This window comes from Lemur catta, chromosome 1 (genome assembly GCF_020740605.2).
Source record: "Lemur catta isolate mLemCat1 chromosome 1, mLemCat1.pri, whole genome shotgun sequence".
Lineage (NCBI taxonomy): Eukaryota > Metazoa > Chordata > Mammalia > Primates > Lemuridae > Lemur > Lemur catta.
This window is the reverse complement of record NC_059128.1, coordinates 202,682,285-202,970,642: the sequence shown is the minus strand read 5'-3', so window position 1 is coordinate 202,970,642 and position 288,358 is coordinate 202,682,285. Positions and strand designations below refer to the sequence as shown.

Genomic DNA, 288,358 nt, shown 5'->3' with positions numbered 1-288,358 from the left:
TAAAACCTTACTTAATAAATAAAATGGAATATGATGAATTTGGTAAGATTGTTATGTACTGAGCACACTGGGAGCACAGAGGTGGAAGCAATTTATTCTGACTAGAAGAGGGGAAGATTACATCCGAACTGCCTTGGGGAATAAATAGGAATTTTGCGGACAACAAGAGAAAGAATGGCATTTCAGAGAGAGGGAAGATCATGTGCACATTGTCTAAGTCAGTGTTTCTCAAAATGTGATTTTTTGGGCCACCTCTGTCAGAATCAACTGATATGCCTCTAAATATAGATTCTTTGCCCTACCCTAGATCTACTGAATTATAATCTCTCTGAATAAAACCCATCATTTGCTTTTTAAACATGTTTCTCAGTTTGATAAAGGTTATAAATTGCTGATCCAAGGATGAAGTGATATGAGTCATTTGGGGAGTGAAGAGTGGGTTAGCAGAACTCAAGGTGTGAATGAGACTGAATGACAGACTGAGAGGAGGGAGAAAGGCACTTCTGTTCATCGATGGTGGTGCTGCTTATTTGCAGTGTAGCAAGAGTTGTAAGAGATAAAGCTAGAAGAGTCATTGGTGCCAAATCATGAAAGGACTTGAATAACTCTGCTTTGTTCCTCAGACAATGGGGAGCCATTGAAGTTTGGTAAGCAGGTGAGTGAAGTGTATAAAATATCACACATGTGAAAACCCAAGAAGTTTCTGAAGTTCTCACCATACCTTTTAAACAGTATATATTTCATGCACAGGTATTGAATCGATTGCTTTCTTCTCCTACAAATATGCAAGTTTTTAGAAAGCATTTTAAAGACAGTCCAAATTCAATGTCTTAACATTTGTCAGTTGTGATTTTGACGTTACCAATAAACACATTACAGATCCTCTTTGCAATGTGTATTTTATGATTGCATTTTTGAGTACTTACAGGACATCCTGAATATGTATGAGTTGTATTAATTTGAAAATCTGATGAGATAATTTTCAATTGCTTGGGCCATCAGGTAGAGATAGTGGAGCAAATTGCCCTGTAAGTCAGTCCAGGGATGTGCCTGGCATCGCAATGTGGCTCTGTGACCACTCTGCTCTTTGTTGTGTGGGGGGAGTATGTGATACACTGGTAGTCTCAAATTTGGGGACTTTCATCTGGTTGTAGCTTTGAGGGTGAGAGGATATAATCCTTGAAATATTCTACAAACTTCATCTTCCTCTACAAACTTTGTGGCATCTCCTTCTTGAAGGTCACTGAAACTGTGACCTAATGGCCCCCTCGTTGTATGAATGTCTGGAGTCTTTACCACACACTCCTGCCCCTGCCTTATGTTCCTTTCTGGGGATGACCCTTACCTTTGGCAGAGGTGGCCTGTTTCTCACTTCAAATCTGATCTGCCAAGGAGAGATCCTGCCTTGGGGGCGGAGAGAGGGGCAGAGGAGAACAGTAGTTCAGTAGCCTGAATACCAGGGTGTCCGTCCATGATCCAGTGCAATTAGGCTAGATCTGCATCTATCCACATCTCAGTTTTATGAGGCTTAATCTCTGCATCATCCAAAGAGTGACAGCAACTCTGTAGAACTATTAAGTCTGCGCTGGGGGCTGAGAAAGCAACATAGGACCCTTTAAGCCCATCTTGAAGGTTTAGCTCAAGAAGTGGACATCTTCAGAATATGCCTTGGGCATTTTTTTTTTTTTAAGATTTAAAAAAAAAATTTCATTCTCTGCCCCTGTGAGTGTCCATTCATTTTTAGGCAGCACAGCCAATAGTTCAGTTCTTAGATTTTTTCTTTGACAATCTAGCTACATATGTATGTTGTCCTGGTCACACAATGCCTGTTTACCAATGTAAAGTGGGTACTTTTGTGGGCTGGAAGCATCACAAGTTTCTGTGCACACATTAGAGAAACCATTGCCCTCTAATGAGGGTTGGCTCCAGTAGACACATAGAGTGTGCATATCCTGTAAACACACACCAAAGAAAAGCTGAAGGAGGCTGCCAAGCACCTGCTGGGAGGCAGGGGGTTAAAAACATTTGCCCGGATAATTGAGCTGTGACTGTAATTGCAAACATTTGGTTCCTTGTTATGGTCCTTAATGTGGCCATGAGAAGGGCAGGCCAACCAGCAGGGCTCTGTGAGGATTTGAAAGTGGGGCTCTAAGCATGGCCCAAAAGCACTCTGTCAGATTACTGTCAGGGAAAAACAGACTTAGTTTACAATGCCTGGAATGCAAATATGCCAACTTAAAAGCAAAATGTTAGGCATTTGGGATACGTAAATCTATAATGGTACAGCTCAAACCTTTCAAGAAGTTTCCTTCCATTTGCAAAATCATCTATGTTGAGAGTGGCTATCTATAATTTAAACCTCCAAAATGCTTAAATGTGTACAACAAAAAATAAACAAATAAGAAAATAGATGTTAGGATAGTTTATTCTTTTATATGTATATAAAATAAATCTGTGGTTTGCTCTAATGCACTGGATATTTTCTTCTTTCCATCTTGAGAAGACATACCTAACCAATTGTCTTTCTTGGCACCAGGGACCTTTGTGTGGAGTAGCAGATTTTGCCATCACCCTCATGGCTGTTGCTGATGACACACAGGCTTGTCAAGGGGGCATCATGCTGGGTAACCTTCAGGGATATGGAATTGAAGTAAGAAGGAGGCTGGAGTAGGGAGGTCATGTTGAGGGCAGGTACATTCTCAGGGGTGTTCTTAGTTGAATTTCTGTGGACAAAATGCACTCTGTATGTGAAAACACATGTGATAGGCGTTTGCCTCAAATGAAAGCAGTGGGATAGTGGGGAATGCCACAAAAGCACTTTATACCTGAACTGGCAAGGAGCTGAGGAGCTCCTGCCCCCTGGAGCCTGTGCAGGCTTGGGTGATGGTCATTTCAGAAGTGGCTGATGGTGTCCAGATAGTGCTTCTATGAATATTTGGAATTTTTTGTGACCCTTGATATCTTTGCAGCGTTCTGGAAGGAGTATGGAAGTGGGAGAGCTCCAGTAATTACTGGAATCACCAAATTTCCTCTCAACTTTGCAGGTTGGAGATTAGAGATTACATGTGATTTAGGAACCCGAAGAAATTGAACATATATTACATCCAGATTTGTGAAATTCATATGCACTACAAATATATACAGCACTAGGCAATTTACTTAGAATATTCACATGTTTAATAATCATAACAATGCCTCACAAACAGCCAGGAGGGTAGACACTATCCTCCTTTTAGGTTGAGCAAAGAGAAACTCAGAGAAATCAAGTGACTTTTCTAGGATCATACAGGAAGTGCAAACCAATGTCTGGGATTCAGAAAGTCTGACTCTAAATTTAGGTTTTATCCACCAAATGGGGTTGAAAATGAAAATAAAATACAATGCTTTTAAATGCGGGGAGGAAATAATTTTAGTGTTGGTATTACGGTGCTCTATCAGAGCTTAACCATATGTAGTCATCACCCTTAAGGGGGCATTTCATAAGGTCTAAAAAGGATAGTTGAGAATCCAAGGCCAAAAATCTGGTGAGAAATAAAACCAGTGCTGGAACCAAAACATCTTTCCTCCTAATTCAAGATCCTCCCCAAGTCACCTGAAGTCTCCTACCATTGATAAGGTAGCACAAGACACACCTTAAAATCAAGTGTGTTATTTAGCAATATCAGCACTAATAACAAACAAAAATACTGCCAGGTGGGTCTGTGAGGAAGCTTTTCTCTTCAGTAAGCAGAAAACTTTTACACAAAGATATTTTATTATAGAGGCCTATAATTATTTATAAATGAGACAGCTACATAGCTACTTGCTTTGCTAATAGTGACTGTGACATTAAGATAGCCTGAAGAGGAAGTGTGGCCTCTTTAGCTTGGCAGTCTAAACTGGCCAATTCTTGATTTAATTTACTTACATTAAAATATAATATTGATTTGTGCTCTATTTGAATGCATGTCACATTGACGCACTTCATAGAAATGAGGACTAAACTAGGAAAGAAAATATCTGGGATAAAATCCTGGTTGTGTCAATTACTCCTCTGTGACTTTGGGCAAGTTGTTTACCATTTCTGGGGCCTCCCTCATTGTCTTACAAATGGGGATGATGCCACATCTTTCCTGGCACCTTATGAGGTCATCTTAAAGAGCATATACTACATGGTATATTATAATGCATAGGAAAAGACTGTATGAAGTCTAGTTCCAATAGGTAATTATTCAGAAATTGCACGGTATTATTTGTGAGGCTGAATGGAAAATAAGCTCGGTCAGCAAGGACCTCCTACTACTGAGCTCCCCTTCCATGTTCAAGGGTCTGTTCTAAGATGCTTTATATATATTGCATATAATTCTTACAACAGCCTTATAAAGTAGATGTTCTTATTTCAATTTTACAGATGTAGAATTTGAAGATCAAGTTACGTAACTGGCCACAAAGCTACCTGGTAAGAAAAAGAGTTCATATTTGAATCCAAGTTACTTTGACCCCTACATCTGTGTGCTTGAGCAATCCACTGTCCTCCTTTCAGAATTTAGGGGTCCCCTTTGCCATTGGTAGGCCTGTTGTGTTAGTTCTTCACAGGAACGGCAGTGCATAAGCAAATGGCTGACATGATGGCCCAGCCGGGTCCATGCTCTGCCAATGCTGGAAATGCAGATAACACGCATGTTTTCCGATTGTTTTATCACAGAGGCATTGTGATAAAAGCTTCCTTTTTATAGTTCCTGTGAAATAAATCGAAGTGCAGTGTTTACAAAGACACTCCACTTGATCAGTCTGCTGCTGGAGCCTTTGAGTGCTCCGGCCCTGCAGACGGCACTTATTTTAATGGCCTGAAGGAAAGAACCTTTTAAGAAGATCAAATGAGACACCTGAAAAGAAATCTGGCTTCTTAGTCCCATGGGTATGAAAAGAAGCTTTTATGTTTTGATTTAAAATTTGAGAATTGTTTGCCTTTTCAGGCTCCAGGGAGAAGGGGTAGATTTATACTGGAGTCTTGCCTGGAGGTAAAACTACATACCGCTGAGTTAACTTACTTCATTATGAAGAGTGGGGCCGCCTGGTGGTGTGAAAATTGGCAAGACTTGGGTTCCTATCCTGACTATGCTACTCACCAGCTGTGTGACTGTGGAAAAGTGAACTAACCTTTCTGAACCTATTTTTCTCATCTATAAAATAGAGATTACAATGTCTTTCTAAAAGGGTATATTACGAATTTAAAAAGAAAATAAACTCGTTGGTTTATCAATTGATTTATAGCAGGCTGCAAATTCCCTTAGTCCTGTGAACAGAAGACCATAGTTTTAATTCCATGTATTGGTGTGTGACCTTGGGAAAGTCACCTCTTTTCTTAGGGTTCTTTGTTTCTTTTCTTTTTCTTTTTTTAAGAAATCCCTTTCTGACCAGTCTTTGTTTCTTAACTGGAAAAGATGAAGAATTTGGATGAGAATTTCTCTGAAGTTCTTTCAGCTCAAACATTCTATGTGCCTATAACTGATTACTTTTAGCCTGGTAACCACAAGAATTTTGGTGGTTACTACTTGAGATACTTTGAAGGAAACACTTTTCAATGGCTCTGACAATGGTATATTGAGAAATAACAATCCTTTGCAGATAAAGCAAGAAAAGGACACCTTCAATCTATTATCCGGATATTTTAGATAAGGTTGCATATGGTCGTGAACTTGCTTGACAACATGTGTTTATCTCCCCACCAGACTGTGCAACTTGAGGGCAGATATCTGTGTCTCATTCATCTTCATGACACACAATAGTAGAATTTTTTAACATTCAGCGGTTACTCAATATGTATTAACTGATTGATTTTTGCGATTTTTAAACATGTATATTTATTAGTGCTACAGGCTTACTTGGACTAATAAAGAAGAAACAGGTTTTGACATTTCCCTAAATGTTTATACTTCTATTAACTCTAAGGTCCAAGTTTTGGACTGACTAATCATTACAATGAGTTAGTAACAATGAGTGGTCCACATAGAACACACAATCTCTTCATTTGGAATTTATCATCCAGGGCCAATCCGAATTTATACCTTGGTAAGGAAGACTTAGGTATCGTGCATATATGACTACCTTCCCTTCCACTTATCCTCTTTCTCCTGGCGACAAATCCCTCAATAGCTTCCTCTTTACAACTGTGTCAAATCTAAACATCACCTGGCTTTTCCAGCTCTGTATTTTGTTTCAAACCAGCCTCAATCTTTATTGCAAAGGGCCCTTTCCAACACACTACATTGTAGCTACAGTAGGAAAACACTGGAAAAGACTTGAGAATTATTTGATTGTTTTGAGGTTATGATTCTTTTGATTGAGGATAACCTGAAATTCTAAGGAGAGTTGGAGAAATCTTAAGCATGCAATGTCTTTTTATTTTTGAGAAAAGAGTAGCATTCAGGAAGCTTCTATTGAGCCATGAGAGACAACAGTTAGAGTGATAAAGGTTTAGTATTTCATTGAAATGGGCTCTGGTTATCTCTGAAATCCCCAAACTGAGCACAGATGTGGTATTTTAAATCCATACAGACCTTGTCATTACAAAGGATGATAAAGCACTTGACAGAGTCTTTGTGGTCACCATGCTACAGAGTATCCAATGGGGAGATGAAAGACTTGCATGGACCATTAGCACTTGAGAGACTGAACAAATGTGTAGAGAAGAAAAATGTTGACTAGTGACACTAAGAGGAACTCTACTTTTCTCTAAAGGAAACCAAGAGATCTTAGATCAAAGAGTAGACTAGATTTTGATGTTAAATGATTCCTGTTTTCATTCATTGAACAATTTTTTTGAGCATCCACTATGTGTCTGACACCATTTTAGCACCATAGGGAACATTAAGATGGATAAGACAGAGTATCTACTTCTGCAGCACGAAGAACAAAAAATAGTGCCTTTTTATTCTCTTTTTATATTTGGAACCAATTGAAACTAAGACACAAATCATCTTGCAATCAAAGCAGTAGCTTTGTTATTGATAAAGCTGATGGGAGGACATGGACAAATGGACTTGCTAATAATACCCCTTCTAGGTCTAGACCTTTGGACAGCCCACTCTAAGGAGAGTTTGGGTTGGCAGAGCAGGCACACTTAGAAATATTGTTGGCCAACCAGTCTTGCCTTTTGAGCCCAAACTAATAACTTTTATAATTGATTAGCTCTACCTCATCAGATTCGTATCACCTACTAATTAGGTAGCTTATTGCCGCTTTCATTGGGAAAAATGAGTAAGAATCAGTAATCAGTGAGACACAGACAGAGTCTTACATCGGTGGAAGTACTCTCATGGAATTTTGAGGTTAAGGAATAGAAATCTACACCTAATATTATCCAGATTTTTTTCTCTTAACACATGAGTTTAATCCATAAGTTTATGCTAAAATGACAGTACCTTTTTCCCTCTCAGCAGAAGAAATCATCAGTATAATAGGGAAGCCCTGCTTTAGCCTTTGTGATGTCACTGCCCCAATAATAACCAGTATTTCATTTAGGGTATCTTCCTAGGACCGTTGCTGAGTTTAATTTTGGTCCTTAGATGGCCTTTGAAAAGGGTTGAAATGGGACCTTAAGCTAAATCTATTTCCTATATTATATCCCTTCCTAAATTCATTCTATCACATTGTTCAACATCAGAGATTGTAAAATAAACCTAAATAACAAAAGTTAACATCGTGGAGATGTTCTCAATTTGGATATAACCCCATTCTCACTACTAAGGTCCTCAAGAAAAATAAAAGTAAAATAATCAAATTTCCTTGTCCTTTAATAAAGTTCAAATTCACTGAAGTCCAAAAACCTGCTTAAGGATGTCAGCAAGTAAGATTTGAAAGTTTTAAAATTTTATATGGGAAGAGATGACTTTTAGACTTGCACTTGCTTGTTGAGATATCTTTGTATACCCCCACTTAATCTCCATGATGTGATCAATCTGTGATTTTTTTTTCCATGACTGGAGTGGAAGTCAATCTAGCTAACATTTATTGAGTACTATGAGCACTATGAGTAATACAAAGATTACTGAATATGTAGCCACTTTTCCTAAGAGAAAAGTCACGTCCTCCCTTTGTTCTTTCCTTCCTGTCTTCCTTTGTTGAAAGTGATTTTCTCAGGTAGTGTATTTTAATTTCTTGCTTTTTGTTTTTATGTATCTGTTGTAGGTTTTTTTTTTAAATTTGAGATTACTAGGAGGCCTGAAAAAAACATTTATAACTAATTATTTTAAACATATGACAACTCTGCTTACAAACAGACTAACAAGAAAATCAGCACAGAGAAATCTAAGAGAAATTCCACACTTTAAGTTCATCTCTTCCTGCTTGTTACCTTTTTGTTGTTTCCATCTATATTTTTTTATATAATATCTATCTCTCATAAAGTTGTTATAGTTATTTTTGATAGCTTTGTCTTTTGGTCTTCCTACTCAGATTTTAAGTGGTTTATACGCCACAATTACAGCAATAGAGCATTCTGTATTTGTGTCCTTACCATCCCAGTGAGTTGTATACTTTCAGAAGATTTCTTATTGTTCATTAACGTGCTTTTCTTTCAGATTGAAGAACTCCTTTTAGTATTTCTTATAGGACAGGTCTGGTGTTGGTGAAATCCCTCAGCTTTTATTTGTCTGGGAAAGTCTTTATTTCTCCTTCATGTTTGGAGGATATTTTTTCAGGGTTTAATATTCTAGGGTTAAGGTTTATTTCATTCAGCACTTTGAATATGTTGTGCCACTCTCTCCTGGCCTGTAAGATTTCCACTGAGAAGTCTGCTGCCAGATGTATTGGAGCTCCTTTATATATTATCATTTTTTTCTTTTTTTTCTTTCTCTTAGGACCTTTTCTTCAGCCGTGACCTTTGGGAGCTTGATTATTAAATGCCTTGAGGTAGTCTTTTCTTGGGTTAAATCTGCTTGGTGTTCTATGACCATCTTATACCTGAATATTAATATTTTTCTCTAGGTTTGTAAAAGTCTCTGTTATTATTTCTTTGATTAAACTTTCTGCCCCAATCTCTCTCTCTATCTAAACTTTAAAGCCAATAACTCTTAGATTTTCCCTTTTGAATTTTTCTAGTTCCTGTAGGTGTGCTTCATTCTTTTTTATTCTTTTTTTATTCTTTTCTGACTGTGTATTTTCAAATAGCCTGTCTTCAAATTCACTAATTCTTTCTTCTCCTTTGTGAATTCTGCTGTCGAGAGCTCCTGATGCATTTTCCAGTTTGCCAATTGCATTTTTAGCTCCAGAATTTCTGCTTTTTTAAATTATTTCAATCTCTTTGTTAAAGAGGACAGCTATTTTGAATTCTTCGTCTGAAAGGTCACCTATCTTCATCACTCTGGGATTGGTCACTGGTACCTTATTTAGTTCATTTTGTAAGGTCATGTTTGCCTGGATGTTCTTGATGCTTGTGGATTTTTGTTGATCTCTGAGCATTGAAGAGTTATGTATTTATTTTAATCTTCGCAGTCTAGGCTTGTTTGAACCTGTCCTTCTTGAGAAGGCTTTCCAGATATTCAAAGAAAATTGAGTGTTGTAATCTTAGTCTCTGTCACTGCAGCTGTATCTGCACTGGTGCCGCAAGCCCAGTAATGCTGTGACTATTTCAGATTCCTGGTGGTACCACCTTGGTGGACTTGGGTAAGATATAGGAGCATTCCCTGGATTACCAGGCAAAGTCTCTCACTTTCCCATCACTCTCTGTGCTGGGCTGCTGGGGTTAGGAGAGGAGAGACAGGGGCATTTCCTCATGGCCACCAGCACCAGGTCACACCTGAAGCCAGCCCAGTCTCACCTAAAGCCAGTGGTGACTGTTGCCTGGATACCTCCGATGTCTATTCAAAGCCCAAGGGCTCTTTAGGGAGCAGGTGGTGAATCCTGTCAGGGTCCTTGCCTTCAGGGCAGCATGTTTCCTTCTGGCCCAAGCTAGGCCCAGAAATACTATCCGGGAACTATGGCCTGGACTCATAGACTTCAGGAGTCTCTTTGGTACTTTATTATACTGTGGCTGACTTGCAAAACAAAGTCCTCTGAACTCTTCCCTTTCCTTTCCCCAAGCAGAGAAAGATCCTCCTTTGCTGCACTGCCTGGAGCTGGGGGAGGGGTGACAAAGACACTGGCTTGGCCAGTGCCACTAGTATCTCACTGGGTAATGTGCACTCCAAGTCTGTTGACTCCAAGCCTGCACAGACACAGGAATTGCCCAAGGACTGTAGCCTTTGTGGGCTGACTGTCTTACAAATTTTATCCAGGCCCCAGGCTACTTTTTGTCAGCTAGTGGTGGGGCTAAGGGGGACTTGGGCTTTGGGTGGAGGATTTCCCTTTGGCCGGGCTGATCTAAATGCTTCCTCCATGAGCACTGGGCACAATTCTGCCCTGTGCTGTTCTCTTGTGTGCCAGGGTGGACCTAGGTTCCAGTGCAAAGTCCTATAATTACTTCATTCTCCCTCCCCCCTGGGGCACACAGCTTCTCTCTCTAGTGGGTGTGCTGGTGCAGAACTACTGGGGGAGGGGGCAGGGGTGGCATAGGCAATGCAAGATTGTCTTTTATGCCCTCTACAGTGCATCTTTCCTTGATATAATGTTAAAACCAGGTAGTATGATCACTAACCTGATTTTTGTTCATTCTGAAAATGCTTTCTTGCTCAGATAGTTGTGGAATTTGGTGTTCATGCACAGGGACAATCGCTGGAGGTTTCTATTTGGCCATCTTGCTATATCCTCTCATTCTCAAGTGGTTTAATGTTTGTCTGCTGGTCTTCAAGTGATGAGGTTGTTCAAATTGCTGAAAGTTGGGCTTTAGAGATAATTTATCAGTATTTGATAGAAGCTAAAACATAAATAGGTGTTAATTGAAAAGTTGAGAGGGCACTATGGGTAGGAGTCAGTTTTGAAGAACAGGTGAAGACAGTAAACCAGGAGTTTGTAATTCCTCATAATGTGGGGCTGGCCCTGGGTCACAGCCTTTCTTGAGCACTCATATCCTGCACTCAAATGATATGTCCATTCTGAACATGCTATCAAAGCATAGATATTACAGTTTGGGGGACATATCAGGAAAGATTCATCTCTTATGGCAAATTTCTTCCCATTTCCATTTAGAAAACACTGAATAAATATTATAAAATTAAAACACTTCTGGAGTCTTTTGGAGGTAGGGAAAAGAAAAGCCATTTTTGATAAGATGTTAAGAAATATGAATTAGGAAATTTGCTTAAAAATAGTTTGTTACCTTCAAAATGCTGTCATCCTGGCTTGAAATGTTCTAATCTGACAAGCATGAACTTTTCACTATAGTTATTATTTTAAATGTTAATAGGAAGGGGAAGCACTGGTCTACTTAGGTCTTTGTAAATGATTACTTACTGTCCAGTAGTGAGTACATCATAGTGTTGGTTGGCATTTTTGTTTGTCTTTTTCTTACTCCAAGGTCATTTTATGGTGGGACTGTGCTCTATACCTTGACCCATTTGTTAGACCCATAAGTGAATTCTGTGATTCTTATGGAAAAGCTAAGTTTATTTCAAAGTTTTTGTGGAAGACATCAAAAATTGTCATCACCTATTGTGCTCAGAGCCAGTTAAAACTGTTGATTTTATGTCTTAATCTAGTACAAAAGCAGTCTTCTGGGGAGAAACTTGGTATCATGAAAGGAGCATGGATATTAGGTTAAGACAGATCTGTGTTCCATTCTTTGCTCTTTCATTTCCTAATGATGCAATCTTGGCTGCTTACATAGCCTAGCTGAGCCTCGGTTTACTTATTGTGAAATTGGATTAATATAAATATTGTGGATTAGCACAAGCGAGGTATATGTAGCAGGCATTTAAAACACATTAGATGGAGTTCTTCCCTTATTCCCTACTTCTTTTGCTTTTCTCACATTTAGCTCATATAAACTAATGCAAACCAAATAAACCATCACTGGTTATGAATGAAGGAATGAAAGCCCAGAGCCCAGAATTAGTACTGATCTGGCGGCACAACTCTGCACTGAGCTGAACCATCTACATCCCATAATCACAGTTGTAGGCTTTGACTACTAAAGTCTAGGATTGGATTAAAGTCAGTTGGTGAGGATGAAAGCCAGAGCTACTAACTCATTAACAGTCTCCGCAGTCAAGCCCTCCACATCACTATTTTTGCCCCTTTAGGCTCAGGAAGTTAATGACTGTAAAAAAAAAAAAAGAGTTTTGGAGTGCTTGATGATTATAACTGAGCTGGATATATAATCTGTTCCACTTTTGACCCCATGAAACTATAAAGTGCAGAAATATAACAAAGTGATTTTAACCCAAATCCCTCAGAGAAATTTGCTAACATGTACACATGCACACACACACACAGGCACTCTCTCTCTCTCTTTTTAGTTATTTACATTTGGAAAAGCCATTCTAAATTCAATCCCAGATAAGTACTTTTAAATGTAAACTGTATTACCCATTCCATTTTTGCTGAGCATGGAGCTCCAGAGAAAGCATTCAGGGATATGGTAAAATCTGTGTGATTTGAAGGAGAAAATATGGTCGTAGTGAAGGATATGGGGAAAAAATCCTCACAAATGGAGGAGAAATGGATTCTTTTCCTTTAAAATTTTGTAGCATGAGATGCAGGTCTGTTTTTTAGCCATTGCAGATCACAAGACTAAAAGATATGTGGGACGCTTTACTTCTTCCTCTTCCCGTCACTCCCCACCAAAGTGTTGGCCTGGAGTCTGGGAGCCATTTCTGTGTTGACCCTCACCACCTGCTCTCCAGCCAGTAGCCTGATCGTCTTGCTCTCTCCTCTGATTATGGAGTGCCATCAGGCCTGAGAGAGGGGCTGTGATAGCAGGTCCTGAATGAAGACAGCAAAAGTCTGTTTGTAGAGAATTACTGGTTGTATTTCATCATTTAAATTGCAAGAAAACCAATAAGAGGTCGGGAAAGAGCATTCAAAGACAAAGGTGGGACTTACTATGAAGGTGTGATTCTTTTCTACAGTGGCCTCATAATGTCAAGGTGAATGAACTTTTAACTCCAGTATAAACTGACTCTTCCAGCAGAAATTCTCCTGGTACAAAGCAAGAGAGTCTCAGGGAAGGGATTTAGGACAGAAGAAGAAGTCCTCATCTGCCATTTTTTCTCTCTGTTTTTATAGTTATGTCACATGAACTTTAATGGGGCCAAATGTCACCAAGCTTTAGAATTGAAGAAGAAATTTTAAGGAGAAAGATTATAGATTCAATTCAGAAAGATATTCTGGATAGTCAGTTTAATCTTTTTTCTTTTTATTAAGGCTGACTTTAAAAATAGGAGCTTTTTACATTTTGTGGTACGTGACATAACCTAAGGAAAAAAAAACTTAGAAAATCCTGTGATAAAATTTTAAAGTGAAGTGTTTTGAGAGGTAAAAAGAATATGATGTGAGAAATCTTTTGACAGAAAGATGACAAGCAGGTAGACAGAAAAGACTTATGCATGCTAGTTGAAGAAAAAAACTACCAAAAAACCCCAGATATATCATATAACAATGGCCTGGGATGAGTAATTTTATTTCTTGGGTAAAAACTGTTTAATGATTTCAACATTTATCCATTAATTTTTTTTTGTTTGAAGTATAATTCAAAACTCTATATCAATCTCCTGAAGGTTAAGGCAAGTATTTATTTTAAGATGAAAGAGGATTATAGATTTTCAACCACACAAGTCATAATATAGAAGAGATGTACAGCCAGAGACTTTCTGGGGAAATGTTTTTGTGCTGACTCCTCTTGGTGAAGGCTTGTAGTGATAACTAACCTCTATTCCTACTAAGGAAGGAAAGTATTTCAGAGCAAATGTAAAAAAATTTCTTTCCCAGGTAAAAGCAACTAGTTCTGTAATTTAATTCTATTCTAAGCCAATGTCTGGAATTTCACGGAGAAGGTGAAAAAAATCTTTATGGTGTTCAGTAAATTAGTTTTAAAATTTGCCTGTGGGGGGATGAAAGGCACATTCCCCTGAGGGAAGCTTTAGATTACTTTTCTTACTGCCTGACTTGGGTGAGTCTGTGACAATAGAGAATGGTGTGCAGAGGAGAAGATGGTTTCAACTGTTCATTGTCAAGTCTAGTATGATGTCAGGATGGCATATTTAAAAAAATTCTCCACAAAGGAAGTATGTATTCAGCAGTCCTGATATTTTCATCAAATTATATTATTCTAAATTTTAAGTACCTTGTTTTGCAAAAATATCTAGCTTTGTTTCATAATCTCAGGCGATGTGCAAACTCAATGGCTATTCAAAAGTTATGAATAGAGTCAGGGATTAAAACTCAGAAATCCTGGTCTTCCATTCTACACTGGACCATAATACTTCTCTCTGATTGTAAGATTAAGGTCTGCATACAGGCAAAGGAGTTTATATTTCAAATATGTTCAGGGGTCTCAGAGTCTTGCAGGCTGATTAAATACCTGGTTTATTATGCAGTAATAGTTTAGTGTCTTGTGAGCTATAAATTACTCTAAAACAATGCAAAACTGAATGGCACCAGGTTCTTCTCAGAAAAATTATTATTTATACCATTTAATAGACACATCATAACCACTTAATGCTTACTTACCAACTACTGAGCAATCTAAGAGGCACAATTTCTTTACATGATCTAGAAGTGAGAAAATATAAACTAAAAGAAATTTTTAGGAATTTTCAAAGTCATGCAGTAGAGTCAGAATTGAATCCAGGTCTATATTTTTTTCAAAACCTTATGATGTTTCACTATATCATATTACTCACCAAACTGAGAGGGAGAATATCACTTAAGTTCAGCTATTTCAAAACCCCCACAAACAATAGCAACTTAAAGTTTATTTCTCTTTCTTGTGGGTCAGATTGAAATGTTAGGATCTGTATGTATGGCAGCTCCATGGTATTGGGGATTCAGGCTCTTTCTGTCTTGTTGCTCTGCCGTCACTAGGGTATGTTGTCTTCGTCCATATGGTTCAAGAGGACTCATCCCCAGGTCTGCCTTCCAGCCTGTGGAAAGCAGGCAAGGAAATGCAGGAAGGGAGGGCATACTGCTTCTTTATATGGGACAATCACTTTTACTCATATGCCTTTGGCTTGAACTTACCCATATGGTCATGCCTAGTTGTAAAGGAAGATGGGAAATCAGGTTTTTATTTTGAATAGCCACAAGACTAGATAAAACTAGGAGGTTCTATTATTATGGAAAAGGTAAAGCACAGTTATTGGAAGTAAATTAGGGACTGTCACAGGTACTTTTCATGTGATGGAGTCTACCTGCCTTATTTTAGAAAGGATTCTAAGTCCCAGAGAGATGATGTCAATTAAATGAGGTTACACACAATTTGGTGGCATAGTCAGTTCTATAAAACAGGTCTCCTGACCTCTAGACATCTACTTTATCTACCATATCACATTGGCTGTATAACTTTACTGCTGCTGGTGAAAAAAAAATACTGAATAAATTGGACAGGTGTCCCTGCATTATGTTCATTAACACACAAAACATTCCCAGTGAATCCGAAGTATGTTTTGTGCTCTTCTTCTGAGTTAATTTCAAAAATACATAAATATCTGCATATATTTGTACTTCTTAGAATGATAATTTTTTTGAAAATAGATTTCTAAAAACATTTCTCTATAGCTGTGGAAATGTAGTATGGGGGACTTTAGTGCAATTTTATAATGGACAGAGAGAGAGAGACTAAGTTCTGTAATTTATTACATTGTACATTTCATTTGGATTGCCTGACCGATCATTGGAATTTAATTTTAATTAAAAAATATGGTGCATGATAGCCTAATAATCTATAGCCTCACACTGTCAAGCAATTTTTGGAAAGCAATAGAAAATTGAAATCATTCTTGGGTAATGAAAATGTTTATGTTCTCAGCCCACAAGCCAATTCACAATTTACTTCTGATTCTTGAAAGTCCCATGCCGTGTGAGCACACTGATGAAGAAAAAAAATTGGATTAATTGTGACATATCATCAACTTAGTGCAAAGCTGCCCTCCAAAAGGAGTGACTGAATAGACAATAATTGTGCAGGCATAGTAAGCAAAAACCAAAACTACAGCAGGACAGAGGACTAACTGTTCCAACTACTATTATCAGCTCTCCACTATCACGTGCTTTCATTGTTTGGTCTTGCCTAGATGTCTTGCATAAATGTTCACCAATACCAGTGACAATCGTTTCTAGGGATACATTGCTTTATGCTTTATGAAGTGCTTTCCTATATGAGATGTAATTTCATCTGAAAAACAATCCAGTGAGATAGGAGGGAGGAGCAATAATTTCTATCTATGCAGATAAGGAAATCAGTCATAAGACAAGTTATTTTGAGATACGTTGATCATATTAAAAGTAGCAAAAGGAAGAGTCATGTTTGACTATAAGTTTAATGTTTGCCTTTTGGGGAAAGGGTGTTTTGCATATACAAATGTGTCTTCCTAAGACAGAATGGTGATATAGCACCTCTTGTATTATCCTGGATAGAGTTGGAACCCATTCTACTAAGTGAAGTATCCCAAGAATGGAAAAACAAGCACCACACGTACTCACCATCAAATTGGTATTAACTGATTAACACTCAAGTGCATATACAGTAATAACATTCATTGGGTGTCGGGCAGATCGGAGGGGGGAGGAGGGGATGGGTATATACACACCTAATGGGTGCAGTGGTCACCATTTCGGGGATGGACACGCTTGAAGCTCTGACTCAGGTGAGGCAAGGGCTATATATGTAACCTAAACATTTGTACCACTGTAATATGCTGAAATAAAAAAAAAATTTAAAAAAAGATAGAAGGGCAAGTAGCAAAGTTGGAGTCATCCCACGATTATGTCTATAGAGACTGGAAACAATATCCAGCCTAGTAGCTGAATGCTTTACATAGCTAGACTTTTGGTTCTCTCTGTGAGGTCCATTTTTTTTAAATATGGGAATTTTTTTAGAGTTTTAATTCTTGGAGGCCAGAGCATCCAGGCTGGTTTACTTTTTGCTCGGTCTTTCTGTCAGCATCTCTTACGATGCCCATAGCCCCTGCTGGGTTTTGTTGTGGTACCTTGTTTCTGCATTCATCATCACTCCATTTTCTTCTTGGCTTAAGAATCCTGCTTTTTCATCTTGTCTCCTCTTAGAAAACATCACCATGATCAGGTAATATAGAAGTAGCTATAGATACAGACAGATATAGACATAGACACAGACATAGACATTCATAGCTGGGTACTTTGTTGACTATCCCTTTTCACTGGAAGGCCATAGGGTGGCTGGTCATGCAGTCAATGCAAGATTTACCCCTTGCTATATGGCAAAGAAAAGGAAATTTGTTCTTTTCTATTGAGTCCAATTGTTTTGGCCTCTCAAGAAGTCAAACCTTCCCAGATCCATGGAACTAACCAAATTCTATTTCAAACATTCTGAGGATTAGTTTGCTAATACTTTGGCTTCTCAGTGACTGGTACTGACACTAACTTCTGTCTCCAATGTTTTTTGAAGTTAAAGACTTACATGAGCTTTGGCTTTGCTTTGGATCTTTTTGGTCTTCTTTGGCATGATATCTCAAGATTCTCTAAGGTTAATTTGAAACCAGACTAAAATGCTCAAGAAGTAAGAACTATTTAATTTTTGGTTGTACCCTTGGACAAAATTACTAGCCTTCCATGCTTTCTGTCCACATTTTTCTCCATGCTCACATCTTTTCAAACAAGGATTAGAGGAGAAAAACAATTTTTTCATCTCTGTAGGCCAATAACTTCTATGGTACGGAATATAATAGGTCTTACTCTAGTTGTAGGGTTGTCGGTTGGCTGGAATTAAGTCTTCAGAAAGGGTTCTTAATCTCTTCAAACTCAAAGGATCTAATTCCCTGGTCATCTCCCTGTTTCCCTAGTCAAGGTGACTGGTGCCCTGAAACTACCCATAGATTTGCCACTGACTTCATTCATCCACCTTTGAGATAACAATCTGTCTTCTGTTCTCTGCTTGAAGATCTGCTCTTGAATGATAGATAAGGAGGCTTCATAGGCAACAGCTGAGTTTTGGAATGGGCACTTCTGCTAAGACTTTCACAATGGAAATTTCAAAGATCATTGTATATACAAAGAAGAAAGATCTCAGGGTAGCTGGAAACTTTTGCTGTCTCCTTTAAAACTACCCCATAAATAAGGTTGTCCATAGACTCAAGTAATAGCTTGAGAGTAATTCTAGAGTTAAATTGTTCATTTTTTGTACATCTAAGTAATTATATTTGGATATTTTTAAACATTTATTTTTTTCTGAAGTTCAATTTGTTGACTTTATTTTGAACTTGCCAGAGAAAAGGGTAACTCTTACTTCATTAAATGTAATTTGCTGTTAATTTGTGAAATGAGAGGAAGATTATGATCGGCAGTCTCTTACTTTATAGTTGGCTATTTTAAGAGTTTTTTCTATATTGTGAGTAAAAAGATTTTTAGAAATTTAAAAAGATAAAAGCTAAAATTTCATCACCAAAGATGAAGTAAAAAGTATGACCTGTGCAGTAACGTACATTAAAGGTTACGTATAGTGGGCTTTTCCTTAAAAATAAAAACAAAAACAAAATATCAGCAAGAATTTTTATGTGATGTTATTAAAACAGGAGCAACCCTGAAATAACTTATGCTGTCTCCATATTGCACCATAAAATCATAAATATAGGGCTTTGTAATAAAAGGCGATATAATTCTACCTTTTATTGTTTTAGTAAATTTATGGGTAGAGAGTGGAAAATCTCATAGAATGATTGCACATCACTTTAAATTTAGTTTAATGATTTCTTTCTTTTATTCCTCAGGAGCTATCCTATCTGATCAGCTAGTCTATTACACATTTCTCCAGATACTTTACTAAGTGCGATCTAACAGTAGTGAACTATTTACTTCTAATGATTTTAATTAAGCTTGAGAAAAAGCCAAGACTGAGAATCAGGAAATTTGCCTTTAAATCTCATTTTGGGGAAATCACTTAATTTATCTCAACTTTTGTTTCCTCATCTATGAAATATGGGCTTGCATATAAATGTCATAAGCCAAATTCTTTTCCTCAAAGTATGGATGGGGAAAACAGCATTGGAGATGTGGCGCATGTCTTACCACCTGCACTCAAAAGAAAGATATAGAATGACTTTGTGTACAAGAGAAACCTCAGCTTTAAGGCCCTAGAACAATAGTTCTGAAAATTTAATGTGCCAAAGAATCTATTACCCGGGAACCTTATTAAAAATTTTGTACTCCTGGGACCCAGGGATTTTGATTCATGAAGTCTGGTGAGAGGTTTAGTAATCTGTGTATTCAGCAGGTGCCCAGATGGGTCTGATACAGATGATCCCGGGACCGCCCTTTAGGAACCGCTGCCTTAAAGGCTATGTGGCTATGGGTGGTATAGGAAAAGCATTCACAAGCTACCAGTTGATAAGAGCTGATGTTTTCCCACAAGTTTACTGAAGCTCATCAGATTTTACGATTAGTTAACTGGTTGGATTTCTGATAGATGTGCTTTGGAAAAAGGTTAGCTCTAGGCAGAGGGTACAGCCTGAAGGGCTATGTTGCATCATCTAGTTTGGGTTAAGAATGAGTGTTCTGGTGATTCCTTTTAGGAGAAGCCTGGCTCTGTCACTCCTTAGTATGCGATGTGAGGCAAGCTATCTTCCTTTGGAAGCCTCTGTTTCTTCTCTCTACAATGGGGGTCATAGAATACATTTTTTCATAGTTTCATCACAATGAATACGTCTGATAATGCATGCAAAACGGTTAGCAGAGTGCCTGGAATGTAGCAATGCTGAATCAGTGTTAGGATTGTTGAAAGCAACAGGTGAGACACATTAGACCTAGCCGTCAAGTTTTTGCCCTTAAATTTTTCATTTATTCTTCAAGCATGTATTAACTATTTGTTTGCCATGAACAAAGCACTGTGATGTGGGGGGTGGGTTGGGTTATGTGAAAAGAGGAGGTGAATATGAAGGTGAATAAGGTTTTCTTTGACCTCAAAGGAAGGTGATAGCTGTGGTAGGCAGACATCAACTGAGATAAGGGCATGAGAGGGAGAGGGAATTTGGCATGGCTTAATTCCAGAAGTGTCTATTCTTAATTACAACTAAGGCTAATGAGTCCTCTCAAGTAAGAAAATACTTTTGTCCAGGGTTTTAAGGATGGGGTGCTGGGGAGCTTTTAGTAGTTCACCTATAAATTTCCAACTTGTAATATATATCACAGTCTGTTATGATTTTCCATGTCAAGTGGTTGGATAACCTACAGAATATTTTTAAAATAAAATAAAATTGAGAAATGAGTCTTCTATTTTTATTTACTTACGAATTGTTAACCAAAATTTTGAATAATCTGTGAGAATAAAAAAGCAAAACAAATTCTTAACAAAAGGAGGTAGTATCGTATGTAGGGAAAAAGGATTTCTTTGAATTTGGCGAGGATTTCTTTTTTTTTTTTTTCTTTTTTCCTCCTTACTCAGGTCTCACTGACAGGTCTTCCTAATGAGAGAACACTTCTTTTGGCAGACTGCTCGACACCTTTGCAAAACATACAGGAATCACTATCTGGGTTACAGACACAGACTCTATAGATAATTTTTCCTGAAAGAAATAATCTCTCCATGTCTTTCAGAACTCACTGATGCTGAGAGGGGAAAACATTAAAATAAGGTTAATTAGATCTGGATTTTATGATGCCTGCAAAAATCTGCAACCCAGAGATAAAGAATCCACATTTTTTTTGAAAACACGCAGCCCTGTCTGAAGAGTAGACACAATTAGTTCAGTTAAAAACAGGGGTCCTCAGAGAGAAAAAAGGGAAATCAGAACCATCACTATTTCCTGACTGTCTGCAGCTACTGCCTGCTTCATTAGCAATGGGCAACGTAGTACTTCTAATTAAGAAGTCATTTAAAATAATTTGCAAAGAACAGGGACATGTCAAGTGTGGAAAGTTCCTCATAGAGGAGCACTTCAGGCTAATGATGATGAGACTGACAGCAGTTGGGGACCTCGGAATCTTACTCTGGCAGCTTGAAAGAGCACCTAATTAGCACCTGTGCTTCTATTAAAAATAAAATAAAGGATCTAATGTATGGTCCTGGGCCAGGTAATTTTCAGTGGCAAAAAGCCTTCATGTGCTCCAGGAATCCTGCTATGCTAAATAAACTAATCAATAACAAGGGTAAATTCTATTAACAGACAAGTGAATATCTCAACTGAAATTGCAAAGATAAATGGCCCAGAAAGCAAAGGAAGCTGCCAGATTCCAATATGGTTATTTAACGTTTTAAACCAGCAGTAGGCATTCTCTAAGACCACTTTGGATTTCTCTATTTTGGCTTGTTAAAGAATTTACACTGGTACATATAATGTACTGTCTTTCATAGATTAAAAAGAGGTGACAGTGGCCTATCTTTCAGTGTAGTCTCATTGACAGGACTTATGAGTCAGACGGCCTTCTATTCAAATTTTTAATTTGCCATTCACTAAATCAACGATACTGACTCTTCTTTAAACCTTTCTCAGCCTCAGCTTCCTCATTTGTATGATGGAAATATTAGTGCTTATTTCACAGAGCTCTTGTGAGGATTGGTTTTGATACATGGTAGGTACCAAAAAATGGTATCCATTACTATTCATGTTTTCCAACACTGGTGATCCCTTCACTCAAAAATACTTTTGAGTGCTTATCATATTCTAGGCCTTGTGTAGGTTCTGGGAGGCTTTGTCATAAATATCTGTGGTATGCTACTGGATTCCCTAGGTGATAATCAATGAACACACGTGTAAATGAAATAGCTCTGTTAATTTTTAATATTTAGTCTAGGAAGATACTATTTATGAAACCAGTAGAATTGGTGACATTTTTCAAAATGTGGTCAATACTAACATGTTGGATTATCCCAAATGACCCTTGAAAGGGTAGAAAATGTAATAACTTTCTTTCTCAATGAATAAACATTGATTGACATTGAGGACATTCACCTGAATGTGCTGTGATAGAATCCATGGAGTTCTCCAAGATGAATTTTCAAATTGAGTTAGTCATGTCCCCCTCATTGGAATAATATAGTCTTCTACTTGCTATTTTCTGCAAAAGGTTTATTTGGGTTTCTATAGTTTGTATTATTTACTTACAATGCAGACTCAAAGCCCATACCATCAGTGAACTTATTATGGGTAGGACCTCTATTTTGATTTTCATCTTAGTGGAAGGACTTGGGAAGCAAGATGGCCATAGACTAAATACAAGCATGAGGACTTTTAATGACTTTTGACTCATTATAACTTTTGCTGATTTTCCTGCCAATTAGAAGATTCAGTTATAGCCTGCTTTAATCTCCTCATTGATCACTGGAAAATGAGTGTCTTGTACCTGGTAGGGTTTGTGTTACCTGTGTTTTGATCCTATATAGATAAGACACAGCAGTGGCTTTCAAACTAGGGGGCTTAAGTTAGAAACAGATTTCTGAGCCCAATCTCCATAGTTTCTGATTCACTGTGTCTGGGGTGGGGCCCAGGAATATGCATTTGAGCATGTTTCCTGGCAATGCTGATGCTGGTTTGGAGACCACAGTGTGAGAGCCGCTGGATAAGAGTAAGCCAGTCTAATTTTCGTCAGATACTGCAATTACACTAGTACTAGCCAGTATTAGTATAATGCTTGACAGCAAAATGCTTTCCATACAGTTTCATTTTTTCCTCCCAGTAACTGTGGGAGGTAGGCATTGTTAAATCTGATTTATATATATGAGGACTGTATTGTGACTGTTTCTGGTTTTTCTCTCCTAATAGGCTATGAGTCCTTTGAGGCCAGAATCCATATCATGTTCAGTTTTGTATCCTCAACACATAACAGGGTGTCTGGCAATAAATGTTTGTAGAATGAATAGAAGGATTTGTTTGAAGTTATGATGGAGCCCAGTTTTGAACCTGGACTCCTTAAATCTTATTCTAGTGCTTTTGCTACTCTTGGGTATATGAATAAAAAAAAAATTTGCTCTCATACTTGGGAAAAGGCAGAAGTAGTTTTTCTATTTTATCTTAAAATACTTGGTTTAAAATCTAGCTACCCAAAGTGATTAAAATTTGTTTTAACTACACAGTTAACCACTGAAATACAACACATCAGTCACATCTTCTACATCTATTCTTTTCTCTTTCATCATCACTGCTTTACCAAACCCGGGCAGTTCTAACTTTGTATGGTTGTTCAAGACAGTAAAAATGATTGTTGTAAAAAGATCTTAATCAATGGGGACAGTTACACAACTTTAATTTTTTTTAAATTTTTAATTATTATGGGCATATAATAGTTGTATATCTTTATAGGGTACATGTGATTTTTTGATACAGGCATATAATGTAAATCAAATCAAGGTAATTGGGGTATCCATCACTTCAGACATTTATAATTTCTTTGTGTTAGAAACATCCTAATTCCACTCTGTTAGCTATTTTAAAATATACCATAACTTGTTGATTATAGTCACTTTGTTGCGCTATCAAATATTGTTCATTCTATCTAACTAACTATATTTTTGCTCTATCCCCACTTTATCCTCCCTCCCCCATCTGCTACCCTTCCCAGCTTCTGGTAACCTTCATTCTACTTTCTGTCTCCATGAAATCTATTGTTTTTAATACTTAGCTCCCATGTATTAGTGAGAAGGTGTGAGATTTGTCTTTCTGTGAAATTTTTGGATTTTTTTGGTCTAAATATTGGAGACTATCTTATTGTTGTTTGTAAATGCATATGGAAATAAAAAAAATAAGGCCAATATTCATTTAGAACATTAGAAGCATTAAGAACTAAAGTGTTTTATTTCTTTGTAAATAACTTAGCAAGCATCGTTTGAACAGTGCTTGCCTTCTGCTGACCATATAACTTATGATGTAAAGTTAGCACCTTTTCTATGCCTTGGAAAATTGTCATACTCCTTTCTAAGTTTGGATGAGCTTCCAACATTTTATCCTTTGCACTTTCAATGCTGTAAAATCTCTCTTATAGTTCTTTTAATATGAAGTTTTTGCTGGCATCACTTCCTCTGGGCCATTTTATTCTTTTCATCTCAACTGCTTACCTCATTTATGTTGATGAATTTGCCCTCACTATGTCTCTCCAGCTGTGTTAGAGTCTCTTGAATGGTGGCATGTCAACATCCCCATGGTCAGCTATTTCTTCTGTTTCTTGAATCTGGGTGTGAATTTCACAGTAGCATCTTATCTGAGCTACAGCCTCACCAGAGAGCTCAACATTAATCAATTCATGCTGACTTCTGAAACAATGAAGGCAGACTTTACTGGCAGTAAAATGTCCTGTCCTGCTTCAGTCTCCTTGTAATTATGGTTTTCTTTCATGCGACAACTAACTTCATTGCTTTGGCCTGAATGTTAGCCAAAATGTTTGGGCTTTGTTTTTGATTGTAAAATAGAAGTAAATGCTCCATTTCAGCCATAAGTGACTTTCTATTCTTTATGTAATTTAAATTAAAAAATGTTGAAGGGACTTGTCTTTGTTTTTATATTTATTGGACCTTTTCAATATGGGTCATACTGTACCTTTGTAGGCCTAGGTCTCATTCTATCTTCACCAGCATTTTCAAATCTTCTAATCACATTTATTCTTCTTCTAGTTTCTTTGCTGCACTTTAATCTTTGTCAGTCAATTCTTTCTTTTGATTATTTCTTTTGTATAAAATGTTCTGTGGGTTTATCACTTGTAGACTAGGAGGAAACACGACTGCACACTTTCCTGTCTGTGTGTGAACTGAATAACAGACGGGGCTTGACTAATAACTGACAGACGGTGAAAGAAGTGATGTCAGTCATTCATCATGATGTGCATTGGTTTTTGTATAGTGATTTGTGGACTGAAGAGTTAGCAGTGACGTTTATATTTTATGTAATTATTGCACTCACAGGTATACATGTTCAAAATTTGAACTGTGTTATTGGGTGATTAGTGTTATTTAACTAAACCATGGTGAATAACTTTCCTGCATATTAGAAATGTGCAATATGAGGATTACTGATGACTAGAAAAAGTTCATTTTCATGTCAGGATGAAACATATTTGCATAAGTTCAAAGCCATCTGCTGTCAAAATAGTGTGCAGGAATATCTTCTAAGTTGTTTAAAGAAATAACTTTCTTTTGCCGCTAGATGGACTGATTAAGAAAACCAGAGATACCTATTCCAATATGATTATAAATATAAATATACATAGAAAGAGATATCATAAACTGTTTTTAAAAATTCAGTGCAACTTGAGTCAACTTGTAGAGATAAAAGCTCAAAAGTTAGATGAAATATACAAGGGCTATGTTAAGAGTTGATTATTTAGGTTTTATTCTAATCTAACCTTCTTCCTATATGATGTTTCTTCTTCCTGAGTATTTCAGTAGTGAAATATGAAGGGCAAAGTGCTCAGCCAGCCCAGGTAAGCTAGGATTTCTAATGGAGGGGAAACTTGGACTGGTCTAAGAGATCATTTGCCTAAGTTCCTGATTTTTCCCTTTTTTCTATGCAAGGATTTTCCTCACTGTTGTAATGGAACAACTGGAGAGGTTTTTAGGTATTTATTTGTTCATTCATTGCCTAGAACAGTGCTTGGTACATAATTGGTACTTGATAAACACATATTTTATTGAACCCTTACTGGGCTCTGGGAATGCAAAGATAATACAGACACCGTCCTTGTGGGCACAGAATAGGGCTGCCTATACCATGACCTTAGGCTGAATCCCTGATATTGTACAATGGCAATATTAGTGGAGTTTCTAATTTATCTACTGCCTACAAAGTACCAAACCTCTATTAGACCTTTGCCAGCATTATTGCTGTAATCATCTGAAGCCAGGATTGAAGATGGAGGTTCCTCTTTCACATCGCTGGCTGCTGGATAGGGACCTATGTTCCTCTCCAACAGGCCTTTTCATGGAGCTCCGTGTGTGTCTTTACAATATGATAGCTGGCTACCCCCAGGGAAATTGATCCAGGAAGTCATGACAGGAGCTACAATGCTCATTGTGCCCAGCCTTGAAAGTCACACAGTATTCTATTGATCATACAGGGCTAGCGTGATTCCATGGGGGAGGGTGCTTCACAAGGGTATGAATACCAAGAGGTATTTATATCTATGAGATATAAATTATTATCATCACATTTGACTTTATGCACTTAACCATTAAGCTAGTGAGTGAATTATACTATTTTTTTTTTTTTTTTAAAGACAGGGTCTCACAATGTTGCCTAGGCTGGTCTTGAACTCCTAGCCTCAAGAAATCCTCCTGCCTTGGTCTCCCAGAGTGCTGAGATTACAGGTATAAGCGACCACACCTGGCCATGAATTCTACTTTAATATTGGCTATCATTATTGGATGTTGCCTCCATCTGTGCTAGGTGTTTATGAAGCCTTATTCTATTTCACTGGTTTATTTGTTATCTCTATAGCAGCAGTACCACATTGTTTTTATTACTATAGCCTTATAATGAGTTTTCATATCTGAAATAATCCCTCCATTTCATTCTTATTCTTTATGAGATTCATAACTATTCTTGGATCATTATACTTCTCTATACATTTTAGAACAGTCTATAATATTTCATGAAGAACACTGTTGGCATTTTGACAGGAACTGTGCTGAATCTATAGAGCAATTTGGGAAAATCTGATATCTTTAAAAACTGATATCGGATTCTTAGATATGGTCTATATGTCGATTGACCTGTCCTATATTTTCACAGTTCTTTCTCACAGTTCTTTAACTTCTTTTGTTGGTCACCTAGGATAGTGCTTGGCTGGATAAGCTTTCTTTTGTGGCAGTCATTCAATCTTGGAAGAAATTTTTTGCCATTTTGGTTCCTTTCTTGTCCCAGTTTCCCAACTTGGAAAGCAGTGTTGCCCTGTTTGTATTTTGGCACACAGCAGCTAGTAGTTCTTGGAAAATTCCTGTCATTCTTGCCTTTCTGTTTGTTACAGTCCTTTATAGTTTCAAAACACCCTGAGATAACTACAACTTTATTGTATATACCAGCCTCAAAACCCCTTCTCACTTCTCTAGATTATTGGCGGTTTTAAATATGCTGTGTCAGGTCCACCTAGAGGAGGGGTTAGGCACAGAGTATAGCAGAGAAGAGAAGGGTGTATTGACAAGGGTTGGACATGTGGGTGACAAGGTAGCAAAAACTGTTTGAGTGACAGGCTCTAAGCCAGTGACTGCTCCCAGGAAGGTTCAATAGGGAGCACAGCCTGAGTGTCTTTTATCTTTGGGGCTCACACTTACGATACTTCCCTTTTCTCATCTTACATCTCTTCAGTCTCTTAGGGTGCCTGGTATCCCATGGAGGAACAAGACTTAATGACCACATACCTGTTTTGCAATATGAAAGCACATTTCTATTGGTTTCACTTTATGTGAATGACACAATATTGTTTCTTAATCTGTTAACTAAATGTTGTGATCAGTGAAATTTCTTATTTATTATAAGATCTAATAAATAAGAAACCTAGCTTTTGAGGAGGAGGGTAAATCCTTAAGGTTATATTAATGCTGTGGGCTCTTAAGTATCATATAGATATCTATAGGAGGTTATTTAATTAATGGAAAACTGAAAGAAGCTATTTATATCCAAGAAAAGCTTTCTGAACCCTTAAATCTATCTCATTATTTATCACGTACAGGAAGTCTCTGATGAAAGGGAGCTATGCACACGTAAGGCTAGGGTATTTTAATCCTAATTTTGCTAGGGCTCTAATATTAACAAGGGTGTTAAAATACATGTTGATAATAAAATCCAAATAACCTAGAAAAGTCTTATGGAGCTCAGCAGCACAGTCATTGTGGGCAAATTTCCTTGTGAAACTTTAATGCTGAAACTGGGAAAGGCCCTGAGTGCAGTGCTGACTGAAGTGGAAAATTCTCATGGTGTGAAGTGTACCCATTGCTATTCAATATTTACTGCCATAACAGAAGCACTATGAAACAAATATTCCCTTGTATGTGTTAAGCCTCATTTGGAGCAAACTCTTCTTCAAATACTCCATTTGTGATCAAATTTATAGGTAGAAATCCAGCAATTCTCCAGAAGGGCAAATTGGGTGTTTACTTAGGAGTATCTGCTGAGTTTCAGTAGTGTTTCAAGAGCAATTCTGCTTACTTCTTCAGTTCCCTTCCCCCTTTTTAGTTTATATCCTTAGGTGAAACTCCATAAGACAGAAAATGTGGAATAAAGAAACGATTCCCAATTTAATGCTTCTGGTTAGATAATTGGCATCAAAAGAAACTGAAACTTTAACGTAGCTTTTTAAGCATAGTTTTCATATATTTGTGTGATTGAGAGCAGAGCTGAAGTTCATTCAATGCAAATTTTACCTTTCCCTCGTTTCCTTTTTGGAAGACAGTCCAAGAATAGAATGTCTGTTGGGGATTATGTTAAGTTTTAAATTTTTTACTTAAAATCTTTCCCTTGCTTGGATGTAGAGATTTTTCTTCTGAAAGGTTCTAATGAGAGGAGTTAGGTGTTCGGTGCTTCAGTAAGTATGCCCCCTAGATGTAATGCAGACTGAAATGGGGCTTAGCCTTGTCTACTGGTGCACGCACAGGTACCAGGGACCACACTTAGAAACAAAGCACTCATCACTTTAAGTTGAGTGCCATTGTGGGACATTAAGTTCTGGGATGTGGTTAGCTTGTTTCACTTGGGAAGCTCATCCTTATTGCTTCCCTTATCTCTGTTAGGTCAGAGATTCCATGATTCATAGCTAGGATATATTTCATGTACCACAGTCATGTGATTTCTTCCCTGCCTTCCTTACTTACAAAAGGAGCAGAAAGAAAGACAGGAAAAGAAACCTGAAGGCAAAAGGGCCAAGTGCATGATAGACACACTGGCAGAGGCTGATTTTGGGGGCAGTGAAAGATCCAATGATGCTGGACAAGCCAGCTAAGGCTAGGGCTCACTGGCCTCATATACAGATTTGGGGTTGTAAATTAAGGCCCTTTCTATTCTAAAACTACATGATATCTTAAATCCTCTAGGCTTCTCTCAAATATCCTCTTACAGCTGAGCTCAGGTGTAGTCTGTGGACCAGCAGAACAGACATCGCCCTGGAGTTTGTCGGAAATGTAGAATTTCAGGCCCCCTCCTATACAGACAGAATCAGAATCTACATTTTAACAAGTTCCTCAGGTAGTTCATGTGCCTGTTGCATTTTAAGAAGCTACTCTATGAAAAGTCAGTGATTTAGACTGTGTTTTTGTAATAGATTAAAAACAAACACCAACCAATCAATCAATCAAACAAAAGATCTCTCTTAGAGATTCACCTATCCTGAGATCTTTTACAGTAGTATCTTTGGACTGTTGGAATGTTTGTTCCCCAAGCATCCAGAGGCCATATAGAAAGGCTGCTAAATTTAACATCTGTCTACCGTCTTGGTGACTGTGTGCAAAAACTGGTCTCTTGTTGCTTTGTTCATTTGTCCTTCTCAGAGCACCACCAAGTATACAGTGCCAGGCTCATGTTAATCATGTCTTCCCTTTATGGCACATGACATTTATGAAGCATTTTTATACCTTTTGTTTTTCACAGTAGCCCAGAGCAGGCGTCAGAGCAGGCATCAGGGCAGGTGCCCTTTCCCCAACATGAAGAGTGAGGTCTCCGAGGCTCAGAGAAACTGCATAATTGACTGGCATCCCATGGTCTCTGCCTCCAAGTCCAAGTCGTCCAAGTCCTCCTCCCTCCTCAAGGCTGCCTCGCCTTTTACAGAAAGCATACAATTTACATTAGGAACCGTTTTCCTTTCAGAAGCTTTCTCACGAGATAGGCAGCATTTGTGCCTATAGGACTGAGACACAAAGAATACAAAGACCAATATTATTAATAGAACACAGGGCTCCTGGAAATCGCTGGCACTGGGGTTGCTCTGCCTGGTCACTATTATATTTATCTCTAATATGCGCCCAGGGATGGCATCATCTCAGCACAGTGAGATTACTAGCTGTGCTCCTCAGAAACTCTCCACCCGGCTCCACTAAACCACTACACCTGACAGCATCTGGGCTTGCGGTGAGGAAGCTGCTGGCTTTCCCCCCTCAGTCTGCTTTTCTTTTATCACCTTTCATTTTATGATATACGATTCCTTCCCACATATGGTTCTTTCCCAAGTCCACATATTTTACTTGTTTTAAGAGGCTAAAATCAATATTTTGCTACCAACTTGTCAGGCTGTGAACACATTTTTATTTCCAAATCTTCCTTTCATATAGAATTCTATATGGGAGTTTAAATTTTTTTTTTTTTGCACCAAGAGGAGGAGCATGCAGAGCCATTTCCCAATCCTACGTACACAGGACTGTAGCTGAGATTCCATTCTGCTCTTTAGAACTGCATTGCAGTGTTTGCTGGGCAGAACAGCTGGAAATTGGTCAATTAGAGTGTCTTGTTGGCAAGATGTTGAAATGTGAATCATTAGCTGGTTTGCTGATCTTTTGACCGGCACCCCCTCTAAAAGCTGATTGGAAGGCTATTTTTGGTCTGCTTTGCCTTCATTTAGGCATATATATTTTATGCTTCCTAAATTTTGATAATTTGTCATGTCCAGCTAATGAATGAATCTGTCAACGTGTTGGAGCAGAGTTGAAGTGGGAAGGTTATATCAAGTTTTTGTGGCTATAAAAATCAACAGGAAGATTCCCTTTGAGTCAGTAGGAGAGCCCATGGCTGCTGTCAAGAGCCTTCCTAAGGGAAAACTCATGAAACTCCTGCCACATATCAGGGAGGACTATTGCAGTTAGAACCCCTGAATGATCTTGAGACCTTGATTTTGTGAGGAGATATTTTCTGTGACCCACAGGGTGCTCCCCTGAATGGAAAATAGATCCTCTATGGCAAATCAGTCTTATTTTCCCTCAAGACAGTCAAGGGCAAAGGCAGGCAAATTCTGTTGTTGCTCTCCTTGTATGCATGGGTTTGAGTTTTAGCAATTTGTGAGCAACATAGCATATCTACCTGACTCCAAGAGATAAACACCGTGCTGTATACACAGTGGGCATTCTGGAAATGTTGCCTTACTAATGAGGTAGTTTGTTTCTGGGGCCAAGTTTGGAGAGAAGTTTTGTTAGCAGGGGGCATGCCATCTAAAAATTATTGCAGATGTTAGTAAAAATTCCAGAAAGCTAGGGGGCTTTGGGACATCATCTGAAACAGTGAGTGTAGAACAGTTTTCTTTAGAGAATCCATAGATGAACTTGTTTTAAATAGGTGCTGGCAAGATGTTGATAGAGGATGAACCAGTAAAACAGTGAGGCCTTATTGTATTTTCTCTAAGGCCAAGAATCAGTATGTTGAGTGAGATGAGGAAACATTTGTTGTTCTTAAGCAGTATTTTCTTGCAAAATTTCTTACTTCCCCCCGCTGGCCTCTAGATATAATCTAGGAGACTATAGGTATGTTGGAGTTGGTATTAACATTCTTGCAATTCAGCTAAAATTCAAACTCCATAATGTGGTCCATGCTTTGTACAACGTGCTCTAGTAATATTCTGCCCACTCACTTACTCATTTACTCCTTTCTATACTGACCTTCTTTCAACTTAAACAGTCTCAGAGCCTTTGAACTTGGACAAAAGTAGTTTCAGGACGAGTATCATATCCAAGTGTACCACCTCCTCATACATCCATTCCTTTTCTGTCCACACTGTGGCAGAGAAATCACCTTTCAAACATAAATTTCATTATTTGATTATGTGTTTCCCAGTGGTCTTAGGGTAAAGAACAAAATTCTTGGTCCTACAGGGCCTCCTGCAGGGTCTGGTCTCTGCCATCTCTCTGCTCTCTGTTCTAATGTTCTTCCCCTTGCTCTCTCTGCTCTGTTTTTGCCAGCCTTCTCAGAACACTTACACCATCCTCTCTCCCACACAAAGAACTTTTGCTGGGGGGGTGGGGGGAGTCTTCTCCTGGCACATTCTTCCCACTTTCCCTCCAGAACTCAGCTCAATGGCCACTTTCTCAGGTAACCTACCCTGACATTTTCCCCTAAAACATTTTCTCTTTATTCTATTTCATTTTTCTTTATTCCCTAAATACTCCTCATCACGACAATCACCCTGGTTGTATTTTGATATTGGTTTAATATAGCAAAATTATTTGGTTGATAAGTGATTCTCCTAATAGTTTATAAGCTCCATGAGGGCAGGGATCATACATGTTTTTGTTTACTGTGATATACCTAGTCTAGCATATGGCTCCGGACACACAAGACACTCGATACAGATGTGTTGGATGAAGGAAGCAAATGCCTACTATGTGTCAGGCCCTATATGCTGCTAAGGAAACCTGAACAAGACACAGATGAACAAGCAGATTGTACCTGCTCCCATGAGCTCACAATCTAAGAGAAAGGCTGTAAAAGCACGCGTTGTTCTGGTTGAACACGCTGATTGCTGTGACCAAGGTGTAAATCAGGTGCTACAGGAGCTCTAAGGAGGCCTATCTCAGGTGCACTGATGGTCAAGGAGAAGGTGCTTGAAATAAGTTATGAAGGACAAAGAGGATTTAGTGAGGAAAAGGTCTGGGAAGAGGAGCGGTAGGGGTGGGTGAGGGGCACCCCTCATAGAAGAAGCAACACAAGGAACCTGTGCAAATCAGGTCCCAGGTAGGGGATGACATGTCCATTTCATATTGTTTAAGGTAAAATGGAAAATAATTCTTAAAATAAAAAAGCCTTAATCTGAATCTTTGATCCAGTATTGATCTATTAAATAATTCTTGAGGAGAATTCAGTATCTTTCCAGGAAAACCAGGGTTTTTAGGACCAAAAATTCTGGGGAGAGCTTGAACTTCAATTCAGCTGACTCTTGGGTGTTAGAAGAGGGTTGTCTATATGTATTTCTTCTGTTTAGTTGAAGTTCCATTTTTTTAAAAAAATACACATTGATAGCCAAGTAAACATATCTGTATCATTCTCATAATTAATTCCCCTCAATCTTACAAATAATTGCAAGTAATTGGAAAATGAATCAACATCTATCCATTAAGTTCCATCTGGATATACCACGTCAAAGCGGGACCTACTATCCTATCTCTAGTCTTTAACTCCCAGGTCCTGACCTTAGCTTTGACCTCATACATAATTTCAAATAAACTACAGCTTTTCCTGTATTGGTGTTAAAGATTCAGAGAACTTGATTCCTTCATCTGTGTATTCTGTGCATTGGTTAAAAGCACAGACTCTGAAGCCAGAATTTCAAGGTTCAAAGCCTGGCTTCACTACTTATGAGCAGGGAAGGCAAATTACTTAAACTCTCTGTGCCTCAGTTTGCATTATCTTTAAAGTTGGGAGCAATAATATTACCACATAAGGTAGTTATGAGGATTAAATATGTTAGCATATATAAAGCTCTTAAAACAAACAATGCACCATACTTTATTTGCAAATATTTAAGTAAGCAAAACCTTTTGTCAAATTTTAAAAGCAGTAGATTTCCCCACAATCACAAATTAGAGGCAAGAATAAGTGTCACTTAGGTTTGTAATATTTGAGTAGATTTTAGGTCAGGTAGTCCTCTAAAAGAAGTTATCAACAAAGCTCACAAGATTGAATTCAGGCATTTTAGGGTTAGAAGAGGTAGTGTGGGGGTGGGAATTGAGTTGGGGCTGAGAAAGTAGCAACCCTTCTTGGGAAAGGCATAAGAGGAGTGGAGATCCATGAGTTAGTCTCATATGTGGGTTGGTCAAAATTGCAGGGCTCCAAGTTGTGCACTGCCTGTATTTGCATCAGCCTAACACATGGACACTGTGCACAATAGTGTGCCAAGCACTGCTGGAGATGCTAGATGATTAGGGGCTGGTGCCCCACCTCACAGCTCATAATTTGGTGGTGTTGTGATAGAGGGGGCAACTTAACACTTCCATAAGTAGCCAAGCTAAACCACATGCATTATGTTAAGTGCTAAACTATAGTTAAAAACGATATTCTGGGGAGATTAATTCCAAGTAGCAGAATATGAGAAAACTCTTTGAAAAGATAGCACTTGAATTGAGAAGGAAGGATAAGATTGCAGTAGGTCCTATTGTGACAGGATGATATTATAGGCCGTATAAACAGCTGAGACAAAAGCCTGGTGGCAGGGAGATGAACAAATTCAGGGTAAATCAGAAAACTGGACTGTAGGACGAATGAAGTTATAATCATTTGTATATGAGACAAGCCTGCAATCTTTGCTTATGTTTATTCATTCCTGGCATAGGAGTACAAATCTAACTTGCATAATGAAATCTTGACTCATATCTCCTTCTCCTTATCAACCACCCCATTCTGTTTGTCCTTTCTCTCTCCTCAAGTTTATGCTTTCCTGACATAAAGACTGATTATAATTCTCTGCTAATAGTAGACAACTGGGAACTGACAAGGAGGGACTAAAAGATTGTGTCATCAAAAGCAATAAAAAGATGCATTTGAATGGATATCTAGCTCAGAATTCCCAAAGTGTGCTCTTCTGCAAATATAAAATAATGTGTGGCTCCTCTAACGTGCTGGGTGATGTCCATTATCCTATCCATCATCTTTTATCACTTAGGTTAACTCCATGGCTAACTACTATTTTAAATCCATCTTTCTTTGCTAGAACCATTTTCTCTTTAACTGGGACAAAAGAATCTAAGCTTATAGCTTCCCACGAACAGCATGAAAACCTTTTAAATTACACAGCATTGATGGATTTTCACCCCTTCCTCTAAATACAATACATATGCTATCCCTGGGGTTCACTTAATGCTTTCTTACTGATGATAAAACTGCTGCTTGGCACCGATGAGGGCCAAACACATTGCATCAGTGCTCACTCTTGTTCAGATCGCAGTCTAACTAGTGAAGCCGAAATGGAAAGTTTAAGCCCCCGATCCTTGCAGCACACAGCATATTAAATGTTGCGCTTGCTAACGTTTCTCCTCTTGAATGTGAAATGCATTTGCTACTGCCTCCAGATCCCAGTGTCCTAAGTGGTCGGGTGATTCTGAATTGTGTACCACGGACAAGCTGCAGAGGGTTCAGGGGAGAGGCTTTGAAAGGAAAAAATGATGTGAATGCTGAAATGTTCCACCTCTGGGAGAGTCCTTAACAAGAAAGCCTGCTTGCTTTTGGCTAGAATGAAGTTACTGTTCTTCCACTTGCCCCTTTCTGAAAATAATCCTAGCAGCTAGACTGCAGTTCTTGTGCTGGTTGTATATAAAACTTTATGTTTGAGAAATTTGACGAGAAATGTTTTTAAATGAACATGAAGGACCTTACATTGGATTTCCGAGAGCCAAGATAACAAAACAAAACAGACCGAAGAAAATAATGTATTCTTTGTCACAGACTATTATGTGTACCTGGCTTGACCATTTCCAATAGCATTTTCACATCCAATAAATAGTATAGCGGTTTATAATTTGGAAAATGCTTCCACACACTCTATCTTGTTTGAGCCTTGCAAACATGTCATGGAGAGAGGCTAAGGAAAGATATTATCTTCATAGGACTGGTGGGGAAACTGAGGCACAAAAATGTGAATGGTCTGAGGTTACATGGCTAGTAAGAGTATACTGGACCTAAGACTTAGTCTTTCTGATTTAAGCTAAATATCCATTTGTCACATTGCTTCCTAGTTGAAACACTACTATCTCATAGGATCTTGGTGGGGAGAAGTCACCTTTTCCAAAGTCTTCTGAGGAAACTTCCCTGCCCTCGGTAAGCTCCATGACAGGCTCCTACAGCACTCATTATGTGAACCACCAAATTTGACAAGTATTGTGAATTCTCTTATTTCCTGTTTTTTAAATAATTTTCTGTGTTGACTTATCAGAGTACAAACACCTCAAAAGCATGAATGACATTCTTGGACACATAGGAACCATTTGGTGGGAACTTATTGACTTACATGTTTTTGTTATTATAGTGAAAAATGTGTACAAGTGCACAAGGAGTACAACTTTACATTGAATAAAGTAATATATCAAAATGATTTGTACATTTTTTCCCTGTCACTTTGATTCTCTTAACTATCATCAACATGACTGAATACATAATGCTTTCTTGGCATGTCCAAATAAAAAAAATAACATTTGGACAGTGGCCCATGATCTTTTTTGAGCTTTGAATATTTCTGAAAATATGATGAAATCTGTATATTTGCCTACAAATTCAGGATGGGGGCAGAAATAGATCCATAAAAGTCCAATCTTGGGTCATAATTAGGGACTCCTACATTAGAAAAAAGTGCTTTGTTGTCTGGTGGTAACCACTTTCATATATAACCCAACTGCAACAAAAGAAAGGAAAAACCTTCCCTGACATTCCCGGTAGAGTTCAGTCAGATGGATGTTCCCCTACCTCTACTTTCCTTCTTGTAAGCTCCTCAGTAGCCCTGCTATTGATAAGGAGAGATGATAGCATTCACCTAAAATTTCTTCATCTGACGGTCATTCATTGGGAAGCTACCATACACCAGACACTGTGCTGGGTACAATGGAGATACAAATCTCTGGGAGGTGTGATCTGTCTTCAAGGAGTTTTGGAGTCTAGAATGGACATAAACAAGTCTATGAATTCTGTTTAGGGGAGTAGGGTAAGAGTTTGGAGACTAGGTAATGTTTGAGTTAAGCAGTGAAAATCAGTGACTGGTCTCCAGGTGCATAAGAGAAGAACATATGACATTCCAGCAAAGTGCTCAATAGGTCTTGCACAGGTTCAATGACACTACAGAACACATTCCACTCAGGGCACAGTGACTGGTTCAGTGTGCTCCTGGAGTAGAACAATGGGCAAGGACGTCATTTGGCAGAAAATGAGTCAGGGCTCAGATTGTAAGTGGTCTTTGAGACACGATAAAATGTATGCTCTTTATTCTACCATTGTAAATACCCAAATGGGGAAGCTAAAACCTGTTTGGAGATCCTTTGTATCATGGCAGGGTTAGAGTGCTGCCACTTGCTACCAACAGCTTCGTCAAAGGAATTATTGGCTCTTGCTGTAACCTGGATGCTAGAAATACAGCCACCTTAACAAAAAGACTTCCCCATCTTTTGCTAGATGTATGAACTTTAAAAGCTCTTCAGTGCAGTAAGAACATTTCCTTAAGAGTCTGAGGATGTTAACACAGCTGTTTATAAATATTGTCAAGCCACAGGTAGCAGGGAGCAGCCACAGAGTGATTTATCTGGCTGCCTGAGCATTTTGAAAAAAATGTTGGTGACATGGTAGATCGACACTCCTGCTGATATTTTAAGTAGCAGCCAGAATCTGTTTCCAGCTGAATGGGCATATAGTCTTTGTCTCTGATTACTTATGCATCATATAGCTCTGTGCTGAATCCTTGCCATTTGCCTGTTTAATTCAGTGGATGTAGTAGAACTGTACTCTTTCCATTCGTTTTTTTTTTTTTCCCTACATCTTTGTTGGCAGGTCCATAAGGCCAATACCTGCATCAGACTCTCGTGGGTAAGTGGGTCACAATTCATTGGAATCATCCTTGTCGTTGCTTCTCTCTGTAACCAACTCTGGTATCAAGTTGCTACATGTTTTTAGACTGAGTTTCTTTCCCTCACTATTTAGCTGCCTTAAGATTCAAGGGATGCAAGTTAACAATTGTGTCCTCTTAGCATTGAAGATGCATAGTTATTAAGTTGGTTTACCATAGCTTCCTGGAGATTGTGTAAAAAATGTCCTGCAGAAGTCAAGTCTCTTAGTTCTTCGGGCACTCTGTGGATGTCTTCTCTCCACTAGCTGGCACTGGAGTAAGTAGAGGTCTTTTGGGTGAGGAAAAAGATGAAATAAAATCAATGGCCTGAGAAAGTTTGAGAGTGAACCCCTTAAAACTGTCTCAGTGAAGAACCTTAGAATCCTTTGTGTGGCAGAACCTGAGCTAAGGGGTTGTGGCGGAAAGGCTGATCTAGATTGTGTTTGGGGTGAGTCCATGCAGCCAAGGTGTCAGAGAAGGCAGTAGCAGTGGACATAATCCAGACCAAAATGCCACTGTGATGCCTGTGCTATTCAAATTAGCTCTATGGTTAGTCTACAGGTACCAGGACTTGCTTCAGCTTTCTGGGTGCAGTATTAGGAGGTATTTTGTCCTTAGTATCCATTCTTGATTCATTTGTCAGGCTTCATCTGTAGGATCACATGACTGGGTGAAACCTCAAAACTATTATCTATTCCATTTTTTTCTCATCTTTTTTGGGCTATCTCTAAGCTATATGAAACAGTGGGATGCTATTCTCATCTATAACTGAGCAGAAAAGGGTCTATTTTGCCAACCCTCACTAGTATCTCCCAAGCCTAGGAAATATATGTTTACCTAGGTAGTCTGCAATCTCCACTGTCTCCACTTGAAATCCCCTCCCTTCATATCTTTTTAAAGTTCTCCAAAGCCTAATCACATCCAATTTTCCTCTCAAATCTTCTTTTTATTTATTTGGGTATGTTTTTTAAAATTTAACATTTACTAATTCTTTATTATATGCTTTGCATTGTAGTAAATAGTTTAACATGCATGATCTCTTTTGTTGTCTCAATAGTAGGTGCTATTATTTTTTAATATTTTTAGTATGACGATATGGAAGCTTAAGGAGGTTAAATAACTTGTTTAAGGTTACATAGCCAATAATTGGTAGAGCCTAGATTTAAGTTCAGAGCTGTCTTATTCCAGACCCCAAAATCCAGTCCCTGTGCTGTATTACCTTTGGCCATGTGATTATTCACCAAGTATCATTCACAATTTTTGCTAACATTTTGCAGGTCTTTGGAGTATTTTTTTTCAAGAAGCCATGAGTTATGGCTTATTTGTGGGTCATGACCAGCATTTTTTTAAATGAAATGTACTAGAATAGTGTATTATAAAGTAGAAAACACCACAATGCATTTATGTAGTAATAGTAGATATATTTTTGTGAAAATTTTGATATTGGTGTATATGTGTGTATTGAGTTGCCATGCAAAATGTATTTATTACTGTGAGTTATGACAAATTTAAAGAACAATGCTATGCATGATATAAGAGCAGCATTTATAGCAACTTTCTTGCTGTCAAGATACTTAATCTCAGTGGGAATGGAAACATATATATATATATATATATATATATACATATTAATTAATGCTTACAAAACACAGCAGTAGATTATTCAAAGCCAAATATGCATATGTAGATAATAATAAAATTATAATCATCTTCTAGAATTCACCATCCACTTTGATTATTATTTCTAAAAATATGTGTGACATTCTGAACATTTTGATGACAAGGACATGTCTTGTTGTTTGGAATCCTCATTGCCTTGAGCAGAAGGTGCTTCATGAGTGCTTGCTGAATGAATGAAAGGAGGAGTGAGGACAACTAGCCTTCTATGTAAAGAAACATTATTCTAAAATAGCACATCTTGAGTTTGGTGAAACTTATAACCAGCTTTCTCATTTTATGCCTGTTTATTCCTTTTAAAAATGAATCACTTTCTGCTATATGTGAAAACACCTGAATAAGCCACAGAAATCTCCTGAGGAAGCGTGTATGATGGGATTGTCACGGTGGCTCTTTGTCTATCTTGACTCAGCGTGAGGCCCCTTTGATCAGCCTTTCCAGGGATGTGATAGGAAATTTATTTATAAATGAATCGGGGCAAGTTTACCTAGAAGGAAATATGCTAGACATATCCTTTGGTATCTTAGTACTTAACCTTACAGCTCTGTGTCGGCCAAGTCACTGGTATTAAATTAAAAGCAGAGCTAATGCTTTGTGAGTCAAGGCCTTTTAAAAAATTCCTATGTTTTCTTTTTAAAAGAGTTATATAAAAGTGTGTATGTAAAGCTCTTATTATCTTCCCAGAAACTGTCTTATACAGTTTTTGACTTAATATTCATTATTTAAACTTGTGTCAAATTTACCTAAGGGTATATAAACAATGCATTTACCTAAAGGTATATAAACAACACATTCAAACTTTAGGTTTTCAGGGGCCAAGGGGATGCCTTTTAAAAACTAGTGTAAAAACAAGCAAGAAAAAGAAATGAGGTATAAGGAGTCATAATGTCTGGAAATACTGAGACATAGCACTTAGAAATTTCATTTGAGATGCTTTAGTTTATTTCTTGCTACCTAAAAATGATCTTGATTGATTTTTTTCCAAGTTAAACATAGTCTCTGAACAAATATCTCTTGGTTGCCTGATCTACATCGAACACTGAGCTGGGTACTGATGGGACGATGGCGGTGACACAGACTCGCCCTCGCGGTGATGGAGAGGAAGCAGACGGGCGGAGGGCGCTTTGGTGCAGAGGCGTTTGTGTTCCAACAGGGGTGTTGGGAAATGTCACGCGTGCACATGGGAGCATCCCTCAGATTGGGGGTGCTGGGGAGGTCGGATTTACATTGAGAGCTGAAGAATGAGCAGGAGAGTTTGCTGGGACAAGAGAAAGGCAACCAAGGTGCAAGAAAGACACACAGAGAGAGGACATGTTGCTTTCTGGGAATTTCTGGGTAGTTCCGTATGGTCGGAACTCAACAATGTGAGGTGAGAACGTGGAAGGATGCGGCTGGGAGAGAAGAGTAGGGATAAAGGGTCTTCTAAACCACATTCTGGAGTTTGCACTAAATCCCAAGGGCAATGGGGAAGCTTTGGAGGGTTTTTATTGGAGGAGATGACAGGTAACTCAGTGGAAAGTAACGGTGCCTGGCGGCAGCGGCAAACCACCTTTCCCCTTCTACTCTGGGAAGAGGACAGAGACGCAGAGCGTTTTCCCGAACATCCTCCTCAGCTGCATTCTCACCCTGGGCTGAGGGGAGGGATCTGGACGTCGTGCAGGCTGGACTTGCAGACTCTGATGCCCCAGGCAGAGCGACAACAATCACAACGCCACCTCAAACGAGATCTCTCAGCATTGTACAAAACTCTCCGGGTCCCTAGAGAACATCATTTTTTCACTCTGATAGAAGTTGAGAAGGGGCAGTGTGCAAGAACATTGACAGCCCTGAATGACAGAACGGGGAGTAGTAGGCACATTGGCCTCTACTTAAAAATGGGTGCTGTGATTGACAAATACTTTCAGTGAAGGTGGAATAAAAAGAAATAAGCTTATTTGGCAAGATCTCTCTTTGTTCTACACTCCTGCCTGGTGTTTCTACTTATTTCTGCCTGCAGATTCTGTATTAGTCAACTTAGACATATGCCCCAATGAGAAACATAAAATCAGATGCTGGTACAAACTTTCTCAACTGATGAATCCTTAGTGCTGCTGCCTATTTGCTTTATTCTGCCTCATCTGCTCCTCTGGATTGCTTGGCTCTTAATTATTCTCATAGGCCTTTGCATTCCTGCTTTTGTCCATCATTCTTTAAGAGTTTTAGGACCTTTCAAAAAATTATTTTCATGTGTATCTTAAGGGAGCCTAAAAATCAATAGAAGCCAACATCCTCTCTTGGTAATAAAATGCTCTTTTCCTTCTATTTTTCTGCACATATTTCTGTGAATCTTCTTGAAGTATCAGGCACAGATAGACCACAATGTGTATGTAGGTCAATGGATGTAACTCAAACGACAAAACCAAGAAACAGCTCTCAACACTTGTTAAGGAAAAAATGCAGCAATACTTTATCACTCTGTGGAACAGAGGTCCAGGTTCATCGCTGTGGCAGATAACCATCACATACATACAGATTTGATATCTTAATTAAAAAAAATAAAAGCAAAACCAAATTTATGTTAACTGATTAAATTACTAAAAATTTCTGGGTTTGTCTAACCAGCCACTTGCCATGTCTCCTACTACTTCTGTTTGTCCAAATATCAGCTGTCCACTTTCTTTTGACCTTTTGATTTGTGCAAGCTAGATTCTCTCCATAGAAGATTCTGTGATCACCAGATTCTGGTTCTCGCCTTAAATCTGGCTTGTGCTTGGACTTACTTTATGTTCTTCACCTTTAACCTTTCCCAGATCTTCATTATCTGGCTCCAAGTACTCTGCCAAAAATTTTTACAAGTACCTGTGGTTCTGGCGTTAATGTAGCAGCTGAGTCTTACCAAGGTCCTGAATAGGAATTTGCCAGGTTCTCTCTGACATGCTATTAATGCTTTTTCTGCTCCACTCCCACATACTCATATGGCTAACTCCTTCCCATCATTCAGGGCTCATCTCCTAAATACCATCTCCTATGACCACCCTACTTAGTATTTCTGCCCCAAGCCCCCATTGCCTAGTTAGGGGAAGGCTAAACTGCCACAGTGTTGATGTAATTAACCCAGGTTATGAGAACATCCTACTCAATGAGGTCATTCATGGATCCAGGATCCTCCCATCTTGTTGCTCTGTCATACCCTAGAGTACTGTCATCATCTGAATAATTAACTCTGGATTGTCACTACATACAGTTTCTAGTCAATGGGAATGGGAAAGGGAGCATAGATGAGGCATGCTCCATATATTAAAGCACAGAAACAAAAGTGGCACATATCATTTCCTTCCCTGTTTTATTGGCAAGGAAACAGTTACATGGCCACATTTGCTGCATAGAGTCTGGGAAATGCAATTAGCTGAGCGGCCATGTGCCCAATACAGCATACATCTAGGAGGGGAAGATGGATTCCTTTGGACAACTGGCAGTCCACACATTAGTTGACACAGTCACTCTATCACGTGGCCCTGTTTTATTTTCTCCACAGCATTCATCATTATCACAAATAATTCTTTATCAATGAGATAATTGATTTATTTTACTTGTTTACTAAATTTCTCATTAGAATGCAAGATCTACAACAGCAGAACCATGTTCTCTTTTGTTTACCTCTGCATGTTTGGTGCACAGAACAGTGCTTGGCATGTAGAAGGTATTCACAAGGGTTTGAGGTCCCTGAGACTGAGTGAGCCATTGCTGAAGCAGAAAGCTGCAAGATTCTCATAAATGCTGTCTTCTCTTTTATACCTACTTACACATCTGGGTATCCAGGTGTCCAAACTTGAGACTGTATACTGGAGCTGCACTTAATTAAGTTCTTGCCCTCTTAGAGATGACAGACCCCCATCCTGAATTGGGTATATTCAGTCACTGACTCCTTTACCAAACTTCCAGTGTTAGACAAATTCCGTCTATCTGGTATGCCTAAATCAGGGGAGTGACCAAACGTATTGCAGAATACTGATGTCATGTATTTGAAGGATAGAGGGAAGATTTCAATTTCAACCATGATTCATTCTGCTTTCTGGGGACATTCACCTTTTTTAGCAATCAGTCCATGCTGCTCCTGTTTGAGGTCTGCCTGAAATGTACAAATCCTGAAGGAATGAAAGCCATTTTCTAAGGTAGGAAGGAAAGTTCTTGTCAAATACTCTCCACTAGTAGCTCCTCTTGTCTTCCTTACTCCTATCTCTTTAGCCTTATTATGACCCAGCCTAGACCAGCAATTCTAGATCCTTGCCTTTAACTGATCTTCATGCTGATATCCTAGCTTATGTCAATTTCATCTGGTCTTAACTCTTCATCTCATGTCCATTCTCTGCTGATATTATGATCCTGATGTCTGCCAAAAGAAGATTAATCTAAACTATAAACTCCGAGTGAGTAGGGACAAGGTCTATTTTATCCATTACTGTATACCATTATCTAGCAGTACTTGCCACATAGCGGGAAGCAAAAAGGTAAACAAACAACAACAAGGAAATGATATGCATGATACTTTGAGAAAAGTGCAATGAAAGAAATACTAAAATGTTGTGATGAAATACATAGGGTACTCAGAGAAGATTTTGTCTGAAGAAGTAATGTTTAAGTGAAGATACAGAGAGCCTGGAGAAGAATAGAATCTAAGGTGGTGTTGGGGCTCAGAACATGATACCCCAAATGTGGTGCTTTGGCATGCTGAGTACCTTGAACTGAAGATTAGAAGGGCCTCAGAAGCAAGTAGTTCTCTCTGACCTTCTTTTTTCTGCTTCCCCCACTTCCCCCCAAAGCAGGTCATAAGAACGAGAATGCCTGTTCCCATAAAACACAGAAATGTCACTCTCTGACCTTCTCCCTTTTCCCCTGAAGACTCCCATGTGACAGGTGTCCTGCCCTATACTCAGGGGAAGGGATGCTACATAGAGAGGCCCAGAAGAATCCGAACAAAGAGGCCTTGTTGAATTCCCCCCTCAAGTCTATTACCACGAGCTCATACCATTTTTGCCTAACCACATTTCTATACAGCTGTCCGTTCTTCAGTGAGCTTAGGCATAAAAATACACAGTTGAGTCTTTGACTTTTCATTTCTGAAGGCTCCCCTGTCATGTAAAAGTTTGATGAAATAAATTTGTTACACTTTTCTCTTGTTAATCTGTCTTTTGTTATAGGGCTATCAACTGTGGACCTTGAAATTGGTGCGGAAACGTATTACACCTTTTCACCCCTATACTGTCCCACGCTGTGGTATAGTGTAGTAAAGTACAGACTTGGAAGCATCAGTTTGGGTTTAAAACCTGGTTCTATTAATTATGATCTACATTAGTCTGCTAGGGGTGCTATAATAAGATATTATAGACTGCGTGGCTTTAACAATAGACATTTATTCCTTATGTTAATAGTTCTGGAGGTTGGGAATTTCAAGATCAAGGTGCTGGCCAATTTGGCTCCTGGTGAGGAATCTCCTCCTGGCTTACAGATGGCTGCCTTCTTCCTGTGTCCTCACATGGAAGAGAGAGAGAGATCTCTCTCTCTTCCTCTTTGTATGAAGCTATGAATACCATCATGTAACCCTAATTACCCCCTGTGATGGTTAATTGTGTGTGTCAACTTGACTGGGCTATGAAATGCTTCGATATCTGGTAAACCTTATTTCTGGTTGTGTCTATGAGGATATTTTGGGAAGTGATTAGCATTTGAGTTGGTGGCCTGGATAAAACAGATTCCCCCCTTCCCCACGTGTGGTTGCATAGAACAAAAAGGCAGAGGAAGGTTGGATTCACTCTCCTCTGTCTAACAATTTGTGCTGGGACGTTGACCTCCTGCCCTCAGCACGCCTCGTTCTCAGGCCTTCGATTTGGACTAATCTGTACCATCAACCCTTCAGCTCTTAGATCTTTGAACTACACCACCAGCCTCTCCTGGTAAGGTTGAAGAGAAGCTTGAGATGAAGTGGAAGAGGCTGGACTAAGTTCGACCTTGAGGGTCCAGGACAGAAAGAAACAAGGGTTTTGTTCTAAATACAGTGGAAAGCCATTTTATTTGAAACAGAGGATCCAAAGACTTGATTTTTTTTTTTAATTAACTCAGAGATTCTTTGGAGAATGTAAAGGAGAAGGAAAGGGAGTACAGATACCAACTAAGAGGCTATTGGTCTAGTCTAGGCAAGGACAATTATGTTGCTGAAACAGAGTAGTGATGACAATCTGGAGAAATTTATAGTCTTGAACTATATTTTGGAGGTGAAATTGATAGAATTTATTCATGGATTGGATGGAGGAAGAGGGATGATACCCAGATTTCTGACTTAAGCACTTCACTGTAAAAAAGTGTCAAATACTTAGTTGAAGACCATTGGGAGATAAACAGATTTGCTGGGAAATGGGGTGGAAATCACGACTTCAGTTTGAAACCTGTCAAAATTGAGATGCATGTGAGATATCTAGATGGAATGTCAAATTGTTAATTTGGCTATATTATCTAGACTGGAGTTGGTAGGTGAGATCTAAGCCAGAGATAAGTTGGGAGAATTAACTATATTTGGATGGCACTTAAAGTTAAAGAATGAATGAGGAGGCCGGGCGCGGTGGCTCACGCCTGTAATCCTAGCTCTGGGAGGCCGAGGCGTGTGGATCGCTCGAGGTCAGGAGTTCGAGACCAGCCTGAGCAAGAGTGAGACCCCGTCTCTACTAAAAATAGAAAGAAATTATCTGGCCAACTAAAAATATATATACAAAAAAAATTAGCCGGGCATGGTGGCTCATGCCTGTAGTCCCAGCTACTCGGGAGGCTGAGGCAGTAGGATCGCTTAAGCCCAGGAGTTTGAGGTTGCTGTGAGCTAGGCTGATGCCACGGCACTCACTCTAGCCCGGGTAACAAAGTGAGACTCTGTCTCAAAAAAAAAAAAAAAAAAAAGAATGAATGAGGTCATCTAGAAAGGGTATGACAGAAAAATGTTGATTCAGTGGGGGCAGGGAAGGGAGTTGAAACTCTTAAAGATAGACTTTTAAAACATTTTTTTTCAATTTTTTTTCTTTTTTTTATTATCAAAATTTTTAAACATACATAAGCTTGAGCAAGTTTACATGGTACAATGAACAGCCATATAGCCACCAATTGGATTCAACAATTTTTAACATTTTGCCATATTTTGTTTTTCTATCTACCTATCTCTGTATCTACATTTATAGGTATGTCTGTGTACACATATTTCTCCAATTTCAAAGTAGGTTGCAGACATTATGAATCTTTACCCCTAAATACTTTGCAGGGATCTCCTAAGACTAAAAACATTATTCTACATAACCACAGTGTCATTACCATATCTAAGAAAATTGACAATAATCCACTAACATAATACCTAGTTTGTACTCAAATTTACTCAGTGTTCAAAATCTTTTATACATTTTAAGATTGCCAGCATTGAAAGGCCAGGTAGACAAGCAGGAGCTATGAATGGGGCTGGAGAAGTAAGGGTCTGGATAGAGGGAGAGGCAGGAAGGTCTGGTATTAGGGAAGCCAAAAGAGAAGTGATTTCAAGGATGCTTAATCTGTAAACACTAACGACCTCTGCAGTTAGTTCTGTCTTAGAAAATTTGAGTCTAGAGCTATTTGAAAGAGGTTGAGCAAAGTGACTTACTGATATCACTTCAGACTAATAATTTATGATGAAATAGATATACTCATATACCAACCGATCTGGTAAAGAGTCAAATGTGAGAGGAGCTAAAATTTAAGGTCATTTATCGAAGGGCTGTAAATTGACCTTTGCCTCCTGGCTTGCACTTTGTCATTCCATTGGGTAGGCACATACTGCTTTCCTTCTGGCAACTGAGCCAACTGCAGAGATTATTCTCCTCTTTAAATGTTTCACTCCCTGCATGTTCCATTACACATGCTATTAATTTAATGTTATTTATAATCTCAGTTCTTTACTCCTCTCACCAATTAGAATGATCATATAATTTACCACTCAAACTGGGAAACTTTTTAAAGTTAAAAAAAAAAAACTAGAAATATAAACCTAACTGTTCCAGGCAAATTGGTTCAGTGGTCACTCAATATATGGGTGAATTGCCTCCTCCCTTTCTTTTGTCCTCCTCTCTCACCCCCTCCTTTATGACTGAAGCCTTTTAAAATATAAAGAATGAAAACACCCAGGCACCCTTCGTGAAAAAGCAACCTCCCCATAGTGTTTTCAAGAGGTCTTAGAATAAGATGTACGTTACCTCAATGTTTCAAAATTTTAAGCACTTTTAAGTGATTTCTTGCCATACTTTACTTCTAATATTTCTGATTCCTAAGGTTTTCCTCCCTCATAAATTTCCATTTATTGCATCATTTATGGAATGTCTTGATAATTATTTTACTCTTAGTAACCTGCAAGGTTCTCTACTAAGTCTTTGAAAATATGAAAATTAACATATATTTTAAATAACTGTTGTCCCATTTCACGTAACTAATGGATTATATTCTTACAGTAAAGAGTCTATATCCTTGTAGTAAAAAAATGAAGCACAGTTGTCAAACATATTTGAAAAAACCTTGCACCTTATAAGATATCAATAAATATTTGTTGAATAAACAAATAAATGAATGAGCCAAATTATAGTGTTTTAGTTTGTTCCTAAGTTGGTAGAATAATAAGCTCTCAACTCTCCCCTATTCTTGTAAGAGAAGTATCAAAAGTAAAAGTTGAACCCAGAAGAGATTTATTCTTTCCTACATACTTTCTTCCATGATTGCTCTTTTAATTTTAATAAAAGTAAGTATATGGTAGGTGTGTACTAGGAATGTCAAAACAGTGGATTTATAGGTTTCCCTTAAACTGGGATTACAAATGGATAATACTCTTACAATCTGTTTTTGAACATGATTTTGGTATAAGACTTGGATTTTTTTATTGTTAGTAATGGGTCTTTTAAACTTATTTGTTGAAAAGTAATTTTGAAGGACTTAGCTTTGGAAGTTGTCTTATCAGTACTCAGCATCCATTCCCATTATATTCTGTTTTCTTTCCTGTATTGCAGGGATTAGTAAGTGAAATGTTACCTATCCCAGGCTACCTTGCTGTCAGGGCTCCAGATATGATTTGGAGCCTAGGAATAAAATGTATTCACATGTAATTTAGAAGTCAGAAGGGAGGCAGAGGCCATCTTCTTGCTGCTGGGGTGGCCTACAGCAAGTCAGATGGATGTGTCTACTGTAGTTAAACTCTATGCTCCAGTGGGCAGTTACCAGTTTCATAGACTTATAAATAGCAACGGATTTATAAGCAGCAGCAGTTTTCTCCTCCTGGGTTTCTGGTCAGGTTGGTGTGACTTCGGAGGTAGTGGTCCAGTGGTGTGCCCTTCTCACAATTTTGTAGACACCTGAGTCCCATACTATGTCCACTAAGAGACCTGGAGAGGTTTTGGTTTCCTAAACTGAATCTTGAATGATACTGCTTTATAGTATTAAGTTTTTGTAAATAACAAGATTTACTAAGGCAGTTCTCTATTTGAGCATTTAAGTTGGTTATAAGGATTATACATTTTTAGTTTAAAATTTATAAACTGTACTGTGAGGACCATTTCTCGTTGCTAAATATTTTAGTTCATAATAGGAATTTTATATTTGGCCCTTTAAGATACATTTCTGGGTAAAAGAGTATGTAGAATTTAAGATAATATATTTATATAGGCATGCTTCAGAGATATTGTGGGTTTGGTTCCAGACCACTACAATAAAGCAAATATCACAATAAAGTGAGTCACATAAATTTTTTTGTTTCCCGGTGCATATAAAAGTTATGTTTACACTATACTGTAATCTATTAAGTGTGAAATAGCATTATTTCTAAAAATATATATATACCTTAATTGAAAAATATTTTATTGCTAAAAAATGCTACAGAGCATTAGAGCCTCCAGTGAGTCATAATCTTTTCGCTAGTGTAGAGTCTTGCCTCAATACTGATGGATGCTGATTCATCAGGGTGGTGGTTCCTGAAGATTGAGGTGGCTGTGGTAATTTCTTAAAATATGGAAATTAAGTTTGATGCATCAATTGACTCTTCATTTCAGGAAAGATTTCTTTGTAGCATGCAATGCTGTTTGATAGCATTTTATCCACAGTAGAACTTTCAAAATTGGAGTCACTTGTCTCAAACCCTGTCCCTGCTTTCTCAGCTAAGTTTATGGAATATTCTAAATCCTCTGCTGTCATTTCAACAATGTTCACATCTTCCCCAGGAGTAGATGCCATCTCAAGAAACCACTTTTTTGCTCAGCCATAAGAAGTAACTCCTCATCCGTCCAAATTTGATCATGAGATTACAGCAATTCAGTCACATTTTCAAGCTCTACTTCAAATTCTAGTTCTCTTGCTATTTCCACCACATCTTCAGTTACTTCCTCCACTGAAGTCTTGAACCCCTCAAAGTCATCTATGAGGGTTGGAATCAACTTCTTATAAACACCTGTTAATGTTGATATTTTGACCTCCTCTCATGAAGCATGAATATTCTTACTGGCATCTAGAATCATGGATCCTTTCCAGAAGGTTTTAAATTCAATTTGTGTTACCTAGATCCATCAGAGGAATCATAGAATGGCAGCTATAGCCTTACAAAATGTATTTCTTAAATAGTGAGACTTGAAAGTTGACATTACTCCCTGATCCTCAGGCTGCAGAATGGATGTTGTATTAGCAAGCGTTAATATTGTACTCTCCATCAGAGCTCTTGGGTAACTAGGTGTATTGTCAATGAGCAATAATATTTTGAAAAAAATCTTTTTTTCTGAGCAGTAGTTCTCAGCAGTGGACTTGAAATATTCAGTAAACCATGTTGTAAACAGATAAGCTGTCACCCAGGCTTCTTGTTCTTACATTTACAGAAGACAGGCAGCGTAGATTTAGCATAATTCTTAAGGGTCTTAGGATTTTCAGAATGGTAAATGAGTATTGGCTTCAATTTAAAGTCACCAGCTGCATTAGCCACTAACAAGCGAGCCAGGCTGTCCTGTGAAGTTTTAAAGCCAGGCATTAATTTCATGTCTTTAGTTATGAAAGTCTTAGATGGTATCTTCTTCCAGTAGAAGGCTGTTTCATTTACATTGAAAGTCTTGTTTCGTGTAGTCACCTTCATCAATGATTTTAGCTACATCTTCTGGATAACTTGCTGCAGCTTCTACATCAGCACTTTAGTGTTATAGAGATGGCTTCTTTCCTTAAACCTCATGGACAAACCTCTGTTAGCTTCCGACTTTTCTTCTGCAGCTTCCTCTCCTCTCTCAGCCTTCACAGAGTTGAAGACAGTTAGAGTTTTGCTCTGAGTTAGGCGTTGGCTTAAGGGAATGTTGTGTCTGGTTTGATCGTCTGTCCAAACCACTAAAACTTTCTCCATGTCAGCAATAAGGCTGTTTCGCTTTCTTGTCATTTGTGTGTTTGCTGGAGTAGTACTTTCAGTTTCCTTCAAGAACTTTTCTTTTGCATTCACAACTTGACTAACTGGTACAAGAGACCTAGGTTTTGGCTTGTCTCTGCTTTTGACATGCCTTCCTCACTAAGCATAATCATTTCTAGAATGTGATTTAAAGTTAGAAATATGCCACTCTTCCTTTCCCTTGAACATTTACAGGCCTTTATACGGTTATTAATAGGCCTGATTTCAATTTTGTTGTGTCGCAGGAAATACAGAGGCCCGAGGAGAGGGAGAGAGGTGAGGGGGTAGATGGTTGGATAAGCAGTTGGAACATACACAGCATTTATTGGTTAAGTTAGCCATCTTACATGGATGTGGTTTATGGTGCTCGAAAACAATTATAACAGTAACACCAAGGATCATTGATCACAGATTACCCTAACAGATATAATAATAACAAAAAAGTTTGCAATATTGTGAGAATTACCAAAATGTGACTCAGAGACATGAAGTGAGCATATGCTGTTGGAAAAAATGATGCCAACAGACTTGCTAGACACAGGGTTGCCACAAACCTTCAGTTTGTAGAAAATGTTGTTAATAATATCTGTAAAGCAGAATAAAGTAAAGCACAATAAAACAAGTTATGCCTGTGTGTGTGTATGTTTCTAATTTCCTAAATTACTCTCTAGGAGGATCATAGAAATGAGTAGTTGCAGCAACTTCATAAGAGAGTTGAGGTAATTTTACTTTAATGAAAGAGAAGAGTAAGGGAGATATGTGAGGACCAAAAGGAAGTGGGAGCTAACTGGCATTCTGCTTAGGGCCAGTTAAAACCTTTAGCATCCTTAGGCATTGAAAATAGGATGCTTGTGCTCTCTCTCTTGCTCTCTGTCTCTATATATGTGTATACATATAAAATATATATATATATATATATGATGACAGATTGATGCATAAATATCTCCAAAATTTTTTGTCTTTGTCCTTCCATGTTAACTATTTTGATGTTTTCAAAAATGTATCAACTATCAAATTCTTAACCTTTCTTTCTTTTAGGCTTATGCTTTGCTGGTGCCCTGAGCAGGTGCATCACATTGAGAGAATCCTCAATGCCTTGATAAAGGGTCTAAAACAACTTGTGTAACTTGTATGAGGGAAGAATAATGTGTTAAAGAGAAATTCTTACCAGGTTCACATTTTGCCTATGTCTAGCCTCAGCCAACTGGGAGTTAGCAAATTAGGAGAGGAGTCCTTCTGAGACATCACTAATCAGCTCTATCCAATCTCTGCTTACATTGGTTGCTTTTGGAGTACTCTTACTGTCCCCTCCCTGTTAGTCAATTGTATACATCACTTGCTGACTGGTGCTTTAGTGAGTTCTTGATCTCTCTTGACAGGCTCTGACAAAGTTCACCCCCAATCACTTAGCAATGTGCTGATATCGCTCTCTCCAAACAGGTTTATTGAATAAAGGAAGAAGTGGATAAACATACCACCTCACCATCCTGAAGTTCCTCCTCCCTCACCACAAGTGCTCAGGGGTTAAGTAAGATGAAGATTAAGAACTGCCCATTAGGCCAAGTGCAGTGGCTCACGCCTGTAATCCTAGCACTCCGGGAGGCCGAGGCGGGAGGATCGCTTGAGCTCAGGAGTTCGAGACCAGCCTGAACAAGAGCAAGACCCCGTCTCTACTACAAATAGAAATATTAGACAGGCATTGTACCATGTGTTTGTAGTCCCAGCTACTTGGGAGACTGAGGTAGAAGGATTGCTTGAGCCTGGGAGTTTGAGGTTTTTGAGGTTGCTGTGAGCTAGGCTGATGCCAAAGCACTCTACTCAGGGCAACAAATTGAGATTCTATCTCAAAAAAAAAAAAAGAACTACCCATTGAATTTGGCAATGTTGGGGTCATTGAGGACCTTGAGGAACGCAGTTTCCATGAAGGGGATGCCTTCTGCGTATTGCTAGCAATGGATGACACAATATAAATTGCTTTTCAGTGGAAGTAATCATTTTGCTTCAGCCAAAGATTGACCCCTATGTCATATAATTGCCTTTGGATCAAAGCTACTCATTTAGTCCATATAAACAGTTTGTTCCTTGTTTGGTGACTGCATTTTTGCTGGGCTACAAATAAAATGAGTTAGTCTGTATGGTTAGAATGTTTTGTCTTTAATTTTTTGATTCAAACTTGGTGCATGTACACAGAGGATATGCTGGATATATGATGAAAAGCGGTAAGGAAACATTGGAAATGAAACCCCAAGACTGAGTTTTTTCAAACTTTTCTTGTTTTAATGAGACTTTTTCTTTGGCACCAAAGCACCATTTCTTCATAGAATACTTTCTAGTTAGCACTGTGGTAACAAAGTAAACTTGATTTTATACACTTTCACATAATTGAGAAGGCTTTAATTTACATTATTTCCATTCTTTACTGTGGGAGTTGTTATTTAAAAAAATTGCAAGATGGTAGGGTCATACCACTGCCATCACGTCCCTCACTTACTCTCCAGGCGAGCCACAATTAAGGAATTAGAGTGAGCTAATTATACATCCTAATATTAAATATCTCCAGGATAGGAGATTAGAAATGTACTAGGAAATTGTAATAGCTTTTATCCTGAAACATTCAAGCTTTTTCTAATAAATATTGTAATTCCAATTTCAACTGAACTGAGGTCACACTGAGCAGTCAAAAATAGCTTCTTAATACCATTTGTATATTCTATATTTTTTCCTGGCTCATATTTTAGTCTGTGTGTCAAAATGGAGAAAATGAGTTATGTTGTCTCTCCCTTCCTCTCTCTCACTTTTGCTAAAATAAGACAGCCTGACAATGAGCTAAGCTATTCAAGGTCAGCACGTAACTGTGCCTCTATTTCTTCATTTGCAAAACAGACTAAGAGTCTCTCCTTTGTCATGTCATCTGAGTGTAGGAAGTCTGATTAGATTATTCGATTCATTAAGTAACCTCAGATGTCAGTTGCTTTTAGTACAAGAAAGACTATTTGCTCTACTTGTCTTTGAAATCTATAAAAAAAAGACTCTTTGTTGTTATTTGCTATTGGAACTCTATAAGAAAGTTTAGGTAACACATTTAGCTAATATTAAGAGAATTTGGTATTAGGTATAACCAAATAAAAACCTAAACACCTCATTCTGATAATAGCTTTTGTTCCAGCTTCTTAGCACGTATCATGGGATAGCCTTTGAGTAAACCCTTAATGCAGTCTCCAAAGACAAAGAAGCTGTGGCACCAGGCAGTCGACTTAACGCATTCTTGTTTTTTCTTTGGTTAGCTGTGAGATTATGAGATAATTTGTAAAATACAGTGCCTGGCAGGATAATCAAATAGCCTGGCAGGATAATCAAATAGGACTGATTTTGGACACATATATTTTCAACCTCAGTGATTTCTAGTTTTGATTGCAAACAAATCTTTAAAGGAGTGGTGGAATTTTTTCATTTCATGTCCTGTAGATGGCAATATTGCACTTGAAAAATAAACAGATACATGTTAAAGAGAGTCCAGGCTTCCCAGATGCTACATTGCTTAATAACGAACCAGTAAACGAGAACTTTAGTGCCAATTCAAGGTATACCATTTGGAAAATATATTTCAGATGGAGAGTACGTATGGAACAGATAAATATCTATAAGTGTCAGCATTTACATTTAAAATTGTGCATGATTTTAGAGAATTTTTTTTAATTGTGTTTTTCCTTTTAAGTAGTCTCATTTTTCTTTTATTAATGCTTTACTTCAGGTCTTGGAGTTATTTTCATATTACTGAAAAATGAAGAAGAATTATGATTCTTTTTTTACTTATGTCATTCCTACAGATTTTTTTTTACTTATGTCATTCCGTGAACTACCATAGAACCAGAAAGACAAAGAGCCCAGGAATAAACCACTGTGGCCTTCTCCATGTTGTCACGTAGTCCAAGAGCATTTTTGCTTTCTCTGGGCCTGAGCCCTGAGGTTAGTCAGGCATTGATGTAGGAGGAGAGTGCTTCCTCAAGCAACTCATTTTGCTATTCTCAATCAGTGGATGCAATTTCAAAAGCAGCCAAGAGAGAACCAGCTGAGAAAGTTTTAATTAAAATATAAACCCTCAATAAGGCTGATATGCTAAATCACTTGTTTCTAAATTGAGATGAAAAATTCAAATGTATGTAAAGGCATACTACAAACTTCCAGCAGGAAAATGTAAGCTGGAAAGAATATGAGCTTTAGAAATCTAATATTTTGTCATTTGGACTTAAAGATGGCTCTATTTTCCAGGACCAGAGACTGAAGGCACATGAAGAAATAGAATTATGATCTTATTCTGGTCCATTTTCCTCTTTCACCATGGCATGATTGCTATCGCTCAGAATCAAATTTCTTGGCAGATTTAATCCAGACAAAGAAGTAATTATGCTCTTTGGTAAGAGTGGGAGATTCGGAACAATAATGACCTGGGAATGTGAAACGAATTTTAAAATGTGCTTTTAAAATTTTGGTATAGTACCGTATTGCATGAGAATGATCCTATTTAGGATTAGAATATATCCTAGCCTTGTTTTTTTCCCTAAAACATGCCTTTAGCTTCTGAATATTAGCTTCAGCTGTTAGAAACTCCTAGTTATATTCCATTTTATTATGTATTTAGGCTCTGGCTTTCCTTCTTTTATACGTTCGTTGATAGCATGAGAGGAGGAGTTGTTCGGAATACAGGCATTGAGCTTGGACAGCCTTGAGGTGATATTTGGCTGTGTCCACCTCAGCCGGGTGACTTGGTAAAAGTTACTTAATTGCTATTACTTAATTGCTATGAACATCAGTTTTGATCTATAAAATGGTAAAAATAATGGTACCCATCTTTTGGGTACTTTGGCTCCTGAGAAGTATTCAGTAAATGTTGGCTTTTATAATTTTTTCGCTGATAAATGGGCTTTTCCTCCCATCACTTTTCTCATTTTGGGATAAGAAAAATGACATAGTAACTGTTCAATAAATATTTGTTGAAATGAATATTTGAAAGAGTGAATTAATTAATTATTGAAGAAAGTTTTTTTCAGTGACATCAATATCAGAAAATTTTCTTCAACTTCTCTCTCTAGGATCAAGTACAAGACAAAGAGTAACCATGTCTCAAAAGTTTGTGATTAAATCATGCAAAAGAGAAGAAGCAAAGCAAAAGAAAGCATATTTAAAAATTTATTATAGCATGTCAAGTAGGATACTACTTTTTCCTATTGAAGAGAATTTCTGGTGAAGTTCATACTGGACTCTGAACTCTTCAATTTATGAATGGTAACCCATTCTGGACTCTGAACTCTTCAATTTATGAATGGTAACCCATTATAAATTTTGCATCGTGATCAGGAAAATAAGTGAGACCTCAAGGTTAGTCTCAAAAGAAAAGTTAATAATTTGTTTGTTTTTTATTGTAAATATGTATATGTTTTCATGTTAAAGCAAAGAGACTACTGGGGTTCTGTTTTATATAGTAAGTTCATAGAGCTTTACCAAACACTAAGAAACAAAGTATCGTACAGTTGAATGTTTGAGTCTAATAAGATTTCAGATGATGCAAGGCTTTTAAATTAGGTATTTTTTTTTACTATGAAATGAATGCTTCAGCTAATGATCACAAATAAATCTGATATTTGTGGCCCAGCTAAAAAGTCTGTGATTAAAAATTGGATTTCAGATATAAACTCTTCTTTTCCTAGGTTCAATGTATTTTGTGAAACAGTCTTCTAATAAAGAATAATTAATTTGGATGACTCACTTTTAAAACAAAAACAAAAGCCAGGCCTTTCAACTTTTGAAATAAAGCACTATCTCATGTACACGCTTGATAAATAGAATGTATTAATTTCTACCAATAAAGAGAATTGAGTGTCTCTAACATGGAGAGAATACCTAGCAGATATCTGGTATTGTGTTAAATAACTTACATGGTTGATCTTTCCATAGGTACCTAACCCAGTAACTTAAATGCTATTATTATTATCATCACCAACCTTATTTTAAAGAGGCATAGGCTGCTGGAGAAATTAAATAACTAGTCTACTGTTTCCAGCCAGGAAGTGGTATGCTTAGGCCTTGAACCCAGGCTGTCTGGCCATAGGCATAATCCAGGGACTGGACTCTAAACACTGGACAATCTTATCTTTCTAGTAAATACCTTTCTGTGGAACTTTTATCAAAACTCTAGCTGGGAGAGGCTTTTCAACAAGAGTAATATAAGTCTATGTTTCTTAGTCTGGAGTATGTTTATCATATCTCTGGTTCTATATTTCTTAATCCAGGACATATTCTATTTCTCTAGATGTTTCCTTATAATATAGGATAAACATGGCATGCCTCCTGAATTACCCATTTACTTTAATATTGTGGGGTAAAACATTATTTCTATTGCATGCTTGTGGCATGAAATTATTTCCAGTGGAAATAATTACAAAACACTAGAAATTTAAAAAGTTCTCATCTTATCCTTTATTTTAATATAAGCTTGAAGACTTAAATGTTATGTAGCTTGGCTATATCTCTCTGGTTTGCTTTAGAATTTTTATTCATGAGTTCTTTAAATATTGCATCATCAGCTTTCATAGATGGTCTGATATAATAGGAAACTTTTCTGTTGCATTAAAAAATTGCTGTTGAGGTCTTCATTCATTATTTTGTTCAAAACCCTTGTAAAAAAAATCCTCATGACAAATTTTTCCAAGAGCTCAGTACTCTCCCAATGAATTAATGGTCTACTTGGTGATGAGAGATACGTAATTCATTGTATTGTCCTTTGACCTAGATTGCTAGGAACTTAGAGATAAGGTTTGAAATCACTTGTTATATTTTTCCACAGTCAAGACTTTATATAATTTTTCTTTTTAGTTCCCCTGCTATAGTTCTTTTGAAATCTTTTATCATGAGTTAATAGTTTCAGGTTTTTTTTCGTGTGCTTTTATTCCAAAACACCCCAAATCCTTTGTAAAAATTAAAAGGGTACAAAGGGGTGAGCACGAATACATATAAAAAGAAATATTGTAAGGTGTACATTTATTTTTCTAGTTCATGTAAGAATGGTTTTCTTCAATGGAATACAATTTCAATGTATACTTGATAATTTTTTTGTTATTTTTCACTTTTGATGCATTGATGCTGTGGTTGTGAAATGACCTTCCACAAACCAATTTTAAAATGAAAATAAACCTTTTTTTAGGGTCTATTAAAATTTTGATTGATGTGGTTTGTTTACAACATAGGTAACACTAAATGTTGGACAGGATAAGCATTAAGTAAGCATTTTAATACTAAAAAAATATTCAAAAATCATGATGACAGGAAGGAGGATTGAGTATTTTGTATTCTGTATTGATTGTGAAGACTGTGTCTCATGCTATTAAATGTTCTGTCTCCTGAGAAGAAAACTCAAGGGGGTAACCTACCTTTCTTTTCTTTATTAAAATTTGTATTTTCCCTCCCAAGTTATAGAAAATGTGATTTTCTTACTTTATTACACAGAATTTTTTTCCATAACTATGTGTGAGATAAGGGACAATTCTTTACATCCTAACTCCTCATGATTCCGTTATAATTTTTCATTGATTAATTTATATGTATATTTATTTAATTTATAATTAAATCCTACTGATTTTCCAAAACTTTCAAAGAAAGTGATTTCTTACCTGTTGCTCAACTTGTGTAAGTGTACATTGTTAAGGAAGAAGTTATAAATATGCACAGTAAGATAATTCCAAAATGTGCAACAGAAACCAAGTCTGAAAGTATTATGACATTGGAGGATGTTTGAAATAAGTTGGCATTTATCTGTGTCATCAATGCTTCATGAAACTCTGACTCATTTCATTAGCAGAAATATCTACCCAGAAAGTCAATAAAGAGTGCTGAGAGCATTTGTGAAATGCCATTGACTTTTGCAATTGCAAGAAATCCATCTCCCTAAACATGAATTGTGCTATGTCTGTGTGTCTTCCAATAAACATCTCCCCATCAAATAATTTCAATGTCAGTAAATAGAATGAAACACAAAAATCCCTTGTGTGTCTATTCTTCCTTTCAGAATAAAAACTCTGCCTTTGCTACATCTATAGGAAAGTTAATATACATGGAAAAATTCAATACACCTCTTTTGGCTAGAACTGTAGCTTTAGTTTACATTTTGGAAACTATTGCAAAGGTAATTTGCCATTTTTTAAAAAAGCCACATTATATTAATAATTGCAGGAACACATGTGAATGAAGTAATTTTTTAAATCAAATTCTTGTGCTTTTATGGAATGCCTATTTTGTCTTTAATGACTTGGAACCATTTTCCTCTTCCTGGAGAGGTCATTATGCTTTTGTTAGATTGTGATTTTCCCCCTCAGTTGTCTCTTCCTCTCCTAAGTGCCAGAAATGTCTTGAAAAGAGAAAACAGAGCACATTAATGCCATTTTCTCAGAATATATTGTCTAGAATGTCTTTGTCATATGGGTTTTTATTATCTTTACTTAGGACAATATTCTTTTATATTTATTATGTATTTATTTCTTTCCGTATGTTTGGAAATTGTTTTTTTTTTTTTTTTTAATGGAGAGAGGATGTGAAGTTACAGAAAAAAGTATTCAGTCTAGTCTCCTATTACCTCAAAGTGTAGAAGCAGGACAGATGGATGAAAGATTCAGGGAATCATTGGTTCACTGTAAGAAATGAATTTGGACTTGACTGTCTTGGCATTTCCAGCCCCTGGGAGAATGTAGTAAAGAGAGTTCATGTATCAAGTTGATGGTATTGAACATTCTACTCCCATGTCCGGAAGACCCTCTCACAAATTTGTGTTAGAGCTAATTCATATTTTTCCTTTACAAATCAGCTTGAATTTTATCCCCAATGTGAAGTGTTCTTGGAATGACTCCTGTCCCACCCATAGCAGTATCTCTGGCTCCAATAGTACTATGTGTATGTCTATCACAACGTGTGTGACTCTCCACTGTTACTGTTATTGTTGATCATAACTGCCACTAGTATTAAGTGGCTTACGAGTAGGGACCATAACTTATTTGATTATGTATCTCTCGCATCCAGCATAATTCCTGGTAATATCAAAGTTAAATGAATGAATTAATGAATGAAAATTTTTGAACTCTTTCAAATATGTGATTTGGAAAGACATTTGAAGGAAATCTGTTTGTAGTGTTCTAGTTTCTTTGATTTAATTTTTATACTTTCTACGAACACATGCAAAATATAATGGTTGAACATATGATGGTTACATGGTTGAACATGTGTGTACGGTTGCTCTAAAAGGCATCATTAATTTGATAATTCCTTATGAATTGTGAATGCATTTTTAGGATAACAGGAAAGCTACTTTGCAAGTTTGTTATTGTTATTGTTGAAAAGTCATTGAATGCCAATTTCTACTTCCATTTCATTTCTTATGATGTGAAATATTTCTGTGGCAGTAATATTTATTTATTTCACTTCATTATTTCTAATGAGGTTTTAGATAAGAGCATAATAACTTATCAAGCTAAAATGAAAAAGACAGAAAATGCCAAGTGTTGTTGAGGATGCGAAACAACTGAGATGCTCATGTACTGTTAGGAGTGTAAATTACTATAAAATATTTTGGAAACCTGTTTATCAGTATATCTAAAGCTGAATATATGCATGCCATCTGACGCAGCAAAGCCACTCTTAGGTATATGTCATATACAATTGAATATATTCATCAAAATATGTACACAAGAATGTTTGTCACAACCTATTTGTGATTGCTCCAGATTGGAAATAAACCAAACATTCTCAATAGCAGAATGGCTGATTCTTGTATGTAAGTACAGTGAAATGCCTACATAGCAATTAAAATGAATGAAATTCAGCTATATGCCACAACATGGATGAATCTCACACACACAGTAATAATAATGTTGAATGAAAAATCCAGACCTGAAAGAGTACACATTGTGTGATTCCATTTACATAAATTTCAAATATGGACAAAACTAAGCTATGGTGTTAGAAGTCAGGGGAATGGTTACCCTTGGGGGTGTGGGGAGATTAATGATAGGAAGAGGGGCATGAGAGGGGCTTTTAGAGGGCTGCCAGCATTCCATTTCTCAATCTGAGTGGTGGCTATGCAGGTGTATTCAATTTGTGGAAAGGTTTCCAATTATAGAACTGCAAGCTGTGCACTTTTCCGTGGGCTTATTATACCTCATTAAAAACTTAAAAATGAAATGAAGTTAGAATAAAAATTAAAAATCATAATTTAACAACCAGTAGACATCTCAGATAGATTTTTTTTTTCTGTCTTGAATGAAAATTCTAGAATTCTACCATTCCTTCATTAAATGTGTAGAATTTGGCTATATTAATACAGAGAAGGTTTCCTAACCTTTAGGCTTTTGGTACTGCCATCGTGTTGACTGACAAATATGAATACAAAAAACCCCTTGGAGAGTAGTGATAAAGTTTTCTTTCTCCCTCAAAAAATATTAAATAAAAAAGAGGTGGACATGTATTTTATTGCACTGTCAAATGATTTCTGATTTCTTTGACATACCATCTCTTCAGAAAGCCTGTTAACAAAATGGCTCAAATAGTGATGGTGCTTTCACAAGAAAAACCATTGAGCATTGTATACATTATGAGTTGGTTTGTATTTTTTTGGATGTACATGTTATTTACAGTGTTTTCTTTTTTAAAAATAAAGAATTGTTCCTAGCTAAATAGAGCAAATATGTGTTATCCCCCCCAACACACAAGAAAACAAAGTTGTAAGCCACTAACTACCTGTAGAGAAATTTATGACATGTGTACTTACTAGTTATCAAAAAAGGTAATAAATCTGTTACTGTCTTTTTTGTCAGAGTCCAAGTGAAAAGAGCTTGCATTAGCCTATTTGGCAGGCAGATGTGAAATGAGGTGGAAAACTACTAAAACAACTAGAAGCAATCTAGAATACAAAGTTTTGACACAAAGTTCAATGGCTTCTAACTCTGTGAAGGTTTGAACAGCAACTTCTGAAAAGAAAACAAACAAACAAAAAGAAGCCAGGGAAAATTATGAAGGTAGTAATGTGAAAACCATGATACAATCTTTGTAATTTAGGTTGGCCTTTGAGATGTGCCATATTCTATAGTTTAATTTTGAAAGGTCATTCAAGCAGAGTTAATTGCCTCTGTTAAATTGGATAGTCAACAAGGTTTGTTCAAACATTTGGTGCACTTTGGGCTTCAGCATTAAGACAAAGAATTTAGTTCTTCTTAGAGCTGATCTGATAGACAAGAGCCATAAATGTTTGCAAGCATTACATAAATCACACCAGACAGAATAAAAATTTAATAATATAACCAGATAAATATTGTCAAAGGATGTGTATTAGAAATATGTAGCTTTATATAATAGTAAAAGAAAGAGAAACAAAAACTCCAATTATGAATTCAGACTACTACACCAAATATTATGTTAGGTAAACATAGTAGTATGATAGTATTTCTGGAAAAAAATTCTCTCTTATAGTTAAATTGTTGGAATTATTATGTTCCAGGACCCTTGACTGGGTCCTGTCATTGGTCGGTAATGCAGCAATTTTTACATTTGCTTCTATTAGGGGCAATTAGGATGCCTGATGCATATTAAATATGTGTGCCTGTATGCACAGAAATCCTGAGTGATAGCAAAATGGGAATTTCCAAAATTAGTTTCTACACAAATGTGGGCTGAATGGAGCTCATTTCCTACGACCTGTGAGAATGAAGATTTGGTGTAATGTAAAAGTGAAATTCATGTTTTAGTGTATGGTTTCATCCTCTTTACTAACAAATTTTTACTGTAGGCACTAACAAGTGACAGATGTGGTCGACTCATCTTTTTCTTCTTTTGACTCTCTAATGAGCAATTAAATAGCCTGAAGCAGAACAATCAAAAGGTCTGGAAAACCCACACACTAGGTAATCGGTTTTTGAAAAATTGAGAGTTAATGGTACTTAGCTCTATCGTTAAGTCAAGAATTCCCCAAGCGTCTTTCTCAGAATGGCTCTGAAAAAAAAGTACAACCAATAACGGTATAATCTCAGTGGTGGTATCATCAGCCAGGTCCACAATTTGCCAACATTCTTTCAAATACTTTTTCAAATGAAGGTGTGAAGAAGGCATGCAGTCATATGCATTGTGCTGTTTGAGAGGACCCTTTGAAATTCTGATATTCCAAGCTAGCTTTCCTTCTCAGTCTAAGGTCTACAACTGTTAATGGGTTCTTTCTTTGGGTGGTAATCCTCTTTAGAGTTTTCTTCCTTGCTTTCTCCCTCCTTTCTTTCCTTCTTTCCATTTTTCCTTTATTTTCTCACTTCCTCTATACACATCCATTGAGCGCTTACTGTGTGTCATGCACTGTGCTGGGGTGTGGAAATAGGAAGATAAATGAAAACACATTTTTATTTGACTACTGAGTACTATCTTCAAAGACAGTCAAAAATATATATATAGTTGCAAAGCAGTATGGCTAATTCAGAGACAGAGAGATGCCTTGGGTAATTGAGAAGCATGTAGGAAGGACAGGTTAGCAATAGGGCTAGAGAGTCATTCCAGACAAAGAAGATAGCAAGAGCAAGAGCAGATAGATGCCTTAGAAATAGCAGTGTTTATGAGGGAAATAACAGACAGTCCAATGCTTCTGTAGTGCAAAGTGCAAAGCAAGAGTGTGGGGAAAGATGAGGTGGGAAAGTGAGATAAGAGCCTTATATTAAATAACTCATGCTAATGAAATAAGGATTTTTCTTATAGATTTCGGAAACTCACTGAAGGTTTAAAGCAGGGTAGGAATGTGATCACCTTTGCATTTCTGAGTAGCACCCTGGCACTATTGTGAAGATCAAAACCAACACAAGAATGGAAGCTAGATTGTGGTTAAGAAGTTGATGCACTAATACAGATTCTGACATACTCTGACACAGGGCAATGGTAGTTGGGATAAAGGATTTGTGATGGTTTCAATGCATTTTTACTAGGTCAAATCAAAGATATTTAGGGCTAGAGGAGGGCAGTATAAAGATAATATGAGTTGAGGTGTGCACATGCTGAGTTCAAGTCACATTTAGGAAAAATCAGGGGAATAGTCTAGCAGAATAGTTGTTTACTGAGCCTATACTTCACGGGAGATATATGTGCAGAAAATATACATTTGGGAATAGGAAACTATGTTAGTGGGTGAAATTTCCCAGGGGCTGGAGAGATTGTGGTGATTGGAGATAGAGTTTATCAATCCCAATACCAATATTTAAAAGGTAGACAGAGGAAGAGTTACACAAAGGAAACAGAGGGTAGGCACAAAAGAGTCAGAAAAAGGACATTTAGGCACTAGTTTCTTTTTAAAAATCAAAGACTTGGGCATCAAGGGAATGGGGAGTTTCAAAGATAGTTCTTAGTGCAATCAAGTACTTCAGAAAGTCCTATTAATTATTTTTCAAAGCATATTTGGTCAGAACCAAGGATTCTGAGCAAGTTGTCTTCTGCTCAGTCACAACAACCTCAAAAAATTCAGGAGGAGTAAGTACAGAAAACAAGGCCAGACCATACCACACCCAAACAATGTATTTTATTTCCAGGTAGAGTATTGGACTCAAACTGCAATGTGGGACTGAAATTTAGGTGTATTTATCCACATTTAGAAGGGCCTTAAAGGACTCTTTTACTTAGAATAGGCAGGATTTTTTTTTTTTGTCTTTGAGGCTCACACCCAATCTCATTGTTCTGTGCTTTACTCAGATGATGAAGAAACCGTGCATCCAAAGAAAATCAGACTGAGTAAAGGAGGAAAAATTTTGAGTTCTTCCTAAGATCTAGGACTTCCTAAGGCTCACTCCAAGTCATCTGGATGAAAGCACTTTATAAGATGGAGGCAATTACAAATAATCTTAAATTTTTTGAATGAAAGAGAGAATTCAAATTAAATCTAATGTCTGAGGAGAAGAGACCAGAATCCACCATGACTTATCATGACACAAACTCTGTGGTCCAAACAACTGCCCTAGACCTAGACACACTGATCCAGAAGTATCTTCTAGAAATTGATGTCTTTCCAATATTCCAGTAAGAAAATCTGTGAAATGCATTCATTGAAATTTATAATTAGAAAGACATTGATGTTTTTAGGGACAGCATCTTTTATATAGTAGAGGTGGTAGACGCCAGATTGCAATATTTGAGAAGTAGATGAAAGTTGAGAAAGTAAAGACAGTGTTGGTCACATTTTTAAGAAGTTTGGACAAGAAATGGAGGAAAGAAATTCAATGAGAGATCAATTAGAAACAAAGGTGAAGGGAATTTTTTAAATTGTACCTTAGAAAGGGAGAGAATTTGATTGTGCTATAAATTGAGGAGATGGAACCAGTATGAACGGAGAGACGGAAGTTTTAGAAAGATTAATGACTTATAAAAAAAGGTCTTAAAGGAGGTAGTAGTAGATGGGATTAAGGATACAGAGGCCATTTAAATTTAAGGGCTTAAAAATAAATAAATTTAAGGGCTTGTCCATTAATATTCTGGTTTTCCCCTATTTTCTGGAAAACCAGTAGAATACACTTCTCCATCATTTTGATGGTAGGCCATTGGCTCTAGCTAACAAAATGTGAGTGGAAGTGATACGTATCACTACCAGTGTATGATTTGTCATATTCTCAACCAACAGCCAGGATGCCTCATGATGGTTCAGTTGATGGAGTCATGGTTAGTTTGAGTTACTGAGCAAGAATGGTGTGAAGCAAAGCCCAACTCTGATTTACTAAGGTCTACAAAATGAATATAATGTCTGAGAAAATGAGGAAGGCTCCACCATGATTTGTCATGTTGTCAATGCCCTTGCCCTTGCCCGTCATTACATTTTTAAGAAGTCTGGAAAATAAATAGAGGAAAAAGATGGAATGACAAATGGATTGTGAGTAGAGGTGAACAGCAGCATTGTTTGTCATATAACATGAGCAAGAGACAAACTTTTGTTGTTTTAGGCTTCTAAAATTATAACGTTGTTTATTTACTACTGCATAATCCAACCTATCTTGACTGACACATTAGGTAGAATAAATCATTCATGCTAAAGTGTTATTGACTTATCAGATCTTTCTTCACATCAAGGCTGGCAGTAATTGCAGCTCTAAGACATACACATAAAAATGAAAACATTTTGATTCCAAAGTACATTTGAGTTGATGTGCAATGAAAGTATGTATGTGTATGTACATTTTAAAAAATTTTACAGAGTAATAGCTTTCTATACACATATTTCACTTAATGTTATATCTTCAAAACAATTACATATTATTGTATAGAAATCTAGCAGTATGGGTTTAACTTATTCAAACAGCTTTATATTAATGGACCTTGATGATGATTCCAATCGTTGCCATTATGAATAATAATGTAATTAATATCCTTTTACATGATTTTTTTGGTATATACACATGAATACATCATTTAGATGTTATTTTAGGTAGAATTTTTTTTCTTTTTATTTCAGTATATTACAGGGTACAAATGTTTAGGTTACATATATTGCCTCTGCCCCACCCAAATCAGAGCTTCAAGCATGTCCATCCCCCAGATGGTGAGCACTGTATCCATTAGGTGTGAATATACCCATCCCCTCTTCCCCCCTCCCACCTGCCCAACACTTGATAAATATTATTACTATATGTACACATAAGTGTTGATCAGTTAATACCAATTTGATGGTGAGTACATGTGGTGCTTGTTTTTCCATTTTTATGATACTTCACTTAGTAGAATGGGCTCTAGCTCTATTTAGGATAATACAAGAGGTGCTAGATCGCCATTGTTTTTTGTGGCTTGGTAGTACTCCATATAACTGGAGTTTGTCTAATGTTTTTCTAACAGTTAGACTTGGGTAATATGCTTTTGTGAGGTAGCTACAGATATAAAGAGCCATTCTCATCATATCACATCAAAATGACTTATACTATTGAAGCTAACCTTGATCCCCTGGCTTGTGACAATGTCTGTTAGGTATCTGTTCTGTAAATTTACAATCAGCCCTCTGTATCCATGGGTTCCATGTTCACGGATTAAACCAGTAAGGGATTCAAAACAATCACCCTCAGCAACAATAAAAATAACAATACAACAGTAAAAAAATATTACAAATAAAAAACAAAAATTATAACAAATATTTACATAGCAATTACATTGTATTAGGTATTATAAGTAATCTAGAGATGATTTAAAGTGTATGAGAGAATATGTGTAGGTTATATGTAAATACTATGCCACTGTATGTAAAGGACTTGGGCATCCTTGGATTTTGGTATCCACAGGGTCCTGGAGCCAATTTCCTATGGATACCAAAGATGCTTCTTTGTCCTCCATTTTCATATTGTACTCTTTGGGAGAAAGTCACCATTTGCAACCCACACTCAAGAGATAGGGAATTATGTTCAAGCTTCTTGAGAGTAGAGTATAGATTATTTGGAATTCCTCTGCACAGATTTTTAGTTCTTATTGTTTATTATTCAAATCATTGAGTTACATCAGTATAAACTCATGAATATTACTTCGTACTTTGTGTTATAGTTCAATAGTAATTTATTTGCTTTATTGCTCAAATTATTCCAGCTTTGGACATTGGGAGCTTTTTTAATTGATTCTTTTATCCCTTTGACATAATTCCATCATTGTCTTTTTTATTTCTTTGTTTGCTTGAGCACTATTAAATGCTCAAGGCTCATCCTTGTGTATATTTTGCCCCTGTTCTAGAATCAACCATTTTTCTAAAAAGCCCTGGTTCCTTTTATTGAAGAATGGTATTAGAAACCAAGATTTGGGTACTATCTCTGCTTCTGCTACTGGGGTCTCATTGCTTCTAGGCTTTCTACAGAGCAAGGAGACCTATGCATGTATACTAATGCCTATATATCTATAAATATTTCCATATGTAACTATCTTTAAGCTAAACATTGGCTCACACCAATGTATCCAACTCCAACTCATTAGCATGTGGTGTCTTTACCTTGTTTATCTTTAACCTCCCAGTCCATTATCTACTTAGCTCCCACCATCCATCATCCATTTATGTAACTGCTCAGTTCCAGTATAAGTGTATTGTGATTTCAGCACTGTTAACTTGGAACTCTGTAGGAATCAACTTTATCAACTAGAGCACAGTGCTAACTATAGTTCCTTTTGCCTTTATTTATCCAGTGCTCACTTAGGTCAGCACTTTATTCCACCATCCCTTTCAGTGAGGTTGATTTCATCCTGTGATTCTCAACCCCTTAAGTGAGTTTTAAAAATTTTTCATACATTAAAGTCTGCTCCTTCTGTGGTAAAGTTCTCTGGGTTTTGACAAATGCTTAATGTCTTATATTCACTATTGTTGTATCAAACAGAATAGTTTCACCATTCTAAAAAATATCTCATGCTTCACCTATTCAATCCTTCTTCCCACTGAATCCCTAGAAAACAGTGATCCATTTATTGTCTCCATAGTTTTTTTTTTCCCAGAATGTTGTAAAATTAGAGTAATACATTATATAGCTTTTTAATACTAACATCTTTTACTTAGCAATATGTACTTAAGATTCACTCATGTCTTTATGTCAATTAATGGTTTATTTCTTTTTATTACTGAATAATATTCCATTTTATGGATGTACTACAGTTTAGCCACTCACCTATTAAAGATCATCTTGATTGCTTCCACTTTTGGTGATTATGAATAAAGTTGCTATAATCATGCACACGCAGGTTTTTGTGTGAACATAAGATTTCAAATCAGTTGGGTAAATGCTGAGGAGTGCAGTTGCTGGATCATATGGTAAGGCTATATTTAGTGTTGTAACAAATTACCAAATGGTCACCCAAAGCAGCTGCACTATTTTTCGTTCTGAATAGCAATGATTGAGAGTTCTTATTGCTCTGCATCCTCACCAGCAATTGGTATTGTCGGTTGTTCAGATTTTAGTTATTCTAATAGATGTATAGTGGTATCTTATTTTTGTTTTAATTTACAATTCACTAATGATAAATTATATTTTCTTATTCTTATTTGCTATCTATACATGTCTTCCTTGGTGAGGTTTTTAATGCCTATTTCTTAATTGAGTTGTTACTTTTCTTATTGTTGAAAGTTCTTTGTATATTTTGAATACAAGTCCTATATCAAATATAAGTTCTGCAAATAATTTCTTCAAGTCAGTGGCTTCTTTTTTCATTCTCTTGAATATCATAGAGGAGTTTTAAAGTTTAATAAAGAACAACTTACCAATTTTTCCTTTCATGGATCATGCTAATTGCATTGCATTTAAAATTTTATCACCAAATCCAAGGTCATGTAGATATTTCTGCTATGTTTTCTTTAAGTAACTTTAAAGCTTTGAATTATACATTCAGGTCTAGGATCCATTTTGAGTTAATTTTTGTGAAAGGTGTAAGTCTGCGTCTGGATTCATTTTCTGGCATGTAAATGTTCAGTTGTTCCAGCACTACTTTTTAAAAAATGATTATCCTTTCTTCACTGAATTGTCTTTGCTCTGTTGTTAAAAATCAGTTGATTATATTTGTGTAGGTCTATTTCTGTACTCTCTCTTCTTTTTCTAGCTTTTTAAAGTAGAATCTTAGGTTAGTAGTTTTAGATCTTTAATCTTTTATAATATGTACTTTTAATGCTGTAAGTTTTCTTCTAAGCATTGCTTTTGCTTAATCCCTCAAGGTTTGATAAGTTATATTTTCATTTTCTTTTCATTAAAATATTGCTTAATTTATCTTGACCCAAGTGTTATTTAAAAGTGTGTTGTCTAATTTTCAAATATTTGATGATTTTCCAGATACCTTTCTTTCTGCTATTGATTTCTAGTTTTAATCTCATTGTGATCTGAGTAGCTACTTTGTGTGATTTTTATACTTTTAAATTTAGTAAAACATGTTTTATGGCCCAGAATGTGGTCTATCTTGTTGAATATTCTGTGTGAGACCAAGAAGAATGTTTATTCTGCTGTTATTACATGGGGTATTCCAACAATAGACTCATATTGCTATTCAGGTCAACTATATCCTTACTGATTTACTACCTGCTTGCTCTATCAATTATTGAAAGACAAGTGTTAAAGTCTAAAACTATAATAGTGGGTTTGTCTATTATACCTTGAAGTTCTATCAGTTTTTGCCTCACGTATTTTGATACTCTATTGTTAGATACTACATCCACATTTAGAGCTTTGCATCTTCTTGGAGAATCTACTCCTTTATCATTAAGTCACTGCCCTTTTTGTCCATAGCAATTTTTCCTATTCTCAAGTCTGCATTGTCTCAAATAAGAAGAATTAACACATATTTTCATGTTACATTTATAATTTTTGCTGATAAATTACAATATTACTTATGATCAATACTTTGAAAATGTCCTAGTTAGTAGACTCACTACTTGATCTTATTATTTAATGCCTTAGTGAAGAAGCACATCTATAACTATATGGCAAATCTATTCTAAATTTTTTTTACTAACTATATTCTGGTATAATTTTTTTCTTTTTAATTCTATGTATTTTTATTTTATAATACAAAAATTATTATGAGGAAGTGTAATAGGCAGAATAATGGCCCCCAAAGATGTCCTCACCCTAATTCCAGGTACTTGTGAATTTGTTAAAAGGGACTTTGCAGATATGATTAAGGTTAAGGACCTTGAGATGTGTAGATTATCCTAGATTATCCAGGTGGTCCCAATCTAATCACACAAGGCCTTAAAGGTGGAAGAGAAAGGCAGAAGATTGAGTCAAAGAGCTGTGACATGAGAAGAACTGAGCCTATTTTTGTTGACATTAAGGATGGAGGAAGGTGAACATGAGCCAAAGACTGTGGGGGGAAAGACCCTCAGCTACAGACAGCACAAAAATGGGGACCTCGGTCTACAACTGCAAGGAATAGAAATCTGCCAACAATGCAAATGAATAGGAAACAGATTATGTCCTAGAACCTTCATAAATGAATACAGCCTGCCTACATTTTGATTTTAGTCTTGTGAGACCTGTACTAGATTTATGACCTACAGAACTTCAATAATACATTGTTTTAAGCCACTAAGTTTGTTATAATGGTTACAGCAGTAATAGGACAATAGACAAAGCAGCAATACACAAAGCAATACACATAGCAGCAATACACAAAGGATTCCCATAGTCTATTGAAATACCAGCGTCCATGACACAAAAAAGGGCTAAAAACTCTGCTGTAGTTCTTTATATCATAGTCCCAATATGTTTTGAAAGGTAAAAATCATGGAATAATTGATGACCATGAAGACACCCCAAATTTTGGCACTGAAAATGATGATTTCATCTGTTAATTAAGGCATAAAACAGTTATATTAATCTTCTCTCTTATTTCTTCCAATTTGGTTCCTGAATCTTCTAATTCCACGTCCATGGCTGAGTATGACAACTCAATTTTCCCCCCAGATATTATGCTGTGTACATGAACTCAGGCACCTAACTCAAAAACAGCTTTTAAGGGATTGATTGCCATGAGCAATCAATATAAACTTACGTCATTGAAGAATGCATAAGGGTGGGAAGATTTTGCCAGCAAAATTTGATGAGGAAAATGATATATTAAAAATACAAAGGAGATCACTTTTTGGCCTTTTGGTTAAGATCAAGCATGAAAATACAGAAGAGTAAGGGCTTGTTCTGAGTATGCTTCTCAGGTTGGAATAAATTATATTCTGTTATAATCTCAGTATCCCTTGGTAAGAGCAGCTCTGAAGATGTACGCTGGTGCTAAAGTAGCATCACCGTGTATTCTTTATGAGAATGTATTTTTAAAGTAATAATCAGAGGACCATGAAACTTTTTAAACACTCATTAGAATTAGAGTGGTATAAATCTAAATTATAATACTATTGGAATATTGCAATATTCCTACCAGATAATAGAAAGTCCACAGGCAATTACATAAAGTGAAAATTCTTGAAAAACAGACTCTTGATTTTTTCTTGGAATACACTTCCTAATTACTTTCACTTTAGCATCTTTTTTTTGCATAGTTTGCCAAAATTTGCTATCTTTTATACACAGCTCTGTGGTCCCAGGATTATTCAACCTAGCGCCTAAAATAAAACAATATTGTCTTTTTAAGCATTTGCTCCTAGAACTGGCCAAGTTTAGATGAGAAAAGCTGGCACACTATTAAAATGACAGCTTGTCATCTTTCAGTCAATCCTTATCTGAAGTTAAAATCCCACTCATTCTACCTGATCCAGGTAAAAACCTACTTCCTTAAGGTACTTTACTGCTTCAGGCATCTGTGGTTTGCTTCTTTCTCTGACGATCCCTAAAGGTTTGGCATCCGTAAACATCAATTTAAGTTTCCAGCATTCAACCATTCAACACTGAGTATCTGCTGTGTGCCAGCCATGGTGCTAAGCTCTGCAAATACAATGGCGCATGGAACTCTGAACACGTGCTCAGCCTAATAGGGAACTGTATGTGAACACAGGTAGTTATAGTACATTCTGATGAGCATTGTAAAGAACTTGGAAGACTCTACCATGCACTGAAATTACATAATTATGGAGATGTCCTCTCTTTAGCTGTTATTTAAGCCCCTGGAGTGCTTTGTGCTTTGTCTCCCAATATTTACCACACTGATCTGTACATAACGCTTGTTCCTAATTAAGTCTTCTTGATAAAATATGGTTACTCTTCTGTGTTCTTTGATTCTTCCTCATTCTTCCAGCTCCTTACTGTGCACAGTGAGAAAGAATTTCTTCTTAGTCAGCTCATTACTATTATTTTGAGTTCACAGAGGGCAGTGGTTAAAAGCATAGGCTCAGGATTTGGATGATCTGCATTTGAATTTCGATGAAGCCACTGGATAGACTTTTAACACTAGGCAAGTTATGTAAACTTGCAATGTCTAAATTTCCTCATTTGAAGAATGAGGATCACCCACCCCATAGCATTCTTGTTAGGATGAAACAAGATAATGTGTGTAAAGTGCCTGGCATATAATATACATTTCATAAATAGTGGCATTATTACTTGAAAACAGAACAGAGGCTAGTAATTTCTTCAGTTCATAATTTAGGGCCAAATAGAAATGCTATTAATAGGTCAGGAGAAGTGATGCATGCCTGTAGTTGCAGCTACTCTGGGTGGTTAAGGCAGGAGGATTGCTTGAGCCCAGGTGTTTGAGGCTGCAGTGAGCAATAATGATGCCACTGCACTCTAGCCTGGGCAACACAGTGAGGCCCTGTCTCAAAAAAGAAATGTTGTTAATAATAGAGTAATTGTTTTTATTTTTTATTGCACATGAATACCAGGGGACCTCTGTAGCATAGAGTGAGTAGTACCTTAACAAGGAACAAAATGGAATGTACAGATGAATCTCAGATCATCAAAACCTGGGAGAGTAGAGACAGTGTCTGAGTTGCAAGGGAGTCTGGCCCCTGCTCATACCAGAATCCCTGGGCTTTGACTTTTTAAGAGAGCAGATGACAGATAATACCACCTGAAAAGATAAGTAGCAGATCTAAGTGGTAGAATTGAGACTTAAAATTATGGCTTCCTGACTTTAAAGCCTGCATTGTTTTCTTCTATAAATAAACTGTGTTCCCAATGGGACAGGGATCCAATGAGTACACAGGAACTGGACTTGTATAAGAGATGCTGTGGTCAAGTGGTCTTAGCATTAATTGGGAATACAGGGGATGTGAACATGGGAGTGTGGGGTGTTATCTGTTGTCTAGGGCAATAATGATGGAGAACAGGGATTATATTTCTTAGTGTTACTGCCATATGCTTGGAGACAGCCTAAGCACTGTTGGTATGAAGTAGTCTGTAAGATGATTGGCTGTTGGTGAAACCATAATCAATATTTGCCTTTAAATTATTCTGTGCTGATATTCCATATTTACTCTGCAAGAGTATCATATAGATTTGCTTTTTCCTCTCAATGTTGTGGCACCACATTGCTTTAAATTCAAATATGTCATCAGTGTTTTAAAATAGCATATCATTTAGTATTCATATTAATAAAATCCTGATGTTGTTAAGGATCACACACAAGGGTGTCAAGATAAAACATAATTCTGCACAGTGAACTTTCTACAATGATCTGGGCCAATAGGTTTTCACCACTGGCAGGACTTCGTTAGAACAGTCTCACCTTCGCGCATTCTCAGAGCCTGGACCCCGAGGGCTGCAGTGGAGCCAGGCTCCTGCATGGCCTGAATTCACGGAAGAAGCCAGACAGCCAGGGTTCTAAGCAGAATAAAAACTGAGTGAGGTGGTCAAAGAAACTAGATAAGGGATATATTGTTCTATAGTTAAAGATGTGGTGGGGTTTTATTTTAACCACTTTAAACCCTTGGAAGGATTTGGAAAATGAGTTGAATGCTGGTTTGTTATTTTGCCCTCATGGATTTTTGTACATCTTTGTAACAAGCACAATGACTTTAGGAATCCTTTCTTTAGTGATGTTTACTTATTTTCTATTTCGGAAACATTCTAAGTCTCACAGTGGTACTTGTGGCTCCCCATCACATCTTCCCTCCATTTATCCCCCCACATCTATTCCAATCTACAACGAAAGAAAAGAAAAAGAAACTACCGGCACCTGAAGCTTTGTCAAGACTCTGGCACAATTCAGCGTCTGCAAATGTTACAGGAGGTGTGCAGAGAGATGCAAAAGGGCATTTGCTACATCAGGAGAGCACTCTTCAACCAAGGCTCTCATTTCCTGCTCTCTGTTGTGTAGTTGCCTTGGGAATAATTATGTGTAAGCACTGTTTGGATCGTATGGTGACCTGGCCAGGGAAGGAAGATTCTGGGAATAAACAGCAGCTAAGTAGCACAAGAGCCTTCTGTCTGCTTAAATAATGCTCTGTAAATGTCTGCAGGTAGTCTGTCTAAACCCTGGGATTATTTTCCTAAGGGCTGCTAACCATCTCTCTATACCACCAAATTGTGGAGGAGAAACCTTTAGGTTATTTTTAAAAAACCTGTTCCACTCTCCTCCCCACTCACCACCACAGTTTTTCACGATTATCCCTGGCTCTTTTAACATTTGTATGTGATTACTTTTATTTCATTATTTACTAGCCTTAAATGAATCTACACTTTAAAAAATATTTTTATATACATTATATAAAATGTGTATAAATATGTTGTTTCATAAATATTTTGTTTTTCAACATGAATGACGATAGATACATTGTTCTTGCAACATACTAAACCCGAATCTCAATTTCTTATTTCCTGATTGAAATCTCTCCTTAAGTAAAAACAAGAAAAGAGAGAAAACATTTTTACATTGTTTTTCCAGGTGCTCCCAGGTTGATCTCGTACAGTAGGAAAGTGCAGGTGTCACATATATTTGCCCAAACTAAAAAAATGTGTTACACATTCTTGTTTTGAGTGAAAATACAGAATTACTATCTCTAAATTTTAGGAAGCAAAGACTGGAGTAACATATTTCATTTGCTGATAGAAAATCTCCATAATCCCATAATTTTTGGAACCTGATGGCCAGATTTCAGTGGAGTATGGACGGAACTCTGCCTTCCCTTCCCATGGTCCTTGAATCTCTGCTCTCTTTCTAGGCTTTGGAGAATTGTGGAGTTGTTGTCCTTCTACGTCTCTTCTCAGTTCTCTGAAATTCTTTTTTTTTTTTTTAATTCAGGATAGTATGGAGGTACAAACATTTTGGTTACATGAAATGCGTTTGCCTCACCCAAGCCAGGGCTACAAACATGTCCTTCCCCCATACAGTGTGGCCTGTTTCCATTAGCTGTGGGTTGACCCCCCCATCCCCTCCACTCTCCAACCCCCATCTCCCCACCTGAGTGGCACCCAGTGAGTATTTACTACCATGTGAGCACCTTAGTGGTGATTAATTAGTACCAATGCGATTGCGAGTACATGAGGTGCATGTTTTTCCATCCTTGTGATACCTCACTCCAAAGGATGGGCTCAATCTCTATCCAGTATAATATAAGAGGTGCTAGATCACCATTGATTTTTGTAGTTGAGTAGTATTCCATGGTAAACATATGCCACATTTTATTATATGGCTTGTCTACCTCTGTTCACTTCTTAAAATTTTTTTATTGTTTGTGGGGTACAAGTACAGATTTGTTACATGATGCACAGTGGGGAAGTCTGGGCCTTTTATGTAACCCACACCCCTCTCCCACTCTTCCATCCTCCTGCCCTTTCAAGTCTCCAATATCTGTTATTTCACAGTCTGTGTCCATGTGGACTCATTATTTAGCTCTCACTTATAAGTGAGAACATGTAGTGTTTGACTATCTGTTTCTGAGTTATTTCACTTAAGATAATGGTCTCTAGTTCAATCCATGTTGCTGCAAAAGATAGATATCATTCTTTTTTATGGCTAAATAGTATTCCATGTTATATACTATATTTTCTTTATCCAATCATCAATTGATAGACATATAAATTTGTTCTGTATCTTTGCTATTGTGAAGAATGTTGTGATAAACATGTGAGTGCAGTTATCGTTTTTATATAATGATTTCTTTTTCTTTGGTTAGATATCTAGCAGTGGAATTACTGGATCAAATGGTAGTTCTATTTTTTGTTCTTTGAGGATTCTCCAGACTGTTTTCCATAGAGATTGTACTAATTTACATTCTCACCATCAGTATGTAAGCAGTCCCTTTTCTCTGCATGCTCACCAACATCTATTATTTTTTCAACTTTTTAATAATGGCCATTCTAACTGGATTAAGATGGTATCATATTGTGGTTTTAATTTGTATTTCTCTGATGATTAGTGATGTTGAGCATTTTTTCATACATTTGTTGTTCATTTGTATGTTGTCTTCTTTTGCAAATATCTGTTCATGTCCTTTGCCTACTTTTTAATGGAGATGTTTTCTTCTTGATGAGTTGTTTGAGCTCCTTGTAGATTCTGGATATTAGTCCTTTGTCAGATGCATAGTTTGCAAATATTTTCTCCCATTCTGTAGGTGGTCTACTTACACTGTTGATTATTATTATTATTATTTTGCTGTGTAGAAGCTTTTTAGTTTAACTAAGTCCCATTTGTTTATTTTTGTTTTTGTTGCATTTACTCTTGGGCTCCTAGTCATAAATTATTTGCTTAGGACAATGTCTAGAAGAGTTTTTCCTAAGTTTTCTTCTTGAATTTTTATGGTTTCAGGTTTTACACTTAAGTTTTTAATCCATCTTGAAGTAGCTTTGCTACATAATGAGAGATAGGGGCCCATGTTTCATTCTTCTGCATATGGCTATCCAATATTTCCAGCACCATTTGTTGAATAGTGTGGTTTCTCCCAGTGTATGCTTTGGTCTGCTTTGTTGAAGATTGGTTGATTGTAGGTATATGGCTTCATTTCTGGGTTCACTTTTTATTTTATGTTTTCTTCAGTGCTCACTTTCATGTGTTTTCCTCTCCAATATGCTATCAATTTTGAATGTAACCATTTTTATGGCTTCAGAGCTCAGTTTTATGTCTTCTGTCCTGACATCCCTCATGAGCTCCAGATCTACATTTTCATATACCTGATGGAATTTCCACCTTAGACTCTGCCCATCTGACACTGAGCTCACATCTTCCTCACTATATCCTTTGACACATTTGTACAAAGTTGTTTGTACTCAGACTCCTGAGGACTTTACTAAGCTTTCTATTATTTATCCTGACTATGCTGGATTTAAAAAATGATTTAAATGATAAGAAAAATATTTTAATTTGTCTTCCTGGGTGTGTTTGCATTCAAGGGTTTCTTTTGTTTATTCAAAATCCAGTGTCTAAAACTTTTTAATTGCCTTGAAGTTTTATGGAAAACTACAAAGTACTTCAAAATATGCACTTTCTAAATATCTCAAACCTTGGAAGTTATTTAGCAAAATTATTCATTACACAGAGAATTAGATGGAGAAAGAAGTGAACCAGATTTCTAGGCCCTTTGTGAGGCTTTGCTTCTACTAAATATAATGAGAAAAGCGTGGTTGTTAATAATCACATATTCCACATCTCTCTAGGTATGTTCATCTCAATTTCTCCATTTATAACATTTCAAGTCTTTAGACCTACAATAGTAGCATCTTCTGGGAATTAATATGCTTTATATTTGTAAAAATCCATTTCTAAAAGTCTGATATTTTTATCTAACTTGAGTATATTGATTGCATCCGGGGCCTTGAGCATGTGTCTTTGGGCCTTGTTACGCGTGTTGTTTCCTCTGTAGAGTCACTGTCTCAGACCTGTCACATGGCCAGTCTCAAATCATTAGCCAAGTCCAATTTTTGCAATAACCAATCCATGAATGATGACACGATAATGGGAATTTAGTAGCAACATAAATTATTTTAGGTTTAGCAAATCACATGTTATGAGCATATTAAAAATGCTGTTTCACTTTTAGAATGATTTTATTATATGATGAAAAAAGAACTGAAGAGAATGTGGTGCTGTAACTTCTAAAAGTAAGGAAAGTACACTTGGATGTGGGCATAACTTTTGTTGATGTGAAATTCCTGTCAGTAAACTAATAAAATTTGATTCATTTCTCTAGATGAACATCTCTAAATAGATCTGTACGATAAGTACCTACTGGCTTATATGCCTGTAGTTCCTCATAGTTATTTGAAATGAGACTGTGGTGATGGTTTGAGGCTAATATAATTATTTTTTCCACCACAGGCAAAACATAATTCCTCTAGGACTTCTGAAATGCCCATTCATACTCCTTTCAGGAAGGTAAAATGATTGCTTTATCAAATCCGTGCCCGTAGGAAATGCATTTCTATTTGATCTAATGAGATCAAATAACACTTTCTATGGATCAACTTGTCTCAGTCTTCACTTCTCTTAAGAGAAAGGAATTATAAAGACCACAGTGGGGATTTCTCACTTGGTTTGCACACTACTGGTAAAGGATAAATGTTAAAAGAGGCTATAATCATGACTCTTACATTACGCAAATATAAAATAAATACATGTCAAATTTTTATTTTACCCACTAATTAGTGAAGGAACTGGCAAAGTTGTTAAAATTGGTTGGTACAAAAGAGAATCTAAACAGCCAGCTAATATATAAGCTCCTCAGAAAGACTGATTTAAATTTGCTTACTAGATGCAAAACTGGCTTCTTCAACAGTGGGAGAAAGAAGTCAATCAAACATCCACAGGACAGAATTAATTTGAATGTCTCTAATCAAGAATTATCATTTGTATCACTATAAGTTTTCTGCAGGTAAATGTCTATCTGTACAGAATTATAAAATAGCTAAAGACAATGAAAAGCATGAGCTCCATAGAATTAGATAACATAGGGTATGTATTAACTGGGTATGTAACATGGCATTGTTTTCTATCGATGATACCCTGTAATCTTTTGGTCTATTTAATTGGGTTTCACAGGTTTTCCCAGCATAGTGCCTTCTTCTTTTGTCTTTAATTCTTTTAATGTGTTTGCAGGAGGTAATATCCTATTTATATTTCAGAATGATTTTTATTACCTCTGCTTAAGCCCATTGTTCCCTTTTCTCCAAGTTCAGCTTAGGCAACTCAGTCATAAATGTGTCCTGGAGAAGAACATATCCCTGAATTGAAAAATACTCCTGAAGAACATCTGAAAATCATCACATTTGGCTTATCTGGTGAAGCAGTTGTCAGAACAGAGTAAGACTGGAATGGGAGGAGGGGAGTGTTAGATATTTTTAAACGTATTTCAAGAAAAAATAATTTTGGGCCTTTTTACTTAGTATATTTATTTGCTATGTATTTTAGAGTAATTAATACAATTATGACAAACTATAGCAGAAGGTGTTTCAATTATATATTGTAAAACATTAGCAAAAATTGAAGGTCATATGGTCCAAACTTCTAAATAGTTCTATTATTATTTCACTAATGAATTAATTCATTTATTCCCTAGATCAGAAACTCTGTAAAGGCAAGAACTTCATGTATTTTGTTTTCTATAGTCTCCCCAAAGCCTTGAACAGTGTCTGAGATATAGTATATGTGTGGTATACATTTATCCAATGAAATTTTAAGAATAATTTTTTAACCACGTATACTTTGTGTGACATTATTCTAGGTACTGAGGATTAAAAATAAATATATGCTATATTATGATGCATATTTTAGAAAAGTTCAATCCAATCTTTTTCCCAAAGAAATTTGTCCTCGATGAGAGAAATTTAGGCAATATTGCAGACTGACAGAAGAATAGTTTGGATGTTCCCCAAATCATACCAAATAGGCAAATCTCACTTTTGAATATACGGTTAATATCACCTCTGGTAAGTTCTCCCCAAGCCATGTTCTTGGTGTCACCAAGATAGAGATATTGGAGGTTGTTGAGACATAGACAGTTGACTTCAATAACTACAGTTTCTCAGGGTCACCCAGCAACCATTTACCATGTTTCTGAGTCTGATGGTAGGATCTTTCTCTCTTAAGAAAAATAATTGACACCACTAATTAGTGTGTGCAGGAATCTAGGCTAAAGTACTCTGAAATTGATATCTCATTTAATCCTTATAATTATGTGATGGAGGTGATGAGAAGTTAAGTATTATGATTCAAATAATACAGCTAGTGGGTGGCAGACTTAGGACAGGATTTGAGGTCTGCCTGAATTCAAAGGCCATACCCTTTGAACTGTGTAGCCTCAATATCTAGAACTAATGTGATCAGAGTACAGCTGAGTCTATGTTGAGTGTCTGAGGGTCTATGGATCTATGTGGGTATGTATGGGAGGAGCAGGATGAGTTTTTTCTGTATTCATGACACAATCAAGATAAAATGCACATTATCCATTTTTGCTCCATTTTAGACTTCTCATCACTTAGGCTTCTGTGCAATGAAAAATTGTGTAGTGACTGACAATTGTATCAATACTTCTATTAGCTGCCACATGCAATTTTAAGGTTCAGAACATGACCGAATTGTGTTTTGTAGAATTATTATCCTCCATTGGTGGAGCATATGCTGCTATAGAGGGACTGAGGAGTTTCTGAAATGTGTCTGGACTCCAGAGAGGTCTGTCTTCCACACAGTGGCATTTTTGTCCTTCCCCCACCCTCAGCCTGAAGAGTTCTGAAATAGGTGCTGTCTGCTCGTAAGTCATCTTTCAAACCTTTGTATTTGCAGGGCAGCTTGGCATTTTTCTTCTCCTCATCTTTCAACATTTTGAATACCCTTAACATTTGATTTTTTTCTCAGAATTTTTTCCTCCTGAAATGTCTACATTTCTACTTTCTTTAGTATTGCTTTCAATTTTGAACTCAGTGTGCTCTTCTAAAATCATTTCCCTCCTTCTAATTAACCTGACTCCATTACACACATTCCCTATTCTTAGCTTCATTGTATCATCTACATAAATTACTAAAGTTATTTCAGCTTTATCTCAGAGCTCCTTTAACACCTACTCTTCAAAGTTCTTGGTTTCTTGCCATTATCCATGATTAGTCTCACATTTCTCTCTTTTTTTAAAATAATGACCTAGCAAGAAAATAATTTTTTTAATGTTACTTTTACTTAATTTAATTCTTTTCCACCAAGGGACCAATATGCTTAGATCACAGTGCCACTCCAAATTCTTTTGATTGTCTCTCTCTAATATCCCACTAATGTGAACAGAAAGTTAAAAAAAACTGAAGGTGTAGGAAACTAGAATAAATGATATAAAGATTTATATATTTATTTAATTTTTAAAAACAAACCTTGCTCAGTTGTGTTGGTCTAAGTTCTAACAGGAACTTTTGGGGTAAAAAGTAACTACATAGCATATTATAGCATAATAACTTTTTTAAGAGTTAATTTTTAATTTTTATTTGATTTGTGTTTATTCCATTTTATGCATGTTATTTTTGTTTTCAACTTCTTATTGTGGAAAATTTCACACTGGTATAGTATTAACTCCCACATAGCTATCACTTGGTTTCAACTATTTTAACTCTCACGAACAATTTTGTTCTATCTACACTTATACCTTCTTCCTCCTCCCTCCTGGCGTGTTTGGAAACAAATTGCAGATATCATATCATTTTATATAAATATTTCAGTATGTGTCTCTAAAGGAAAATACTCCTTTGGGAAAAAATGTAGTATCATGACTGCAACTAAGCATTTTCTTAAAGATCAGCAAGTAATAGCCAATGTTCCAATTTCTTTGATTGCCTCACTTCTTTTACAGTTTGTTTGCTTCAATCAATATGAGATTTATAAATATGATTGGTTGCTATATTTTGTGTCTTTTTAATATGTAGTTTCTCCTTCAACCCTTTATTTCTACCAATTTATTTGTTGAAGAAACCTAATAATTTGTCTTATAATGTTTCTAACAGTCTGGATTGTGTTGATTGCATTCTTGTGGTGTGTTTAATATATTTCTTTGGCATTCATAAGTTCTCTAAATTGGTAATTTGATCTACAGACTTGAGCAGAGTCAGGTTTGATTTTTTGGGAAGAATACTTCATAGGCAGTGTTGTGTACTTCCATTAGGAAGTAACCCAATGCTTTGTTGTCTCTCTTTTTGTAATGTTAGTGACCATTGGTTGTAGCATCCTAGATCCACAAGGAAACCAAATGAAGATGATTTAGTAAATGGCTAAGGCAATAAATATGTTCAAATCTGTACTCATCTCCTGTCTTGCTTGATATAAACATAAAAACTAAAATTATGCAAAGGTGATAAATTTTACCTCCTCCAAATAAAAATCATTTTATTTAACCAAGTTTCCAAGAACCCAGATAATTTGAGATTGCTGTATTGTCCAATGAGATGCTGGTGTTTGCAGTTATTGGTTGAGGGTATGTATACATACTTTAGAGATTTGACGAGCAAGCTGACTCATCAAATCTTTAATTTTCTAGATAAAATTACAGAACATAGCTAGATGTTTCAGTTTTTTTTTTTTGTGTGTGTGTGTGTGTGGGAGAGGAGTAATCTGGATACAAGCACAATAAGCTGTTATTAATAACAATGCTTCCCACTGGTGAGAGAGGGCGGGGGAGATAGGGAAATTTGTAATTTCATTTTGTGCCATTGTCTACTGTTTGAATTTTCTCTATAATTATCATGATCTAGATCATGCTCATTTCTATTTTATTTTTTATATATGTAGCTATATAACTAAAAATTTAGTAAAAGCTAAAATGAATGAATAAACAAATTAAATTACATTAAAAAGCTATTCAAGACACCTGCCTGGACGGAGACATTTCCCATTCTCAATAGTAGGTTTGCTACATAGGCACCTACCTGGTGGGAGAAGAGAACAAAAGTAGGACATAGCACTTATGTTTATCAGCACACTTATTTCACATTTACCAGGCATTGGGTGATAAAGAGAAAAGATCAAATTTCATTTATTCCCACAGGGCTTTCATCAACACTACAGAGTAGGAGAAGGGATATGGCCAGACTTCCTCTCATACCCCCAAGCATACCCGCTACGGCTGGCTCTCAAAGCCCTGAGACCTCAACTGGCTTCCTGGAAGCCTCTGAAACAGCCTTGTGCTCTAACCTACCTGGAAGATGACCTGCTCCGGGATGCTTGTCTCCCATCGCAGGTCTCCCCTGCACTGCTCTCTTGGCTTCCAGCTGTCTCCAGACTCCCTGGAACTTCTGAACATTGCTTTTTACCTCTTGCCTTAATGAAACCAATTCCCCCAGTGACAAGGCTCTCCCTTTGGGCCTCCTCAAAGGAGAGGCTGATTTTACTTCTCTGAGCAAATTCTACTTTAGAAGACTGTGGATCCTTTGAATTCTGTGAACTTACAGGTAATTTTTTTTTCTTCTCCCTTGGAAAAAAGATAAATTTATACTGGCTCTGTTAACTATTATTTTTTAATAAGCTACACTAATATTTGTGTGGGCCTTTCCCTGAAAGATAAATTTTACATTATTGCAAAGAATGGAATATATGTTTTTAAAATTTTTGTAATAATTGCCTGGCCCCAAATTGTTTTGGCTGGCTGTTTAATGTGGGGCCTGACCAGTGAGCTCACTTTAGATGAAGTAGGGAGTTAGGACACTCATTGTACACCAGAGGTTATGTCCTGGGAGAGGGAAAGGGCTGGGACAGCTCTTAAGGCTGGTGGGACCCATCCTCAGTGTACACTCCACAGGGTGTTGGCAAGGGGAAAGGTCCGTATCTGCTCAGACAGCTGGAAAAAAAAAGAGAAAAAAATCTAATACACAGAGTGCTAAAATCAATGTGACCAATGTGAGAATATAAAAAAAGATTCATCTCTTATGAATGTATTTAGCTTCAAATAACAGAAAATCCACCTAAAAGTCTTACCTGAGTAGGCATTTATTCTTCTCATAAAATAAAACATCCGGGGATGGGATTTTTGTGGTATCAGTTCAGTTATTCAAATTATCATCAGAGACTAGTATGCATTCTCCTTTTCTATCCTGCTCTCTTACTGTGATAATCCCCTTTTTTATGCTTGCTGCCTCTTTATCCACAAGATGTGCCAGGTATCATGTCCATCTTCATGGAAGAAAAAGGAAGAACATATAATTATATGCAGCACCTCCCTCCAGGAAAGCACAAAAATCACCAACTTTTGATTTATGCCTCATTTGCCTAAGCTGCATTTTGTGGGCACTCTCAAATGTAAGAGAAGTTGGGAGACCAGGGGGCAGTCATGTGGTCATTGTCCTGGGATTAGACACATGGCCCCATGAAACAGGATTCTGTTAGCAAGGGTCAAGCCATGGGTGGAGGTGGTGGATGGAACAGAGGTAGGCAACCATGAAGGACAGCAGAATCACTCTATCTGACTGATTCCTAGGCCTCTTGGAAGCCAGAACGTCTACCCTCACTGCTTGTTTATAAAGATCCTAAATTAAGCTCAGACTAGTGTATGGAGTCACCACTGATTTTCACATGTGCCTAAAATTATTTGATAATGAAGATTTGGAGATATGTGGAAAGCAAATTCTAGATTCAAATAAACTCTTCCTGTGTTGAGTTGGGAGGCTCATTTCTTGGGTACTACAGAGAAAGTTGATGTGATGTGTTAGAGGGAACGTATTTATTTCTGGTTTTGGCACTGCCCGACTCAAATGCCTCTCTCTTGTCATGGGAGTATGGTGGGAAAAGTAACTCACTTATATGTTATCAATTGTAACTATAAACCTTGTTTTAATATATGTGAGTTAGTTTTTCTGTTTTTATCTGTGATTTTGAAACAGATAAAACATAAAAGAAGCTAATTTATTAATAGTTAAAAATTGTATTTATAGAGATCAAGGGTAAAAATGGTTGTGTGAAAAGACAACTGCTAAACATAATTTAAAGTACCTAATTGATTACATGGAGCACCTAGGTTTAAACATAAAATCATCTTTTAAAGATTCAAATTGTAAGATGAAAGTGTGCCAGTCCAGGAAAAGAGGAGGAAGCTTGTTTGGAATATGAGAAGTTATGATCTTTATCATTTCCAAGATGAAGTTCCACTCAGTCGACTAAAATATCCGACTAGGCATCCAATTCTCTGTATCAGAATATTTTTAAAGAAAACTACCAAGACCAGGGGAAATGTCTTTTTATTTGCCAGGATGTAATTAATGAATTAGATATTTTAGAAAGCAGTGAGACAAACATTCAGAGCTCTAAGAGATAGAAATCAGTTAAAAGAGAGATTTGTTTTCCATCTAGATCCTTCTGTAAGTTTGGAGCTAATATGATACATTTTTTCAAAATCTAGTGATTTTGAAATCACTGAGACTATCCAATCATGACTATTCTTATTTGGGGTATTGAGATGTGTGGGAGTTTTCTATGAAATTGTTCAAGTAGTAGGCATACATATATTTTTCTGATATAAAAATGATATAACAATTTAGAACATTATATAAGTTCATTTTTATCCTTTGTACTGAGTTGAATAAATTATGTCTTGGGATAGAACAGGGCCTTGTGTAGTCCCGCCTGTCAGAAACACTTTTTCAAGGCCAACTGAGTGTTTCTAGGCTGGGAGGCAGATATGCTAATCTCTGCTGCACATTGCTGTGCACTCCTTTACGCTGTCACCCGAGTGAAAAGCTCCTGCCCTGCGAGGCTCATGCCTCTGGCCATACTCTGTGTTCTTGCATCGTAGTCATCCGTGAACACCCAGAGGCCATTCATTAAAGTCTTAAGCACTAGACTCACAGTTGTCATGTCCATGCCTGTTCTGTCATCATCCTGGCCCCAACTCACTGGCCATTCAGTCCTAGAATGTCAGTGACTTTGACCTCTGCCTCATTCCATCAGTGTTCAGTCCACATGTACTTTGCAACTCATTTGGACTTTTGGGGCTCCTCTCCGTCTAGAATCCTCTAGAATTCCTGGCATCTGTGGCATCTCCTGCTTTTCTCCCTGTCCTCTGGATGGTTCTTCTTAGTATCTTTTTAAAGCTCCTAATTCTGTATACTTCCCTTGAGTATTATTCCTCAGGCTTCCTTCTATGTGCCTTCCTTAGGCCACTCATCCCTCACGTGGCTCAATGAGCATCTGTGTACTGTTAAAAACAGAATCTACAGCTCCTATTCAGAACCCATCCTTGAACTCTAGGTCCTATAAAATGTCATACTGGGTCTCTCCATTCGGAAGTCCCGCAGAAATCTCAAACCCGCCATTTTCCTTCTGTGCTCATTGCCGTGTACACCGCCACCCCCCACCGCCCACACACTGCCCTGGGGGAATTAGTTTTCCTCCTGTTTTTCCTGTCTCAGTGTTGGCATCTGGCTGCTCCAGCCTGGATATTATCTTTTACTTTTTCCTTTCTTCCTCATTTCCTCTAGATAAAATCAACCCAGTCCTATCAATTCTCCCTTCTAAATATCTTTACAACTTCTCTCAAATGTGCTTATCTTTTTTCTGTCCCTTTTGCTAGTACCCATGTATGTATAGGTGACTACTATTTTAAAACAAGACTACTGCAATAGGTCTTGTTGCCTCCAGCCTCCCTTTCTTTACTTTAACAGGAATTATAATATCATTACTTCCTTTTGACATTGTCCCATTTTTTCTTACCCTAAATTCCCAATTCATTTACAACATCCTTTGTGACCTGGCCCTTGCCTACTGGCCTCACTTCCTGCCATTCCTTTCCTTGGCAACCCCCAAGCCCCAGCCTGTGTTATTCTCTCTACTTGGAAAATCTTTCCATTATTGTCTCTTCCATTCAGCTTCCCCTTGTGCCTTCAAGTGGTTGATTTCTACTTACCTTTCACTTATTTTTTACACATCATTTCCTCTAGGCAACATCTCTTGACCACTCCCTGTCCCCATTCTGGGTCCCCTACCTCTCATGCACTCCCCTGGTTGTGGCACTTATTGTTCTGTAACTGTTCATTTGTATTTTATCCCCATCACATTGTAAGTTCAAGTCTGTTTTTTTTTTTCTTTTTTACCTTATTCATCATTGCTTTTTTTCTGCACAGAAAAGTGATTGGAATATAGTAGGGCACTCAATAAAAAAGAAAAGTGAGCAAATTAATAAGCAGCATTTCTGGGGATTGAATAGCTCAGGGCTGGAGTCAAGTAAGTATGTGTTGGAATTCTTCTTCACTCTTGCTAGCACTGTGATATTTGATATATGACATCATTTCCTCTTGCCATGCACCACCCCCACGGAATGACGATGTTGATGGGGAAGGTAGAGCGTGAACAAATAAAATATTTAAAAATAAATAAATAAAAACAATGACAACATGTTGGGAAAGTGCTGTGAGGAAAATGGGATGGAGTGCACCACGTGGGGCAAGGGTAGTCAGTGAAGGGCTCTGGGAGCAGGTGGTGTTTCAGCCGGGATATGGCAGAGGAGAAGGAGCCAGCCATGTGAAGAGCTGGACTCCCGGAGGAAGGCACAGCAACTGAGAGCTCCTCAGAACTTTGTGATTACCTTCCTTCATCTGTAAATTAGTACAGTAATAGTATTATGCCATGAAATATGAAATGTCCAATTTCAAATAAAAAATGTAGTTTATTATATCTCAAACAAGAAGTAGTACAATTAATCAAAGCATGAGCCTAAACTATCAACACAGCTTTGCCTTCTTAATGACAGCTTGCTTATGCCAGCAGCAAAGAACCTGGAGACAGAGTGATGATGAAATCATGAAAGGCGTTTTCCACAGCTTGATGAGAACTGAATATTTTTCCTTGCAAGATGTGGTCCAAAGCCTGAAGAAGTGCTAGTCAGTTGGTGTGAGGTCTGGTGAATGTGGTGGATGACAGAGTTTCCAAGTTCAGTCTCTGTAGTTTGAGCAGTGTTGTTTGTGAGACATGTGGTTGAGCGTTGTCTTGCAAGAGGATTGGCCTGTCTCTATTGACCAATCTCTGCTGCTTAATTGCAAGCATCCTCATCATTTTATCCAATTGGTTGCAGTAGACATCTGCTGGGATTGACCAGGTTTTATGAAGCTATAGTGGATAATACCAGCCCTGGACCACCAAACAGACACTATTAGCTTTCTTTGATGAATGTTCAGTTTTGGACTATGTTTCAGCACTTCATCTTTATCAAACCATTGTGCTGAATGCTTGTGATTGTCCAAAAGAATCCATTTTTCACTGCACATATATGGTGTGTATACATGGTTTGCCTTTATGTCATGACAACAAAGAAAGGCAGGCTTCAAGACAGCTTCTCTTCTTATTCTCATTTAATTCATGCAAAACCCATTTATCCAGCTTCTTTACCTTGCTGATTTATTTTAAATTGTCCAATGTTGTTGGAATAGTGACGTCAAACCTTGCTGTTAATTCATGAATAGGTTCAAATGGATTTGCTTCCATTGCAGCTTTTAGCTCATCATGATCCACCTTGGTCTCAGGTCACCCGTGTAGCTCATATTCAGGATTAAAATCACCAAAATGAAACTTCTCAAATCACTGACATACTGTGCATTCATTAGCCACATCCTTCCCAGACACTTCTTTGATATTTTGATCTGTCTGCACTGCAGTGATTCCACAACAGAACTCATGTTTGAAAATAACACAAATTTTGACTCATCCGTGGTTTCACAAAAATTGCTCTAAAAATTTTTTTGAAAGATAATCACAAGCCAAACAGTGCTCTTGAAAGCATGAGGATGTACCTTCACAATAAAAATAAAGCAAGACGTGTCAAAGTGAAATGTCAGAGAAATCAACTGTCAATAGTACTTAAGGAAATTGGACAATTTCATACTTAATAACCTAAACTACTGTGTAGAATGGCTTTAAAGTTTGAATCAGGTCAACTATGTAAGGCATCTATCCCACTGTCTGATCCATAATAAGCACTAAGTGAATATCAGTTGGTAATATTATTAATAACAAAGTAGATCAGGTTGTCCTTTTCTAAAGGGGGTGTTTAGTTGTGGGTATTTTACTTTATATGCAGACCCAATTTTGCTTTACTTATACCCTGAACAAATTATTATTGAACACCTACTATGCTGTATGCTGGCTGTTGTGGAAGGTTAAGGAAATACCTAGTAGTTAAGTTCTCCCTTTCATAGCCTACAATTCACTTCTGTTATTTATTACTAATTTCTAGAAGCTACCTTTCAAAACACACACACACACACACACACACACACACACACACACACACACATTTGTTCTTATATTTCCTCTTTGGCTGCTTGAAAATTCAGTATACATGCCTTTCTTGGGTGATGACCTTATAAATCATTTGAATCACAGTTGGTATTTCTGAACATTTGAAATGCTCACGGCAAGGAAGCCTTCACATTTCTGAAAGAAAGGCTGTCACAAATACTGAACTTTATTGAAAAAGGAGCCAGATGCTAATGGAAAATATAAATGTTATCCAAGAAAAGTTTTGTATTTGTATAGTAGGACTATTTTTTTGTACCTAATAGCTACATGTGGCTACATTTCTTTTCTTCATGTGGGTGTTCACTTCCAAAAAAATATTGACTGAAATGTTAGAAATGCAAAATTAATTAACACCTTGTATAGCTTATTTGACTCCTGCAGATTCAGTAATGGCTTTATTTGTATATAACTGTGTCTGTTACTTATTTTTGACAAGTTTGGACAAAATATCTGCTCTGCACAATTTTTGGATTTCTGATGATGCTGAGAATAACTGCAAGGACAAGAGGTAATGAAAGGAGAATGAAAGACTAAAATGTTATTGTGAGGGATTGTGCTTTTATTTGTAATGATTATGTGTCAATCTTGAGGTTTTTTTATTAAAAATGAAAAAATATTTTAAGGCTAATGGCTTCTTTTATGAAAACGAAGTAAATAACATTTTAATTATAATTTTTAAAGCATAAAAATTCCACCTTTAAAGATGTTTGTGTAATATGATTGCCAAAGACAATGTCCTTCAATAATGAAAGACTGATCTAAATATGACGTCTGGAAAAAGGGCCATAAAAGCTTACCTTCACTCTCTTATCTATTATTCATTTTTCTTTTGTTTTCATATTGCTTATTTCTTTCTCTTTAAACAAAACAGTGCCTAAACTATCCCAAATACTAGGGATCTTTTTCTTTAAGTGTAAGTTTTGCCTGATAAAACACTTGTTTGTTATGTGTGTAAAATAAGAGAACATTTTTAGTATGCAGTTATAGGGTAGATTGGAAAAGATTTAATCAAGTTTATAGTTTGGAGACTTATATTAAGATTTAGTTCTCTGATATGAGAATGACCTCTTTTAATGTGTGCATGTATATATGTGTGCATAAATATAAATGTGTTTATATTTTTATGCATAAATATAAATGTATTTATTAATGTGAGTCTGTGTGTGCAGTTAAGCCTTGAGAAGATTTCTTGATTATTTTTGGGATTTCTAACTTATTTTTTACATAATATTTCCATTGGATATCCAAAGTAATAGGTTGCAAATATTTGGGGAAAAGTTGGTTCATGAAATATCAGAACTTAATGTTGTAAAATTTGAGGTGAATTACTGTTGGTAATTACACTTTGGAAATATAATGTGCTGGTAAATCTGTTGTTAGTTACTAAGAGTATAATTAGAACATAGGGGAACAATTAGCATTTGTGTATTAATTCAATATTTATTGAGTACCTATCAAGTAGCAAGTACTGTGCTAAGTTCCAGAGCAGCAAACCGTAGCTGCTCTGGTCTTTAGCTGTCTGTTGGGTCTCCATTCCCCCTCTTTCTCTTGGTATCAGCACACTCTCTCCTTGCTTTTGGTCCTGGGAGGATAATGATAATGATGCCAATGTTCCATGAACCCATGGTGATAGGCATTTGACTTAGGCTGAGTTAGTCATAGCACCTGATATAGTGATAAATTCATAGATGAGCCTATGATTACATAGGAGTTTTAATTTGTGGATGTTTGGGAAGGTAGATTAGCTTTCCTTTGGCATTACTAATCTGAGCTCATGTCATCCAGGATGTATCAGTTAGTGAACCAGTAGTTTCCCATTTTAGCTAAATTAGAATTTGATATCTATATCTTGCAGCTAAAAGTATTGATTAACAAAATTGTAGGTACAGAGATGTACAAAATAAGGTTCTGGCCCTTACGTAATCCTGTCTGATTAGACAGACTTATAAAGCAATAGTTCCAATGTAATATGAAAAGTGTTATTTGTGGTGTATATACAGTAAAATGGGACCAAAGAGGAGAAATAAATTTGGCTTAATTGTGCTGGTGGAGGCTTCAGAGAGTGCTATTAGAGCTGGGTGTTGAATTATGTGAGGGTAGTCACCAAGGCAAGATGAAAGAGGAGAAACTAGTAAGACCAAAGCAATAGCATGTCAAAGCATAGATATCAGGAAATACATCATGTGTTTAGGAATTGTGAGAAGTTCTTTATCTCTGCTGTTGCATAAACTGTGTAGAGAAGTGGATGGTAGATAAGGGAGTGGTGGGTTGACTGGGTTTTGGTATAATTTGAAAGATACATACCTGTGGAAAAATCAGCCCACTCCTAAACATAACAATGATACCAAGGGAATTTTAAAAATCCTGATGTAAAAAGGATTTTTTAGAAAAACTTAACATGTGGGTGTTAAAAACCTTCTGCCACTTCCCTGTCTTCCTTCTATATATATATACCAGGCAGACTACCAGACCTTTCATATGCTGGCTTGAGTAATGGGTGAAGCAGGAAACTAGTAAAGACAAAAAGGACAAACTATAAATAATGGAGAGTTAATAGGGGGTGCAAAGACTACTTTGGGAAAAGTGAAAGAATGGAAAGAAAAACAATGGAATGAAAAGAGCCAGTAAAGCCTGTGTTTTAAGAGTTTTTGAGGATTTCAAACACATGAGCCTAAAATCTAGAGACCAAACACTGTAGGTAACTGTGATATTGTGTGAGATAATGGAAAAAAGGGTGAGAGACTGTATTAAAAACCATTGCTGTGTGTTTTGAATGTAATTTTCCTTGGCTGCTTTTTCCAGAGATATTAATAAATGTTTATTCAATGATTTTCTTTCATGGTTATTGCATATAAGTTTCTTTTGAATGGGACACCTGATAAAGCTGCTCAATTTTTATCAGCTTATATACAAATAAAGAACTTCTCCATGAATCTTCAGTTTAGAAAATGTTAAGTGCACATTTTGAATCTTTAGTGAGGATAATATATAGAAGGGTATGATGGTTAATTTTGTATGTCAATTTGGCTAGGCTACAGTACTCAGAGATTTGTTCAAATACCAGGATAGATGTTGCTGTGGAGGTGCTTTTTAAATGATATTAACATTTAAATCAGTAGACTTAATCAGCAATTACCCTCAATAGCATGAGTGAGCTAATAAATTAAAGATTTAAGAAAAAAACAAACACTGAAATCTTGTTTTCAGAGGAAGAGGAAATGTAGACTTTAGGCAGCCTACTGACTTGAGCTATCTAGAATATCAACTCTTCACTGAGTCTTTAGCCTGTCAACCCAATCTGCAGATTTCAGATGTAACCAGTCCCCATAATTATGTGAACCAATTCCTTAAAATAAACCTCTCTCTTTCATAGACACATGCACATACACGTGTACACACATATACAACATCCTGCTGTTTCTGATTTTCTGGAGAAACCTAATACAAAGTGCTACCATCTGAAATGAACAAATTAAATCTATTCAAGCTTATTTAGCAGCATGTAATGCCTCAAGAATAGAAAGGATTGAGAGAAGTGTCCAGGATTCAAGTGGTTGACAAGCCACATACTATGGCTATACCACTTTTACTAGGCTCCCAAATACGTATATGCATAGAAGGCAAAGTCAAGCAAATCTCATTGATGATAGCAATTGTGAAGACTTAGTAGCTCTGTGTAGAAGATTGGTGAATTGGAAGGATAAGATCATGTATAAACAACGATTATATAATATCTTATTCTTTTATCCTAAGGCCTACCAAAGTGTTCCCTACTTACACGTTTTCCCCAAATCCTATACCAGGTTGACTTTCTCCAAAGTCATCTTGATTACTCTGATAGTAAGAGAAAACGTTACGGTAAAAATTCCATGGACAATCTCTTCAAGGGAACGTGGGAATATTTCTTCCCTAGGTCCTAAGTACTGGTCTAAGCATCTTCCAAGGATGGAGTCTCTTCTGAGCATAAAGTAGACCCAGGCCCATGAAAACAAATTTGGGAAGAGAGAATTATGATAAAGTGGGTCCAAAATAAAGATAAATCCCAGGGAAACAAGCTACTTGAGGTAAAATGATTTAAATTTCTTTTCTTTTAACAAGAAAAGTTTAAATCCTTTCCATCAGCAGTTTGGTTAAAATTTCATTGTTTTTAATCTTGATTAGTATTAATATTTCTCTCAGGTCCAGAGTTTATTTGTAGGGACAGGAGGGTAAGAGAAGAAAGTAGTTTTGTGTTTCTTTCAAAATTCAAGGTAAATTTTAGATACCTGGAAGATGAAACATATGTCATTTGTCTTCCTAAAAATATATTATTCTGTAATATTCTTAAAGTTTCTTTTAATCTATGGGGTTTCTTGCATTACCTTTTACTATAATTCCCTTAACAACTCTGGCAATATAGAATGGGCCAGAAAGAATATCATTAGCTTAGTTGCAGGAAGAAGTATTGAGTATACTTCCTGAAATCACAGAGGAGCTTAACATTTTTTTAGACTGTGTCTCAGTTCTGGAAAACTCAAATCAATAAGCTAACATCAAATGTTTTGAGATATTTTTGAGGCAAACCCAAAAGGCTATCTAAAGACATTTGAAACACAAATATAAAACAATGTGCAAACTCTATGTAATTTGTGGCCAGCCAAGCTCCATCTAGTATTAAACAAGGAGTAGAAACAGATAGGAAAATAAAGCTAGTGTTCCAGAAGTTTGCATTGTTCATCCTTATTTCTTCCACTGTACATAGTATAATCTACCCATAGCAGACAACCAGATATTTTTGGAATTAAATTTTTAAATAAAATGGTTCATAATTTCAAGGTAATGCTGGTAGTTTTTATACTGATAAGGAAAACTATCTTCTGAATAAGGACTCTGTAAACACTCATAATTTTACAGTGTGCTTTTTAATGAAATAAAAGAACTTCTTCTACACTCTTTAATGATATAAGCAATCAATGCATATTTGCTGTGTCCCCTTAACATGCACTTTAGTAGCATCCACTCTATGCCCAGATGGGAATGAGTGGCTTTATTTAGTAAAGTTCCTGAAGCAATGCTAACCCTTCATGACCTCTTTGAGAGAGAGAAACAGCAACTCTCCCTGGTATCATTATTAGGGAAGAATACTGGTGAACCAATGTAACAGACTTTCTTTTCAAAGAAAAACTAGACTCATAATTAGAAAAGTGTTTTGGGTGTTGCTGACCCTACAAAAGATTAAAATTAAAGGCTAAAGTAGAAATGACTCAAGTCAGATAATACTTTAAAACATTTTGTTCTTCGCTTTTGAAATCAATGTTCTCACAGATATGCTATAAAAGCCATAAAATAATTATGTGACATATGATAATATGTATCATTTAAATATATGATATAATCAAAGTAGATATAATAGCTGCATACCTTTTGAGCATAGGCTATGTGCAGGAAAAGGTATTAGGCTCTTTAAATATGTCATCTTATTTATTGCCCTGACCTATTAGATAAAGTAAATTTTATTAATCACATTTTAAAAAGGAGGAAGTGAGGCATAGTGAAATTAAGTAGCTTGCCTAGAGCAACAGAGCTAGTAAGTTTCTAGGGCTGGAAATTTGAACCAGATCTGTGATTCCAAAGACTGTGCTCTTTATTCAGTCGCTGTCTTTCATTGGCACCATCTGTGATGGCATACGAAATAAATACTTAATAAATAAATAAACAAAACAAAAACCATATATGCAAAACAATGAACACATTTTTGTTTATGAAGTAAAAAGAATGAGAATACATTTTTTTAAAAAAGAAGTTTATTGGATATGCCAGTATATAAAAAACAGAAAATGCAAACTACGTTATCCTAAGATTTTGACTTTGGGTACATTGCTTGTGACCTTTATTCCACATGCCTACGTAAAACAAAAGAAAGATCAACAAACCTTACTTTTAGAAATCTGAAAACAATGGATATTAGTACTAAGATGATAAATGTAACTCTTCCATTTTTATTTGACTTTATTTTTTCTGAACTAAAGAAGAAGTGTTTTCTAGAAATATAAGAATCTGCTTTTATTAATTCAGACTTGCCTTCTGAGTGGGATCAGACACTGTATGCTGCTACTGTATTTGAAATTCATGCTGGAATTCACTTCAGGCTAAGGTCTGTTATGTAGCTGGAACTATATACGTTGGGCATGCTATATGACAACACTGAAGATGAGTATTATATATAGACTTCCTTCCATCTGGATATATTTTAAATTCCACAGCAAATAGAAACATTGCCAAGACAGGAAGGATACTGATGAATAAAACATTTCAGGCTTGCAGAGGTTACAATTCTTTTATTCATTCATTCTAATGCGCACATTCATTTAACAAATATTTATTCAGCATCTACTAGACAACCAGGCACGGTCATGGGCACTAAGGATACACTAATGAACAAAACAGACTAAAATTCCTACCTTGTGAAACATATCTTCTGCTAATAAGGTATATCTTCAACATGCCAAACTCCTATTTAATGTAACTCTAGATCAGGGGTCCACAAAATTTTTCTGTAAAGCACTGGATAATAAGTATTTCAGCCTTTTGAGCTATACAGTTTCTGTCACAACAACTTGAATCTACCATTGTAATGCAAAAGCAGCCATAGGCAATATATAACCGAATATGGCTATATTCCAGTAAAATTTTATTTACAAAAACAGCCAGTGGACCTAGACTACACATGGTCTAGTCTAGGCCTCTGGCTTCATAACTTGGGAAGAGCAAACACAAAAAGCTGTAGGGCTTAATCCAGTAAATTTCATTTTGCAGATAAACGAGGTCCTGGGAGGTTGAGTGATTAGGTCAAGGTAACAAAGTAAACTAATAACAGAATCAGGACTAGAACCTATAGCTCTTGGCCCCTAACATAGTTTCTTTCTACTTTACTATATTTCTTTGTTTGTCTCTCCTGTACTATGTTCAAAAGCACATTTTTCTTTGGTTTTTTGGGGTCCAGATACTACTAGTTTTAAAAACTCACTCATGCACTACCACCTCTATCACCACCACCTTACCAGGGTCACCATCACCACTACCAGCATCACTGTCATCACAACCACCACCATTACCAACATGACCCATGTTATTATCACCATCACCACTGCTATCACTTTCAACACCATCACTTTCAGCACCATCACCACCACCAATATCACACACAAGAAACAACCAAAGACCACCATGGACACACTCACAGTCACAAAGTTGGCTTTATTTAGCTTGGTGCAGCAGGGTCTGAGAATGCATTCAAGTGTAACTGTGAAAGCCTCAGTAAGGGAGGGGCTGTTGGGAGGAGCAGAAACTCATTCTGGGTCAGATACTATCAAGAAACAGGGACAGCTTGATGATTAGATTTCTTTGTTTTATTTAATAGGTGAGAGGATTATAGCAGGGCTAGAGTTGCATTGGTAAAGAACTAGCAATTACCCAGATTAGCCACAAGAGGGGCAAACTAGTCATTTTTGTGGTTGTGTCACTATCTTGTTTCAAGCATCTGTTTTTTACTTTCTTATTTGCATTTTCTTATGTCAATAGCATTACTACTGGTCCACTGTTAAAAAACTATAAAATTCAGATAGGAAAAAGAAGAAAATTAAAATCCATCCATATATAGATAACCATATTAACAAGTTAGAGTCACCACTTTTTTGTATATAAATGCATATATGCGCACTTGAATAAAAATGAGGTTACACTATACATTCCAATTTGAACTAAATTTTTCGCTTAATATATAACGGACAAGTTTCCATAAAAATAGCATAATTTTAATGAACTCAAAAATATTTCACTATGTGATTTTGCCATAATTTCTTTAAAAAATTACTTATTATTGTATATTTAGAAGATGGTTTCCAGCTTTGTGCTATTATTAAAAACACATGGAAATTTTTGTGTAACTCTTAAATACTTCTCTTGGTATTAATTCTAAGAAATGAGAATATTAGACTGAAGCATATATGCATTTTTAAGGCCTTAAAAAATCTTGGTAAATTACCATCAGAAAATTTGTATAAAGTTTTACTCATACATTCAGTATATGAATATTTTCCCATCCCTCAAGAATAAAATATTCATTTTATTTAAAATAGCATAACGTTCTAAAAGCCTAATTTTGTTTTTAAAGTGAAATATTAAAATAAAATAAAAGAACCCAAGTGGAAGTCAAAGAGGCAATGGGATATTGCTGTGGATTCCACCTTTTTTTTCTTAAAAAAAAAAAGAATTTATTCACATTTCCCATTAGTCCAGTAAACTTTTATTATCTACTATGGGCCAGTCACTGTGCTAGGTTCTGAATATACAAAGATGAACAATCTGTGATTTTCCATAAAGCAATATCTTTACTTGCACAGTCTAGGTATATAGCCATTAACCACTTTTATAGAAAAAGGTGAGAAGAAATGTAAATCTTGTTAGATGAGGTTTTATGGGAGGAAAATTCTATTTATATTGTGGCACCAATAACAATCAATCCATTACACATAATTTATCATCATCTTGGCTGTGTCACACAAGAATTAACATTTTCTCCAAATTTTTGAGTTCTATATTTTAGATAAGTTAATACAACTTTTGTCTGATCCATTCCTACCCAAAAGTGTTTACTGGACTCCGAAGAAAATATTAGTAATCACTTTAAAATACATCATTCTCTCATAGGCAAATTCTGAACTAATTATTCTAGACAAAAAAAAATGTTGTTGGATATAAATCCCACACCTTGCTTTACTGTTCAGTTAGGGGCATCTGTTAAGTTGTTACCAACAGACATAGCAACATAAGTATTAATACATGAGGTTGCAGTGGCTATCTTGAAAACAAAACTTGATGTTATAAAACAAAATTAAAATTGGGGTTGTTAATTGCAAAGCAAGATAATTTTTTAAATTTCACAATGTTAAGGGGCTACAAATGCTTTTGATATATGGCTTGAGTCAGGGCTTTAAATATTTTTTCTTGGGGCGAGGGGATGCGTGTATACCTACATGATGAGTGCGATGTGCACTGTCTGGGGAGTGGACATGCTTGAAGCTCAGACTCGGGGGGTGGGGGGGCATGGGCAATATATATAACCTGAACTTTTGTACCCTCATAATAAGCTGAAATAAAAAAAAATTTATTCTCTGCTGCACTCTCTGAGATTAGGGAGTGGCTTCATTATTAATCAGATTCTTCCTTCCTACTAACCCTGGATAAGCTTGGGTAACACGCACTGTCTTAAAATTCAATCAAATGTGTATACTTTTAATTTCCCCCTAATATCTTTTTTTTCCAATTCAGTGCATGTCAATAAACACTGTTAGACTTTTATACTAACAGCTGTAGCTATTTTTTAAGTTAAAGTAATCTCATAAAAGTTTATACTTTAAAAAGATAATTTCATTTGACATTTATCCATGTTCAGAAATGAAATATATCTGTTAATATCACACCTAGATTGTTTTCTCAATACTTTCTTTTGCTTTCTGAATTGTAGTTGATTTCTTTCATATGAAACTTAAGCTATAATGATCTGTTTTTAAAACAAATCATGATCATGATTGTAATTTGTATTCTTTACAAATAATTTAATTTTTAAAGTAGCCTTGAATCATTCTACAAAAATTTGGATTAAAAAATATAATATGCACTCAGTATATGAAATATTATTCCTTTGAGATACTTTCATTGTATCCATATTATTCTAAAGTGATTTTATGTATTATATATTCATCAATTATAATAAAGATGAATTTTAGTATGTCCAGAAAATCATAATCATATATAACATACATAAATCTTAGTCTTCTTTCCCATTATTATGATTTTTAAATTGCTACTTTATAACTTAAAGTGACAACCAAAATTATCATTGGTATCCTGAATTTTAAATATGCTAATAAATTAATTGAGTCGGCTTTGTTGCTTTTATGTAACTTTCCAAGTTTGGTTTGTACAAAGTGATACAAGTTCAAAGATCTTGATGTGAATCATTACTGAGGCAATTATAAATGGCATTAATTGTTTAATTTTGGTATTTATATTTTGTAAATGAAGTTAATCTGAAGTAACTTGCATAGTTTTTCTTTTATTCATTTTGCCTTAACAATGCACATTGAATAACTATTTTGCATAAGACACTGTGTGAGGGAATGGCCTGTGCTTCCCATACTTTCATAAAATGTTCACCTTTTTGGCAAACTCTGTCTTTCTCCACACACACACACACACACACACACACACACACACGTGTGCTTTCTTTCTCTCTCACACACACTTACACACAGAGTTTATTCTGCAAAAGTAAAATTATGTAACCACTTTTTAAAGTTTTTCTTTATTTTTAAATTTATTTAACTTACGGTAAATGTTTTTGAGGGGTGTATAATGGCATATGTTTTACTAATACATAGAGTCCTGTGTCCATCACCACAATCAAAATACTAAAGAGTTTCATCACCAAAAAATAATTCCATCATGCTGCCTCTTTATAATTAGCCCTTCTTCCGCTCCAGTCCCTGGCAATCATTGATCTGTTTTCTGCCTGACAATTCTTGCCTTTTCCAAAATGCCACATAAATGAAATCATACAGCATATAGTCTTTGAATCAGGATTCTTTCACTTAGCATAATGCATTTGAGAATCATTCATGTTGTTGCACATATCACTTCCTTTTTCTTATTGAGCAATATTGCATTGAATGTACGTCTTGTCTCACTAACTGAAAGACGTTTTGTTTGTTTCCAGTGTTTTAGCAGTTATGAATAAAGCACTTAAAACATTGCTTATAGCTGTTTTTGTAAAGGTAAGTTTTTATTTCTCTTGTGTAAATATCAAGAGTGGGATTGCTGGGTCATATGGTAAGTGTATGTTTAACTTTATAAGAAACAGCCAAACTGTTTTCCAAAGTGGCTGTACCATTTTGGCTTCTCAATAGCAATGTATGAGAGTTCCAGTTGCTCTGCATCCTTGCCAGATTTAATATTATTTGTTCTATTGATTTTAGCTATTTAAATAGATGTGTGTTGTATCTCATTGTGGTTTCAATTTTTTCATTGTCCCAAAGACTAATAATATGGAGCTTATATTCCATTTGTATGTCTTCTTTGGTGAAGCATCTATTAAAGTATTTTGCCCATTTTAAAAATTAAGTGATTTTTTTTAATGTTGAATTTTGAGAGTTTTTTATTTTTACCACATGTTCTGGATAAAAGTCCTTTGTTAGATATGTGATTTGCAAATAAATTCTTCTAATATAGCTTGTCTTTTTATTCTCTTAACAGTATATTTTATTTTACGGCTCATGTTTTTGGTATCATATCTAGAAACTCTTTGCCTAACACAAGGTCTTAAAATTTTTCTCCTATGTAATTGTAAATGTTTTTAGGATGACTTGGTATTTAAGTCATCCTAAACAGAACTTACTGATTCTGTTAGGTCTCTGGACACTGAACCTAATATCTGGGTTTCTATCCTGATTCTCAGATTGCTGTAAGTGAAAGTGCTTTGTAAATTCTAGAGTGCTGTAGACTTTTTTCCTGTGTTTCCTTATGTGTAAAATATGTAAGCAGAAACTTCTATACAAGTATATGAGGATCACAACCTGTGCTTCATTCCTTGAGTTCCTTGTACCTCTGCTCTTTCTGGCATGGTAGAATAAAGCATGGTGTTTAAGAGTTCTGGATCTGAGTAAGTCTGCCTTTGGATAAATCTGTCTCTGGCACTCACTAGCTGGGAGAATTTGGGAAGACTATGTAATTCAAGCACCAATTTCCTTTGTGAAGTACAAGACCTAACACTCCACAGTCTTTTAGCAAAACTCTGTTGGTGGTGGTAGTGGGTAAGAGTTGCCATTTTTATTGAAACACTGACTTGCTCCTTCCATTTTCTTTCAGTTACTAAAATCATACCAAGTTTTAAGAGCTGGGAGGCTTTCCTTATGGCCAGTCTTGCCTGCTGTTGACCAGTATTCCAGCTACCCACCCTATGGCAGAGCACCTTCTACCTGCAGGGACTTCACCTCACCGGTTATTAATAGTTCTCTGATGACAATCATCACCAGTTGTGCCACAAGACACCTGATTCCCCAGACACTACATTCCACCTGCCCTATCCCTCCCTCTCCACCACCTGCTCTTCCTACATGTTCCCTCTACGTTAGTTCTAATGCCTAATACCCAGGTCCCAGCTCCTCTTGAGGTTGCCTAAACTTTATACTCCAGCTCCAAAACTCTCTCCAGTAAATCTGTTTTGGCTCTCTTCAAAGCTTTCCAAAATTTTTTTCAACTCGTTTTTAAGTTCTTAATTAAAAAACAAAGAAAACTTGTATCATAAATTCATCATTGGTTTCTATTTGCATGGAATATGAAATCTCTCACTTAAGCCTAAGAAGTTCATAACAGACTAGATATATAATCTTCAGCCCCTCTTGATTTAAATGGTGCTATGAGGAAATTTAGGTTGTTTAACATAGGGTACTTTCACCTTCCACTTTCAGTGAAATGGACTGGGGAAATTATGGGATGGCAATTATGTGAATAGAATGGGGATTGAAACGTTTCATGATCCAGAATTATGAGTGTGTGAAGCTCGACTATTTTAGCTATAAAACCAACTGCTGAACTGTAGAGAGGTCTATTGTTTCAGGTCACATAAGATTTCTTTTGTGTAAGGTCTTTTATTTGTTTGGGAGTTGGAGACACAGCTTACCTTGCTCTGTAGTGTTTTGAATACCATTATTTTCTTCCTTTGTAAAGACAGGAGTTTTCTGCGTGTTTTGAAGTCTGTTTTCATCTTCTTTCATCTTTTCTCACTCTCACACTAAACCAAGGATGTGAGAGAGGTGCCATCTCCGTTTGCCTCCCCACCTGGGAGCTGTGATTTTTTCAGAGGAAGAGATGCAAGTGCCCTTTGATTACTGTGAAGGGGCAATTGTGACATCTTCCTGGAAAGTTAAGCACAGGGAGAGATCAAATGCTCTGATCTGAAGTCCATTGTGTGTGTTCACAGCACATGTGAGAAAACAGTAAAACCAAGAAAAATCGCCTATATAGAAGTAAACCAAAATCCAAATGATAATGGAGTTAGAGCAAAATACTATGGAAACTTGAGGAAATGACATGCCCTAAACTTCTGGAAGATGGATACTGATGATTTATTATCAAATGTATTGACATGTTAAAAAACACCAGGTAGAATCCACCTCTTAGGCTCTTGAATTGCCACACAGTTAGCCCCTGCCTGGAGTCCCATGGAAAGTCCTTTTTGGAACCATCTGCTACCTCATGGGTGGAGGAGAAGTAAGAGTGGGTGCCAGCTGCCCATCTTATTGAATTAGTGCTGACGGATTGCCAGGAAATCATATTATCAGTCTAACTGCTGGCTAAATTCATTCATTCAATCTCCTACCCCAGGGAAGGTTAAAAAATGAGATTTTTAAACAAAATTGTACCCAACCCATTTAAGCCTTTGATTAGCCCAGCATGGCCTATGTTGTCCTTGGTTAGTTCTCCGGTGCAGGGCTATTACTACTTTTTACCATCTTGTTTTCTCTTTTACTTTGTCCTGGTTTTGTGATTACGATATACTTTGAGCTGTGATTTTTATGATGCATGTCACTTTGGTGTTTATCAAAGCTGCATGTTGGGGAGGTCAGATCTTGATGTCAGAATTTGCAGAGCACCTGGCTCCACCTTGGGGATTTTTCCATTGCCAATGACCTGGAACTCTATATAACAAGATACTAAGAGCCCTGAAGGAGGTAAGATGCAGAGTGAGACCCACCACACCATTAAATAAACATCTTAAAATTGAGGTGAAGGTCACAGATGTTAGTTACTGCCTCTTGTGGTGATGTCTTTACTCCCTAGGAGAGGTTGTCAGATGTGAAGGATTTGGGAAACACTTAATAGTGTGTATGGTGTGCTTTACATTTTTTTTTTTTAATTTCAAAGTATTACAAAGGTACAAATGTTTTTGGTTATGTGGATCACTTTTGTAGTGCTTGAATCAGGGTTAAAAGTGTGCCTGTCATCCAGATAGTGTTCATTGTACCCATTAGGTAGGTTTTTGAACATCCCCCTCCCTCCCATCCCCTGTGCTTGAGTTCCTTCTCCTGAGAGCTTACTGTGTGCCAGGTACTGTCTAAGTGCTTTGTATTAATATATGTGAACCCATTTAATTTAATTAAGACCTCTGTGAGGTTAATATTATCACAACTTTACGGATAAATGACTTGAGATATTGCATTGTTTAGCTCACAAGACAAAAAAGAAAGGTAATTATAATCTCCTAAAGTTCTACAAAGGCAGACTGGCTCTACTCTCCCTGCTTTAACTTAGCACTCTGGGAAGACCATGTCTAACGAGATGGCTCTCAGTAATAACACCACCTTACCCTAGTTTGTCACTTCCCTGAATCTGTTGAGCTGGCAGAACTCTCAGCTATGATGCTTAAGGAATATGTGCTCATAAGGACAAACTGAGGTGGGTAGTATCAAAGGCAAGAAGTATCAAGGTAAATTGTATCCCTGGAGCAAGATGACCCCACTTGTTCTTGCACAATTATTGAAGAAGCATGCTGAAATGCATTAAATCCATATATGCCTTATTCCTGAGTACAGTTGGCCCTGCAGTGGAGCAATACTTTCAGGAAGGGGCTCTAACTTTCCTGTTGTTATCGTTTGTACTGGATGGAGAGCACAAATAACATGCAGTCTGGATTTGAGTACCATCTACTCAGGGTAGTCACAGATAGAGATCTTGCAGATGGCTACCAACTACCATGAATATCAAATCCCTGGTCTGATAGAACTTGAACACCTGTGAGAGTCGAAAATAATAGAAACTTCTCCTATTAGAGAACGAGGAGCCACTAATCTCAGCCACCTTTTTGCCAGACAATGTGGAGGGAGCCTCCAATATTATTCAGCAGAAACTCCTGTTTATCTCTTCAAAATAATACATGAGAAAGAGAGACATGAAGTACAAGAATATGTTAATTTCTGTAATAATAGCAAGGGAAGAGGGTAGTATGTGGGTGCATATTCAGAAGCAGATGAAGCTGTGGGTTTGGTGGAGGAATTGAGGTAATTCCACATTGAAGGTTTCTATTTTCTTTATGAACAGCAGGTCAGGGCATTTGCTGAGTGAAGTGAGCAGCATCTGGTTCAGAGGTTTTAAGTAAGGTGGAAAAGTATAAAAATAGTCACTGTGGAGAATAGGGGAGATATTTTCCTAAAGAAGAACTGTAGAATTGCTGGACAATTAAAGTTTGAGGCCATGAATTTTTAATGATATGAATCTAAGTGGCTGTGTGATTTTTCTCTAGCAGTGATGAATCAGCAGTCCAGGTACAAACATGGAGAAGATAGACATTGAGATGAACCAGGGTTGTAAATTTAGCCTCTGGCATTGTGATCTGGGTGGTTACATTTAACGTTCTGGGTAGAGGACAGTTGTGGTGATTCAAGCATTTAGAGTGTGGCTACAGGACCTGAAATTTGAAGTGGAATGGTAATAAAGGTAATGAAAATGAGGCAGTGAAAAAGCTAAGTGTGTAAGTGTAGCTTAGACATCAAAAAGTAGACAGAGCTACCACAGAAACAGTGAAATATTTCCTGCTGGGGAATGAATCAATCATGTGTAAAATTTAGGACATATGAAGTGACTGCATGGCAAACTGGTATACTATCTCATGGTTATTTTTGTGGGTTCCTCCTTCCACTTATACCCCAAAAGGGGTTTCTTCTTTCCTTCAGCTTGAACTATGTCAGAACTAGGTAAGAGTCTGGAGTGGTTCACTGAGGTATTATGGTGTTTGCAAGTGCTCAACATTTGGGCAAATTAAGTATGATACAAAAGATTCAGAGTCATACATGTAGATGGCTTCTTGACTCAGAGAAATGAGTTAAAAAATAACCAGAAGCTGAGGGAAGAGGGGCCGGGCTCCTGATGCCTCTCAAAAAGGGGCATAGCCTCTGGTGAAGCCAACACAGTGCCAAGGTCAGCCCACAGACCACCCATTGCTTATCTTGCCTGTGTCTCCAGGTCTGATGCTCCGAAATAGCCATCCCACCCGGACAGTGTTGCACGGGGGCGGGGGGTGGAGGGCGCTCATTAACTTCTCTGACTCCCACCTTGACACATCTCCCCATGCTAGAAAGGAAGGTGGAGCACCCAGAAAGGAGGTGGTGGGATAAGAAAGCCTTGCTCTTGACCAAGATTGAACTCTACAAAATTAGCTTTAAATCTGCTTCTGAGTTGTGGAATAGAATCTCTGAAGACTCCTGCCATCAGAATTATTTTTAAAGGTAGTTTTGAGAAACATAGTCTGGAACCACATGACAGAAAGTGTTAAATTTCAAGATAATGAATTTAGACCTTATTTCAAGATTCTAGAATGAAGTTCTCCCCTTTGAGGACAGAAAGACAACATAATAGAAATAGCACTTTTAGAAAACTCATGAGGTGTTGGTAGGTGGATGGAGTGTATATTTGTATCACTTTGTCTTTTATAGCTTCACTATCAACAGATCTTGTAGTTCCTTTCTAAATATTTCTTAAATATACTGCTATTTTCTTCTGTTTTTCTCTCAGTTTCATATTCAGCCACTATCATTTTGTGTTTTTCTTTTTATTTGCTTTCAGATACCCCAACTTCCCTTCTATTTGTTCTAAAATACCAGTTTTTTTTTTTCTGCAGTAACTTTTGTTGATAAAGGACTCCCACTAAATTACTCAAAAGCCTCTCTTGGTGGTCTCATTTCAATTAAATCAAAATCTCTAATTATGAGATCAAGGTTCTCCTATCCCTTCCCTGTCTAATTTGATTTCTTTAATTTCTTAGGATTGCCTCCTTTACTGTATGTTTTCCAGTGAGATAAAGTTTTTGGTCATTCCTTTGTCATGTTCCACTTTTCAGATTCCCGAGAAACAAAGGAAACTTTTGCTGTGACTTTCCCGTTATGAAATCTCAGCTGTTCGTAGCAGGCTATGACCAGCAATCAGCCAAATCAGTGTAGGCACTGGTCTGCTCTAGGAAAGCAAGAACTGTAAATCCCTGTGATCAGAAACTACGCTATCTTGTGGTACATTGTTAAAAGTCTACTTCCACAAGTATTCTAGAATATTGTAATTGAATAGAACTAGGGATCCTACCTGTGTTCTTTAGCTTTCACCTTTTGTCTACTGAAGTAAGGTTTGAATATACATGCCTATATCTAAGGTTCAAGTGCTTACCTATTGGCAGTAGACCTAGAAGTCTATGAAAAGACCTGAGTAGGCCTGTGATCTCTCAAAAATTGAATATGAAAATTTTGTTTTTGTGTATTTATGGCATTATTTTCTTAATAAAGAGATAATCTATACTTTTCTTTTTTAAAAGTTATTTTTATTTCTTTACTGTTGTGAACTGACACAAGCTAATTTGGTTATATAGGTTCTTTTGGCTGAGAAGAGTAGTAGCCAATAAAATTTGATATGGCAATATTTACAAAAATTAGTATTCTTGGTCACACAGATAATCCTAATGAAATTCTTAAAGTAAATATTTTATAGGTCATATTCTCTGGGCATAATACCATGTAATTAGAAATTAATAGGTCTAGAAACAATTGTAATACAGACAATAGAGAAAAGGTGAACATCTAAATAACAAGAGCTCTTATAAATTGACATCAAAAAGACAAATATCTCAACAGGAAAAAAATAGCAAAGCATATGAATGAACACTCTAGCAAAGACATCCAAAGGCCTAAAAGCATGCAAAACATGCTCAAATTCACGTATTAATTTGGAAGTATATTCCCATCCTATTTGTTTTTTACATTTAGATTATATTTACTATTCTTTCTCCTACCTAATTCCTTTGTTTTTGGTGAGATAGTTTAGGAATAATAATACAAATAGTTAACATTTATTGATTTTTTTCTTGATTAGGGAATTTTTGAAATGTTTTTCTCGGAGGCAGTACATAGATGATTTATTCTCAGAAGTTTTGTATGTACCAAAATACTTTTCTTTCACTTCAACCAGTAATTGATACATATTTTGAATGTAGGATTCCTAGAGTATAATAGTTTTCTTTCAGTGGGTCTTGGATGCTATTCTGCTGACTACTAGTTACTCCAGGTTGAAGGTGAGATGTCTTGGTACCAGTCTGATTTTAACTGGAGAATTTAGTACATTTACATTTAATGTATTATTGATAGGTAAGGACTTACTAATATATTTTGTTACTTGCTTTTCAGTTGTTTTGTAATTTTTATCTTCTTTCCTTCTTTCCTTACTATCTTCCTTTGTTGTCAAATGATTTTCTCTGGTAGTATGTCTTAGTTCTTTGTTTTTGATTTTTAATGTATCTATTATAGGTTTTTGTTTTGTGGCTTCCATGAGGTTTACAAAAAATCTTATAATTATAACAAGTTATGACAATAACTGTATTAACTTATGACAACTTTGCAAAGAAAAGAAAGAAAAAACTATAAAATCTATACTCCATTCCACTCAAAGTTTGACTTTTTATTGTCTCAATTTACATGTTTTAATATTGCTTATCTCTTAGAAATTGTTGTAATTATTATTTTTGATACATTTGTATTTTAGTATTCATACTAAAGATATAAGTGTTTATACACCACAATTACAGTATTAGTCCAAATTTGTCTGTGTACTTACTTTTACCAGTGAGTTTTATACCTTCAGAAGTTTTATTATTGCATGCTAGTGTCCTTCTCTTTCAGACTGAAGAGCTCCCTTTAGCATTTCTTATAAAACTGGTCTGGTGGTGATGAATTCCCTCAGCATTTTTTTTTTTTTAGGAGGGGAGTATGGGAAAGTTTTTATCTCTCCTTCATGTCTGAAGATAGCCTTACTGGGTACAGTATTCTCATTTGGAAGTTTTTTTCCTTCAGCAGTTTGAATATGTCATCCCACTTCCTTCTAGTCTGTAGGGTTTCCACTGGGAAGTCTGTTGCCAGATGAATTGGAGATCCTTTATATGTTATTTGCTTCTCTTCTCTTGCTGCTTTTTAGATCCTCTATTTATCTTTGACATTTGAGAGTTTTATTCTTTTATGCCATGGGGTAGTCTTGTTTAGCCTGAATTTTTCTGGTAATCTTTCACCTTTCTGTAACTGGATATTTGTATCTTTCTCAATATTTGGAAAGTTTTCTGTTATTATTTCTTTGAATAGGTTTTCTACCCCTTGCTCCTTCTCAAAAAAATCTCAATTCTTAGATTTGGTCTTTGGAGGCTATCTTCTTCTTTTCACAAGCATTCTTCATTCTTTTTTACTCTTTTTCATTTTTTCTCCTCTGTGTATTTTCAAATAACTTGTCTTCGAGCTCACTGATTCTTCTGTTTGATCAAGTCTGCTATTAGCCTCTTCAGTGCATTTTTCAGCTTGACTATTGTATTTATTTTTTATTATAATATTTCAATCTCTGTTAAATTTCTCTGATAAAATTTTGAGTTGATTTTTTTGTGTTATTTTGGAGTTTGCTGAGTTTCCTCACAACTGTCATTTGGAATTGTTGATCTGAGAGCTCACATATTGCTGTCTCTTTAGGGTTAGTCACTGGCTCCTTGTTTTGTCCATTTGGAAAAGTCATGGTTCCATGTTTGATCTTATTTTTATGGATGCATGTTTATGTCTTTGCATTGAAGGATTAGCTATTTTTTCTAGTCTTTGCTGTCTGGTTTTTTTTTTTTTTTTTTCCAAAGTATGCCTGTCTAGAGGTTTTTGGTAGATTGACTATTGAGTTCTCTTAGCCTGAGATTGCTGCCTCCTTTTTAGCACTAGATGGTGCCCTAGGTCCAGATTTCTTGTAGCTCTCACAAAAGCCTAGAGCTCATCCCAGATGGGATACCCTGGCTATGTGGGAAGGCTGGCTAAGGGTTTGTGCCTAGGAGACTCATGAAGCATATCTCCTACAACATGGTGCTGCTAAATAGCCTCTATGATTTGGCATCTCCTTTGGCTGAGATGAAGAGCAGCCACTGAGTTTTGTGTGCTGGAGGTTGCTAGCCTCACCTTCACTAGTTATGTCTAGCTACACTCAGGATTATTCACCCTACTAACTCTTGCAATGTTTTCCATGAATTGAGGCATGAACAGTTTTCCTGCAAAGGAACCCAGGATGGTGGGGAAGCTGGATGCCTGCCTCAATATTACTTTTTCTAGTGTAGAAACCATGAATCCAGGGGGACTTTTCTGGGTGACACCTGGTAGCTTGGAGGGTGGCATAGGCATTAGAGAGGTCCATTTTTCTTACCTCATGCTCTCAGTTTCTCACTTCTCTGTGGCCTCTGGGATCATCATAGCCTCAGTTTTGAGTTCTGAGATATTCCTGGTGATAATCTTGGCAATGGATAGTTGCTTTTGGTTTTCTGTGTGGGAGAGTGAAGCCAGACTGCTTCTATTCCTCTATTTTATAATGCCACCCTCAGTCTGACTTTAATTTCCATTTTAGATAAGTTATTCTTTCAGCTGGAAAGTATGCAAGATTTTTTTTTTTAAATTTACTTTCAGAGATCAAGCAGTTTACCAGGGTATGCTTAGTTGTGTATCTTTTCTCATTAATCCAGCCCCTTAGTGAGCTCTTTGAATTTGCAGACTCAGGTCTCTCCCCTCATCATTGGGAAATTTTCCTTCATTTGTTTATTTGCTTTTCTTCCATCTGTTCCTGTTTTTCCTCTGGAACTAATCATATTCTCATGTTAAGTCTTCTCAATCTATTCTTTAATTCTCTTATTTTATTTTCTCCTGGTGATTTTTATCTCTGTAGTTTGCTCTGTACTTAAAGATAATGTGAGATTTCTCACACTTAATCTTCCAAGTCACTAATTTGGGCCTCATAAGTGCCTTATCCTTCAACTCATCTGTTGAATTTTTAATTTGGGAAATTATATCTTTTAGCTCTGGGAAATCTTTATGCTTCACTTGAAAAATTCTCAAGTTCATGTATTTTTATTCAGCTCTTAATTTATCTTTTCCAGTAGTCTGTGTCACAGGATATCTGTTCTGATTGTTTTTCTTGATCAACTGTAGCTTTTGAACCTGTTTAGCTGAATTGACATTTTTCTTGGACTTGCTGGACTGAGTTGTCAATTATAGTCTTTTAAATAGAAGGAATATTACTTGAGCACCTGCCTTACTGATGCAAAATTTTGTAGGTTTTCAGGCCCAGTTGGGTTGCTAATAGATATTCCCCTGATCTCTGGTCTGTGTGCTCTTTCCTCATTTCAGGGGTTGGCCCTTTCATCTCCTGGCCTTCTGAAGTCAGAGAAACCCAGCACACTTCGTGGAGGCATCTGATCTCTGTGAACCACTTTCTTCCTAGGACCAAAACTTTTTGTCCTTGGTTCTAATCTTTGAAGGTATTTTTCAGGTGCTTGTCTAAACATAGGGAATAAACTTTCTTACTAATTCTTACTACTATGACCACAACAGAATCTAGATCTTATTTAAGCAAAGCTATCTCTAAGTCTCAGAAGGCCAGAGACCCACTTAAACAGGATTTCAAACTTCTGAAGAACAAATAAATATGGCATTATTATTTATGGGCCATAAACTAATTGCTCTATGTGCTTTAAAAATACATTTTCTCTAAATTATGTAAAGTTGTAAAAGGATGAGAAAGGAGCCACAAGCATGTTGTCCTGTATTCATAATCCCTTGTTTATTGTTTAATTGCATTTTCATAGTAGTGTCTGTCCCAAATAGTAACTGCTTCTCTAGATAATAAACCTCCAAAGTCATGCATTCTCCATGTTTTCAATGCATTTATCTGAGAATGACTTTGTGTACAAATAAGAATGACTATTAAGATACGAAGGACTGTTATTTGTTCATCTAATTTACCGGAGAGTGGGCTCTAGTTTCTACTTGTTAAAACTACTTTTTTTTTCTCTGTAGGATAAACCATCATAAATCCAACTTAGCATATGGACTTTGGCAGATACTTATCTCTTTTTAGGAAAAACAAATATATCTCACACCCTCTGTAAGCTTTTGATCTTTAAAAGTGTCTGTACCCTAAATGACTGAGCACTATAAAATTTTATTTTAAAAAGTCTTTTCTATCTGCTAACACATCTGATTGTTAGAGACTGATTTAAGAAAAAATAAATTCAGAAATCCTGTTTGGGTCTTAATACCCCACACTTTAAGATTTGAAGGAACTTTAAAGATCTTTTAGTCCAACTTCTCATTAATGCCAAAGGATTGATCAGATTCTATCTTAATTCCCTGGAGAGGCTAATCCAATATCCCATGGGTGGTCAATCCATTTATTGGAAAACTGACTGTTAAAAAGCACTTGATATACTGAGGTTGAATCTATCTCTTTGCAAACTATTACCATTGGTCTCAGTTCTACCTTTGTAATATCTGTTTTGCAGAAGAATACTATTCTTATAAAATAACATTTTATTACCTACAGAAAAGCATACATGCTTTCAAAATTTTCTAGGGAGGTATATGTGTTTAAATACTATATTAAGTGGAACTGTGAATGCTATGTGGACCTAGCCCAATATGAAAACTAATAGAGTGAATAATCTTTTAAAATTCACCATAACTTAAACATTAATAATAATGCTAAAATGACTGAGCTGAGTTATTAATTTTTTTGACAAGAAAGAAAATCTAATGCTAAAAGTTAAAAATAACTAAAAACCAAATAGGAGCAGACATTTTAAAATATAAATGTATCTTAATTAATGACTCCAGATGACATGTGCCCAGGTCATTAAAGGAATTTACTTGTTGAATTGTTTATGGGTGAAAAATCAGAAAGAACCAAGAAAGACTCTAAAGGAGACTGGAGAGTATAAGAAAAAATAAAACTCTTACTCTTTTGCTTCTGGAAGTGCTAAAGGAAGATGATGGTAGGAAGTGATAAAGGAAAATATCCATTTTTCTTGGCAGAGATTTTATTTCTTTTACAATGCTTAAGAGATCACTTTTGTGCTAGGTGGTTGGATATGCATGCAATGGACAACTCAACAACATTGTCCTTTATGATGCACTGAGAAATATGTCTAGTCTACCTGCCCATACATGGTGGCATGCAATACTACAAACTCAAAACTATTAAAATAGAAATCACAGAAGACTTTTACCAAAATAATTCTTATTTTGATTATTTATGCCATCCTTATAGGACACAACCACTTCTGGATTATAACTCCTTGAGGGCTGAACCCATGTTTTATTTGACTTTGTGTTTATACTATAGCATCAGGCTGAGGCCATACTTTATTTTCACTCTCCTTCTTTTCTTGAAGCTTTTAAAGAAACTCTGGCCAGACAGTTCAATATTTATTGAACAAATCTAAGAGAAATAAAAAGGAACAAAATATGTGTATATGGTATCACCCCACATATAGTACATAAACAACATTCCTCCCTTAGTGAACATAATATTTTAACTATGAAGAGGTAACCAATTGCAAGACTATTTCTCAGTTATACTAGTGGGTATAAAAATACCATGTGATTTCATTTCATCAATGCAGTAGACAAAGAAGAATTATTGTTTCTTTTACTGTGTGGCTCTGGTGAGTCCTCAGGAAGTGTAGTTGAAAAATCAATTTTTCAGGCTGAAGTCTTTGCTGGTCACAGTTCAGGGATTAGAGAAATCCAATTTGAAGAAAATATTGGTCTGCCTGAAGGCTCCCTTATAGCTTATCTCTTTGAAGTGCTAAGATGGTTTCCCTTCTGGGTAGCTATACAAGCCAGGATTTTCATCTTTTAATATAGAACTTCCCCCTTGCTCCTCATATAATAGGTATTGAAAACCTCTGGATTTTTACCTTCATTCAGAAACAAAGGGTATATGTGCTTCATCAGAGGGTTTAAATGTGTACCAATTGTATCTAGGTTCTGCTAAGACCTGCTGATATAGGTGTTATTATTTGAAGAACTTTGGTCTAAAGGACACGGTCTCCATCCACATGTCTAGAATGACTAATTTCCATTCTTGTTGTGTAAAAATGTAGTATACTTGATTATAAGAAAAATCTTGGTAAGAACAAATTCTGTAAGAGGGTTAAGGGTAAGGTCAGTTTAATGGTTTTGATTACTCTGATATCAAAATCTTTAATCTAATATTCAGGTGGGGTCCATTTCACAGGGGATTCTGTAGGAAACTGTGCCTGGAGGGAACCAGTTGACCCCAACAGAACCCACACTCTGAATGCAAATTATAAGTAGCTTATTCTTCATAAAACCTATGTTGTCCTTGCTAAGTAAATGAAAATTGTTCAGTTTCCCTCCTGGATACACAGTGCTGTTGGTGGTGGCATACCCAGACCTGTATCAAGACTATTTTGCTGAACAGAAGAGAAAACTCAGATATAAAACCATCCACCTGCAGTCAACTCATCTTTGACAAAGCATTCAACAATATACACTGGAGAAAAGAATCCCTATTCAATAAATGGTACTGGGAAAATTGGATAGCCACGTGTAGAAGAATGAAACAGGACCCATATCTCTCATCACTTACTAAAATTAATTCAAGATGGATAAAAGACTTAAACGTAAGGCATGAAACTGTAAGAATTCTAGAAGAAAATATGGGAAAGACTCTTCTAGATATTGGACTAGGCAAAGAATTTATGAAGACCCCAAAAGCAATCACAGCAACAGTAAAAATAAATAAATGGGACTTTATTAAATTAAAAAGCTTCTGCACAGGCAAGGAAATAATTAACAGAGCAAACAGGCAACCTACAGAGTGTGAGAAAATATTTGCAAGCTATACATCTGATAAAGAACCATTAACCAGAATCTACAAAGAACTCAAGCAAATCAGCAAGAAAAAAAATAAAATAAAACAACCCCATTAAAAAGTGGGCAAAAGACATGAACAGAGGCTTTTCAAAAGAAGACAGACAAATGGCCAATAAACATATGAAAAAATGCTCAACATCCCTACTCAATGAAATGCAAATTAAAACCACCATGAGACATCACCTTACTCCAGTCAGAATGGCCTTTATTAAAAAGTCCAAAAACAATAGATGCTGGCATGGATGCATAGAGAAAGGAATGCTTATACACTGTTGGTGGGACTCCAAATCAGTACAACCTCTATGGAAAATAGCATGGAGAGTCCTCAAAGAACTAAAAGTTGACCTACCATTTGATCCAGCAATACCACTTCTGGGTATCTACCCAAAGGAAAAGAAGACATTTTATCAAAGAGACACCTGGACATGAGTGTTTATTGCAGCACAGTTCACAATTGCAAAAATGTAGAATCAAGTTGAGTGCCCATTGATTCATGAATGGATTAACAAAATGTGGTAAATGTAGACTATGAAGTACTACTTAGCCATACAAAGGAAGAATGAATGCCTTTCGCAGCAATTTGGATGGAACTGGAGACCATTATCCTAAGTGAAGTATCTAAAGAATGGAAAAACAAACACCACATGCACTCACTACTAAATTGGAACTAACTGGTGAGCACACAGAGGGAAGTAAAACTCAATGGAAATCAACTTGGGGAGAGGTGGGAGGAGGAGATGGGTGAAAATATACCTAACGGGTACAATGAATAGTATCTCAGTGATGGGTACTCTTATAACCATGAGTCAAGCATTATGAAGACAATTCATGAAACCAAAATACCAAAACAATTTGTATCCTGTAATACTTGGAAATTAAAAAAAAAAAGACTATTTTGCCAGCACCTAGTGCCTGGTAAAAGAAGTTCTTCAATAATAATTTGTTGAATAAAAAGAGAAATATATCCTAGCATTAATACACTGTAAACACTTAGCACATAACTGATGAGAAAGTTTTTTATTTTCTTTGAATATAATACATGCCTGAGGAGCAATTGATTTATAGTCCTACCATGGTACACTTGAATCTAATACAAGTACAATACTAGGAACCTGTGTGTAGGAAAGACAATGGCATCTTAGCATAGGGTTTTCTCATAACTATGGGTTTGTTTCTTATCTGGGTGTTAGAATATAGTGTTGGTCTACTTTTAATCCAAAATTCCTACTCCCTCATGTGAAGGATAAAGTTATTAGCCACAAATGATCAAGATAGTATTGCAGATCCTTTTCTTTTGGTTCATTTTGAATCCCGCATTTTCCTGTCTTGGCCAACCTGTGTTGTAACTGTTCTGAGATCTACAACAGACTGAATACTTCTTGTTTTTACTCACTCTGTGTCAATTGCTATGATTTCTTTTCTTCTTACCCCCCAAATGGTTGGCTTAGTACTTAAATAATTTGATATTTTTATTACACCATTCACAATTTGAAGTCCCTTCCCCAGTTCCTCTGGGAACTGTCCACATGCATGGGGAAGCATTTTATAGTTGGTCACAGTTTTAGAGAGGAACATGAATATTTTTACCAGCTTAAATGCTCTCTAGAAGGCTTTCTTCCATTGCTCAAATGGTGAACCTTTTCTTCAAATGGTTCTTGCCTCTCACCACTGCATCTGTAAAGAAGAAAGGGGATATTGTTCTTGGGACTGTTGCTTAAACATATGTATGGCAGATTGTTTAATTTTTTCATATCCACATGTCCACTTTGCTTGTGTGTATTCTTTTCTGTGCATATGTTAGAAATGAGCACATTGCCTATAATCTAAAGTTTAACTAAGAAGATAAAGTCAAGAATTATCATAAGTATTCTGTAGAACTGAACATTACTCCATGGTGCTCAGTTTCTCAGTGTTCCAGGAGGTGTATTACTCAAGAATAGTGTCAATCTCTCTGAGGTTTTCTGGGTGGGAACCACTTTGACCTTTGCCCTCTAGACAGTTATGTTCATTGCCTTCATTACCTTGGGTCTTTAACTGCTATGGGTTTGCCTTCTCTGGTTCTGCCTCTGCTGTCCTCTGTTGGAAAAGCCTTAGAGTCCAATCCTGATGTCATCAGAAATTATTTTCTCTGTAGTGATGTCCACGGAATTCTTGGGCTAGGGAATTCTTTTGGAAGCTCAGACGCCCCTGATTACAGAGATCACCCAGCATCTTTGCAGCCCTTTATACAGTGATATACCAGTCCTGTTCAGGAGTTTTAGAAATCCCTCCTGACCTAGCCAACATCTTGCTTCTCTTAAGTAGATTGGGGCATTTCTTCTCCAAAAAAACATCATATATTCCTCAGAGTCTGACAAGGCATACCAATTTATTGTCATGGATCCCTGGGTAGGAAACATCACATCACCTTGGTGCTCTGCTCGTTGATAGATACTGATATTTCTCCTGTTTCAGGTGAAGCTGTGTCTATAGGACCCCATACAGTCTATGGGTCTTTACCCTGCTTCTAATTCTCTGGAATAATTTTTTTCCCAGACTACTCAAGGACATACAGCTGGCCATTAGCAGAGTAAGAACTGGAACTCAGCTCTCTATCAGTTCACAGCTCTCTCCACAGCAAATATGGCTTTGGCTGCTGGCCACAAAAGTTATTTAATATATAGACATAAATTATACTCTCAGGATATGTGAGTCATAAAACAGGAAAATGAAAGAAAGCATCTGGTTTATTATGTTCCTTTATTGTTCAGTTTCACTGAGGATTTTCAGTTTTTGAAAGAGAAAGATGTTGTAGAGAATCCACAATGAAGAGATAATTTTGTTTTGTGTTTTGATTGAGCTGAAACATTCATCTACCTTGATTTTCAGCTCAAAAGCTCCTACCCGATCAGCAGCTGTTCATTCAAGAGTGTACTACCTCTCTGAATACAGAGCAAAATATATTTGTTTTTGAAATTTCACAAAGGTAACAGGAGAAATGATGGCTTCTTTGTGGAGAAACAAACACATCCCGGCATGAGAAATCTGATCAGTACAGCTTGTTGAGTTGTCTTAATAATCAATATGTCCTGTTGCATAAATGATATGGCTCTTGTAATCCATTTTGTAAATTGTTCTCAACTCATCTGTGGCCAATTTTATCATAATGCTTTGTAGGTACTGATATTGACTTTAAACTTGCTTTGGAAAATAGAGAAAATTTCTATTATGTATACGCAGTGTGATAGCAAATATAACTGGATTCTTTTCTTCCCATGTCTCAGTCAGTAGTAAAAATATTTGGTAAAAGAAAAAATTCATTTTGCTTAAATATCTGATGAATAGAACAAGAATTGTTTAATATTGCATTATCTCTTTAAAAAATGAGTACAATTTTCTACATAGTCACTGATTTCTAAACCATTGACTGTTATAGACAGGAGTTGCCAAACTGCAGCCAATGGGCCAAATCTAGTCCAATGCTTTTTTTTTTTTTAATAAACAAAATTTTATTAGAATGCAACCACACTCATGTACTTATATATTGCCTATGGCTGTTACCACGCTATAATGGCAGAGTTGAGTAGCTACAACACAGACTGTATGACACACAAAGTCTAACATATTTCTTATCTTGCCTTTTACAGGAAAAATTTGCTGATGCTTTGCACAGAATAGTGACTTTATTAGAAAGTATTGCTAATTCAATGATGTTAATATTATTTTCATTGTTTTAATCATATTTTCTTTGAACTGTTAAATTGGTCCCTAAAATAGAAATGATTTCATAGAGCTGTATGTGTATGTCTATAAATATGCCTATTTATAGGCTAAAAATATGCCTATTAACTGCTTTTTGTATTCTTTTGGTTAAAAATACAGGTCTATATAATTACAATAAGTAACATCTTTTCTTTACTGATTGGAAAAAGTATGAAAATGAATATTTAAGGATTGATTTACTAGATTGTGTACAAAATCTTATAACTGATTAAAAATGGCCTTTATCAAAAAGTCCCAAAACAACACATGTTGGCGTGGATGCGGAGAGACAGGAACACTCGTACACTGCTGGTGGGAATGCAAACTAGTGAAACCCCTGTGGAAAGCATTATGGAGATACCTTAAACAGATTCAAGTAGACCTACCATTTGATCCAGTAATCCCATTATTGGGCATCTACCCAAAGGAACAAAAGTCATTCTATAACAAAGACACCTGTACCCGAATGTTTATAGCAGCACAATTCACAATTGCAAAGATGTGGAAACAACCCATATGCCCATCAATCCACGAATGGATTAGTAAACTGTGGTATATGTACACCATGGAGTATTACTCAGCTATAAGAAATAACGGTGATACGACATCTCTTTGGTTCTCCTGGAGAGAGTTGGAACCCATTATATTAAGTGAAGTATCCAAAGAATGGAAAAACAAGCATCACATGTACTCACCAGCAAATTGGTTTCCCTGATCATCACCTAAATGCACATCAGGGAAGGATACCAATTGGATATCAGACTTAGATGGGAGTGGGGTGGGGGGAGGGGATGGGTGTATGCCTACATGATGAGTGCCAGGCGCACTGTCTGGAGAATGGACACACTTGAGGCTCTGACTCAGGGGGATGGGCGGGACATGGACAATGTATATAACCTGAGCTTTTGTACCCCCATGATGAGCTGAAATAAAAAAAAAAAAAAAAGAATGACAAAAAAAAAATATATATATATACCTGTGGTATATTTTATGCTTCTTGAGAACCAGTGAGGTTAGTGATTAGCCTAAAGTCATACAGATGGCAAGAATGACACAAGCACAGTGTCTCTCTAGTTCATTTATGGGCTGACTCACCAGGCAATTGTGCCTTTCTTCAGCGTGGGCTCTGCAGAACTAGATTTGGCATTTTCTTTTATGACTGTAAGGATGCTGTATGAGATGCATCTCAGAAATCTTGGCAGGTTTATTTAGAATGTTACTGTAGGTTTTTGGAAAAGGTCTACTGCTCATTCTTCAACACTCTGTGGACACTGTTGAAACAGTTGTTTGCCAAGGATGTTTATATTAATGATTGGATATTTATGGTACGTATTGAATATCTACTAACTTTCTCTTTGCCAATAAATTTCAAATGTAACCAATATATTGGGTCTGTAGAGGTTATATTTTAAAGACATCATTTAAATATGTGCAGAAATAAAATAACATCAGTGTTGTCCCAACTTGAGTATGTATTCATGTGACTAATATTTATTAATTAATGGATAATAACATATTAAAATTTAAGATCCTGTGTAGTTATGCAATGATCGTCTATAAACGGTTCAAAATCTAGAAGCAAGTTTAAAGTTTACAATACACAAACTCTAGATCTCATATATTTAGTGTTGTATTTTGAGATGAAGATTAAATAGTTTACCTCTCTAAAATGAGGTTATGCACTTAATTTTTACTATTAATAAAAGTAGTAACACTTTTTTGTAAATGTACATGAGAATTGAGAAAAACACATACTGATTTAGGTATAATTATTGGATGCCCAATACATGTACTTTTGTGATATAGGACTACTGAAGATGGAAGAAAGTAGAAAGTGGGAGAAAACAGTAGAACATATTAGGGGGAGGGGAACATGAATAAAAGTGGATAGCAATGATACCAACTCTGAGTGTTGATTTCTAATTTGGCAAATCTTGGAAATTCTGTGTGTATTTTACTCATAGTGCATCTTAATCCAGACTAGATACATTTCAAGTGTTCAGTAGCTACATTGGGCTAGTAGCTACCATATTGGACAGCATATGTCTCTGGACTGTTCATTCTACTTACTATGTGGCATTAATTCTATGAATATTTAATCTCTTTTGATTGGCAATTAGGATGTTTCCAATTATTTTGCTATTATAAAATACTGTTTCTCTGAACCTTCTTATACATTTGTCATAAACATGTGGAAGAATCTTCTATACTGTATGTCTACTAGTGCAATTACTGGGTTAAGAGAATACTTAATTTCAACTTTGCTAGAGAGACATCAAAATGATCTCCAAAGTATTTGGAGCCATTTTCATTTATTTGAGTGTTGTCATGGCTCAACATCTATGCCAATATTTGGTATTCTTGCACTTTAAAAATGCTCCTAATCTGTTAGATATGAAATGTTATCCCATTGTGATTTAAAAACTGTATAATCATTATTACCAGTGAGCCAAGCATCTTTCTATATGTGTTCTGGTGGATGAGGTTTCCTCTTCTATGGATTATCTGTTCTTACATTTTGACTACTTTTTATTGGCTTGTTCATTTTGCTATTGTTTCCTTTTTTAATTTCTAAATTTTTAGTTATTATGGGTACATAATAGTTGCATAAATTTATAGGGTACATGTGATGTTTTGATATAGGCAAACAATGTATAATAATCAATTTAGGGTAATCGGGGTACCTACCACCTCAAGCATTTATGATTTCTTTGTGTTAGGAACATTTCCATTCCACTCTTTTAGTTATTTTACAGTATACCATAACTTATTGTTGACTACAGTCACTTTGTTGTGCTATCAAATATTATTCATTCTATCTAATTAACTATATTTTTGCACCCATTAACCATCTCCACTTTATCCCCGCTCCCCTACCCCTGCTATGCTTTCTAGCCTCTGGTAACCATCATTCTACTCTCTATCTCCATGAGATCAATTATTTTAATATTTAGCTCCCACATATGAGTGAGAACATCCCGCTGCTTTCTTTTGGTATATATCCAAAAGAAAGAGAATCAGTATGCTGAAAAGATACATGGATTCCCATATATATTTCAGCACATTCACAATAGCCAGGATTTGGAATCAACACAAATGTCCATAAGTGGATGAATGGATAAAGAAAATATGGAACATATACACATGGAATATTATTTAGCTATAAAATGACTAAGATCCTGTCATTTGCAACAACATGGATGGACTGGAGAATATTATGTTAAGTAAAATAAGCCCAGCGATGATGGCTTGTTCATTTTTCACTCTTTGTGTAAGTTCTTTAAATATTCTGGATGTTAACCTTTGGTCTCAAGAATTGTGAGTGTCTTCTTCCAGTCTGAGCCTTGTCTTTTACTTTTGATTTTTGCAGTTTTTTGTTAAGTAGAAATTTTATTAGGTCATTAAATATGAAATGTCTGATTTCAAATCAAAAGTGTAGTTTATTATATCTCAAACAAGAAGCAGTACAATTAATCAAAGTATGAGCCTAAAGTATCAACACAGTTTTGCCATCCTAATGGCAGCTTTTTATGCCAGCAGTGAAGAAGCCAGAGAGCAAGTGGCGATAAAGTCGCAAAAGGCATCTTCCACAGCTTGTTAAGAATTGAGTATTTTTCCTTGCAAGAAGTGGTCCAAAGCCTGGAAGAAGTGGTAGTCAGTTGGTGCAAGTTCTGGTGAACATGGTGGGTGACAAGAGAGTTTCCAAGTCCAGCTTCTGTGGTTTGAGCAGCATTGTTTGTGCAACATGTGGTTAAGCATTGTCTTACAGGAGGATTGGCCTTTTTCTATTGACCAGTTATGGTTGCTTAATCACAAGCATCTTCATCATTTCATTCAATTGGCTGCAGTAAACATCCGCTGTAATCGATCAGCCAGGTTTGATGAAGCTGTAGTGGATAATTCTAGCGCTGGATCACCAAACAGAAACTATTAGCTTTTTTTGATGACTATTCGGTTTTGGACAGTGTTTCAGCACTTCATCTTTATCCAACCATTGTGCTGAATGTTTGCAATTGTCAAAAGATTCATTTTTAATCACATGTAACAATATAGTGTAGAAATGGTTCACCTTTATGTTGTGACAACAAAGAAAGGCAAGCTTCAAGATGATATCTCTTCTGACAGTTGTTTAATTTATGTGGAACCCACCTATCCAGCTTCTTTACCTTGCCACTTTGTCTCAAATAGTCTAATATTGTTATAATGGTAATGTGAAACCTTGCTGCTAATTCACGTGTAGGTTGAGATGGATTTGCTTCCATCACAGTTTTCAGCTTATCATTATCCATCTTGGTCTCAGGTTGTCCACATGGCTCATTTTCAAGATTTAAATCACCAGAATGGAGCATCTCAAACCATCACTGTACTGTGCATTAATTAGCCACATCCTTCTCAAACACTTCATTGATATTTCAAGCTGTCTTGCACTGCATTGGTTCCATGACAGAACTCATATTCAAAAATAACACAAATTTTTGACTTATCTATAGTTTCACAAAAATTGCTCTAAAAAAACTGGAAAGATTATTACAAGCAAATGGTATGCTTGAAAGACTGAGGATGTACCTTTATAATAAACATAAAACAGGGAGTGTCAAAGTGAAATATCAGAGATATCAACTGTCAAACTTAGTACTTAAGGAAATTAAACACTTCATACTTAATAACCTAATAAATATAATGAAGCTAAATGTATCAGTAGTTTTCCTCATGGGAGATATTCCTGAATCTTGTTTAACAAATACTTTTGTACCTCAGTTTCCTATATTTTCTTCTAAGAGTTTTAAAGTTTTTCTTTTTCTATATTTGCATCTGTAATACATCTGGATTTAAAATTCATGTACACTGTAAGATAGAGATCTGATGTATTGTTTTCCAAAGGAAAACCAATTGGTCTTCATGATTTATTGAAAATTCCATCTTTTTTCCACTGATCTGTCATATATCAAATTTCCACATATACATGGTCTCTTTCTGGGCTCTTTATTCCTTTATATTTGTATCCAGTCATAACTAATGTAGTCTGAAAATAAATCTTGAGATCTGGTGAGTTAAAAGTCCTTCATCCTATTCCCTAGTAGAGATTTGACTACTGCTAGTCCTTTAGTTGTCCATATACATTTTTGAATTAGTTTATTAAGTTTTAGAAAAACCTTATTAGGATTTTGATTATAATTATATTGAATTGATATATATATTTTGGTATAATGGATATTTTGGTGATATAATGATATCATCATATCCGTAACTGTGGTGTTTATCACCATTTTAGATCATGGAAAATGTATTGCAGTTAAATTTTATAGTTTCTCTTAATCAGCATCTTGGAAATATTTTATTAGATTTATTCTTCCTATGTATTTTTTGTTATTATAAATAAATATTATGTATTTAAAATTACATTTGATAAACGGATATAAATAAATGAAGTTCTAATATTTTTCTTCCATAATAACGTACTTTTCTCAGTAATTGATAAACAAAACAGACAAATCATTAATATGTATATATATGTTTTAACATAAAAAATTTATCTGAAGAAAGTATGTTGAACCTGCTTCTAACAATTAGAGATTATATTCTTGTGAAGCATATACAGAAAGTTCACAAAACTGATCTATTTTTCACTACACAAACTTTGTCTTTGTAGTTCATGTTAAAGCTTCTAATTTGTGTTAGACATTAAACATGATGATTTTGTTTTTCATTTATAGAAATCCATTTTTTATAACTTCCTAGTATTTTTGAATACTGTTTTGTATCATTATAATGTTTCTGATCTTATCATTTATTACTTTAAATGTTCTTATTTCATATTCTCTGACAATTCTGTTGGTTACTGTTTCTATTTTTTCTTATTGGTGAACTTTATGTATTTTTACATTGTGATATCGTGTTTATCTGATGGCTTTATGTGTGAAAATATTGTGAGGCTTGTTTTGAGGATCACCTTTGAGAGAGGATTTGCATTGGTTTCTGCCAGACATCCAGAGGTATTACCAATTCAACCCCACTTTAAACCAATTTCTTGATCTGGAGTTTCCAGGACCATCCAGATGGTGTAAATTCATACCTAATCTCTTGAGAGAGAACTACGGCTATGAATTTTCTCCAGAGACTTTCACCCACCAAGAAGTCTCAGGATCAGATGGGAAATTTTCCAGGTTGCAATAATTTATTTTTAAACCAAGGGTCTATTCTGTAGGATATCTGAAATGTATGTACTAGTTGCACTTCCAGCTCTCACCTTAACAGGGACCTTATCCTTTGTGTTTTGCATGGTCATAAGAACCTAAGCATCTTTGCTGCTGAGGTTGTCAAATGTTCCTGCAGCAGTGATAGTTTCAGCATCAGTTTATCACTTAGCTTCCAGTTCCCCATTTGTTTTCAACACCTGGGGATTTCTCTTATATTCCTATAAATCTGTCTATGTGTTTAAAACAATAATTTATCAGTTTTATGAAGTGATCTAGGTCCCCCCAACTGAATAAAAATGGAGTCTTGAGGACATTCTTAAAGTGAAATTGCTAAACCAAAGGATATGCAACCCCTAAATTTCCTTCTCCCTGAAAAATAATGTAAAAATTTGCAACCCTGTCAGCAATATATGAGTACCTAATTTTTTGTACTCTTGATAAATTTTGCTCTGACGAATAAAACATTTCAATCACTCATATTTGTTTTAATATGTATTTCTTTTATTGATTTTTATGAAGACCATCTTTTTGTATGATTATGAGTCATTAGTTTTTATTTTCAATAAATTTCCTGTTCTTACATTTTGCCAACTTGGAAAAAGCGAAAAAGAGAAAAGGAGAAAAATGTCATTATGTAAATTTTTAAAGCATTTCTCTTTTGGAGCTAATATTTGTGTCCTAGTAATTCCTTGGATAAGTTTTAGTGATTCATATACTCTCTAAAGCTGTGTGCAAAAATGTGTCCATAGCAATTTATGTTTTGGATGAACAGTCTATAATTTTCATTAGGTTCTTGAAATGTGATTCAGAGATAATTAAAAACTGTCATTACATTTGATACAATTTTATCCTTTTAGGAAAGAGTTAGATATTAATTTATAATTGCTTTCTTTTCCTCAGGAAAGCTATCCTGAATAGTGGGATCAGAAAGAAAATGGTGAATACAAAGTGAAGAATAAAAAAATGAAAGTTTCCATGTTTTCTTTTCTTTTTAGAGATAGGGTCTTGGTCTGCTGCCCAGGTCTGAAGTGCAGCAGTGTGATCATAGCTCACTGCAGCCAGTGACTGCTGGACTCAGGCAATCCTCCTGCCTCATCCTCCTGAGTAGCCAGGACTGTAGGCATGTGCCACAATGCTCAGCAAGTTTTAAAATTTTTTGTAGAGATGGGGTCTCTCCATGCTGCCCAGGCTGGTCATCCATGTTCTTGATTTCCCTTCTCTATGTCTTTGTCTATTCTGGACTTTTCATATAAATAGAATCATACAATATGTGGCATTTTTGGCTCTGGTTTGTATCACTTAATATAATGTCTTCAAGGTTCATCTATATTGGAGCATGAATTAGTACTTTATTCCTTTGTAGGGCTGGATAATCTGTTACTATATACATATACCACTTTTTTTTATCTGTTTATCAACAGATGGACATTTGGGTTATTTCCACTTTTTGGCTATTATGAACATTCATATACAAGTTTTTGTATGGACATGTGTTTTTAAATTTTTTTGGTGTATCCATGAGAATGGAATTGCTGGCCATATGCTAACTCTATACTTAACCATTTGAGGAACTGACAGACTGTTTTCCAAAGTGGCTATTCCATTTTATACTTCTACTAGCAATGTATAAGGATTCCAATCACATTATATTCTTGCCATAGTCTTTCCTAGCTTTTTCTTTGAAGTTTTTGATTAGCTAGTTGTTTGCCCCAACTGTTATCACCACCTCAACAGATATGTTAAACATAAACTGATGGTTTTTGACAAGCACCTCTATGAAAAAGGCTGTTTTCACTGGGTGAGCTTCTGAGGTCAAATAAAGATATTCCTTGAGAATCCGGTTTCCCAAGGAGCTGCCAGATAGGTCAAATAATGACAATTCTCTGCCCATGAGGATTTGAAAGAGCTCCAGCCGCATTCTGACCCTGTAGTGGCCGCTGTGTGCTGCTGGCTTCCACCGTGATTGTGGGCTGTTGGTTTTCACCACTACCACAGAGCTAGGGAGAGGGGGATGGGAATAGGGCAAGTTAAAATGCCACAAAGCTCGCTATTCTTGCCAAGATTCAGCAGTTTTTCTTGAATAAAGGATCCCTGAATTGTTACATGGCTTTTGCTAATTTTCAGAGTTCTAAAAAGTTGATTTTGACATTTTTTTTTTGCTAGTGTTGTAGTTGGTTTTATGAGGGAGAGGATTTTTGGAAGTCCTTACTCTACCATTCCCACTGATGTCATCCCTTGACTTGTTTTCTACTTACCACAAAGTTAAGTCTTCGGTGCAGGAAAATAAGGAAAAGAGAAATGGAAAGGAATTAGAAAAGATAACAGGGAGAAGGAAAGAGCTTATTTTGGAAATCTGAAAGAATCAAAATGTGTGCGTCTTTTGTTTACCGAGGATACTGAAAGCCCACGACGCTTTTATGGATCTATGCCTGAAGGAATGGTGAAAAATACAAATGGCATGTTTTATGAATCTTTAGCAGATTCATACTCACAGGGCAAATCTTTCTATAACAGCATGTGCGAAGTATGTGAAAAGAAAATGCAGCCAATCTTTTTTTCTCGTTTTTCACAGTTTTGTTTTTAAGGAAGAATAAAAAGCCCAAATAAAAATACTGACCAAGTTTAAACTATGTTTAATATATTAAAATCAAAACCAATGGAACAAACTGAATTTAAAGCTATGGCCTAAGAACAATTATTTTAGGGAAGGAAACTATATTTAAAACCTGGACTTTACCAGGATTTATAATTTCCACTCTTTTTCTGTACTTGAACTAAAAAGGCCTAGGTCTTTCAATGACAAAAATTTACAACTTAATTCCATCTTAGAGCTCAGCTCACTGCCACCTTAGAAAGTGATCTAATAAACTAATTCCTATTAGGTTTTTAATTACCGATAATTGCCTGATGCAAAACCATTAAAGGCATAACCTTTATGTCAGTATACCCTTCTGTGAATCATGCAGAAATTAATTTCAAGGAATATTGCCTTTGATGACATATCTATCCTCTCCCCACCCAGTCCTCCTGGGAGCATTTAAAATATGGAACAAGCACTGTTGATACTTGTTAGCACTTTTATCACAAAGTTATCAGAGGAGAACAATTAACAGGACATAAAACAGCAAAAGTAGCATAGCTAAGGGGAAGAGATGGCTTTGAAATTCACATAAACCTACATTTGAATCTCAGATCTAACACTTACCAGCTGTGTGACTTTTAGGAAATTTCTTAACCTCTCTGAACCCATTTCCTTGCATTTGAATTAGATATAACAATGTCTACTTCATATGGCTCTGGGGCAGACTAAATGTCATATCTGGTACAAAGTGCTAGAACAGTAGTAATTGAAGAGGAAGTAGATTTTATTGGGGTAGCTATAGTGATTGTGGCCATAGTCATGGTTGTAGTCACCATTCAGTGGCACATGAAGATTGAAATTCCCTGTGAACTAGATGGCATTAGAATGTCCTTCACCTCACTTGAGAGTTAAGGAGGTAGGCTGTCGGTTGTATGTGTGCTCTCCGTGCCTAGTGCTATCTGGCAGTCGCCAGACATACAAGTAAGGGAAACTCCTATTCTCCCAGGAGCTTTCAGTTAATCTATCAACTTTGGGAATTCTTTAGTTGAGTTATTGGAATCTTGAATCCCATTAAAATATACCACCATTACCTCAGTTTCAATTAACAAGCAGAGGAAAGAGGCCATAATTGTTTTTATTTTATTTTATTTTATTTTACTTTATGTGTATGCACACATTTCTCATTTTTCTCCCTCTGAAAGTCATTATTTTGATATATCAGCGAAGGAGAAGCAGCTGACCGTAAAGAGTCAGTTCCAGTTCTGCCTTAGTGTCTCTGTTCCCCCATGCCATCATCATGGTAGTTATGAGATTACATCACTTCCTGATAGGAAAAAGTTGAGGCCATTTACAAATGCTATAGTTCTAGTACAATGCAATTAGAGTCCTGTTCTAGAAAGGTATTTCCACTTTGGCAACTAAATACTCACCATATAAAGCCTCAAATTAAAATTTTTCTCTATTAATGGGGACATTTCATAATTACCTTTGGTTAGGGGATTTTCCTATATTTCTCTGTCTTGTATGTGATATTTGACTTTTTTGTTGCTTGGAGAAAGGGTAAATTCCAGGGCTCTTCTCAAGATTTGGGGACTGAACCAAAGATATGGCAGGTGGAAATATAGAGAAAGGCGTAGATTGAAAATTGTTAGAAGATAGGGCAAGAAACAAATTGGGTATGGGTGGCATGAAGAATAGGACAGATTTTAAGTGAGATTTTCAGGTGTCTAGCTTGGGGTACCAGGTTGATTTTCCTATTGCACTTTAAGTGAGATAGATACTAAATAAAGAGAAGTAGGTATAGAGACAGAGAAGGGTATGAATTTTGGACTTAGCCATGAAATATTAAGTAGAACATCTCATTAGGTAGTTAGAAATAGAAGTCTGCTATTTTGGGATACAAATTTGTGGGGCCTCAGTGTATATTTGCTGAAGCAATGGGAGTGGATGAGATATTAAGGAGACTTTATATAAGAAGAGAACTGCAGATAGAACATGGAGGAACATTAACCATGAAAGTGATGCTAGAAGAAGACAAACATGACATATTCTGAAGAGCACTCAAAGATGTAGCAGGAGAATCCAGAGGGAGTTGAACCACAGAAGCCAAAGAAGGAGGAAGATTTCAGAAGGGAGAGATTAATAGTGACTGCTGTAACAGTTTCTTAATTGGTCTCTCTGCCTCTAGTTTCTTTCCCCATGCTCCCTCACTACCTTTTGCTGTTCAAATGATTTCTCCAATATACACATCTATTTGCATTCTCAGACTTGCAGTTTTTAGATAAATATAGCATTCAAACTTTCATATATTTAATAAATAGAACTCACCTAAGCCTAATTCATTGCCTAAGACTAATTAGCTTATTGAAAGGCCAGTTCTGAGCCTCATGCAGGATGTCTGGACCCAAGAATATGCTTTTTTTTTTGAGACAGAGTCTCGCTCTGTTGCCCGGCCTACAGTGAGTGCCATGGCGTCAGCCTAGCTCACAGCAACCTCAAACTCCTGGGCTTAAGTGATTCTACTGCCTCAGCCTCCTGAGTAGCTGGGACTACAGGCATGCACCACCATGCCCGGCTAATTTTTTTTCTATATATATTTTTAGTTGGCCAGATAATTTCTTTCTATTTTTAGTAGAGACGGGGTCTCGCTCTTGCTCAGGCTGGTCTCGAACTCCTGACCTCGAGCGATCCACCCGCCTCGGCCTCCCAGAGTACTAGGATTACAGGCGTGAGCCACCGCACCCGGCCTAAGAATATGCTTTTTAAAAATGGTCCTCGTATGGTCAGATGCAGGTGGTTTATGAACACTTTATGAAACAATAGCCTAGGGAATGAAGTTCAAGTTCCCTAATAAAGGATTCATGGCCTTTTGCTTCAAGCTCCAATCTCCATTTCCCTCTTCACTACTCTCTTCCACCCTGCATCTCCATCATGGACTCTAAGGCCAGACTGGAAAACCTTGAAGGTCAGACTGGGGAACTTACAGTTGTTCTACAGTAAACTGGAATGCTTTTTTCTTTCATGCTTTGCTCTTTTTCTTTTAATTTTCTATCCCAGATTTAGGTATTGGCCTCTTCCTATTATTGAAACTATGTCTTTACTGCTGAGTCTGAACTTCATGAAGAGGTATCCAAACATGAACTAAGTTTTAAAGAAGGAATTTTAAATTTCTAGAGTTACTAAAGGGTCTTAGATTATCCAGACACAACAGAAAGGCAATTAATCAACTTTCAGTTTTCCTAAGCCTGGTTGAAAGGCAGATAAGCCACTGTGATGGTGCTCTTAACCTTTGCGAAAGGAAAAAAAGTAAAACATAGCTCAAGTATCTGGAGTTCTGACTTATCATCATAAAGCTGAACACCATGTAGTTCTCTCCAAGGGAAGATTTCAGCCCAGCTGGGTCCAAGAGAACATACGAGCACCTTATGCTGAACACACACTTAGAGAACTGGATGGTTTTTGCCATCTGCTAAGCCTCACATAGCCTCCAGTTTGAAGTTGAAGTGATGTCAGAAGCTGATTTAAGCAGCTTACATATGTTGCATTGCAGGAAAAAACATTGGACATTGGGGACTCTGAAAAGCAATGCTAGGAGTTTGGGATCCATAAATGCTTAGTGTTTGTGACAAATATGCCCAGTGGCCATAGGGCAACACTTTTTCCCCCTTAGATTTAAGAGTGGATTTTTCTCCTTCGCTTAGTAAAAGAATTTTCACATTATCTTGTGTATAGCTAGAACCACATGATCATCATTCATTGCAGCAGGTAAGGTTATTTTAGTTAATCACAACCTCCTTTTGTTGCTTTAAGTCTGACAGAAAATGCCAGTACTATGGCATACTTTGGAAAATTATTTTATGAATTTGCCATTATTGATAATGCTTTTTGGAAACTTTAGATGCATGATAAATGGATAAAATTATAGTTACTGACCTTTAAAATTATTTACGGGTTCCACATGCATACTGAGCATTGCACAAATTGCTCAACTTGTCCTCCAAGGCCCTCTATGGTATAAACATACCCACCTTCCTAACCTTATTTCCCTTTCTTTCTTATACTCTCCTATCAACTGAATCTGTACAATTACAATTTTTCAAACATGTTGGACTTTTAAAAAATCTCTAACTGCATTTTCAAATGTAGTTTCTTCATCTTCATCTACATTTTTCCTTCTTTTCCTGCTTTTCTTATCATCTCTTTCTATTGATAACTTACCTCTCTCATTAAGGACCAGTTTGAGGATTCTTCTTTCATGGAAACTTTTCTGATCACTTCTTGTAATTTTCTTACAGCACTTAGCATGGTCTGCTTTGTTTTGTAGTTAAAACATGAATGTTTTTTAGTGGATTGTCCTTTTCTTTATCTTTCAAATAATATCCCTTATCCTCATCCTGTGCATTCCAGATCCCCGATCCGTTAATCTTGGAAAACTCCGAAAATTTTCAAGGTATGAGTATCGGCAGTTACAACAAGAAAGGGAATTAATTTTCTATAATTTTGCAGCCTTTAAGAAATGAATGATTTTACATTTCAACTTAAATTTTGGAATTCTCTTAGAAAAGCTGTAGATCTAGTTACTTTTGTACACAGGACAGCAATTGACTAGCGATGAGTATTGGCTGAAATTTTTGAGAGTCATGAGCTCTCAGGTTCGACTCATCCCTTTATATTTTATGATTTCTGGCCTAGTCCCTCAGTCTAGGTGTTGGGTTCTGACTCTCTGGCTTACACATTTCCCACATTCATTCTTCTTGTTCCTAGACAACTTTCACTCTTAATTTCCTTGGATTTCTAATCTGGTAGTCTTTTGTCAACTCATTATTGCTACTCTATGCTTCTGAAAATATTCACCCACCATTTTCCTCCTCTATATGAGCATAGATCCCTCTTATAAATCTTCAAAGTATGGCTAATATTAGGCTGTAGTGTTTTGCTAAAACATTTCTGAAGAATGGAGTAGGAAACTTTAAAACAAGACACCTGACACTATAGTTCTTAGAGTCCATTGTGTATGTCCCTTACTAGAAATTTACCTTCTTAGGCCTGGACCTGCCAACAGCTTATCCCTCCTCTACTGGAGAACGGTCTTTCTCCATTTTCTCCCTATATCCTATCCCAAACAGTGGTAGTAAAAAGGAGTTGACAGAATAGAAGTTTACGCTTCTCCCAATAAGTAAGTTTTTACATTATGAAATGGAATGCATCAGCATTTCTTCCTCAATTGGATTGCCCCAAAACAACAGGTAAGAACTTGAATTGCTAATAACTAAAACTGTTGACCAAAGTAGTGAGCAAGGATCTCAGACAGGGCTCTCTTAGGTAAAGTTTTAGCTTTCTTTGAAAGCTAAAATGGAAGCAGTTTCTTAGAACAAGTGGCATAAAGGAGGTTCACGCCAATGGATGAGGATGAATGTGTTATTACAGACATTGTTTAGAATTGCCAGTGCATGATGATAATAAAGAGAAGACTGATTTTCTTGAAAACTGGTTTTATTACTGTTTTTAAATTCTCTGCAGACAGTACATCCTCTAACTGCCAACACAAGGCAAAGAGAGAAAATATAGAGGGGGACTTCCCCATTACTTCTGCTCTCTCATGCCATTGCTTGGAATCTCCCAAAATGATAATTCTCCTTGATTCAATAACTTTAAGATGTGGATTCCATCTGAAGAAACAGAGGAGAAAATACTGGCAGCACTTTTGAGGTGAAAGGAAATGATTAAATATTTGTTTACATGCTTTCCTGATTCCTAGGAATATATGTTTTGTTTCTTCAAGACAGAAATTCTTAGGCATCTAGAAATCCTCTGGCCAATATGTGTGCTTAAAGAGTGTTTGTTGTCTTGAATTGACTTGGATATATATTCTCTTTTTTAAAGTTTTGCTTAATGATGGAATTTTTTCTCAAAATTTCTTTGGCAATTATCCCCTGTACCTCTAGTGCACTAGTTTCTGTTAAGAAAGATTGGAGTAGAACGGCTTGGAGTAAAGGTTTTGGGTCAAAAAAAAACTGTGTCTGGCCAGGGCCAAGGAGGGCCAATGTTTTATATTAAACAAAAAATAAAAGAAGGATTTAGAAACAGACTATTGTGTTTGACCCTGTCTTCACCATTACCAGCCTTGTGAAATTGGGCAGATTATTTAGCTCCCTATGTCCTAGCTTTCTCATTCATAAATTGGAGAGAAGAATAGTATGATTTTCATTAGAGGTATGATGCAGATTAAATAAGTCAGGTAAAGAATTTAGCAGGATGTGGGAACAGGCACACATATACTGTTTGTGGGTTTGGAGTTTGGTGCAAACCAACTTGGAGAATAAACTGGTGGTACTTAGTCAGACTGAGTATTTTTTTAAAAAAACCCACAATTACCTGGTGATTTCACTTCTAGGAATAAACCCCAAAGAAATTTTTACACATCACCATAAGAAGACAAGTTTCCCCAACTAAGTGGGGGTGAAAACTAACATTTATTATGTTCCTGCCATGTTCCAGAGACTCTCTAGGTAGCCTTGTTTAATACTCAAAACATTCCTGTAAGATTATTTTATCTGTTCAACGACTGGGAAAAATGGTTCTCAATGAGGTTTTATAACCTGCTCAGGACACTCAGCTAATGATACACAAAACTGGGATTCAAACTCAGGTGTATTTTTTACTCCATTACAAGTAATCACCTCTCTCCTGTTCCCCTTACAGATTATTGTGCAGATGAGCTCATGCATTTTATCTCATGATTTTCCAACTTTGTCTCCCTATCAGCGTCTGTTTTTTCCTATTTTTATACATCATCTCTCTTTCATCCTATATTTTTTCCCTATTTTTTATACCCTCTGCTTTTTTTTCCCACTTAATTAAAGACATTCAAAATGTACTTTGGATTTTTTAAAACAGCAAGTTGAAGGATAAGAAATATTCAGTTATACTAACTAATAGTTACAAATTAAAGAGATTGGAATGTCGACTATTACTTTAAAATGGAACAAATCAACCACCTTTTCAAATGTTAGCCAGGTCAAACTATTCATTTTCTTCCTTTGTAAGTTGGCTCAGCTGAATAGAGTATTCTGGTTTTTAATGAGAGGGCTTTAGAACAAGGCCCAAGTTCATTGATTCCTGTTTTATCCATTCATTTTCTCTGCTTACTTTCTTAAAGAGTAAACTGTGTCTCATCAACTTCGAAAACTGACTTTAATTTTTCACTGATCTGAATAATTTCTGCCCTAGGGAAAGGCATTTGTATATAACTATATATTTTACTAAATATTGGTCAGTCTGTATTAAGAGTTTGCAGGTGACATTAACTCCTCAAACATTAATTTGTCATATTTAATCTGATGATGACTTAGTGTTTCAAGAGCCCTGCAGTTTACTTATAAACAAACAAAAAAATACCCCTTCGTCGGGATGATTAGTTGTATAAAGATAAATTAAACATTTTATAACTTGCAGGTAATGGCACAGAGGAGAGACAGAAAGTGGTTCACAATGTGTTTCATTATGAAGGAACAATACTCTAGCCAACAAAAGAGGGATAGATTAATAACACATGCTCTTCATTTGTATTTGGTGCTAGGCTCTGTGAATTATTTATGTTTCTGAGCAAGGCCTGGGAAGTATTTCAATGAAGCCTAATTTGTCAAGGTTACTTACACTTTACCATATTTTTCCTAACTATATCTTTCTGGATAGTACCACACATAAATATTTTCATTGTGTTATGCATTTATTTGCAATATTGATGGCACTGTAAAATGTGGGGTGTTAGCACCTTTTTAACCAATGTCAGACTAAGAATTAAGATCGGAAACACCAGTGTCTTTCTTTTAGAAATATGGAGGTTAACTTTGATTATTATTCAGCTTTTGTGGCTGATGAGCCAGCTATAAGTCATACTGTGGAAAATTTATTGTCTAAAAATCATGCTACTGAATATTTTATCTTACTGGAAATGTGCTATAAAGGGGCTGCATCTTTAATCAAATACATGATGATGTTGCAATCTCTTAGTTGTACTGTTATATTAAAAAGTTGAGGTTAAGCAAAACTAAAGGCATAGCTCCTGGGGAGAGCAGTGATTGTGCATGTGGATGTGGATGTGGATATCATTCCTCAAAGAAATCGTTTTACTTTGCCTTTTATTTTAAACCTATAAATATGTTAAAAAGGGATGTAATGTTCAGATCCCACTTACACCAGGTAGAGAAGCATGAGGGATGCCACTGTCGGGAAAGAACAAAGAGTAGAAATCAAATAATGGCTTCTCAAGTGTTTTAGTTTCTATATTTGATATGTGTTCAAAATCTCACAAAAAATTTGAGGAAATTTTCTGTTCAAAGAGAAACAACTATTTTAAGCGCAGAGCTAAAATGGCCACTTTGTACTCAGAGATGCCTTGAGCTGCACTGTATCCTAAATGCCTGGCTGCAGGGTGATTATAGCTCTTCTCCGTTCTACCGTCCCACACATAGATGCTTGTGGGACTTTTGCTGTTGTGTTGTATTTTGTTTAGGCATTGGAAATTAGAAATGACCGTTCACTGTTGAATTTGACCTTTAGTTCAAGACTCTTTATGATTACTGGACACACACTGTCTTGATGCTTTTATTCCTTTTCAGTGATTAAAAAACAGAAAGGGGTGCTGGAGGTGGCTTCAGAACAACAGCCAAATTTGAAGACTCCAGCTGAGAAAAGACCTAGAAGGGGGCTGAAAATACCACTGAAGTATAATCAAAACACCATCATGCTTATCTTGACCTTGTTTAGCTACTTTTAGTGTTAATCTCATTGTTCTTTTAGATTTTTTCCCCCTATAGCCTTTTAGTTCTTTAAAAATTTTTCTTCCCATACCCCTCATAACCTGGGGGAGCCTAACTGCTTATTGTATGAAATTGACAACCACTTTCCTGAGCCTTGAAGTTCCTAGATCACTTCTAGTAATGGATATGCAAACCAATGCTATTTTTGATGATGGAAATATTCTATACTTGCATGATCTAATACAGTAGCCACTAGCCACGTGTGGCAATTGAGTGCTTGAAATGTGATTAGTGTGCCTGAGAAACTAAATTTTTATTTAAATTTAAATAGCCACATATGACTAGTGACTACCATATTGAAACAGCATAGCTGTATATTAATATAACATTCAGGATACTGTTAACACCAGGTGTTTGAGCAAGGTCAATAATATTTCCTTAAAAATACTTTTCTAAATAAAATGCCAATTCTTATTTAAAGACTCTTATTTTTTGTGTGTTTGTTAGTTTTTGGAAAAGTGCATAGTAGAAGGAGAAACAGTGACAATTATATTTCCGCGTTTGTATATATTATAATTAAGAAAAATTATATGGCAAGTTCTTTTGTGGGAAATATGCTTTACCATTAAGAATCTGGGGATTTATTGTAAATGAAACCAAGTGGTGTGCTATTTCAGAACCAAGAGGAATTATGGCAACACTCCACTAAGATATCTGGTGGTCAGTGTTCTATTAACTTTACCTATAAGAAGAATGCTAAGAAGCAGGAAGTAAATTAAAGAGACCTCTGAGTGGCCTCTGAGAAGTACTGAATGGCTCCGATGTCATCGACTACCTTAATTTCCTCTGCTCACCTGCACGTGCATGCCTTGCTCATTTACACTATACCCATTCTTCCCGTCACAGAATGTGGAGTTTTTCATTCTGCCCTGTGATTCAGCCTGCTCAGATTCCCCCTGCCCTTGCCCTGCTCTTTGTACCTGGGCCCCTGGGCTTCTGCTTCCTCAGCGCTGTGACTGGGAATTCTTTTCCTGCAGCGATCAACTTAATGAAACATGATCAGACACAAAAGGGAGGAGACTGGGCAGGTTTAAAATGTCTTAGAAAGTTTACCCCTGATCCCAAACTGATTTCCAATTAGAAGCATCATTTTCTTGAAAAGACAGGAGTAACATAGAGTAAGGTACTTGGAGACACAAGGAGAATCAGGCTTCCTATCATCTCTCGGCTCTTCTCCGCTCTCTGCAGTCCCATTTCCAGTATTCACAGTGTCATAACTGGCCTCCACATTTATGGTGTGATATTTTCTTCTGTTGTTCATAGAAATATATGATTATCTGATCTTCATTGATCTCAAAGATCTAGATAGAAAGTGTTTCCCTTAACAAACTTATATTCCTCTCATCATTCTTGACTGCTTTCAAATGGACCAGCTTGCGGGGGCTTTTTTTCTTTCTTAGTGCCATACTTAAGTTTATAAGAGTTAGCCAACATTCTCCAGTCTCCTTTAATTTAGGTCTCTTGTCCTCATTTGCTCTAGATTTTGTGAGTACGTAGTCTGCATCCAAAAGACAATCAGCTATAGTTTAACCAACTGCTAGCCTCTGTGTAACAAGGACTGCCATCTGCTCTGCTCAGGTTCTCAGGATTCTCACTGTTCTTCATCTTCACCAAGACTCTGTCTGATCTGTCACTTGCAACATATCGTGCCTGAGAGTGTATGTGTGAGTTAGGATTGTTTGAATTTCAAGTAGCAATATTTCAAATGGACTTGGCTTAAGCAAAAGATGATATTTATTCTAAATATGCTGAACAGAGAATAACATTACTGTGGGAAACATCATAAAGCAGTTAGGGCACATAAACACACGAGTCCCTGGACTTAACTAACTTCCAAACTGTCTCTCATCTTTGCTTTTCTTTGTATGTTGGTATCATTATTCACTCCAGCTCTAGCTATACTCTTCATCGTGGGCAATATGGCCGAAAACCACCCAACTTGGCTTTCTGGGTCACAAGTCCAAATATCCTGGGCAAGACTCCGTTTGGTCCCATTGGGGTCAGCCCGTCCCTGGATCAATTTACTGCTATTTGCTGCTCTATGACTTTGGTCTCATTCTCCTCACCAGTGAAGGTGAAGGGATAAAATGTAAGCTGGAACTAGGTGGTTGTAGAACTTTAAGACATATCTAGGAAAGGAAGGTTTTATATAATTTTTTGAACAAGAAATTATAAGTGGTATTTTAGGAGCTGTAATCTGGAAACTGGTGCAGATAAGGGACCCGACAGCCCAATTCAGTGGTTGTGAAGGTCGTCCGGGCAATGTTTAGCATGAGACAATCTAGTTAAACACGAAGAAGAAAGCCTCTAGAGGATGCAGGAAATCGTCACATCTTGACAAAAGGCTGGTGGTTAGATGGCTGCCTTTTTGCTTCATATCTTAGCTCTCACATCCTGCTTCTCCCTTCATGTACTGTATTTAATTTCTGCTTTTTGTTCATCAAACCAGACACTTTCACTCTGAACTCCAAAGCTTTGTACACACTTTTATTTTTATTTAGTTACTCCAACTTATTTTTAAAATCTTAACTACACTAGGGTTTTTAGAGAGAAGATGAAGTGAATGAGACAAAGCTGAGAAAATTACGAATAGAAAAAATGGAATTATTTTAACAACAGAATATGATAAAACTAAGATTGTGCGTGAGATACAAATTCAATTCTATAAATATTTTTTTCAGTATCTGCTACTTTCCAGGTTGTTTTTATCAGAAGGACTACAGAATTTCCGGATACGGCAACTGAAATCAAGTAGGGGTACAGTTTACAGAATTAGGGCAGTAGTTCTCACTTTATTTAGGTGAAAAAGCATCTGAAATTTATGGTGCTCACTGAGTAACGAGCAAAATAATAAAATATTGAGATACTAAATTTAAAGGAAATAAAGGCCGGGCGCAGTGACTCACGCCTGTAATCCTAGCACTCTGGGAGGCCAAGGTGGGTGGATCGCTAGAGGTCAGGAGTTCGAGACCAGCCTGAGCAAGAGCGAGACCCCGTCTCTACTAAAAATAGAAAGAAATTATCTGGCCAACTAAAATATATATAGAAAAAAAAAATTAGCTGGGCATGGTGGCACATGCCTGTAGTCCCAGCTACTCAGGAGGCTGAGGCAGTAGGATTGCTTAAGCCCAGGAGTGTAAGATTGCTGTGAGCTAGGCTGACGCCACGGCACTCACTCTAGCCAGGGCAACAAAGCAGCACTCTGTCTCAAAAAAAAAAAAAAAAAAAAAAAAAGTAAAGGAAATAAATATAAAATTTTGTGCTTAATCAGATACACTCTTGCACTAGATTTATCACAGATAATCTTTAACATGTCAAAAGTTTAGAAAATAATTATAAAAGGAAAAACTTTAAATTGGGAACATGCTATTCCACTGGCTTAATATTGTTCTCTGAACTGAGAGAAGAAATGAAGTATTTGATTTTAGAGATGGGGCATTTTTCTGGAGCTCAGTGGGAGGGAGCATGGTCTGCAAATTAGTTAATTGGGGTCAGATTTTGAGTATACTTTCCAAGGGCAATGGGATAAAATTCATCACCCTGTGTATTCTTTGCTCCCTACCTCCTATTTCCTGTTCCATGAACTTAAGGGTAAATAGGGCTTCACTACATACAAGAAGAGACAGTGGGTTCTCAGTTCTAGCTGTATATTAGAATCACTTGAGGAGCTTTAAAAAAAATTTAGTTGGCAAAGCCTTATTTTTTTTTTAATTTTTAAAAATTTCAGCATATCACGGGGGTACAAATGTTTAGGTTACGTATATTGCCTTTGCCCCACCTGAGTCAGAGCTTCAAGTGTGTCCATCCCCCAGACAGTGAGCACTGCACCCATTAAGTGTGTATTTACCCATCCCCTGCGCCCCCCTCCCATCTGCCCAGCACCGTATGATTGTTATTACTATATGTGCACGTAAGTGTTGATTATAATCTCTAGGGTGACATATGGGCATCTCTGTTTTAAAAATACTCCCAGTTGATCCTAATATGCAGCTAGTGTTGAGGATCACTGGTGGAAGAGATGAAAAAGAATCAAATGTCCTTGTCTAGCAATCAAGAGTCTTGGATTATTATTCACACTTAGGATAGTGCAATGTAACTATCTTATATCTCAGTTTCCTTCCCTGGGATATGAAAGAATGAGACCAGAAGACCCCATGTATTTTTCTAGCTCTACAACTCTTTAGATGTACTACTGGAAGTTTGTATATAAATACAATTTTATGTAAATAGACCCAATATAGTTAAAGAAATTCTATGATGAATCCATCACTAATGCACATGTCTGTTTATAATAATATATGTATATTAATATATGTATAATGTTTTTGTATATAATTCAATGGAGATCTCATTCAGAAATTAAATCATTCACTGTTTCCTTGCTACAGTTATTTAAATAAATTAAGAAGAAGATTTCAGCAAGCATACTAGACTCCGTCTGGTTGCCATTATCACTATCTACAGAGGATTTTATTAGTTCTTCCAACTCTCCCTTTGTCAATGTTTCTAAGTGGCTCTCTATTAATTCTTTACTCTTTTCCTTCAGAATGTTGAAGATGTCATCATACCAGTGTGCTGAGCCACTGGAACAATGTTTCACTTGCTAAATACTAGGACACCCTTAAAATCATTTACCAGTTCTTTTCATGGGTTTAACCAATATGCATCAATGGGTTCATCCTGGATTTCAAACCATTGCCTATGGGCACAACTTCAAAGAATGTATTGCATTACTTGGAACAATTATTTCTCTCCCATTCTCTCACTTTCTCTGTCATGGCTGATTTCTGATTTAATGCAAGTACACTTAATTGTTCTCATTTTCCGGATGAAGAAACTGAGAGTCTGAGAGCTTTGCTTTTTGCCTAGGTTACCCAGAAATTATAACAGGGTGTTAAGATCAAGACTGTTTTACTCCAGACCTTGCAGCTTTGTGACAGCTCCCATGATAAATGAAATGTTGATTTACTAAACATTTAAGAAAAATTATCTGTGGGCATGGAGTTGTGAGTGATAGAAAGGTAATGAGATTAATCCTCATTAAGAGTCCTCTTAAAGAGGGAAGAACTTAAGAGTTTTCAGTAACATGGTTTGATTATTGCTCAGGTTAAACCTGAGGCCTGAGAACTAAGGGTATGGGTGACTAAGCTAGACTTGGGTGGGGCCACACTGCTGGGCAACAGGGAGGATTTTGCTTGTTGCTCCTGAGGGAGAGGAAGAAATTAGAGATGATGTAAAAGAGAGATGGATAGAACCGAGAAATGGCAGGATGCAAAGAACTACTAAAATCCTTCTCTAGGCCGGGCGTGGTGGCTCACGCCTATCATCCTAGCACTCTGGGAGGCCGAGGTGGATGGATCGTTTGAACTCAGGAGTTTGAGACCAGCCTGAGCAAGAACGAGACCCCCGTCTCCACTAAAAATAGAAAGAAATTAGCTGGAAAACTAAAAATATATATAGAAAAAATTAGCTGGGCATGGCGGCACATGCCTGTAGTCCCAGCTACTTGGGAGGCTGAGGCAGGAGGATCGCTTGAGCCCAGGAGTTTGAGGTTGCTGTGAGCTAGGCTGACTCCACGGCACTCTAACCTGAGCAACAGAGTGAGACTCTGTCTAAAATAAATAAATAAAAATAAAATCCTCAAGTCTAACAAGTCCTGAGTACTTCAGATGAGTGACTTTCTTAAAGAAACTAATAAAGGATCTTGGATTTTTACCCAGAACATCTCAGGACAATTAGAGATGTATGGGGAGGCCGTGAGGCATAGAGATGCACAGGGAAGAAAGCATTCATGTGCTCATAGCTCAACCCATGGAATCAGGTAAGTTAAGGAGGACAAGTTTAAAGAGATGTCCGTAGGGCATCAAGTCGGTGTGGGGGAAGGAAGAGTTATCAGCTGACTTGGTGTTACCCCAAAATGAAGAGAATATGCCCTGCTAGCCTCAGCTGAAAATATGGGGCTGTGAATAATTTTAGAGACAATAGCAATGTGCAAATGATGTACTCTATTATAAAGTAATTGCCAGTGGCATAACAGCCCAGAAGGTTTCAAGATATGTAAAGGATTATCAGAACAGAAAAGTCTAGAGGTAAAATAATTGATATGGTTTGGATGCTTGGCCCCTCCAAATGTCATGTTGAAATTTGATCCCCAGTGTTGGAGTGGGGCCTGCTGGGAGGTGTTTGGGTCTTACGGATGAATCCCTCAGGAATGGCTTGTTCTCCCCACAATAATGAGTGAGTTTTCACTTTATTAGTTTACTTGAGAGCTGGTTGTTTAAAGAAGTCTGGCACCTCTTTCCTCTCTTGCCCCTTCTCTCACCATATGACCCATCTGTTTCCCCTTCATCTTCTGCCTCGATTGGAAACTCCCTGAAGCCCTCGCCAGAAGCAGATGCTGGGGTGATGCTTCTTGTACAATCTGCAGAACCGTGAGCCAAATAAACCTCTTTTCTATATAAATTACCCAGCCTCGGGTATTCCTCTATAGCAACGCAATACAGACTAACACAATAATTAATGGTGCTGTCCTACAGTATTTTCTTAGCTAACACAGGTGTACAGAAGTAAAGGAATGCTGGAGAAGGTTAACATTTGTGTAGTTGTAAAAAATTAAAAATTCAGGGTTTTAATTAAATCATTTCTTTTTCCGTCTTAGACATAGTGTTTCATCATGGTAGGTTCCTGAGATTTGTTTAAAAAATTAAATCCACCTAATTTTCTAACTTGGAATTGATTTTTCTCAGTGCAGATTTGCTGAAATGGGCTTTATTGCATTCTCTGTATTTGAAATAACTACTGTGGCCTGCTTTATTATTTTTGGTGATGAAATACCGCTGAATTTCTCATAATATACCAAGACAATGATGTGGACAAGTGAGTTGCATATTTACAAGATGTTGTTCTTTTGTTTTACTGTGAAAGGTGATCTTAAATTATTTTAACAGAGCATATGCCTCTATAATAAGTCAGTCTCCAAAATTTAATTGTTTACAATGAATATGCCAGATTCTTTAGAAGATATATTGTTCTACTGGTTAAAAATATTAAGCAATTCCCGTAGCACTTAAATTCAATTTGGTTTGACTAGTTCATTACAGTTTTTCATTTAAGCACAGACAAGAGCCTTCAGAATAATGATACCATTCCCCAAATTTAGGTCAGTTAATTAGTGTGTGTTCCCCACACGAAATAGGTAATTATGATGGTAAATGCCCATTGGTTAAATCTACCTGGAAAAGTAAATGTCTTATTTGTGTGCTTTAACAACTTGAGAATGACTCTTGAAACCAAGATTTTAACCACAATTTGTGTACTTTCAAAACTGGCATTTACTACTTGTATGAATTTGTCATACCTGTTTCATACCTTCCTACAGAAATGGCACTTGAACTAAATGCTACTTGTGTTCAACTTAGAAGAAAATCAAATGGGTACATAATCTGGCATGGGAGTATAATACTGTGCTAAATTACATTTTATCACTAAGGAATATGAGCAAAGATATTTTAGGCATCAGTCAATGAGGTATTTGTGTTCTGGTGTGTCTGCAGTTGTGTAATCACTGGGGATCTGATTAGCTCCATGTGCGCCTTTTCTCATTTATCATCTAACCTGGTGATCCATATGCAAATGAGAATTAATGGGGCACAATGTTGTCATACTCCCTTAGAGATGTTACCTCCCCAATACAGAAATGTGGTGGTAGATAATTTTTCTTCATGATAAGAGGAACATTTTCACCAATTAGCTTTCTGGGTACATTTTTAAAAATGAAACATATTATCTCCTTTTATGGGTCGTTGAAAATGAATTGGTTAAATACAGTGGTCATTTTTAGCAAAACAAAACAAAAAAAATCAAAACACAAAAAAACGTCTTATGGTTTGACACATAAATCTCAGAAAAATTTGTTGTACAGTAAGCATGAATGAGTTTCTGAATTTACAGTGCTGTGGGCCAGACCCTGGACTTTGGTGAATTCCCAGAGTAACTGCTTCCCAAGAACTAATTCTTTGAAGCTGACCATTTGGCCTGTCCTGGTGAGCGCGCTCTGCTTCATTATACATCATTGCTCCTTTTTTTTTTTTTTGAAATCCGTAAATCATTCATTCCAGCCTACCTTTGTAAGAGTTATTTATATATGAACAAATATGAATTATATTCACCTATTTTCATAGATCTTCAACATCATTTCCCTCTTGCATAGAATGACTACATTGCATTTTCACATTCAGCTAATTTGATTTGGTTAAACAATGTACATCATACCTATTATTGTAGGAGTGTCCTATATTGTTTGCAACCTAGATCCAAAGGGGAAAGCAAAGGTACCTTAGGGTACAAATTGATTTATTGTTGAAATGTTTCTATCCTTTTTTACCCTAAAATAAAATCTGCAAATGTATTTCTGCTGCCAAATCTAGAGGCAGGAATTTCTCATAAAGGGACAAAGTAGGCTGGAATTTGTTTAAGAGTAGTGCTGTAAAATCTAAGTTATTGATTTAGTTAGGGATTTCCTACAAAGATCATGTACAATATGACCCTGTTTCTCTCCTTTAGATCTGAACTATCTTCAGAAGTTTTTTTTCCAGGGTTCTACTTGTGATAGATCCTTGATGAGGCACATAAAGAACTGATGTAGGTAGACTGATAAGACAGATGCCATCAATAAATGCCTTCACAAAAATACTTGCCTGTCACAAGTTAATTTGATGCAGTATTTTCTGTCATGAGGGTGGATTAATTTTGTCCATTTTCTCCTCTTGTCGTAATTCTTGTCATGTGAATAAGAATGTATTATAAAGAAGAACATACTAGACACTATAATTCTGTGATAACTCATTTTTGTGACAAAGAATATAATGAGTCCAGACAATAGTGCAAATTCATCATATTCTTGCTGTGAACTTAATATTGACTTCCTGGCTTCTCTTCATGATTTCGAGGGCATGTCACTTATGGTTTTATACCAACCAAATGATTAAAGGAACCACCATTCAAAGATGAGTACTGATTACAAAAGCCTTTTCAACAGGGAAATAATAGAACCATTTTTATTTTCTTTCCTTTCAAGTTTAAACACATATTTAATGTATATCAGTGATTTCATTTTGATGAAGAAAGACTCCTTGATTTGATAAAGTTACTCAGAAAATGTTCTAACCTGGAAGATTGGACTGCATTTATCATTGAGGAAAGGGTGAATTTTCTCAATAAATCATTATTATAAGTTGTAAAGGAAAAACAAAGTTTTATTATAAAGAACCTTGCCAAAATACTCCCCATATTTTTTCCCAGTAGCTAGAGCAAAGAAATCACTTCTAAAATGGTCTGTAGCTGTAGTCAGGAAGCTCTGATTCAGGAAATACCTCCTTAGTGAACACACTTTTTAAATTTTAATTGCCTTCCATTTGTACCACCCTCACCTTAACTCCATGGGTGATTCTTCCTTTTCTTCTTTACATGTTGGAACAAAGAGAGAATCAATTACCTATAAATAATCCCTTCTTTTATACAACTTCAGGCACACATTTAAACAGAAACATAGGAGATAAAATCTGTAGGGAATATTGGAGCTGAAAGAAATAGTATACAATAAAAATATTATATAAATAACACATCTATTACAATTCCTATAATCATATAGTCAATGAAAATCATACATAATCATTATTTTTATTCTGAGTTCAGATCACTCCTCAGAATCCTTCTTAACACAAGCACCAGAAATGAACTGGTAATAATTGGTTTTGTCTCAGGAGTTGAAGCCTATTTATGATTCCTGCCATAAGATTCACTATCCATAGTCCCGGCACATAGCTATTGTTAAATATATGATTGTTGAATGGATGATTAAATGTTGCAAATTTACAAAGAAAAAAATTCTACATCTATGTAGCTGGGATCTCATTTTCTCTATGGCATAAAATCAGAGTGTCTCCATCAACAAAGTACTTTGCTATTGGACTCTTTTAACTACAGAAGGTGAAGCTCATACGTGAAAACTCTGGGAAGAACTATTTGGAGATCTGTGTTTATACACATGAAATCTATACATATTATGGCTATATACATAAACATAAATTCACTCAGCGTATGATGTAATGGAAACAACCGTGAGGCTTTGCTTCTGCTTCTTCCTCTATGTGACCTTGAGTCCCAATTTCCTCAGCTGTAAAATTTAAGCGCTGTATTTTTTCTTTTAATCTAGCCTTCTATACTTCTACATATTATGTGCAAAACCAATTATAAAATAAATCAATAAATTTCAGTTGACCTGATTTCATGGATTTATTTTTATCTGAGTGAAAAAATTAGACATTTTACTTGATTTTTTTTTTTTTTTTTTTGCCAAGGGCCTTTGATGAAGATGTCAAAACCCAATGTTTGATTTTTTCTTTTCCTAATTACTATTACCTGTAGTGAAAATATGCAACAGTATTCTTTTCTTGTTAGAACCTGGGGATTCTATTCTGATAGTGAAGTTGGAATATCTCTATTCTCTTGTGAAGTGAAGTACAAAGAATACATTCTCCAGCTGAGGCAGAATTTATCCACATAGAGACCTACTCTTGAGTCTCCTGGAAGATCTGCTGCCTTCCGAGAACAAAAGGCCCAATCTGATGTGGATCCTTACAAATGGCGCGCACACAGGAAGCCCAAGTTACCCAATGGGGGAGCAGCTAATTGGCCAGACAGTCTTGGAATGAATTTAGCTGTTGGTTGGCAGGTGGGGTACATTGTAAAGCACCACATCCAGGCTGCACTGTAATTTGTTTTTAATTACTGTGTTTGCTTGGGAAAGGCTGTTAAGGTCTACTCATTCCTCATACTGGTATGCTAATTGACTGTTTGGAGATTTACAAACTGGGTTTTACACAGGATCCTTTTCAATTGCCTGTGGTGATCTGAATAGCATGTTATTTATTTAGATCTTCTAAAACTTTAAGTTTTAACATCTCAAATAAAGATAAAAGAGCAAACATTTCTTATTAAATTTCTCACTTTCAGCTCATAAAGACTGTCAGAATGTATTACCCTTTAAGCATGTCTTTGATTTCATTTTGTTTCCTGGTTTAGAAGTGAAATATTTTTGTGTGAAATGTTCATGGGTGTCAACAAGCAAATACTGATTTATGTGCACACTCTTACAGCCCAGGGAAGTGGGAAGTGAGGTGGGTGTGAGAGTAGCAGCCAGGCTGCAAGAGAAGCCAAACAAATGGTGAGCCAGGTGCCTGCCCAGCAGGAAGCATGCCCAGTAGCAGAGCCTGGGAGCTCAAAGTGGGCCAGATGGGGTTCAGAGGAGCACAGGTGCTGGGCAAATGCAAGCCCACAATCTGGGAGCAGTCGTGGATCAAGCTGGTGGATCAAGCTGGGATGGAAGCAAATAGGCACAGAGATGACCTGTGCAAATTAAGAGGAGATAGTCAGAACTGGGTCAATCAGAGAATGCATTGAAGGCAGGTGAGTGAAAAGGTGTGGATACAAGCAGAAAGGGCTGGGCGAAAATCTCCAGATGTTGAACTTGAGAGCAGAGGTTGTACGGCTTATAAGTGTGTCTCTAGGGCCTCAGAGCTCTTGGAGTGGTGGTGAGGGATTGACACAAATTACTGGAAATCTAAGGAGTCTTGTATTTGTTTCATTTGTGGTAATATAAACTTTCTGCTGCAAAATTTTAAATCTAAAAATCCCATTTTAAATATTTAGCATGTTTATACTTCCTGGGGTGGGAGTGGGGTGCATTTTTTTTTAAACCAGGTGCACTCTAGTTCAGTCTTTCAGGGTCTACAATAGCTCTTGTCATATAATTGGTGCCTAATGAGTTCTATCTAATATTTATTTAAAAAAAGAATGATTTTTCTTTCTGCAATGTTTTGGTCCCAAATCTTAAAGATGTATATTGTGGCTTTGTGCCTACAAGAACTCAACACAAGCAGTAAGAAGTTGAGTTTAGAACTTTTCTGTGGAATTTAAGTACAATCTCATCTTGGCTTAGTAATCTAAATATTTTTGCTTTACTCTATTTGAGAGATGTATATGGGTTATGTTTTCTGCATACTTATCTAAATTTTCAAATTTATTTAGTTATTGTCAATATAGTTTTAGAAGTTATTGTTGTATATTGGGTGTTAGCAATGCAATATTATAAGGTCAGGGACCCAGGAATTCTAACCTCAGACAAAAGTACCCTCTTAAAGAGAAAGATAAATGTCTACACCCATGTGTTCAATAATATTTATTGCTTTTAAAGATTTCACTCCTAAGAACATGACTAAATCACTACTTCTTAAACTGGAGCAACATCCAGTTCCTTGATAAGGATAGGTTGGTGGGGTAGGGCTGATGTTGCGTAGGTTAAGAGTAGAAAGTCAGATTTCTCTGAGTTTATTTTACAACTCTAGTGCTTACTAGTGTTATGATGTGAGTCAAGTCATCTCATCTGTAAAATGGGAATAATAACAGTACTTACCTCATAGTGTTGGTGTGAAGATTGAATATGTTAATATATGTAATGCTCTTATAGCAGTACTAGACCACAGTGAACTCTATATATGTGTTTATTATCCTCAATAAAATTCTAATTATAGCAATTATTATTAATGGTGATTTATACTTGAGAGGAGGAAGGTGAATGAAGGATAATGAGAGAAATCTTGTTCCAAAGGTTGACCAATATAATGGTGGATAGGATAAAAATGGAAACATTGATTCTGAGCAATTTTCTCTCCACTTGGACATTTAACAAAGGTTCTATTTTCTGTCCAGGTGTTTGATAACATGGTGAATATAATCTACATATTTTACAAATGAAGATAATACAGTCATAGACCACATTAGAAAAGGATTATTTATATATAGATTTATTAGTCCCCTTTGCTTTTCTTAAATTGTGAGGTTAATAATTACATAATAATTTGCTTTTATGACAAATGTAATTATGAAACAATATTGACTGAGAATTCCAGACATTTGCAACTAACACAAAATGGTAATAACCAAGCATATTGCAATTTACCAACAACCATAAGGCAAATTTATTCCACTAAAACAAGAACATAGATCTGATATGAAAGTGTACATGGTGGACCCTCAATGGTAATGCAAAATTTGGGTAGGCAACTGATCAAAGTTGATCATTCAGGAATGATGAAGACTCTAATAAAGCTATTATCAGTAGATCTTTGCTGAGGGATGTTAACCCAAAGTCCAACTGTGACATCATAATCAACACACCCATCTGTATATTATCTTCCTTGGATTGCCTTCTATTGTTTGAAATCACATTTAATCTTTCCACAATAGGAGGCTGATATGCAATTGTAAATGCCTAAATCACACTGGTTTACGCTCTAATTTCATCTGAGAAAACCATTTTGTAAACTAATATCCTGATTCCATGCAGCAAAAAAAATAGAATACAAAATAAAGCATCTACAGGGGGCTTCAGCATTTCATTTGGGGTGTCATATTGAATATTAAAGTACAATAATAAGATGTGTAGAAGAGATGAAATGATGGTGTCCTGCTGAATTACTTAGAGGAAAAAAGACTACTTCAGCTTAGAGTGTTACATTTTATTTATAGCTTCAACTGATATCTTGGCTTCAACCTCTAGTTAGTGTGCAGAGATGGTTTTATAAGCCTCCTGGGTGCAGGGAAACAGCCTACTCTGATTGGTCCACTGATAGAAGACTAGCTCAAGGAAACAAAGGAGAGAAGTTGAAGAAAACTAGTCAGCAATGTGAAAGGTGGAGCAGAAGTTTCCCAGGGGAAATGTGTGTGAGTGGAAGATCAGCTTCAAAAACTAAGAACTTGGAGGACAATGGAAGGGCAAGATAATAAGCTGAACCTACGGAAGAAAAATAGAGAGGAGACTGCTACATTGTGAGCAAATAGCTGGTTTGAAGAAAAAAAAGTTCAAACTGGATATATATTATTTTAATGTCATAGACCAAAGAGGTGAACATGGCAATACACTATATGTATAGCTAGCTATTTGTTAATAGTTATATTAACAGAATACATGGTATTTGCAGAATACCACTATTTACAATAAAATGAAACAAAATTTTATTTAGTTAAATACATTTGAGAGTAAATGCACCTAGTCATAATATGATTGCACTAAGAGCATGTGTGGATTATATATTTTGTTGCATATGCAAAGAGATTATTTATATTTTGTGTTTATATATATTGCTATATTATACTATATTTTTATTATGTGATATATATATTACATTATGTTAATATATTTGATTCTATCCTCCATTTTCAAGATTTAGGTTATTTCCATGAAAATAAAAATTGTTAAAAAGAGTTGTTAAAAAGTGTTTGTAAAGCAGAGTCATGATGGAGCATGCTCAGTTAAACAGACTTGGAGGAACAAATCCTGTCAACTCGGTCTTTAAAATATATCCAGAGGCTGATTGCTTCTCGTCCTTCCCCTGCTAGCAGCCACCGTCTCTCACTTGGATTATGGCCATAGCCTTCTAACTCTTCTCCCTGTTTCTACCTTATTCCCAACATCACAGCCAGGGATGTGGTGCTGTGAAAGTGAAAGCCCTGTCGTGCTACTCCTCTGCTCACACACTAATGGCTGCCTATCTCACTCAGAGTCCAAGTCCCTGCATAGCCAACACCTGAAGAAACAGCGCCCCACAGAAGGACGCGGAAGCTCCACGGAGCCCAGCTCACATGAATACAGCCTTTGTAACCACATAACATAAAAGCACCTTCTTTCACTGGATAATGCACTTCAAAGAGGCTGGAAGTCAACCATTTTGCTTTCCAAGTTCCACAAACTTGGACCTAATTTCTGGCACTACATTCCCTATAATTCAATTCTATTAGAATATAACTATTTGATGGTTTCATGGACTTTGTCGTAATTGGGTTTTACCTGTTATTACAGTTTGCACTGTCGTTTAATGATTTTTTTTTTACCTGGGCCTGTTGCTGCCTCGGGATTAAGAGTTCCAGACTGACTTTTTGGGAAGATAATACATTAAAATAATCATTTCAAGAGTGGAAAGTTTGAGATGGACATGTTTTGGTGCAGGAATTTTAAAGTTTTTTACATTATGATGAGATGCACTTTTAACTTAGAGTGACCCAAGTAGCTTAAAATGGTTTGACTGAACTGTTCTTTTAAGATGGTTTCAAGTAAAGGGGAGAAATAACATTTATAATTGACGACAATGCAACATTGTGTACATAGTAAAAAACTTTTAGACCAGATGTAGTGGTCCTCAAATTTAGTGTTCATTGTTAAAATACAGATTTAGGGGCTTGCCTACAAAATTTCTGATTTAGAGCTGGAATGGGGCTCAAAAATATTTTTATTTAAAAGTAGGCTGGGAGAGGTGGCTCACACCTGTAATCCTAGTGCTTTGGGAGGCTGAGACAGGAAGATGGCTTGAGGCTAGGAGTTTGAGACCAGCCTGAGCAACACAGCATGACTTCATCTCTACAAAAGGTAGAAAAATTAGCCCAACATGGTGGCATGCACCTGTAGTCCCAGGTATTTGGGAGGCTGAGGCAGGAGGATCACTTGAGCCCAGGAGTTGGAGATGGCAGTGAGCTATGATGATGCCACTGCATTCTAGCCTGGGTGACAGAGCAAGACCCTGTCTCTAAAAAAAAAAAAAAAAGGAGTCCGTGCACTACTTTGAGAAATTCTAGAAGAAGCTAGAAGATAAGCAGATGGGGTCTCGTTTTGATAAGGCACTAAATCGCTGGGTGATCTTGGACACGTAATGTTCTGTCTCTTTTCAGTTTCTCTGTGCGTATTATTTGCAATTCACATTTATATATGAATTTTACAGAATATAAGTATTGTTCACATATATTGTCTGATTTAATCTTTTTGGCATTTTGTAAGCTCGTTAGTGTTCCCATTTTATAGCAGAAAAATCCAAGGTGCAGAAGGATTATCACAGATAGGTGACAGATGGCAGATCAGTGTCACAACCAGGATGGGAAATTATGCTACTTTTGACCCTGTACTGTGCCTGTTAGTGTACTTCAGATGCAAAAGAGAAGGTAGGTACAGACTATATATAAATTCCCTTCTAGTTAAATCCTGTGATTTTTTCAGCCAGTTGAGATGGATATAGGGTTATTTTCAGCACACATTTCCACTACAGCAGGGTTCAATTTCAAGCAGTTATTGTTCTGGTTAAATTGATAGCTGAAACACATTAATGTAGAGCTAATTTTTTTTTTGTCTAGACTGTTCTGTTTTATTAATCACTGGGTTATTCAGATGGCTTACTTGATAACCAATTCATGGGTTAGGCCATGACTTTTGTGGAATAAGAGGCAATGGAAAGGGAAGGAACCAACAGAAGTGAATTGACTCTCACACTATGAAATCCCTGGGGTAGTTGTAGTAGATGTCCCCTTAGAAACACATTAATATTAATTTTATGCTTAGGGAGAAGCAATAATAGCTCCTCCCTTCTTTCCTATGTTTTGAAAATATGTAAAGTAAGACAAAAGAGTAGGGAAGATGAGAAATCAAATAGCACTCATTTAATTGCATACCTAACTTCAGAGAAGGTGGCATCTATGTGCTCAGAAGCAACCTTCCTGATGCTGAAGCACAGGCTCAGAAGGGCTCAGAGAGGCTCCTCTCAGGACAGGGGCCTTTCAGCAGAAGCACATGTCCATTCTTTGCAGAAAGGCAGGTCCCAAGAGGGAAGCGTGTGGAAGAAGGCGAGCTGTGTGTGGCCAGCTACTCTCTTAACTTCACTACATAGGTAAGTTGCTCCCCCTCCTTGGAGATGAATAAGAACAGGGCAAAGGATAAGAGCTTTGAGGGAAATTCCCTCCTTACACAAACCAGAGGAGTGGGGAATAAACTTTCCCTTATAATGATTTCATTCCATCTAATAAGACGCCTTGGGGACTTGCAATGGAAATGGATCTCTTGAGTAGAATTTGGAGGGTATTCCTTTTAGTGAAGGAAAGAGTAAGACATGAGTCAACTTTGTCTACGTCCTTGTTGTTCTCATATACAAATTTCAGTGTCTGGTTTCTTTTGTCTTCTCTGAGGTGAAAGATTCTGCTCTATTCCCACACTGTATTTCTTTCTTTTTAGAAGCTCCCTCAAGGAAACCTGCCTCCACTCTAACTCGAGATTCCAGCCCATTATACCCAGTGCATTCTCTCCCCACCACCCCTGCACACATTGTTCCATAATGAGAAAAAATCCTCATGTCCTCAGCAGACAGAAATAGAAGGGTTATATTTTTGAGAGTTTACTAAGTTGAAGACTTGTCTAGTAGCATTGTTGATGTTTTATTTTCAGGAATAGAAGAGCATCTAATTTGAAGGGATAGATAGTAAATAGCATTGCCTAAAATTGGCATTATATTAAGCCCGCACAGTCAAAACCCACTGAGTGACATTGGCTAGAGAGCTCTATGGTAACCTAGGAAATAAGAATTTAGAGTGTCAGGCAACAGAGAAAATCAAATTATTGTCAACTTGCTATAGAAACTCTGTTCAAGCAAATATGTCATGCTGCCAGTGGCAGACTTTTAAAAAGCCATGCCTGTAAGCTAATATATTGCTTGGTTACTCCCCTAAAGCATTTTTCATTTTTAATCTCGACTCTGAGATTTTCCATCCCTATTTCTGCTTCTGTTCGTTCTTACCACAGATCTGTCTTCTGCCACCGCCAGAATAGATTCCATGCTCAAGAATCATTGTATAGCAGAGCTGAAAGCAACCTAAACATTTCTATCCCCCCAGCCTCATTGTACAAAAGGAAACTGAGTCTCAGTGACATACATTAATTTTTCTGTTAATTATTTAATAATTTTTCCCCCCAAAGCAGCAGCATAGCCAGCAGGACATCTCAGCTCTCCCAATCAGGCACTGGCAATAAAAGAAGGTCACAGAATTATCTTCCAGCAGCTGAATGTTTTCTATTTGTTCCCTTCTATCATTTTAACATTTGAAAAGCTATCTAGTTTGAAATTAATGCATAACTTGTTATAGCAGCTTCTAGGCTTGATATTTCTGGAGATTCTTGTAGCTGTTTTTATAGGAACTACTTTTTATAATAACATTGGTGTCGTTGTTGTTAATCATTATGTGCTTGACACTATGCTAAGTGCTTCATGGATCTAATTTCATTTAACCTTCACAACTATATTACAAGAATCTCATAGAGGTTAAGTTCTTCAGGAGATACAATGTCAGATCTCATCAAATTCAGTTACAGTTTTTACCTTCGTATCACAGTGAAGACAATAAGGGGATCGTAATTTCCCTTAAAGCAGAGACCTCACAGATCATAACGGAATCCATCAGAAAGGGTCAGATACGGTGCTGCTTACCCTGTGGGTGCCGAGTGGTATTTATGAGCTGTTTGTGAGGAGGGGTGACGGAGGAGTCCTGTATATGGTTAAGTACAGCTGTCACGGAAGTTGTCTTGAACACAGCAGACCTGGGTTAAAGTGAATTATTAACTGAGTCTCTGACCCTGGGCAAGACACTTAACGAGCTGTGGGGCCACGGGTGTTTGCTGAGGCCACAATGCAGATGGCTTATATTCTGGACCTGGATGCTGGAACTGCGTGGACAGGCCTGCAGGCACACCTTCAGACAACATGTCATCTTACTGAGCTACCATATGCAGTCTCATTGCCCAAGCTCCACACAGGGCCCTGTGTTAGGTGATTTAGGCACTGATTTTTAATTCTTATGAAAGCATTATTGCCGTTTTATATGGAAGAACACAGGCTTAAAGAAGGACTATGGTCAAGAGACTAGTAAATGATGGAGCTGGTGTTTGCCCCTAGTGTGACTGGCTGCAAAGTCTGTTCTGTTTATACAGAACCAACACCACCTCTACTTCCTTTAGCTCTGCCCGTTCCCACTCTGCTCCCATAACCCTCCTGTCAACTGACTGATCAACATAAAGGTGCTCACACAGTAGTAATATTCTTTGAGGGTAGGGGGGTTGGGGGTGGGTAAACTCACAACTAATGGACACAGGAGCATTGTAGGGAGGGAACGGCATGTCTCAAATCATGGTTGGGATGTGGCAAAGTCATAACATGTAACCAAAATGTCTGTACCCCTATAAGTTCCTGAAATAAAAAAACAAATATATATATAGACATGCTACTGATTTAAAAAACAAACAAACAAATAAAAAAACAAGTTTGTTTGGAATCTCCTAGACATGACTTATATTTTAAAAGATAAAAATTCAGGAATTCCACGGCTTTTTGTGGTAAAATTGGTTTCCTAAGATTTCCCATTTGACTGATCTGTGACTGACATTCCTAGTCATACCAGTTATTTGACTACTTCATTGCAAGAACACTTACCAGCAATTGTTATCTGTAAAATGTATCAAGTGAGTGGTATTGCTGTGACAGCTTGTGAGTTCTAAACTGCTTTTATAAACCCAGGGTTTGATGTAGCAAAGGCAAATGTTACCAGTTGAAATTGTTTCTCACTGGTAATTTCAGCAGTGACTAATATTGTAACTTAGATGCGTCTAATGGGTACAAACAAGGAGAGATGGAGAAAATGCAGTACAGATGAATCATTTCATATTTTCCCAGAAACTTGTTTGGTTCTAATCATCCAGTTAGTGTTTATTCAGTGCCTTCTATTTGCTAAGCACTATTGTAGTGCTAAAGGGAATGTAAACACTTATTAGACATTGTGCCATCTGTGAGTTTATATTCTAGATAGGGTAGAAACACACATACACACACACATGGAGTCATAGCCCATATGTGATTTGCTTAGAAAAATTTTCAAAAATTTCAATCTCATAAAAGCCCTATAAATCAGGTATCACCAACCCTAAGTTACAGTGAAAAAAAAAATACCTGAAACTTGAATTCAAGTCAAGGTTGTTGACTTGAATTCAAGTCTTCTAACTATAGGTCTATCCCCTTTCCACTATTCTACTTCATCACACAATAATATGACCTTCAAGTAAGTGGATAGAATTAAGTAGTGTAGGAGTTCAGAAAAGGTAGAAATTCCTGTCGGTCAAGATACTTGGCCTTGGGTGATGAACAAGACTCAGACAGATGAGGAGGAAGAAGACAGGAACATTCCAAAGAGAAGATGTGAGAAGAATATCTAATAGAAATAGGAATAAGATACATTCAGGGCAATACATAAGCCAAAGTGAAAGAAATAGAGAATTGGGGTCAAACAGGGGTCAAAGATGATTTAGAGAGACAGTGAGGTCAGATTATGGTGAACCATAGAAGCCAGTTTATCAAACTCTGACCTTCACTCTGCCTGGGAACTCCCGGAGGGGCAGAGTAATGTCTTCTCTCTGCCTCTCTACTTCCCCTCAGCCGAAGCAAATGATTTTCTTGTTTTAAAGGTCAGTTTAGTTTTCAGGAAGCTTTTACTGACTGTTACAATTTGGATATTCTCCCTTCAAGGAACTCTTAGAGCATCAATTTTCATCCTGCAAAATTTATCACTTAATAAAGTTCTGTACTTTGTTTTTCCCTAATTGTTTTAAGTGAGTTTGTTTTACGACTTCAGCCAGACAATAAACTTCTGGAAAGCCAGGACTGTGTCTTATTTGTTAGAAGCTGTTGAGACCACCTTCAACAAAGCATGTTATAAAATAGTGCTAAAATATATTCAAGAACAAAGAATCAAGAGCAGAAAAAATATAAGTGGTACTGGGGATTAACACAAATATACACACTTCAAGAATGATAACATGATTTGCTATAGATGCCAAATTGAAAGGGAGCAAAGGCGAGTAACACATTTCTTACCATCAAAGAGGAAGAAACCAAAAAAAGAAGAAGAAACACTTTGTTTTTAGACAAGCTGTACTTTTCTTAGCAGCTACTTTTATAAGATTAATTTTGACTATATCAATGTATATTATTTAACAAGTTAAAAATAATACTGCTCTAGTTATCAATTTTGTTGGCTCTCAGCCTCACATTCATACTTCATTGCCTGCTATGCAAAAACAGAGAGGGACTCTGTAAAAATTTTTCCTTTGCCAGCAAGCAGGGTGTTAAACTTTGTCAGCAGAGTGTTCTGGGAAGTCATTGGCGGAGGAAGAGTTTTCTCTTCCTGGTTCTTCCCTGCTCTCCTCAGTAGGCCACTGCAGAACAATCATATCTTTTTCTGTGGGCAGCTTCTCACAGCATTTCAGAGAGTAGTTTACCAGCAAGTCCCACTGGTGTATCTCCCTCCAGTGGATGGCTTCTCCTGGCACCTCTTTGGGCAACTTGATAGTGAGTTTCAAGGAACAGCACCTTCCCATGGACAATGTCCCTGGCATGCTCTCATGGCTTCACAGTGAGTCATGAGGCTTGGCACCTCCCTCTGGATGGCTTTTTCCAGTATCACCCCTCAGGTGGCTTCCAAACAAGTTCTGAGGTACCTAAGCATGGGTACAACCTCTGGCACCCCAGAGAGAAGTTTCCTGGTGAGTGACACTTTTGTGGCATCTCCGTGAAGATGGCTTATTTTGGCACCCCAGAGGGTATCTTCAGAGTGAATCCCACTGAAGCAAATCTTTGTGCTGCGCAGTAGGCTAAAGCTGCACCCTCTAACACAGGGCCTGGAGTTCAGCCCTGCAGTGGAAACATCTTCCAGATTGCTTCCTACCTGGGGTCCTACCTCAGCCTTAGAGGTAATGGATGCTTTCTATTAATATTTCTGTTATTATTATGTTCTTGAGAGTCCTCTTTACCCTTTAGTAGCTAATCCTTCATTAATTCAATCTCCTGCTATAGTTAATAATTTTTTTATATTGAAGTTTCCATTACCATCACGATGTGATTTCTTTCTCCTAATTGGACCCTGACTGCAACAAGGGCTGAAAGGCTTAAGAAAAGCAACAGCAGTCTCCTCCTCTAAGTATCTTTTACCACTCATCCCTGCTCCGCAAAGATAATACTTTAAAATACTTATATACTTATCTCCCCATTTCTACATAGGATACTTATACTATTGTATATTTATCAGTTTTTGATATTATCCATTCTTATATTTATCTAATCATTCTAATGATGATAGTAATTTTTGGTTAAATTAATAATTATTACTTATATTACTGTGACTATATAATTATTTTTCACCACTCAGCCAATTTATGTACTATGATTATATTTTCTTTCTAGTCTGAGTCTTTAAAAAAATAGTTTTGGAACTAACAATTACCTTGGTTTTATTTTTTTTAGAATTCATAACATGTGTTTTCATTTCTAAAATGCTCTGAGAAATCTGACAAATATCTATCAATAATGTTTTTCATATGCACAAATGGATAAGTGCATCATTTAAATTTATTTTTATAGAGTCATTAGAGTATTATAGATATAGAAACCATTCAGAAATCTCTATGCTATCTGGCTTCTAATCCTGATGTTAATCTTTCACAAAGGATGTGACCATGGACATATTTTTAAGTTAGTTGTGCTTAATTTTTCCTCCAAAAAATAAGGAGAATGAAGTTACACATCTATAAGGTACATTCTAACTCTTGGATTGGTGGATCCCTAGCTTGTCTATTCAGTTATAACATTTGCTCTAGGGCTACACTAACTTAGTATTAGCTGATCTTAAGTCATTTTAACTCAGGGGTATCTGCTACCTCTTGGGGACTTTGTAAAGACATTATATGTTGTGTTCCCTGGGGACACCTACCCCAGGTAGGAGAACTGGTATTCTTTGTCTCTACATTTAGCCTATTCACACTGATCAAAACTAACCATTATAAACTTTTCCCTGAACTATATATAAACACAAGTCTGTCTATAGGCTTTAATTCTATTTCTTAAACTTGAATTGAGCACCTGGTTGATGAAAGTATTATGCTAGAACATATGGTAGTTCATTTTCCTAATGGAGGATAGTGGCATAATACTGTGTAGTAGAAGTTATACAATCAAGAATTGTTGAAAACATTGTTACCTCATCTATTTGAGTATTTAGCAAATACTCTACATCTTCAGTGTCTTTGTCTCAGGCACTTTTCTAGGTTACGGGAAACAATAATGAATAAAAATACATAGCCATAGAGCTTATAGCTAGTGGCAGAGATGAACAATATCAAATAATTGCATGAAGGAGTCTGTTTGCAATGATGACAAGTAATAACAAGTTGGTGCATGGGGGTGTGAACTTGTAAAAAAGGATTTCACTTAGGGAGGTCACGGGAGGCTTCACTAAGGAAATGATCCTTGAGCTGAGACCTGAAGGATGAGTAGGAGTTAATGAGGCAATAGGGGAAGAAACAGTCCTCCATTCAGAGAAAACAGTGTTTGTGAAGGCGCATGACTGGAGACAGCGCAGCAAGGACAAGGGACGCAAAAGCCTGTGTGACTGGGAAGCAGGGAGCAAGGGGGAGGGTGACATATGATAGGGCTGAATAGGCAAGGGGTGGCCAGGCGTTGTAGAGCCTCACAGGCCTTACTGAGTGTTCTGCTTATCCCAAGGAGATGGGAGGCCATCGAATGGTTTGAGGCAGAAAGAGGGGCACTGCAGCCCATTGTTGAGATTTCTGCCTTGGAGAAGATCTCCCATGCATCCCTGGAGAGAGTGAACTGGAGGGCGTCAGAGTGGATTCCAGTGGGCCAGCTGAGAGGCTTTTGAGATAGAATTAAATATTTTAACCATGAAATATTTTCCCTGAATTTTAATTGACAACTGCTGGGTCTTTAAACAAAATAATTATTTCCCAAACTAAACTTTTGTTGCAAGACTCTGCCCTTGCCATCTCCCAAATATTTGTTTTTCTTTATTGGTTAGGTCTACTGCCAGCTCCTGGACTATCTTACCGTAAACAACTGAAGCATCCTGATACAGGACAGTAATTGCAATATAAAACCTAAATCCTTCCCTCCAGTCACAAACCGGACATGAATTCCTAACAGCCAGGCAACTGCAGAAAGTGTACTGAGGCAGAGTTAACCAGGATTTTATATCTCCTCGATGAACAAATTGGCTTACCACATACTCAGTCTGATTGTTTGCCTCTCAGCCAATTACTAAGACAACAGAAAATTGCAAATCCGCTTAGCCAGTGAATTTGGCCATGTCATGCAGACTTGGTAATAAACTCTATTTCCAACTGTCTTCATAAAAAGTAAACGTACAACATTTGAAAATCACCCTGAAGGATGTAGCAGGAGTTTGTCAAATTTGTTCTGATGACACTGATGTTGCTATCTTAGAAGCTTTAATTCTATTGCTTAAATTAAACTTAATTTATCCTGAGTTGCCTTTTGCCTTGCTTTGCCTCAATTAGAAGATTTTTTCCTTCAGATTTTCAGTGGTGTATGGCAGGGAGAATGATCTATTCACTGTTAAGCTAAAGACAAATGTATTCTTTCTATTTAGGTCACTACAAAGAGGCCATCCTTTAAAATTTCAAACTTATATTGGTCTATAAGCCTTGATAAGAACTAGTGCTTGAGGCATGCTTGCTATAGGTAAAAAAGGATTTTCACAGTAAAAAATGAAAATAAATTGCTATGTGTATTGTTTTATTCTAACTAGAAAACTCAAATAGCAAGAAAATACTTTGCGTTTAATTCATTTGATTACACAGGCTCTTTTTATAGAAGCATGGATTATCACACTAAAACTCCTGGATACTAATCCACAAAAATAATTCATCCATTTTTCTGAAGATGCCTCATACTAGGTATTTACTAGCAAAGATGTTTACTAAACAGTGATCTCCTTAACAAGTTAAATATCTAAAGGTATTCCTCCATTTTAAGTTTCAGGAATTGTAGTAGGACAATTTCCCAAATTGTTATTTGGGAAAACATTATGTAGAAAAATTTCTCTCCTATGGCTTCAGCCACCACCTAGATTTTCCACGTTGTCCAAAGCATTAACATAGATCTAATGTCTCTCAGTTCCAGGCCAGTCTTCCTGGAAGTTGATTGAAGATGCTTGGATATACTACAAGTGCCCTAAATTCAATATGTCTAATTCTGAATTTAATCAAAATAATCTTGTTTTCCTGTGCTTCCTATCTATATTAACATAGTCAGTTAGCTTCACTCACTTTCTTAAGACATTTTCTTTTACTGTTTCCTCTTCCATACTAAAATAGACCAGATTTTTCTGGTACTGCCTTGGAAAAAACCTTCTGAATATGTTTCCCATTCCACTGTGTAGTCCCTTTCTTTAGTAGTGTCAAGTTGATAGGGACTCGCTGGTTTTCCTAGTCCAGCCTCTTCTTACTCTACTGTATATATATTATCATCAGTAAAATTGAACTTAATTTTTGATGCGCAATACTTTGAATTTTCACACGTGTTTAGATTTCTGTAACCACCACCACAATCAGGATACAGAGAGGCTTGCTTGTGCTCTTGCTTTAGACTGACATGTGTCCCTCTCCCCATCTCTAAACCTCTGGCAACCACTAGTCTGTTCTCCAACACTATGGTTTTGTCTTTTTGAGAATATCTTGTAAATGGCAGCATATTAGCTTCTGTCACTCACCATAGTTCCTCCGGTACTTGTCGACGTTGTTGTTTGTTTCTTTTTAATGCTGCACAGTATTCCATTGTATGGATATGCCAAAATTGGTTTGTGCATTCCCCTGTTGAAGGACATTGGGTTGTTTCCATTTTTTTAATGCTTATGAATAAAGCTGCTATGAACATTGTGTCTTGTTTATTCTGGAATATAAATTTTCATTTCTCTAGGGTAAATCCCCAGCTGAAAGTTCCTGATGGTTCCTTATTACATATAGACCCAAGATTCATAACATCTAAAAGGTCCAAATATCCAAGACATAATTTTTTGTTTAATGTAGCCATTAACATATCACTATATATTAATCTTTTATTGCTTTCATAACAAATTACCACAAATTTAGTGGCTTAAAACAACATACATTTATTACCCTATAATTATGTAGATAACAAGACTCACTGGGCTAAAATCAAGGTGATGGCAGGCTGCATCCCTTTCTAGAAGCTATGGGAATGACTTCTCTTCTAGGCTATTCAGATGGTTGGGAGAATTCAGTTCCTTGCCTTTGTAAAACTAAGGTCCTGTTTGCTCGCTGGCTGTAAGGTGAGGGCTGTTTCTAACTTTTTGAGACCACCGTATCTTTGATTCTTGGCCCTCCATCGTTGAAGCCAGCAATGAAAGTCAAGTCCTTCCCATGTCTCATCTCTCTGATGCCCTCTCTGCCTCTTCCTCTGTGTTTAAGGATTCATGTGATTAGATTGGATCCCCCTGAGCAATTCAAGACAATCTCCTACTTCCAAATCAGTTTCTTAGCAACCATAATTCCACCTGCAGTCTTAATTCTCTTTTACTCTGCAATGTAGCCTAGTCACAGGATTAACATGTGGACATTTGGGTGTGGGGATATTTTTCTACCTATCACACACTATAATTGATTTTTTTAGTGGGTTTGCTCATTTCTGAGGAAGGAAACTATTAACAGTTTACTTATGTATCTGTAGTGCTTAGAAATATAGTCTGCCCATCATTCGTCCTTCAAAACATGTTTAAAGAACAAATGAAGACTTAAGTTTTAAAGTAATTTATTCTCAAATGTAGAAGAATCTCAACTACCACTAAGTCAAAATATTTTACTTCTGTTAATTAATGTGGTAGTTACGAAGATGCTTTGAAACGTAATTTTTCTATAATAAAGTATTATTCTTCATGTTGTTTTTACTTTGGTGACAAATATATCTGTTTCCATCCCCTTCATACTTATTTGCTTCCACTGTGAATTTTAAGACAGGTTCTCATTTCCTCAGCCTCCTTGCTATGGGGAAAACAACACATACATGGCCAATGGGTTTATGTAGCCATGTACTAAGGAAGATTCTGGGAGGGCTACAGTCCAAAGTGTGGAGGGCAGCAGAATAGAACCTGAATCTTTTATGGCATTATTAATTGATTAAATCAACACTAGTGACCTGCCATATCCAAATTTCTTCTCATGTAAGAAAATAAATCTGATTCATTTTTGTTGCTTGTAGCTCATAGCACCCTATGCCACCTCTCATATATACACACACATACAGATTCTCTGCACATGCTCACTCTTCATCAGTTTCTCGGAAACAAATTGACTCAAATTAAATAAAATATAGATTTTGATATACTTAAATTTGTGAAGGCAAAGGGCTTGAGACTTAGTTGAACTAACCAAATGAAAACAAAATCCACCAAAACCCTATGGCCTCTGAAGAAAATGTTTGAAAAAAAATCTTAACGGAGAGAACAGTGTTCAATTATTTCTTTTCCAATATTAAAAGTCAAGAATCCTTGCTTAGTCTCTAGAATAGTAACTGGAAAAATAGTCATCTATTTATCTCTGATAAAAAAGACAAAGCAATTCATTCAATAACTTTCTACTATTCTACATTGCTTTAATTTCTTTGAAAAAATCAACCTATTTGGGAAATTCTAGCCCCACATATAAAAAAATGGTTTGAATGTTTAGGTCAGCTAGATTTAAAGTAAGGTCAAATACAAGAATATAATTTTTTTGGTTTACTTTCCTAAATCAAAGTGTCTAGAGATCAGAAGCTTGAATTTGATATTTATCAAGTCAATTTCAATAATAAAAAAAAATCTAAGACTTCTCTGATATAGAAAGTAAAATTTTGTAGACTTTTCTTAGATAGAATGAAAGGATAAAATAATTTAACAATACATCACTTCTTCTGAAGTCTAAGCTTGGTATCTGCCAATAGGGCAAACTTTACATAGACTATCAATCATGTTATTGATTGAGGGATACCTAAACTGTACATACTTCAGATCCCTAAAGCCTGGGTCCACTTCTGTTATTGTAAATACTAACATATCGTTTGTATTCAGGAAATTATTACACAGTTTGGTACTATCTTAGCAATTTGGCAAAATTCAGGCCAGTAAATAAATGTCACAGTCTCCTCTAGTAATTACCAAATGTTTTGTGATTTCTGCTTGATCATAGCAGGCAAAGTAATTGGACTCCGTGGTATTAAAATGAAAAAAGGTATGTCAGTTCTGATATTAATCAGGCTTGACAACATTTTGTTTATTTAATATAAGATAAAAATTGCTATCAATCATTTTTATACCCAATGGCACTGGTGCTACCTGGTGATATTATTCTTACCTCTCCACATTTATCTAAATAATTTTTCAGCTTGAAGCGTAACAAGTATTTTAGTGGATTTTGTATCATTCCTGTCCCTCAAATAATTCCTCTCCTTAAAAATTTATTTAACTTTATAAAATGCTTTAGGTACTTAGGAAAATAATTTGTTTTTTTTTTTTTTTTTTTTGCAATTTAACTTGCAAACATAACATAGAGTTTGAAACTTTAGAATTATGATGGAAAAGCAAAGCTATACGGAGAAATTCACTTGTCTCTAAATGCTACAAAATAAGTTGCAAATTTGGGAATAAAGGAAAGTCTTCAGATGGCCTCATCTAATATTGAGGGAGCAGATGACAAATAATATGAACAATATGGGTTTCAGGCACACACTGTAAAAGAGTGATCGATACTGCACTGGAATTACCAAGATCACATCTAAGATTTGAATATAAGTTGTTGCTTAAATCCAAATAGTTATATTAAGAATCTTGGTAGGTAGACACATGGGTATAAAATTAAGGTCCTACAATTAAAAATAGAAACTTGTTTGGATTCTGGGATTTGGGCACCAACATTTAATTATATACTTCTTATTGTAATTAGTAAAGATTTGTGATAAAATGTGAATCGACTCACATTAAAGTTGGTGGCAATTTTTGCTCACAAATGACAGATAAAATAGGAATATTGAAACTGGCTTGGGGTTTCCAGGCCTTTTTCTGAGTCTTTATGCAAACCCAGTTAAGGATAGTTATTGCAGATTTAATTTACTCTCATAGCACTTTATGTGCACTTTTCTGTCACATTTATTAGCAGTCTGTTTGCTAGGTGTTTATGTATCAGCTTTTTCTCTCTTACTACATTTTAAGCTCTTCCAGGTAGGGCTTGAGGCTGAATGCTCTTTTGACCTTCATTACACCTTTAATTGTTGGTGTTCAATAGATTGTTATTAAATAAATAAATCTGTTCCATTTAGTAGGGGAAAAATTAAAGAGACCTGTGTTTATGTGTACAGAAGCATTGAGCTGAATTATTTCAGCACGTAAGACATTCACTGGTAATGAGATAGATAGGTACATCAGGAGTCTCAGTTAAAATTTTCTAATCACTACATAATATTTATCACACAAGCACAAGAAGGATAAAGCCTTAATATGAAAAGAACACATATCGATTTGCTAAATGATACAAACTAAGCTAAGAAAAAGGCATGTATTTACATTTACTTGTTCATTCATTTAAGGCAAATTTGTGAAGCATCTCCTTAGGCAAATGCTCTGGTGGGCACCAGGAGTGGCACAGTGACATGTGTTCAGCACTCTTGAGGGGCCCATGTTGTTGGAATCATGCTTGACATGCAAAGTTGAAAACCCGGTAATTCCATCCAAGTGTTTTGATTATATTATGATAAAAATAAATTTGGTCATAGTGTAACAGACTCTGACTAACTTGTGCAGCTTTTAGATTTAGAAAAATTCTTCCTTGAAGCTGAGACTAACCAAAATGTCCTGAAGATGATATTGGGTTACTTGACTCAAATAATCATGAAAAACAGAGGGCATTTAGAATGCTACTTTAATGCTTTAATATGATTAGGCTGAGTCTGTAGGTAGAAGCCAATCAAAATAGGCAACCCATGTGGCCTAAGACGGATTTAAATAAACCTGATGAAGATAATTTCAAGGTTCAATTTACTCCTGTTATAAAGGTCTCCTCTTACAATTGAGAGTAGTTTGCAACTTGAGAATTTCATTTCATTTTCAGCCAGCTTTTCACATTTTGAAAGAAGAAATCAGAAGAAAATTTGGTTATATACTTTAAGGTTTTAATTTACTGATGCATTTCCTATTAATAATTATAGTCTTGGAGTTTCAGCAAGGTTCCTTGAATAGAGTCTTGAAGAACATCTAGTCTTGTGATTTCCATGCGATGGGTGATGGATCTCTGGGAATTTCTGGGTTGTGGTATTGAGCCTGCAATTCTATGTGGATGCTGATTATTTTCTTTAGCTGAGGGGAAAAGTATTTCTCACTAATTTTCAAACTGATTTAGATGATATTTTTAATAATACCAAATGGAGTTATTTGAAAGTGTTTCTGAGGTCATAATGTTTTGACAATACTTTCCTAGTCAGTGCAATTTAAAAATCTATTGGCAGTCATGTGGAGAAGGTGGTCTTTAAAAGGTCCACATCTTAAAACCTAGTGGAAACTAGCACATAATAGACAGCAATAAACATGTGTTGAATGATGGAATAAATGGCTGAACCATAGATCTAGTCCAGCTTTTCCTTGTCAGAGACATAGTCCAGTGTCTTTCCCAAGATTGCAGCTAAAGGTGGTGGCAAGTCCTATATAGAAGCACCTGCATTATTCTATGTCTGTCTTGTATATACGTAATAGAGTTATCCAGGCACACCTCTTTTTATTGTGCTTTGCTTTATTGTGTTTCATGGATATTGTGGGTTTTTTTTTTTTTTTTACAAATTGAAGGTTTGTGACAACTCTGCATTGAGCAAAGTCTATTGGTGCTATTTTTCTAACAGAATGTGTTCACTTAGGGTCTCTGAGTCATATTTCAGTAATTCTCACAATATTTCAAACTTTTTCATTATTGTTATATCTGTCCTGTTGATCTCTGATCAGTAATCTTATTTGTTACTATTGTAATTGTGTTGAGGTACCATGAATCGTGCCCATATAAGATAATAAACTAATCAACAAATCTGTATGTTTTGATGCCTTCACCAACCAGCTGCTCCCCCATCTTTCTCCCTTTCTCAGGTTTCCCTATTCCATGAGACACAACAGTATTGAAATTGGGCCAAGTAATAACTTTACAATGGCCTCTAAGAGTTCAAGTGAAAGGAAGAGTTGCACATCTCTCACTTCAAATCAAAAGCTAGAAATGATTAAGCTGAGTGAGGAAGGCATGTCAAAAGCTGACAGGGCAAAAGATAGCATTCCTGTCCCAAACAGTTAGCCAAGTTATGAATGCAAAGTAAAAGTTCTTGAAAGATACAAAAAGTGTTACTCCAGTGAACACAGAATGATAAGAAAAATGAAACAGACTTATTGCTGACGTGGGTGAAAGTTTTAGTCCAGGTAGAAGATCAAACCAGCCATACCATTTGCTTAAGCCAAAGCCTAATCTAGAGCAAGGCCATAACTCTTCAATTTTATGAAGCTGAGAGAAGTGAGAAAGCTTCAGAAGAAAAGTTTGAAGCTAGCAGAGGTTGGTTCATGAGGTTTAAGGAAAGAAGCCTCCTCTATAACATAAAAGTGCAAGGTGAAGCAGCAAATTCTGATGCAGAAGCTGCAGCAAGTTATCCAGAAGATCTAGGTGAGATAATTGATGAAGGTGGCTACACTAAACAACAGATTTTCAATGGAGATAAAACAGCCTTATATTGGAAGACTATGCCATCTAGAACTTTCATAGCTGGAGAGGAGAGGTCAATGCTTGGCTTCAAATCCTCAAAGGACATACTGACTTTCTTGTTAGCAGCTGATGTAACTGGGGATTTAAGTTGAAGCTGATACTCCTTTATCATTTCGAAAATCCTAGGGTCCTTAAGAGTTATACTCAATTGACTCTGTGCTCTATAAATGGAACAACACAACCTGGAGGACAGCACATCTGTTCACAACATGGTTTACTGTATATTTTAAACCCACTGTTGAGAGCCACTGCTCAGAAAAAAGATTCCTTTCAAAATGTTACTGCTTATTGACAATGCACCTAATTACCCAAGAGCTTTGATAGAGATGTACAGGAGAGTAATGCTGTTTTCACGCTTCCTAACAACATCCATTCTTCAGGCCTATGAATTAAGGAGTAATTTTTACTTTCAAGTCTTATTATTTCAGAAATACATTTTTAAGGCTGTAGCTTCCACACATAGTGATTCCTCTGATCAATCTGGGACAAATTGAAAAGCTCTGGAAAGTATTCAGCATCCTAGATATCATTAATTCAGAACATTTCTAATTCCTAGAAAGAAGTCAAAACATCCATAATAACAGGAGTTTGGATGACATTAATTCCAACTCTGACTTTGAGGCATTCAAGACTTCAGTGGAGGAAGTAACTGTAGATGTGGCAGAAATAACAAGAGAACTGGAATTAGAAGTGGAGCCTGAAGACGTGACTGAATTGCTGCAAACCCATGACCACATATGAATGACTGAGGGGTTGATTCTTATGGATAAATAAGAAGAATGGTTTCTTGACATGGAATCTACTTCTGGTAAAGATGCTGTGAGCACTGTTGAAATGACAGTAAAGGATTTAGAATATTACATAAGCTTCATTGACAAAGCAGCAGCAGTGTTTGCAAGGTTTAACTCCAATTTTGAGAGACATTTAGTAGGGAAAATGTTATCAAACAGAGACTTGTCATGCAGGGAAGAGTCAACTGATGCAGCAAACTTCGTTGTTGTCTTGTTTTAAGAAATTGTCACAGCAATTCCAGCTTCAGTAACCACCACCCTGATCAGTTGGCAGCTGTCAACATTGAGGCAATGCCCTTCACCAGCAAAATGAGTACGACTCTGAAGGCTCAGATGGTCCCTAGCATTTCTTAGCAATAAGTACTTTTAAATTAAGGTATTTACTTTTTTTTTTTTTTTTTAGGGATAATGCTATTGCACACTTAATAAACTACAGTATAATGTAAACATAACTTTTATATGCACCGGAAAACCAAAATTTTTTTATGATTCACTTTATTGCAATATTTGCTGTATTGTGGTGGTTTGGAATTGAACCTGCAGTATCTCCAAGGTATGCCCATATTATGAAAGGATCATTATGCTCAGTTCAGCCTATGCAAACTTCAAGACTATTATGAGACTGTGGGTAAAGCTTGGCACTCCTTGGAGGTCATTCTCACAGACAATAACCAGAAAGTGGAGTAGTCACAGCAATTTCTCTAATTATAGAGCTTATTAAAGTGTGGTTCAAGAAACTTGCATCAAAAACCCGTGGGATATCTGTTAAAATAGAGATTCCTGGGAACCACCCTGTTCCTACTGAGTCAAACTTTCTGAAAGTAGGGTGTTCAGGTTATTATTTTCACTAATTTCTCTTGTGATTCCTGTGGTTACTGAAGTTTGAGGACCACTGTGCTGGTAGGTGAGAGATACGGGTTAAACTCATTCTCTCAGCTTAGACTTTAAGGCATCTGATAATCAGCAAAAGATGGTGTCTTTCTATGTTTTTACTATTCTCCTGGGAAGAGAGGAATTTAGACAAGACCCCTGTTTTCTTGAGATCACATGAGGACACCCATGGCCTGAGAAAGCAGAGAGTAAGCTATGCCTTCTAAGTCATGCTATCTATATATTCTCCACATTGTCTTTCTTTTGTTATTCCCTAACCTTTAAGGAGTCTTATTTAAGTGTTCCAGACTGCCTTGGCAGTGCAAGAGGAGAGAGGTAGGGCACTGCTAAAAGGAAGTCTTGTTCCCTTGAGGATGATTGTAGTGGAAATTGATGAGTCCCTAAGGGAAAAGGAAGTCTTGGGGACAGAGCCAAGCCACTGCCCTCAAACGGCTCTACTAATGTTTCCTCCTTGTACTGACCATGAAAGATTTGTATTTATTTCTTTTGTTTCATTAAGGAGAGTACAATTCTTTTAAGAGATAAGCCAAGAACAAAATATCCCCTGGTGTTCAGCTGATGGAATCTTTCAGCTGCCCTCTGGGAAACCTTTATCATTTTATTATATTTTATGAAGAGGGCTGTTTTTCATGTGTCCGTAAGTGTAAACATTTTGAGTCGTTACAATACTACAAGAAATGGGAGATAGTTTCTTTGTGAGTTAACACTAATGTTTATTTCTCAGGGATGAACGAGATATTTAGCTCAAATGGAAAGTAACAGGAGGCAGTAGACTGAAAATGGAACCAAATATACTATAGTGGTTTGCATTAAATTGACTAAATTGCTATTAAATAAGCAAGTCCTAATTGCTGTTCTTCATCAAATTATTCATTTTTATAAACTATAGCTTTTAGACAATGCATTAATGAGATCCAAATCAATCTAACTGGGAGCGCAGGAAGCAATTAAGTTTAGTAAGGAAAGAATGCAAGGAAATTACTGGTAGTATAAAAGTTTTCTCTGACTTAAGGAGAAATGCTTTTAAATAATAGTAAGGCTTTCCAAGATAATAATCACCATCTTGCACAAATAGAGCTGCTGTAAAATTAATTTTAAAACCATTTAGATCAATCATTGTCCTTTTATTCACATCTTCAAAGCACTAGTCTGACAAAACAACAGAAATAAATCACGTTTTTTTAATGTTTATATGGTGTAAGATAAGATTATGACTGAAAAAAAACTGGAGTGGATACAGCATTATCCTTGAAACACTTGCTGTTTTTATTTTATAGGCAGTCAGTAAAGACCAGCATCTGAACAATTACCAACAATGAGTTCAGGTTTCACGTGGCACAGGGCGGGTGCAAATGAAATGATAACACAAATTGAAGCATCTGAGAGATTCTCAATCCCCTTGTTGTTGCTTCTGCATTGACCCTTCTGACTTAACATAAATCATAAATGTTCTTCAAAGCTTAGCTTAAATGTATTATTACCTTCTTGCTCAAATATTTTTCTATTCTTTAATCCTATGGCATATGTCTCCTATAATCTTTTATACTTGTCTCATTACACTCATTAGAGTTAGTGTAATATTATAGGCCTTTGTATGCATATCTCATCCCCAGTTAATCTCCAGGTTCCTTATGATGGATGCCATGCCCTACCCACCTCTGTTCTTCATGCGCTTCTTAGCACATACTACTCCGTAAATGATGGAATAATGAAGAAGGACATTGAAAATGCATCCAGCTTGAGTCCCAGTTTAAATGCAAGCCTGTGTCTAAGTGGGATTAAGACGTATCTGGCAATATGGTGGGACAGATCCATTGCCAGAGGTCCATTTACATGAGGACCGATGAGCCTCTTGGAAGAGGCCTTTTAATAAGGAAAGAAAGAATCTCTCATAGTGAACTTGATACAAGGAGAATGACTTTGTGGTTGGAGCAGTGGGTTGATTGTGAAGAAAGGATGGGATTAGACACTATCCCTGCCCCACTTCTCAATGGACGCAAGTGTGAGTCCTCTTACTTGAGTAAACATGAAAGGGCTCTTTCTGTAAAAACTCTTCAAGCACTGGGGCATCAGCATTACTGCTCAGATACACTGTAAAGTGTTGAAGATCACAAGGAAGAAGGACATTATTCTTCCTCACTGCATTACAGAGCAGAGCTACCATAAAATGTGGCTCATGGACTGGTGCCAGTCTATGAATTGGTCCATGATGAGATAAGGGGCTTGAGTCAGAGACATAAATCGATCATGTCAATGAGCACAGTGTTTAGTTCAGCTGATACTATTCTTTCTATGCTAGCAAGACATTCTTGATGAAGGAGGAAGAGTGTTCATTTATATTCTGGTAGAATCTCCTTGCTCTTGATAACCAAGAGTTGGTGGACTGGCTATTCTGAGAAACACTGTAGTGGAGAACCATGTTACTTTGACATCTCCTGGGTTACAAGGCAGTACTTATGGTAGTAGAAGATTACAGTACTAGTAGATGTACTAATCAGAGGATTTATAATGCATTGGAGGAAGAAGCATGGCAGTTCCTAATGAGAACTGTGGTACCCAGTAGAGCAGCAGAGACATCCAGTGAGTTTGGACTGGTTTGTGAGCATGTGTGGAATATCTCCTGGAGACTCTCTAGTGTATATGAGGAATAATTTGTAGTGATATAAAGTCATATATGAAGAGATGCAAACAAAAATCAGTAGACTATGTGTTAGTGCTATGGCTTCTTGCGATCATAGATGACAGAGCTCCTAGGATTAACCTCTTCACAAAATTTGGGTACATCATCTTATCATAGCACTAAGAAGTGCCTTGAGGATGTACTTGGAGAAATGGAGGGGATTTCTTATAACAGGGTGAGGATGGCAAATATGTGTGAAAAGGAAAGCAGCAAGAATAGCTAACAGAGCAAATGAATGAATGGGAAGCAGATTGAGAAAGAAATATTAAAATAATTTGAAAATATTAAAACAATTAGAAAACAAGGAGATGGATTTATATATATATACACATATATAACTTCAGAAGTCTATATATTTTGGAGGGGGTACATTTTTTGTATGTATATATGTTTGCTGTTTTCATATGCATGAAATCATTCAAAAAATAACAGAGCCTGGAAGTTACTTGGCAATTAATAATTTAGGTTTATTAATGGTAAGATTTTTATAACCCACACAATACATCAAAATTAATTGCCATTAATGGAAAATTGCTTTTGAAATTGATAAGCAGATTTTCTGTCTCTAGGTTCAAGACAACTATCAAAAGAATAACTAAATTCCCCAAATCTCAGTTGTTGCCAACAGCAGGTGTAATGAAAGTGTCAACAAGACAGAAAATTTTTTAGACTGAAATTCTTTTTCATCAGTGTCATCACCCACCTCTGTCATCAGCAAAGGGCATTCATGAAGTGACTATAACAATAATTGTTTGTATGTGCTATCTGTCCTCTAGAAGTGCTTAGACCTAACATGAAAGTGGAAATGTGAATGAAATCTTGAACATTTACATAAAAAAAGAATTAAATCTATAATTACCAGACATTAGATTTTGCACATACTTTTACATCTGTGGAGTATCTGGCACATAGTGAATACTTAATAATACTTAATGCATTTAAATGAACAAGCATAAATTTAGATAATTGAATTGAGAGGACAGAGGAATTAAGAATTATGAGGCTAGGCAAGTCAGCCTCATAAAACCCCTACTTCTTCCTCCTAGATTACTTAGTTTCACCCTAATTGTTTCTTGGTTTGCTAAGACTTAACCTTGAAGATGAGCATGGTTGCATTCCTTGCCCATTCGGTAAGAACCAGGCATTTTTGGCATATCTAAATTAGAGCAGCTAATTCCCGTATTTTTAGCAATCCCAGAGATAGCCAAACACCAAAAACCATGATGGGACCTCAGAGACCCATTTAGTTTAATCACCTTATTTTACAGAGGAAGAAACTGAGGTCCAGAGTGACAAACTGACCCACCCCAAATCATACTATTGATTTTTTTCCACCTTAGATTACTTGTTTCCTCGGAACAGTTGCCGGAAAAAGATAATCTGGCATCCCTCTGTTAAATAAAATTTATAGGAGGCCATTACTTTGGACTGAGCTCCTGTACTAGGCCCAACAGACCAAACCGAAATGGAGTTACTTGTGCTGAAGCTCCACATCACCAAGCCAAAACTAAGTTGTTTATCTGACTTCCAAGAAATCAGGGGAGAGAAAATAGCAGATCCCCACAGGCCAGTTTTAGCTGACATGATAAGGACATCCCTTCTGCTTTAACCTTTATAAAGAGAGTGACTCTGAAACTACTAATCTGCTCTTTGTTCTCTGTTTCTGCTTTTCTCACCCCTTTTCTGACTATAAAGCCAAACTTCTCTACTGGGCTCATGGGAACACTCATTCTATTTTTCTATTAAATAGAATTGTAAATAAAAGCCAAATAAGATCTTTAAACTGAATTTGCTTAATTTTGTCTTTCGACACCTCTCAGGCACATTGCTGAAGCCACCTGTACAAAATGATTGTCTATGCCACATTCAGATTGGCTGGCTTTAATAAAATCACCATGTTCATTTGCTTAGTTCTAAATACGCTCTTCATTTTCTTAGGATATTCCAAATCAACTGACAACAGACTATCTCTGCCTTGGCTCTCCATGGTTTTATAGGTTGAAAATTTACCAGTTGACTCCTTCCAGCCTTTTTTTACAGTCTGAGTTTGCAAATGTTTTCTGATTGCCTCACCATTAGGCCCTGGGAGTCATTTGCTAACTGCTACATTCTGGGAAACAACAATTGCCCTACAAACATCCATCACTATTTAATTTCCATGCTGGTATTGGTTTCAGGGGCCTAGGCACATTCAGTTCTACGGCTGAGTCCACACTTTGTACCAGGATGCTGTAACCTATCTTACTTTCATATCTCTTTGCAATAGAGCTTCAAAGTACCTGACTCTGGGTGGGTTTATGAGCAAAGCACTGAGAACAATTAGCATTTAGATGAAAGCTACCTGTGGATTCTTCTATGTAACAGCTATTAAATGAAATTACTTGTCTGCTACAAACTCCAGGCTGGTAGGTTGTGTGTACCCAGGTGGGAATTACAATGTGCACATACAAGTAGGGATTAAATGAAGTGGATAGCATAAATCAAATTGCAATTATGAAATCCAGGCAAAAATCCCAATGACTTCTGAGGGAAAGCACATGGAGGAGGATCGATATATATTAGATATATTCAAGAATATTTTAGTATTTAATGGTCCCAGCTCTACTTACCAAACCAGGAATTGACTGAGATCTTCTGGATCATCTAAACCAAAAAGAACAGAAGCACCAACAATATTTTTTCTTGTGAGCTAATATCAACTCCCACATTTCAAGTTTATCTTTCAATTAAATGCTCTCCCAGATGGGTTACCTAATGTTAATAATTATGGCCAAAAGAGAGGTTTTGGCATGCATGAAAGATTTTGTGTTTTGGTGTTGCTCTTTATGGCTCCTGTGGAGAACAGACCATTATATCACGTTATAAATGGCCACAGCAAAGAACAAATTATTATGTTAGAGAGAACATGCTGACTGAGCCAAAACAAAAGATTTGGCAATTATTAACTGAATGCAAGCAATGTAGACATCAAGTCTCTCATAACTCAAAGAGAATTTTATACTTTTAAAATCCTGCCTATATTAATCCAGACATTGTCAAAACGTACATTTGACCAGTGTTACGCGTGTGCCTACAAGACACTTGAGAATTTGAATTATCCGGAGATAATGACGCTCAAATGAGTCACATATTAAAGCTAAAATATTTAGGATATTTTGGCCCTGTACTAATTGTTTTAACATACTCTGTCTTTTAATACTTTCAACCACCCAGAGAGTGCTGCTATTAACAAGCACATGTTCACTTGTAGAAGTTGAAGCACACAAATGTTCTATAGCTTGTAAGAGGCCATGGAACTAATAGATTGGAAGAACTGGTACTTATATGGGTGATATGACTCTCAAGGCTTAGTTCTCAGCCTCTCTACCTTATATTACAGTTAAAGTTCCTCTGTGTTTTTTCCTAGGAGAGAAATCTTTGTGAGGTGGACAACTAGAAGGGAAATGGAGATGTGTAGACTCCAGTAATGGCTTAGTGGTTATGTTTTGTGGTTTCACGTCAGTGGTCTATTGTAATAGCTGTATGAGCTGTGAGAAGCCCATCTTCATTGGAGCCCTCTGTTGTCTCACTGGGCTCTTGCTTCTCCTTTTAGGTCTTTTGTTCTCCCTTGGTTTACATGTCTGAGAATCCCTTTAATTGCTGTGTTTTGGCTGTGTAGTTGTTATTTTTAAGACCTTAATAATTGAAAATTAGTAACCCATAGGAAAATCTTTCTTTTTTTTCCCATGAAAGAATTAAACAGAATCCCTGCCCTCATCTGCACCATTCTTGTAAATGGCATATGTTCTATTTAGCAAGATGTACATTATGCAAATCATCTAGTATTATATTTGCCATTAATATTTTTATTTACTTTTTGTTTTAGAGCGTTTTTAAAAAATTGAGTAGCTATTCATCATTATCTGGACATTGAAAAATACTAACACATTCTTATTACATTTACCAGTATATAAATTATAGATGAAAGAAATGTATTTTTAAAAAAGTATTAGTACTGACACTTATCTTTACTTTATTCTGGCATGAAAAATCTATAAATAAAGCATGAGTAGCAACTTTTTTCATTTTATTAAAGCTACAGTTTTGAATACAAAACCAATCCACAGTATGGCCATATATCTAGATTGTAACAAACATCCAATTGTGGAGTTTTTGGAGGGTTTAATGAAGTGATATTAATGGAATGTTTTCCCCACACTATTATTATTTAGAAAATTTCATTCCTGTCACATCTAACCTTTGCTTTAGCTAACATTAAATAACAATGAATAATGGAAGTGAAAGACATTTCTTTATTTAAAATGCAAAAAACCTATTAATAAATAAAAACATAAAATTAAGTGTGAAGCAATAACACATTAAATTAAGTTATTAGCAATATGCTGCTATTTATTAATTTCTACAGCAACTAACCAGAAGATGAATAATTTACCCTAGGAATAACATCACAGATTTTCTCTGGACAAAGCCTAGAAATTTGTTCTCATTGGATGTCTGCCCAGGGCACTAGCTGTCAGAAAAAGGCAAAAGATTGATGGGACAGAATTCTGCAGTTCAATATGTTTGACAAGAGAAGAAAAACAAAACTACTTTCCTTTAACATTATGGTCAGATCATCAAATTTTTGTAAATATTCTCAGAATATATACACTGAGATAACTTAATTTTTAATTAACCATGAACATGTTTTATCGTAGAACAATTTAGAGATTCTAAAGTGTTTACAGGTGAATTGACTTATCAATTCTCAAAATAATCATTTGAGGAAGGAAGGGTATGTGTTAAATGATCCATGTTACAGAACGAGAAATAGAGACTCCAGGATGTTCACTAATTTTCTCACAGTGGAATGGTTGGGAAGTGACTCAGGTGGGTTCTGACTGTTCTATTAGCACTTAAAGAGTTTGGTTATTGTCTTGGAATGAAAATCCTGGCCAAATACTTTTGGGAAATTGAAAAAAAGAGTTATGTTTGGGAGAGGAAGGGAAAGAATGGTCAGGGCCTATAGAGAGAGAGCCATGGTTGTTTAAAAATCAAAGATGCTTGTTGATGAGAAGATCCGTGGTGGAGCAGGGTCAGTATTGTGTCTACTGTTCATTAGGTTCCATTGTAAGGGGAGAAGTGGGGGAGTCTGAACACTCACCATCACTCTCAAAGGACAAGATTGGGTAAACCTGCTCTGGGAGTGGGCTAACTCCTCCTGGGCTACTCAGGTTCCTACCCTTCATCCCATTAGGAACAGTATTAATTGCTTTTCCTAACTGTTTTGTATGAAAACATAGGTACAGGATGATTCTGTTTTCCTCTCAGGAGATACTGGTAAGGTAGATTGAATCATTGCACTTTATTTCCAATGGCCTTTTTGTATTGTAATTATGCAGATCCTTTGCCATGTGACTTTGCAGTAGTATCCACTGCAGAAGGTAGAATGTATTTTCCCACCTGATCAATGCTGAGATCAGCCATGAGACTTGCTGTAGCCATTCAAATGCTGGTAAATTGAAAGTGGCATGTTAGAAGCCCAGGTTGAGAGGCATCATGTGTTTCTTCTCATGCCCTGTACTCCTGCCAGTTGCTATGAGAAAAACTAGTAGGTAGATACCAGTCTAAGGTGAATGAGTGCTCACTTGAACCTAACTTGCTGCATAAAACTCAGCCCACCCAAATCCATTAGAGCCAACTCATAAAACCACAGAAAAATAAATTCTCAATGTAGGCTATTGAGTGTTGGATGGTTTGTTATATAGTATTATTACAGTAATAGCTAGCTAATGTAATCGCCATCCATTGAGTATGCCAATCCAGAAACCTGGGCATCCTAACTGTTGAGTTTTGTTTTTAAGGAAAATCATGCTATGGCTTTCATTTTTATTTTTTTTTAATTTCATTTTTAATTTTTTTTTATTTCAGCATATTATGGGGGTACAAATGTTTAGGTTACATATATTGCCTTTGCCCCACCTGAGTCAGAGCTTCAAGCATGCCCATCCCCCAGACGGTGTGTACCGCACCCATTAGGTGTGTATATACTCATCCCCTCCTTCCCGCTCTCCATCTGCCCGACACCCGATGAATGTTGCTACTATATGTGCACGTAAGTGTTGATCAGTCAATACCAATTTGTTGGTGAGTACATGTGGTGCTTGTTTTTCCATTCTTGTGAGACTTCACTTAGTAGAATGGGCTCTAGCTCTATCTACACAAGAGGTGCTAGATCACCATTGTTTTTTGTGGCTGAGTAGAACTCCATGGTATACATATACCACATTTTATTAATCCACTCATATATTGATAGGCACTTGGATTGTTTCCACATCTTTGAAATTGTAAATTGTTCTGCTATAAACATTCTAGTACAGGTGACTTTTAAAAATATACAATTATTAAAGAAGAAAAGGAAAAGCATAAGATAACAGCTTTCTACACTCCAAGAAATAACTATCTTCAACACTAGCTGAGCATCATCATAGACAGACATTTTCTTTTCCACGAACTTTTAAATTTTGTAATAATTTTAAATTTACAAAAATAGTACAGAGATTTTCTGTATATCCCTGACCCAGTTTCCTCTATAGTTAATATCTTACATTATCATGGTACTTTTTAAAAAACTAACAAACCAACATTTATACATTACTAGTAACTACACTTGACAAGTTATTCAAATTTCAGTATTTTCCTCTAATGTCTTTTTCTGTTCAAAAATCCCATCCTGGATACTACATTGCATGTAGTCATCACATGTCCTTAGTCTCCTCTGGTCTGTGACAGTTTCTCAGACTTTCCTTGTGTTTTTGAGTGTTTTTATTTTTTTGACCTTAACGGTTTTGAAGATTGCTGATCAGTTATTTGTAGAATGTTCTTCAGCTGGGATTGGCTGACCTTTTTCTCAAGGTTAGACTGAGGTAATGGCTTTTGCAGAGGAAGAATACATAGATAAAGTGCAGTGTCATCACAGTAAATCAAGGTGCAAGCTATCAACGTGATTTATCATTGATGATTTTAACCCTTATCACCAGACCAAGATTATGTTTGCCAGAATTCTCCATTGTAAAATTATCCCTTCAATTTCCATACTCTACTTTTTGTAATCAACATTCATTTTTATATACTTTTTATATTATCAAAATAATACATGTTTATCAATTTGAAAGTTAAATAGAACTACAAAGCTTTGAACAACATTCAGTAGTTAAGTTCCAACATTCTCATCATTAGAAGTGACCACTTTTGATGATTCTCCATTCCTACCCTCAGATCAGTCAGTGACTGATCTATTTTCTATCTCTATAGGTTTTTCTTTTCTGAAATTTCACACAAATGGAATCATACAATAGGTGATGTTTTGGTTTGACTTCTTTTGCTTAGCATAATGCTTTTCAGTTTTGTTCATGTTTTGACATATATCCATAGTTTGTTCCTTGTTATTGCTGAACAATATTTCATTTAATGGATATTCCAAATTTTGCTTATTCATTTACAAGTTGAGGAATATTTGAATTGTTTCTACATTTAGGTTATTATGAATAATACTGTAGGAACATTGATATGCAAGTCTTTCTGAGGACAAATCTTTTGTTTCTCTTGGGTAGGTATTTAGGCCAGAAATTACAGAGTCATGTAGTAAATTTATGTTTACATTTTTAAGAAGTTGCTGAACTATTTTCCAAAGTGGCTATACCATTTTATATTCCCATGAGAAATATATGAGGTTTCTCCAAATCCTTGCCAACTTTTATTAATATTGTTTTTGTCTGTGTTTCATTTGTAACTATTCAAGTGGGAATGTACTCATATCTTATAGTTTTAATGGATACTTACCTAATGATCAATAATGACTGTCATTGCATTTGCTTATTATTATTTTTGGTAAAATGTCTATTCAAATTTTGTGCCCAATTTTTTAGTGGGTTATTTGTCTTTTTATTATTTAATTCTTTATATATTCTGACATAAATTCTCTATCAGAAGTATGTATGACAAAGATTTTCTCTCAGTCTATAGATTGTATTTTTACTTTCCCAATTGTTTCTTTAGAAGTACCAAAGATTTTAATTTTGATGAACAATTTGACTATAGTTTATATTAATATATTTCAATGTATTGTGGTCTTGGTATTATATCTAAGAACTTGTTTACTAGCCGAGGTCACAAAGATTTTCTCTTGTACTTGCTTCAAAAAGTTTTATCGTTTTAGCTCTTACATTTAAGCCTTTGATTCATATTAAGCCAACTTTTGTACAAGGCCTAAATCTATCCTTTTTGCATGTGGATGGATATCCAATAGTCCTAAAACCATTTATGGAGAAGACTGCCCTTTCACAATGAATAGTCTTGGCAACCTTGTTGAAGATAAATTGACCATAATTGTATTTATTTCTGGACTCTCAATTCTACTGCATTAATTTACAGGTCTATCTTTATGTCAGTGCCACACTGTGTTGATTTCAGTAGCTTCATAGCAATTTTGAAATTGGGAAGCTCTTCTTGCTTAGTGAATCAAATTTCTCTTATTACATTAATGGTAGGTTTTAAACATTTTCTTCTTTGTATAATCTGTCTTAGCCAGGTTGTTTGTTGGGTTGCCTCATATTTTTCTTTCAGTTGGCTTTTTTAGTTATCTATTAATTCTTGGTTACCTGCTTATGTTTAAAGATGAAGATTAAAAAGCTATTCTGAAGCTCTAAACATGTAGATAAAACTCATGGACTTTGAGATTCATTGTAGAGTGATGTTTCATCTACAGTCGCTGTTTGGAACTAGGTTAGGGAATAATTTATAAAATAATGGACATCACTTTAAAAATTTCTTTTCTTTATATACAGAAATCTGCCTCTGATCTTCTAAGTGAAAAAGCATAGATCACAGGGGAAAAATGGTGTCGTGCCATCTTGATAAATGTAAACCATAGATTATAGAAAAGTTGTATTTCTAATTGAAGAATCACTAGTATAATTTAGACAATAGTGATAATTAAAATTTTTCATTTTTTGCCTCAAATGTTAAACTAACGATTCACTTTATTTTTGTTTCCAAGCTTCCTGGAGTGCGTGTTCTTTTGATCTCCAATATCAGACTACCCAGGTTTAAATTTTGACTCTGCCACTTCCTTTGTGACCTGGGGCAAGTTACTTATCTCTCTAAGTCTCAGTAAATGGGGTTATTAAGAGTGTCTATTCATACTGAGTTAGCAGATTTAAGGTACCTAGGACAATGCCTCAGAGAGTTAGTTCTGCAGCATGTACTTTTGTCTTTTTTCATCTCCTCCTTCTGCTGTTTGTCCCTCCTCCCTCCTCTTTTGCTCCTTTTTTAAAACTTTCTTGTGTTACATCTTAAGATATCTTTTCTGACTCATTTGTGGTGTTTTCTATTCAGAGCTACCAAAAATATCCATGTTGGATAATCTGTGTTCTTCAGGCATATTAGTTAGCTTCAATCACTTTACATGCTGTCTTTAACATCTGCATGTGCAGTGTCTACATCAAGCCACTCTTTAAGTCAGTTACTTGACTTCTCCATTCTTTGCTGCTCTTAATTTAATTTTTCCTTTAACAAATAGCTTTATTTCTTTAGGACTACAATGTCCCTATGTGTGCCTGTTGTCATAATGTCTTTACATTGAATAGATTAATTTATTAAATTATTCTACAATCTAACAACTAAATTTAATATTAATGATTAAATATTTCATTCAATAATTTGTTTAATTTATAATTAAGTAAATACAATACAATATAATATTCTTATTAAAGTGTTTTATGTCTCCAAGTCCTTTCAGGAAATCTCTCTTGTTTTAAGGGTCATATTTTCTAGGATTAAAAAACTTTTTTGAATGATGGATTTTTGTTTATTTGTTCGCTTCAGTTTATTTGCAAGTGTGTTATAACATTTTTTCATACAGTAGCAGCTCTTTTTTCAGATATTTCCTTTGCTGTGTTATAGTGTAGGGAGCTTCTTGAACAACATATCACTATGTATAAAACTTGTGCCCAGTGCAACCTACCAAAAAAGCTACAGTTTGAGTTGTTGTGGATTGAATGCTGTGTCCCCCCAATTCATATGTTGAAATCCTAACCCCAATGTGATGGTATTATCAGCTGAGACCTTTGGGACGTTATTGGGCCATGGGGGTGAAGCCTTCACGAATGGGCTTGGTGTGCTTTTATTTTATTTAAAAAATATTTATTTATTTATAGTATGACTTTTTTTTTATTTCAGCATATTATGGGGGTACAAAAGTTTAGGTTAAGTATATTGTCTTTGCCCCTCCATCTCCCCCCAAATCAGAGCTTCAAGTGTGTCCATCCCCTAGACAGTGTGCATTGCACTCATTATGAATGTATACACCTATCCCCTCCCTGCCCCTCACATCTGCCTGACACCCAATTAATGTTATTCCTAGATGTGCTCTTAGGTGATGATCAGTGAAACCAATCTGATGGTGAATACATGTGGTGCTTATTTTTCTCTTCTTGGGATACTTCATTTAGTAGAATGGGTTCCAGCTCTATCCAGGAAAATACAAGAGGTGCTATATCACCATTTTTTCTTATAGCTGAGTAGTACGCCATGGTATACATATACCACATTTTATTAATCCACTCATGTATTGATGGGCACTTGGGTTGTTTCCACATCTTTGCAATTGTGAATTATGCTGCTATAAACATTTGAGTGCAGATGTCTTTTTTATAGAACGTCTTTTGTTCTTTTGGATAGATTCCCAATAATGGGATTACCAAGAGACTCCTGGAATTGATAAATAAATTCAGTAAAGTCTCAGGATACAAAATCAATATACACAAATCAGAGGCATTCATATATGCCAATAACAGTCAAACTGAGAACCAAATCAAAGACTCAATATCCTTCACAATAGCAACAAAGAAAATAAAGTGCCTATGAATATATTTAACTGAGGAGGTAAAAGACCTCTACAGGGAGAACTATGAAACACTGAGGAAAGAGATAGCAGAGAACATAAACAGGTGGAAAACCATACCATGATCATGGATCAGAAGAATCAACATTGTTCAAATATCTATACTATCCAAAGTGATCTACAGATTCAATGCAATCCCTATTAAATTACCAACATCATTTTTCACAGATATAGAAAAATAATTTTACACTTTGTATGGAACCAGAGAAGACCCCGTTTAGCAAAAGCAATTTTAGGCAATAAGAACAAAATGGGAGGTATTAATTTACCAAACTTCAAACTATACTACAAGGCTGTGGTTATTAAATCATCTTGGTATTGGCACAAGAACAGAGACACCGAGTAGTGGAACAGAACTGAGAATCCAGATATAAACCATCCTCATATAGCCATCTAATCTTTGACAAAGCAGACAAAAACATACACTGGGGAAAAGATTCCTTATTCAATAAATGGTGCTGGGAAAAATGGATAGCCACATGTAGAAGACTGAAACAGGACCCACACCTTTCACCTCTCACAAAAGTCAAATCATAGTGGATAGCAGACTTAAACCTAAGGTGTGAAACTATTAGAATTCTAGAAGAAAATGTGGGAAAAACTCTCATAGACATTGGCCTAGGCAAAGAATTTGTGAAGAAGACCCCAAAGGCAATCACAGTAACAACAAAAATAAATAAATGGGACCTGATTAAATTAAAAAACTTCTGCACAGCTGAAGAAACTGTCACGAGAGCCAATAGACAACCTACAGAATGGGAAAAAATTTTCGCATGCTACACATCTGATAAAGGGCTGATAACTAGAATCTATTTAGAACTCAGGAAAATAAGCAAGAAAAAAATCAAACAACCTTACCAAAAAGTGAGCAAAGGACATGAATAGAAACTTTTCAAAAGAAGACAGAAGAATGGCCAACAAACATATGAAAAAATGCTCAACATCTCTAATCATCAGGGAAATGCAAATCAAAACCACAATGAGATATCACTTAACTCCAGTGAGAATGGCCTTTATCAAAAAGTCCCATAACAACAAATGTTGGCGTGGATGCAGAGAGACAGGAACACTCATACACTGCTGGTGGGACTGCAAACTAGTGCAACCTCTGTGGAAAGCAATATGGACATACCTTAAACAGATACAGATAGACCTACCATTTTGTGCGCTTTTAAAAAGACATGAGAAAGCTTCCTTCCTCTCTCTCTGTTCTCTGCCATCTGAGGATACAACAAGAAGGCAGCTTTCTGCAAACCAGAGAGAGAGCTCTTATAAGTCATCAATCTGCTAGTGCTTTGTTTTTAGATTTCCTAGCCTCTAGAACTGTGAGAAAGAAAGTTCTGTTGTTTAAGTCACCCAGTTTATGAGATTCTGTTATTGCAGCCCAAATGGACTAAGACAAGACTTTGGAGATAAGCAATAAAGCAAAAATAAAACTTTCATTAAATTCTAAGAGATAAGTTATTTCACTCTTGGCTGGGATCAGGGATTTAAATATGTACTAGAAACCCCGAATTTCATGTGTGGGATGAAAGGATTTGAACTAAACAGTCTAAGCTCATCTTTGAAAATCTTACTCTGAGAAATGCATTAAAAAAGGAGAGAGAGAGAGAGCTGGATAATTCTTTGTTTTTACATCTAAAAGGAATTTACATCTAAAAGGATTTAACATGGAAAAAGAAATATTTTCTCATTGGCAAATAGTAATGGGAGAATAGGCTAATTATAGATTAAATAATTACATGAATATCTGTTAAAGGTACAGTCCAATCTATCTAGATAGGTTAGTGAGCCTTTACTGTGCAAGTTACCAATGCTGAACAGCATAGAAGTTATGAAGATGAGAGAGACATATTCTCTGCTCAATAAGAATTTTAAATCAAATAAAAGAGACATGTAAAGGTGATAGTACATTAACAACTCAGCAGAACTAATTGCAAACGGGATAAAATGGTTTGTTTTTACTTGAATGGCCTGTAGAAGCAATAACCTTCAACTAACTTAAAGTCACTGAATGTGCTTTACTTCTGGAGGGCACAGAACTTCCCCAGCCTAAGTTTGTATGGTTTTATAATTGAAATAAAAATGCCTTTGCAAATAACCTACAGGATATTTGAAAGAGCCAAATAATGTAGATAAACCAGTTTATAAACTTCTGAGGGCTATAGATGTAAGTGGTCTTTGTGCTGTCAAGAACAAAAATGGTCAAGGGAAACTTGGAAACTGTTCCGCTGGTCTTTAAATGAGTCTCTTCTTGGTAAATTGAAAATGGTCTATCTTCCCAAATCTCTCCATTCTAATTTACATATTGCATTTTTTTCTTGATGTATTTCTTAATAGTATAGAAGATGCAGTTTCATAAAATGGGGTTCAGCTTTTAAGGATTCAGAATTTACCTTCTGAATAAACTGCTTCAATCAGTTAAATAAAGGTCAAAAGAGAAATCAGTCTTGTTTCAAGATATACTATGTCAGACTTAGCCTCATTCTAAGTCATGTAAAGATAATCAAATTACTAATTTACATATTTGGCAGGTTAATTAACCCTCCCAAGTGAATCCTTCAAATTAAATAAACTGACCTGTGTATAAACAGTTACCTATAAAAAGACTCATCACAGTTGTCTCTGCTTGAAACATGGGGTGAGGTCAGATCAGGATTGTCCTGACTTGTGCTCCTGAAGGGCAGAAGCCATGACCAATGAGAACCAGGCAGTCTCCCAGGCTTAGAGGAGTGGAAGTCAATTTTATCTTTTAGTCCTTCATGGAACTGGGACACCCTCTTATCCTGCAAACATTATGAAGAACCAGAGAGCCCTTCTCTCACTTAGGGGAAGGTGTGGGCACTAGATCTGCAAAGATCACATACTTTAGCTTGTCACTGCAAAATCCTTCCTCTTAAGCAGCCTAGGATTCCTCCATTTGTGATCTTGGTGCTTAAGATGTCATTTCCTTGGTTTGTCACACGAGACAAGACTTATTTGTTGTAAAAGACAATGATCATGTTTCATTTTGAGTCCCAAGAAAACCTGCCAAGACTGAAAGGCTGTGAATTATACAAAGAAAAAAATCTTAACCCAAGAGGAAAGTTATTCTTGGTTTTGAAAGTCTCTGTTCTCTCTGCTCACTAGAGAACCAATTGTGCCATCATATTTTATACAAGACTACTGAACTACTAGGACTTATGCTGCCTCTTTTCATTTTTGCTCTTTATTGAGCTCTATATCCATATCTATATCAAGATATGTTCTCACATCTCTTTAAGGTATGATGCTTTAAAATTAGCATATGCATAAAGCTCATTAAGTTAAATAAAATGTGGTTCCAGACAAAGAATTGTTTGAATTCTTGGAAGCCTATCCCTTAGAAGCAGGTGCACACCCCATGATTAAGAGAAAATGTAATTGTGAGGTGCAGGATTTTAGCAGCAGCACACTAGCTTTTTGACTCATCTGAGGTTGCACCTGTGTCTTTGTAACTTAACTAGGAACTATTTCTTTTCATAGGAACTGGATGAGTTTTTAGGAGGGATTGATTACAAAAGAAAAGGTTAATGTGAGGCTGTGATAATCATATAAGTGAAATGAGATGCAATTAAAAGAATTATTTTAGGACATATCTCACATGAAGTTTTCAACAATAACAACACAACAAATGACCTAATTGTAATAGAAAGCTTTGGCTTGAGTGTTGGAAAACATTAGGCATCTGTTTTATCAGAAATTGCCTGATTTCTCCAGACCTACCTCAGTTTTCTGAGGTTCATCAGATATCATTAAGGTCCCCTCTTGTTTTAAAATGCTATGAGCTTGAGCTTATGACAAAATTTATGAAAGTAGGCCGTGTTCAGTGATAGCTGGTGAAATTACAAGTTGAAAACAGCTATAGGAAACAAAGCTGTGAATGCCAGCCATTTTGCAAAAATAAAATTTTATGTTTTGGTAAAAAAACAAAAAGTGTGAAATAAATGTAGAATTGAAAGCCTAAAAAAATTAAAGATATATTTGCAATTCAGATTTACATTGTAAGGCAAAGTCTTTCAAAAGGCAGCAACTTGAAGTAAGGTCTGAGGGAATATCAAATAAGGTTCTTAGATCCAAAGTGCTTTTCCCATCATCTTAAATCAAATTTTTATTCTTTTGGCTCTTGGAATTCTATTATTTTTCTTTAATTTCCATATAATTTTTAAATGATAAAACATACAACATAAGTGATTACCAGCTAGCACACTGATTATCATCTAACACATTGTAAAAATAATTACTGGCCAGATGCTAATAGTAGCTTTTTGGAAGAGAGGGTACCTCTGAGAAGGAGAGACTCCCAGAAGGAAGAAAAGGGTGCTAATGGGAGAAGGCCTCAGGAGAAGCTGAATTTGTATTTGAGAGGGGAGAACCTACTGATCATTCAAAGCAAAAACACAGAAACTTGAAGGCTTAAAGGTGGAAGGAAGTACAGTGAAAAGTATAACAATACTAAAAGTAATACACATGGATAAGATATATAGAATGCTAAAGAAAATTAGGAGGAAACCTCCTACAACAACTGAAAACTACAATAAGGTACAAATTTTCAGGAATTTGTTCTACGCATGCTTTAGATGTAATTAGACTGAAGTATGTCACTGAGCACTGACATGTACCTCTCCCCTCTAAGAAGTGCCAAAATACTAGGCAGTGAGTAGAGGAGATCTGGATAGAATCCCTCCAGTGAGTCCTAGATGGAACAGGTTAGGGCAGGGTGTGGGGCAAGATGTGTCCCAGGACTTAATTTCCTTTCCTGTAGAAAGTGGCATTTAAGAGGGGGATTGATTTCACTAGTAAAATTTCAAATACCAATATTTGAATATTTTAAGATATCCTCTTGGAATACTTCTTCTCTTGACAAGATACTGCAAGACAAGCTCTTCAGCCACAGTTTGTGAAAGAGTCCCAATTTTCTAGAAATAGATATGGCAAAATCTATCAGGATTCTGAAAATATTTACTTATTTATGTCATAGTAATCATGATATTATAATAAATTTAAGAGGGTAATCAAAGATGCACACAATGTTATATAAACAAATATATTCTCTAAAATATCCTATTTAAAATTGGAAAAAATTAAATACATCAATTTAGAATTGACTAATAACAGCACTACCTTATGATAGATTAACATTTTAGTACATTTTTAAATGATATGGAAAATATATAAGGAGGAGTAGGTATATACAGGAGTATACAGAATACAATGCTAAGTTTGTAAAAAAAATCAATATATAAAAGAAGACAAGGAAATGTAATGACATGATATAATGGTTATATTTGTGTGGTGCGATCATTAATAATTTTTATTTTCTTTGTGTTTTTTCATATTTTCAGTTTTTATGAGTATTGAATAATTTTCTAATCAGAAACATAAAATAAGCATAAATTTGAAGTGCTCATTATCCTTTGTAAAATTCCAGAGAAGGGTGCAGCCTTCTGAAACATATCACATTTTGAGCTTTTAGGTTTCAGCCAGATGCCAGACACTCTGACTGACATTTGGTGAAATGGTTTCTTGGTTTAAAGTTCCCTTGGCCCAACTCTTAGAAGTTCATGGAACAGATGGCTTAGATTTGAAGGACGTATCTGGTAATAGACAAAAACAACGCTGTTCCTTTGTGCTTAGGAAATAGGGCAATGACCAGGAGACATTTAGACTTCTGGCATTTTTTTCCCACTCTTTCATGCAAGGGTTTTTGTTGCTGAACTCTGGTTCTCAGAAAGGGTAAAATCAATGTCACAGGAGTTTCTATAGATTATTTAAACACCTCTGTGGTGATTCCCCTTATGAAGTATAGACCAATGGACAAAAACGGAAGTGATCTGGACAGTCAGCAGTCACACATGTTTATACTGCGTATCAGTGATGCTTCTCTTGAGATGTCCTTGTCAACTCTCTCCTTTCTAACTGCCTTAACCCTTTGAATGTGCTTGGGGGCAACAGATCCAAGGAAATACATTGAGGTAGCTACAGTCACACACATTTGCAACCCCCAACAAACTTATCAAGCCATGCAAAGCTTCCTCTGTTGATGATCATGTAGAAGAGGTAAGAAGGGCAATGTGGTGCCTAAAACACTGTGCTTCTGTACATTCACTGACAGGGCCAACAGGAAATCCAGCTGACTTGTGGTTATCGAAGATTTTAACATATGTGCTGGCACAGAAAGAAAGAAATCTATTTTACTTACAAGTGTTGTGATGTTATCCTTTGTCTTTTGCACAAATTTTTCCTTAACCCTTCCTCAAAGTAGAACTATCGAGGCAAGTATTGCTCTGCTCTGTTTACTATTTACTTTATATGCAAGTGCTATTATTTGAACGTGTTTAATGTAGGAAGGGGGCATTTAATCGTGGCAGCCCTGAGAGAAACCTGTGTGTTCCAGTCTCCTGCCAGGTGCATCCTTGATCTCCTGTGACCTAGTTCCACCTGTTTTCTTGTTTATTCTCTCTTGTAAACATTTCATAGCCTCCTTTCTCTTTGATTTCAGCACAACCTTAAACACCTCCAAGTATTTATGTCCCAATTATTAACTTCTTCTTCTAAATAAGTCTTCTTATCAAATGTAAAATATTTTCTTATTAATTTTCCTATTCTAATTCAATAAATAAATTTTATCCTTCAATTTATCATTGCCCGTCTGTCCAATACCACCTCATCTTTTTACTACCCTCAAAGTGATTGGGAAAATTGTAACTAAGAAGGGTGGCATGTAGAAAATGATATTGTCTTTATATGGTTGTTTTCCACATTAATTCTTAATTCTATAGAGTATTTAACATTGAATAAAATTTCCAAAGAATTTGATATGCAACAAAGAAAAGTGAAAGCAACATAAGACTGATAATTTGAAATAGTTGTTTTGAGGCCTGACTTTAATCGTCGAATTGTGTGACCTTGTAGAAGATACTTCATTTGTCTGGCTGTCCCTCAAATGTCAATGACTGCTACTTTACCTACTATCCCATGCTTGCTGTGGAATCAAATATTTATGTGTGGAAAGGAACTGTAAATCTCTACACAAAAATTATGTATCATCAATGTGAAATATTAGCCTTGGTATCTATGTGATTCTGAAAAATTGACAAATAATTTTATGAATTGGACTAGTTCTAAAAGACAATACAAAAAAAGAAAAACAAGAAAAATTCCATCAAAAGCATTATCTTCCCATGTCTAGGACCTTTTCATTTTTGGCCAATAGGTTTTTGAACTCCTTGGGGGTCTTTAAGAGACGTGTCATTAACACTCTCATTTTCATTACTGAATGGATTATCTCAATCTCAGTAGATGTTCAGGTAAGAGAAAACACAAGAGTATATGTGTGGAAATGCACTGCTTTCCATTGTCATAGATCACAAAAAAACAAGCTAAGAATTGAAGGATGGGCAGAGAACATTAAGTCACTTTAGTCGAGACTCCACTGAATTTTCATTAGACCTGTTACTTGACTACCATTGGACCAATTCTTACTCCTTTAGACTATCAGAAATCGCTGGTTTTCATGGATTGACTACCCACAAGAATAATTCCCAACAGATTCACCGCATCTTCATCGGCACGGATGGTGATCCTCATTTCACCAACAGCCAGCATGGATTGCTTTGCAAATTATTCAAACATGAGAGAAATCTTGAGGATTCTCATGTGTAACAGTACGTGTCTGTGTGCATGTGGCTTGCACACATGTATGTTTTAAACTCTTAATGGGAAAAGAGAGTTCAAAAGAGATACATCGTGTACATTTCACAAATATCTGATTTAATAAAGGAATGATAAATAATGCTTGTAACATAGCAATCAAAAGAGAGGAGATAACTCCTGGGATGTTGGCAAGTGAACCAAAGACTAAAGAAGAACAAATGACAATAGGAAAAGAACAAGAGGGAAAAATTCTTAAAAGCCACAAAGACTAAGATGCCTGTCAAAACCAGTTTTTGTTAATGCTGCTAAAACTCTTATTTCTAGTAGGAGCTCAAGAGGTAATTTTGTTTTTTGAGATTTTGTTCTTTTGGAGGAATCTATCTGAGGTAAACTAAAAGGAAAGGGATTACTAAATTTGTTTGTTTCAATCTAGAGAAACATTTTGCTGTCCATATGACCTGAAGGAAGACATTTGCAAGGAAAATCTGTGCCAACAAGTTACATCATTTATTTTCCAGGTTTTATAATGATAGATTATATTACTTTCGTAATTAGATAAATTAGTAGATGTAAAGCAAGAAAACAAACTTCTAGTGTAAGTTACATTTTATTTTAGTTAATTTATGTGTATGCTAGAGTATGTTAGAATCAAAACATGCATCAGAATCCCATGGATATATGTTCATATTTTAACTCTATTGATTACTAGTTGTGCAACCAGGGACAAATTTGCACTCTCAGAGACTCTGTTTTTTTTTTTTTTATTATTATTTTATCATCAGTAAAGTGGAATTAGTAACTACCCTACAGATTTTTGGAGGAGATTTAGTGAGATCATGTATATAATAAACACGGAGTGCCTACTCAAATGGAGACACATAGTGGCCATTCAGTAAAGTTAGTTCACTTCCTCTTTATGAGTTCATAAATTTTTATCAATGAAAACTGCTATAAAATGCTATTTTCATTAAATAGCCACAAAAACCTGAGTTTTGGAATCAGTCATACTGCTGCTGAGATGCCTTATTGCAGAACAGAGTGGGGATGCCAGGGAGAGGAGAGTGTAGTTGACTGTGACGGTCCTGTGAGATGTAGAACAGAGGGGGTTAACAAGTACTCATGTGGTTAAACTGTTCTAATCTACTTCATAGCATCAGAACTTCTTCAATATATTGGACCCAAATCTATTTTCTAGTTCTATTGTAAAACATTGGAAACTTAAACACCCTGAAAACCCTCTCCAGATCTTTGAGGTAATTTGCCTAAATGCATGAGGCCATATATATGAGGTGTCAAGCAACCCTAACTCATTAGGCTAATGATTTTTCTGTGTTTGAGAAACAGCATGATACAGATGTTAGATAATACCTATGTGAGCCAGTAACTCACTTTATTTTAGCAGTCTAGCAACTGAGTACCATTGTTGCCTTGGCACGCAGTAGAAATGTCGTGTTGCATTTAATCAGCTAGACTATTAACCAGTGTTTCCACACATCTGTCATGCAACCTTAAGAGTCTTTTGAATTGTCCAAGAAATGTTACATTGTACATGGTCTAGATTTAGTGGTGCATCTATTTAAATGTATTGCAATCACATATGTGAAGATTCTTTAATTAGAACATCTGATTTTCCACAATAGTATTAGAAAATAGAGAGATGTCTATATAGAAATACCATCTGCTTTTTTGTTCCTTTAAAAAGTGTCAAGTGTCAAAACACATACCAAAGCAGCCGTGAAAATGAGAAAGCCAGTATGATGTTAAAAGGAAAGAGCAGAAGTGAGAGCTTTCACTGGGTGGAATTTATAATGTAAAATGAGTGAAACCACCTTTTAGCTCCCTTGTTTCACACCCGTATGAGATTTTTCTGTCACAAAACAGTTTAAAATACTGGACAGTCCAAAGAATGGATAATGCATCTGATGAAACGCCAGGTCTTCTACCCTGGTCAGCTACTTCCAGTCATGGTTCTGACTGTTTAGAAGTCTGGATAAATCAGAACACATTTTTTTCTTATAAAAGTTGCAGCTACTTCTTATCATTTGTGGCAAAATATTTTTTTGTGTTTTATTAACCTGGTGTCTACTGAGTAAATATGTGGTAACATTTACTACTTAAACAGGAGCTTTTGTAAAGCCATGACAAGTTATTGCAAAATTTTAACCTAAATTAAATGGAAACTGAAATTGGCATTTCCTTTTCTATAATCTCCAATATGGGTATTGCAGAGCACTTTTGGATTGTCACAAATGGAGGCTTTTCTTTACAAAATTGGCTAAATGACATTTTAATATATGGCATAATTTGTCTTATCGATAGGCTTGATACCGTGAAAAGTAACTCAGAAATGCACATTTCTCTGTTCTGGTGAGATAGGCAAGGAAGCTCAGGAGCTTGTCAAGAGAATGCATTGATATGGGAATGTTATAAGAAAGCAAAGGTTTGTAGCCTGGACTTAGTTCCACTTAGCGGACAGAGTTCTGCCTGCAACAGTTATGTAGCCAGAACAATAATACTTGGAACAGTGGATTGTCTCTGCCCAAGGAGAAATGCTTTTGTTTTTATCCATTTCTATTTTTCTTCTTCATGCACAGACAGGCACCATCTGAGGCTTTCTGATGGCAGAAACAGAGCCCAGCTACTGTGAGTGACATCCCTCACAGATGACCCCTGATTTATACTTTTAACTATTGCTTTGCCTTGATGTAGGAAGAGGCCTAGGACTGAATATGATGCAGCAGAGGCTGCTAGGCACAGAGAAGTCTCTAATCACTTTACTTTGAAGTAAAGATGGAGTCTGTAAGATTTAGGGAGATTCTTGCCCTCAAAGTGTGATGCATAGATCAGCAGCATTGACATTGGCATCTTCTGGAGTCTTATCAGAAATTGAGAGTTCCAGGCCCCATCTTCCACCTGCTGAATCAGAATCTGCATTTTAACAAGATTCCCAAGAATGTATATGCCCAGTAACATCTGAGAAGCACTGATCAAAATAACAGTGCATGGGTCCTACTCCATTATTATATTATATAACCCAACCACTAGAAACATTAGTTGATTAGAAAACAATTGTATTAGTCAGTGTTCTCCGTAGAAACAAAACCAATAGGAGATGTATACACACACACACACACACATACACACATACATATATAGACAGAGATTTGTTGTAAGAAATTGGCTTACATAATTATGGAGGCTAAGAAGTCTCAAGATCTGTACTTGGCAACCTGGAGACCCAGGAAAGCTAATGGTGTCTAAGTCTAGTACGAGTCTGAAGGCATGAGAACCAGAAAAGCTGATGATATGAGTTCCAGTTTGAAGGCAGCAGGGTCAAGACCGGGAAAGAGCTGATGTTTCAGTTTCAAAATCTGAAGGCAAGTAAAGACTGATGTCTCAGCTCGTGTGGTCAGGCAGAAAGAGTTCCCTTTACTTAAAGGATGGGTAAGCCTTTTTTTGTTCTGCTCAGGCCTTCAGCTGATTGGATTAAGGTCCACCTGCATTAGGAAGTACACCATGCTTTACTCAGCTTACAGATTTAATGTGATTCTTGTCCAAAAACACCCTCACAGACATACCCAGAATACTGTTGATGAAACATCTAGGCATCTTGTAGTCCAGTCAAGTAGACACATAAAGTTAATCATTACAACAACTGTCATGGATAAAGTACCTTGAAAAAAAAACTTTCCTGGTGAATTCTGGATATTTTCTCTGCACACTTGACCCAGGACACTAAGAGCACCATGACTGTAATAGAATATTTTTCTCAAAAATCCAGAAAACATTTTCCTTGCTCTATCACCACCACCCCATTCTGACTACTTCACTGTGTGGATAACAGCAGTACCACTAGAGAAAGCAACATCCTAAGGGACAATCTGACATGAAGCAACTTGCTGTCTTTTACCACCACCTGTGTTGGTCTTTTGGTGTCCTCTGTTTCAACTTTTCCTCCCTTTTCATATTCTATTTGGATACATTTTAGCAGTGGCTATAATTTTGTTATGTTTTTATATTCATTATTAACAATGGTAATTCAATTTTCTAGTTGATTTATGTTATCTGTAATGTGCCATATCTACTACCATAAATGAGATGTTATTCACTGTTTTCTCTAGAAATTATTCACTGATTATGTGTGTGAGAGTGAGTGCAAGCTTGAGGTGTGAGTGTGCTGTGACTGGAATGTAATGAGGATAGTGCAGTGATCTTATTGCTAGAGTTTACTTGCAGTACCTATAATCAGTAGGTGATGTACATCCATGAAAGTGCAAGATGTGGCAACCTCTCTTGAAATATCTTTCAATTTGTGTTTTGTAATAATGCTAATTAGTGTTAAAATATGCAATGATACCTAGTTCAACTGATTCTGCTGACACAATCTCTAAAAGAAAATTTCTTTCCCTGTGAATTTCTGGAAAAATGCATGCATTGCTATGCTATAGCTTATACAAATTCCATGTTTGTGAATAAAGAAAATGCTGTCATACAAAGAATGTTAAGTTCTGTATGATCATTTTTACTCAGTTTATTCTGGTGAAAAGAAAATCCTGTTTTCCAGAGAGGTCTTGCACATGCAGAATATCAAGGGCTATTTTGTCTGTGGTTGAGCCAGCTCTAGTTGATAAAGTCTTGAGTGGTAAGCTGAATTTTCTTGTAGTTTTCTACAAGACTTATTTTCCCTAGTTTCAGATTTGAATGTGAAATCACCTAGCCACCTAAGGATGCAATCAAATACCAGAAGTCGTAGGCTTTGGAAAAACTTATTGGTGGCATTCATCAGTGAGGCTCTGACCCTTGCTCCTTTAAGGGAAGTGAGTGGAATTCCTGAGTTATTTTAGAAGTTGATGCTAAAATGTGATTTATTCTTCTTATCTGTTAGCTATAGTTAATATAGTTATATTAAAAAGGATGGATACATGTTTTTTTCTTAATCATGACTTAATTTGTATGAGAAAGTTTTAAAGCAATAAAATTATACCATGAGCCATCAGACATTAAAAAGTCACTTTGATGGAAAAGAAAAAAAAAAACCCTGAAATTTCATTTTATGTTGACACAATATTTAGAGCTTGACCAGTGTAGATTTAGTCACAAATTACTTCTCTGTTTTTATCTCTTAATGAAATAAATCTGGTATTTTTAAGTATTAATGTTCAGTGTAATTGATGTCATTTCAGAAATATATGTATTTTTCTTTACAAGAAATATTACTACCTAAAAGATTCTTCTGATATGAAAAATAAAGTTGTGGAAACTATTCAGAGGTTACAATCAATTTTTAAAACTATGTTTCAATTTAACACTGTAACAATTGACTTCCTGTTATGAAAGATTACCTTCACAATTCTTCTGTTTCCTTCTACACAGTTCCAATTTTTATTTGTTTTATTGTTATTTTTACATAACTCAGATATGCAAAAGCAATATTGTAACCTATAACCATAATCCCCTTAGTGGTTTTTTATATTTCTATATCTAATTGTATTTGATGCACATCAGCTTTTCCTTCCTTATTTTTGCTAGATTTCATTTTGAAATAGTTTTTCAAAGAAAGACTCATGGGCACTCTGTTTTCTGTGTTCTTTCTTATTTGCTATATATTTGTAAAGTAGCCTTGTTCAATATGATATCATTAGATAATAGCTTTTATCCCTGATATTTTTGTAGACATAGCCTGTTATATATTACATTAAGCAACTCTAGGGTCAACCTGTTATTTTCTCCCCTTGCATGTGACTTGCTTTTTAATCTATGAATATATGGAGAATTCTTAATTATCCTTGACATTCATAATCAGGATGCATCTTGACGTTGAGCACCCTATACCAAATTTCCTTGAAATCTTATCTATTCTTTTGGTTTCCATATCCAGGTTTTGTTATTGTTGTTCGTTTCAGGAAAACATTTTTTGTATTCTATATTTTAATTTTTCCATTCCATTTGTTGAATTCTTGACTTCATGGATACCAGTAATTATTACATTGGATTGCCTGTGCCTGTCCTTTGTGTCTATTAGCTTCTTTCTATTAATTTACTCTCTTTGTGTTTTATCTGCTTTCACTGAAATATTCTCAAGCCTTCCCCCTGTGATGTTAGATGATTTCCAGCCATGACTATTTTGTCTCATAATTTTCTAATATATTTATTAATTCTTTGATAAGTAGGATTTTCAATTTGTATCTTTAGATTGGCAATCCCCGTCTTTATAAAAATCTCATTCTGTTGTTTTATTATCTCATCTTTGAGTGACTGTTGTTTCAGTCCATATTCACAAAATGTTGTTCTATAGCATGGTAATTTTTCTTCTTTTTGGGAGGCAGGGTTGTGTTTGTCTTTGCCATGAAAAAGATTTTCCTTTTCTTTTTACTGCAATGCCATTGCCTAGTAGGCGTGTGAATTCTGTCATCTTGTTTATTCTTGGGTGGCTCTGTCCAAGTCTTTTATTCAATCAGATGTAGTGTTTCACTTTATTTGAGAATTGTTTCTTTTCTTCTTCAACAATTGTTTGAAGACTGAGTCTTTCATATGCTCTCTATGTTTCTGTAGCCTAGGGAATTGTTAGAGGGTGGGGAGAACTCAACTCAGGAGGCACAAAGTATTTCTCTCTGAAAGTCTATGAAATGTATTGTATGATGTTTCACTCCTTCTGTTTGGGAAGGTGGAATTTACATTTCCATGGAGGAACACTTAGCTTTCAGCCTGTTCTACTTCAGTGTGTAGTCCTAGAGCTTTTATTTCTCTCAGTCAGTCCTTTTGTCACTTTCCTCATTTGTCTATTTTTCTCAGCCAGTATTTCTATTAGTCCTCAGTCAGAATTGGAGCAAATATGCCACTCACCCAGTTTGCCTTCCTCTGAGTATAAGATTATAGTGAGAGTTCTTCGGAATTTTGCCGTATTGTGTGATACTGTATTTCTTCCCTCTGTTCAAAATCTTATCTTTCCTACTTTGACTATGAGTTTTGAAGTTTTGGAGTATAAACAATGTCCCTTTTTCTGGGTTGCTGACTGGTGATTATTGCTTTTTTAAAAAATATTCTTTTTCTTTTTTGTTTGCCATTTTGTTAGTTGTGGGAAAGGGAGATTATTTATTCAGGTTTATTCTGCTATTTTAACAGAGATTTTCCCTCATATTTATATTTTGTACTCCCATATTTTGAGATACAGTGCTCAAGTTATGTGAAATCTCAAAAAGTACTCTACCAATTATGCTGGTACAATTGCACAAATCAAAAGATTTGAGTTGCAGTCTGGTCTCTGCTACTTTTTAGTTATGTGAACTCAGGTAAGTCACTTTTCCTCTTTGTGTCTGATTCCTTGTTAACAAAACATGAGATTGCAGTGATAACATTGGGCGGCTTGTGGGGGTATAGTAAAGAACATATATAAAATGGAAAATATGCAAGAAACACTCAATATTTATAGTTAAATGACTTTCAACATGTTGCTAGAACTACACTAAAATATTGACATATGCTTTAGAAGTGGTTAAAATGAAATTTTAAATAATTTTCCTACAAGATGGCAATTTTTAGGTGTTTATTATAAAAAGAAGATGAACATATAGAAGAAAGTGAAAGAAAGCAATTAATCAAATCTCAGGCTCTATTTTCACAGAATATCAAATGCTGCTTCAAGTATCATTAGTAATGCCTTTGTTGCCTGTACCATGTAGGCCTTCTGATTTTAGAGGCTAGTTTTTGTTCTTTATGGGAAATTACATCTTCTAGATTTAGATTACTTTTGTTTGCCTCACCTTCTTAAATAAATAATGCAAGGCAGCAGAGTTTGTATGAGTGTGAGAGTCTCTGTTGACCTGGAAAGAAAGTCTGTCAGGTATATTTTTGTGAGAAATATCAAATCTGAAGTAGAGGGAAGTGAAAATCAACAAGATTTTGTCTGGTGTCACATTCTTTGGCTGAAATATTCAAGAAAGGACTTTTTATGTTTCTGTATATGCAGGTGTGAGTAGGAGTGACAAGAGCTGGCAGGAAGAACTTAGACTTAGAGCGTGGCCCAAGGGCCAACCTGCCAGCTCTTACCTGACCAAAAACTGACTTGCTCCAAGTTTCTGGTTTACATACCCAGGACCATGAAAATATATCATGCTGCTTTGCATTAGCCTTAATGTATAAGAGCTCTGCAGTTTTACAAATAATAATAAAATTAAAATGATAGCTGTCATTTACTGAGCAGCTATCCTGGGACTCTGCTGGGAAGTTTACATCTACTTTCTCATCCAATCCCTGCAAAACCACTGCAAGGAGGGCATCACCCCTCACAGTAGTGATGAGGGAACTGATCCCACAATGGTGGAATATCTTGCCACTGTCAAGTCTCTCAGCTCCTAAATGTCACTAACTGGCTAGCAAGAGTGTGTGTCCTGGTTTCTCAGATTATAAAGTTCTTGCTTTTCAGTATTCTATATTGTTTCCCAGAAATCTCAGTTAACAAGAAATTGTTTTCTCCATCTTGTGCTTTAACAGCCTTATTGAGATATAATTTACATATCCAAAGTACACCCATTTAAACTATACAATTCAACGGCTTTTAGTACATTTACAAAGTTGAACTCTTTTCCATCATCATCATCTAATTTTAGAATATTTTCATCACACCAGAAAGAAAGCTTAGAGAAGAAAGAGACAATATGCACTGGCAAAAGCAAAAACAAAAAAAAAAAAGGAAAGCTAATTTTTATCCTGTACTCATACATCCAGCTAGCATTATAAATTCTATCATAGAATTCCTGATATTTCAAATGATGTACCGTTCAATGAGGTTTATGGTTTGGTTCTTGACCCTATCTTTCCAAATTTAACTCTCGTTAGCTTTCTCCTTTCTCTACTCCAGCTGTGCACTATGATAATACACAATTATCTGCCATTGTTCTGGCATATCCAAGACTTCTTTGGCTATGGCTTTGCTGAAGGTGTCATTCGTTTGAAATCCTCCTCCTAAGAATCTCCCCCTTTTTCACCAGGCCTTCTCATGTTTACCAGTTTGCTGACCATTATTATAATAATAGCTATTTATTTCTCTCTTTACCAAGCATGTCATACATACTTTACAAACATTTATCTCTTTAGGCTTTACAACAATCATATTTGTTATAAATTTTTAGGCTTTTTTCAATAAATGAGAAAATCTGACCTTGAAGACCCCAAGATCATAGCCAACAAATGGAAAGCATTGGGATTCATGTATTTAATCACTAAGTGGGTAGATAGTCTTAACCTCAGAGCAATGAATTCTGCCAGACTAGCTGGCTAGAATTATAGTTATTCCTGTGCAAATTTGAATTGCCTATTAAGATATGGACAAAGCAGAAAATTTAGCACAGGTGTTCCAAGCTGGAATCATTTGAAAAGAAGCAACTGGGCAGCTTGGTACTACCTGTGGCTCCTCTTGTCACTAATCTGCACATTTCCTTCACCTTGGCTTTGAGTCTATGTTGTTCACCCTTTTCCAGGTTTTTGCCCAAGAGCAGCATAAGCCTTCTGCTGCTCTAAGACTCTTGGAAGGAAACACCTGTCATGTTTATTTGCCAATCCTGTAGCAGGATTGTGAGCTAGATGAATGCTTGCTGCGAGCTCCATCCTACAGGATTGGGCACCAGGCCCTGTCCTGTGAATGTGCTAAGTAAGACAAGTCTGAGGATCTGCAAGGCCCCTTTATGAACACAGGAAAGAAATGTGACCTGGTTATACTTGTGAAGACAAGTGCATCTGTCAAGTCCAGGCACACAGATGAGACTGTATGCTCCACGCCCTACAGAACTTATCTCTTTCAATCCTCACAATAGCCTAATTGTTTAAATACCCTTAGATCTGTTATATTGAATAGATGAGATCTGTTATATCTAATAGGCTTGGTAAGTGACAGAATGGGTGTGAGTTCCCAGATCTGTTTGATACCATAGCAGTACTCTTAATTAGTTCAATGTAGAGCAAAAATTGAGTCATCCCTGTATATATATATGAATACATGTATTTTATTCAGTTTTTGTTCCACTGTCTAATAAAGAGGAAGCACCACATTTTGAGTATTACTTACAATATTGACATAAGTATGAAGACATTAATTTTAGAATACTTTATATTAATTTAACAAAAATAAATATTTTAATACACTTTTTAAAAGAACTATTCCAAGAGGTATATAGAGTTCACAATGAAGGGCTAGGTGAGGCTGTGTCTTCCTTGGAATATTTAAACCTAATTTATTATCTAATTGTATTAGTCAAACTAAAGCATCTACATATTTCAGTAAAATGTATATGACTTTCATTGTGGAGACCATAAAACCTGTAATAACTGCTTTTAAGCATTTAATTTTTATTTAATTGGAATCACTATGTGACTAAATGTCTTTTCTAATATGTTAAATCTCTTTTCCTAGTTGCAGAATGTGATGCTCTTTCATGTGAATTTATAAAGTTTCTAAATCTGTTTGCCATATGCAGAGACTAATATGTATGTATATTTGTTTATGTATATATATGAAGTTTTAAATTAAAAAAGTATATAAATGTTTATGGTTGATCACCTCTTATCTCTCAGTTATGCCATTTTTCTCCTAAGTGTTTAAGTGGAGGATTTCAGATATTCTACTGATTTTCTTTTTTATCAAAATTAGTAATAAGTAGTACTTTAATCATTTTGATTGCATAAGTGGCCAAATTTCTGCTCTTAGATAGACTTATTTTATAGTAGAAGATAATCTTTGTGGAAGTACTTGCTCATATCCTGGACCTTCAATCTTGAAATTTGAGATTGTGTGTAAATTCAAAAGAAAATACTATCATTAAAAATTAACTTTCCCGAGATGGTTTTTAGTTTTTACATTCTTAAGTCTACCTTCATTCTTAGAAGACAAACTAATTGAGAACAATTATTATGTTTATTAAAATTATAATCCTAGAAGTTGAGATCCTGGCACATAGTGGGTGTCAACAGATGTTTTCTGAATGAATGAATGGGTCAGTGAATAAACAGCATAATGAATAATCAGCAGGTGCCTATAATTTTAGAACTGTAACCAATGATTCCATGAATGGCAGAAATATTTCTGCATACCTAAGAAGAATATTAAGGAACATTCCTATTCCTGTTTCTCAAACTCTTTTCTGCTCATTGAGTGGGATTGGGGATGGAGTGAGAGAGGGTGTATTTTTGAGCAAATATTCTTGATAGCCAGATACTTGCAAATAATTCCATCCAGACTGTAATAATACATTGAGAAGAAAGTGCCAGTGACTTTCCTTTTGCCACTACTATTAAAGCTTGAATACCTTTATTTTTCCTCCTCTCATGATGTTTGCTTTCACTGCCATATAAGCCATTAGTAACACAGAAATTCCTACATTTATCTCGTATTTTAAAAGCTTTCATGAAACTATCACAGTTTCTTTATGGATTCTGGAAAATTGATATCTTTCAGAGGTCTTATTATGCAAGATTTCATAACTAGACATGGTTTGAACTAGAGTGGTGGCCATATTAGTGACAAGTCAGTATCTTGGTGTTATATTTTGAAGAAGTCTTGAAATGACTTGACCAACTGGATTGTACAAGTGAAGAATAAAAAACACTAGTTTTCTGGTGTGAGAAACAATAGAGATAGTGATGCCTTTTCCTGAGATAGGGATCATGAGGGGAGGGTTTGTAGTATAAAATTAAACAGTGTACACAAAGTCTAATTCTACTTTGATCCAATATGGGGTGACAGGAACTAGATTTACCCTTCTACCTGAAATGATTGAAAAAAAGGAACAGACTGTATGAAGCAAGGGCTTTCAAAACGTTAGCCATCAGGCAATGTGTTATCCACAGTGATACCCAACACCCAGGAAACAAATGACATGAGCCCTATACTCTTATGTTCACGTCAATAGGTGCAGAAAGAACATTTGGCATCATCCAACATACATTGGTGATATAATCTCTCAATCAACTAGTTATGGAGGGAAATTTCCTCAACATTATAAAGGACTTCTAAGATGAATCTGCAGCTAATAGCATTAAATAATGAAAGACTAAATGCATTCTCTCTAAGATCAAGCACAAGGCCATGTTGTCTGGTCTCATTACTCTATACTATTCCACGTCTATTGTTCTGGAGAGTCTAGACAGTGTAATAAGGCAAGAAAAAGAAATAAGGGAAACTTAAATTCAAATGAAAGAAGAAAATTACTTTTATTCACAGATGACATGAAAATTTATATAGAAAATCCTATGAAATATATAACAACTACTAGAACTAATAAATGATTTAAGAAAAGTTTCAGGATGTAAGATCACAATTTAAAAATGCAATAAATTTCTTTATACTAGCAATAAATATTTGGAAATGACATTGAAAAATAAACATCTAGACTAGCATAAAAATATAAAATATTTAGGGATAGATCTAAGACATGCAAGACTAGCATACTGAAAATACAATGAAATGTTTTTGAGAGAAATTAAAGAAGGCAAATAAATGGAGAGATAGTCTATATTTATCACTTAGAATACTCAATGTTGTTAAAATACCAATTACATTTATAGTATATAAATGCTATAGTATATAGATGCTGCTGCATCTTGGCCTGGCTGCTCTCAATTGCCCTGATGGTACCTAGGGGTGGCAACAGCTCCTCCTGAGATGTGATGGTAACTAGGTTAGTGGTGGTGGTAAGGCTGCTCAGGGATCTCTGAGGTGCTGCTCTCTGCTCCCACTATGGATAGAACTTGTTTTTTATTTTATATTTAGGAATATGATCATTCTGAAATTGATATTAGTGTATGGTGTGATATAGAGATGATGACAATTTTTCCCTTCATGGATGTATAGCATATATAGCATACTTTATAGTATATAAATGTAATGTAATCCCAGTCAAAATTCCAACTTTTTTTGTGGATATTGAAAGTTAATACTAAAATGTATATGTAAACTTAAAGGACCAAATAGTCTGAAAAAAAAAAAAAGGAAAAGAATAAATTTGGAAAAAAAAAACCAGTATGGAGGACCTATACTGCCTTACTTTAAGACTTAAAAAGCTATGCATCCTAGAGCATGTCATAATGGTGTCAAGATAGGGTCTATGCATGTAGGAAGTGGGAACCTTCACCTGTGCTACAGGCAGTGCACTGTTGGTCCTGGCCTTTGGAAGCACTCTCCTCTCTGATCCCTTTTTTTTCCCTCCATTCTCACTATTCTGGTAATTCTTCTGGTAATTGTGTGGAGGAACCCTGCAATGTGGAGAGTTTCTATAATGGTTAGGGTCTGCTGCATATTTACTGCCTTAAACTGGAACTCCTTCTGTAACATTTGCTGCCTCTGTACCCTTTTCTCCTTCAACAACATCAAACTCCACAGTTTCTCCATCTACCACACTAGCAAGGCACTTCCCCGGGTCATTCTTCTTTATGGCAGTCTGGTGTACAAATACATCTTCCTTGGTGTCGTTCCTGTTGGTGAAACCATATCCATTTCTTACATTGAACTATTTTACTGTTCCCCAAACCTTGGCTGCCATGACATTTTTGTCCCCACCTGCAGGCAGCACCAGTATGAGGCCATCTGGGCCATTGCTCCCTGCCCCACTGCCAGTGATGCAGGGCTTAGTGTGGGCAGCACTGAGGGCTGTGGGGGTTAGCGTAGGGGAAGGTATAGTGAGGCTGCTGCATCTTGGCCTGGCTGCTCTCAATTGCCCTGATGGTACCTAGGGGTGGCAACAGCTCCTCCTGAGATGTGATGGTAACGAGGTTAGTGGTGGTGGTAAGGCTGCTCAGGGATCTCTGAGGTGCTGCTCTCTGCTCCCACTATGGATAGAACTTGTTTTTTATTTTATATTTAGGAGTATGATCATTCTGAAATTGATATTGGTGTCTGATATGACATAGAGATGATGACAATTTTTCCTTTCATGGATATTCATTTAATCTACTAATTTATTATAAAGACTATACTTTCCTCCACTGAATTTCAGTGGTATCTTGGTTGTAACTCACATGACTGTACCTGTGGGTCTCATCTGTACCTGATCTTTCAGTCTATTTGTCTATTCTTACACTAATATTGTTTTACTTACTACATAATGTCTTGCTATCTGTTAGAAAAAGTCTTCTAGCTCTGTTTTTTTCCCAAAATTCTTCTTGCTCATTAAGGTATTTTACACCTCTTTATCAATTTTATAATCAATTTGTAAATTTTCCCAATAACATTCACTGAATTTTAATTGAGATTGGATTGAGCTTCAAGATCACTTGGGGGAATATGATATCCTTACAATATTAAATCTTCTAATTCATGACATGCTATAACCTTCCATTTACTTAGATTATTTTTAAGCCCTCAGAAGTGTTTTGTACTAACAAATATTTCTATTTATTCCTAGGTTTAGTATATTTTGAAAATTGCAAATAGTATGAACTTTAAAACATTTTCTAACGACAGTAGTCCCTCAGTATCTGTAGGGGATTGGTTCCAGGATCCCACATGGATACAAAATATACAGATGCTCAAGTTCCCTATACAAAATGGCATAGTATTTTCATATAACCTATTCACATCCTCCTATATACCTTAAATAATCTCTAGATTATAATAGCTAATACATTATAAATGCTATGTAAATAGTTGTTATACTGCATTTCTGAATCATTCTAAAAATTTGTATTATTTTTATTATATTGTATTGTTAATTTTTATTCATTTTTTTGAATATTTTTGATCCACAGTTGAATAAATCTATGGATGCAGAACCCATGGATGTAAAGGGCCAACTGAATTTTTACTAGTATACGAGAATACAATTGATTTTTAAATGTTGATATTGTATCTCATGACCTCACTAAATTTACTTATTAATTCTAGTAGCTTAACTATATATTCTGTTGGGCTTTCTGCTTACATAATCTCGTTATCTATGTATAATGAAACATAACTGCTTCTGTTTAATCCCTATCAATTTTTTTTCCTTAATATACAGGCTAGGACTTCAAATACAATGTTGATGTATTGATAACAGACTTGCATGTCTAATTACAGAATGCAGGAAGATATTTTTCAAGATCTCACACTGGGCTTAATGTTTGCTATCAATTTCTTATGAATAACTTTTTTTTTTCCTCCTCCTGCTCCGCCCCATGATAACTTTTAATAGAAATAAGTTCCTTTCTATTACTAGCTTGGTAAAAGTTTTTAACTTGTATGAGGATTAATATTTATAATTTTTTGCATTTATTGAGGTGATCATTTATTTTATCCTTCAATCTGTGAATGTGTCAGCATAGATTGATTTTCAAATTTTAAATCACTTTTGCATTTCTAGAATAAATTAAATTTGGTTTATTTCTTTTACATAAATTGGAACTTAATTGGCTATATACTGTTTAGTATCTTTGCATCTATATTTGTGAGTGCACTTGGCCAATAATTTTCTTTACTTTTTAATAATTGACATCTTTATGTATTAAGATCAAGATAGCCTCCTGGAATATTTGTAAATGTTTTCTGTTTTTTGATCTCTAGACTCTTTTGTTTAAAATTGGTCTTATCTTTTTTTTAAACACCGGAGGATTTTATCAGTAGTGTTATATGGACACAGGAGGATTTTATCGGTAATGTTATATATAGTTATGTTTTTAAGCATTTTCTAAAATACAGATTAAATTTCTTTGTAAGATATAGGACTAATTAGATTTTCTGTTTCTTCTTGTGTCAGATTAATAAATTGTATTTTCAAGAATTTGTCCATTTTACCCCAAATATCATACTTTTTGGCATAGAGTTATTCATAATTTATTTGTATTACTTTTTTAATGTATATGGAATCAGTAATGTGTCCTCCTTCATATTTTGTATTGGTAATATTTATTTGCTCTCTTTTTTATTCATCAGCTTGCTAAGTTTTTATTACTTTATTTTTCAGCAACCAACTTTTGCATTTGTTAATTTTCTCCATTGTATATGTATTTTGTTTCACTGATTTTTGCTCTTTTTAAAAATATTCTCTTGTTTCTTCAGATGGAAGCTTAGATAATTGCTTTTCAGTCTTAACTATTTTTAAAATTTATGTAGTTAAGGCTATAATTCCTTTCTAAGTACTCCATTCTTTGACTTAAAATATTTCATATTTTTAATTTATTTTCTAATTTTAAACTTAAATTTCTTTTTTGACCCAAGTGACATTTTTCTTTTGTTCATTTTAAATTATGTAGTTGTCCTTTTGATATTTATTTCTTGATTAATTCCATTGTGGTCAGAAAACATGCTTTGTATGATTTCAATACTTTCACATTTGCTGAGTGTTGCTTTATGCATATGGTCAATTTTGATAAATTTCTATATGTACTTGAAAATAACATGTATTTTACAATGTTTAGATGCAGTACTTTGTATTTCTTATTTATGCAAATTTGATTACTTTTATGGTTCATATTTTCTCTATCTTTATATATACACACATATGTATACATACCATGTACACACAGACATACACATGTGTGTATACATACTTTTCTGCTTATTCTGTCAATTACAGAAGGAAGACTGTTGAAATACCCAACATTCAACCAGGAATGTGCATTTTTTTTTTTTGGAGACAGAGTCTCGCTTTGTTGCCCAGGCTAGAGTGAGTGCTGTTGCGTCAACCTAGCTCACAGCAACCTCAGACTCCTTGGCTTAAGCGATCCTACTGCCTCATCCTCCCGAGTAGCTGGGACTACAGACATGTGCCACTACGCCCGGCTAATTTTTTCTATACATATTTTTAGTTGGCCAGATAATTTCTATTTTTAGTAGAGACAGTGTCTCTCTCTTGCTCAGGCTGGTCTCGAACTCCTGACTTCGAGCGATCCACCTGCCTCGGCCTCCCAGAGTGCTAGGATTACAGGCGTGAGCCACTGCGCCTGGCGGGAATGTGCATTTTTGATTTCATTTTTCAATCTTGTCAGTTTTTGTGAGATGTACATTTTTAATTCATCCTTACCCCTATGGCAACCTTTCAGTGGTCTTAACAGACAACCAGAGTTGTAGCCAGTTTCCCTTTTCCTTGGTGATTTTTGAACTACCATATTTGTCTTCTTAAGAACTATAAAACTACAGAAATCTCTGCTTATTTTTATAGCCTCTGAGCAGCTGCTTTCTGCTTGGTCTTAGCATTTCATACTGCATATGCACATTTAGGAACTGGCAAATATCTTGAGGGGAAATTGCACAAAGAATGTCAGGCTCATTTCTCTTAAGCTCTCTTTTTTTCAGGAACTTGAGATCTCAGTTCTTAGAATCCTGGATGCTTTGATTGCTCTACAATTTGTTCAAACTAGTTTTTCAATCACCTAACTTTTAAAGGTGTTTTCAGTCAAAGGATATGTCTGAAACCACTACTGTGCCATAGCCACCATATTTATTTTAACTTGATTGCAAGCCTTTGTGAGGGCAGATGGAATGCTGTCTTAAAAATCTTCATACACCTAGTACATTGTTAACAATGTTGGGTATTTTATCAAGTAGAAGGGAAAGTAATTATTTTACTTTTCCTCTCAATCACTAAAACCCCAGTGCTGGAAGCAAGATAGGACAATGGATTAAATTCATGTTTTGTAGTTGGAAGCTTCCAAGTGTTATGTTACAAAGCAACTTAGCCAAGTTATTTTAACATGACTTTGTACAAAAAGAACGATAACATTTTGCAATGTGTGCATGAAAATTAAGTGATATAACACATAGTAAGTGCTCTCAAATATTCAGTTGATTTCTTTGACTCTCCACTCAGTTTAGTGACATATTTTAATTGCAATGGCCAGGTCAGCATTTATTTTTTCCAAGTAAGAACAAGAAGAATAACATTCTTAGGTACTTGTGTGAAGTTTCAGCTTTGTAGATTTAGTGATGGCAGTGACACAAATTACAAGGAAGCTGGTACTTACACAGAACTTTTCCATGCTGCTTCACTTTTACTGGTGCACTCTGGGGAATTGGACATAAACCTGAAAGCACAATCCAGCAGAAAAGAAGTCTTTGCCTCAGAGTCAGGAAGGAATTTAGCCTTGTGAGAAAAAGAACTAAAGTTCAAAAACTAACTTAATCCTGTGCACAGTCTCATTTTCTCTCCTTGAATCAAACCACTTTATGTCAAAAAGGAAAAATGCTCAGGGGAGCTGCCCCCACATAGCTGAGTTCAGCCTCTTTTGATCCAGCAAGAAGATGTTACAACCTCCAAAAGACTAACACTGGATGGAAAATCCCAAAGACCTGAGTATAGGTCAAGGCTGTCATCTAACTAGACACAGTTCCTGCCATCGGCCTATCCAGCAGATAGGTGTTATATCTGGAAAGTGAAAGCTTGCTATTCATCTTATCTCTGGAATCACAGTTTTATTCTCTTTATATAATTTATCATTAACTTCTCCATATTTATAGTTTCGAAAACATACTTCTCCCTGAGCTGTTAAAGCAGAATCTCTAGGGCTTTAAAATGGTTTTGTTCTTGGGAAAATAATCTTAGGAATTATGTAAATATAGCACTTGAAAAGAGTTAAAATCATGTATGTGAGAAATAAAGTATTATGGAGGCATTTATGTCTCTCCCTTTGTGGATTATAGTTCAAATTGAGTCATGAATAGAAAAATGTAAATAAGCTTATTTTATACCAAGTAAGGAGATAAAATGTTCAATAGCACAGTCAAGATCCTCTCAATTTAGTTTAGTGTAGGGAGTATTAAAGTTTAATTGAAATGTTGATATTAAAATTTCCCCAAATAAAAAGGAAATAGTATTAGAGAAAATTATGAGAAAAACAACCATTGCCTGGGAAATATCATTTACTTTTTATGATTCTGAATAGCAGATTAATGTGTCTGTAAGTTAGGTTTAATTTTCTTCTAGTCTTAAATCCAAATGACCCAACCTGAGATATTCTCAGCAGACTTTGAAATAATGTAGTCAATTGTGCCTTCTCTATGCTTCTGAAAGAAGCACTGAGAGTGAAGTTGCAGCCTGGTTTTACTCCTTTCCCCTTTTCTACTTCTAAAATGGAAATTTTATTTGGTTTTCCTGGAGCTATATACCTTATGACAGGGGAAGACATGAATGGAAGACTTCCATTTATTTTTTGTCTCCATACCAAAAAAACTCTACATTTCTTTTCACTGACCCTGGAATATTTCCCACTCATCAAAAGATTCAACAAGGGGTAAATCTTGGAAGTAAGCACCTGATAGTAATTAAAATGAATTCAAGATAGTAATTAAAATCAAGTGCTTACTTCTTAGATTTACCCCTTGTTGAATTTTTTGATACCACACACAAAAAATTAAAATACATCATCAAAGAAAGAATTTCAGTGTGGACCTTACTTTCTGGAGCAGAATCCATACAAGCTGTGGAAAAATAGGTACTTAATACAATAGCTCTTGGTTGTTTTAGTTTGTTTTATTATTTCTGTGTATCTTTAGGTATCCTAAAAGTTTTCCAGATCTTCAATTTAGGAAAAATATGAGATGGCTTATATTTTATGATTAGGAAATATTTTATCTATACAGAAAGATGAACAAATAATTTTAAATCCATTACAAACTTTTGCTAAATCGTATCAGTTTGCCAATTTATCTTAGTACTTCTTTTACATTTTAAAGCAATATGATATTACAAACACAGTTTTAACCCTTTGTGTATTCACCCCTGAATGCTTTTTTTCCTCCCTGTGTTGAAATAATCACTTCCTAAATGTGGTGTTTTTTATTTCTGTGTAAGTATATACATACAAATATATATATTTCTCTATATATGTATTTATTTCTATGTAATATATACATATATGTGCACATAAATATATACATGTGTAAGCAATATATATAAGTGGGCTGTATGTTTTCAAACACCATAAAAATGATTCATGTTGGACACTTTTTAAGCTTCTAGTTCAGTCATTTTAGCTGCTACATAGGGTCCCCTAATGTGAATAGATCAAAATTTACTTATCCATTCTATTGATGTTAGATTTTTAAGTTCTTTCCATTTTTTTTTACTAATGTTGTAATAAATATTTTTATGAATGACTCCTTGAGTACATATGTAGAAGTTTCTCTAGGACATAGACATGTGCCTAAGAGTGGGATTACTGTAATGAAAGACATATGTGTCTTGAACTCTACTTTTTATTAGCAGCTGTACCAATTTACACTCCTACCAACAGCAAATTAGAGGTCTGTTTCTCTACATCCATGCTGACACTTTATTGTATAAATTACATACTGTAGTGTATTGATTAGTCATAAAATAAAATAAAAAACAGCTTCAGAAATGTTATAAATTGCTACATTAGTCTTGCCCCAAAGAATGCTTATCAAACAAAATTAATAAAGCTTACAAAATTAACAAATATGTTTTGATTACATAGATATTAACGTTATCTAAAAAACCAAAAACTAAAAAACAAACATCATTGAAAGTTTCCTTTCTAAATATCTACATATAGATATAGATATATATGTAAAATCTCCAAGGGACTACAAATCCTGCATGGATTATTTTTAAGGTGAAAAAACAATAATAAGGGCATTTTTCAAGATGTTGTGCAAAAGCTACCCTGTGGCAAGGAGCCAGTGTTCACAGTGTAGTCCTTGTTTAGAGGAGATAGCACCTTAGATTCTCACCTTAACTATTCACTAAGCCAAAATCCTCCACAATATTCCGAGACACTTGTTCTTATGTACGATTACCCAAACAAATGGAATGATTGTTCTTCCCCGAGCTCATCTTGTCTGGACCCATAAGCACAATGCCAAACTAACACTGATCCCCAAAACACACTAGAACCACAAGAACCACATAACTGGCAGCTTGTTGTCTCTCAATATACAAATGTGAGTAGAGAAATGGTAAACAAATTTATTTAAAGCAAAAAAAAGGTTTTATTATCAAATTGGATTATTTTAGCTCATTTTTGTCTCATAAAGAGTCAAAGTCTTCTGATTTATTTTCCTCCCAATACTTTTCAAATGGTGGCAGGAATACAACAAATACAAATAAAAGCTTTGGGTGTCTAGTTAGGTAGTCAAATAGCAGGCTAATGCTGAGAATTATGAAAAATAATACAAGCCCACTTTAAATATTTTATTTTGGCTTAAAACATAAATGTACATGCATTTACAATATTTTCAAATATATTTAAGATCTTTTCTTAGAGAACAGATCTGTTGACTATATTTCTGTTTATTCTTTGTAGCACAAACCACACACAGAATTTAATCTATGATTTTTAGTACTCTAGAGTAGAACATGATTTTAAAGAAATTTACAAAGAAATCTTCTAGGTTTTTATTACTTTTATTTTGTTCTTCATTGGCCCATTCACATATAATTCAACAATATTTTTATTTAGTAAATTATGATAACCAAGCTTTTTGATAACAGTCAACTACATTTTCACAGAAATAAACCACTTTTTGGCACTTATATTTTATCAATGTACATACTATTTAATTAAACAACACAACTGTCACAACAAATGTGTTTGCTGGCATAGCACATTTGAAAACTATCCCAACTAACTCATGTAGAACTCTGAATCCTACTTGTGGAGCAGAAGTGCCAGCCATGCCAGTGGGGATCTCACAAGCTGAGAACATTTCATATGTAGCAAAATGGACAATATTAATTAACACTCACATTGGTAAAGTAAACTTTTTAAGAGAAAATCTGTTTCTATCCTCACAGTCAGAGTGAGTAAGGCAATGTGGGAATAAGTTTCTTTGGTTTTAATTAGCCATTTCTGAGGAAAATAAAAAGAGAATAGTCTAGGGTGTCCAAAAAACTTTAAAAAAAATCAAAATCAACATTGACTCAAGATGGTTTTGTGGCTTACAAACAGAACAGAAACACAACTTAGTATTTAGAAGTTCAAGTCACAGACCTACTGGGCGGTAGACCAGGAAGCGAGCAGAGGTGGTCAGGGTTCAACACTGGGTGGTAACAAGGACCAGGCTGGCTCACACAGGACCTGGAGTCAGATTAATGGCATTAAGTGGAGGTAAGACACAGTCATGATCAGCAATTGAGAAGGCTTGGAAGCTATCTCTGTTTGCAGCCAGCATTGAGCTGCTGCCAAGACAGAGGGAAAGAAGAGGAAAGGAGACATATCAGGACCTAGGCCACAGTGCCCACTGACTCAGGAACTGTGTTTGTGGTTACCTCAGGAGACACAGGCCCTAAACATTCATTATAAGACTTGTTTCTGAAGTATACCTGTTTAGAGACAACTGCAAAACCAGATTCAGAAGTTGGAACTCAGAAGAGAGAAACAAATACACATACAAATAAAGACCAAAAATGACAACAACAGCAGCAACATAAAAGTTCTCAATAAATTCTCTATCAACGTGAGCTTGAAAATTAAGATTCTAAAGCACAAACAGAAATCAATTCCATGAAAGACAGTCACAAATTCCACATGTATGCTTCCTTCTTGAATTCATAACAGTCAACCATTATTACCTCAAATATTGCCTTTCTGTCATTCCCTATGCTCTCTACTTCATAAACTTTTATTACATGTATGTTGAAGCTTTTCAATCTATCCCTGATATTTTTTCTTCTATCTTTCATATTGTTACCTATTTATATATCTTTGTAGTAGTTTGGGTTAATTTCTCAATACAGTCTTTTAATTCTCTCATTTTTTCTGTGGCTTTGCCCAAATTAGCATGCATCCCATAATTTAACTTAAATGTTACTATTTTCATTTCTAAAATTAATAATCATTACTTTAAAATAAATTCTATCTAGTTTTGATCCATATCAGTCTGCTTTTGTTTCATAGATCTTGTTCTTACTTTATAGTTTTCCTTCTTTTATCACTTGGAGGATTTTCAAAAAAATCACTTACAGTATATACATAATGCATTATACTATATAAGTAAATATACTATAATATACATAACAAAATACTTGGTGTAGAAATATTGGTATTTATTAGGCAGAATATTTTTCCCAGATGATTTTTCTACTTTTTGCATTTATTCAGGAAGAAATTATTCTAACCAACTAGACATCATTAAATAATGAGGGATAAATAAGATACTTTCAGAAATACAAAGGCTGAGAGTTTATAATTGAGAGATTCTCGCTGAAACATTATTAAAAGATGTTCTGCAGTAAGAAGAAAATAAACGCAAGGAAAGGAATGTGATGCTATAAGTATCCATGAACAAAAATAGTGCTAAATAATGTTGGTAAGGCTATTAAAGATAAGAAAAAATACAACACTAAGTCTTAGAGGGTGATTGCAAAGAGGTTTGAAGATAATTTCCTGTTATTTTGGAGGAGAAAAGATAAACTGAATAACTTTAGACTTTATTGGGACTATATAAAGTCAATGTTAATATTAAACATTGAAGAGTAAACACTAAAAAATATGAACACTTATTAAATATTTTTTCCTAGAGAGCACGTATAGGAAAGTTACATGTATCTATGATAGATCTAAGGAAAAGTAAATAATCTAACAGATGGTACAAAGTGAAAAGAGAAAGAGATGAAAAATAATGGTTAAAAAATACAAAAATGATTGAACAAATAAGTCCATACTTATAATAATAAGATATGTTAATGTACTAAACTCATATATAAGGATGAAGGCAACTAGACACTATATAAATAATATATACTTATGAATTTGATAAATAAAATTCAGACAAACTTAGCTTCTAAAGAATGCTTAAAGTAGTACAGAAAAGTTGAAAGTAAAATAAATAAATATGCTACAATATATTAGCAAAATACTTGACATAGTAATATTAATATTACACAAAAATTTTAAGAAAAAAGATTATTAAGGTTAGAGAGAAAGTTTTTGAAATGATGAAAGGAAAAAATATAAGATACTACAATATGGAACTTTCATATGCACATTTTTCTTTTGGAATTTATGTAACAAAATTCAAAATATTTACAAATATAATCTCTATGGGATATTCTCATATATCTGTCTAAGAAACAAAGTGTGTCAAACATATTTAATTAGGGAGCATTTAGACTATTTGAATGAAACAGATACAATTGATTAATTTGATGTAATGGATCTAAAAAATAAAAATCATGCATTCTTTTTAAGCAAAAACAGAAAACTCAACAAAAATTGATAATGTGATGATGTGAGAGACCATGTAAGTGTAATTTACCATTCTTACAGATACGACAACATGGTAATATTTTACATACAGGTAAAGTATTTGATCAAATTTACCCATTTTAAATATAATTTATTTAGCATCTGCTGTGTGATGGGCACTTTTCTAAGCACTGGAGATGCTATGATAAATAAGAAAGAAAAAATGTCTGCTCACATGGATCCTACATTATGACAGTCAAGACAGCAAATAAAACAAACTATTAATAGATACTAATATTTGCATGTAGGAAGATAGAGATAAGTTCTACAAAGAAATGAAGAAATAAAGAACTACAGCTGTGTGCATTTGCATGAATGTGCACTACTTTAGATATTTTAGGTGGCATGGTCAAGGATTACCTTTTTGTGGAGATAACATTTGAGCTGACACTTGAATGGGGACAGAAAATAATCCTTGAGAAAATCTTAGGGAAGAGGGTTTCTGGAAGAGGGAACACCAAGTGCAAAGCCATAAAGTCTAAATTGCTTGACGTGCTCAAGGAATAGCAAAGAAAGCAGTGTATCTGGGACTGACTGAGAGAAGTAGAGAGGCAGGAGATGAGATCAGATCATATAGAGTCTTAAAGGTCATGGTAAACATTTAGATTAAATTTTACTTCTGATGGAAAGCCATTGGAGAAATTTCAGAGAAATACATCAAAAAATTTACATTCTTTAAAGGTCACTCTGCTTGCTGGGAAAATTGACTCTTGTGCAAAGAGAGCAGCAAGGAGGCTATTGGAGCTGAATTGAGAGATGGTAGTAGTTGTCTAAGTCTATTGCAGTGAAGTGACTGCCTTTGCTATGGTTTTAAAGTTAACGCTCATTGGATTTGCCAGTAAATTGGACGTGAGAAATGCAGGAAAGAGAAGTGTCTGGAATGACAGGTTTGAGCCTGAATCTTTGTGTGAATGGTGGTGCCATTTATTGAGATGAGGAAATTTAGGAAAGAAGCAGAATTGGGGAAAAAGAGCAAGATTGTTTTAAGCACATTAAATTTGAGATGACTATTAAATATCCAAGAGGAGATACTGAGTAAGAAATTTGTTACAACTCCTAGAAAACTAAGACTAGGTAGAGACTTCCTCTACCTTATCAATGGCACCTGCCAATCAGCAAACATTATATACCCAGTAAAAGAGCATCATTTGTATCAAAGAAGCAACAATTGAAGTGCCTGGTGTTACTACTTCTCTTTAGTATATTTCTAAAGAAAATATTAGAAATATTCATATTTCTAACCAATGCAATAATGTAAAAAGTTTTAAAAATGAGATATAAGTATTGGAAAAGAAAATACAAAATTATGGTCAGTTATATCCAATATGTGTTTAAACATGTAAAAATCCAAGGGGATTTCCAGAAAATCTGTTAGAATCAATAATATTTTAGCACATTTGACTCAAAGACAAGTCTATTGGTTTCCTATTGCTGCTGTAGCAAATTATCACAAATTTAGTGGCTTAAAAACACTAATTTATCATTTTGTAGCTCTGGAGGTCAGAAGTCTGAAATGGGTCTCTAGAGAGTTGCATTCCTTCTGGAAGCTCTAGGAGAAAGTCTGCTTCTTTGTCTTTTCCAGCCTCTAAAGGCCACCTCCATTCCTTGACTCATGGACGACTCCTCTGTTCTCAAAGCTGGCAGCATCTTCAGATGTCTCTCTGACTCTTTTATTGCTTTCTTCCACTAGAAAGGACCCTTGTATTACACTGCCCTACTGGGATAATCCAGTATAATCTCATAAAGTCAGCTAATTAGCAACTTAATCTGATGTGCTACCTTAATTCTTCTTTGCCATATAATGTAATATATTTACAGGTTCTGAGAAATTAAGACATGAATATCTTGGGAGGGGCAGTATTTCATTGGCTACACCAATCAACAAAAGCAAAATTATTACTATTCCTCTATATCAACAATAGTAATTTAAAAATGTAACAATAATAGACACTTTATAAAAACAGCAAAGATTATTCAATATCTGGGAAGAACTCTAACAAATATTGTGAAGACAGTGACCAAACATTATTGAAGGGCATGAAGTAGGGCCTGAATAAATAAAAAGGTACGCTATTCTTATGGTAGATAAGACATCATAAATATGCCACTCTTCCCCAAATAAATCTACAAATTCTACATAATTATAAACTAGAAAACTGATTCCAAAGGTCATACAAAGAAGAAAAGATTCAAGAATGGCCAACATAATTATGAAAAAGAACTAGGGCCTTACCATATATCAATGTTTATTCTATCGCAATTAAAACAACATGTTTTTGTGCTGAAAAGAAAAGTAAATTAGCAGAACAGAACAGGCAATCCAAAAAGTTAAAAAAAATGACCTAAGGACATAGAAGAACATGTGGCATGACAGAATTGGCAGTATAAATCAGGGGGAATCTGTAGAAATCAAACTGAAGATATCTCAAAACATATAATGTTGAGTTAAAAAACAGATTGCTGAATGATACTTACAATAATATGCCAACCATGTTGTTTTTAAGACTTTTATTTGTAGGTACAGACATGTAGTATAAGTTCAGAAATATGAAATGGAATGAAACATACCAAATTCTTACCTTTGGGAAATGGCAGAGGGGAGTAGGTCTGGGGTTGTGAGGGTCATGGGAGGAAAAACACAAGATATTTCAATTCCATATGATAACATTTCAATTGTTCCATAAGCAAAATACTTGATGTAAACATGGAAAATATGAAAATTTGTTTACTCTAGCTAACTGGTAGTTAGGAATTTGATGTACTCTGTAGTTTTCTATATTTTAAACTCTTTAATAGGTAAAGAGAAAACATCAAAAAACACTTCTTAAACCTCAGAAATACATAATTTACTCTGCCAAAGGCCTTGACAATGTATATCTTTGAAAGCACACAGTTCACTACACTTTAAAAAAATAACCATGGCAACCATTGCACCATACTACAAAGGATCCATGGACCTATTGCATATGTAAAAATACATGAAGATTTGGGATAATGGATGGGGTATGGTAAAATGAGTATCTTTACAAGAAAATTAGCTTTCCTTTGCTATTGTTAATTTTTTGATGTTTCCTTATTTCAGACTCTAAAACCAGTAGATATAAAGCAAAAGAGGGTCTCTTTCAAAGGCAAAGAAATGTATTAATAGTATTTAAATGAATATCTGGAAACACTGTTGAAGATTGTAGGCTACGTACACTTAGCAAGTGTTGAAAAGAAACAGGATACAAGCTCTGGTTTTTTAATATATTGCTCTATCACAGAAATTTCTGCTGGATAATTTATGGAGACTGTAGAAATAATGTATGTGTCTGAAGGATGGAATGGTGGAAAAGATGCTGGTGAGTTTTCTTACTTTTGAAGATTTCTCTCAGCTTTTCGTTCTGTTCTCGAAATCTTTCTCTAAACAGATAGACTTACTTGTTCATTCATTTGTTCTTCAATAAATATTTTTGCATACCACCTTGTCCCAGGTTCTGTGCTAGGGATTAAAATAATAAAAAAACAAACAAAAACAGTAAACCTATCTTAAGTTATTTACTGTTTTCTCATGCCCGGAGACATATTGAAGTAGTTAATGTTTAATGTCCACATAGAGATTTTAAATCACTCAGAAGGCTTCCTCTCAAGAATATACAACCAACTAACTGAACAAATAAAACTCTGTATCATATTAAAATGAATTTGCCATGTAATGTCCAACTTCTTCAGTGCTAAGTTGTATGTGGAACTTTGTATTTCCTCAACACACTTTATTTACAGTTCATCACATGTAATTACATATTCAGGGTCACTTTAGCTTCCAGACACTGAGATCCTCAAATACATGGCCTACGTTCTGATTATTCATTGCTCTAAAAGCACCTCACGCAATACTTGATGCATATTAGGCACCCAGTAAACATTAGTGGAATAAATGAATAAATATAAATGTAGTGATACATACTTAAATGTGCCTGTGTTACTTTGTTTCTTACTTCCCCTGACAGTACCACTTAAATCATTTGCAGAGCAAGATTTAAGGTGAGTCATTACAAAAAAATCTCTGAATTGACAATGTTCCCAAAGAGATGCTCATAGGTTTGATTTTATTTTTTATTAATGCTTTTGGGGTTAATAAACTTTTTGGAATATATGATATTATTTTTACTTGTTCTTTAAAGTAAAGGGAATGTTAGTCTTTAAAAATTAAACATGATGTATTTGATAACTAAATGTATGCTATTATTTTCTGTGAATTTACAATTTTATGTCTAGGTCAGCATGTGGCAGGAACAGTTCTGGGATGAAAGAGGTCTGGATGATCTGCGACACCCCTTGGCCTCATGGTGTCTATCAAAACCACAGGAATTAGATTACACAGCCGTCTCTTTGAATGGCCAGGCTGTATCAAAGAATGCTCTCAGACTGGATTACTTTGCCATTCTTCATGCAACTGTTGCTTTATGTCATCTGTGATTTTCTAAAATTACCAATATGTCTGTTTTTTTTTCTTCTTCGTCCTATATTTCCGGTTTATCATCATATCCTGTTGGTTCTAGATTCAATTTCGAATGTTTCAGGTTCTCCACTATTTCCACTGACATCCTGGCCAAGACCACCATCTTCCCTCCCAGGACTTGCACAGTAGGCTTCCATTTGCTTTTCCTGTTTCCCCTCTTGCTCCTACTGTCTATTCTTCATCCAGAAGCCACAGTGAGTCTCTTAAAATGTACCTCCTTCAACCTCTTGCCCCAAGCCCTCCACTAGCTTCCTGTTCCCCTTAGACTAAAATGCAGAGATTTCTCCATGTCTTACAAGGTCCTACACTATCCGAACTTGGCCCCCTCTTTGACTTCATTTCTGACCTTTTCTGTCTCTGAGTCTTTGTTGTCCCTGTTCCTTCTACCTGGAAATCTTTAACAGAAAAATTTTAACTGGCTTGTTCCCACCTTTGTTAAATCCCACCTTAAGTGTCACAGCTTCAGAAAGGACTCTCCTGCCCTTGTTATATTTCAGTAGGGACATTTTAGCTTGTCATTTTTACCTTGTCATTTTTATACAATATCTTGTTATCTGTCTACCAATCCGTCTATCTATTTATCTCCAAAATGGAATGTTAGTAGGAGTTTTATTTTGACCTTATGGTAACCCCAGTGCACAGACAGTGCCTGGTACATAGGAGTTGCTCATTATTTTTTTTCCTCCTCCTTGAAGGCTTCCTTTATAGCTGGTGGCATTCATTGTGTTCCTTGGTTGTGCCGTCTAGTATTCTTGGTACCATTTTAATTATTTTTATTTTTCATTATTATGAATACATAATAATGGTACATATTTATGGGATACATGTGATATTTTGACACAAGCACATCATGTGTAATGGTCAAATCAGGGTAATTAGGGTATCCATCACCTCAAGTTTTTTTTTTCTCTGTGTTAGGAACATTCTAACTCTACTCTTCCAGTTATTTTGAAATATATATTTAATTATTGTTGATTATAGTCACCCTGTTATGATATCAAATATTAGCTCTTGTTCATTCTATCTAACTGTATTTTTGTATCCATTAACCAACCTTACTTTATTCCCTCCACCCAGTCCCCTTCCCAGCCTCTGGTAACCATCATTCTACTGCATGTCCATTAGCTCCCATATATGAGTGAGAACATGCAAGATTGGTCCTTATGTGCTTAGCTTCCTTCACTTAACATAATGTCCTCCAGTTTCATCCATGTTAGTGCAAATAACATGATTTTAGTCTTTTTTGTGGCTGAATAATATTTCATTATGTATATGTACCACATTTTCTTTATCAATTTATCTGTTGATGCATACTTAGGTTGATTCCATATCTTGGCTATAGTGCTACAATAATCATGGAAGTGCAAATATGTATGCTTTGTCTCCATAATGGATTGCAGACTACTTAGAAAGAGCATGCCTTCTCTCCCTTTGCTACTCAGCATATTTTTGCTCATGATGGTGATAATTGGGTTTTCCACTAACTGCTATTTATAGTAAAAAAATAGTTAGAAAACTAGAAAGAACCCAATATGACCTGGCATTTTAACCTGTTATCATGTTATCTTGAAGCATCCAGGTTGTTACACACTTTTTCCAATGTTTAACGGCACTTTATTTTCACTTATTGGCAAAATAGTTGCTATGTTAGGCAGCTTCTTAGGTCTTGAACTCTGATATTTTCTTTGAACCCTGGTATTTTCTTTTTTAACTGAATCTCTGCTAGTGTTTTTGCTAATTGCTAGACATTTCCAAATTTTGCTTGTATTTTAATCGTCATTAAGAGAACCGTAGAGAGCTATATCTTAACATAAAGGCCTATAAAATACTAAGTGTACAAAATGTCAATTTTGTAAAAACAGTGATTAAGAATGATGTCTTTGGAGCTAGACCTGACTGGTTTAGATCTTGGTCTCTCACAGTGTGACTTTGTCAATTTTTTTAAATTCACTGTGTCTAAGTTTCCTCATCTATAAATGGTAGATAACAGTTTCTACTCTATGGGGTTATAAAGATGAAATGACTTAATCAGTGCAAGACAGTTTTAACAGTGCCAGAAAAATATATTGTTGATAATTGCTAGCTGTTATTATAACAGCACAGTTATTATTAAAATCATTCATTTGTGAAACCAAAAATTTTATTAGCATTTACACTTGGCTTATTGTGGGAGCTCATGAAACATATTTGAAGACAAAAATTAACTTTGATAAACTATATTTGGCTAACATTGGTCAACTCTTTTGCAAATTACTCTTAAACAGAGAGATAAATAACAGGTAGTGAATGACTTATTTAAATTAGTAATTTCATTTTGTTTTTCATGTCTGGAAGATAATCATTCACTTTGCTCTTATAAGAAATAATAAAAAATCCACAACATTTGAAAACCATAAAATATAACCTGCTTTGCATAGAACTTGCATTTATTTTTTCAACCTGTATTTTAAATTTATTCTAAAAACTTGAAAAGCCTAACAAGGAGATCTTTTGTAATATTTCAATGAGTTAGGAAGTTTTCCTTTGGTGCTTTTAGTATGTAAATTGCCAAATGTAATGTCAGAAAATTAAAAAAACCTGCAACAAAACCAGAATATAAAACCAACTGCAAGAAGAAAGTTGAATTGACAAGTAAATTCTCTAGTTTACGTTAAGTGAAAAGCATAAATGTACTGTAAATAAATTATACTAAAAACTAAAGGTTTGTTTTAAATTACATTGTTTTTGCATTTCTATGATGCCTCTTTAAAAGATTATTGACGCTTGTTTAAAAACTTATTTCAATCTAACTTTCTGTACTTAACATTTATAAACAGTGAAGAATTTCTATGAGTAGTTTTTTAGTAAAGACATTTTGAAAACTTCAAGGTAACTTTTATTTTCCCTCAAATTACTTTAAATTCATTATTTAAATTATTTTTATTACTAAAATTTATTTTTCTTTTGAAACTAAGTGAATCTCTCCTTCTGAATTATGGAAATCTTTCATATTTTAGCAAAGGCAACCTTCCTGCTATGTAAGATTCAATCCATAGCAACATTTGTGTAGGAACCTTAATTCAATAGATAAATCAGTTCTTAATGGAAACATCAATGCAACATTAACAAGTGTGGACATTGCTGATTATATGAATGCTATAAACTTACTTTTCCTAAACGAAGATCTTTCCATTTTCCATCTCCATACTATGGGAAATAAAATTTTTTCACATTTCTTCACAAAGAAACATCATTCAACATACATCTGACTATAACTCTGACTGCCAATGCATTGGTCGTGGCTTGTTTTGTTCCATTATCTCCAGGGCACAGAAGAAACTGCACTATGAATAATGATGCTGTCATCATGAAATCACTTCAAACAGTATCACTTCCTGACACTTTTATTAAAAATGCTAGTGGTGGTAAATACACTTATTGAAACTATTGTTACTACCTAGCTATGTAAGCTTTATAAATATTTTCCTCATTTTATTATTTTTTAGTTTTTTAAAAAGCTGTCTCAGATTTGTTTTATAGAAGTTATTTCTCTTTTTTTTAATGTCTTCTTAGTAGGCAATCTGAATAATTACCTTTTGAAAATATTTCCCAACACCCAGCCTATTCAATAGTTTGAAGTACTGCATTGAGGAGTTATTCAATTTACATCAGTCATAGTTCTTGGCCACTGATAAAGGAGCTTAGCCATAAATCACACCACCTCTATCAACCTGCACATCCTAAATTCCAAGACATCAGGCTGTTTAGTGTCTCGTCTCTCTGATGAAGAGGTAGTGGAGACTCAGGAGTAAAAGAGGCAGCCTTGACTCAAGCAAAAAATCCTAAATAAACCAAGTCCAGATCCAGATTACATATATTTAACTTAATTCTGTAATTTGGGCAGAGGAGGGTGGAACTGATGAAAGAAACTTCATTCATGTCTGAGTTGAACTTACACCATTGTTTGCTGCTCTTTGACTACTTATACAGCTGAGGCAGCCCTAAAGTCTAATGTTCCCATGGGCAGTTGACATATTTGATGGCATTTGGCCTAAGACACAGTATAAATAAAGCCATGTCAGCTTGCACTGTATTGAAACCATAGAGAGAAGAAAAATCAATGAATTCCCAAATAGAAAATGATGAAACTCATGAAGGAAAGAACTAATATCCAATTTTGAGTAAAGGCAACACAAGAACATTAAAGACTTTAAACTACTTTTATAGATGTAGATAATAGATTATTTTTATATGTTCCAAGAGATTGAACTACTATTTCTATAAGCCATCTAGTTACCCTAATTTTGGAAGACAGAAGTTAGGTTACATACTACTAATGTTGATTTGGTGAGTGCGTGGTACGATAGTGTAAGAAAACAAAGATCAATGTCAAAATGACTGTAGAATCTCTGAGGAGTACACACGGATCAATATTTGTGTAAGCCACAGACTTTCATTTCCTTGTAGAAGCCTTGTAAGAAAGTGAAGTCCATTCTTCTGAGATGTTTTCCACTTTCCCAGTGAACTGTAAATTATCACAGGTAACAAAACACTAAAATGCCCCTTGCTTGGAACTTAAAGACCCTTGAAACATTAATTACTTCGGAAACTCATGAAATGAATAAAGTTTTCTTTGACTAACAAAATGGGCTTGAGTCAAGATCTGTTTGCCTCCAGGCATCTTAACTGTGGTGATGGCTGTGTGTGCAGAGTTGGGCTAACCAAGAGCCATGCAACTAGTCAGTCTCAGGTACACTCACGATTAGTGACTTGGGGACACAGAATAAGTTAACAAGTTCTTCTCCAGCTCAGGTATCCCCCAAAGAAATAGCTCCATATAGAGTCTTCGCAAGTTAAAATGCATTAAAGTTCTTGCTCTCCTTAGATGTAATCAGTAAATAGACCAGTAAATGGACTCGCATAAGTGTTTGGCTTCCTGCCTGGGGTGCCGTCTTCCCATTTGTTATGTTTCTGCCATGCGATGATGAATATGAAAGGTTGCCTGATGAAAGCCTCCTTACATGCAGACACCTGGATTTGGAGTGGAAGCATTTATGCAGGCAGGGGCTCATTCTCTGCTTCATGCTGCACAGCAGTTTTTCATGCTCATTAACTATCTACTGACCACACTTGAGCCCTTGTGCAAGCATTAAAGTAAATCGATTACCAAGGGGAAAATTATATCTCAGTAGATCCATTTCAAATAAAGTGTTTGAATAACATTAAGTGAACCAAGCAAAAATAAGATGGTAGTGAAATTAATGTGGTCAGATTTTAAACCTGCTGAATGTAAATAAATCCCCTGATAAAGTATTGCTGAAAAATCTAGTATGTTTCTTGTTACAGTATTTTGGAAAAATACAATTGTGTCTTGAAATTATTCTACCTTTTAAATATATATTTTAAACTTTCTTTTTGCTACTGTTATCTAAAAATAAAAAGCCTATTGGGAGCAAATTTTATTGTCCTGTGTAACTTAGTCATTAAGACCAGGCTGACTCTTTTCTTCTCGTTTGCTCTAGTGTTCAAAGAAACCATAACACACAGCGTCATTTTATTAAGCACCTCTAGCTATATATTAATCATATGAATAGTTCACATAAGAAGTTTTAAAGAAATCTCCTAACTGTTCTATACAAAACATTTAATTTAATATTTATAGTAATCACATGAAATAAAAACATTTTTTCTTTTTTGTTTTTTTGAAAACTGAAGTTTGGAGAGAATAAGTGACTTTTCCAAAGTCATACAGTTGTAAAAGGCAGAGTATGTTTTAACTTGAAAATAATTGCTCTGTAGTTTTTTTCAAATGAATTTTTGACCATTTTCCAGGCTTTATGCAAAGCAAAGAAGCTGCAGAACAAAATATAATACAATATTTGCTTTGTTGAGCTTACAACCAAGTGTGTGTGTGTTTGCAAGAGAGAGTGTGCATGCGAGGGAGAGATGGAAATATACAAGCACTTACAATAAAATGTGATAAAAGCTAAATGTGATAAAGGTTCATTCAAAATGTATAGCATTACAAAACAGGGAGTAAATACTCCTTTGAGGAGGTGTCAAGGGAGCCCTCAGAGGGAAGGTAATTTATGATTGAAGTTGGGAAGGAAAAGTGGATTAGGTATTAATCAAGCAGAAAACACAATGTGAAGCGAAAGAAACTAAAAGTATTCTTGAGTAGCTGGAGTGTTTGCATATAATTCAGCAGCCCTAGTGTAATTGGGAAGTGAGTGAGACTATAAAACTAAAAACCATCAAAAGCCTCAGAGGCTTTCCATGTCATGGTAAGGAGTTTAGATTTTACTTTTGGTCAACAGGGAACCATTAAAAGTTCTGAAACTCATTCTAAGCCTGAACTTCCCACAAATGCAGTACAGCAAGCATTAGTCTTGATGCAAACATTATGTTTTGGGACAGAAAAGAACATTTGAAAATAAGCAAAGAAGCAAACAAACTATACTGGGGAGGAGAATGGATGAAAAAGATACAACTCCTGCTCTGCTAGAGACTCCATGCCAGTAGGAGACAGAAATGATAACCTATAATCTCAATATATGATGGTAGCCTGAAAAAGATAGATGTAAGTTTTCAGAGTGATGATTAGATAATGTTACTATTAGATACATAATACATCTATACACCTTCATACTCTATATCCCTTATTGAGAACCACTTGCATAAGAAAGAACAATGAGGTATGGTATTTTGGAAGGAAAAAAGTGGTTTTTCAGTGTTAGTGTCTTCATCAGCTTTCTCCATAGGAACTCTCCCCTCTTCATCCTACTGGTGACTGACAATACTTCTGGCCATCTCTTAAGAGGCTGTTAGGACAATGTAGAAGACATATCAATAGGGCAGGTATTCCCCTAACTTTCATTTTGGTAAACAAAAAAGAAAGAAAGAAACGAAGAAAGGAAGGAAGGAAGGAAGGAAGGAAGGAAGGAAGGAAGGAAGGAAGGAAGGAAGGAAGGAAGGAAGGAAGGAAGGAAGGAAGGAAAGAAAGAAAAAGAAAGAATTTCAAGGAGAGGCTCGATGGGGATAATCTTAAAATGATAGCACTTAGGAGCCAATAGAAAAAAAAAAAGGAAAGAAAAATCAGCATGATAAAGACATTAGAAAATCACAGGTCACCAGGATGAGGGACCTAAAGGGAAAAACATCTGAGACAGTAGAAGCTTTTTATGCTTTTGTAAAACCCATCTTTTAAAAAAGATTCAACTCTAATCATACACAGGGAGTTAGTCCATGAAGGAAAGGTGAAAAGCCAAATTAGAAAAGTTGAGAATATGATTGATATGTACTTGAAAAGCTGGACATATTCAGATCAGGAGGCCCTTAGGAACGATTCCTGTAGAATTTTTAAGGAATTAAAGAAGGCTACAGATTTATAGCTCTATGTCCATTGTTTTTGAGAACTGTTAGAAAAAAGAGGCTCAGATTACTATAAAGAATAGACAGAATATCCTTCTTTAAAAGGTGTGGAAAATTCAGGTGGCTGGGAGGATGACTATAACAATTATATGCTCTTCAGCTTTGCTTCAACATTCAGACACTGGAAGTAATTTTCAGTTATCTATTTTAAGTCACCTGGAATGAATGATGTAAGTTGAGGAAACTCTCATTTTAAAAAATGGATGTTAAAAGAGCTTTTATGCTTACTCTTGTCATTGGCTGATTTAAAAAAATGTACTTCAATTAAATTTTAGATTTTTCTAATAGTAAGTTTGATTAAAAGTCAAATTTTCATTTGTGATTAAGTCAACATTCTTGTTAACTTTGTAGGGTTTTGTTTTATTTTGTTTTTTAAAGAAATTTTTAATTGACAAAAATTGTATATATTTGTGGGGTACAGTATGATGTTTTGATATGTGTGTACATTATGGAATGACTAAATCAAGGCAATTAATATATCTTTTACCTCACATACTTATCATTTTTTTGTGGGGAAAACATTTAAAATCTGCTGTCTTAGCAATTTTCAAGTATACAGTACATTGTTATTAACTATAATCACCATGTTGTGTACAATAGATCTCTTGAACTTGTTTATCCTGTGTAACCAAAATATTGTATAGTTTGACCAACATCTGCCCAGTCTTTCCTCACCTCTCTGGTCCCAATAACCATCATTATACTCTCTGCTTCTATGACTTCAATTTTTAAAAATTTTACATATAAGTGAGATTATGAGATATTTGTCTTTCTGTGCCTTGTTCATTTCACTTAGCATAATGTCCTACAGATTCATTTGTGTCTTCTTATGACATGATTTTCTTCTTTTTAAAGCTGAATAATATTTCATTATGTATATATACCACATTTAAAAAAATCTATTCATATGATGAACACTTAAGATGTCCAAATGTCTTGGCTAGAGTGTATAATGCTGCAATGAACATGGTGGTGTAAATATCTCTTCAAGATACTGATTTTACTTCCTTTGGATATATACACAGAAGTAGAATTGCTGGGTCATATAGCAGTTCTATTTTTAATTTTTGAGGAACATCCATAGTATTTTCCGTAATGACTATATTAATTTACATTCCCACCTATAATCAACTGATCTTCAACAAAGGTGCTGAGAACACACAATGGGGAAAGTCTAGACTCTTCAATAAATGGTGTTGGGAAAACTTGACATCAATTGCAGAATTGGACTCTTATCTCACTCCCTATACAAAAATCAACTCAAAATGGTTTAAAGACTTAAACGTAAGACCCGAAACTACAAAACTACTAGATAAAAACATAGGAGAAAATCTTCTTGACATTGGTCTTGTCAAAAATTTTTTATATATGACCCCAAAAGCATAGGCAATCAAACCAAAAATAGATAAAAGAAATTGCATCGAACTAAAAAACTTTTGCACAGCAAGGAAAACAATCAACAGAGTGAACAGACAACCTATGGAATGGGAGAACATATTTGTGAACCATACATCTGAGAAGGGGTTAAGATCCAAAATATATAAAGAACTCAAGTCAATAACAAGTAAACAAATAACAGGTTTAAAAAATAGGCAAAGGAAATGAATAGATATTTCTCAAAAGATGACATACAAATGGCCATTATGTAATATGAAAAAATGCTCAATATCACTTATTATCATGGAAATGCAAATTATAGCCCAAATGAGATATTACCTTGCACCCGTTAGGATGGCTGTTATCAAAAAGATAAGAAATAAAAAGTGTTAGTGAGGATGTGGAGACAAGGAAACCCTTGTATTTTGCAGGTTTTAAGGCGGCCAGGTTGCAAACTGGCTATTGATTTCTGGCCCTGGAAAAAACTCTCCATCTTTACTGACTCTGACAAAGATATTTGAATTCTATTGGCTGGAAACTGAACAAATATAAAAGCACTTTCTGAGGCACTCTGGACATACTGATGTGATTTAAAACAAGCTAGAAATAATATTACTCGCTACCATACTTTATGTTAGTGTACCACCTGTTTTTTACTAACTCATGTCGTATCATGACCATACCCTATCGTTCTATACAACATTGCAAAGACCTGCGGTGTTATTACACAAGTATGAGATGGATCCTTTGGCAGTCTGAATTAGATAGGGTAATTTTTTCAACAAAATAAGATTTTATTTATATTCTTGTGTTTGTCTTTTTCTTCAGTACCATGTGCTTTGGATGTACAATTACTTAGCCAGTGATTTATTGCCACCAGGTCATTGAAACAGGGTACAGATGTATCAGAGCATTCTTTCCCATTGTGACAGAGGCACAGTTTCTAACTAGTACTAATCTGCCCCAATGCTATAATGATATAATGATCTTTATGACAATTTAGCCAAAGTTGAATCCTATTCAAATACAATTGTGTTGATTGACAAAGATATTATACTGATTTTAAATGTTTTGAATATTCAATGGCCATGATCAGTACTATTGAAAGCTCACAAGAGCCTCTTATGCTCATCAGCCAAAGTTAGTGCTTCACAAGGCACATTTCTAGTGTTGGTGTTTCCCCTGTAAGCTGAATGTCTGGGTGTTGGGAATAAAAATTGCCACTAAGTTCACAGGGTCATTTAGTGCTGAAAGAAAATTCAAGATGAGCCTCTGGCAAATAAGAGAATAGATCATCAAAAAGAGAACAAGTTTTGAGATATGTAAGTAGAGAAAGCTAAATAACTCAGAGTCATCATAAATCATAGAATATCATAGAAAAATATGCTACTGGTTGTTATCTAAGCCAGCTCATAGGACACTGAGATGTGTAAAGTCAGAGAACTCTAACTTTTTCTTCTCTGAGAATGGATTTTAGTATTCTTTGATGTCTTATTATCATTGAAAGGTTGGTAGGACTGTGCAAAGTTCTGGAGATTCCTGATGAATATCATTTTGTGACAGTCTGTTATTTGTTGTGAGCTCTCGTATTATAGCCTCCTGTTAATTTTTATTTCAGAGAAATTGTAGCATGTTTGCTTCAGATCTAGTGTTGTATAATAGGTCAGGGCATAACTATTTTAGTTGCGTTGTTATTGTGTTTGTTCCATTGCATCATTTCATTTTCTGTATGTGATGTATTGAACCCAATATAACTAAATAACTAGTTAAATACAAATCACATGTCTAAAATCATAGATATCTGTATTTTTATATATATACCTAATTGAGTTTCTGAGGATATTATGCTGGCCTGTGTGTTACTTTGATTTGTGTGAGAGGCAGAGCTCAAGTCAGGATTAGATATGCAAGAAATTTATTAGGGAAAAATGCTTACAAAAGATAAAGACGGGAGGACTAAATTCAAGAGATGTACTACACAACATGTTAACTATAGTAAATAACAATGTATTGCATTCCTGAAAATTGCTAAGAGAGTAGATTTTAATGGTTCGTATCACAAAAGATAATAAGCATGTGAGGTAATGTATATGTTAATTAGCCTGATTTAGCTTTTCCACAATGTATACATGTATCAGTACATCATATTGTTTGAACATGATAAATATATACAATTTTATATTGTACAACTTAAGAAACTAAATAAAATATGCTAGTTTTAAATTACAAAGTAAAGCAGGGGTGGGTAGAATAGGAGTAGAAAGAGAGAACCTCAGACCATGACGCTGACCTGACACGTGTGAAAGGAGAGGGGGAAGGAATAGGAACGGTGGTGAGAAGCTTCTTCCAAGAAAGTTTCAAGCAGAATCATGGACAACCCTTGAGCCAAAGTATCCCAGTAAGGTGATCACATTTTACAGCAGGAATGAGCCCACATTAATACCCCTGATTTGCTCAGTCACTGATTGAGACTAACCAAGAAGAAAAGCATGATCTTGGCACAGATGTGGTGGATACAGAGGAATGGTAATTGGGATGTTTACAAAACTATGCCCCTGCAGCAGGAGATCTGAGCAGAGCATTTTTATGGCCATCCCATCCTGGAAGGCAGTGAAGTATGGAGGAAAGAATATGAGATTTGGGTTTATGTCCTAGTTCTGACACTTAGGGTTTCCCTGATCTTAGACAGCTTCGGCTAATCTAATCATAAAATGGGGAAACTAAAACATATCCTATTCATTGTAGTAGACAAACATATCACGGGGTGAGGGGAGATTGCGTTTCCAAGATATAGACATACATATAAATACATAAATACATTTAGCAGAGTTAGAAGAACATAGTGATGGTGATAGTTAATTTTAAGTGTGAAGTTAGCTGGATTAAGAAATACCTAGAGAACTGGTGTAGCATTACTTTTGGATGTATCTGTAAGGACATTTCCAGAGCAGGCTGGCATGTGAGTCAGGGGACTGAGTGGGGAAGATCCATCCTCAATATAGGTGGGAGCCATCCAATCACCTGGAAGCCCTGATAGAACAAAAAAGGCAGAGAAAAGGCAATTACCTGTCTCTCTTTCGTGCATCTGGGACACTCTTCTTCTCCTTCCCTTGGACATCAAGGCTCTCTGGTGTTTGGACTCCAGGACTTACACCAGTGGCCCCCTGGGTTCTCAGGCCTTCAGCCTCGGACTGAGAATTACACCAGTCAGCTTCACTGGTTCTGAGGCTTTTGAAGTTGGACTGAGCCATGTTACCAGCATCCCAGGGGCTCCAGCTTGCTGATGGTCTGTTGCAGGACTCCTCAGCCTCAATAATCACATGAGCCGATTACTCTAATAAATCCCTTCTCACCTATCTCTACATACCATATATTCTGTTGCTTCTGTCTCTCTGGAGAACACTGACTAATTTAGCAGTTAAGCAGGCGACCACCTGGGTTATAATCTTGAGTCCACTTGTGTGTTTCCAAGCCTCTCTGTGCTCTGTTTCTTTATCTCTTACATGGAGATAATAGGATTCTTTTGAGCATTGAATGAGTTTATATATGTGAAATGTACCATGTCTAGCACATAGTAAGTGATATATAGGTGAACTTTAATGATATTATTGCTTTGAATATGTTTATTCAAATGCCTGTCTGGATTTTCTTATTTTATCATTTTGGCTTCCAAGTTTTACTACTATCTTTATTTACTTTGACCACCCTTCCTCCTTTCAAAATCCTTTTCTTGTTTTTGTGAGGATTTTCTTCTCATAGATATATCTGACATTCTTTCTAGAGAGGAAATTCCCTGAGCTAGTGGTTGGCCGGAATACAGAAATTGAGCATTTTTAGGAGTCATTCCCTTTGATCTGCCCTTTGTATTTTGCTTCATCAAGTATTTTATTTCCAGGTATAGAAGATTGTCCCCCCTTATTGTTTTCCCAAGATTGGTTTTTCAAAAAGTTGTCTTAAATAGGGTTGCAATGGGCAGGCAGTGTGAAACTGCAGCAGAGGACCACCAAGACACTGAACTGCGGTGATTTCGTGCTTCAAAGCTCAAGTCCAGGATGATTTCTCAAATGTTCATTCTTCTTTCACCTTAGTGTTAACTAAATGTGATCTTGAGCTACTCGGTAGGGAACGGAGTTTAAATCAGATAGAATATATGATAAAATGTGATAAAAGTAAAACAACAACAACAACAGTGCATTTTCTTTTTTCCTCCAATGAATGACTTCAGAAGAGTATTTCTTTAAAATGTCAATTGCCTTGGTGCTTTCAACCCATCTTGGGAAGTTAGTTATCATGCTCATCCTTGGCGAAATGATTAATATGAGAAGGCGACACGTGGAGTCTCAGAACTATGTGGAACGTAACATTCTGATCTGGATGGCAATGACTTGAAGCCATATCTCATTCACCGTTTCTACTTAGCAGCAGTAAAAATTTGGAGTCTCTAGGACAGGATGGTGCCCTGGAGCACAGCTTGCAAACGTGAATGACATCTAGTTCATAATGGCTCAGCTGGCATCTGAGACAGGTGAGTGCATGAACCAGGCTCAGAGGCAGTTGATGATTTGATGTCCAGATGTGAGAAAGTGGGGGAAGGGGATCCAAAGCAGCAGCAGCAGCAGCAACAGATTATAAAGAAGAACAATAGCAAGGGAGAAAAATTAAAGAGAAACACAGCAAGATGACGAGGCAAGTTGGTGGGGGGTGTATCATTCATCTCCTGTGAAAGCCCCCACAGCAGAAAGACGGATTAGTGCTGTCTGAGTTGTTACCCATTCCATCAGCTTTATTATATGGTTGAAAGTTGCCTGTCACTCTCTTGGCTGCTTGCAGTGGAACAGTCCTGGCTCCTTTTGCCTAGTACATTGCAGACATTTTCTAAGTTTTCTTTTTGAAGCAGTTTTAATATTTGTTTCAACCACAGGTCGACCCATCATATGCAATTAATTTAAAAAGTCATAACAAGCAGAATTTCTGTCCAACATAAAGAGCTCATAAAATAAGTGCTACTATCTATCAACTCTAATGGATTTTTTTAAAGGTCTTATAGGAATAAAGAATAAAAATCCAATGATAGTCTTACAATAAATATTCAATAATTTATTGCCTATTTATGGGGGTAAGCTTGCTTTCCCACGATATATGGCTTTCCAAAAAGACTTGAATTGTGGTCATGTGGTTTACTTGCCAGGAGATGGCAATAGTGATCTATTTCCATGAGAAGCCTTATAAAGGAGCTCATTACACCAAAATTAAACTTGGTGCCAAAATAATTGGAATTTTCAATTCTGATTTCCAATGCAAAATTATCCATTTTAAATTCTTGAATTATTAAGTTGTTTCTAATCATTCACAGCTTGACTTTTACCAAAAGCGTTGTCATGACAGCTTTCTCAAGACCCCAAAATAATCATTTTGCTCTCCTTCCTGGAAGCAATAACATAATTTTGAAAAAAAACTACACATACAATTAGAAATTTTACAAAAGCCATAGGCAATGGATTAAAATTGCAATTTTTGTAAGATTATGATGATTACTACTCAGATAAGGATCATTGAATCTTTAAATAAGGAATGGGATCAATATTCCTTGAATGTATTGATTAGGCCTTTAGCACTTTGATTGAGATCAAGCCAACATTTTTTCTATCAGAGTTCAGGGAGATGCTGTCACGGTTCAGCTGGAGTAAGGCTGAAAGTGTGACTGAACCTTGGGCTTTCCACTGAGGGTATATACATTTCCTTTTATCTGACCCCAAGAACTACAAAACCAAACATTTTTCCCTTTTTTTCAGCTTCTGGGAAGCTCAGGCATAATTATTTTTCGCAAGAGTTTTCATAATATGTGATTATGTTTTATTCTTTTATTATTAATATTTCTTTAATTTGAGGTTAATGAAACAGTTTTATTTTATTGTACTTTCATTTTAATCCACGTTACATCTCTTTTGGAAATACATGTGATTTAAGTGCGTGAATGCAATGAGACAGTGTGCTCACTCTGAATAATAATTAAAGCCCTTCTTTGCATGTGATGCTTTGTGGCTCTACCCATAAATTGCATAAAATTTTTCTTAAAAACAAAAACCACAACATGAAAACCACCTTAATCTTTTATTGCAATATACAAGATGACTCTGGTTGCTATTTCTCAGCTATGATATTTTTAAATATAATATCCACATCCAGGGTACTCTTAAATAAAATCATTTTCAGTTTGTTGCCCTTAGAAATATTATTTTTCAATTCCTATATTTGAGTAATTTTGCCCTGGCTGACGGTCAATTGCAAGCTCATGGTCATGCATAGTCTACTCCAGATGGCTTCCATATGGTTCTTGAGGATTCCACGTGAAGCACTTCATGCCAGTTTAACTAAAGAGAAACAATTTTTAATAAATTGTGTTGCTGTGATGATTAAAAGTAATAGAATGTTATAGAAAAAATAGAATTTGTTAAAGTGATATCTACTATGACAGTATTGGGTCTCAGCTTTAAAAAAACAAGCATGGAATATAAAAATTAAATTTCTATGGTAGGGTATTAATTCCATTGTCATATGTGATTAAAACATAGTTTTATCATTAATTGTTTCCATATATACTTACTGCGATTGATAATTTATATCTATTTAATTGCAAGGGTTTGTTGACAAACTCATAATTCGGTATTAAAATTAATAATAGACTTTTGAGGGTGTGTTGAATTTAACATGCTTTTCTTTTTGTTTTTAACTTTTAGTTAGATGTACCATCATAACTGAAATCCAAGCAAATGCTCATGTGTTGCTTATATTAAATTAAATATTTAGCTGAGCAAGTCCTAGTACTATTTGTCTCTACTTACTCTTCGGTTCTATTCTGCATCACAGAGAAACAGATTCCTGCAGGCTACATTTCTCAGGCTCCTATGTCATCTGATTCAGCTAAAGGGGAGTGCTTATGGGAGGTGAAATTGTGGAAAGAAGGAAGAAGCCAGAAAACTCCCTCATCTCTTTGGACCATGTCTGGCGCTGGCTAAATCTCCTCCGTGGTGGCTCCAGCTTCTGCCAGGCACTCCCAACTTCTGGGCTCTGAGGGGGTTACCTGCCCCTAGACCCCCAGGCCTCAGTGGCTCAGTGGCTTCTTGCTGTGGCTCATCTTGGGGCTGCCTCATTGTCTCTTGTTTGCCTTCTCAGACTCTCCATCACTTGTGTAACGAATTTCTTGCCTTAAATATTCTCTGCTATAAAAACCTAAAATGGTTTTTGTTTTTCTGGTACATTTTGACTAAAATATAAGATATAGTACAAAATACACTTAACATGGAACTATTTTGTATTAGTGTTATTATTGTAAATTTATTATTTTATGTATTTTTCAAATGAGCTCAAATTTGTTTTCAATTTATATCTTGTGTCCTGAGTGCCAGATTTTAGGACTCTTATGTCTTTGATGAATACTACATTGTACTAGAACAGGGGTAGGGAACTTGTGGCCTTTTAGGTCCTTAAGTGCAGCCTTTTAACTGAATCCAAATTTTACAGAACAAATCCTTTTATTTTTATTAATACATTTTTGTTCATCTTTTATAATTTTATTTTATTTTTTAAAATGAATGTGTTTAAAATACCAAAGGATAAAATAAGTTTCAATGAAATAATCCTTCCAGATTGACCAGCACAATTAGAACATTAGTAAGCCATAAGGGCTAAATTGACAGCTTCTAAGCTCATGATTTAGTTCTAACTTCCCCTGTCTGATTGGTGCTACTACCCCACAAGGCTGTTGGCAAGAGTTTATGGGAATAGAGTTCACCAGTCCGTTATCAGCTTCTGAATACAATGCACTATATTTCTATTTGTAGTGACATTTGTGAATAGTTTCACAGCTCAATAGAATTTTTTAATTCTGTCTGCTTAACAGCCCATCATGTCAAAGAAGACCAAAAGAACACTGAAGGAAGAAAACAGATTTTTTAAATGAGGATTGGGAATTGCAATATTATCTTGTTTCCGCTAAAGATAAGATGATTTGCTTGCTTTGTGATACTGCAGTATCAACATTCAAGAAATCCAATGCTCATCAGCATTATAGCGCTCATAAGGACCACAATATTTTAAATTAGAGGGAGAGGTATGAAAGGTTGTATTGCAGAAATTAAAAGAGGCAAAGCAAAAGCAAAGACAATTCTTTCAAGCAGCAGTAAGACCTGTAAATAACGCCACTGAAGCACTTTCAGAGTAGCTTATATACTTGGGGGAAAAGGAAGCCATTCAGTGATGTAGAAATTGTGAAAAAATTCATTGTCAAAGTTGTAGGATGCTTAGATGCCCGATAATGTTTCAAAGTACGAACAACTGCCTCTTTCAAGGAGAATCATAACTGATCAGCAGCATGAATTAGCCTTCAACTTAACAGAAAAACTTCCATGCAATATTACAAATGGAAAATATGTATTATTCAATCACTTTGGATGAATCAACTGATACTACTTATTCCGTGCAGGTTTTATACTTCATTTGGATCATAAGAGAAGATTTTCTTTGCTATGAAGAGTTACTTGCTTTGGGCACTCTTATGAATGGGGAATAGATATCTTCAACAACTTCCAAGACAAATGTCACGAAGTTGGACTGAATTTGGTAAATTTAGTGAGTGCATATACGGACAGTGCACTTTGCATGACAGGAAAACATGAAGGGTTTATTGCACAGATAAAGTATTAACAGATCCAGATGCTCTCATTTCTTTTATCGTATCTTGCATCAGCAAAATCTCTGTGATAAAGCTACTATTTTAAGTGACACTTTGCAACAAGTTATAAGTATTGTTAACTATATTTCTGCAAATGTAACATGGCATTGTCAGTTTGGTAACTTGCTAAAGTTGAACAATGAGGTATTCGGTGTGGATTTGCCTTATCATTCTAAAGTGTGTTGTCTATCTCAGGGATAGGAGTTAGCGAAAATTTTCTCTCTGTGAGAACAGGTGGTTAAATTTTATGAAGAATAGAACTAACAATCTGAATTATTGAAAGAAGATTTCTATAGGAATGCAGCATTTCTGTGTGATATCATGTCAAATCAAGATGACTTGGATATTTCTTTGCAAGGTAAAACTAATTCTATATATGATATATGGCAAAAAATCCAAGCATTTGGAAAAAAGTTATCTTTTTTCAAAACATTTCTTCTTCAAAAGGAAACTCCAGATGAACATTTTCCTAGTTACCAAAGGTCATTGATGAGCAGGATGATATATGCAAATCATTTGAAGAATACGCAGCTGTTATAGACCTATTAATTGGAAAATACAATGAAAGGTTCACTGACTTTGAGAATCATGACATCACACTCAAATTATCATTTCATCTTCACCTAGTTGATATCACCAAGGCACCTAAAGAACTACAAATGGAATTGATTGAAATCTCAGTAGATGACATTTTAAAGTCATTGTTTGATACTAAGAAAGATCCAACTGAAATATGGAAAAATGCAGAATACCCATGCTTTCGTCAACATGCCCCCCAAAATGCTTTCTTGCTTTTCAACCACTTATTACTGTGAATCTGCATTCTCCTACCTAACCTAAGTCAAGACACCCTTAAGGTCACAAATGACTGATCCCCATCTAGAGGATCAACTGAAACTGCAGACTGCCATGCTGCAACCAAATATTCAAATGCTTTCCAAACAAAAAGCAGACACAACAAAGTCATTAAAAGGTTAGTTAACTTTAAAATTAACAAATATTTTTCCTTTTTTCAAATTATTAAGTACATAATAGTTAGACTTTTATAAAATAATGTACATTTTTAAGTACATCTAATTGAAGTTTCTTGAATACGGCCTTATTAGATTACAGCTAAATTAATGCAATCTTCTAATATGAAAAGGTACCCCACTCCTGTGCTAGAACCATGAAGGCATAGGTAAAGAAGAACATAGCAAGGGGTAGGAGGGGGAAAAAGGAGTAAGAAGGACTCAAATGTGCATTCATTAAAATAATAAATTATAGAGTTTAATGGAATTTTAGAGTATCTTCTCTTTTCTAAAACATTTTACACAGAATATTAATTCTACTGTATTTTAATGTTACATGGGAAAAAATGTACTATTGAGTCAATTAACTTTGAAGAACAAAAATTTCACCAAAACTAAGTAGCTTTTTAAAAATAGCATTGCCTCCTGGAGAATTTAATTTGTTGATAAACTTCCTGAATCTCCAGGGGACTAATCTGTTAATATTTTATTCTCTCAATTCATAAATATCATTGATTTCAAGATTCATTCATTTATTTATTCATTCAACAAGTAGGTATTGGCTTCCCATTAAATATTAGGCACTCTTATAAGGATTGGGGATACAAGAGTAAAGAGAGCAAAAAAAAAAAAAAATCTGTGCCTAATTTCTAATGGGAAGGGTTAGACAACAACCAAATAAGTAAACAATATAGTAAGTCAGGTGATGATAAGTGCTATTAAAAACAGTGAAGCACGGGAGGGGAATAGGGAGTGCTGAGGTCAAGGCAGAATTTTACTTTTAAACAAGGTGGTCAGGGAAGGCTCCATTGAGCAAAAGGGTCAAGTCAAGTGGCTATCAGGTGGACCAGTGCTCCCATGGAGGGGACAGCACGTGCTACATTCCTGAGGTAGGAGCGTGCATGGAATTTTTGAGGAACAGCAGCAATGCCAGTGTTCAGGAGGGCAGTATGTTTTGAGACACCAACAATCTAAAAACAGCTTTGGGAGCAATGGTTTAAAACAAAAACAAAAACAAAAAAACCCTCTGCCGTATTCAATGTACACACATTTTTAATGTGACAATAACATACATTTATCATTATGTGCTTCATTTTTTGTTAGTTTGAGGCTACAGTTTTTTACACATAGCATCTAAAGTTCTGAATCATCTATGGCTGGAAGTTGAAACATCATGGTGCTGTTTTTCATTATTTTTGCTTCTGTTTGTGCCCTTTATAGAACTGGCAATATAATTTGGATTCACATTGAAGAATTCTTGGATTTTGTTCTACATTTTATATTTAGATACACTTTTAGTTTCATTTTCCTCTTTAATTTAATTACATATTGCTGGAAGTTAAATAGCTTCTCTTCAAAGGCAGCTAGAAACTTTTGATATCTAACCTTACAGATACCCTTCAGAACTTGTAAAATCAGTCACACCAATTCTTCTTAGCTTTGAAATGCCTATGATCAGTTCAGGGATGTTTGGCTACAATTTGCCCAAATAGTCAATAGCTGCTGCTTCACAATCTACTCTTCTATCTGGCAACTGAAAAATTTCTTTTGACATTGATTGGGAGATGTGTCCCCTTTAGAGAAACATGAAAATGTGAATGAAAAATATATTTGATCTCAGAACACATTTTGCACGAAGCATCTCAGAGGACCAGTGTTTTATGGAATATACTGAGAGAAACACTGATCAAGTCTTAATTTTTTTGAATTTAACAAAAATTTTTTTGTAAATAACACCTGAATATGTTACTTTAGTATATGATGTAAGCAATGTAGATGTGCACAGCACAAAACGTAAAAGTTCTCCATTGCTAATAGTCCCACTCTGACTCCTTTTTCCAGGTAGCCTCTGTGGATAGAGTGTGTTCCATGGGGTCTCCTCTTTTTATGGATTTACACATAAATACGTATATTCAATATATATATATAGAATATATATAATATACCTATGTAAGCAGATTTATGCTTAAAAATATAAATTTAAAATATAAATATAACCAATAAAAGATATAAATTAAAAACATAAATATCTACATTACTTCTTATTAGTTTGGTTTACATAGGTTTCTAAAATCTTGTCATGTCATTGCATATTGGTGTATTTGAATTCTTGGTGTGCCATCATATAGATATACCACAAATCTTTTCATTTTTTCCTCCATTAAGTAATACATTTAGGGAGAGGAGTTGGTATTACAAACAAGTTCCACAGAATGTCTTGTAATTGTATGATTTTATAAATGTAGAAGTAGGTTGTATTTAAAAATAATAGATACCTAGAAGCAGAATTGTTACTTAAAGTACATGTACATTTTTGAATCTAATAACAACTGCTAGACTGTCTCCAGTTAGGCCCTATGGGCTACATTCACATTAACAATGCATGACAAGGCCAGTTCCCTTGAATCTTTCCCCACATTTGTTCTTTAGTTATTAAATTTTGGGGATTTTTTGCATTAATCACATAGGAGGAAAAATATCAATTTTTATTTTTATTTGTATTTCTCTAACTGCTTGATACATAGAGTACCTTTTCATTTCTTCTTCTATCAATGCCCTGTTTGTTTTACTTTACCCATTTTCCTATTGGTTAGTTTTCTTCTTTTTAAAGCTATAGTTCTTTTACATAGAAACTAAACTTTTATATAGGTTACAAATATTTTCACACAAGCTGTCGCTCTCTTTTAACTTTATTAGTTATTTCTTTCTAAAGGAAGGTTTTAATTTTATAAGGTAAAATAATCATCATTGTCCATTCTTATTTCGTGGGTTTCAGAATGGCTTATCTCTTTAATCCACAATGAGACTCATTTTTATTCATTATGAGAAACAGATTGTATTAGTTAGGGAACATAACTGCTGAGGCAATCAGATTTTTAAAAAATGAGGCAAACAGAATAGAAGTGTTTCATTCAAGGACCAGCTCCAGGCAATTCGGGTCAATGGTGACCAGGGATGGGAGGTGGCCAGTCTGGCTTCACAGAGTGATTTGGGGATCCAGGTAACTCTGGCTCTGCTGTTTGCCATTTTTTGGTTTGTGAGGCTTGCCTGAGGGTCATTTTTACTGCTGTTAGTGAGAGAAAAGATGAAGTGGAAGCATGTGTGTGAGTTTTTCAGAGCTGCGTTTGGAGGTGGTATGTACCACCTCTCATGCAGCCTTTCCCAGAATCAGCCACCGGCCCATGATTTCTCTGATGAAGAAATGGATTTCCTGAGCAGCTGGCACCCTTTGCCTCAGACTCGATTTATTTTCCTTCTGTAAATGGTGACCCCATTTTCCTGTGATCATTTATTTAGTAGGCCAACTTTTGACTTGAAATATCACCTTTACCATAAATTATATTGACATATACACATGATCTGTTAGGAACTCTCCTTCTGTTAACTGATTTGTCTATTTTGGCATGAATTCTGTGAGGTTTTATTCCACATACTTTGTGATAGTGACATCACTTTATTATCTTTTTTTCAAAATGTTTTTGACAATTTAACGCATTCTATATAATTTTTGAATTGTCAGGTTTCATTAAAAATGATCTTGTTTTGTTTGAGAAGGTTTTTATTTTTTGGATTAATTTGGGAAAAGTAATTTTAAAGTACTAAAATTCTCCATCCAGGAACACAGAATGCTTATTATTTAGATTTCATTTTGTGTCTTTCACTAAAGTTTCATGATTTTCTCTTTATAGGGCTTTAACATTTCTTGTTGGATTTATATCTAGAAATTTGATGGCCTTTCATGCTGTTGTATATGAAATCTTTTATTCCATTTTATTTTCTCATTATTTCTGAGTAAACTATTGATTTATGTTTATTTAATATCCAGAAACTTATTAAACAGTTAAATTCATTCCAGTAATTTTCAGTTATTTCTTTTTTATTAGTTATGTAGATTCTTAAGTCATTAATAAATATTGAACAGTTTTGTATTTCCCACTTTTTTCCATTTTGTTTGATTGGATAGGTCTTGCACAAAGTGTATTTTGTGGTTGTAGTGCATCTCCTCATCCTGCCTTGAATTTAGTTGCTTGGCTTTATTGATTTCCCATGAAGAATTATGGTTGCAATGTGTTCTGAAAGAGACTCTTTCTTAGGTTGAAAAATTCCCTTATAAAACTTTTTTTTTTAAAATATCAGGAAAGAGCGTTGAATTTTAAACAAAAATTTTTGAGCATCTATTAAGACAATCACATATTATGTACTTTCTTGTATATTTGGAGTAAAACTCAAATGCTAAAATATCATTAGATATAATTTGAAAATATTTATTTTAGAGTTCTATACCTTTTTTCCTATGTTTTGTGTTTTTCTGGCTTTAGTATCAAAGTGAGGCTAACCTCAAAGTATGAGTTTAAAAATTTTCTGTTGTGTTTTATGCCAAGAAAAATTTATATAAGTTTAAGCTTTAAGGTTTAGAACTTCACCATAAAACTATCTGGGCCCAGGCCTTTTTGGATCGAGGTAAATATTTAATTAACTTTACAATTCAATTTCTGCAGATATTGGCCTATTCAGTTTTTCTGCCTTTTTTTTTTTTTTGAGTGAATATACTCCTAGGAAGTCAAACTTTTAATATTAATTTACACATTTCAGTATTATCTTTACTAAGTATCCCTTTGCAACCTCATGAAACTTACCCATGTCTGTTGTCTCTTTCTCATTTCTAATATTATTTATGTGTAATCTTTTTCGGGAGGGTTATCATTTATAATTGCCTGAAGTTTTTTCAGTTTTATTGGTATTTTCAAGAATCAGCTCTTTGATTTTATGCATCAGTCTACTACTTTTCTCTCCCTTTGCTCTCATTTAATATATTTTACTTTTATTATTTCCCTTCTTCTACTTTCATTATATTTTTCTCATAATATCTCAAATTTATTTGAGTATTTTATGCTATAATTGAGTTATATTTCAAAATGTCTTGCTTGATGAGTAGCATAGTTTATTCTCACACATTGTCATCCATCTGTACATATTTATTTTTATTAATTTTGATTTACTCTTTAATCCAAGAATTTTTAAAAAAGTTCCCCTTGGATTATATATTGGTGATATTGAGTTTTATCAGCAATATTGTTTGTATTTTGGAAGTTTATCAAGATTTTCTTAGTGATCTTTTTTAAAAAAATATTTGATGTATTTAAAAAAATAGACATTTTTTGTTGGTTATAAAGTTCTCTTTACATCAATTATGATTAAATTTAAATTATACTACTCACCCATGTTCTAACTTATTTTGGACAATTTAGTTTGCTAATTTCTGATAGAGCTTTGTTTAAAACTCTATGATTGTATTAATAGAGTTTTTTCTTTTCTTCTTTCCCCCACAAGAATTTTTTAACATATTTTTTTTTTTTTATTTTTATATTTTTTTTTATTTCAGCTCGTCATGGGGGTACATAAGTTCAGGTCATATACATTGTCCCTGTCCCGCCCATCCCCCCGAGTCAGAGTCCCAAGCGCGTCTGCTCCCACTCTCCAGACAGTGCGCCTGGCACTCGCCATGTATTCATACCTCGATCCCCTCCCCCCCCACCTACATATTTAGAAATTTGTTTATTAGATATCTGATGATTCATGACTATTGAATTGTTTTGGTTGACTGTATATTTTATCATTGTGAAATATAATTTTAGTACTATCTATTTTAAATTATAGTTATTTGATAAATAATAATTAATATGGTTGGATATTTTGCTTTTGCTATTGGTTTTATTATACATAGAAAGAGTTAGATTTTTCAGTTTTAATCATTCTGTATTGGTTTATTTTATCATATCTTTAGCAGCTTAAGAATAAATTTTTTATAACTTAATATTACTCTCTGTCTTTTTAAGGGGTAATTTAGTCAATTTTACTTACTATTACTGTGTTTGGGCTTATTCTGTGTCTCCTTTATGATTTATATGATTTATTTATATATTTATTATATATTTATATGATTTATATAATTTTTTGTTGGTGGTGTTTCATTCCTTTGTTGTCCTTTGTTGAATTTATCATGTTTTCTTTTTTCTTTCTTTCATTCCATGGAGTGGGTTAGGAGCTATATGTTCTTTTGGTGGTCTCCCTTAACATTTTAGTACATATATTTAAACTTAGAACCTTGTATTACAGATGAAATGACCAAAGCAGAAAGCATAAATAATATTTTCCTTGTTACTCAGATGATAGATGAGGATCAGAAACCATCATCTCCTTAGGTTCAGAACTATTTTCTTTCCTAGGCCTCCTCCTTTCCAAACTATTTGACTCCATGTGTCATACATTCTTTATTATGCTTTGTCTTTCCTTGATGCATCAGCAAATATGTTGGCTAAATAGTTGTCTTATTCCTTTCTCGTGATTTTCACCAGGCTACAAACTTCATCAGAAATGGTACATTCCTTGTTAGAATAATATCATTCTTTGATCAAAGAAAAGTAATAATGAAAAAGGAGAAGGAATGATCATTTATTGAGCCATCTCTCATTGCACAGGTGAATAAAATATTATTCTTTTTTTTAAATTTCAGCTCATTATGGGGGTACAAAAGTTCAGGTTATATATATTGCCCATACCCCCACATCCCCCCGAGTCTGAGCTTCAAGCCTGTCCATTCCCCAAACAGTGCTCATCGCACTCATCAAGTAGGTATACACTCATCCCTTCCCCCCAGCCCCCACCTCTGTCCGATACTCAATTGGTGTTATTCCCAAATGTGCACTTAGGTGATGATCAGGGAAGCCAGTTTGCTGGTGAGTACATGTGGTGCTTATTTTTCCATTCTTGGGATACTTCACTTAATAGAATGGGTTCCAACTCTCTCTAGGAGAACCAAAGAGATGCCATATCACCGTTATTTCTTATAGCTGAGTAATATTCCATGGTATACATATACCACATTTTGCTAATCCATTCATGAATTGATGGGCATTTGCGTTGCTTCCACATCTTTGCAATTGTGAATTGTGCTGCTATAAACATTCGGGTGTATGAAAAAATATTCAACATCTCTAATCATCAGGGAAATGCAAATCAAAACCACAATGAGATATCTCTTAACTCCAGGGAGAATGGCCTTTATCAAAAAGTCCCAAAACAATACATGTTGGCATGGATGTGGAGAGACAGGAGCACTCATACACTGCTGGTGGGACTGTAAACTAGTGCAACCCCTATGGAAAACAATATGGAGATACCTTAAACAGATTCAAGTAGACCTACCATTCGATCCAGCAATCCCATTATTGGGCATCTACCCAGAAGAACAAAAGTCATTCTATAAAATATTATTCTTAATCCAAGGGAACTCACATATATCCTAGTGGGGAAGATAAATAATTGAACAGGAAAAGTAGTAGCCCAGAGATGTTAAATATGTTTCAAAGTAACTCCTTGCTATTCAAAGTGTTGTCCATGGAACAGCAGCATTGGCATCCTCTGAAAGCTTGCTAGAAATGCAGAACGCCAGGCCCACCCCAGGCCTTCTAAATTAGAATCTTCCAAAGATCCTAGAGATATTCTCATTCACACTAAAGTTAGAAAAGCACAGTTATAATGAATCATGTTTTCTTCTCTTCCTAGCACTTAAGGAGATCAGAAAACAATTGCAGTCATCTCTCAAAAAGTATATAATACTTTAGAACATGTGATTGGTCATTCCTGGCTTCATATTTTTCTCTTGTACTTTTATCTTTTCTGTATTTTTCACTACTTTTATCATCTTCCATAACTATATAAAACTTAATTACCTAGGTGCCTTCTGGTACAAGGTAGAAAGCAAATTCTTCAAAGAAATAGCCCCTGGTGATTACTATCCAGTCTTAGCAGATCCATAACCAGATTTTTCTGGCTTTTACTCGTTTTTTCAATTTGGGGGGTGATAGTGAAGGGATGCATTCAACTGCTACTTTTCCTGTGCCTTGCAAACTGGAGGATTTTACACACAGAAGCTAGAGCACTCAGGGTCCTCTCAGCAAAGGTATCAACTTAGCAGCCTACCATAGTTACTCTCCAAAAACCATTTTCTTAAGGGATGTTTTTCCCCTAACAAAGAGTATTTTGAATTAATGGCTGAAGAACCAGCTGGACTGGCTTTATACATCACCCTTAGATAAGAGCACATTCTTGAAATTATCAAAATGACATAAACAAATTATTAAAATCATATACTTGCTTGTTTTGCTGCTCTCACCCACAGATGCAGATTTTTAAAATATTGAGTGAAATTTTAAATGGTTTAATAAAAATATTAATGAATGATTTTACATGTGGTTTCCAAATCTATTCCATCCTTCTATGTCCACTAAAAATTGTATTAACATCTCATCATGATGCTTTCCCTGATTGCCATAGCATTTCTGAATATCCATAGAGAAAAAACTTAATTTATTATCTTGAATCAATAATTATTTAACTCTATATTTCATTTTTGTGTCTTGTTTATAGAATCTGATGACAAATTCCTTGAGTACTGGGGTATATTATTTTGTATTCTTATGCCTTATACCTAAAAGAGTACCTGTTCTAAAAATTTCTATGGCTCTTCACTAATTAAATACTGCTTTTAAAGCTTTTCCACCAAAGTATTTCTGATGAAAAAAGAATATGAAAGATTATTTTTGAGGATTTGGGGATCTAAACTGAAGCAAGGGCTAGAACTTCAAATTTACTTCAAGAGTTTTTTAGTCTAATTCTGCTCTAAAATGTATGCCCATTTTGCATTCAGAATATATCCTTTTGTGCTGTTTTGGTTTCGGGTTAAAATAAAATATATATTCTAAGAAAATAAAATATGCTGGAGCTTTAGCTTAGCTTTCCTCATTGCAATGGCTATAGACACCAGCATTAAGTATGTTTTTAAGACATGCAGAAAACAGAGGGGGTTTAGACTCTGTTCCTGAGGATTCCAGGCCTCCAATCTTCTTGACTCAGCTCACACTCACACACACAAAACACTTTTTCTTTTCAAACACGTTTGGCTATAGTCAACTGTATGAATTTCCTAAGGCTGTATAACAAAGCACCACAAAGAGGTGGCTTAGAACAACAGAAATTTATTATCTCACAGTTCTGCAGACTAGAAGTGCAAAATTAAGTTGATGGCAGGACTACACTCCCTCCAGAACCTGCAGAAGGACAAGGCTCCTAACTTGCCACTTCCAGCTTTTGGTAGCCTCACACGTTCCTCCACTTGTGACAATGTAATTCCAGTTTCTGCCCCTGTCTTCACATTGTCTTCTCTCTATGTGTGTCTGTCTCTGTGTCCAAATTTCTCTTTTTATAAGGATATCAGTTCTATTGGATGGAAGCCTACATGACCTCATTTTAATTTTATTACCTCTCTACAGACCCTGTTTCCAAATAAGGCCACAGTCCAAGGAACCAGGGGCTAGATTTCAGCGTATTTATTTTGGGAGTGAGGGGAACAATTCCAACTGAAATACCAACTGAACCACTCTCTTTTCACAGTATATCCCATGTGTTTTTTCCTTCAAGTAGAGTTGCTGAACTTAATAGATAGAAATACACCAGCTTCAGTTAAATTTAAATTTCACCACACCCATTAGGTGTGAATATACCCACCATGCTTGAAGCTCTGACTCAGGCGGGGCAAAGGCAATATATGTAGTAACCTAAACATTTGTACCCCTGTAATATGCTGAAATAAAAAAAATCAAATTTCAGATAAATAAATATTTTTTAATATACATATATCCTCTGTAAGTCGTGGTACATTCTTATACCAAAATTTTGTTGTTGTTTATTTGCAATCCAAATTTCTCTAGGCTTTGTCTTGTAATCTTACTTACAGGACTTTGCCTTCCTTAGTTTTGTTAAACTGTGTTTCAGAACCCCCAGTCTGACTTTTGGTTCAAGTTTTGGCGCACATACTGCCTACCCCAAGAAGATTTCCCTGATTTCTCTATCTGAATGTAATTTCCGCCTCTTCCTAATTTTGGCAGAACTTAATATACACACTTCATCTGTGATGCTGAGAATGTTCAACCTTGTACTAAAATTATTTATATATGTATCTCATATTCTCTATTAAATAGAAATTATTTGAGAGGTTGTTTGGAGGTTCTAGCAGGGGAGCTTAGCTACTCATATACCCTTGACCAAAGACTATTCCTCCTCTATCGGGGAAGGTCATCCTCTTCCACTGTGCATGAAGCTTTGGGAGGGACACACACGGAGCAGTGAGGGAGGAAGGGGACACCTGCTTAGCCAGCCAGGTCAGCCAAATCAACCCTGACGATCAGTGGAATGACAGACGTTGCAGCCAGATCACCCTCACATCCTAGAAATTATTTGAGGGCAGAAAATTTTTATGATTATTTTCCATCTTATTTAACGTCTAGCTCAGTGTATTGAGACAGTATGCATTCAGAAAAAAATCTTGTTCTTATTTGACTTGCTGAAGTAAAACAATGGCAGCACTTAACCAGAAGAGATAGAAAAGCGTGGAAAAATTTCCACCCTATAGTGGAATTCAGAGTCTTTAACAAAATGCTCCCTGTTTTCTAAAGTACTCCCTCCTCAGCAACTGCTGGTTTGACCTACGCTAACACTTCATCATTAGGCGTAGGCTCCCCATTTCCCTGATTTATTATAAAGGATTAAAGTGCTCACTGGTATTTACTTTTGATGATTTATGCCTAGATTATATTTACAGCCAGTGTGGAAGAAATATTGAAGGGTATATTCACACCAACATTTTTCAGAAACAGCCTGGCTGAGTGTGGATTGGCAGTGCATAATAAAAAGAAGTAGAAAAGCCGGACTCATTTTCAATTGCAATAATCCCACTCATACTAATTGCAAGATAGAGATGCCCTTTATTCATTCTTTTATTTATTCAGCCAACCAATAAGTCATTATTCACTGAGTTAGTCAGAAAACATGCTTATGTGGGCATGAACTTGGTAATGCCTTCAAGGCCTTTCTGACAGTTTGGTACATTTACAAATAAGTTTGAAAAATACTACGATACAGAGCTTCTTAGATCTTTCATTATGTCAATATGGTTATGTAATCACAGGTTTAATCCTTGTATGGTTTACTTATCAATACTCTTTGGAAACAAAATCATATTATATTATGTTTTTACTATGCCAACTTATATTCTGAGAATGAGGGCTAGATCTGTATGTGTAAATCCATACGCTAATTTATACTATAATAGCTTTTTGGTTATAAGTAATATATTATAAATGTCACCTTATCAAACTTTTCCTTAAAAACTGAGGTGGAAGATGTGGTAATTAATTAGATGTGTCAGTCAGAACTCAGTCCGGGAGCAGAGCCACCGCGAGCATTGTGGAATAAGGCATTTGTTATAGGAATACCCTTTCCCGCAATTGTACGAGTCACTGGGGAAAGAGGATCTGAAAGGAGGAGTTGGACGATCAAGAAAAGTCACTAGCAGGCCTTCTAAGGCCAGAAACAGCAGTAGCTGGAGAGGGACTATAAAGAAGAGCTGGTAGAGAGCTCCCTGGTGACTGTTTTCCCCGTATCTGGGGTCACTGCTGGTCAGTAGGACCAGCAGATGGGAAGGAGAGCTGTACCTGGAGTAGAGGAGCATGAGGACAAGCTGGGTGCTGGCTCCTTTGCATCTCTCTTTCATGTATGTAGTCTTGCTGACTTTCAAGGTGTAATAGCTGCTTTACGTCTGACTTCCGAATCTCACGCACTTCCCATTTGGCCAACCCTAGTAAGAAAATACACAGGAAAGGGGATTGTGGGGAAGATACCTCCAGTTTAGGTAGATTGACACAGGATAAAACTGGCACAATGAAATTTGGGATACACTCCTAAGTTATCAGAAGAGAATACTTTTTATCTGGTGTCCTAGTTCTAGTCTCAGCTCTGCCATTAATGCCGTGTGACTTTGGACTAGTGACTTAACACTTTTGGATCCAGTTTCTTTACTCACTAAAGGAGAGAGTCTCTCCCAATTTTAAGATTTAAAGAGAACTGCGGCATTCTCAGTCCAGTCTTGCTAATATTAATACAATGCATTAAAATAGATTTTGTGAAAGCATAATAAAGATTATATAGGAGCGTAATAAAAACTGGATACAAGTCTGGAAAAATTCATTAGTTCCTGCCAGTATCAAAATAAGAACTGTCTAAGGAGGCATTGTATTCTGTAACTATGAGAGCAAACTTAAAACAGAAAAAAAAAATTCATTTCATTCCAATATGGAGTTTTCTTTTTTTAAAAAATTTACTTCTCAATGTCATTTCTCCAAAAATTATATGTTACACTTTTTTCTAAGAGGTTTTGAATGATTGGTTTTTCTTTGTAATTTATTCAGTGTGTTACAAAAGATAAAATTTGCTTTGTTGGTAAAGTTAATTTCTATGTGAATTTAAATGATTAATAGAAAAAAACAGTTTTGCTAGTACTGAAATGAAATTGCTTTTTCTATAATTAAAGAATATGTATATGTGACATAATTACTTTTGTCAAACATTCAGGAGGAACCTACTAAATGCTAACGTTGATGATACAATTATTCGAACAAACACAAGCAACAGGCTAGCCCAATGCACAAACATCTATACCGATAATTTCAGTCTGAGGAGCTGGCTTCTATGATAGGTTTAGTTATGCAATCTCATGAGGGCTCAGAAGAAAGCCAGGAAAGACATCTTTGAAGAAGTGGTGTCTGAACTAAGGTGACTCCTTTACTCTTAGCTTTGTGTGTTTGTTACAGTTTAATGAAAAGGAGTTAGCCTGATGAAGAGAAGAGAATACAAAAGGTAAATCACAGGAAAGTCACATGAGAAGAGGCTGGAGAAATTGTTCAATGCTGGAAAAGTGTGCTAGGCATAGGGCTAAGAACTTTATTTAGTCTCAATAAAACCCCATGAATTAAAACTATCATTAAGTTATTTTGTGAATGTCAGATGCAAGAGAAGAGTAGGCACAAATCCAAGCTGGAGTGGCAGAGAGAGGTTGGATTATAGAGGGCCCTCATCTAGGAGATAAGCTTAGGCTTGTTTTCTGACGGAAGAGATAAAATGTATTTAGCACAAGTTTGGCATAGTTAGATATGTGTTTTCAAACTTTCTGACAGGTATTTGGAGGATGAATTTGAAATGGGTTGAATGTGGAAGTGTGGGAACCAGTTAAAAAGTAATAGTAGTAATCTAGGCCTACCTTAAGAGAGTGATAGAAGAAATGGAGAAGAAAGGATAAATTTTAAGAAAATATTTAGAAAGTATTTTATTACATAGTCTGATTGAAAACATATGACTGTAGGAAAATCAAATGTAGTCATCCTTTTCACCATTAAAATAATTATGGATCTTCATACCTTATCACATATAAATTATTACTGAAATTAGATAGTAGTTTCAGTCATTTTTTGGAGCTTGGTTGCTCAATTTCTGCACTATCAAGCTTCAAAGTAGTTGAACAGACATAGTTCATGTCACAGACACTGCAAATAGCAAACCCCATATCTTTGTGCCTTCTTCATTATTAAAAGAACTATAATAGGGCAGCAATCCACACAGCTGAAAATAAAACATTTTATTCTCCACTATTTCTTATAGTTGTAGGTGGTTCTGTGACATCATTCTGACTAATGAGGGATAAGTGGGAGTCTACTGGAATTTCTGGGAAGATTCTGTTATTATGATAAATACACTACAATTATTTTCCTGCCCGCAATCTAAATATACGACACTGATTTTCCTGCCCGTAATCCAGCTGCAATGGCCAGATGTGCAGTAGCCATTTTGTGACCACACATGAAGAATGGTAAAGTAGGAAGACTGAGGGAGACTGGTTGTTTGAACATCTGCACCAGCTCTCAATTGCCAAGCTCCAGCTTCTCCTTCTTTGAGAAGATTAATATCTCTTTTGGTTAACCACTGTGGATGGTTTTTATTATGCACTGCTGAATACATTCTGACTTCTCATTATAATTGTGTTACCTTCCTCAGAAGGCAAATCTTAAAAGTAGCAGATTCAGGAAGAGATGGTACTATAAGTTATCTCCTAAGTTTATCCAGTCAATTAATTCATCCTGACGTCCTCCAAGCAACTGAGTAGACTTTGGGGGAAAGAGTAGTACTCTACAGACAATACAAACATTTGCTTTTTTTCAGTAGGTGAAATCTTTCAGCAACTTTTCTCACTGACAAATTAGAATAAGAAGATACGAAAAACTTTTGTCGCACTTTGTGAATTTATGTTTAATGGTAAGAAGAAAAGAGTTAAGGTAGAAGCCTAAAAGGAAAGGCCAGAAAGGGCCTAAAACATCCACTAGGCAAGACTGAATTTTGCTGCCTAGTCAGAATCATGTCAAGAGAAATGCCAATAAGTAAAATAGAGAATGAGATCAAGTTAACCCATTTCTTTCCTTGGCTGGAAAGGATATACATCAAGCAAATGGTTGATAAGCAATTATCTTATACAATTTTCTTAAAAGACCTTGAGGCATAGAATTTCCTTGGAGATAATTTTCAATTTTTTATTCATTTTTAGTAGCATTTTTAAGTAGACCCCAGAAGTCACAGGACAAGAAAACATCACTAATGGCTTACATGCAAAGTGGAACACATTGTTTGCCATAGATTAAAATATACTGTCCCTCAGTAGTAAAAGTATGTGCAAATCTGTTAAAAAAAAACACAACCAGGACAAAGTCAGGCAATTTGAACTAAAACAAACAAAAAGGCATTCAAATAGCACAGATAAATGGAGTCTTTTCAACAAATGGTGCAGGAGTAATTGGACATCTATACGTAGAAAAATGAATCTAGGCATAGACTTTATACTTTTCCTAAAAATTACATTAAGGTGGATCATAGTCCTAAATGTAAAACATGAAATGATAAATCTTCTGGAAGATAACATAGAATTAAATCTGGGTGACCTTTTGTTTGGTGATGAGTTTTAGATACAACATCAAATGCATGATTTATGAAAGAAAAAATTGATAAGGTAGACTTTATTATAGTTGAAAATTTCTGCCCTGCAAAAACACTGTGAATAGAATGAAAAGTGAAGCCACGTACTGGGAGGATATATTTGCAAAACACTGATGTAATAACAGACATATCCGAAATTTTCAAAGAACTCTTGAAAACTCAACACTAAGAAAACAAACAACCCAATGTAAAAATGGGCAAAAAATATGAACATATACTTCACCAAAGAATATATAAAGATGGAAAATAAACATATGAAAAGATGTTCAGTAATATATATCATAAGGGAATTGCAAACAAAATCAATAAGATACCAATACATACCTATCAGAATGGATAAAATCCCTACAACTCATAATACCAAATGCTGGAGAAGATGCAAAGCATTAGAAACTCCTAATTGTTTGGGGGAATGTAAAATGATATAGTCACACTGGAAGACAGTTTGGCAATTTCTTGCAAAGCTAAACCTAGTCTTACCATGCCATCCAGCAATCATGCTCCTAGTATTTATCCATTGGATTTGAAACATTTTGTCTACACAAAAACCTGCACACAAATGATTATAGTAGCTTTATTCATAATTGCCCAAACTGGAAGAAAGAAACCAAGATATCCTGAAATAGGTGAATGGAAAAACAAACTGTGGTACATGCATACAATGGAGTATTATTCAGTGCTAAAAAGAAATGAGCTATCACGCCATGAAAAAACCTGAAGGAAATATAAATGTATATAGTGAAAGAAGCCAGTCTGAAAGAGTTCATACCATATGATTCCAACTATATGACATTCTGTAGAAGGCAAGGCTATAGAGACAGTACAACAACATGTGGTTGGCAGGAGCTTAAAGGTGTGGGAAGGAGGGATGAATAGGTGGAACACAGGAGATTTTTAGAGTGGTAAAACTATTTTGTATACTACAATTGCAGATACATGATATTATGCATTTGTCAAAACCCACAGAACTGTATAATACAAAGAATAAACATTAATGTAAACTGGGGATTTTAGCTGATAATAATGTGTCAATACTGGTTCATTAATTGTAACATATGTACCATACTAATGCAAAATATTGATAATATGGGAAATTTTGTACAGGCTAGTAGGGTATATGGGAACTCTTTGTACTAGCTACTCATTTTTCTGTAAATCTAAAACTGTTCTATAAAACAAAGAGTCCATTACTTTAACAATCATAATTTTAAATATCAAAGCAGTAATTTAATGTAAGTAACACCAGCAATTGTCAACAAGTCATTAGAAAAGGAAAGAAGTAACATTGATCACCTTAAACCATGTTCTTTCACTATACTTACAAATTCTTACAAAAAATCTTGAGGGGAAAGACATATTCTAATTTTTACAAATTAAAGCACTAAGTCTCAGAGTTTCTTCTACTTGCCTAAGATCACACACCTAGGCTCAAATCCAGCTACTTTTGATAGTAAATCCCAAAGCTCTCTGAATATACCATAGTTTGGTAGTTGTATACTTGGGCTCTGGACTGAGCAAATCTTACTCCACATCTCAGCTCTGCCACTTCCCCGCTAGGTTACCATAGGCAAATTACTTATCTCTGTAAACATCAATCTTCTTATTTTCAAAGTAACTTAATAATAGTTCTCCTTTATGGAAAAATAAGCACCACATGTACTCACCAGCAAATTGGTTTCCCTGATCATCACCTAAGTGCACATTTGGGAGTAACACGAATTGGGTGTCTGGCAGATGTGGGCGGGGAGGGGATGGGTGTATACCTACATAATGAGTGCGATGCTCCCTGTCTGGGGAATGGAAGAATGGACATGCTTGAAGCTCTGACTGGGGGGGCGGATGGGCAATATACATAACCTAAACTTTTGTACCCCCATAATATGCTGAAATAAAAAAAAATAATAGTTCTCTTTCATGGGAATATTATTGAGACTAAATGTTCTTTGCCCAATGCCTGTAATACATTCATTCAGTGGTCAATGTAAAGGTCTCTGCTATCATCATCACCATCATCATCACCTGTACCAGTGGCAATGGTGAATTAATGATCTAAGGAGCTCTTGAGTAGAAGAGCATATATGTGGAAGAGTTCACAGTTACCAAAAGTGGAAAATGAATTTTTACAAAGGAAAAAGGTGCGAAGGTGGCCATAGCTGGAACAGGTTGGGGTCATGCTATTCTTCACCTTCTTCTTTCCCTCAGCATCCTTATGTAGATGGTCAGGGGAAGAAACAGAACTTACGGAGCTGTGACTTTAAAGGGGAAGAATCATAACAGAACAGCTCTAGGGAGGTGGATGTGGAGCCAGAAAATTTTCTTTTTCCTAGTTGACCCTGGTGCTAAGCGAGTAAGGTAGGAAGGATTCATTAAAGTAACAAGAATTTTATTTTCTGGGCTTTTCTTTTTACCAGAAACATCCAGAAATGCTTTCCCATCTTGCTGCTTCCTCAAATCACAAGTATGACTGACAGTTTAAAGTTCTCGGAATAATTATTAAATAGACTTAAATCTTAAAGAAGTTTCAGATGCATTCCTGATACCTAAAGTGAAGCTTCTGAAGTAGTGGTGACCATTTCAACCTGGGCAGAGGCTATGTATGCAATGCCTGGCAAATAGTAGGTATAGAGCCTGAATGAATGAATGACTGATAACTCCCTTATCCTCATCCCAGTAAGGTTGTTTTCTCTGGTGTGCCCTTAGAAACAACTGTCCTTTACCCACCTCTCTTCCATTGTCTGAGGATAACTGAGCCAAACTTTGGAAGGATTGATGGCCTCCTGAATTTCTCCAGTTATATGTGGCCTCAAAACAATACCTAAAAGGGGGATAGGCAAAAGGTTAATGTTTGTCTTCTCTGGACCAAAGAAAGCAGATTATTTTCTCTAATTCCTATTATTAGGATTTTAAAAATACGAGTGAAGCCCAGAAATGAGCAGAAATTGAACTGGAATCTTTGTGTGATTTAAGCTTTCTTTGTGTGTGGTAGTAGTCATATAGAACTGGGGAAGGTGAAAGGAGAAACGGCACCTGGAGTATATGGTATTACTTTAATTAACAACACAAAGTATATGACACTATTGTGACTGAAAATAAGCTCAACAGGGCTATAACAAGTAGCCAAAAAAAGAGATTTCTTTGTGGTTTGTGCTATTCGCCAGTTCTTTTGAGGTTAAAAAGTTCATTTCTTTTGGTATGACGGTAAAGTGGCATAATTTAATTTTGATAATATGTATCAATTTTCATCAATTGTTCGACACATTTGTTTTTGCTCCCACTTTCACATCTCCAAAACTAGAATTTGTGTCACAATTGATGGCATCTTACAATAATCAGTACTATTTTTCCCTTGTTTAATGGCTCATAAAATAATGATGAATCTTATACATGAGCCTCTTAGAATCATTGAAATATGATGCGAAGAACATAACTCAGTACTTTTCATTCCCTTCTCATATGATCATTTTTTATGTATTCATTAAATATGCATTAATTAACCAACAGCATGACAGGATCTGTCTACACTTGATGTTGAGTTAAAGATAAAACAGGCTTTCCTTTCAAAGAATTTTCTGCTGAGCTAGGCAGACTTGTGCACAAATAAAAACAAAAAAATAATAAGAGCTTGAAATAAGGCAGTAACAGTGAAGATGAGAAACATCATTTAGATGTGGAAAACTAGTAAGAAGATAGAATTGAGAAGGGCTGGTCAGTGTGCTTGGGCAGAAGTTTGGTAATGGTGTGAATTTCCAAAACAGGGACTACAAGAGGAAAGCAGTTTTGTTAAAAAAACAGATGAGTTTTAGATAACTACCAAACATCTGGGAGTTGATATGAAGGACTGGACCTAAGGAAAGAGTACTGAGATGGTCACATAGGTGTGTGAATGATTGGGATGTAGTTCGCAGGTGAAGCTTTGGGTAACTGCTAAATTGTTCAGGAGAAACATATAGAGTAAGAGAAAGTCAAGAATAGAGCTTTAGGGTGTATCTGAACAGAAGTGATCAGAGAAAGAGGTAACTTGAGAAAGTGGTCTCTACGAACCCACAGCAAAGAGTTACAGAAGTAAGCATTGCTACAGAAAGGTTGAGTGAGATGGGTTCACAGTGTCTATTACATGTAGAGATTGAAATGACACTTGAGTTTGTTGTCATTAAAAGCATTCTCTGGGGTAGGATTTACCAGTACTTCCTTTGTTTTTATTAAGCAATCATGGAAAAATTACAATGTGAAGAATATATTTTCATCTGTTGCAAATTGCTGTAGAAGGCTTTGTTTTATATGTTACGCATTGTGTCTTGTAACAAATTGAAATTGAATTCCTCCAAGAATTTAGGGCAAGAAAAGTTTCTATCATTTGTAGAACCATTACATTCCCTTTAATCAGATGGTGAGACTATGTGATTCATTATTTCATTTTTTCTTTTGACTGCCAGAAGGGCAAAGCTAAAGGCAATGCTCAGTCACCTTCTGACTTGAGATTTCAGGTAGAATTACCTCTATATTCCTTTTGCTATCTCCTGATCTCCTTCTGCCTTTATCTTTTATTGTCTTGTGTGTTTATTATAAGCAATTTCAAATATATATTGGAAAGATGGAAAGTATAAATTATATATGAATAAAAATAAATAAAAACACAACCATCATGATGTATTCTAGAATTCATTTGATTTTTCTACTAAAATAAGGTCAGGGCGTGAGTTAGTAGTTAATATTAATGTGCAGAAATGAGGGCTTGCATTGCTGGTCTCCCTTTGTGTGATCTGTGACAGCAGCTCTTTATTCAAACTATTTTAAGAGTTGAGCTTGTATCATTAATGATTCAGGTACACTAACCAAATAATAAACCCCAAATCCACATTGATTTCAATCTCTATTCAGGACACTAGGGAAAATAATCAGTGTTTGCTGAGGGAATGAGGAAAATTGGAGAGGAAATAAATGTTATTTTTAAAACCCCTTTGGAATATATTACATAGGGAGGAAAATTTGACAGCCATTTTAAAGGTAATTGAGAGTTTCTCTTAAAAATATCATATTCCTCATTACTGATGACAATTATACCATAAAATATTTAGAGATTTTAGTATAAAAATAGTATGTTTCTTAATTATTTTAAGAATATTACGTATGTTTATCTTATTGATGATTAGCAAGAATTAGAAATATCTTAGTTTCTTTCAGAGTTCTTATGGAATATGCCTTAGGTGGCTGTGATCAATTTTCAATAACATTGCTAATGAATTTAACAAAAATGATATAGGAATAGAGGATGACCTAAAAATGGTGAAAGTCATATTTTTAAGAACTCACAGGATGCCAGGCCCTGTGCAAACTATTTTATGTGAATTGTTATATAAAATCAGCACACCAGAAGGATTAATTTTCTTGTTTTTCATATGAGTAAATTGAAGCTTAGAAAGGCCACTCAGCCCAAAATGACAGACTTAGGATTTAAACCTACATTTTTTTTTAATTTCAGCATATTATGGGAGTATAAATGTTTAGGTTACATATATTGCCTTTGCCCCACGTGAGTCAGAGTTCAAGCCTGTCCATCCCCCAGATGCTAGTTACTATAGCATCATAGTATAGCTTGAAGTCTGGTAAATTGATGCCTATCAGTTTGTTCTTTTTGCTTAAGATTGCTTTTGCTATATGGGTCTTCTGTGGTTCCATACAAAGCATAGAATTATCTGCAAAAAATGATGTTGATATTTTAATAGGGATTGCATTTAATCTGTAGATAACAGTGGGTAATATAGACTTTTTAACAATATTGATTCTCCCAATCCATGAGCATGGCATTGATCCAGCTTGGACACCCCTTGACCTACAATTTTAATTATTATGTTTTACTGACCTGGAATACATCCTGATGTCACTTCAAAAATGTAATTATTCTTTAATTTTAATCTATTTTACCTTTTAAATATTTAGAAATCTATTTTATAATATTCATTAATATTCATACATAGTTCAGACTGTTTTTGTTTTATTCCTAAACTATTGCAAATGCTTAATGCAGGGGTTTCTAGCATAGCACAATGAGAAAGTCACTATATTCTATCTTCAAAATGCAACTATAAAACTGCAGGTGAAAGGAGTAATAGCAACTGGAGTATATGGTATTGCTTATATAACAACACAAAGTATATGACACTATTGTGACTGAAAATAAGCTAAACAGAGCTATAACAAGTAGTCAAAAAAAGAGAGATTTCTTGGTTGTCTAAAACTACAGAAGGTTTTCAAAACTTACTATTTCTACTATCTAGAAATTGGCCAATGGCTTAAGATAAATTGAGAGGCACTTGATAGTGAAAATATACTAACCTTTAGATAAGAAGAGTGGAAATCCAAGGCATTTTTACCTATAGCTGTATCCATTTATTAATAAATAGCAAAATGGCATATGTAAATCCAACCATACCAATAACATAAAATGTGAATGGGTTAAGTACCCAAATCAAATGCAGAGAATGTCAGACTGAAAATAGAAAGAGTAAGATCCAATTATATGCTGTCTATAAGAGACATATTATAGATTCAAAGACGCAACTAAGTTCAAATTAAAGGAATGTTAAAAAACATATCATACAAACAGTAACCATAGTTGATCTGGAATGACTATATTAACATCAGAAATAATAATTGACTCTAAGACAAAAATATTGCTAAAAATAAAATAAACATTTTATAATCATAAAAGTGTCCATTTTTAGAAAGATATGACAACTATATATATATATATATATACACACACCTAACAACAGAACTCTCAAATATGTAAAGTAAAAACTAACAGAGTGAGGAGATTGGGGCAGAGCAAGATGGCTGAATAGAAACCCCCAGTGATTGTCCCTCCACATGAACAACAAATTCAATTGCCCACACAAGGAAGCACCTTCAGAAGAACCAAAAATCAGGTGAGCAATCATACTACCTGGTTTTATCATTACATCAAGGAAACAGGCACTGAGGAGGGCAGAAAAGACAGTCTTGCCTTGCCTACACCAACCTTCCTCCATCCACTCCTAGGGTCTATAAGCACACTCAGTAGAAAGAGAAGCTGTGAATTCAGGGAAGGTAAAGAGAATTGATTGTGGGACTTTGCATTGGAACACAGGGCTGCCCAGTCACAGAGGAACACAACACAGGGTAGAATACTGACAGTGCCCACAGAGGGAGCATTTAGACCAGCTCAGCCAGAGAGGGAAACACTCCAACCTGAAACCCACGTTCCAGCTAGCCTCCACACTGACTAACAAAAAGAAGCCTGGGGTTTGGACTAAATTAATAAGGCAGTCAGACAACAAGGCTGCAGTCCTTGGACAATTCCTGTGGCTATGCTGGTTCAGAGCCAGTGGACTTGGGATGCACATGAACCACTGAGACACCAGTAGCAGTGGCCAAACCAGTGCCTAAATTGCAAGGCAGAGTGGCTCAGGAAGAATCATTTTTCCACTTGGGGAAAGGAAAGGGAAGAGTTCAGAGAATTTTGCTTCGCAAATTGGATACCATCTCAGCCATAGTAAAATAAAGTGCCAAGCAGACTCCTGAAGCCCCTGGGTGACATTTCAACACCCACATTGAGCCAAAAAGAAACACACTGCCTTGAGGAGAAGGACTCAGTTCTGGCAGCATTTACCACCTGCCCACTAAAGAATCTTTGGGTTTTGAATAAACATCAGAGGTAGCCAGGCAGTAGTCACCATGGACTTCGGGTGAGACTGGGCTGATGAAGACCTAGCTGCAGTGGCCATATGAGAGTGCACACATCATTCCTCCCCCAGCTATAGCAGCCCAGCACAGAGTGAGGGAAGAGAGTGAGAAACTTTGACTGGCAATCCAGGGAATTTGACCATTTCTTATCCAAGTCCACCAAGAAGGTGCCACTAGGAGTCTGCAAGGGTAACAGCATTACTAAGCTTAGTTACATAAATATTTATGAATTCATAATGATACAAAAAGAAAACTTGTTGCAACTGTTGAAGATTTTTGGAGCACTAATTCATCATTATGAAAACTAATACCTGTTTGAATGGTACTTCAGAGTGAATAAAGTTTTTTACAGAATCATTTCAACTAATAAATACAGATAGTACCATATAAAATCACCATCATCACATGGGTCTAGGCTTTGATTATCAATGGCTACTAGAACCATTAAATGACAGGTTGATGAGAAACTTATTAAAGGAAAATTAGGCTTTCATCAACTGAACCTACTGATTAATCTTAACATCACCAAAGAGATAAATCTAGCATTATGTACCTCCTGAAGTGGTCTTTTGGGAAGGACACAACACAACCTATACAGTACTCTTGATGAAAGAATTGATATCAAATCAAATCAAACCTCTTCAATATATCTGTTGGTTTACATGAAATATAGGAAATAATTTCCTATTACATGACACTGCATGGATATAATCATCCAAATCCATGAGAATTTCTATGGGACAAATACTCCACTTTTTCCAACAAATAAGTGATATTTTTAAAAAATGGGTGATAGAAGAAGCTTCTATTTATTTAAAAAAGACCCTTATCAGAGTCACATCAATCAAATGCCATATGGGAAACTTGCTTGAATTCTGATTGTAATTAACTCTGAAAGGATGTTTTTGACATAATCAGGGAACTAAGTATACTATTTGGATATTAATTGTTGTTAATGAATTAAAATAATTGTAGTTTGATCTATAACATCTTTTTATCGATGATAATACTGAAACATGTACAGGTGAAATGATATCATAACTGGGATTTGCTTTAAAGCAAACATGGAGGGCATAGGTGAAATTGTTGATAATTGTTGAAGCTAGGTGGTGGGAACATGAGGGTAATTATGCTCTTGTCTCTACTATTAACATGTTTAAAAATATTAATAAAATTTTACAAGAGTTTTGCTTTGATAACCAATTCTCTTCAAAGGGAAATGGCAAATAGGTTTTAGGCAGGAATTATGTCCTGCAGTCTTAAAAATTTCTGATCTGTCCTTCAATGCTCCCAGGACTGGCCATCACCATTTTCACTTTAAGAACCAGTATACTAGGATAATTGTCATCCTCACTATATCTACTTTACATGTAATTGTTTATTTTAATGTTTAGAACAAACCTTGGAGCTAGTGTGGCAGATATGACCAGCTGACAAGATCATTCATACTCCCCTTTCATAGTATAGATTTGTGTTTATAAGTTTTAGGGACTACATTTCCAGCTCCATTTGTATCTACATGTGGTCATATGACTAATTTTTGCCACTGGAGTTTCAATGAGAGTGATGAGTATCACTTTGTGCTAAGTAGGCTAAATATTGTTGTGCAATGCTTATAGTTTCTCTTCTTCCCACCTGCCTTTTCATCTGTCATTAGGATTACATCAGGACAAACTTGAAGCCACAGGATGTGAAATTATGAGATGTAGTCAGCCTGAGTCTTTGAGTCACTGTGAGAAGAGTTTGCCTTAATGATATTCCCGACAAGAAAGAGTTACATTGAAATTTATATCAGCAAGAAATCAACTTATTCTGTCAAGTCATGGAAATTTGAGGGTGGTTGTTACAGTAGATTGCTAATCCTGATTAATATGATTATGTGTTATTATCTCCATTTTAAAATAAGGAAACCAAGATGGAAGATGCTGAATAACTTGCCCCTGGAACAACAGTAAATAAGAGCCAGAAGCTGAATCTTGGTCTACTAATCCTTAAGATTCGTTCTTAACTACCACACTGTGCCAAAACCTCTGTTAGTAACACTTTCTGGCTTATGACTCAGCATTCCTATTACTCCTTATGTCGTATCTTAAGTTCCTAGCTTCAAACTCTGGAACACAATTTCAAAGTCCTTCTTAGCCTACGGCTAAGGCTTCCCGAATCCTATCCTTTCTGAGTGACTTTTTTTTAAAACTTTGTCCTGATCTGTTCTCTCAAAATAATTTGGCCATGAAAATGCCCAACTTTAAGAACCTGGACTTCTGGTCCAAGCAAGGGCTTTTTTCCCTGGAAAAACTTTTCCTGGGAAAACATAGTGAAATCAGTTAGTCATTTTATAAATACCTACTTAGACTGATTATTCCTAACATTGTTGAGACCAGTAGTTCTCAAAGTAGTTCTCAAATAGTGGTCCTCAGCCAGCAGCATAAACATCATCTCAGAACTTGCTAGAAAGGCAAACTCTCAGACCACAGCACAGACATTCTGAATTAGAAACTCTGGGATTTGGGCCCAGCACAATCTGTGCTTTAATGTGCCGTCCAGGTAATTGTGATGTCCACTAAAAGTCAAAAACCATTACTTTACTCATCCACTCTAAAGCACACAACCAAATGAGACAAAACCAAACAAAAAACTGTTCTGTTCCTCCATAGTCTCTGTAATCATGTTATATTTTTTGATCAACCTTACAAAGCCACTAAATGCTTTTATCACTATATGGAAATTATAGCTTTCCCACCCTACCTGTGGATCTTCTCACATTATTACAACTTTCTCCTACTTTCTTTCTTGTCTAAACACTTTTTTTATTTTTGAAATTTTCTTCTCATCCACTTTCTCCTTCCACTCTGCTTTTTATTTTATTGTTGTTGCTTCTCCCTGAATTCCTATTTGCTTTGCTCTTTTTTTGTGCGCTAAATTCAGACTCCATTTTGCTGCATTTATTTCATTTTCACTCTTTGCCCTTTTACCCTTACTTTCATTTCTTTCTCCATAAAGAGTGCATATTGTAGGGTCACCTACTTCCTAAGGACAAATCTCAAACTATGGACATCATTCAGTCATCCCCAACTTTACCTCCTGACCATTTAGGTCATGGATATCCTTTGTTATAGCTCAACAATGCCTATTTTTCTTCTTTGTTTAAAATGGAAACAGAGAGGTGCAGAGAATGTGCTTAATTCTAATCCTTACTTCATAGCACAGTATCATTGGACTATACAAAGTTCTCATTAAATTACATACTTATGTTATTTTTTCAAAATTATTCACCCTTGTTTTTCTTCCTATAAAAAGCAACCACATCTGCTGGGTTTAATACCTTTGAATTTTTATCTTTGTAAAGTATATCATTTTTACATGTATTTATTTTCAATTTACATAAATTGTATTGTTCTAAAAATACCTCATCCTGTTTATTTTCAATTCACATTATTTTTAATTGCTCTCTCTGCTGCTCAGTATAGATTTAGTTTGTGGTTTCTAGATGTTGGATAGTGCTCCATGGTGCACACCACCATATTTTACTTATCTTTCCCTCTACTCACTGGCAATAGCAGGGCTACTTATCTTACCATGGAAATGTTGTTTGTTTGCATAGAAAATAATGGCTCTTGGCAGAGTACAGCAGCAGGAGGCCCATCATGCTTGTGGGCAAAACAAGACCTGGCTCTGTGGTGCTTCTTGGTTTCCACCTGTGAATATGTCACAGCTCCAAATTGGAAAGATTTATCTGCTTTTTATTTTTAGCTTTGTTTCCCGCTAAACATGAGATGCCTTGGTATAGCTTTTTTTCTCTTCATCCTGAAATGAAGACTATAGTGGATCATTCCTCCCTTTACTTATTTTATTTAACAGAGTTCTACAGATCTGTTTTACCCTCCCAGTGGTGAATAGATACATTCTGTGTTTGGTTAAATGCTGATTTTCGTAAGAAATGTATCTCCGACACAATTTTTAGTGATAAATTCTTGTGAAATTGGAGTCACTCTTGTGTGTTCCACAGGAAAGAGTTAAGAAATACAATTTCATCTAAAATAGATATTTCACTTCATCAAAATCAAAAACATTTATGCACCAAAGGGCACTATCAATAGAAGTAAAAGGCAACCTACAAGGGGGAGAAAATATTTGCAAATCATATATCTGATAATGGATTGCTAAAAAAAAAAAAAAACTAAACAAAGAATATTTTTAGATATTTTCTATCTGATTATTGCTCTAATATCCTACCTTATTGAATATATTGGGTATTAAAATATTTGCGAAGAATAAAATTTTAGGATAGTCTGACCAAATGGTAATCATCTTTGTACAACAGTAAATTTAGAGTGATAGAAAAATTCTTTTATTTGTCATTTTGTGGAGCAGTTTCTAGCTGCAGTGGTTAATTATTGCTCTTTTCTCTCAGTTTCTTTCTTAACTTGAATATTGATAAATTTATCTGGATTAATAGGAATGAATGTGTCTATTTGTTGCCCATTCTTCAAATGATCACCAAAAAATCAATAAGCAAAGCTAAGTTTATTAGTTCTACTACAGTAAGAGATCTTAGACAGGTGTTTAATTCCCTAACAGAGTCTCAGTAATGCCTCAAAGAGGAATGCAAAAAAAGATATTTATAAAGTTGTGAGGTCCAATTCAAGTAGTTTAGGGTCATTTTAGGCAGAAAACTGATTAGGCTGAGCAGATTTTATGGTATAATAATTTAAGGTTGGTGAATATAGTAAGGTGAGAGTGTTAAAGTGAGTCTTAAATAAACTGTTGTTTGACATGCAAGCTGTTTGCCAGGTGAGCAATATATTGTCTTGAAAGGAGAGCTGTTTGCCCAGGTGAGCAAACTATTTTTCCCAGACAAATTGGTTGCAGGAATTTTCTCAATCAGTTACATTTTTTTATTGTCAACAAATATTTATAAACAAAAATTTCATAGAAAATGCAGTTATGCCATAGATGACATAGGCAGCCTCAGTTCCATCCTAATTGTTAATCTAAGTAGATGTAGTTGGTCTCAATCCCCCTCCCTCCCAGGATCATTCTGCAGCTTGAGGAAGTTGTCAAAAGAGATGTGCACCATTGGTTAAGGTACTGGGATCATGTACCTACTTTCCAGTGGTGGTGATTGAAGTCTCTAAAATAAGCATCACATTTTCCTGTTTTTATTTTGTTTTGTTTTGTTTTGTCTTCTTGTTGTTGTTGGAAAATTTTTTTTAAAAACCATTTGATGCATCAGCAGTGGCACAATGGCATTTAAAACTCTAGAGATCACCACTGAGGATTATATACAGACAAATACTAACAGAATGTTTATGACCAGGGTTTGTAGTTTTCTTCTAAACCAGAAGCCAAGTGTCTAATTGAAGTCAAGAGAACAAAATTCATCCCCAATCTGAAGAGTTTTATAGAAATAGCTATTTGAGTATACTATTTGAGTATATTACTAGGGGTTCTCTAAAGAAATAGAACCAATCAGATGAATATATTATGCAACGAGCTTTATCATAAGGAATTGGATCATGCAAATATGGAAACTGACAAGTCCCCAAATCCACAAAGTGAGTCAGCAAGCTAAAGACCCAGAAGAACTGATAGTGCAGTTCTAGTCCAAATCTGAAGACTGGAGAACCAGGAAAGCGCCTGTTGTTGTTCCAGTCCAAAGGCACAGGCAGGACTAAAAATCCAGGAAGAGCCATTGTTTCAGCTGGAGTCCGAAGTCAGGAAAAAGCTGATGTTTGAGTTTGAAGATAATCAGGCAGGAGGAATCCTCTCTTACATAGGGAAGGGGCCGCCTTTTTGTTTTATTCAGACCTTCAACTGATTGAATGAGGCCCAACCCACCTTAAGAAAGACAATATGCTTTACTCAGTCTACCAGATTTAAATGTTAATCTCATAATCTCAACCAAAAAGATCTTCACAGAAATACCCAGAATAATGTTTGATAAATATCTGGGTACCTTGTGGCCTAGTCAAGTTGACATACACAATCCACCATCACAGAAGGTGTAAATCAAATTATTTAATTTTATTACGTTTTTTCTCTCTTTTTTGGTCAGATCTTTTTTCAAAACAGTTAAGATACATATTTAGGGATGTACATACACCATTCTTTCTGTAAGATAGCACATATTCCTGCTTGGAAAACCTAGTATTATATCTAAAGTGGTCTATTTTAATTTACTGCCTAATTTTATGAAAATTTCAGGGGAGGAATTGTATGAATTTTTGACATTATTTTATTTTCTGCTATGCTTTATAGCATAGGGACTAACCACATAATTTGAGGGACCCAGTGCAAAATGAAAATTCGAAGCTTTTTAAAAAAAATCAGGGGAAAAAAGTGAAGTTAAAGGTACTAAAATATAAACTTTTTATTTAAAAAGTATATATTACTTATAAAATATAATAAGGGTAGTAATAATAAATACATGAATAATAGCTCATGTTGATGCTTAACATGAATGCCAATGCCAGAATGTTCTGTTTTAAAGTGAAATTTAAATTTAAGAGGCAGTTGCATCTTGGTATTTATGGCTGTCCAGCATGGGAAGAAATTAGGTCATAAGAAGAGAGGGGAGTAGAGGGTACTGAAGAAGCACAGGAGAAGGGAAGATGATAAGTGGGATAAGGACTATTATGTTCAAAATGTAATTTGGGGGATATAAAATAGGTACATTTGAATTTTTTACATTTTCATGTAGCTTGGCCAAGAACTCTTTTGGGGAAACAGTTTTAGAATCTGAATTTATTTGGGGGGTTTCTTCACACAAAGTAAAATTCATTCAATGAATATTTTCATTTTTACTCCCTTTTTGTTCAGATGAGCCTCTCATAAGAGCACATTTATTAATATTGAAAGTTTTCTTAAATATCCATACGACTCTTAACTAACTTTGACAAAATTATGGCATTTAGCTAGATAAGAATGGGAATTCTATTTATAGGACAGCCAAATGCCATGTAGGATATAGGAATCTGGCTCCCAAGGGGATATCAACTTACACTGAGATGAGCCTGCGAGTGTCTGCCAATGGTTGATAAAATAAGTTGGACCTCCAACCTGATAAGTCTATTGGAGAGACTAACTGGACTTTGACAAATGGGCATTTCATTGTGGATGGGCTGTTTCAAGAAGAGATCTCATTCAGAATCATACTTTCATGAAAAAAAACAAGACAATACCCAGGAAAGTTCTTAAAAGACATTGGTAGGTGTCTCAAGGCAATGTGTGTCCCATGAGGACACTAGTGTGAGCCTTTCTGACTTTGTGACCCCTTGGAGTCTGCTCAAGTGGTGAACTTATCATCCGTTCTCTTTTCTATGAAATTCTGTGTAGACTTAGCACAAAAGATAACAGCAACAAAGATGATCAATAGTGTTACCAATCATTAAACAGATTTCTACAAAGGAAAAATGTTTTAAGATTTGAGGAGATAATCAAATGATTTCTAAAAATGTTTGCTCATTTCTAAGAGATAAAATAAACTCAGAAATCAGGGGCTCAAAGAAAAGAAATAAGACGCAATGCTAGGCTTACCTTCCCTTTGCAGCAAAGAGCTCAAGGGGCTTGATAGGAATGTGCTATTACCTCTGAGCCAAAGGTCTTGCTCTGTAGTGGTGGTATTCATGGGGTCTTAACTGAATCTCTATGGCACTTCCAAGACAAGACTGTCAATTGCTGACCACTCAAATGACTACTAAAACATGTCACTCGAACAAAACTAATTTTATTAGACATTCTGCAGTAAGGGATGGAATTGCCTGGACAGAGTCTTGGTAGTTTCCCAGAAGAGAGACATCAAGAAATAATATTTACATAGCTTTTGGGGTTATGCTCAGAGAGTTTGTGAAGGGATTTTCAAGGAAGAGAACTAACTAGGATTGGACACAGTTTCTTACCTAGTAATTTAGGATTGGTAGACAGAGTAAGATGAGGGTCTTGAGTCAAGTCTTGCCAAATAAACTTTGTGTAGGTAGTAAACTGTTTCTCCAGGTGAACAATTTGTTGTCCTGATGGTAGAGATTTTGCCCAAATGAACAAATTTTTTTCAGACAAATTTCTTTTCAGAAATTTCTTGAAGAAAACGGTAAAGTTATTTATTTCTTGTCTAATAATCTCATTTCCCCACTTACCTGTCAAAACAGAAGTTTGAGTATAGAATTGAGTCATACCTACAATATCTGTAAACTTGAGAAGGCATTTCAGGAAAAGCAGAGGGTACCAGCAAATGATAGACAATTTAATAAATGACTGTTCCCCATAATTAATATTTATCACAATTGCATGTCCTCTTTGGGTCCTTTGCATCAATCAAGAGATATCGTAAAATTATTCAATAAAATTATTAATTCTATAAATGTTAACTTTGTGATGGATCAGAAATAAATGGAAGGAAAATAGAAAACAGGTGGGACAAAGAAATTGCCTACATAGAGAAACTGTAGTTTTTAAACATTGATTTGGATTGGAGCCAGAACAGTAGGCAAGAAATCAGACTCTAACTTATATTTCCTCAAGCCAAGAGCCCCAGGAGAAACTAATCAATAGCACTGTTCTAGGTGTCAGTCTGGCTTGCTCTTATTGAATCTCCAGGGCTTCTAACATGTAACCCAGTAAGCTTTATATATTTGTCTGCAAGCCAAGTTCCCTTGCTTATTATACAGTGCACTGGTCTGATGTTATAGATTCTGTTGGTGATGCTTGCTAATGAGGCTTTCTATTGCTTCTACTGCTGATGTCCAGCACGAGTGCTAACGCTAGTGGTGTCCTCTATCAAAGCCATCAGGAGCGTCTTCTTGGTGTCCGTACTACTGAAGTTTGCAGTACTGATGTGGAAAGGTCTTTCATATTCCTGCTTTTATGTTCATCTTAGTCTCATGGTGCCTGAGCATTGTTTTATTATTTTAAAACAGCTATTTTAGCTTTCATTTTCTTTAGATTTCAAATGTGTCTATGGTGATTCTGGCTGGGGCAAATCTAAGTGTGATCATAATTTTCTCTTTTCTTTTATGAAAGTAGGCTTTTTGTTGGCCCATATTTGCTGCTTCACTTTCCTTTTTAAGAAGTGTTATCTTCCAGAATTATCTTCAGTTCCTGAGACAGACAGACACTTGGCAGTGTTCCTCACCTGTCCTCAACCATGCTGTGATATATCTGAATTCCAAAGGACAAGCAATAGCTTAAGCGGGAACTTAAGTGAACAGTTAAGATTGGAGGGCTCATTCATGAGATTTCAGGGGACGGGAATCAGAGGAGGAAATATGAAGTATGGTGTCATCAGGGGTTGTTGGCAAAAACAGCTTTGATGGGATATAGTGTCAGCAAAGAGAGATATTAATTCCTCAGAGAACAAGGTCTACGGGAATGAAAGAACAGCTAAGGGAGAATGAGAGCAGGTGATAAGAAAAATGGACTCTCTGATATTAAAGACCCCTGAAATATGACGTCTAAAAGAAGCTAAGTAGCTACATGACCTTGGGAAGATGACCATGTTTTCTCATATTTATTTATTTTCTCATTTAAAATGAAAGAGTTTGAATTAGGTATTCTCCAAGCTTTTTGTCACTTACAAACTTCAATTCCTAGGAGAGAAACCAAATTAATATCTTAAAATGGATAAAGGCAAACTCTAACTACACCATGCATCTGACTTTCATATGATTTATAATACAAAAATTCTCTACTTTAATAAACAAGTTTTCTATTTTGGTACTCTATTTGGTAGACTTGGTATATAATAATTTGGATGATTCATAAAGAAGTAGTATGCTAAGAATTAAGAGCTGTTTTATCTTCAATTATTTACTTAAGTCTTAAAGACTAAAATCCCTTTAATATCTTAGGTGGTACAGCAAGAAGAACATTGAATAAGGAGATGAGCTGCTTTTTATGGCCATTGAAGTCAATTCATCAAGGCAGAAAAATCAGGGATATTTAAGGTAAAAGTAATTCAGATTTCTGCTGGAGAAATTTTTTAGAAATGAGGCATATACATTTTGGGGAACAAAAACTGCAGCCAACATAATTTTGTGTCTGTATGCTAAAATTTCTGGGACCAAACACATTTTCTAGTTTCTGTGCAAAATAATACTGGGGACAAGAGAAAAATAACTTAGGTACTTGTCCTAGGAAATACTTTCTCCTAGAAGTTAAGACTGTGAACCCACTTAAAAAGCATACAGTTTAATCATTAAGCCTTTTTTCAAGACCTTAGCTTTGCTGTACCCATCAGTCCAAAGTTCTTTTGTCCTAATTTTTACCCAGCTCCAACTGTTTTCTATCTTGCAATATCTGCCATAAAATCTCCTGTCCTGAGACCACGGATATTCTTCTAATTTCTATACTTTGAGACACTACTAAGACTGCCAAGGTGATGGTCTCTCTTTCTGCAGTAAGTATAACAAACTGACTTTTGCTTGATCAAAAGATGTTTCTGGCGCTATTTTGGGAGATCTCAGTTCACATCATAAACATAATTATAAACTAAATGATTAGTCTACATTATAAACTTCATTATAGCTAATGTTTACTAGTATTTCTGTATTTACAATCACACTTTCTTTAAAAATGTCTATCTGGATTGTGAAATGCTTAAACTCTTGACCTTGAAAATATCATTTTCCTATCTAAAGTGGGTTTTTTTTTCTTTTTTTAATACTTCCAGCTTGGTTTAGCTCTCAAAATTAAGATTGTCTAGTTATTTGCATTTAAGTTAAATAATAAATAAACAAAAACAGAAAAAAGCTTGCCCTGTCAAATCTTCCTACTATGGTGTGAACATTCTCTCCAAAACTCATTTTGACAATATTAAGAGGTGGGACTGTTAAGAGGTGACTAAGTCATGAGGGCTCTAACCTCATGAATAGGTTAATGCCATTATCAGGGGAGTAGGTTAGTTATCCTGAGAATGGGCTCCTGATAAAAGGATGAGTTCAGCCCAATTTCTCTCTCTTTGTCTCTTGTGAACTTCCTCACCACAGGATGTCCTTCTACCATGTGATGACACAGAAAAAAGGCTTTTACCAGATGTGGCCCCTTGATCCTGGACTTTCCAGCCTCCAGAACCCTGCCAAATAAATCTCCTTTTTTTCTTAATAAATTACTTTGTCTGTGGTATTCTGTTATAGCAGCAGAAAATGCACCGAGACACCACCCTACAGCTTTTGTCATTTTCCCCTCTATTAACTCTGTCTTGGGGTTGATTAGAAGTCAGCTTGCTGACTTTCATTTACATGCTGTGTTGAAGCTTGGACTCTGTTTGCAGTCTGTTGAATTTATTGACTAAAAGTCCCTTGAGCCATTGAAGACTCTCTGAGTTACTGTTTGAAAGATGCCACCTGTAGGCAATTGAAGCTTTTTGCCTGCTACCATTTCCTTCATGAGCAATTTATTGTAGCTTTAAAAAAACAAAACAAAACACTTATTCCAATGTACTGGTTGTTTTATTTGCTTAAAATATACAAACATGAGATAAGGGAAAAATGAAAACTATGACCCAGGAAAAGCTCCAGGAACACATCTACCACAAAGTCATTCTAGGGGGTTAACAAAAGGCTGTAAATTTGGAATGATTTTTCTTTGGCTGAAGCAAGTTCTGTGCTAGTGATGGTGAAGTCAGCACAAGATTTGTTTTCCAACAATCTTGATACTTCTTTTCTAAAAGAAAGCCCTGAAATTTAAGGGGTCAACCTGTTTCTGAATCTAGATATAAAATGAACAAGAAAGCAAAGGACTAACAACAAGAATAAAGTTTATCCAGAATCCTGATATATTTTTCACAGAGCTTAGAAATATGGGTTTGTTGTTGGTAACCCTGCTAACATTAGAACCCTCATTCTCAACTCCCCAAAAAGAAGATAGGGGAATTTAGGGTTCATCCCCCATGATAGGACTGTTTCTATACTCTGTGCTCTCAGACATGAAGAAATGTTTGAGTCAGCTTAATCAAAATGACAGACAAAGTTCTGGGATTATAGAGGAAGGTCAGTGCTTGAGATAACAATATATATCTTAGCTGCTTTTGTAAACACAGTTTTTACATTGGAACCTATGGAATAAAGTATAGAGATTGAATTAAGATCGAATTTCATCATGGAACAATCAGCACCTTGTTTTCTCTGATCCACATGTTTTTCTGAGACATTGAATATTATTTTTCTTTTTCCTAGTTGTACATTTTACCCTTTTTAATATTCTAGTTTTCATTTATATCATTTCCATGTGTGTATACAGAAAAGACACATCAAATCATGCCTTCACTGGCCAACTTGATTGATGATTTTGCACAAAGTTCTAAAATTATTTTAATTGGCACTTAATATTTTAAAATTAAGTTTTCATGTAAAAATTCTGAGTTTTGGCCTTTGTTAAAAAATCAGATGATCTGAAAATACTGGGCCTATATTCTTGTCCAGCAATGATTTCCTGAGTGATTAGTTGAGTAAAAGCTAATCTTTTTAGACAGGGCCTACCAACCAATATTACCACAACTTCCAATTTTCCTTTACATACTGTCAGATGCATTCTTTTCATTATCTGTCTGGCTCTTGCAATTATTTGAGTTTATGTCCCTTAATATAGACGAAGGGGAGGGTAGCATTTAATGAGACTGGTGAGTTGAGTACTATCAAGATGGTGTAGTGTCTTGGATTTGGGATTTTGAATTAATTGTTTTAAGGAAGGGAAAGCAATCTCATGTAAACAACTTAGTACTCTCATGAAGTAGGTAGTATATTCTACTTTTATAGATAAGACGACTGACATTCAATGAGTTGCAGCATCTTTTCCAGGTTCACTGAGCTTCTATGACTACATCAGACATATGGGTTTCTGTTTCTAAAACTCATATGCCTTTATTGTGCTATTCTGACTAACATAATTCTCTAGAATGGAATTGGAGATCATCTATCAGATTAACATCAAACTAGCAATTGAAGGTGATAGTAAATAGCATATGATCCTTATGTATGGTGCTATAGCTGATTATATTTCTTTTGGGTTGGATTAGGGTTAGGGTAGGAAACCAGAGACAAGACAGATCCTGCCTCTGAATATCAAGTGTCCCTGACATGGTGATAAGGCAGAAATAGAAGTTACTAGGAATCAGGCTAGACCTGATAATAAAATATTTGAATACTATGGAATTTAATTATAAAAACCAAATCCATAAGTCAGTGTGCCATTGTCTTCATTTACCATGATGAATAGATCTATGTGAATGATTGAACAACATCACGGTATGGTTTAAGGTTAGGTGCACTGGTCCAAAGAGGGTAAATACATTCAGGAAGTTGAACCATAAAACAGAAAGTTGCATAGGCAGCATCAACTCAGAATAAAAGGATTCCTTAATTAGAATTCTTCCCTCCCTCCCTTCCTTTCTTCCTTCCTTCCTTCCCCTTTCCTTCCTTCCTTCCCTCCTTCCTTTTCTCTTTTTGCCTTTCATAAACACATAATGAGTTTCTACTATGTTCGTGGCTTTCTGCTAGTATTGGGGATACAGTGGTAAGCCAAATACGTAGGCTGATACAAATAAATATATAAAATATGGTAGGATAAGGAAGTAGAAAAAATAAAATGAGAATCTAATGATGTAATTTAGCTAGATTGTCATATTCGATGACTCTCATATAATATAGCATTTAAGGCAAATCTGGAAAGAAGAGCTGCAGCTTTTCAGGTAAAACATGCATGGAGGAGCATTTCTGCTAATAGAAATTGCAGGAATAATAGCAGGAATGGGTGTGGCTGAGAAAGAAATTCAAAAATGGATAATGTTGCTGGTATGTCATGAGCAAATCAGAGCATATCATGACTATGACTGCCAGATAAAATATAGGGCCCCCATTTAAATTTGAATTTCAGATAAACAATGAATAATTTTGTATTAATAAGTATAGGACACACTGTTTACCTGGAATCCTAGGCATGACCTGAGAGTGCAGAGAATGAGGGCAGCCACATGAAGCAGGAGCTTGAAGACGCTTTAAAAGCTTTTATTCCATTCTAAGTTCAAAGAGAATGAATTTGAGCAAGTGAGGGATATGATCCAATTTATTCTTTAAAAACATTGTTCTGCTGCACTGTGGAGATTGTTTTAAAGGGGTAAGAATGGAAGTAGAGAGATAGTAAGGAGATTATTGAAAGAGTTCAGTTCAGAAAAGGTGGTATCTTTTCTTGCATTTCAAAATATTACATGGGTACAAATGTTTTTGGTAATGTGGATCACTTTTGTAGTGATTGAGTCAGGGCTATAAGTGTGCCCATCACCCAGATAGTGTTCATTGTATCCATTAGGTAGGTTTTCACCCATCACCTCCTCTCCTCTCCCTGCTTCTTGATTTCCACTGAGTTTTACTTCCCTTTGTGCACACATGTGCTCATCAGTTAGTTCTAATTTAATAGTGAGTACATGTGGTGTGTGTTTTTCCATTTTTTAGATACTTCACTTAGGATAATGGTCTCCAGTTCCATCCACATTGCTGCAAAAAGCATCAGTTAATTCCATGAGTACTATTCCATGCTATACATATACCACAATCCACTCATGTACTGATAGGCACTTGGGTTGATTCCATATCCTTGCAGTTGTGAATTATGGTGCAATATTGATTTGAGTGCAGGTATCTTTTTGACAAAATGACTTCTTTTTCTTTGGATAAATACCCAGTGAGATACAGTGAGATTACTGGATCAAATGGTAGGTCTACTTTTAGTTCTTTGAGGAATCTTCATACAGTTTTCCATAGAGGTTGTACTAATTTGCAGTCCCACCAACAGTGTTGCAGCATTCCTTTCTCTCTGCATCCACACTAGCAAAATTCCAAAACTTGTTTTTGGAAGTTTTTCTTTTTTTTTTTTTTGAGACAGAGTCTCACTCCTGTTGCCCGGGCTAAAGTGAGTGCCGTGGCGTCAGCCTAGCTCACAGCAACCTCAAACTCCTGGGCTTATGCGATCCTACTGCCTCAGCCTCCCGAGTAGCTGGGACTACAGGCATGTGCCGCCATGCCCGGCTAATTTTTTCTCTATATATTTTTAGTTGGCCAGATAATTTCTTTCTATTTTTTAGTAGAGATGGGGTCTCACTCTTGCTCAGGCTGGTCTCGAACTCCCGACCTCAAGCGATCCACCCGCCTTGGCCTCCCAGAGTGCTAGGATTACAGGCGTGAGCCACTGCCCCTGGCCTTGTTTTTGGAATTTTTAATAAAAGCCATTCTAACTGGGATAAGGTGATATCTCATTGTGGTTTTAATGTTTGCATTTCCTTGCTGATTAGTGACATTTCATATTTTTTCGTATGTTTATTTTACATTTGTCTGTCTTCTTTTGGAAAGCTTCTGTTCATGTCTTTTGTCCACTTTTAATGGTTTTCTTGCTGATTTGCTTGAGTTCTTTGTAGATTCTGGTTATTAGCCCTTTATCAGATGTATAGCTTGTGAATATTTTCTCCCTTTCTGTAGGTTGTCTATTTGCTCTGTTGATTATTTCCTTAGCTGTGCAGAATAAATTCAGCAAAGTCTCAGGGTACAAATCAATGTGCACAAATAAGTAGCATTCCAATACACCAATAACAGTCAAGCTGAGAGTCAAACCAAGGAGGAGAAAGATATCTACAAAGAAAACCATGAAACACCGAAGAAAGAAATCACAGATGACACAAACAAATGGAAGAACATATCATACTCATGGATCAGTAGAATCAACATTGTTAAAATGTCCATGCTACCCAAAGTAATTTACAGATTCAATGTATTCCTCATCAAAATACTAATGTCATATTTCACAGGTCTAGAAAAAATAGTTCTATGCTTCATTTGGAACTAGGAAATAGCCCAAATAGCCAAAGCAATTGTAAGCAAAAGGAACAAATTGGGAGGCATCATATTACTAGACTTTGAACTATACCATAAGGCCATAGTAATCAAAACATCATGGTATTGACACAAAAATAGAGATATAGACCAATGGAATAGAATAGAGAACCCATATATAAAACCATCCACGTGCAGCCAACTGATCTTTGTCAAAGCAGACAACAATATACACTGGAGAAAAGAATCCCTATTTAATAAATGGTGCTGGGGAAATTTGATAGTCATATGCAGAAGAATAAAACAGGATCCATATCTCTCACCACTCACAACAAATAATTCAAGATGGCTAGAAGACTTAAATATAAGACATGAAACCATGAGAATTCTAGAAGAAAATGTAGGAAAAACTCTTCTAGATATTGGCCTAGGCAAAGAATTTATGACTAAGACCCCAATGGCAATTACAGCAACAAAAAGAAAAGATGGTATCTTTTCCTGAAATTGTGGCAGGAATGATGAAAAAAGTGCTTTGATTGTAGGTGTTTTGTGGAATCAAGGAAGACTTGTGGCTAATGGGAGATGAAGTTATTCTAATGAGATCAGGCATGTTCAGGGTGGTATGGCCATAGACAGGAGATGAGGTTATGAAAGATAATTCAGGTAGAAGGTTAAGGGGTCATGTTCTAAAATGTAGAGAAGCAAATCTTGGGAGAATGTTTGAAGAAGAATTTCAAAAGTTTATATTTGTCCATGTTAAATCTGGGATACTTGTAAGATGTTCAAGTATAGACATCAGTTGGCAGATGGATATGTAGGTCTTGGACTAAGGAAAGAACTGTGGGCTAAAAATATAAATATGTCTTCAGTCACGTTATATTTAATAATATAACAGAATAAGTAACAGAATGGTTTCTCTATTGTTTGGTCTGCCTTAAATCACTCTATTCTAATTTCATTCTGAAAATATACCTTGTAGGTTATTTTATTCTTAATTATTATGGGTACATAATAGTTATATATCTTTAAACGGTACATGTGATGCTTTGTACAGGCAAAAAATGTGAATTAAGCAAATCAGGGTTATTGGAGTGTCCACCAATTCAGACATTTATCGTTCCTTTGTGTTAGGAAACATTCTAATTCCACTCTTTTAGTTATTTTAAAGTATATCCTAACATTGTTGACTATACTCATTTTACTGTGCTATCAAATATTGCTCATTCTATCTAATTATCTAACTATATTTTTGTACCTTTTAACCATCCTCATTTTGTCTAACCCTCCACACTGCAATTTCCAGCCTCTGGAAACCATCATTCTACTCTCTGTCTCCATGAGATCAATTGTTTTTAATATTTAGCTCCCACATATGAGTGAGAACATGTGAGATTTGTCTTTCAGTGCTTGCTTTATTTTACTAACATAATGTTCTCCAGTTCTATGAAAAAATGCTCAACATCATTAGTCATCAGAGAAACGCAAATCAAAAATCAAAACTACAATGAGATATCATCTCACCCCAGTTGAAATGGCTTTTATCAAAAAGGTAATAACGAATGCTGGCAAAGATGTGCAGAAAGGGGAACCTTCTTACACTGTTGGTGGGAATTTAAATTAGTGCAACCACTCTGGAGAACAGTACAGAGATTCCTTGAAAAACTGAAAATATATCTTGTGTTTTTGATAGACAACCAGAAAATAATCTGTTTTAATATGCAAGATATTTAAAGAAATATTTGAAGAAATATTTCTTAGGGTCAGTTACTATTAAAATGGCCATCTGTTATCTTTTGATTCTCTTTCCTTTCCATATAAAGAGTAACACCTAAACTTGCCACTCCCCAACGTGGGAGAGAATCATGGCCCACTTGCCACCCATTCTCCCTCACTGCCTTCCCCAGGGCCCAACCATCTTGCCAGTCTGATAATTCCTGGGTTAGTATGTCAGATTGCTTGAAGGAAGGAGAGAATAAAGGTAAGGAAATTTTAGATTTTTGGAAGACTTTTGTAACGATCCAGGTCAGAGATGATTAGATAGTAAACGAGGGGGGAAAATTGAGAGCAATTTCAGGTGTGAGATTGACAGAATTTGAAAGCTGACTGAAGATAAGCTGCAAGGGTAGAGGATGGTTTAAGAAATTTGATTCCAGTGTCTTTTCCTCCACACAGTGAAGAGCTAAAACATGGAAGGATTTCTCAAAGATTTCTACCACTAACTCAAGCAAAGAGGCTGGCTTGCAGTAGTGGAATTTAGTAGAGGTAAAATTTAGGAATTTCTGAAAGAGCTAGATACAGCTGCTAGATCTAGAGATACAGTGGCAGGCAAGGAGCCTGCTGCATGCCTCCTCACCTGACATATGGAGGTAAGCAGCTGCCTCCGTCCATTGTTTTTTTGGAAGGGTAGGAGATGTCATCACCATTAAGATCCTTTAGTCTAGGAATAATCATGGTCCTGAGAACATGAAATTAGAGAAGATTACACATTAGTGGAAAAGGCAGCATTTTTTTCCTCCTTTCTCACTCTGTCTTTCAGCTTAAAGCACTGAGTTCTAAAACAGTTTTATTTATCTATACTGTAACATTAATAGTCAGGAAAGTTGTAAAAGAGATTGATTTTCTTGCATCTTAAAAAAAAAACTTTGCTGAGCACCTATCATCTTTACTAAATAGAAATGTTTGGCATGTGTACATTACAGGTTATGTATGATATTATTTCAAATTTGAAGAAATTCCAGCATTTTTTTATTCACTTTTATTATATTTATTTTATATATTTTATTATATTTTTATTGAGCCTATGTGTAGAATATTATGTTAAAAACTCTTTAAATTAATTTATTAGTTATATTTCAAAATTCCCCTATGAGACATGTGGGTGGCAAATTATATATTACACATTCTTTTCATGGTCATATTGTGAATGAGATTTCAGTCCTTTTGCACATAAATAGTGCCTCTTCTTGCAATAGTTTTAATAATAGGATTCTAAGTTAAACTGAAGAAAGCAAATTACTAAAAACTCAGATAGTCAACAAAAAATATAATAATACTATGTACATCAAAAAATGAGTAAATGAAACTTCAGCTATATATAACACTTTAGTAATCAGTTTCTTATGTGAATAATCTATATATTTGGAGGATGTAGCACTAGGACAACACAAACAAATTATATTGGCTTTGTAGACGGGACCACTCAAGAGGAAAAGGGAAAATAATTTGAACTTACATGCTTAGGGGAGAAAACATAATTTCTTTTCTTTCCCTTTTCAAGTTCTTGGTTGAGACAGTCTCCTGAAAACAAAAGTCAGATTAACAAAAGAAAAACAAACAAGTTTATTAACACAGGCTGTATCCATCACATGGAAGTGATCTCAGTTCAAAAGTATTTCTCTCTCAAGGCAGTGGTTTAGGGGTTTTACTTAAAAAGTATTTTAATAAAGAGCCATAAATCCTATATAATGACAAGACAAAGAAGACAGTATCTTCAGGCTTCCAAAAGGCAGGAAAATGTGTGAAAGTAAATTTATGGGAAGAGTAAAATCTGCTCCTAGATCCTCTGGCGCCTCTATCTCTAACCTCTGTTTCTGAACCGATAAGCAAATGTTGTGAATGGGTTAACCTTTAGGTAGAAAAGGCAGAGAGGAAGGGCAGAGTGTGCTCTTGCATTGTAACCCTTTTTTTTTAACTCAACAATCCCTAATATTTTAGAGAGGATTATTTTGGTTTTCTTCAATGCATAAACCTAGATTAATAAAATCCACATGGCAGCTCTTTTTAAAGCATCAAGCAGTATTTCAAATACTCTATTGAATTTTGTACTATAAAATACAGAAAATCAACTAGGATTTGACTAATACATGCAACAATTTCCTTTTTTTCATTGTCAAGATTTTACTTTAGTAAGTGAAGATTGTACAGAGTAATCTTGAATGTTTTGTGCATTTCATGTTGTACATATACTTTTGGATAGAATTTATTATTAGATAAATATATTATTAGATATATTAAATATATAGATATATAAGGTAATATATTAAATATATAGATATATTAAATAGGTATTAGATAGAATGTTAAATATGTATTAGAATATTAAATGTGTTAAATATAATATTATATAAGATAAATATATTAGATAAATGTAGTAGTAAAATGAACATGAATCTCTTAATCACTTCATAGTCTTAGAGTCAATTTAAAGTTGCTACCTGTTACCGTGATATCATCAACTACTTGATTCACCTTACATATTTGGCACATATTTTTCTTAAAAGCCTCAAGAGTGACATATCCAGCTCAATCTTCCAGGTAGTGTCACAATTACTTTAGACAAAACAGGTGACATGCTTTTTCTTTCTTTGATATTACATAAGCTGGATAAATGTTTTTAGAATTCTCATGAACAATTGCTTTGGGTTCCAAACCCTTAGTGGGAGATGGCGGGGCAGGTACTAAGGTGAAGTTAAGAAGTGACTGAGTGGAGTAGCAAATGGGAAGAAAGGATTCATTGTCCATGCTTTGAAAGGAGCCCGTAAGCACACATACTTATAACAATATAACAATAATGATAATAAGAATAGTAATAATAATGACAATAAAGTAGACTTTTTAGCTATTCTAATACAACTCTTAGGTAACCTCTACAGTATCCAAAATAATGTTACATATTTCCTTATATGATCTTCAATGTAAAATGGGGATGTTGCCTTACTATTAAATTTAGAATAATTAAGATATTAAAGATAGCCTATTTGGATATTGCTAGACTTAGAAATGGCAAGAACTTTCTGGGTTCCTACCACCTGATGATTATAGAAGGATAATTAGTATAAGCTATCTATTACGGAGCTTAGGATCCAGCATTCTCTAGAATTCTACAGGTGTTTCTGATATATGGAAGGTTTAAGTACATTTATATAGAGTAAAAGTAACACAAAATCAGAGTTGATTTCTTTTCATGGCTTGTTGGCCAATTTCTGAGTGTTAGTTGAATTGGCATATATGGTTGTATTTCAATTTCAAAAAGAACAAATATGGAAAAGGTTCATAATCAATAAACTTCTGGTGCTGTTTTGGATTTTATTAGTAGTTTTCTGCACCCTACATATCTCTTTTGGAATCTGTGCATCTATAATACTTATGGTAATAACTTATATTTTGAAGGATAATGATAAATCTGCCATTTACTGATGGCTTTGTAGGCATTGTGAGATGCCAATCCTCACAGTGTCTTGATAGATATGTATTATTATCATAATTTTATAGATTATGATGGGGTTGTGAGAGGATCCAGCTAATAAGTGGCAGAAACCAGAACCAAAATGCATGTCTATTTGTCTCTGTAACTTGAGTTCTTTTCTCTACAAGAATAAGATTCTGTTTCTAATATAAGATTTAATTTGTTATATTAATAGTTTGAAAGTCAATTCATAGATATTTCCCAATTTATTTTCACAGCCACAACATGGGCTACATTGGTTAGCTAAACCAGAGTTAAAATTCTGTTTGGGGACCCAAATGCCTCTCTCAGTTTAAATATTCACAACTTATTTTAAATTCCATGACTCTACTATCTCTATTTTCTTTTCCTGTAGACTAAGCTCCTAATTTGTACAAGGAACTGGAGAAATGAAAAGATGTAAAAGATGCTGTCCAGACCTAATAAAGAGTTTCCGGTATGTTATAGTTCAGACATACACACTTATAAGTATAATTAACAGTACAAAGAAATATTCACATACATAAAGACAAAAGAGGCAACAGAAGTTCAGAGGAAAGATCTGTGTGTGTGTGTGTGTGTGTGTGTATGTGTGTGTGTGTGTGTGTGTGTGTAATCAGAGAGGTGGGACTTGAGTTGAAACTTGAGGAAGGGTAACATTTAGATAGATAGAATGATTGGAGATTGCATATTAGATATGGGAAAAGAAATGAGTGGTATGTGGTTTCTGAAGGTGTTGAAGGTAAGTGTGGCCTTTATCTTTGATAATCTTCCTTGGCAATCAAAAAATACTTTACTTTTTGATAGAAGCCTGTAGTAAGTCATTCTTCCCAGGTTTAGACAATTCTCAGAGGCTGAGAGCCAAGATTTATTTTTTCTTTCTCAGGACAATTTTCCTTTTGTGATTACATAGAAATGATTCTTTTTTTTTTTTTTCTTTTCTTTCTTTTTTTTTTTTTTTAAGAGACAGGATCTCATTCTGCCACCCAGGCTGGAATGCAGTGATGTGATCCTGGACTCAAGTGATCCTCTCACCTCAGCTTCCTGAGTAGCTGGAACTACAGGCTCATATCACCATGCCTGGCTAATTTTTAAATTTTTTTTTTGTAGTGATGTTGTTTGTCTGTGTTGTACAGGCTGGTCTTAAACTCCTGACCTTAAGCAATCCTCCCACCTCAGCCTCAGCTGGGATTATAGGTGTTAGCGATTGTGTCTGGCCCATAGGAGTAATTTCAAAGCATCTGCAAAAAGAGTCAAAATAATTCTTTACCTTTGTTTTTCATTATCTGCTATGTAAATGTACTAAACACCTTTCTATATCATCCCAGGTCAAATCACTCCACATTTCAAAATGGCAAGCATTTCATCAGCAATTGCAAATTTCCTCATGTTATACTTATATTCTTTCCTTTCAGTGATTAAATTCTGCATTTGAAAAATTGAGTTCCTTTTGTTCATGATCCACCAGTAATCATTGGATGATTTTTTTTTTAATTTTCTGGCTACATAATTTTTTCCTTTTTTTCTTTTTAATTATTATGAGTACATAACAGTTGTATATTTGTAGGGTACTTGTGGTAATTTGATACAGGCATAATGTGAATTAATCAAATCAGGATAATCAGGGTATCCATCACCTAAGGCATTTATCATTTCTTTGTGTTAGGAACACTGCAACTCCATTCATTTAGTTATTTTAAAGTCTACCCTAACTCAGCAGTCCCCAAACTTTTCTGGACCCAGGATCATTTTCACAGAGACAATTTTTCCATGGACCATGAAGCAGAGAGATGGTTTCGGGATGATTCAAGCCTATTACATTTATTGTACACTTTATTTCTGTTATTATTACATTGTAATATATAATGAAATAATTATATAACTCACCGTAGGTTGGGGACCCCTGCCCTAACTTATTGTTGATTATACTCACTTTGTTGTGTTATAAAAGATTGTTTATTCTATCTAATTATCTAACTATATTTTTGTACCCATTAACCACCCTCTCTTTATCTGCTCCACCCAACTACCTTTCCAAGCCTTTGGTAACCATCATTCTACTCTCTGTTTTCATAAGGCCAATGTTTTAAATATGTATCTCCCACATATGAGTGAGAACATGCGAGATTTGTCTTTCTGTGTTTGGTTTATTTCACTTAACATAATATTCTCTAGCTCCATCCAGGTTGTTGCAAATTCAGGATTTAATTTAATTCTTTGTAGCTATATAATATTCTATAGTGTATAAGTATCACAGTTTCTTTATCTACTTATATGTTGATGGACACTGAAATGGTTCCAAATCTTGGATATCATCATTAGTGCTGCAGTAAACATGGAAGTGCAGGTATCTTTTTGATATACTGAATTTCCTTCCTTCAGATATATACCCATAGTGGTTGCACTAATTTACATTCTTACCAATAGTATAAGAGGGCTCACCTTTCTCCACATCCTCGCCAGCATTCATTATTGCCTGTCTTTTTGATAAAAGACATTTAACTGGCATGAGATGATATTTCATTGTAGTTTTAATTTGCCTTTCTCTGATGACTAATGATGTCCAGCATTTTTTCATATACCTGTTGGCCATTTGTATGTTTTCTTTTGAGAAATGTGTATTCAGATCCTTTGCCCATTTTTTAATCAGCTAATTTAATTTTTTCCTACTAAATTTTTGCAGCTATTTACATATTTTAGTTATTAGTTCCTTTTTAGATGAGTAGTTTGAAAATATTTTCTCCCATTCTATGGGTTGTCTCTTAACTTTGTTGATAGTTTCTTTGACTGTGCAGAAGATTTTAGCTTGATGTGGTCCCATTTGTCCAATTTTGCTTTGGTTGCCTGTACCTCATGGGTATTACTCAAGAAGTCCTTGTCCAGACCAATGTCCTGAAGCATTTCCTCAACATTTTCCTTTAGTAGTTTCATAATTTCAGGTCTTAGATTTAAGACTTTAATTCATTTTGATTCACTTTTTGTATATGGTGAGAGATAAGGGTCTAATTTCATTCTTTTGCTTGTGTGTATCCAGTTTCCCCAGGACCATTTATTGAAGAGGCATTTCTTTCTCCATTTTATGGCACCTTTGTTGATAATAAGTTCAATACAGACAAGTGATTTACTTCTGGATTCTCCATTCTGTTCCATTGGTTTGTGTGTGTGTTTTTATGCCAGTATCATGCTGTTTCTAAAGGAATAAATGTTAATTTTATTTAGTATACATTACAGCAACAATATGCAACATTTTAAAGTTGGATAAATTTACCTTCACATAAAGGGAAAATAAAAAATTTCCCATCACATAAAGAGTAACAGTATGCTACCAGGGAGTGTTTAACAAAATTAGTACAAAATAGATTAAGTGAAAACCAAAGATAACTACAAGACACAAGATATATGTCTCAGCACTTCGTTGAGGCAGCTGGATTAAACCAGCCCTAACTGCTTTAACTGTCCTACAATACCCTTTAGCTAATTTATAATACTAAAATTTCTACCTAGTGGAAAATTATAATATCATTAACATGACATGCATTGTATGAAGACACATGATGATTGTATTCCACATGTTTAATTTGTTTCAAAGTAAACAGGCAATAACACAATAAAAGAGCTCTGTGTCACTCACTGGAAATGGATTTAAGGCAATACCACAGGTGAGTGGTACAGATCTCATTATCTGGAGAATTCTTATGTCACCCAAAAGTGAGTGCTCTGTGTAAGTAACCTGTAATACACTCATCTAACTCACCAAGCTAGACTTGTCTGAGTCATTCTTTGGTCTCTTGGATCCATCTCAGTTTGGAGAGTGGTTTTTCTATACTCTTCCAGTATTTTCCTGAAACACAATCGTAACACCCTCGTTTTGTTTTGGCTTGTTCCATTCTAGTTCTGGCTATCTGTCCTGTCTATCTATCTATCTATGTACCTATCCATCCATCTATTCATGCACACACACAACACCCCCACCTCCAGTGAAAACACTCATGCCCATGCTGTTTTAATTACTGCTTTTGGCCATTTCCATATTATCAGAAAAAATGTGTTCCCCAAAAATGTCTAAACTTTTTTCATAATTATCATTTTATTGTTTTTTTTTTGCTCTAAAACAATCAGCCTAAATCAGCCACCTGCTATTGAGCAAGATACAAACGTATATAAGGACTTTTTAAAAAAAAATTTATGTTTTTCTTTCCCCTTTGATTGTAACCTCTTTTCTTTTTTTCATCTCTGATGAATTTTGATATGGTAAAGAAAGGATAGAGCTTATCAAAAAAGGAATGACTAAGAAGATACCTAGGTTATGCCCAAGACCAAAACATTGTAAGTATTAATATAGCATTCAGTAGCCCGACTTGTGAAAGTTTCTAAGTCCTCATTACTTTAATTTGAGAAAATATGGTAGCAGAAAACACATTGCTCTTAAAATCGGTAGACCTGGGTCGAAGTTCTGACTGCCCTGTACTTGTTGCATTTGGTTTGTATTCATATCACCTCTCTGGCCTCAGTTGCCTCATCTGTAAATTGAGGGGATTAGATTAGATTTCAAATGTCATGAATGTGCAACAGAGGCAAAGGAGAGAAGCAGAAAATTTCAACTGTCACATTTCTCTAAAAGAAACAAAGAATGTGGTTGATTTTATGGCCTTTTAAAATGTATAACACTGGCTATATACTTAAGGGAAAACAAAAACTAGGCTTGTGAGGATTTAGAGATTTCAGCAGATGATTGCTGCAGATTAAGAATCTGTAGAGAAGTCACATATAACCGTACACTCCATTAAAACTTTTAATGGTGCGAGAAAGTCTGACTGAATAGATATCAACTAAGTGAAGATGAATGGAGTAGAACACGTTTATGGTTCTACATAATCGTATTTCTACATTGCATCTTGACGACTGGCTAAAGGGAATAGTTCAGATTTCTTTTCAATACCATTACATCTTAATTATGCTATTGTGAATTGAGAATCATATTCTTCAAACAAATGTCTGCAACTACATTTTGGGAGTCTTAAAACAGTAACTGAAAATATGGTACTGAGGTTGACCAAGGAACAGATTAAATAATTTAGTCGTTGTATTAAACTGTTTTGTCATAGGCTAACAAAAGATGTGTTGAAGAATTCCCTCCAGTTATTTATTTCTTCCCCCGTTACAAAATTCTGTTTGAAGTGAATTCTGTTGAAATCAATTAGCATGATGAGATTGTGGAAGCTTAATAAAGATTAACTGCTGATTTTTGCTGTGGTTATTTGTTGCTATACACATCAGATTTCACATTCAGCACCCTCACAAACTGGAAAGGCAAAAAACATGTTGGCAACTGATTTGGTAAGAAGAAAAAATATGGGTTCCAGGGTTTACATTTTGTGGGCATAAGAATTTTTTTTATTTCTTCTATTTCTTCTAATCTTTATTTCTTCTAAACTCAGTTTGTTCATTTTATGTATGGAAGTGATGATGATGATGACCATAAATTATAAATTCACAGAACTTTTGGGTGGTCAGGTGCCAAAACAGATGTAAATGTGCTTTACAAAGTACTATGCATATTGCAAGACTTCACCACTATTGAGGAAAAGCTTTTACAATGCAAGAGATAATATACCGATAGATGTTGAATAATAATACAAAAATCTCCTTTCCTTGAACAGTTAATAGAAAGCTCTGTTTGTTACAAATGCAAAATATGATAAGGGGAATCTTTTCTTTTCGGTACAAGAATTGATCATCATTAAATCTACTAAAAAGTTACTCTGTGCTATGCTTGTGCTAAGCACTTTTATTGTATTACCTCCCTTAATACTGATGCTTTGAGAGGCTAATTTATTGACTATCACACCTAGTAAGTGGTACATTTAGGATTTGAACACCTGCAGGTTTGGTTCCCATGTTGTTGCTTTCACGTCCTGCAGCATGCTGCTTTTTTTGACTTGACCCCATCTTTATCCATTAGTTGTCTTGATACTGAAAACTGCTTACCCTGCTTTTCAAAGATATTAACTCTGGTTCTGTGAATTGACAATCTAAAACAGAAAACAGATACAGTAATGACTGAAACAAACTCACACTCTAGGTTTGTGTTAGGATGGCTTCATTTTAGGAGTAAAAAATAAATTTGTATATATGGTATAGGTGAAGCGTTTAGCATATGAATAAGGTAAGGAAAATCAATAAAGGAGGGGATATGTTTATAAAAATAAGCAAAGTTACTGGCATTGTTAAGAGCATCAGAGCCAAAAGCTCTTATTTTGAATCCCAGCTAACTGTGTGTTTTTGTGTTAGTCATTTAACCTCCCAGAGTTGCTCATTTTCTTTATGTGGAAAATGAGAATTTAGAAATATTTCCTGTTTTATAGTGATATTGTGAGATTCAAATAAGCTTATCTGAGTACAAGGGGTCACAGTTTCAAAGAGTCTGAGAGGTTTTAACATAATAGGAAAATTAAATTTCCATGGTAAAAATATTTTTGTAAACATTTTTTCATTCATTTTTAGGTCTTGATTTAGATACTTTGCTTTTGTTTTTTCTTGGTAGTAATTGTCCCAATTAAACCGGCCTTTTTGTTTTTATGTGTGCAAAGCATCTCCTATGGAAATAAAATTGAAATAATGGTTCAGTTCCATCCAGAATTGTCATGTTGCAGCCATTAGCAAGCTATAGTAAAAGTTTGTAAGATATCAATAATGGATTACAATATAAATATTTATGTAGTGCTTTGAGGTAGTTAGTTTCCATCAAGCTGGGGACATGCAAAATTGAATAGATACTGACACTAAACAAGACTTTGATTAAGTGGTGGTGGCATAATCCTTTTCCAATATTAAACAAATACCATCTTTAACATTGTTTGAGATAAAGTGGGCTTTGGAAGTTTAGCAGCAGTAAAAGTTTCTTTAATAAAATATATGTTATTTTAATGGATTATGAATAGAGTACACCTTTGTAAATATCTGGTTTTTCTGCATTTACACAGTGGGTAGAAAAAAATTTGAAAAATATGATCATCTAATAATGCCTAGATATTTTGGAAATAAAAATGTAATGTATTTGTGGGGCTAGTTTTAGATGTCAACTTGACTGGATTAAGGAATATTTACATAGCCGGTGAAGCATTATTTGGGTGTGTCTGTGAGGTTGTTTGTGGAGGAGATTGGCATGTGAGTCGGTGGGCTGAGTGGGGAAGATCCCACCTCAGTGTGGGTGGGCACCATCCAATTGGCTGGGGGCCCACATAGAACGAAAAGGCAAAGGAAAGGCAAGTTTTCTCTCTCTCCTGGAGCTGAAGCACTCTTCTCCTGCCCTTGGACATCCGAACTTCAGGTTTTCTGGCCTTTGGACTCTGGAATGTGTACTAGAAGCCCCCCGGGGTTCTTAGGCCTTCAGCCTCAAAGGAAGAGTTACACCATTACCTTCCCCAGTTCTGAAGCTTTCAAACTTGGACTGAGCCATGATGCCAGCATCCCAGGGTCTCCAGCTTACAGACAGCCATTGTGGGACTTCTCAGCCTTCATAATTGCATGAGCCAAATTCCCTAATAAATCTCATCTTA

General features: G+C 35.7%; 1 pseudogene; it reads right to left on the bottom strand.

Annotated features, from left to right (window-relative positions):
• Positions 1–125,842: 125,842 nt before the first annotated feature.
• LOC123646357 lies at positions 125,843–278,026 on the bottom strand (annotated as a pseudogene).
• Positions 278,027–288,358: the final 10,332 nt, after the last annotated feature.